Here is a 288,358-nt window from a genome sequence, read left to right on the forward strand (position 1 = left end):
AGTAACAGAGTATTCGCTTTGGTCTATAGCACTTTAAGTTTTCCACCAAGCAACATACTTTGTGAGCACTCTCTTCCTCTCAGAAAAGTCCACATGTAGGGCTCTCACCATCAATGAGGCAGGATGGCTGCAACGTGCTTCTGGGCTAAGTAAGTGGGATTTCCAATTTCCTAATTTTACTTTGTTTTCCAGGCTGCATTGTGCTCAGGCTCTTCTGTAACGTGCTCTGAGAAACCCGCAGTGATGTGTTCTCTGTCTTGGAGTGTCTCAAAACCACCAGGCAAATTCTGGAACCACTAGCTTAGTGTACCTGCAGGCGGGGTCAGTGCTTCTCAGACCTGAATGGATGGGCGTATGGGTCATCTGGGGAATCTTGTTAAAATGACTCAGCAAGTCTGGGGTGTGGCCTGATACTCTGCATTTCTAACAGGCCTCCAGGTGGTGCTGTTGCTCCTGGTTCTTGAGTAGCCAGTCCCTCTGTGGGCACCTGTCGAGATCATGCAGTACTATGGCGTGGCAGGAGGAATGGAGGGGGAGATGAGACCAGATACGTGCTGGACTCATTCCTCAACCTGCCTAAACTTTGCAATCCTCATTTATAAAGTGGAATAATGAGAAAGCTTAGCTCCCAGAGCTGCTGTGAAAATAGAATGCTCTCAATATTAAGAAGTATAGTGTTATCACCGTACAAGATTCCCATAGAGTTTAGTCCTTCTCTCCTAAAATGATAGAATTGGTTAATGGGAACTTTACTGCTACTAAGAAGTGGCATACGTGTGATAACGTGATGCTCTTATCTGTATCATCTTGCAATGTTTCTTTGGAATATTAAAAAAAAAAATGCCAGAGATCATCCTGGTCTCACTTGCTTCTTGGTGCTAAGTTGTACTCAGTTTGAAGCTCCCTTCCCTCTGGCTTCTCAACCCCTGAGCTGAAAAGCTGCTTAAGACCCCTTCGTGGATAGAGTTTAGGGAAATAGAGCTAATTCTTGGCAGAACTGCTTTTCAATGCAACACAACAGCTCTATCACTGGGAAGCAGAAACATTATGGAATGCTACAAAATCCATCTGATTTGCAAAAAGATAAAGTGCAATCCAGCCCAAGTGGTGATTAATATGTTAGGAGGGAAGACAGGAGATGGAACAATAAATAATTTTCATGTTTGAAGTTAAATGTTTCAATCCTCGTGACCTATTTAATTCTTGACTTTGGGAAGAATTCTACAGTGATTTAGCTCATTAAACCCAGGAAGAAAAGCCTAGCTTAGCAGCTAACTAGGGAAAAGAAATGGGTGAAAAACATGTATGTTTAAGCTTTCTCAAACAATGAAATAGAAAACATTAATCTATATGGCCCTTAGCGTTCTTCAGAAAGTATCTCTGGATTAATTCTGATAGACTCCTTGTAAGTCATCATGTTTTCTGGAAACACCCATGAGCATAAATAGAATTTAAGTTCAGTAAAGTGATTACCCAACTCTGGATCTTTTCTCTAAGCAGAGAGACCTAAAACTCCACTGAATAGGGAAAATGTCCTCTTCTTAGTTAAATCCTGGAAGATGCCAAAGGTGTCAGTGTCCAGAGAGAAGTAGGAATATTGATTCACTGGGAAGAGCTGTGCAGAGCAGTCCACCCCTGTGCTTCAGAATTTAGTTTTCCTATAATCAGAGAAAGGTGAAGAAAGAACCATTAGCACATGGTGGGGATAAGGGGAGGCCAGTTGTGTTGCAACAAGTTTTTTTTGTTTTTTTGCGGTACGCGGGCCTCTCACTGTCGTGGCCTCTCCCGTTGTGGAGCACAGGCTCCGGACGCGCAGGCTCAGCGGCCATGGCTCACGGGCCCAGCTGCTCCGTGGCATGTAGGATCTTCCCGGACCGGGGCACGAACCCGTGTCCCCTGCATTGGCAGGCGGACTCTCAACCACTGTGCCACCAGGGAAGCCCGCAACAAGCTTTCTTAAGGGTTTACTCTACTCTACCCTACCCTCTTGACTTTGTTTATTATTATTATTATTACCACTGCTATTATTTTAGTCCCAGATGGAAAAGAAATTTTCCTAAGAATTACCAAGTAGCTCAACTTTGCCCTTTCTCAAAATTTAGCATAGCTGCATGCCTAAACACTGTCAGATTTATTATCTATTTACTACAAGAACAAAACTTACCAACAGATATTTGGGAATTTCATTAAAAAAAAAAACTTTACTAAATGGAATATAGAAACATTTGACACAAGATTTGGAGTTGAAAATTTTCCATTTATAATGCCAAATTCTTCATGCCTTATCTTGACAAGTATCCAGTTTGGGTTGATATTCTTTCAGGAAATGTCTTCTTAATCTTCTCTCCTTATTAGGGTATTATTTTTAAAAGAGAACTTTAAAAAATCTTGAAAGTTATTTGATGCTGGAATAATACCAATTTCTTTAACAATAACAAAGCTAATATAATAAAAGCCATCAGGTTTGGGATATTTTAGGAAAATGTTTAATTCAACTGTTTCTTTGGAATGTAGTAGTCATAGTTTGGAATTTAAGTTACAGTTCAGTTCTGTGTGGTTTTTTATGCAACTCAGTGTCTGAGAATACAAATGTCATTTAAAGTTAAGGCTTCGCTGTTCATTTTGAATCAACAATTTACAAGTGTCATATTGTCATAGAAAATAAAAATTTCTGTAAAAAAAATTTGCACAAAATTTTATGATGGTACAAAACATGAAGCAATAATATACCAGTAAAATGAAAACATTTTACTACAGAAAGTTTTATAGATCTCAATAAAGAAAAAAATATGTTATTTTACACCTTTTAAAATTACGAAACAATCTAAAACAATATAAACTGAACATTTTGTAACACTGCCTTTACAAATTAATAACTTTATAAACATATAATTTTTAAATATATTTATCAGTGCAAGATACTTTCAAATTTAAAGTTGCAGTATCATTTTTCCTTGGCTGAAGACAACTGTAAGTCTGTTGCCTTAAAGGTAAATCAAGTCTTAATGCTTTCATCCTGGTACGATTATAACGGCTGAATGGATGCCTCTGGGGATAAGAATCTATTCTTCTTTCATAGTGATCAATACTTTCCTGGAAACAAAAGGCATTCTCAATTCAATTAGACCAGGATGAATGGACTTTCCCCTCCATGATGCAATGTGACTCCCACAAATATATTCGAGTGAGACCTACAGCAGTGCCGGAAGGGAGGAAGTTCTTACCTACAACGCCGCATGGCACAAATACACGGAAAACAACCAAAGCTTCTTTGAGTTAATTCAATGCTGCCTGATAAGATATTTACTTCTCTGTGCCATTGGAGGCTTAGGTCTTAACAGCCCCAAGGCAGGCTTTTTGTTTGTGAGGCACTGGAAGTTTCTAGAAGCATTCATTCAAGTCTCTGTTATTTCAGGGTTGCTGCAGACTGAATTTTTAAAAACATTTGTTTTGACTTTACTCATTTTCTTCCCCTCTGTCATCTTAAAATACTTCATCCCCAGGCACCATGATTTATTGTCGTTTTCTTAAATTAACTGTTCTTTCTTCCACTTCCCTTATCTGACTCAATACCAAAACAAGAAGGCTCTCACGGGTCATTTTTGTGTATTTGGATGTAAAAATCTCCTGTTTTTGGATATGGGGAGAACTCTATTCCTTTGGGTCTCACTTGAAAGCCAATTAGTATTATTTCTTCTCTCAACTTATCACTATTTTTATTAAATGCAAACATTTCTATTGAAGATCATTTTGATTGGAATAGACAGACAAATGGCTTAGGAAAAAAGATACTGTCACTTTAACCAGTTAACAAGGAAACCAAAGTTAGACTTTGGAGGGCAAAGTTAGGAATTTCCCTTATTTATTTATTTTCCAACATAAAGTCTAGTAAAATTGTTCGCCATTACCAGCAGGTTAAAGCTGCAAGTTTCTTTTCTGGATAATGGCAAATGCTTAAATCCTAAGAGAGGAAAAAGACAGAGAGATAGGAGAGAAAGAGTTTACATTTGAAAATACATTCCATATGAAAGAACAGTAAGAGAATATTGCAGCTTTATACAAAAGGGTCAAGAGACATGAAATTGAACTACGGAAAAAGCAGAACAATTAAGCCACGTTGCCAAATCTTCGGAGCCCTTGCCTACCCGGAGGCTGATATCTCACACTAAAATATACTTTCTTCTTAGTCAGTGGGCCACCAGGGTCTGATTCAAGAGGAGGGCTTTCACCAGCGAGAAACAGGGCGGGTTAATGTAACACAATGAGAACCAGTACAAACAAAAAGGCACTTGAGAGGACGTAGACCAGCCAGTGCCAAGGATTCTTCGTTGTGGTTGTTGGCATCACACCCAGTTGCCAGCAGTGTTTGGTGATGGCACAGTTTTCTGTATGGAGTTCACAGCACAAGGTTGAGTACAACACTGGAAAACATCGAGGAAATCTGACGGTATTGCTTCGTAAACAGAGCTGACACGCTAGACTGGTACTGAGGCTACGGTACTTTAACTGAAAACATCCTACTCCTTCTTTGCCTATGCACAACGCGGGCGATGATACACAAGGCCAGCTTCAGGAGTCCACTGAAATGTGGTTACTCGAATATATTCTGGGCACTGGGCTGCAGGTAGCATGTCCGTCAAAAGGGCCCCACTGAATACACTTGGTGCCAGCATCTTGGATTTTGCAGTTTCCGAAAAGAATCCAGAAGAGGGAGAGAGAGAAGGGAAAGGGGAGTCCAAATGAATTATTAAGTCAATCATACTTGGTCTCAACACCAGCATTTGATTATTCAAAAGAAACCAACAGAAGGAAGCTGACTGTACAGGATTCCGATTGTTAACACAGCTAAGTCGTTCGTGTCTGTCGGCCGAACTCATCGAAGCTCCTGAGAAAACCTGGCTTGGCATCATTAACGCACTTCCCAGCCCGAACAGTGAAAGATCAGCCGGTCCCCAGCTCAAGCTCTGTCCTCCGCTCCACTCTCCTGCTTGCCTGGTCACCTCTGTCTGCCTTCATGCCTCCGAGTAAGTACTCTGTGGATTCAGTTTGTCTTTTTTCAACTTCACGCCATCCACAAGTTCGAAGTTATAGTTCTCCAGGGCAGATAAGTTTCTTTCCGACATCCCGTTGTGCCAGCAGGCACAGTACAGCACGACCCCGCAGACGGCGCCCAGGAGGACGCCCAGGGCACTCATGGCGATGATGGTGATGAGGATAGGGTCCAGGGTCTTCAACACGTTGCCCGGCTTCCTGGAGATGTTCTCATCACCGTCTCCCGTGCCTTGGTATCCTGGGGTGCTCCCTGGGGAGAAAAACGAAATCGGCTCCATGAGCTGCCAACGTACCAGATGACAGTAGACAGAGAAATGGAGAAGAAGGAAAGAGAAAGGAGTGAAGCACACGTCCGGACTGGGCTGTCCTCCCCAAGAGCCTGTGGGGGATTTCTGCAGCGGGGGTTTGGCTCCCCCATCGCCAAGAAACACCAACGTTTAGGTTTGACTTATTGCTGGGAATTGAAGGTGGGAGGGAAGGGTATTGGGTGTTGGTGCTGCGATTCTGACAGGAAGCTTAGCGCATGGAAACCACTGACTCAGGGTTCGGTTCTAATCTAATTCCGATTTCATGCAGCCTGCCATCTGTGAGATTGTAATCTGTATTTATCGTCCTTGGCCAGATAAGAGGTCTGTAAACTTTGCAAAATGCTTCGTCACACATTTGTCTAGAGGGGGATTTAACCATTCCTGGCGCCTTTGCCTGATCCCAAAACCCGGCACGAGGAACCCGCCCAAGCTGTCCTTCAAGTTTCCTCCTTGAGTCAATGGTGGTTTCACTCATGAAGGAGAGGGCTTTCAGAAAGAAGGAGGGCATGCCTGCTGCTGACAGTTAAAGTGGCTTATGGCTCCAGTCTAGAAGCTGGGTCAGTGCTGTGCTGAATAGAACACATTTAATAATCAGCATCTCTGCTGCCCTGGTGGTTTCGCTGCAGATGGTCACACAGCTCTGCGCTCGGGCACTGGGGAAATGTTTTTTTTAGAGTGGAACATGAGAAATTACTAACACGGGAGCTTTGCTTCTCATTACCTGGGACTAGAAATGAGAGAAAATGTCAATGTGCAACAGGCCTGGTGTTTACTTAATGGTGTTCTGATCAACAAGGATTCCAATCAAAGAAAACTAAAAATATGAGACGCAAGTCCCTAAATAGGGGGAAAGAAGCCATAGGGACAATATTAATGTTCTCTCCCTTGATGCAACATTGTTTTGAAACAACCTCTAATAAACTTTACAACCCAGTGTGGACTACATAACTAAGCTAAATGAGTCACGTGTTAATATGACCAACCGCAGACATGGGGCCATCTTTATTTGTCTCCATCAAGTCCAAGTCTGGCTATAGTAGGTCCACATTTCTAGTGGCAACAGGTGCTGCTGTTGATGGATAGGGCACAGAACTACCGGCAGCAGCTGTGAGTGACGCTGGGGCAAGTGTCCAACACCACCACTGCTGGCAGGAGGCGCAGAGACTTCTGGGAATAAAATAATATCAGGCAAGGCCTAACTCCGACCAAACAAACGCCTTGCATTGGATCACAAAGCAGTGTTCAACGAAAACACGCATTTTTGAGTTAATCGGTCTGAAGTCCGAGGCTACCATGTAATTTGCTGTTACTTAAGGCCAAGCCACTGCTCTGAGTTTCAATCTCATCTGTAAAATGGGGATAAATATACTGAGAGAGCGGCTGTGAGGATTAAATAAGATAACTTATGTAAAGCGATTGGAACATACTAGCTACTCAATAAACCCCCATGAGCATCGTCAGCATCATTGTCATCAATACTGTGATCATTATCGCAAAACGAGGGTTTCAGTAGAGGAGGCTGGGAACAGATGGCCCAAACAAAACAGATTATCACAGAAATTGGGTTCCCGGTCTCTAAAGATTATAGCTGGATATAAACCAGGAACAAGAATTTGGGCTGGTTTCAAATTATTATATGAAAATTATTGCAGGTCTTTGGGTAAGAAACAATCTTCACTAGTTTCCTGTGCCCATAGTTACAAAATGAGAGTGTTTCACATCATTGCCCTCTGGGTCCCCTCTTGCAGCTCAGGCAGGGAATGGCCAGGGTAGCACACGTCCCCAGGGCTCACCCCCCTACACAGGCTGCGCCTCTTACAGCGTGAGGCTCCCAAGTCTGCAGAGCAGGTAGGAGAGGGCACTCTGACGACAGCCCAGGCACAGTACCACGGATGTGGGTGTTTATTTCATGTGAGCTGCTTTGATACACCAGAGTTCCAGAAAGCTTCTTCAGAAATATACTGAAAGCCACAGTAAAATATTTTAAAAATCGGTCAGCAAGACAAATTTACCTGTTTCGTCGATTTTACTTTCCGGGTTCTTTTTATCCAGGTCTGCTGGTTCTGACAAGTCAAACAAAATTGAAAGAGATATTTGAACTGCCAACCAAATACAGTACACACAAACTACATAAACCTTCACACACACACACACACACACACACACACACACACACACACACCCCACTAATGGCTCTGCTGGGTTTCCTTTGGAGTTTTTAGTACAATCTGACCCCACCAAGTAACTGGAGAGCTATAGAGAGGCAGTGTTAAATGACTAGGGAATTGGTGTCAGATCTAAATCCAGGAAGCACTGCTGGAGCAGAGTGTGTTGTCTTAGGAGAAGAGCAGGGAGGAGGGAAATGGTTTTGGCATTTGGAGTGTGGGGAAATCTGGTGAAAATAGAAAACAGAAGTGGAGTTGCACATATGGCTACCATCCTGTGCTTTTGTAGATAACTGCTTCGTAAGTGTTAGTTTCTCATATGGTATGTAAGCTCATTAAGGCCAGAGATTGTGTCCTGTGTCTTACCAAAAAAAAGAAAGCATCTGGAGGGAGTGGAGTTCTGGTGTCCCTCATGGTTCCGAGTAGAACACAGGGACCTGGTTCACTTCTATGTCCCCAGCATTTAGAACAGTGTTCAGAACATACGCGGTGACTCAATAAATATTTATTAATGCATGAATAATTAACAAAGAGCTGATAATCTCCCAGCATCCATGGCTAAATATTCAAGGAAATATATCTGTCGAATAATTGTAGAATTATCTTAGACGCCTTTTACAGCAACACAAAGTTTTAATGGTGCTTTAGCTGTGACTTTAGCTGTGAGTATAATGCCCAGCAGTAAGCACAGCTAAGTAGATGAGTCACATGAAAACAGAAAGGCTCACGGACTTGTCTTAGCTTCTATACATTCACTGTAGCACTGGGATGCTGCTTTGCACATAGAAGGTGGTCAGTGAAAACCTGTTGAACCAGATTGAATGTATTTCTTGGTTTCAGCTGGTAGAGCTTGCTCTCCCATTCCAAAAACATCACCATCAACCTTCTCATCTTGGAATAGGAAAGCAAGCAGTACGTGCCCTGTGTAACTGCATGAAACATACATTTTAACTGTGTAGACCTGGATGTGGGGAATTTGTAAAGTAGCTGCAACTTAAATATTAAGCCTTATTTTCTGTGAAGATCTGCAAAGTACTGTGGCAGGAAGCAGTCTTTGGGTAAGACTGTCCTCTTTTTCCCCCCAATTTCTTCAATCAACCCTATCAAATTATTGCCACTTTAGGGATTATGTATATCCAATACATTGTATAATAAAAGCTTTGCAAATTGCCGAAATGACCAAAAACCCATTATAGCCGACAGGCCTCCTTTGTCTTAAATTTGCCCAATAGGGTTATTCCATTTTGTTATAATTAACATCCTATTATATAATGATATATAACAAAAGTTTAAGTGTAGCAAATGGAGCTTAAGACTAATTACTGTGCTATTACATTGCCATTAGTGGTGCTATTTACAATTACATATCAAGAACCGCAAGAATGAATTGGTTTCCTACGTCAGACTCTTACTCATATACACCAGACCGATGAAATCCATAAACTCTGAAATACTAGGCAAAGTCTCTAAATTTCCTTTATTCTTTTGAGTCAACTCAACTGTTTTTAGAGTCAGAAACATCTACTTATTTGTAATAAAGCGAAGAATGATGGTGTCTACGATTCATTCACATTGTAATCTTCATTAAATCCACTGTGATAAAGAATTTCAAAGGCCTGCTGCTTGTGGACACACTCAGATATTTGGAATTATCCAGCTGTCTGAGTTTTCCGCTTCTCGTCACAATGTTTAGGCATGGCGTACACAGCCTGGAAACTGTGAGCTTCTTCTTTGCTATGATCTTTGGATTGCATATTATTTGTGTAGTTTTGTGGGTACCAACCAGACATTCTAAGTGAACCAGGTTAGATAATGGGGCAGCTAAAGGTAGACTGACCTGGCCTTATGCCCTGTTGCACCAGACCATGCATTCTATAGGATGTGCTTATAGCCCACATTAAAATTCGAGGTCCAAATGAGCACAACAAAGACCATTCAGTGGAAAGACACGTGCCCTGAGCAAGCACTGCTTTGGTTTCTACAGCAACCCATACTTACTTGTGCAGTCCTCTTGAGGGATGTGGTTATTGATACTAATGTCATCCACTGCAATCCCGCCAAGGTTGCCTTTTCCGATTTCACCCTCAAAAATCACCTAACAAAATGAGATCGTTTTCACAGTATTTAAATGTTGGGTCCCAGATAACAGTGCTTACAAATGCTTGTCCACCTCAAGTCACAGAACGTAAATGAAATTCGTGAGATTTCGAATGATCACACGATTTGCTCTTCAATCCATATTAACTGCTTGGGGATGGCATAAAACTTCTCCTCACTGTATCTTTGTATGGTACAGAATTTAAAACTGGAAAAAAGCAGCAAATTAAAGGAATGTTCATTGTGACAGCCCCAAATAATTATTGAGTAGCATTTTCCCTTCTTTCTCAGCAGTCGGTCCTACGTCTGTAATCTAGGAGACTGTGAAATATGCTACTGAGATTACCATCATTGCAGCAGTGTCTCAGGTTCACGAAACACCTGAAATAAAATTTGGAATTTTTTTCTGCATCTCATTTGCATAACTTTCAAATATTACCCCAGAGACCCCAAAACAGCTATCCGCCCCATCCTAGAGAAGGGCCCACCTGGTAAAGTTTCAGAGATTTGTGCAGTAGGACACGCCCCTCTTTCCAGTGGTCCCCTTGGTGTCCGATGGCCATCCAGACCAACTGGTCATATTCCTCTGGCTTCTGGTAGCGCAGTTTGACCCTCAGCGTGCCCACGTGTGAACCAGACATGTGATACCAGAAGGTCATGCAGTGGGCAGAGTTCTGGGAATAAACCACAGGGCTCACCAGGCGAGCCACTTTGCCTTTCTGGTTTTCATCAGCTTGGGAGTAGATGAAGTTGCCATCTCCTGCTGTGACAAAAAGCTGTGTTAAAGAGAGTGGCCAAATGGATGAACCTTTGTCTCTTTTCTATCAAGTTCTGCTACTCAAACCTTCTCTCCTGGGCTGAGCACCAGAACCCAATTGTGCAGGGGAAGGGAAAGTGGGCAATAGATGGAAACCTCATTGACACTGGAGGCTCTGCTCTCAGCTTCTGTGAAAGCACGTTTGTGACAGAGGCTGTAAACAGCGCTCGTCTGATACCACGTATCTGGAACGCACTGTCACACGGACACGGGCTATGACTTGTGTTGGTCTCTGCACCATTGCAAGCAGATCGGATGTACAGGAAGACCTATTTTCATGCAACTTTAAGACTGCTTCAGCAGCACACACGTGAACACAGACACTAAATGGAAACATTTAGATGTATTCTTATCTATTTACCATTGGAACAGGTAGACTTCTGGTTGATGATGCTTTGGTCACTGTAACTGCTTGATAATAAAGCTGCAGTTTGTCCAAATAATCTGGCAATCTTTTTTTTTTTTTCCGCCAAACTTCGATTCTTTTCCCCTAGTTTGTTTTAATGGCTTTTAAATTCCTTAAATACACCTGAGAGCCTGAAACTCAGCTGTGAGCTCCGCTTCTGTTTGATGTGGGCTTCTGGTTCCAGGAGAGGTGAGGCTGCATTTCTGAGGCTTATTAGAACCTGCCATTTTGGCAACGGAGATGCTTGCCGAGCTTGGAGGACTAACTCCTGGCTCTGCTGTTAATGACCCCCTGTGGGAGCACTGCCTTCTGCCACCACCTGGTCTAAACACACAACTCGTGTTTCACTGTTTGCTCTGCAAATAGCAATGCTACTATAACACCGCACCTGCTGAAAATATGCATCTGATGCTGAGCCTCAGTGGGCAGCAGGATGTTCGGTGTGCTGCCCCAGAGGCTGGTGTGCTTGGGAGATACTCTTTCACTGCGTGTACGTGGGCACATCCTGAGTCAGCAGCGTCCAGGTGAAGTGGATGTGTCCTCAGTCGCTTTCCTCCCTCACCTGGCTGCTTGTCTGAGATGGCTCCCAAGCACTCTTAATAAAACCGGTGGGCGGGGAAAATGAAAGGAGGGTGGAAATAAAAACCATGGCCCCGGGAGTTATGTGTGATGCTCTGGACCACGCAGACTCAAGTCACCCCTGGGGTTTGTTTCCTCCCACTGATTTACCCAATGATGCTCACCTGTCTGTGAGCTCACCTGTCTATGGTGCCACTTCACTCAGCCCACCAAGACGGGCTGGTAAGACATGCCCCCATCTTGCTGCTGCCCCCCGTCCCCGATCTTATGGAGAAGAATGACGTTGAGGATGCTTAGCTTAGATGGTCCCTGAGTCAGGCTGCTTCTCTGGTCCCTCCTGTGCTGTCTTCTGCCACTGTTGCTCCCCCGGCCATTGGACACCCTCATCCCACTCCGCTGGAGCCGTTTCCCACCCAGAACCAGACTGTGAGCATCTCGAGGGCTGGGTTCCCTCCTTTACACCTGAATCTCCAGTGCCCCTCACTGCATCTGCCATGTATGCGGGCGGCTCGATAGCATATGTGCAATGAAGCAGAGGAAGATGCGGGTTTCGGAAATCCTCTGAAAGGAGGAACATAGCTTCATTGTTAGAGGTCAAATGCAGAAAAGCATGTGGGATTCCTCTGATAAATCCAAAATTGGGCCGCAGATAGTGTTCATGTTCTGAAATCTCCACGTTAGATTTGCAAAGTGGCGCACGTGATCTGTGGCAGGCTGTGTGCGTGTGTCCTGTGGGGGGGGGGGGCTCTTTTCATTCAGACTTTTTCATGTTAACAAGTTCCTGCCTTTCAGATGTCGGGCTCACCCACCTCTCTTGGCAAATGATTGTGTGTCTAGTGCTGCGGGGGTTCCTCCTGGTTTGGGCAGACCTGGCACCACTGCCAAGTAAATCGGGGCGTCTGGGAGGACAAAAGAGACCAATCCTTCTGAAGGAATCGCACTTCTCAGCCGCTAATCTAAGACAAGCCCGCCTTTTCTGACACTCCAACACATAAAGTGCTGACGTCTCTCCTTTCAGGGATTTTATCACAGCTCTGGGTCGGGAACTCTCTCCGTTTTCTCAATTAGCACTGTAGTTCTGCAAGCCTTTTAGCTTTTCTCTCTGGCTAACATAGCTTTTAACCTCCTTTGAATGTCAGATCCTACTGAGCCATTTTGCTTCACTTTGCATCAGTTTTTCCACCATTACTGCCTTCCTTTCAGCTAATTGCATTTGGTTAATTCGATGCCATTTCTATGTACGGTGCCATTTACAGTCAAAGTATTTTAAGTTTTCTAAAACTGCTTGTCTTAAGATTCAATTGAAAGTGTCTCAGAATTGAAGGAGTCCAATTTTATCCAATTTCCTTGTCATTCTTATTAGGAAAGGAAGTAGCTGTGATGGAAAGAGGCCTATTCAACCTACTTAATGGTTGTATTCACAGGGAAAAGTGAACAACAAAGTGGGAAAGGCATGAAGTACCCCTTGCCTGTCCGTCGGCCCACTGGCCCACTCACCCCAAGCACAGGCATGGGGAAACTCGGCTTAATGAGATTTCTCAGCACCAGCAAATGCCCCTCTGGGGTCTCTTTTGGGCAACATGACTTGAGGAAGCAGTCCTGTCGGTATCACTGATCAGAGCAGAAGTTTGTGGGTTGTGTGTGTGTGTGTGAGGGTATGCATGTGCGTTTTTCTGCAGGGCACTGATGGTTCTTTATTCCATATTTCAAGTTGGGTGATAAAATGACTAGGAGGAAAGTGGCTGACGGCTCCCTATGTACCCCAACCCTAATTAATCTTAGAAGGAAAGTAAGACAGGAGGTGAGGTGGGTTGAGGTGTGGCGAGGTTTCTATCTGCTCAGAGGGAATGGGCTACATTTACAATCTTCCTCAAAAGAACAAGATTTCTACCCTTACCCCAATCCATTTCCACTTCATGGGTCAGGAGAGTAAGCGTTAAGCTCACTTATGGTTTCTGCAGCTGCAAAATAACTGAGATGACACCATCTATGGTGGTGTTTGGACTTGCTTCCAACCAATCCAGAGTCAGGATGCTAGAGATAAAATAAGACTCGTAGGATCTGATGGTTGTTGAAGTTGGGTTATGTGCAGAGAGGGTTTATTTTGCTATTTCTTTTCTACTTTTGAATACCTTTGAAATTTCCCATGAAAAATGTTCAGAAAAAGTAGAAAACAGGTATTAATTCACACACACTGGTTTGCCAAGTTTGCTATTTTTTCAGAGGGGTCAATGAGTTGCCACATTTAATCAGTATTCTCTACAAAGTGGCCTAAGGGGATCTCTACTAGGGAAGGACATGATGTTAATTCCAGAAAAGAAAAGCAGAAGTGAATGCTCTGTAGTATTTTCTAAACTCCCTAAACTCAGAGACCCATCAACCCTCCGCAGTAACACTTTCTCTAATTCAAAGAAATGAGGCCACAGTGAACCCTCCGTTACCTGTGTGATCCTGAATCGGTCCCGTCTTGCTGGTCAACACACTCCATCTGAGCTGCACGTGACTGTCATGCTCCCAGTGACAGAACGTCTTATGAGAACCCCAGCCAAACTCACAGTTAAAACCATATGTTGGAAACTCTTCAGTGGGTGGAAAGGAAAAAAATAGAGACAAGCAGAGAAAGACACATTTAATCATTTAGGTCAGAGAGGTCCTTAATTCGTTCATGGAAAGCACGATTTACATAACTTCATGTCTGTTTGAAAATTCCAGGAAAGCCACAAAATCCAGGATTACCACGAAACTCAAAAGATGCGTGGAGAAGTCCAAATGCTTACAACATCATATTTAGTAACATTTAAAAATAATTTTTTTTTTTTATCCAGCTCAAAAAGATTATGGACTGCCTGTCAAATTGCTACATAAAATTTCCAGGAAGGTTACTTTCCAAAGCATGTATATTACATGTATATTATGTTAGCATTCTCCCTATTTCCGCAATACTTAATATGAAAGATACTCTGCTCTTGAGGATGAGTCATATAAATTGATATCCACCAATGAAAAGAATCTTAATTAGAGATTGACCCATGAACCTCAAAAGTCTAGCAACGTGACTTGGCTGAATATCTCACCCTGGAGGTTATTTGTATTCTCACCACACCAGCTTATGCTTCAGGTTTTTACCGGCAGATCTCTGAAGCATTTCATAAGATTATTTTTTACTTCTGTGCTTTATATCAGGTCAGGTAATTTTAACTGGAAGCCTCTGCTGTTTTAGTGAATTTTCAGATTTGCCTATAAATTGTTTGCCCCACTTAAAGCCTCAGTGTAAAGTCAAGTAAAGCCAAAGCATACTGGAATAGGTACCCACTTGTATATTTTGTAACGTTCAAAATGCTTCCTTTGGAATCTAAAAGGAAAGTATGAAGGGATTCTCAGGAATGATTTGTGTGTTCTACAAGGTGCTCTTTGGCTATGGGGTTTTTTAAACCTCCATAGCCTTATTTTTTTACTCAACCCTTTTTTTTGGGAAATTGGTTAACTTTTTAAGAATGGGGAAAATGAAGTCTTTGATGCCTGGAACTTTGGGGGGGGGTAAACTTGAGCTAACAATAAAAAATAATCCTAAAGATAAAATTCTCTTGCTTCTGCCAGTCCACTCGTCCCCCGAATATACAATAAAATTAAGCACACAATAGGGGCTGGCTTCTCTAATGAGGGTCATTGCTTCTCACTGAGTTCAGGTGTCCACAAGATGGCAGCATTGAGACGAGGAGGAAGGTGCCTAGGGCAGCTAGCCAACTGATCTAAAAAATGAAGCCTCAAAACAACTTCTCTGTACAATAAGGGAAGTATGGTATTATATGCTGTGTTAGGGTCAGGCTGAGAGCCTATCTCATTTGGATCTTTTCTTTAACTTTGTCTAAGCATTTAACACAAATATCTTGCTTTCTTCTCCGAGTCTGGGCTCCCTTGCCCCTCCCCCACTTCAACAACGGCAGGAGGGATTGTAATGGAAAGGTTTATTGAATAGATAAGAATGAGTTACTTTGCATTTTCAGTTTCCAAGGAACTCTTTTCAAATGCTAATGTGAAATTTGGAAGGAAGGCACCACACGCATTGTCAAAACTGAGCAGGATGGATTCTCCCATCCGATGACAGTGTGACCTGCCAAAGGATTCACAGGGACAGCTGGGAAAGTAAACCTAGTAAGTCACGTGATGTGTATAACGTGAGCGCTTTCAGTTCGGGCAAAGGGCTGTATTTCACAGCAGTAGTGTCATTGGAGAGAGAGATTTCATGCCTAGTCCATCATAACCATGAAATAGGGCTTCTTAAAGCATGAGAAACCCTCTCCAAAATCTGCCCCGCTTCTGTGCAGCAAGATTGAATTTTGCAGAAGTAGTGGTCAGCTGAACGGTGACAGAATGGTTGAACAACCTTGGATGTCAACGCCCACAGTCCCGAAAGGTACTGTTGTGTAATCTCGTGTTAGAAAATGTTAATATGTGTGTGGTTCTGGGGGTCTCTACTTAAATGTTATTTATAAGACATGCACAAAGAGAAGGGCAGTAAGCCATTACAGCATACACATTTCTGGTTATATTTGCCTTGTTAATACCTTAAATTTATTGTATAATTTACAGAAAACCATACTATCCGTAATTTGGCTATTACTATTCTGGCGATGTCATAAAATATAAGAACTCGGATATTTTTGTCATGGCCAGGACAGAGGATGGCTTTGCCTGAAGGAGTAATTCAGGCACTTCTGCTCCAGTGAATGGAAGTCAGCTTTATCTTCCCCTGTTCTACCCAATCTATGAATTTAACATGGAGATCTGCTCTAACTACTCTTTTATCTGCTTGTCCCTATCATATAATTTATGGCAATCTTGTTAAATTAAAATAAATTTTTTTTTTAATCAGTACCTTTTGTGGGGGATGGGTATGGAGTCAGAATAGTTCAATGTTGAAGATTCAAGCCTGGCTAGAAAGGCTATTAAAACACACACAACACACAAAAACATTTCCAGAAAGGAAAAAAAAAAAAGAGAGAGAGGAAGAAAGAAAGAGGAAGAGAGAAGGACAGGAGCAGAGGAGAAAAGGGCAGAGAAAGAAAGAGAAAAAAAGCAAATGGACGAATGAAATGTGTATATGGGACTAAGTACGTGTGACCTTTCAATCTTCAAAATATTACCCAGGCTCTGTGGCTGCAGAATTCTCATTAAATTCATTGGGAATAATCTGGCTAAATCCCTTCTTGACTCTTCAAAATAGCAGGAAACAATATTCTGCACTTAAATTTATAGCCCCTGTGAGCCAGCACCAGCTGCGCCTGGTGAACCCAGTTTGCCCAGAGTTAGATCGTCGCTAGCACCATATACGTACAAGGATTTAATTTTTAAATCTGGTCTTCAAAACTTCTATTGGGTATGCAAGCTTGCTTACTCATAGGCTGGTCTTGCGGTGGAAATAAGTGGAGGTGCCTGGGTCAACGCAACCATGGGTCATGAACATACTCTGAACTGCTCTAGTGGATGTCTGGGGATCCCTGGAGGGTAAGACGCTTCACCAGGGGGAGCTGGATTTAAAATGCAGGGTTTCTCATCAGTTCCTGGCAGAGCATTTAAATAGGCTTTTATGCATCCGATTACAACCCAGACAGTATATGAATATTATATGCCCAATGAGTGTATTATATTGAGAAGAATCCTCAACATGAAGACTTCAGACTCTGCTTGAATCTCTAGTGGCTTCAGCAAAATCAGATGGTGATGCAAGTTTAGGGTCTGACTTGCTGCTGCTTGTCAAGGTGCCTGCAGGACAGTGGGGATCCAGGTACCAGTCGGTTCATCTGACCATGGGGTGAACACCACAGTTAGACCTGATCTCTGAGCACTGGCTCAGCCAGGAGGTGACAATGAACGGAACTCCTCAAAGAAGCTCCGACAGTTCACTATCCATAAATGAAGATCTAGAGAGCCAGATTCATGACTCAGACGATGGAAAAACAGGAAACCAAGGCAAGTTGTAAAGGACTCTGGGCTGACTGTAGAACAGACAACCCCACCAATAAGCCCTGTGGTCCTGTAATAGAAAAGAAACAACCCTGGTGGTGCAGTGGTTAAGAATCCGCCTGCCAATGCAGGGGACACGGGTTCGAGCCCTGGTCTGGGAAGATCCCACATGCCATGGAGCAACTAAGCCTGTGCGCCACAACTACTGAGCCTGCGAGCCACAACTACTGAGCCCACATGGCACAACTACTGAAGCCCGAGTGCCTAGATCCTGTGCTCCGCAACAGAAGCCACCGCAATGAGAAGCCTGCACACCGCAATGAAGTGAAGCCCCCACTCACTGCAACTAGAGCAAGCCTGCGCACAACAATGAAGACCCAACATAGCCAAAAATAAACAAACAAACAAATAAATACATTTAAAAAAAAGGAACAGAACCATATTATAAAAGAAAAAAGAAGAAGAGGAACAAACCGGACTGCATATTGGATCTCTTCCTTTAGCTCTAACCCTGTGCTCTCTTGCAGGTACTTAGTCTTGTTGGCTCTGCACTTTTGTAAAAGAATGTTGCCTACAGCCTGAAGTATACAGGAAAGCCCATTCTCAAGGTTGACCTTTAAAGGTATTACACTTTCCCATTCATATAGAAATAAAAAGTTGCAGAATATAAAATAACAATTGTCTTGTTGGAGGTTTATAGGAACATTGTGACCACACGTCCACGAACAGCTGCACGAACAAAGGATTCCAGCACTAAGAAGTTTACAACAACCAGCCACATCCCCTCCCCTTTTAGTCTAAAAGAAGCTTGAATCCTAACTCGGGTGAGATGGTTCTTTGGGACACTAGTCCACCATCTTCTCGGTCTGCTGGCTTTCTGAATAAAGTTGCTATTCCTTGTCCCAGTACTTCGTCTCTCGATTTATTGACCTGCTGTGGGGTGAGCAGTATGAGCTTGAACTTGGTAACAGTTTGACGTGAACTTGTTCAGGTGGTGGTAGCAAGGGGTCTTACTGGTTCACGATCTGTACCTCTGCCCTCTGACCACAGGAGACCCTATGAGATGACTGTCTGCTCTGGATCTCCTCTGCGAAGCTATCAAGACAAAGGCCTTGAGTTCATGCACGAATCAAAAGTTCACAGAGCCATTCCTGGTCTGATAACAAAGACTTCCAGCACTGAGGGAGAGTCGTCCCATTTTGGGATCTGATGTACCTTTCCATTTTCTCCAAGGCTGCTGTTCATGTTTGGTTTTTTGATGACCCCTAGTTCTTTGGACAGGCAGGAAAAGAGATGAGATCTAACAAGCTAGCTGGCAACTTCCTAGTGATTGTAATTAACTCTCTGGCAAGAGGAAAAACTAGAGAGACAGTTAAAATGTTTGTTACATTATTAGAACGTCACTTGTTCACCTTACCCCTCTTCCCTGTGACAGAGGGTCATAAAGAACCTGCAAGGAAGTTACCCCATAAAAACCGCCCTGATGGGGCTGAGTGGGAAACCAGGAATTTCCTATCAGGGAAGATGGGAAGAGAGCAAGAGCCCCATCCAGGAGGCAGGGGCAGCCAGCCAATCCCCGAAGGCTACGTTTTATAACCTGAAAAGGTGTGGATGGGACTCCCGGCTGGCTGTTGGAATTTAGCTGAACACTATTCTTCAGTTTCATCTTCGGTATTTGGGGGTGTCTGAGCTGAGTGGTAGCAGGGAGTCTGTCACCCTGAGCCCACCATGGGGAAACCTGGGGTTAAGTTCAGCTAAAGGGAAGTTTGTTTTGCTGGTTAATTGGGTCAAGAGTGACAGCACCCTTTAAGGAAGCATGCTAATCAGAGCAGTCCTTTCTGCTTTCTGCTGGCTGCGGAGGGTCTGCTGTTGAGGAAACAGTGATGCACACCACATGCCCCATTAAGAAGTGACCGTGGAGGCCAAGGCTGCGGGCTTCAGTAGAGGAAATGGGAGAAGCTGGTGAGCTGACCTGATCACCTCACTCTAATGATTAACTTTAAAGTATGTAAAACTTCTGACTGCTTATACGGACAGTTTCCCCTGGTGTGTGTCTGTGGGGAAGATTTTCAAAAAATACTAACAGAATACAAGAGAGTGAGGGGGAGACCACCTTATCCCTGTGGCTGGGCCCTGATCAACAGCAAACCAGAGGCTCTAAAAGTCATCACAGGGCCTCTATTAATAAAAGGATGCAGAGGTGCCCTTCCCGAGGGCGCTCCTCTCCGGGCGCACTGCTAGCCCTGGTTTCCTGCACCCCATCTCGCGGCGCACCCACTGGAAATGCGGCTGTAAACCTGCCAACTCTGTGGCAGACAAAACTGACAAACTTCGCCTGTCTCCGATTTGCTGAGTGGCGATGAAAATAAATAGTCAGGCTGCTGCCTGGGAGACTTCCTTCTCCTGAGTTTGCAAACACAGTCCGTGTCCTAGATGTGCTGCGTTTAAACAAAGTATGTTCCTCGGTTCCTTCCGCTGAGAGCGGGGATTGTCACCATTTGGCAATGACTGATGGGGAAGGAAATGTTGCTCCCTGCTGCATATACATGTGGATGAAAGGAAAGCAGTGTTTATGGCTCATGCTTGGGGACCAGATGCTGGTGGCATCTCTGCTAGGACTTTGAGGGAAACGGAAACTGAGAACCGTAGCGATGTGCTATTTTGTGGGAAAGGACAGGCATATGTGAAATCTACCACATTTTCTCTTTGGTATTTGATACCTGATTGTATAGTGCTGTCTATCACGGTTGGCTTTTCTGTGGTCAGCACAGTGGTACCACCTGAAACACAGAAACGGTAACATATGAGATGAGAAAAAGGCAGCATTGTAGGTAATATTTAGTAGAGAATGCTGTATGCTTACATACATCTGTTAGAGGCTAGCAGTTCCCTCAGATAATTCTTCCTTTAATTCCAGCTATAGCAAATGTCTTAAATTTTGTTCACCACAATACATTTATTCATAAAGCATCTAGGCAGTATGGAGAGTTCCAGACTTCCTTCCAAGGGCATTCCCTGACTCCCAGACTAATCGATGACGCTCACAATTGCAAGAGTGAAAAGCAAAGGCCGCCCAAGGTCCTTAGTGACTTAAGTATTAAACTTGACCTAGACCTCTAAGCTTCAAATAGTTTCCCAAGGTTTCAGATGTGTGTCTTGGGGGGAGTTGCAAGGCTGGTCCCCACAATCTATTTTAAAAACTGAAGTTTTAAAGCAGATGGCAGTAATTCCTCCTTTCTTTTGCGGCTGCGGTTGTTTGTTTTTCCCAAGGACAAATAATTCCGCCCAGTATGCAGTTCGGAGAAGCTGCAGGAAAAGGGGAAGGGGCGGAGGGACACATTTCTTCACAGTCCTGAGGAGCTGGAAGGCTGCACAAACAACACCCTGAATGCCATCAACTTCAGTCAGCCCGGGTCGACTTGGAATTCGTGGTCTGGGGACCAGTGGAAACTTAGATTTACCCTCTTAGCTTGGGTATCTTAGCTCAGCCATTTTCCGCCCTTCGTCATGAGACTTCTGTTTTAAAGTCCCGTTCTTCAAGTTGCCCAACCCACAAGCATCACCTGAACGCTTCTTGAAAAACTGGTTTGCTGTTTATTACTTTGGTGCTTGCGAAAGCCATTTCTCCATATGTGTGCCTGCCTTGCAGATCATGGTCGAGAGCATCTATTTGCTTTTCCGAGAGATAAAGTCCTGGGTAGACTCAGGGTAAGGGCATGGGGGGCTCATGCCCATCATGGAAAGTTTGGAGGTGGCTATGAGGCGCCATCGTACACCTTCCAGTAGTGTCATTCAATAGAGACTGCAATCATCTCTATTCTGGCTGAGGCCTAGTTCTATCCTGCTGCTCCCATGGGTGAGAAACCACCCGGATCATGAATCAGAGAGCCGTAAAACTGAGCTCTTGAAATGGCCTGAAGATTTCTGAGCTAGTCCACTGTAGCACCAAGTCGTGTTACCACTGCTGGCCCAGTAAATATGCTGGATAAGTGGTCTCACGTGTGCACGGCCTCAATGAGGCAGGCGCTAGGAGAAGCCATTACATATATTATGGGTTAAGAAGGTGAATCTATAATGGCAGAATTGGAGGGAGGCCAGACGCATTAGCATTCCGTTCCCAGTGGTCTTAAAGGAGAAAGACTCAAGGTGAAAATTCACTTTTAAAAACAGATATGCACTGTCAGTTGTATTAGAGGTTGGGAGCCAAATTCCGCTGTTGGGGACACACAGATCCGATGTGAAATTTGGCCTCCTGGTGCCTTTGAAGCCAACTGTATTATCTAATGACATCAAAGGCATTTGCAAATGAGTAACTTCAAGGGTGAATTTTCACCCTGACACGCAAGCAAGGGAGAGCAAAACTTCTCCTCATTTCAATGCATTTGGTACAATTCACCTGGAATTCAGTGTTGTTTGTAGGTAATGAGCATTTTGCTAAATACTTATTTCCCCCTGTATTCAAATAGGCCACCCCCAGGAGAAGACATTAAAGTGACATCATCTCTGTTAAGGAACCGAACCTTAAGAGAGCATTGATCCCAATTTCCATGCTGCCAACCATCAGGGTGAAAGGGAGAATACTTTTCGTTTGGTTTTGGACACTGAACGTTCAAAGTTTGCAGCTGTGACAGAAAGAGCAAGGAGGGTACAGACTTGTGTGTGAGCCCAGGAGGGGAGATGCTCACCTGTGAAAAGATAGTGGGTTAGGTAGGGGCAGGCTGGGCTGCTTGCAAACACCGGCAAATGTCAGCCCGCCCTTCTTCAGAAAAGACTAACACAGAGCTTCATAGAGCACAATAAGCTTTTAAAAAAGGACAAATGGGCCGTCATGCAGTAAATGAATACAAAGCATCAGGATGTCTTCTTAGATCACCTCTTCTTGTTGGGGCAACAGTGAGCCTTACCAGCACCCCCGGAAGTTCTTAATATATGCATGTATAGATCAAATTATTGAAACAAACGTGCTGGCCTGAGAAAATGACTTTTTTTTGCCAGGGTAATATGTAAAAAAAAAAATCAAAGAACTAGAATGGATTTTTTTCTATCTACCCAATAAATGATTTTAAATGCTGTAGATAAAACTATCGCCTTGTACTTATAAAGGACTGTCAGTGTTTCCAGTCAAAATGACCCATTTTCTGTGGTTTGCAACTCGGGGCCATACACAATTTGCTCCAGGCTAACAGACTCACCCTATTTCATTCAAAGGCTTAGGTTTCAATTGATTCAGTCATGAGCCGATGCACAAATGAGAAGGTTGGTTGTTCTGACACGAGGAATAAATCTGAGGCTTTGTCTCTAATCAATATTAACTGACCACTTTAGGGTTTATAAAGGAAAGAACCTCTCCTCAAGAGGGTAATTGAACAGGGGAGTCTCTGATGACTGCAGACGTTCCTTTTCATGAGGATTTTCACTACGGATGGGACGTGTGACCGGGTTTGCAGAAAGCCTGAGGTTTGCAGAGTGTTCACAGACGAACTTGGGAAGGTTCTGCAGGACCTGTTTCACCAGACTGGTACTCTGTTTTAACATCAGCTGTATAAGCTTTTTAGCTGGAGCTTGACATCTTACAAAGAAAAGCCCTCTGCATTAATTAGAGTAATTTTTGTGGCTTGCAACTACTTATATACAAGATTTGTTTTCAAAAGCCCATAGCCACGTGACATTTATTGGCCATTCGACTGTAAGCAATTATCCTGGAAATTTGGAGGCAGAGAACCTTAGGAGGTAGGATTTAAATGTAAACTCAGTTCACGGTACTAAACTTCTGAGCTAGATTTTACCCCTTATTCCATCTCAGAGTGCAGAGCAGTCTTCCTCCTTCAGAAGAGAGCTTTTGAAGTAACTGGAAATCTGGGACATTTCCTTCCACATTTTACATTGATGCGTTAGCTAATAACGTGGCACTATTGTGAAGTTACATGGTAACGCCTTCCGTTTCGCCCATGAAAATGAATTACGTGGGCTCTCCTGAATCCCTTTTGGGTAAAAATACAGACCTGCAACCACGGGCTCGTGTTTACTGTAAAATGAGAGTCAGATGCTGTAAGAAACTGTGTTTGGATCTGGGTAGCAGTAAAGGCCCCACGGTACCTTTGGCAGCAATAGGGTGATAATTCTACTGCTTTGGCCAGTTTCCAAATGGTGGCATCCCATTTCCCCACTCGCTTAATGTTTCCTCTGCCAGTCCAAGTAGAAGAGAAGGTCACTTTTTAGCTTTTAGAGTTTTAGAATATCATGGAGTAATCCTCTAAGTAAGTTGGTGAGGCATGTGGTACACACCATCCCTGATATATCTGCTAGTGGTGATGTCAAATAACAACAAATTCTGCCCTTGTAAATTCTAATGTAAGATGATTCGCAAAATCCTAGCTTCAAAGCTGCATTTCAAATATAAGCTTGATTTCATTAATTAGTTGGTTAAAGGATCCACTCAAAAAATTTGATCCCGGTTAGAAAATGAAAATAAACGTTCTCCAGCGTGTGGTTATGTACGGGTGGTGCACATGTTATCTCGGAAGTGGGTGGAGGTCAAAGATGAGAATCAGTTTATGTTACATTTAGCCATGGAGGAATTCTTATCCAATGAAGACAATCCTAGCTAGCCTTTGGCTCTGAAAATGGCTAAAATTATCAAATTATCGTTCGAATGGCTGTGGCTGTGAAGGACAATTTGTTTACATGACAACATGAGGAAATGAAGATGCACGTGTTTTGGCAAGGCTTCCTCCCGCCGTGAGGATTTCCGCAAACACAAACAGACGTTAATTAGCAGGTCTCGACTACAACATGAACTGAGATGGCACAGCAATGGGATGAAGATGGTTTCTGCACCTGTGAGCTGGAAGTCATCACCTGTTCCGCTGTGGCAGTTGGCCTGGTCGTCATCACATTCATCCACCAGGTTCCCATTGGGAGTGGTCGGTCCAGCTGTAGGTGCTGAAACAAGATCCAAAGATTATTTTCTCACATCTCTGAAATGTATTCTCCAGCCCCCGGCTGTTGATCCTGCTAATGCTTTTGCAGAAAACTCTAATCTGTGGTTAGAAGACCGGTAGCGTGGTTTGCCTCTCTTTCAGGAGTGAAATATACTCAGATTTTGCTTTTGCAGAATGCATTGGGGACTGTTTTGTTTTGGTATTTGATCCGTATCTCCTTCGTAGAATTGGCTGCCTTAGCATTTTTTTTTTTTTTTTTGGTACGCGGGCCTCTCACTCTTGTGGCCTCTGCTGTTGCGGAGCACAGGCTCCGGACGCGCAGGCTCAGCGGCCATGGCTCACGGGCCCAGCCGCTCTGCGGCATGTGGGATCTTCCCGGACCAGGGCACGAACCCGTGTCCCCTGCATTGGCAGGTGGACTCTCAACCACTGCGCCACCAGGGAAGCCCCTGCCTTAGCATTTTATACATTGTTATCTACATACACATCCTTTTTCTGAAAAGTTCTTATATTCTCACTGGTTATTTATTCATGACCCTGAAGTTGGGAACTTTGATGATAGAGATTTGGCTTGATCTGTTTTTCCTTTCATTTTCAAGATGCTAGAGGACTCCCTTGTCAAGAATTCTTTTATATTCTTGGTATTTACTAAGTTTATCTTGTAAAATTTTCCCCAAAAGGGAGTCTCAGCATTCATTTTTAGTGCAATATTGTTCTTTACTTCTTTATTTTTTTAAAGAGCAACTCCATTTCCCTCTAAGTAAGCTTCTCAGATTGTGAGCCCAGGCAGGTGTCTGGGAGTTCCCTGGGGTCATTTTACCTTAACTCCCAGAGGACTACATTCCACTGCTGGCAGGTATTCCCATAGCTTTGAGTTTGTAGTTGAAAAGTAGCCAACATTAATCAAAGACTGCTTTTGAAGTTCTTTAAGTTTAGTTCCGTCTATTTTTCTTTTCCAGCCTGTTCCTCATTTTTGCAATCTGTTTAATATCTTACAGTTTTCAGCATTACATTTCACTTTACATGACTTGAGATAACGGACAGTTCTCTTGATGTCTGAAAACCAGACAAGATGCTGGGAGTGGGGGCCTGTTCTCTAATAGCTTCTGGCCAATTGGAATGTGCTGGTAACTGCTGCTTTCTCAATAAAAATTTGACCCTGTTTGTTACTGTGCTAAAGGCCTGAGCAGAGTTAGAATAAATGTAGAAACATAGCTAGTTTCAACTTCCTCAACTGCCCCAAACACACACCAATAATAATTACGTACAGGTAATGTTCACACCGTTCTGGAGTACAAACTAGACTCTGTAAAATGCATATACACGTATTCTGGTTCTGCTTATTGCTAACACTGAATCAATAGAATCCTCTTTGGCAATCCAGATGCTTGCCTTTGCTAAGCTGCCTTTGCTCTTGGTAACGTGCCACTTTCAAACTCTCTATTCATCTTGCTGGTTTTTCCACATTCCTTATGGTATTTAAAAAGGAGGAGTTTTGCACTGGAAGTGGACCAGGGTAGTATGGGGATTAAATTGAAAAAAGTAAAAAGTGATGTCCCAATTTTACTACTTGAAAATCTTTTATCTTCTGTGGTTCTCTAACTGTTTCTTAAACATAAGGGCTAGCCCCAAATAAGACGGAGACTCCGAGATGGCTGGGTTGCACATCACCCTCTTTCTCTATCTTTGGGTATCTCCTGTAGCACAAGGTACAAAGTCAGTATTTAATAAGGGCCTGTTAATCGTTTTAAGGGAGAAGAAAAACACTCCCTTTCACCAACTGTGTTAAACAGCTTTGACAATACTTTCCCTGGATGCTAGCTCCTCGTGTGGCTCGGGGCAACTTCCCCACCTCGGTGAGTGCCTGCAAACAACTGCAGCAAATCCCTTCACCACCATTGCTACCTCACCACAGAGTTGACGCTGGCAAACTGCCACCAGGCTCAGTCTTTTCAACCACCCATTCATTCCACCTTCTAAATCAATGTCGCTTCCCAGAATCGAGGCTAAAGTCCTACATTGGAGCAGCAGACGCCCTTTTCCAGGCAACAACATTGCTCAGCACACTGAACGAATGTGTCTGCAGGTGGTTCAGTCTGCCCATCCCTTCTTTTTCTTGGCATCTTTGCCAAAGTCCTGGCACATGGTCATTCTTGGTCTGTGTTGACAGTGACTAGATGATTCAGGGGTCCTGGGACATAACTACAGATATGGAAACAACTACCTAATAAAGAATCGGAGATAATGGCCTGCTTTTCAATAAACACACAGGAAAGCAGCTATGAATTATTCACTAGGATGGTGATTTATAGCTTAAGATTCTTTAGTGTGTAAGAAATGTTTTATGATATCTAATGTGCTCAGGAATGTAATTATATTTGGGTAGCTCAAAACACAAATAATTATGAAATCCCAAGAAGGTGATATTTAAGAGGCATCCTTCCAAACAACTGAGCATATGCTCAATGGATTAACATCTGGGTACCAACAAGAGCCATTCTTTGCACTAACCTAGAGAAAGACCTTTATGGGGATGAAAAAGTTGGTATAAGGTTACTCATTTATGCCCAAATTGAAGGCAGATGGGAATTCCAATGCACAAAAGCGTTAACTAGTACACTAGGCAACCATCATAGTTTTTCAAACATTCATCTCATTCATTATGTGAAAAAATGCAGAGGGGACTGCAGTTCTGAGGTCAGTGTGAGAAGTGAATTTGTCCTTGATATGACCTTCCTATGATAACCTAAGTCTATCTTGAAACAGACCTCACTGTAACATTATATATATTATCTCATGTAAAGTTTTGTTTCTCTGCAGCAGCCTAAGAAATTCATGCAGGGGACTTCCCTGGTGGTTTAATGGTTAGGGCTCTGTGCTTCCACTGCAGGGGGTGCGGATTCAATCCCTGGTCGGGGAACTAAGATCCCTAAAGCCTCGCAGCGTGGCCAAAAAAACCCCAAAACCAAGCCAAAACAAAACAAGAAAACCAACAAAAATTCATCCAAGATAATGTCTTGATGTTTCAGCCTGTCAAATGCTGCTTCCTGCTAGTATGTGATGGTAGTCAACACTGCAGATGCCAGCTTGGACCAGACACGGACCTCTGAACAACACTAAGAAGGTCATGGAATCTGTGGTCGCCGGGGTTGAGGGAGGGAGAGGGAGGGGGACTGCTTAATGGGTAGGGGGTTTCACTTCGGAGCGATGGAAACGTTTTGGAACTATGATAGAGGTGTTGGTTGCATAAATAATTGTCAACGTACTAAATGCCACTGAATTGTTTACTTTAAAGTGGTGGATTTTAGGGAATTCCCTGGTGGCCTAGTGGTTAGGATTCGGAGCTTTCACTGCGGGGGCCTGGGTTTGATCCCTCGTCAGGGACCATCCTACATGCCACGATGTGCGGCCAAAATACAACAACGACAACTAAATAAAATAAAATAATTAAAAAAACAAAATGGAGGATTTTATGTTATGTGAATTTCACATCATTTTAAAAAAAAGTCAAAGAAGACAACCCCACAGAATCTGAGGAGCGTTATGGAGACAACCTACAAAAAATTAGGATGTGAAGGCACTGTTATGGAAGACAGGGCACGGGGCCAAGTCCTGAAGGATGGGCATGGTTTCTAGGGGCAAAGCCCAGGGGCAGCAAGTGCTGGTGTGTTGGTCTACCACCTCCATCCATGCTGAACTACTTGAGTGTAAGGTCCACGTCCTATAGACCTTTGTGTTCCTGGTGCCTCCTTTGTGTCTGGGAAAGAACTTGTACTCAGTAAACATTGTCAAATGAGAAGATAAACTAATCCCAAGGGGGTAGACAAAGGACTAGGGGAAGGTCTGGGAATGATGCAGTGTGCACTTAGGGACAGGAGAAGGCTGCTTGTCTACAAGTCTTCCTGTTGAAACAGGGAGAAATGAGGGTCAGTAGCGTATTTGCTGAATAAGTTGTGCAGGGCGCCAGGTGATGAGCCTTACGGACCAGCAGGCACAAGAGACACAGGATCACCCAGGAGAAATGGGGCAATTTGCAGCAGCACCGTCAGGGGCATAAGTGCACGATGAAGGAAATAAAACATCTGGGGAACCGGGGGGACTCTGGAAATCGTGCTTACCTTCCACCTCACAGCCCAGCAGCTCCATCCGTAGCCCTAGTCCGCCGTGAGTGGCTCTCTCAGGGTAGATCCTGATGAATCGTGTGGAAAGGGGTGGAAATGTCCGTAGCTCAGGTGTGTCATAGTTGTTGTTGCCTTCAAAAGACTGTGAAGTATGAAGAACACCAGGTATTAACAAAACCTCCCTTTCAGCAGAAAAGTCCTTCCTTTAGGACTCTTAGCAGGGCAGAGAAATGGGCCTCATTCTACTACTTCATAAACGGCTGACATTCCTTTCCTAAATGAAAAGGGAAAAAACAATCAAACCTTCTCTAAAAAGTGACAGATGTCGTTCCTTAGAAACTCTGGAGGATACACTGAGGCTAGACCAGAAGCTGAGGATTTAATGAGACACATTTTTAAATGACAGTCTGATGTGCCTGGGAGAAGTGACACTTTTACCACTTCCTTGAAAAAGTGGAGGAAGAAAACTCAGGAAGGGAGCCTGCCATTTTTCAGAGCTTGTAACAGACACCACATTTCCAATAACGACTCCTGTCACATTCTCTTAAATGAATGGGTCCTGGTTTTGCTAAAACTCCGTCCTCTAGAAGAGCGGGGAATTCCATTCCTGGAGGAGGAGATAGTAAATTCCACGTACTTCAAGCGCTCTGTAACCAAGAACTTGGGTTATTCCAATCCACTGGAACTGCTGTTGACTTAAGCAGTACCACCAGCTGGAGGCATTTGTAGATAAAAGACTTTCTCATCTCAGGAAAGTGACAGGGTCCTGACCGCTAAGCGATGTTCTGAGGCCTGGCTGCACTGCAGTGAGTTGGCACCTCTTGGTGAAGAGCATTCCTAACTCGACATCACTGTGACACGTTCAGGAGCCCGGCCGTTATTGCCCTGCTGCCACTGGATTATTCTGTTTTCCTTTTTCCAGTGACAGGAAGGTCAAAATCCTTGAGTGGAATCATAAGAAAATAGAGCAATGGCTAGGTTTGTTTTCTTTTTTAAGAAATGGATAAGCCTCTCTGTATCCTCTTCTCCCAACATCATTCCTAACTATGTCCAGAATGGGAAGAGGGGAGGGGATTAGAAAAATCAAACTGCCTTATCACTGGGAGTATCCTTTTATGCATCAAGCATCATGTGATGTTTACTCGTGCAAGGCATTGTTCCATGTGCTTAAAATGTATTCACTCAATTAATCCTCAAGACAACTCCAAGAGGTAGGTTCTATTATTGCCCTCCTTTTACAGGCAAGGCATAGAGAGGTCAAGTAATTTGCCCATGACCTTGGGATTCAGACCTACCAGTCTTATCTGGCACCCTTCACCACACTGCCCTTAGAAACAATCTAGTCTGATTTCCTCATTTTAATAGATGACAACACTGAAGTCTAGGACACTGAGGTCTATTCCCATGGCCACACATTCAGTTTCATTGCTTTTTCTTTAAACGGATTGTGATTTGGGCTTCCAAATCTGGTAGATCATATTGAGTGGGTGGCCATATCCATCAGGAGTGGGAACCCTGCCCAATACCTGGGTCAAAACATCACAAACCAGCCATCATTCGGTGGTGGAAATATGTAGGCCAAATGGGTGACACAAGTAAGAGAAGCTAGATTGGGAAGGTTGTGACATAACTAGAGGTTTTTTTCTGAGTTCTAGAAGCAAATTAATTGACCTTTTCCAACTCAGAAAATCCTCCAGGAATCTAGAAGTACAGGGCTAATACAGACCCACCTCTCTAAATTAAAGTTTCCTTTATCATTTTCAAGAGTAAATTCACCACAGGGGGCCTCTGCATTCTTGATAGAACTGCAGCTGCTGCCATTAACGGAGAATCTGACGTATAACGTCAGGCCCAATCAAGCGTTCTCAGCAAGATACTAACTATAGTAAAAATAGTATTACCACACATGCAAGTTCTGTGTACGTTAACATAGCTCCAACATTCTCAGGAGAAAAGCACTTCTATCTACGGAGTCCCAGGCTTTTCTCCTACTTTTACCTTGAGCAAAGAATTAGCACAATGTAAATACATCATAAGCGTTGTCAGTGATGAACTGGGCAGAATATTAGCAAGGAAGGGCCGTATGGAATTGGGCTAAGTTTGCTAACATAGGATTGTTTACAAAATGTCTTTGTGTCCTTTCACTAATCATGCTTTAGAAGAAGAGGGCTTGGAGTATTTAGATCTATTTGCCCCTGAAAAGTCTAGTTGGTTCAAAGACTCTGGGGTACCTTGTCCATCATGCACTATTTAAGGGTAGGAAGTAAGGTGAGGGCGTAGAGGATTTTTTTTTTTTTTTTTTTTTTTGCGGTACGCGGGCCTCTCACTGTTGTGGCCTCTCCCGTTGCGGAGCACAGGCTCTGGACGCGCAGGCTCAGTGGCCATGGCTCATGGGCCCAGCCGCTCCGCGGCACGTGGGATCTTCCCGGACCGGGGCACGAACCTGTGTCCCCTGCATTGGCAGGCGGACTCTCAACCACTGCACCACCAGGGAAGCCCCCGTAGAGGATTTTCAATCCATCAAACTGCTGTTTTAGAACACAAAACAGTGTGCTCCCTTTACCGTATGTAAAAGGTACTTGGCATCCTAAGCAGGTAATCTTCATTTGCAAGTTTAAATATAGTATGTTTTAACTATCTTTGTGCAATTTAGAAATAAATACTGCTCCTAAATGGAAGGTTTAACCAGTTTCCTTTTTCATCTTGAAGATTTTATTCCAGGGGAAGGACATGTTAGGAATCAGAGATCAGATGCCATGTAAACAATTTAGAAACTTTTATGGTTTAAATACAAAAGAACATGATAATGATGGATGAAATGTTTTAGGAAAAAATCTAACACATTCAACCAATCTTGAATGGAGTTTTTTCTTAAAATTGAAAGCTGTGTGCCGGCTTCTTGTGAATGCTATATGCGATGTCCTACAAAGGGAGTGATAGCTTTAGACTTGATTGCAGACGAGTGGATTAGATACTAAAGGCCAGGAAGCATAAGACGCATCCCATCCAAAGCCTATGGCAATCTGTCTCCTTTCCCTCTTAGAAACCGAATGTTGAAGAAAGTGTCACAACAGCTCACACTGCCATGCGACAGTGGCTCCGGAAAGTTGTTGATTTGCAGCATATTCACACTCGGTGCTAAAGCCACAGGGCTCACAACTCCTCAGAAAAGATCGCCTCTTAGGGGAACTCCAGTTTCTGATGTTTATTTTACTTTTTCTTCTACCAAAACAAGAATGGTAGACATAAAAGGGGAAAATGAAATGGACACAAGCAAGAAAGTAGCTGCACATAGATTAAAAAAAAAACCACAACACTGGAAACGTTTTAGAAACCACAAGTTAACTGGGGATGAGATGGGAGAGGAATTCTTACATTTCCGACAGCATCATCCCTCTTGGTGGCCCGCCCACTGGTGCGGAGCACAGCCGTAGGGACAGTCTCTGCAGAGCCTCCACATCTGGGCCGAGTGGGAGCTGGCTGCGTGGCCCGGCTTTGTTTATTGTCTGCAAAGCCTTTGGCCCCAGTGACTGTATGAAGCCATATTCCCACACTCCCATTCCCTCTAATGAGCTAAAATCTTTTCATAAAAGGAGTAGGTCCTTGGCAAAGCAGGGACGGAAAGACTGGGACCGAAAGGCCAATTGTGTTAGGCGTGAGAAGTATCATCAGTTGAATACAGAATCCACATATAGTTCTGCATGCAGAACTGAACTTCTGGGGGCTCTTCCTTATTTTAATCTGAAATCAGTTTCTAGGCCATGCAGCATACTCGGGGTGTCCTTTCCTAGTTGGTGTTCTGTGCTCAGGAAATGCATATACATTTAACCAAGAGCCTTAGAAGAACATAATCACTAAAGAATACCTGTTCCGTTAAAAAAAAATCATGCCACGTGTTCTGGTGAAGGTTGGAATATTTCTTTTTCACTAGATCCTCAAGGGCCAACTGCTTTTTGAAAGGTTCCAACGTATAAGAAATAGACATAAGCATTATTCATGATGGCCAAGAGTTAGAAGCAATGAAAGTGTCCGTCAGTGGATGGATAGATACCCAATATGTGGTCTGTACATACGATAAAATATTATTCAGCTTTAAAAAGGAATGAAATTCGGATCCAGGTTACGACATGGATGACCCTTGAGGACATCATCCCAAGTAAAATAAGGCTAAATATTGTCTGATTCCACTTACATGAGGCTCCCGGAGTAGTCAAATGCATAGAAACAGAAAGTGGAATGGTGGTTGTCAGGGGCTGGGGGAGAGGGGGTGAAAATTATTGTTTAATGGGGGCGGAGTTTGTTTTGCAAGATGAGGAAGTTCTGGAGGTGGGCTTGCACACCAGCGTGAATGTACTTAACCCTACTGAACTGTACACTTAAAAAGGTTAAGATGGCAAATTTTCTGTTATGTGTGTTTCAGCACAATTATGAAACTTTTGAAAATTGTAAAGCACTACAGAATTTAAAGACTCTTTCATTCAATAAAAAAAATTTTTTTAAATTTAAAAGTACACTTAAGGGATGCGTGAGAGAAGGGGCCTGGAGGCGGGTGCTCACGGAAAGATTAGAGTCTGCAGAGAGATTCTGAATTCCTACCGCAGTGGCCCCCTGGACCCACCCTCACGACCTCCCGGTCCCCTGAGCCACCTGCTGTTCCCTACGGGAGAGAAAGGTGACCGGCGACGCGATTCTCAGCCGTGGAATTCCTGTCTCCCCTAGAATCTTACTGTCTCCATCACTCGCCCCCGCAGATCCCAGGGCTTTCAGGAAATGAGAAGCAGCGCTTCCACAGGAAGAAGGCGGGGTCCTTGATTCAAGTCAAGGCCGTGAGGCAGGGCCCCCTCCCGGCGCCGCCCCGCCCCCTCCCGGCGCCGCCCCCGCCCGGGCCTCACCTTGGCCTTGCGCTTGCTGTCGTCCATGACCATCTTCCAGTCCGAGCCGTTGTTGCTGTACCCGATCTTGAATTTCCTCATGAACACCTTGTTCTCCCGGTGTTTGCCCCCCTGAATGATGACGCCCCGCACGATCTTCTCCTCCGCCAGGTCCACCTGAAGCCACTCGTTCACGTACGGGTGCGGGGCGGGCGGCAGTGCCCAGCCCGAGCGGCTGGTCACCAGGCGGATATTTTCAGGCATCCAGTTCCTGTCCCCTTGGTTGGATGCTGTGATCTGGGAGTCGGAAATAAGTCCGGACACCATACCCAACATTCCAGAGCAAGGATAATCTAGAGAGGGGAACGGAATAGGCGATGTAAAATGATTTTCTAGAAGTCTCCATGCTTAGAAAGAGAATCCAACATATTGAATAAAAACATGGTCTGTACGCATTCATGTAGATCTGCAAATGTCTGGATCATCTGACATTAAAGCAGAGCTTCCCCGTTCCTCTTTCTACACTCCCTGCCCTACACTCACAGTCCGGTAAAGAAAATCTTTGATAAGAACATTCATTTCTTCCCTTTTTGAGTTCTTCTAAGTTTAAGGTCAAAGTATTGACGTTCGGTCCCTTTGGTATCCGGAAGTTATCTCTAGATCAAGTACAGGCCCTGCCCAATAGAGGTTCAGTTTATGCGGGGCTGGAGATGTGTAAACCAATAATTCCAACAGCAGGAAAGTTGCCAAGACAAAAGCAAAAAGAAGATGATGAGGTGGTGAAGAGAAAGAAAGTGCTCGGCTCCGCTTGAAGAGGTAGGAGGGCCTCCTCCCGGGGGTGGGGGAAACCTTTGGATTGAGCGTTGAAGGAGGGGCCCATCTTCCGCCCAGGTGTCCTCCCCACCCCCATTTCTAAACGGCGCGAGAACTTTGAACGATCTCACTGTCAACTCAGATGTCCCAAGTCCAAACAGAAACAGTCCTTTCCCCTCGACACCAGATCCCTTTATCCAACTCTGCACTTTAATGGGTGGAATCACCACCAATCAGCTAGCTCCTGCCTAGTCATCTTGTCTTTCCGTTTTCCATTTTCCATTCCTGTTCTGCTACCAAATCCTGTCATATTTTTGTTTAAAAAAAAAGTCTTGCGATCTTCATTTCTTTTGGCATCGTCTTGACGCCATGGCTACATGCCAAGTGGTCTCCTGACTACCCTCTCAAACCCCAGTTTTGAATCAACAACACCCACGTCGCTTTTCATAATTTTTTGTGATGTCACTCTTATGTTCAAAAATCTTCCATTGCTAAGGAAAATAAGCCAGACACAAAAGGACAAATACTGCATGATTCCACTGATACGAGGTACCTAGAAGAGTCAAATTCAAAAGGACATAAAGTAGAATGGTGGGTTCCAGAAGCTGGGGGGAGGGGAGTGGAGAGTTAGTGTTTCATGGGTATAGAGTTTCAGTTTGGGATAATGAAAAGTTCTGAAGATGGATTGTGGTGATGGTCACACAATAACGTGATTACTGAAGCAACTAAATTGTATCCTTAAAAATGGTTAGAATGGTAAACTATGTTATGTACATTTGACCACAATAAAAAAAAGAGAGATCTCTGAAAAATTTCCATGGCTCTCCATTATTTATGGGACACTATAAAAAGTCTCGATCTGGTTTTTCAACACCCTCATTTTGGCTTCCTCCTAGGTATCTAATTTTATTTCCTATTACTGACAGTAATCCATTTTCTTCCCACATACCATAGAGAGAATTCTCATCATTGCCTTTGTTCAAAATGTTCCTGCTGCCCCCTCATCCTCCTGTTGACAGAGGTGAGTTCTGCCCAGACTTTCAAACCCAGCTTAAGGCTCTTCCTGAAAACTTCTCAAATGACTCTATCCTTTATCCTGAACCCTCCCTTCTCAGAAATATGACTACCATACAGGAAGCAGCACAAAGTTTAGTATTAAGCCGTTCTCTCCATGTTTTAAGATTGGGAGTTCTGTGTTCAGAACCAGATTAGAAATTCCTCAAAGGCAATGAATGGCATCATAGATCTTTCTATATCTTCTACAGCAGCCCAAGGAGCTTCTGAGCAGGAGAGTACCCACCACTGATTAATTGATTGGTGGGTTAATAACAAAATGTTCAACACTTCAATTATTCTCTTTTCAAAATTGTACATCTCCATTGAGGACATGCCAGGAAGGAGAATCTGTTTTTCTTTGAAACAACTCCATTCTGCATAAATCAAAATTCAGCCTAAAATGTAACCATAGTGAGAGGCATGTTTCTAATACTATTAGGCTGTGTCCGTGTTACCAGCTGACCCTTAAGAATGAATTACTCAGATACATGCCATTTCTTTACTCAAAAATTTGGTGCAGGGTTTCCCTGGTGGCACAGTGGTTGAGAGTCCGCCTGCCGATGCAAGGGACACGGGTTCGTGCCCTGGTCCGGGAAGATCCCACATGCCGTGGAGCGGCTGGGCCCGTGAGCCATGGCCATTGAGCCTGCGCGTCCGGAGCCTGTGCTCTGCAACGGGAGAGGCCACGACAGTGCGAGGCCCGCGTACCGCAAAAAAAAAAAAAAAAAAAAATTCGGTGCCTGCTCACCTACAAATTATGCACATACTTTCAACCCAGGGTGCCAGGTCTTCCATACCATGGCCTTGCAAGGCCCCTCCTCAGTGAAGGCTCCCTCACCTCGGTGGTGGTAGTAGTTGGGGGCTTTCTCTCATTCTGTTCCCTCCACTAAAGAATTCCCCATCATTTTGTCCTTCCCACTATCTTAAAATCTTGACCTGTTTTCAAATTTTACCTTATATATTCAATTTTTCTGATCTCTCCAACTAGACATGGTTTTCCTTTTCTGGTACTCTTCCTAGCTCTCCACCTGCATGTCTCATATATACTGGCCATATTCAGTTCTTTGGGTTGCTACTTGCCTCCCTAGGTTTTAAGTTCTCTGAGGGAGTGAACCAAGTCATATTAAAAACTTTTCTATGACTCCTTGTGCCCTTTATTCTTGGTATTTACTCTGCAAATATTTATTGAATGAATCAGCTTATTAACACAATAAAAGGCAGTTGTCATTTTCCCCAAGCACCCTTTCCTGTAATTCAGCTGCAGTGTTTGCTCCAGGCTGGGATCTGGAAACCAAGAATAAATTCAATGGGGATTATAAAAAGATTGACAAAAAAGATTTTACTGAGCGTCTCTGGAAGTTTTAGTGTTAAAAATAGAAGTCACATTTTCGGTCACTGTGGTCACACCTGTCCGGTTCAAAACCAGCTTTTGCAAAGAAAATGTTTAGCTGGTAATATGTACCAGATGTTACCATTTGGAGAAAAACACAATTAACTTGAATACTGTAAGGAGGGCAGAACCTTTACCGGAAGAATGTCCCTTCTCTAGTGCAGAGCTGGCTGGGGCACAGTCCTCGCATCCACAAGCCTCGTGATGCCAGCCCGCATCCTGCCAACAGAGCCCTCGTGCAGTCAGAAGGGCATTCCTTCTGCAAGTCGGCCTCATCCAAGATCAAGGAAGAGGCACCTTGATTTGCCTTTGACTGAAAACCAGTGACTCACTTTTAGCCATGATTAGGAGAAAGGTTCCACTAACAATTCAAGGTTTGCATAAGCTGCTAGGATCTAGCTCTGTTCATCCACGGTAGGCTAGCTCAGATGTGCCCTGATTAGCCTGGCTCCATCTCAGATCCTTTGGAAATAGTGTTGCTAGATTTAACGAACAAATAATCTAACAAAAACAACAACACAAGAAACAGGCTGCCAAACTAAATCAGAATTTCAAATAAACAGCAAATAATTTTTTAGTATAAGTTTGTCCCCAATATTGCATGGGACCTAACTTATACTAAAAAGTTATGCATTTATCTGCATCAAATTGAACTAGACATTCTGTATTTCACTTGGCAACCCTGTTTAGAAACCTTAAAACCAATCCTAGATGGGAGGGAGAAATGAGTTCTGTGATGGGGAATTAGGTGGTTCTTTTCCTTTTTTATTGAAACATAGTTGATGTACAACATTACATTAATTTCAGATATACTACATAGTGATTTGACATCTGCATATCTTATGAAACGATCACCATAAGTCCAGTAACCATCTGTCCCCGTGCAAAGTTTTTACCATATTATTAGCCATATTCCTTATACTGTATATTACATCGCTGTGGCTTATTCATTTTACACCTGGAGGTTTGTACCTCTTAATTTCCTTCACCCTTTTCAACCCCCCACCCCTGCAACTCCTTTCCCCTCCGGCAGCGGTTATTTTCATTGACGTTATTTTCCAGTAAAATCTCTGAACTGAGCTTTAACGTGAAAACAGATATACTGGTAAATCAAATAGTTAACCAGTTTTCGAGGAATGAGGAGGTAATAACTGCATTTGATGGGTGAAGCTGAATGAGCATAATTTAATCTTCCCTCGATGACTCAGAAGGTACCTCTGGACGTTGTAGGGCCTGAGATCATCCCTGCAAACTCTGATCAACACAGGAACACGCTGACCTGTGCAGAAGCCGCAGTTAATTAACTTCTGGTTAACGAAAAAGTCAACAGCGTTTGTGGTGTGTTCTCAGACAGCAAGGGCATTTTCACCAGTTTCCAGCTTTGCCAAAATGATGAAGCCTGCCTTGTCAAAATAATGAAAATGCTCCTTTGTCAATTACCTACAAAGTAGAACGGTTTGCTCCAATTTTGTTTTCCTTATCTCTCTATGTGGTGACCCACCATTGTATCCTCTGGTTATTCCAGGATTGCTGTATTTCTAAAAAATAATTTCTGAATGGAAAAATTGGTTTAAAACTTGTGGGCTCTGGAGACTTTGGATTCAAGTGATGTGTTCTCATGGTAACTTTTAATTCAACAGTTTCTTTTTAAAAAATCCTGATTGAGTTGGGGCTTGCCCACTCAAGCGGAAAGGGTAAAATTTTGCAATCCAGTCACTTGTTTATCGTAAGAAATGGATAAAACTGCAGTTCATTCATTCATTAAAAAAATAAGTGTATTGGGCACGTATTTTGTTCCAGGCACACAGGACACAATGGAAAAGAAGATAGACATGGCTCCTGCTTTCATGCATCTTCCAGACCCCCGGTGAACCTGCAGTCTTGTATTTCTTTCATTGGTCTCCACGGAGGGGACCATGGCCTCTAAAAGATGAAAATTATCTACTCTGGTAATTAAGAAGAAAACACGGAGGGCTTCCCTGGTGGCACAGTGGTTGAGAGTCTGCCTGCCGATGCAGGGGACACAGGTTCGTGTCCTAGTCCGGGAAGATCCCACATGCCGCAGAGCGGCTAGGTCCGTGAGCCATGGCCGCTGAGCCTGCGTGTCCAGAGCCTGTGCTCCACAACGTGAGAGGCCACAACAGTGATAGGCCTGCGTACCGCAAACAAACAAACAAACAAAAGCCCCAAAAAACAAACAAAAAAAAGAAGAAAACACTGATATCATTGTCTCATTAGGGGCTCTGTTTGCTGGGGCCTATTCTAGGTTCAATTTATTGAGTACCATAAACTGTTTAATTTACTGGGTACCATTTAGTGAGCATTTACTCTAAGCCAAGCGTTATAAAATCCTTTCACTTAAATCTTCATTACAGCTGAATCAAGGAGATGGAGATCTACTGACTGACAAGGAGATGGAGATAAGAGGGACTGAGGGTCTTGTCCATGGTCACTCATTCACTAAATGGACAGCCCAGAGCAAAGCCTGGATATGGCTGCACACCTTCTTTCTGTGTGACCATCGTTACGACACACTGGCCTCTCCCAAAACCTGCTTTGATCAGTTATTTGGCAGTTGTAGCGATCTTACTAGAAAGATCTTACTAGGAAGTGTCTAAAATATATTAGGGGTCGTGATTAAGACAGCAGCAGTATGCAAGTTGAAAAAAAATAGCTACTTAAAGTTAACTCTAAAATAGAATATGTGTGAAAATATCAAAACATGGTATTTTAGACCTCTGTTTAGATAACTAGGTCATTTAACTAGTTTTAAAAATCCAGTAAATTATTTGCCTTGTTTACCTGTGAAGACTCATACGCCTAGAATCACCTTTCAGGAAAATCCTTGTGAAAATGAGAAAGCGCAGTTCAGGCTTAAACAAGGATTTTGTTTAATTAAAAGGAGAGTCAGAATTCACACTAACGCATTTGGAGTCTTTATGAAGTTTACTTCTTTTTTTCTGGTACAGTGATGTGAAATTAGGTGGGAGGAATGGACCAGAAATTTCCACCCTGCCCTCAGATGGCCTTGTTTCTATGAATTTATGGGTAGTCTCTCACATTTGTAATGCTCTTAAAATGACCTAGAACTTTCATGCAACTGCTGATCAAGAATAAAGCCAAGGTGGGACTCCCCTGGTAGCGCAGTGGTTAAGAATCTGTCTGCCAACGCAGGGGACACCTGGTCCAGGAAGATCCCACATGCCACGGAGCAGCTAAGCCCTTGTGCTACAACTACTGAGCCTGCGCTCTAGAGCCTGTGAGCCACAACTACTGAGCCTGCGTGCCGCAACTACTGAAGCCCGTGTGCCTAGAGCCTGTGCTCCGTAACAAGAGAAGCCACCGCAATGAGAATTCTGCTCACCACAATGAAGAGTAGCCCCCACTCGCTGCAGCTAGAGAAAGCCAGCGCACAGCAATGAAGACCCAATGCAGCCAAAAATAAATAAATTTAAAATAAATTTTAAAAAAAGGAATAAAGCCCTTTTCTCCCTCCAAGCCCTTCTCCACCCAATTCCTGCCTCCAAGGACTTGAACTTTGTAAATGTTTAGATCCTAAAACAATAAACAAGTCTGTCTCTAGGATGGAAATAAATAAAGTTTGGGGAAGAAATCAAAAGTCAGTTTTCACTTTCCAAAACGAACTGTAAACAAATGTGTTTTTTTTTTTTCTCCTTCATTAGCTCTTTGTCAAATTGCTTGTAATTTCATGGAAAACTGCCCAGGTGATCTTTTTTTTCCTTCAAAAGTCAATAGTTTCCTTCTCTAAAAATAATTATACTTAAGAGGATAAAAATAAAAACAATAGTGTTGGCATTCATGCAATGAGAAGTTAAACGCCCTTAATATGTATACTAACGTTATATGAAAGATAGTTCGCAGATTTTTAAAAAAATAAATTTATTTATTTTTGGCTGCGTTGGGTCTTTGTTGCTGTGCTCGGGCTTTCTCTAGCTGCGAGATATGGGATCTTCCCAGACCAGGGCTCGAACCCCTGTCCCCTGCATTGGCAGGCAGATTCTTAACCACTGCACCACCAGGGAAGTCCCAGTTCTCAGATCTTTAAACGTTGTTCACTTTTAATTACTTTTTGGTGAATCAGTTACCGATTTTGTCTTTGAAGTTTTAAGCTTACTATGGAGGTTACACTATACTTTTTTCTTTTAATGAAAAATTTGCAGTGTATTTACTTAAATGGAAAGGAATTCTAACGTGACTGCTACTTACTTCAGAATACAGAGTGGTTGTACAAGAAGATCAATGAACAAGTAAGAGCAGTACTGGTCGCCATAGAAACACAGTGAGAATAACAGGACCTTCTTTTACTCCCTGCTCGGTACCTGCCTATCTTTTTAGCCACTTAATCGCCCAGTACCTCATCTTCGCCTCTCAAGTGGATATAATCCACCTACTTGTTCCAAATTTAACAGAGACTTTTAAAGTCCTTTTAATGTCAGAAGAAGCAAACTCAAAAATGAGAAATACTGACAAATTGATTTCTAATGTTAGCATATTCATTCAACAAAAGATAGACATATATTGAGCCAAAACCTAGGAGAAAGCTGTCAGGGCAGTTAAGTAAGTAAAAGGAGAAATTCTGGTAAATTAAACTCCTCCTGAACAGCTACAGCTGGTGAGGTCACCTCTAGACCTCAAAATTAAAAAGACAGGTAAGTCAGACAGAGAAAGGGAAATATTGTATGATATTGCTTATATGCAGGATCTAAAAAGAAATGATACAAATGAACGTATTTACAAAACAGAAACGGACTCACAGACTTAGAGAATGAACTTATGGTTACCGGCGGGGAAGGGTGGAGGGAAGAGAAAGTTAGGGAGTTTGGAATTGACATGTACATGCTGCTGTATTTAAAAAGGATAACCAACAAGGACCTACTGCATAGCACAGGGAACTCTCCTCACTGTTAAGTGGCAGGCTGGATGGGAGGGGAGTCTGGGGGAGAATGGATACATGTATATGTATGGCTGAGTTGCTTTGGCTGAAACTATCACAACATTGTTAACTGGATATACTCCAGTATAAAATAAAAAGTTAAAAAACAAAACAAAAACAAGTAAGATGCAGGGATATAATATATAGCACAGGAATATAACCAATCTTTTGTAATAACTTTAAATGGAGTATAATCTACAAAAATATCAAATCACTATGATGTACACCTCAAACTAACATTGTAAATCAACTATGTTTCAATTAAAAAATATATATGTAAATTAGAAGAAAAAGTAAAAAGACAAAGCAGGTGAAGAACATTTCACGCAACATTTATTGTAAATCTACTAAGTAGCAGTCAGCGTGCCGAGTACCGAGGAGACAGAGGATGACGGGGAAGGTACCTGCCTTCTTGGAGCTTTACCTGCCTTCCTGGAGCTTGCCGTCTAGCGGAAAAGCACCACTTAGTAAATACCCACAACACGTCAGGCTGTGTAAATGCTTCGTATCCACTAGCTGATCCGTTATCACAACAACCCTGTTTTCCAGGTGAGATAACTAAGGCTTTGAAAGGTCATAAAGTGCCCAAAGAAATAAGCCAGCGAGTAGTACAAGTAGGCTTTGAACTCACTTTTGTCTAAATCCAAAGCGTACGCTCTTAACTATCAAATGAAAATGACCGACCCCATTTACACCAAATGACTCTCCCAATATTTAAAAGTTTACATAAATCAAACCCAGGTGATCTTCAGTCTTACCTGTTATCTTGCAGCCATAGACTTCAAATCTCATAGATATGCCAGTTTCCCAAGTCACAGGTTTGATTCGGACAAATCGAGTTATCAGGGGTTTGGGGAAAACTCCAATCACAACATCTGTGGGGTTGGTGTTTCCCTGAAAGATCTAGATGGAAAAAGGAAGGGCCCTTTAATAGCAGACATTTTGGATTGTCTGAAAACAAATCCAGAAATATGTTTTCACCAGTGCTTGTCAAATTATTTACAATTTCCTCACTGTTTACCGTGGTTGAGGTAGTGTTAATAATTTGTCATGTTATTTTTCCAAATAATGGCAATCAGAAAGAATTGTGTCTAATATAGAATGTTGTCCTAATCATCTATTCAATTTTCTGAAAGGACAGAGCCTCCAAAGGTACTATTATAAGGATAGCATTTGTTGTAGAATACTATGCTATTATTTAAAAAAGTGGGAAAATTATTAACATTATCAGAAGGACTTACAGAATACTGTAGACAATTCTTGGGAACTCTCACTATTGTACTTTCCCAGGAACCCCTCAAAGGAGTGCTTTTTGAGTTCAATGTAGGGTCTGACTTTTTGAAAATTCTAGGTTATGTTCAGCAGTAGGTCAGGGAGCTTCCTCCCTTTTAACTTCATTTCTTGATGGAAGATCTTATCCCCGACATTTATGAAAGACTTTAATCTTTTTCAGTTATTGGTAAAATTATGTGTTAGCGGTCAAAATCAAAACTGAGTTATAAATGATATGTAATGGAGAATCAGTTTTCCCAGGGCTTCTGTTTCTAGTTTCAAAAATGAGTCATTTTATTCTAAGAAAGATGAGGCATGTAACTGCAGATGTAATGAGTGCCAGTCACGAACCGGTTTCCCACAAGTGTCTGTCGGAGGCACTCAGCCTGGGCATGGCGCCACGGCAGTGTCCTCCAGTGAGATCTCTGAGGAACGGGGACTGTCTGCCACGTGGAACCCTCCGGCACTCGACCAGTCTCAGATGGGACTGAAAGCCTCCACTCCCCTGGATTTTACTCCAGCTCTGGGTGGGGACAGCTGTGTAAAAGCACCATGTCTCAGTCACAGGCCTTGTGTAGCTAGAGCATCCCTGGGCCATCAGAGGTGCAGAGACTCCCACCCACCTTCCCAGATGAGTCCTAGGAGGAGGACCACGGTTCCCCTGGGAGAAGGGGCTTAGGAGAGTCAGCCTGGAGTTCTTACTCCATTTAGCCCATGAGGCCTGCTCCACGGGAGGTGGTCAAATGCTTTACCAAGTCGGCTGTTAGCCGGATCCCTCTCCTGAGATGATTTAATATCGAATTTATCCCAGCCTGTGACAGCCTTTAGATTTGTCTTACTTCAGCAAATCTCTCTCGGAAACAATCTGTGTGGAAGCATTTTTGTGTGACGATGAATAATGGGGACATGCCTGAAGGAGCAGAGCTTCCCAAACCAGTGTTTCAAGGGCCAATGGATCCACCTCAGGGAGGGACCACAGTCTGGTTCACCCTGAAGGCATTTTATATTTGCTGAAAACCAGGTAAGGACACACATGCCACCAACAGAAAGAGGGCTGCTGGAATGCTGGTGGTCGAAGGCCGCTGTTGCTGAGGTACAGAAGCCAACTCTCTCTGAGGAAAGCAGGGCAGGGGGTGTGCCTGAAAGGCCCCAAAGTAGTGAAAGGCAGGTGGGCAACGAGAGCTGGACTCTGGGTGGATGTGGGGATTTCATTCGGGTTCAGTGAAAGGGTGCATACACATGCCAGGTCTTTGCTGACCCTTTATTCTTTCTGCCTCCTACTCTGGAAGGCCCTCTGTGTGCCAAGGTGACCCAGATCATGGACCAAGAGTGAGCTGTGTGCATGTCAGATGCCCCTATGGCCCTTGTGTGCTCCCACACCCATATCCGGGCCACGCGGACAACTGCGGACCATGGCTGAGAAGCCGTGTCTTGGAGAGACAGTGCTCATTGATTAAAGAGACGGCCTGAAAGCTGGGGTCAGCCCTCCCTACTCTCTCCGGGTTCTTCTGTATGTTGGTGTGTCCTTGGCATTAGCGTTTTTTCGTTTGTTTGAAACTAAAGCATGCCTTCAAAAAACGACTCCAAAACAAGAATAAGTCATTACACTCAGGGTCAAAATTTACTCACTAGATTTCCACCAATGATGACTATGAGGGTTTTCCTTCCCCAGATGGAGGATCTATTCCACATCCTCTAGGGCTAGACAGCGGCCTTGAGCTGGTCTGTTCACAGGGCAGCTGCATCCCTATGTCTTCGGCCTTCCTGCCTGCCCTAAGGGACAGCGAGGGCTTTGCAGCTAATCAAAGCGTATTTATAGGCCTCTCACTTCACACCCAGGAGGCTTTTCTCAGTTTCAGACCCAGAAGGAGAAAATCAAGGCCAGGGATGCCCCAGATGGAGACAAGGACATGTTAATTGGTCTCTTCCCAAACCCAGGATTCCAGGTTACCTGGATCTTTGCTACTATCCTCACCAATTCTGTGCATTTCACTCGGCCTCCAGGGCAAGCTTTTAATTTTGGGGAAACAGCAAGCATGAGTTCTCCAAAATCTTTTGATTAGTAAATCAGAGCAAGCATAACTTCAAATAAACAGCAGGCTGAGAAAAACATCTCAGTTCCAAATAATTCAGAGCAGAGTGCCCGGGGCGCAGGGCATGGTGTGGCCTCCTCGACAGGAAAGTAGCAAGCAGGTGGCCTGTGGCTCATGGGATCTGAGGGAACACCTGTAGTTCTGTTCATTCGTACAGAAGCAGCCAAACACACTTGTAAATTAGCTTGTGAGCCACAGAGGGTAGATAAAAAGGAGTCTTCTAAAACCAGCCCATTACAGAGAGGAAGAAAGGATCAATCTATGAAAGAGAATGAGGAAACACAGGCAGAAAGACAAAACAAAACAACTCCAGAGGTTCTAAGAGGATGGTGTTTATCCTGTGCATAGTCTCTGTCCCCGTGGGAGGTTTAAAGTGATTCTTGAGTTTGACTTAATTTGGCCGGTATTGACTTTTCTTGGAAACATCCATATAATTTCCTTTTGGCTTCTGGATCTGGGAACATGAGACCCCTTGGTCAGATTTAAACCTCTAATTGCACTTTTCATTTTAAATCAATTCGAAAATAAACCAGGCAAGACAGCAAGCTCCCAAACAAACAAGTGAAAATTGATCATCCACTTCAAAGACCCGATTGCTGGGGGAGGTGGAAGGGAAACTTACAACAGGTTTATTTCCTTCTTTTATGGTGATCCAGTCTTCCCCGTTGGAGCTAATGTCTATTCTGTATGTCTTGACATAGTATTTCTTCTTGGTTTCCTTTGAAATAGCTCCCTGTGTCCCGACAGCAGTGACAAAGCGCAGAAGGCCCAGGTCTACCTACAAGACAACACCAGCCTTGTCAGTTGCCCATCCTTGTACCTCCGGAATGTGGAGCATTTTTTCCTGTGGGTACCATGGTGTAGTTTTCATCCACCTGGGATCAGGAGACCCTAATTCCATCGGCATCAACAACCCCAAGAAAGCCTCCAATATGATAAGACAGCAGCTGCCCTAGGTTGGCAATGGCCAAAAAAGAGACCTTTCTCATCGTTGCCACCAAGATTGCTTGATCCTTGGTACAAAAGAGAAAACTGGGTTCAACATCATGTTACTGTATTTTCTAAGAGATTCACAATACTTTCTAAACAGCACGTTAATAGATGTCATTTTACAAATAGAAAATCAAGACAAACAAGATAAGCTCACATACTGGATATGGAGAGGCCTGGACTAGAACTTGAGTCTAACATGATCCCACTTCCCATCCCTCTGCAGCATCCTACCTCCTTCCAAACAGAATGTGGATCAGAACGATCCTGACTCTGAAAGCACTTGTGTGTACTGTGGGTTGAGAAATGGGCCATAGACTTGTAATCTGGAATGGAGTCGAGGGAAGGAGGGCAAAGTTAGGATTTTTGATCCATCTAAATTTCTTCCTTTGCCGTATCTCTCCTTGTAGTTCAGCTTGAGAGGCAGGAGGATTCCCAGGCATCAATCCGGGAAGGAACGATGCCTCTGTGGGACAACAGCTAGGACTTAACAAGCTTCCACTGGTGAGTTTCCAGGGGAGATGTTCCTCAGCCCAATGGCCTTACCTTCATCCCTCACTAGACTTTCTCACACCCCTGATGGCTGGGCCACCTGGAGGGCACCACAGTAGTGATGACCAGAGGGTGACCAAAGCCCGAGGTCCCTGATTGCATCCCAGAGGTCTGCAGTGGCTTGAGTTGTTCCCATGGCCCTGTGATGTGAATGGGAAGGACAGAGATCAGGCCCTCAAGGTTCCAGTACCGGCTCTGCCTTGAGTTTGCTCTATAGGGCCTCTGACAAGTCACTTCATCTTTAGGCTTCTAGTTCTTCATTTGTAAAATGAACGAGTTGGACCAGATAACCCGGAAGACCCCTTCCCTCTCCGACTTCCTAGGACTCCATGCTTTCAGAAAAGTGAAATAGGTATTTTTTCTTTAACTTTCCTTATTTCCATTGTTAATAACCAAGAATCATCTTAAAACAAAAATCATTACCAGTTTCTCTATATTAGAAATATTTTCCTTTTATGAATACATTTGATTATTCCTATAAAATTGTTTTCCTCTACTATGTCCTCTATTTATTGGATTTCTGTATAATACAGAGATTTTAAAGAAATGAAGCACAAATATTTGGCAAATATTTTGTAAAGGACACAAAAAGTAATTGCACGTTACAACTGATTAAGAGTAACAAGATATTTCAACTGTATATTATATTCACTAGTAAGAGGCTGTTTTCCCTGAAAACGGCAACAAAAGCCAAAAAACAAAACCCCCCCAAAAGCCCTAAGCACACCACCGCCCCCCCAACCACAACTTCTGAATCCTGCTTTCCAGTTGCTACATGACAACCCAATTTTCTGAAAACAATATTTCAATTAACCCTTTAGTGCCCATGGGTCATGAACAGCTAGCTAAAGAATTTCCATTTTATGTACAGCCTGCCTTGTGAAGAATGGCTATTGTCTTCCACGAATTGCTTTTTCCTGAAGGCCCTTGGAGTAGTTAAATCAACAGGTTGCCAATTCCTTCAAAACTGAACCAAGACTTACATCCAGGAAAAACAGCAATGTCCCTGTCACAGAGAAGCCAACTTGAACTTAACACAATTTAACAATAGGAGATTTCATCTAGAAAGGAAGGGGATACCATTCAATGTAAAACAATCTTTATTTCATTTTCCTGAATTTTAAGATGTAAAGTCTAGGCTATAAACGCTTTCTTTCAGATTTAAAAGAAAAAAGAGCAAGCCTTTAATAGCAATAAATATTTTAAGATAATAATGGTGGATGTTCTAAATCTTAATTTAACAAGTAAGTATTTGTCCAACGTATTTTATCAAGTGCCTATACTTTTTAACTGGAATTTGCATTTATTCCAAAAGTGAATACTGGTACTTTGTATGAATTTGTGTACAAATTTCAAAAAACGGAGGCAGTCCACGTTTCCCAGATTTCGCCAACAAAAATGCAAGCTATTCAGTTAAATTTGAATTTCAGATAAACAACAAATGTTTTTAGTATAAGTATGTCCCATGCAATATTTGGGACATACTAACAACAGGTTCATTGCTTACTTGAAATTCAAATTTAACTGGGTGTTCTTTTCTCGATGTTATCTGGCAAGCCCAAACCTAACTCTATTCTGGACAAATAACCAGATGATTTCAGGTTGCTGCAAAAACTCTGATTTCCTAATGCTGCAACTTGAAAGTTAACAGGTACTCTAGACATGGCTGCACGGAACTTTTTCAACTGTTTTCAGATGCTCTCAGACACTTAGTGCTTTGCTGACTGTCCACTGAGTCATGCCCTCATGCCTAATACCGAATCCACTTTCAACCTGAAGGGTCCTTAAAACCTTGACATCCAAGGGGGCATGAAGTAGAGCTGTGCAAATAAACTCTTCCTGTCAAACCTACAAATGGCTCTTCAGTTTGGAAATGCTTAAATTCCCACGAGTGTATAGGCAGCTTAGGCTGATTGGAAATAACTCTAGAACTTCATTCCCTGGCTGTACTTCTTCTATTTTTAAAATTTTGTTCTCAGGGTAAGATTTAGTTACTAGGTAAGAAAGAAGTTAACTGGTGGTCAACTAGAAGAATCCTAGGCACTAGAAACAACTGACTTGAAAGGAAGGAGCCAGTGACTGAAATTAACCGGGTGCCAACACATGAAACGACATGAAAACACATGAAAGTCCCAGACTGAAAGGCCCCAAAGCATACGTATGAATCACTCGTAAAGAAGAAAAGGTATTTTCTTTTCTCAACAGCAATGAAATGCATTCACAACCTCCCCTTGTAATTGCATAAGGTTTCCTGTTGTGCTTTAAAACTGCAGATTCTCCTGCTCACTGTGCTGGGAATACCTGAAATTTCATTTCATTTTTCTTCCTAACGTTACTACCACTGGGTTTAGAAAGGATGAATGACAACCTCACCAAATGATTAGGACTGGGACTTGAACGACTGCAATTAAAAGTGAATGGCGGGCTTCCCTGGTGGCGCAGTGGTTGAGAGTCCGCCTGCCGATGCAGGGGATGCGGGTTCGTATCCCGGTCCGGGAAGATCCCACATGCTGCGGAGCGGCTGGGCCCGTGAGCCACGGCCGCTGAGCCTGCGCGTCCGGAGCCTGTGCTCCGCAACGGGAGAGGCCACAACAGTGAGAGGCCCATGTACCGCAAAGAAAAACAATACAAAAAACTGAATGGTACCCAGAACTCTACCAAGACACAGACCAGCACTGTGGAGACGCTCACTGGCAATACCACAGAGGTTCTTTTAAGTCCTTTCTCCCTGGGGACCTTTGTGGAATGCCCTAACAGAGACCCTCAGCGCCTGAGAGAGTTTGGGAAGAGATAGATAACTCTCAGCCTCAGAAGCACACAACTGCTCACACCACAGGTATCTGTCAGGAGACCCAGAGGGACTTAACACCTGGGTGTTTATACCTTTCTCAGGGCTGAAGCCATCTCTGCTAATCATGACATTGGCCTCGATCTACCTGCTGTTTTAGTCTCACCTGCTGCATCTACCTCCCTCCAACCGTATCTTCCAGCCGCGTAAGGTATTTATTCTTCCTAACACAAGATATGACTTTTCTGTCTTTGTGCCTTCACATGTAAAGTTTTGTCAACTTAAAAGAACATTTTCCTCTTTTTTTTGACTGCAAATGACTATTTCCTCTTTTTGGTCTGATGGGCAGAATAAGGCACTTCTGACTCCAAGATGTTTAGTGCAAAGCTCAGGTCTCCATCTGTCAATTCATCATATTGTGTTTTTCCTCTACTTCCATCCAGACTTTTATGATTTCTTTTAAGGAATATCTGCTTTTCTATATAGAAAAGTGATAGATGTCTATTGAAAATTCATAAGATGCAGAAGAGATTAAAGGAGAAATTAAAATCTTCAGAAGACCACCAATAGGAAATAAAGGCTGATAATAGCCTTCCAGAGTTCTATTTCCTTATGCAAAATATATGTAACCATCATGTGTATGTTTTGTTATTGTAAAAATGAGGTCGTATTACCTCTATGTTCGATATCCTGCTTTTCGTTTAGTTTTATGGATATATTTCCATGCCAAAAGTATTTTTCTACATCATCAATTTCAATGGCTGCATGGTATTCTATGGCCTGACTGTAGCGGCATCTATTTAATCAGTCGGCCGCCTGTGAACACTTCTACTCACCTTGACTGGTGGACACTTAGTACTGCGTTTCCACTAAGTTCTGTATTAAGTGGTGAGGATACAAAGAGCAGCAAGAATGGGAGACACAAACACAAGATTACAGGATGGGGCAATGCCCGGGGGAAGGAGAGGTAGGGGGATTGGACACATCTCACAGCTGACTTTGATGAAAGATACACAGTAAGGGCTCACAAGTGGATAAAAAGGGAAAGGCTGTTCTAGGGAGAAGGGGGAACAGGAAGGGCAGAGGCAATGGGGAGGAAATGAATGAATGAAATAACATCACTAGACAACCTACCACGTTTCCCTCACCGCTATAGACACTATTTGTCAAGAAATGGATTGATCTCTAAAGACTACTGTGCTCTGCTCATTCGGAAGCCAAAATAATCAGTTGTCACGACCGCCACTCAAAATCCGGCCATCCTCTTGGTGGGTTAGCTTTCTGAATCTGATGAGCTCTCACCAACCTCACATCCAGTAGACAAGATTGGCGACCCAAGACAGGCAGCTGGAGAGACAAAGACACAACCCCGAGCAGTTCTACATAATGGCAGCCCTCCGTGTTTTGGAGGGTTCATCATCCTAAACAATATTTCCCTTCTTCTCCTAAAAATTCAGACACACATGGGGCTTCCCTGGTGGCGCAGTGGTTGAGAGTCCGCCTGCCGATGCAGGGGACGCGGGTTTGTGTCCCAGTCCGGGAAGATCCCACATGCCGCGGAGCGGCTAGGTCTGTGAGCCATGGCCGCTGAGCCTGCGCGTCCAGAGCCTGAGCTCTGCAGCGGTAGAGGCCACATGTTTTCCCTAAATCCAATCAGCTCTGCTCCCATCACTATTTTCTTATTTTGAAATAATGTCATTCATTATTTCACAGCTGCTTTATTTTTAATTGGAAGATGGGTGTGATTTCACATCTGAGTTTGATGTACTTTCTGTTTAACATTAAGGGTGATGGCGATGGGTTGGGAGGATGTCGGGGGGCGGGGGCTAGCACAGAGCTGAACGTCAACTGCATTCACTGAAACTGTGGAACGTTTCACTCCGTGTGTGTGACAAACATAAACATCTGGTACTTATCTGATGGTCTGTAGGCAATTTGACGGAAGTTTACCAAACTCCTTTTGAGTTCAAGTGGCCACTCTGAGTTAGCTTATCACTGTTAGCAGAAGTGACCCCATACGACATCCTGTTTCCAATATAAATATAAAAGCCTAACACTGCTGGTAGAATGTCTACCTACATCTTATCTTCACTGTGCTCCCCACACAAAGAGAAGACATAGCTAGACATCAGGCACAGAGGAGGAAAGCGCAACTTTCATCCCGGGTGGGGAGAGGCACACCAGTAGAAGAAAACAGCTGTCTTCATCCCCTTCTGGGGGGCAGGGGATGGTGTCCTACAGCTCCTGTGGAGTGAACTGTCCACCTCCAACTCCCTCTTCGTTGTAAGATGTCTACAGGTATTAACCTACATGCACTTTATGGCCATGGCATTGTCTTAGTAATGACAGGAAACACAATCCCCAGATAAACAGAAGCCAGGAGAGAGACACATTTTACTGGGACTCGCTTGAGGACAAAGGGCACGTTTTAGCATCGTGCAGTACGTCATGAAGCAAACCTCTGCAAACTGCTGGTTAAATACCAGCATACAGCCTCCCAGCCATGAAATAGATATCATCGCTTCCTATAATAATACATAACCAGCTATTGGTAATGTCGTAATGTGGAAAGTCTCATTTCTAAAATGAAAAGTCTGTCTTGCTCAATAAAATACTGTCCATGGAGCGAGCATTGACAAGGGAGTGTTTCCAGGCTTTTAACATTCCCAAGACAGGTCAGTACAAGAGCCTGAAAAAATAAAGGACAAAGAACTGGAGTCTGATTAAAAACAGGAAAAATACTTTCTTGGTGGGGGGAGGTGAAGTGTGTCGGATTCTTTTTAGAGCATCTCTGATGACTCAAAGAACTGTTTAATTCATCACTAGACACTACAAGCTAAAGAAAATATTTTTAAGCAATTGTCTCATTTCCTTAGATAACACACGTGCTTTCTGATAACGCCTAAGCATCTGAACATCGGTGCTGTTCCAGGATCTGGGGGCTTAATTCACAGCACCTGATCATGTTCCTTGACTAAGGATCTTGGACTTTTTATAGTTGCCAGTAGGAATACAACCATTTTATAGTTGGTGACATAATTCTCTCTTTATGTATTTTTCATGATTACTGTATTACATAGAAAAAACACTGATGGCTAAAATTACTCTTATATATAGAAAATTCATAAGGCAACCCCTATGTGTCAGACATTTTATTAAGGGCTAAATTTATATACATTATCTTTTCAACTCTTAACAATCATACAAGGAACTGAGGAACAAAGTGATGTGTGAACCTTGCTCAGAGTCACGTAACTTGTCAGTGATTAAGCCAGGACTTACCCCAGATCAGACTGGTGGCCCATGTATATGCCACTACACCCATGCTCTTCCTCAATTCCTATCTTAAAAAGCACAATTATCAAAAGGTAATTTAGAATTTCTTAGTGAACAAAAATTAAATCTTAAGAGTTATTCTTTCTGGAAATTACATATTTGTATAATTATCGAGAATATGAAACCATTTATGATTACTTTGACTCCGTTTAACGTTTACATTGACTACTGGAAAGCCAAATTTTGCAAATGAGTCACTCATGCTGTTGAAAAACAAGACAGTGGTGACAGATCATTTTTAGCAAAAGATAATGAGAAAAGATCTAAAAATTCTGGTAAAGAATACAAATATCCAAGAGCAAGAAAAGTGCAGTGCAGGGAGAACCTCACCAATTTTCTCTTCTCATCTTAATTGCTTGAATTAATTTTTTTTTTTCCATAAAGGAAAGCATTTTCCTGGGTGGAAGCAAACTACTGGTTGCAACAAAGCCTGTGCTGATAGTAAAACAATCCCAAGTGAATGAACTGATGAATTTTCCTTTCCGAAGACTTGAGTCAACCAGCTAGAATAACACTAGATAAGGCTGTGCAGCCCAGATGCAGCGCAAAGCCTGGCTTCCCTGATGCCACTGTACTTCGCGCAAAAGAACAAGGAAAGCACAAGACAAATGAAGTCCTCAAACAAGGGCTGACCTCTGTCTCCTTTGGCTGATAAAGGAGATTATGCTGTGGGGCTCCACTGCCTTTGGATGTTGGCATATCCTTTCATTCTCACATTAATTTTTTTTGGCATAAACCAGGAGCAACAAATTAAAGAAATATTTAATTCTGATATGTTCTTGGAACTGGAGTGCCATGTGGTTCTTTCTGAAGAGTAAGATCTCTTGAAGTTTTTAGAACGGGCAAATGGCATCGGCAGGAGGAAAGGAAAGGGACTCCGTACTGCAGGTTAATACCAGCATCTCAACTAGAGACATTTCCAGAACCCAGCTACCCAAATCACTCCCACGTGGAAACCACGAAGATGGAACTTGAAGAGGAGGACACTGTTCTGGGAGGAGAGCACGGCGGGTCCACATCTCCTCAGGGTGTCTGATGCAGCATTTCAAAGACCTTTGAGAGCAGGGCAACAGGACTGTGACACCCACTGGAAAACGCTCAGCTTCACTGATGACATCAATTTAAGAGAAATATGGGAGGGGTCTTCACATATTCTATGCAAAATCTGAGGGCTTCTTTTTCCCTTCTATATTTTCTAGAACAGATATAATTGTGTTCAGAGAAAACAAATATTCCATTTGAGTTCCTCTCTTACTCAATAAACCTGTAAAATCTGGACACCAGGACACAATGTATTCTGATAACAAAGGAGGAGAAAATGAGATCGTATGGGGGTTCCTATAGACTCTGCGATACAAGTAATCAGCATCAAAGACAATTGGAAAGTTCTATGTAGAGTTAAAGAGAAAGGCTGACCGAATGCCTAGGCTTTGGCAAAGATTGTTGTACATTTTTAAGACATACGCCAACCTGAAAACTCTGTTTTTCTTTAAAATGAAGAAGCTTCATTACTTCAACACCATGTTCACTTGCAGATGGGGACCTCAGAAACTTTAATAGCTCAGTCAGGAGGATGACACTTAGATGGTCCCCTCTTCCAACTTAGATACTTAGGAGTTCTTACTGCGTGGTAAAAGATTCAGGGACTTAATATTTTTATTAACATTTTTTGAATACTTATTTGTAAGTTACACTAAATTGAAAACCTGAGCCTAATACTTTGATCTGGAAAGAGGATAAGTACTCAGAACAGAACAAATGTAATCCCTAGAAACTTGGTTAAGAATTTAACCTACAAACTCTGTAGTAAAAATCGCATAGTGGAAATGTCTTAAGAAAGAAAAATAAATATGCTACAGTTTTTAAAAAAATTGTAACCAGCCTCAGATATGCATAAACATGATGTAGATCTAGTCAAATGCCTATAGGACCATCGTACCATGGGCTCTTGCTAGAAGATTCAGTCAGCAAAGATTTAGCAAGCATCTCCTGCATGGAGGACACAGGCTGGCTTAGGCTCTTCTGCTATAACTCTTGGTTCCATCCATTAACTGTTTATTGTAATACTCATGAAAACTAGGGGAGCATTCTCCTAGTTAGAAGGCTTAATGGGCAGGAATTGCTCCGCATTGATCAACATCCTGTGAGATCAAGCAGACTGTGTGAACGGATCTCTGCTTCTGATGTCTGTCTCTGCTAAAACAAAGGGGGCGCAGTAATGGAAGAATGACTAAAGGGTGGTCTGGATGACAACTATTTTAAAACGTAACAGAAGAATTTATGACCTCCACACATAATTTCAGTAGGACTGTATTATGCAGATAAAGCATTTATTATTCTTGCTTTTATGATTAAAAACATTTCAGGCAAACTATAAACCGATGCACGGAGCCAGGGTGCATGCCCACACGGATGTGTCTTAAAGCCCAATAATGGTGCTTCACGCATTGTAGACGCTTAAACTGAAAGTGTGAAATTAAAGTAAACCGAAGGATGCCAAGGGTTCAGACAAAACCATTTAATCCATTAAATTCAATAGATATATATGGTATGCCAGGCTCGGGAAGGAAGCAGGCCTATGCAGAAAAAAATGATAATACCAGACTGAAAATAAGAAGTGCCACCGTGCCCACAGATGAGGCGTTGTGAGCTTCAGAAGACGATTACATGCACAAGGGGAAAGGTCAGGCTTTATGGAAAAGAGGTCATTTGAATCATTCAAACTGGACCTCATAGGATAGGATAAGATTTTGGCTGTGGAAGGGGTCAGGGTTGATGAGTTAAAGGCACAAGGAACAGGAAAAAAAATCCCAGCCAATTTCCTGCATTTCAAAATATCTGATATGATGAACATTCTCCTTCTGTCTAGTATCTCTTGGCAAAAGTCCTTTAGAGAGCAGGGAAAAGTGCCCTCCCCACCCCTAGCCCCCAACACACACCCTGCTTTGCAGAGGCCTTCATGGGATCCATGGGTCCAGGCCAGGAAGTGCCGGGCTGGTGACAGACAGATCATGCAATCTTATTTGTAATTAAACTTTCAGCTCATGACCATGCACTGCACTGCTGAGCTAATTCTGCTAAAATGTGTGCTTTCACAGCCTCTGGGAATCCAAGCATTCCTGGGAATAAGACCTAACCCTCAGTCTGCATGAGCCAGATGCCTCTCTCCTGAGTCTCAGGGCACACTGTCCAGCCCTATCCTCCATTTATATCTACGTTTGAAAGAAAACATCTCAATGAAATAGCATCGAAACTGCGTGTTTTCTTGAGGAGTCCACACTGCTGTCAAAATCACACTGTTTGCTCCTCAAACAATTAAAGAGAGGGCCGTGAGTTGAGATCATGAGCTTCCGGTGGTGGGTGTTTCCGTGTCTAATATCCCTTGCACTGTGGAGGGAAGCTGGTGGCTGGAGATTCTTCTTTTATCACACAAATAAGTGCTAGATACTTGGGTGCAAGAGAGGGAAGGTTAACAGATTCCTGCCCTCTCGTCAGTGAGGGAAAAAGTCGAGTAAACAATAAATCTCAATATAGAGGGAACTGGCTGCATTAAATGTCCTCAATGAGCTCTAGGGCTACAGGGAAAAATACTTGGGTGATGCAGGCAGCACACGGTGGAAGCACAGGCCCCAGGAGCACCTCTGTGGCTTTGATATTAAAGAACGACCTGGAGTATGTTTAGCAAATTAATTAGCCATTCCAAGCCGTGGTCTCCTCTTCTCTCCAACAAAAATACCAATGCATAGCCCATTTAGTTATTTTTCCTGGTTTTATGAGAGTCATAATGATGCATTGGTACACACATTAAACATAAGAATGTGACCCTAATATTTTTTCCCTTAGTCATTTGGGTAATTGGAGTGTGTGTGTGTGTGTGTGTGTGTGTGTGTGTGTGTGTGGTTTTGCCTGTAGTAGCTAGATTGTCGTAACTTGTTTGAAAGAGGGACAGAGCCCTCTTTAACTTTAAATTCACCTAGCCCGACCTGCAGCATCTCATCCTTAGCAAACGCTCAATACACATTTGCCGAGTTTAAATTCAACACTCTGTCAGTTCAGCGTTGCTGGCAAGACCTGAAACTCCTTTTTTCCAGATAAAGCCAGCTACCCATTGTTAAGCCAATGTTAGCATTTGGGCAACAAACTTGTAGTCTTTTTTTTATTTTTATTTTTTTGCGGTACGCGGGTCTCTCACTGCTGTGGCCTCTCCCGTTGCGGAGCACAGGCTCCGGACGCGCAGGCTCAGCGGCCATGGCTCACGGTCCTAGCCGCTCCGCAGCATGTGGGATCCTCCCGGACCGGGGCACGAACCCGTGTCCCCTGCATCGGCGGGCGGACTCTCAACCACTGCGCCACCAGGGAAGCCCCAAACTTGTACTCTTAATTGAGGAATATGACTATTCTTATCTTGGTGTTTAAACTGCAAATATTAAAACTACTCAAAATTTCCAGTCCTTTGAAAAGTTCACCACTTACAGGGAAGGTCTGCTGGATGATGAGTTTTGTTGGCCAGGTCCACGCCACGTGAAGGATTCTTTTTTATTTATTTCTCAAAAGACCTCTCACTAACTTACGAAGCGTCCCTCCTCCCAGAAGTTACCTCAAAGGGCAGCAAGGCTTAAATCATTTTTTCGCCGTATCTATCATGCTCTCCAACCTCTTCTCAATCTTTTTGTTTTAGAGCCAACTTATTTGGGATCATGACGTCCACAGGATATTTATGGATTGGCTGTATCTGGTATCTTAGACTTTTCTCAGACCACTTCTGTATTTTTGAAAAATTAGCAACATCAATATTTCACTGTCTAACTATAGGTCTCCAAGTTTTCACCTAATTAACATATGATCCTCATACGACGCTAGAATTGTAGCTTTGTGTGGCTGGGAATTGAGTGCAGGTTTCAGGCCTTTTGTGATCTTTGTGTTTGTCTCACGGTCTCTGAGAAGCAGCCCAGTAGGAGAAGCAGTAATACTAATTCTGCATTGAGGACAGGCAACATAACACCTTTCCAAGGTGCAATGACCTCAGTTATGGACACATACATCTTTCCATCTATCAGCAGTTTAAAGAGATTTTTAAACCTGAAAGACCAAGAAAATATTAAACAGGTACAGGTAAGGTCTATTTCTGTTTCAAAAGCTGTTGTTCTATGCTCCCCATAAAGTTTTATTATCTGCAGTACTGGGGAGATTTCTAAATGACTCAAGATCAACACACATCTGTACTCAGACAGCATCTGTCTATTTCAGCACCAACAAAATGGCTTGTTTATTATTAGTTTTGCAGTAAGTCACGCCTTTAATTTTTCTCCCTCCTTCTAAAAGCTTGGTTTCAAAAACAAACACAAGGATGAGTTTCTAGAAACTAAAGACTTGCAGATGGGGGCAATGGTCTAAATCAGGCTCTTGGCCTATAAACTTTGACAGCATCCTTTTACATTGACTTTCCATGTATTTCTCAGGGATCTACATGGGCCTCTCAGGTTAATGAGAGTTTCATGTGTTGATGGGGAATCTGGACGTGCAGGTGTCCAAGAAAACCCCTCTACTTGGCATTAAAAATCCTGCAAGGAGCTGACGGGATTACTGAGATTAAAGTCGGTCACCCACCAAAAGTTATAACAAACACTGCCCCGGAGACAAGGGAGAAGACAAAGAACAGGCTGCCTAGGTACGGTTGGTTGTCAGAAATTGTGTGTAAACAGTGGGTCTCTGAAGGGATGCCAATCATTCCTGAGAACAGATGAGATGAACTTCATAATTTAATATATTTGGTCAAGTGTATTTTCCTTGTTTGGAAGCTTACCATTCAGTCAGGAAGTGTCTACTGATTTTTTTGTTTTTTGAAGATGACTTATAAAGGAGGTGGAAGAGCGCTTGAAATAATGCATTTTCAAAGAATTACTCTCTAGAAGAATCATCCGTAATTACCATTCACAATGGATGTTCTATAGTTTCGGACTGAGCAGAGGCCAGCCCGTGGCAGGAAAAGGGCTGTAAAGTTGGAAACTGCATGGATGGAGGTGGGTAACCAAGGTGAGGAAGGGGGAAATGTTTTGTGCTCTGAAGACACACTGTTTTGCCATCCAAATGTTGTCAGGGAACAGAACTGCAAATTCTTTTAATGCTCTGAAAGAAAAAATCTGTCTATAGTAATTTCATGCATTTCAATCCAGGTCACACAATGGGAAAAATGCATCTGCACGTCTACTTTCAAAGCACAGGAGAACAAGCACAGATGTTCCACGAAACATATCATGCTCTTCCTCCCCTATCCCTGCCCGGAGTCCTTAACATAATGGAAGAAGCTGTGATTCGCATTTATCCACTGGAACCATTCTTAACACATGGAAAGACACGTCTATTTCACCACATCCTTGGAGGTGACACAAAGTGAGATGTTTTCTTGGTGAACATGGCCATACTGTGGTGTGTGTGGTGTTGGGGGTAGCGGGGTGGGCTTCTTGGCAGAAAAAATAGAGCTAAGGCTCGTATTTGGAAATGTGGAAAAAAGCATTTCTTTATGTTACCTTGCAGGTTTCCAGGACAGTAAGAATCCTATCATTTTGTCACTACACTTTAAGATGCAAAGTCAGGCCTGAGAACACATTATTCTGCATGGTTTTAATAAAGCTGCTGGTATATAAGAAGAAATGGAATAAATAAATTTTACATGGAATTAAAATCTTTTGATAAAAAGATTTTAATTGAGATGAATTTTATATGAGACACATGAATATTCTAAATCCAGACACTTTAAAAAAAGGTAGATAAACAGATGTTTCCATAAACTCTTCTGGAAAACAGCAAAGTTCTTAGACTAATGGAACTAAATTATTATATTACAGAAGTTGATAAGAGTTCAGTTTCAGCATATTACAGATTGAACCCCAAATTACCTATTCCTGCCTGCTTTTCCTTTTTGTCCTACTCTCCAGAAGAGACAGGAATGTCCAGATGTAGATCATGTAAGATGCCTTCTACATTTGTCTTAGTAAATGAGATTCTTTTATCTACAAGTGGTTGATTGAGAGGAAATATGTTAAATGAACAAATGTATTGACTGATTTTTCTTCACGTGGTACATGATTGTTAAATAAATGAATTCTTACCATCTTGGTATTAGAGCTTTGTAAATAAAAGTATCCTTATAAACGAATGCAGTATTTGGAAACATAAGTTAAAACTACAGAAATAGGATAATGTGTGTGCTACAAAATGTTGCTGGTTGACAACAGCAGTGACTAGTCTGGATTTTCAGAATAATGTTTAAAAAACTAGGCCAGGAAAACTCTGCATACTCTGTCTTCATTTTTTAAGACTGGGAACTTAAAAAAAAAAGTTCTTTTCTCTTTTCTCCATGAACTCTGTGTGCCTCCTGAAATATCAAAAACAATTTGTTCAGTGTTTCATATTTCATTTAATTTGCTAACTTCGTTTATTATCATGAGTATTTCCCACTGGAAATTTTATCTTTAATTTCCGGATCTTCAAACTTAAGGCTCTGTCAAATTTCTTGCACCTGTAGCCATCAGCCTGTGCATCTACCTGGGTCTCGGTCTTTCTCTTTGGAGATGGGGTCTGTCTTTGTCAGCTTTAGCCCTAAGTAAACACATCGAGTCATACACGCATGAAGATCGCCGTGATGACTTTCTTCTTAAGCTGTATCCCTGGTGCTGCTTTTTTCCCCTCCACTTTTCTGCATTAGTATGATGGCCTATAACATGCTCCGAATTGCATGTGGTATTTGTCTTCTTAAGGAAAGAAAAAGGACGGAGTATTGGCCAGACTTTAAGGTGTGAACAGCCTGGAATGGTGGGTAAGCCTTTGCCTTTCAGATACTTCCGTCAAAGATTAGAGAGACATGAAAGATGAACTGCCCAGACTTCATCTTATCTCCCCTAGTGAGCTGCACTTCCCCCTGAACTAGCACAAAAGAATCAAGCAAAACAGCCCCACTAGTGAGGTTTCTACGTGAAATCCTCAGATAGGCTTCAGGGTGAAGCCAACCTAAACAATTACTTGATCTAAGGAAAGAAAATCTTTTTAATTAAAAAAAAATTTTTTTTGCTATGTGTTGCCTGATATTATCAGTACTATTTAAAACGAATTCAAGCTATGCTTCACATATTTATATTTTCTTTTAAGCAAGCCCATGGTACCAGCTGATAGAGTAAATTTATTTTTAATAGAATCACAGAATCTTAAATGCTTGAAAGGATTTCAGAAGCTGTCAGGTCCAATCACCCATCCCCTGAAGAATTCTATCTATTGCCGTCTCAGGCTTGCTAGAAGAATAAAGAAGCTTATTTATTTTTCTGCTAAATCCAGAAAATGTAGTTAGAAGTTTAAAGCACTGGGATTGTAAGAAAAATAAAACCTTGGTAAAATTAAGACTTCATTCTTCTGAAGGAAGGCAATTAAAGGAAGGCCATGAATGTGTTTTTAACCCGTGGAGGCAAAAAGAGCTGGAAAAAAAAATGTACAAGTCACTTGCACAAGTTCCTATGTGATTATTCTAACTGCACATCAGTCATAACGTGTGCAATTAGTCTCAACTGCTTACTCTGTTCGATAGTTGGAAATATAAAAGCGTAATGCAGTTTATTACTATTGGGATTTATAGAGCATTTTTAATTTAATCTACTTTCCTCTCGTTATTTGAACGTAGAATTGAATGAAACGTGAAAGCTGGGGGGCTTGCAGTGGAGAAAGGAAATACGTATGCGTGTTTGTGTGTGGCTCTGTTTCAGGTCAGCATCCAAAACTGCGATTTTGATGTGGATCAAAATTGCCATTTGGATGTGGAGCTTTCAAATGGTGCATTAAATGAGAAATGTATGAGGGCACAGAATATCCATTTGCATCCTGGCTTTGGAATTTCCAGGGTGGGCCTTTCTTTTGGAGAAGTTTGCTGTGGAGGTGCTTGAAAAGTTTCCAACTGTGGGTTCTGCCACTTCTGAAGAACATACATTGTTTTGCTCTGGGGCTTTCAAATTCTGATATGAAAGTTATTTAGAGCTTAGGAGTTTGTGTGCTACATTACATGCTGCATAAACGTAGCCATCGCTCCTAGACGTGAACATTAACGCACTCTGTAAAACATAGTTATTACCGCCAGGGCAGAAATCAACAAACCCCACCAAAGGAATTTCTTAAAACTGCTATCATAAAGTCTGTGCCCGTTATGGATTTCATTAACATTTTACTTCCCTCCCCAAGGATTCCCAATTGTATAATAACAGAAGTTCTTTAAATTTTAAATACCACAGACAGGAACAGCCTTTCACCTAAAACAGATGTGAAACCATCAACCTTGCCTTCCTATTGGTCCACAGATATGAAACTGGATGGTAATTGATGGCTTCTAATGTGTTGTTGTTTAGGTTACAGAATTGGAAACTTAATAGTATGTTTCCCATGAAAAGATAAGTTAATAAAGCAATAGACAGGTTTTCAAACACAGTTCCTTACTCTTGATTACATCTGAAGTTAAAAAAAAAAAGAACTGTTTATTTACATACTGCAGAAAAACTAAAACAGGTAAGTCAAGGTCAGGGACACACAACATACAGTTGTGGAAGAGCTCATTTCAGTCTTATTTTTCCTAAATCTTGTCAGTGATGACTGGTGATTTTATCCTTGTGTCTCCTTTTCTTAATCCCATTCTTATCAGTGCATTTTGAGACCCAATCGTGCAGTACTCTAAAATAACATCTGTATTTATTTAGCTAAAAACAGTCCACTTTTTTTTGTGTGTGTGGCCTCTCCCATTGCGGAGCACGGGCTCCGGACGCGCAGGCTCAGCGGCCATGGCTCACGGGCCCAGCCGCTCCGCGGCATGTGGGATCTTCCAGGACCGGGGCACAAACCTGCATCCCCTGCATCGGCAGGCGGACTCTCAACCACTGCGCCACCAGGGAAGCCCCAGTCCACTTTTAACAGCTAAAAGTAGTGAAGCTTAAGATAAATAAGCAGGCTGGTTTATGATGCTGTTTTCCTGCATCAGGTAAACAGATGCATCTGTATTTTTGGAAAACAAAAGAACTACGACTCTGTTCAAATATCTACAGTAAACGGTGGAAAAGTGACAGAAACCAGCCAAGCAACCAGCTACTTTTTCTTTCAAAATTCTGATCAGTCTGATTATTTTGAAAATGACTTGATTAGGATTTTGCGCATCTTCTATACCAGTGGTTTACAACTGGGAATGATCTTGCCCCCAAACAGGACATTTGGCAACTCCTGGGGACATCGTTTTTGGTTGTCATTTTGATTGAGGGTGCGTGCGTGTGTGTGTGTGTGTGTGTGTGTGTGTGTGTGTGTGTGTGTATGTTACTGGCTTCTAGTAGCTGGAGGTCAAGAATGCTGCTAAACATCCTACAACACACAAGACTGCCCCACAACAAAGAATTATCCAATCTAAAATGTCAGGAGTGTCCAGACGCAGAACCCCTGCTCCAGACAAAGTCCAATCATTTGTTTAAATTAAAGTTTCTGCAGCGGCTGTTCAGTTTACTAGACATCATTTACTATCAGCAGCTAAGCAGGATATACTGGGATTTAAACGTGCCTGCTTGGTCTTCAGACACAATCTTCTGAGAGGATCCAAATTCACGTCCTCATACTGTTACAACTGAGTGGGAGCAAAGAAGTGGTGGCCAGGATACTGAGATTCCAGTCCGGGTCTGTCAGTAACTGGCCCTGTGGTCTTGCAAATAACTTAATCCCTCTGAACACACGAACATTAAGGAATTTAGACAAAAGGATGTTTGTACCTATGTTTAATCTTACTCTTAAAGTCAAGATATTCTGGAAAGATATATAAAAACCTTTCCTCTAGAATTTAACTATGAATGTTGGTTCCAAATAGACACTGCCATAAAACGATAAGAAACCACAACAGCAAGCAAAAAGAAGTGTTCATGCTCTGGGCTTCTCTGGTGGCGCAGTGGTTGAGAGTCCGCCTGCCGATGCAGGGGACGTGGGTTCGTGCTCCGGTCCGGGAAGATCCCACATGCCTTGGAGCGGCTGGGCCCGTGAGCCATGGCCGCTGACCCTGCGCGTCCAGAGCCTGTGCTCCGCAACTGGAGAGGCCGCGGCAGTGAGAGGCCCATGTACCACAAAAAAAAAAAAAAAAAAAAAAAAGGAAATATTCATGCTCTACAAACTAACTTATTTTAAGTGTAATTCTACCCAAACACCTGTCGTTCTTTCAACACTCTCTTCCCAGTGATGCTTCATCATAAAAATCAGAGGCTTCTTTAAATGTCATACATTTTCTTTAAAGTGTGTTGACATGAAATACTAACTAGTAAAATCCTTTGACTGATTTTTAAAATTGAATTAAGTGGTCAACTTGACCAAAATGGTTAAAATTATCTTGCTATGTTCTATCTGACAAAACAACAGCTAAAAATGTCTAAATAATTATGTCACGTGTACATTCTGTTTCCCCCAATCATATCTTCCTTCAAAAACAACAAAAAGCTCTGAATTTCATCTGTCCCTATAAACACATATTTCCTTCAAATGACTTCCTATAATGTGAAACACCAGGGTAAGGTACCAGAGAAAGCATTAGGCAAAGTTCCTCAGGAGACAGTAAATTTTGGAACAGGGGCTTCCTGGGTGGAAACCTAGTTAGAGATAACAGTCCTGTGATACATGAAGGGTCAGAGGTAAAGCATTTATTTTGTGCATGAAGTATAAGTCAATGCAGAACTAGGGTAAGATAACCAAAGTCTCACCTGGGCTACTTTTTTAAAAAGCAAATTGTCGGGACTTCCCTGGTGGCGCAGTGGTTGGGAATCTGCCTGCCAATGCAGGGGACATGGGTTCGAGCCCTGGTCCAGGAAGATTCCCACATGCCACGGAGCAACTAAGCCCGTGTGCCACAACTACTGAGCCCGTGTGCCACAACTACTGAAGCCTGCGCGTCTAGAGCCCGTGCTCCGCAACAAGAGAAGCCACCACAATGAGAAGCCTGCGCACCACAACCAAGAGTAGCCCCCGCTCGCAGCAACTAGGGAAAGCCCGCGTGCAGCAACGAAGACCCAACACGGCCAAAAATAAATAAATAATAAAATTTTTAAAAAGGAAAAAAAAAGCAAATTATCTCCCTTCCAGATCAATGTTTCAGCTAAAGTAGCTAGTTAATATTAATTGCAAAACACACACAGAGCACACCTGGGGAATAAACATTCATTTGAACAGCTATATTTCCCCTAAATTTGCCAACATTATATTTTACATGCATCATTCCACATCTGGGTAACCCAGTGAGCTATTTTCGTCTGTTCTCTAGTCACACGTTTATAAAGCATTTTATTGCAATTTCAGCAATTTGCTAATGATCTGAATGAGAAAATGCCCCCCGATCCTCGAAGTGCCTGGTCTGTAAGCACAGAGTGTTTACAGTCAGGATAACTTGCCTCCATACACGTTCTGGATTAGTTCAATTCAGCAGATAGAACCGATTTTGAGCACAGATTATAAACCTACTAGAAACTAGACACTGTATGAAAAATCACAAACTATTTCATAGGAGATCCCTGTTCCACACTCAACACATTCATATAAGAGAATGAAAGATTTGTCCAAGAGAGTTGAGAAGGAAAGAAAATGAGATATGAAATTTGTGAAAATAAATGACATTTAAAAGTTTTAAGATAAATTACATCAGCTTCTACTTTCAATTTGGGGAAACCCTCACTTTGAAGAAAAAAAGAAGGGTTTCAGATAACAAATTCTTCTAATCGAGTAAGAAACATTCACTTCTCCCACCTAAAATGCGATAAAAATGTGTAACAATACTGTGTGTCAGAGGGAACATTTCCAAGAATTCATGAGTTATTTTATCCCATTTGGCACGTAAAGGATGTCCAGCTAGCCCCTTCTTAGCTCTTTTCTTTTTTCGGTACGTGGGCCTCTCACTGTTGGGGCCCCTCCCGTTGCGGAGCACAGGCTCCGGACCCGCAGGCTCAGCGGCCATGGCTCACGGGCCCAGCTGCTCCGCGGCATGTGGGATCTTCCCGGACCGGGGCACGAACCCGTGTCCCCTGCATCGCCAGGCAGACTCTCAACCACTGCGCCACCAGGGAAGCCCCCCTTCTTAGCTCTTGAAATCAGGTCCATGCCTTTAAATGATCTTTTGTCTCCATTCTCCACAAGCTGCAAGTGAGATTTGGAGGTTGCTGGTAGCAACAACTCACACCCCTGGGTGGATGTGCAGGCACCTGTGGGTAGTAAACCTTGAAGGACTCCTTGGACTACAGGGCAGACCTTGGGGCTGGGGGCTGGGAACCTGGCGAGAGGAAGGACCATTTCCTCTGTGACTCATGAGGTCTTAAGACCTCACCAGGATTTTCGCTTTGCCCAGTTTAGCTGGCGTGAGAGTGTCTGCCTGGCTTACTGCATTTGACAGAGCAGGAGGTGAAAAACTCACAATTCCAATGGCCAAAGAGCTCTGCAAAGGCCAGCTGCACCCGGGCCTGGTTCAGATCTGACCCCGAGCTGTGACTCGCCTCCCGCCCTCCGGCTCTCCCAGTGCCCAGTGACTCAGGTCCCAAGTCTGAGGAAAGAAGTCCCCTTTGGCCCTGTGAGGCTGACTTTCCCCACAAGTTGCAGCTTTTCCCCAAATCAGGACTTGATGAACTATTTAACCTCTCTGGGCTTTAGCCTTCTCATAGGAAGATGCAGATAAAGAATCTCTGGTCCACTTAACCTACACTCTAAGACTAAAATGGGATGTGTATGAAAAGGGGCTTTTATAAAGGGAAAATGCTATAGAAACATAAGGTTTTGTTGTTAGAACATGTCTTAAAATGAATTTTAAAATCCTCAAATCAACCCAGGGCCACTTGGATTTGAGCAGTTTGAATGAGGGCACCTACTTTCTTCAACCCTGCAGCTGTGGCTGTAAGTGAACCCTGAGAGAGAGAGAGAGAGAGAGTGTGTGTGTGTATGTGTGTGGGCGTGTTTTGACTCAGTTCAGCCCAACTCCTTACACCAAGGCCTTTGGTTACTGGTGTCTGCTTTCAAAGTTCCTTCAGTTAGGAAATGTGGAATATTATCAAAGGGAAATGCATGTAAAGCAAAAGGAAAACACTGAAACAAGCCTCCGCAGAGGTTAGCGTGAGCTCCTCTCTTCTGGAACTTTCCTTCTCCTCATCCCTCGGAATGAATATTTCTACCAGAAAATGTGGTGAACAGAGAAGGGGCTTGCTGATGTATTCTTACAGCTACAGAGGGTCTTCTTGGAGATTACTCTCTTCTGTGGGATTAATCCATCATAGAGCTGATGGACCAAACCAAACAGGATGTGGTTTAGAAGCCAACTGCTTTCTGCTCCTCTGGAATAAGAGAAGGCATGAATAATCTAGCACCAATTTTTAATTTTTCCCACAAAAGACAATATTACCAAATTTGGAGATGAGCAGAGTTTCAGCCTGAGTTGGTTTGTCGAGTAATTCTATTTCTAAAGTCACTGGAGGGTGTAGTAATCGATTAGTCCCTAGTGCCATTTTTATTTCTTTGGATCAACAAAGTTCATATCCCATCCAGGCATTATGTCTCTTGACTTTTTTTTTTTTCTCTTGTCTCCCGGCATTCTAATCAGGGCAGAGTCACAGTTGTTTTGAGGAAAGCACTCCCGAGAGCTTTAATTAAAGCTAGAAGGATAAATCTGTTTACAGTGCAGTGAACACGATCATTAATAAAACATTGAAATAATTAACAAATTAAATTCTGCTTTGTGTGTGAATGGCTACACCAGGATTTAGGAGAACATGTTTTCTGATCACACACACTTAGTTTGCAGATCTGAAAAGAAAAATCCGAGCCTGCTTTTTTCTGAGATCCACAGTCTCGTAGACTGCCAGAGCTTGAATGAAGAAGGCTACGTCACCTTTATTTTATAGGAAAAGAAATTCAGTGTCAATGAGGTTAATGGCTTGGGATCTAATAATGTGCTTGAAAATTAAGAATTTTTATAGCGCCACCGATACACTGAGTCTTTCCTTAGAATCCTTGATTATTTAACCAGAAACAAAAAGAAGATAAAGATGAAATGAGCAATAAGATCAGCAGTTCTAGGACACAGAACAGAATGGAATACTCTGAAAAATGTGGGCAAATCTCACAGGGTGATTAACTCTGCAATTGACAAGTAGGAGGTTTTCGCTTCTCAGGATATGAAGTGGCCTTTAGAACAGGATGTGACCACGTGGAAATGTCCAAGCAGGGACTTCCCTTCATGCTTCTCCTCACTAAAGGGCTTCTTGCCCTGGTTCTTAAGCTTTTTGCCACACAACAGATCCCACAGGAAGCACCATGGAGGACATCCACACCGGCGGTTAACGATGCATTGTTTTTTTATGTCACTAGGTAATTTCCTAGAGAAAACAATTGAACCAAAGACTGTTCCTGTCTTGAGGGAGAGTCAGTTTCCAGGGCTGTCTTATTAATTTAACACATGCAAGTGTTTGTCCTTGTTGCTACAGCACCATGTTTGGTGGGGTATATTTCATGCAAAATGTGACAAAGCCGAAAAAGAAAACAAATGCCATCCTCATTCTGATGTGCATACAAATAGGACTGTCAAGTACAAATAAATGGTCCTGTGATGGGAGGTATGTTACCTCCTGCCCTCAGCCTCCCTTATGCTATGCTTGTGGGTTAACTTATAAAACATCTATCCAATGAAAACAAGCCCGCCACTTCCAAGGAGTTTCAGAAAAGCTGGAAGCACATGAAATTGTTCATAATTAGGTGATGGGTGGATGTTAAGACCTCCCACCAAGTACACAGACGCAACTAGTGTGGAAATGAGCCCGTTGAGATCCCGCAGAAGAAAAAGATCATTTTCCCTCAAGGTGAACTGACGCTGAGCTCCTCTGACATCCACGTCCCAGAGGGGCTGAGGAGTAAGGGCTCCCCATTCTTGGTTTAGAAGCAGGAAGCCCCCGCTCATCCTGGTGTGAGGCTTCTCAGCACGAGGAAAAGCATAAAGGGTTGCGGACGGATGCTTCACCTGAATATATAGGAATTAGTGATAAAGATAAAGCACATCGAAGAGTAAAGAACAGGTGTTGGAGTCCAACAGACCTTGCTTCCAAGCCCGTGACCTTGGGCGTTTACTCATATCTCCAAACCTCAGGGTCCTCATTTTAAAAATAAGGATAGGGCTTCCCTGGTGGCGCAGTGGTTGAGAGTCTGCCTGGCGATGCAGGGGACACGGGTTCGTGCCCCGGTCCGGGAAGATCCCACATGCCGCGGAGCAGCTGGGCCCGTGAGCCATGGCCGCTGAGCCTGCGTGTCCGGAGCCTGTGCTCCACAACGGGAGAGGCCACAACAGTGAGAGGCCCGTGTACCGCAAAAAAAAAAGGATAACTGAACCTCTGTCACAGGACTGCTCTGAGGATTGAATAAACATGAGTCAAGTACTCAGCAGAAGTTGGGGCACATAGGAAATACTCGATACATGGCGACTATCCCCTGAATAGCACAAGTGTCATTTGTGCTGTCCTCCTTCCAGCACGTGTGGAATTGCTGCCCCTTGGAAGTTAAGCGTGGCCGGCCGTGGGATGTGCTTTGGCAATGAACTTGGTGTCATGCTCCTCAACGGAGCCTCACGGGTCAGCGTGCTGGGCCACTCTCCCTTCCTCCCACTGCCTTGGTGACAGGTTTCAGATGACGGCCACTCCCTCCAACTAGGTCCTGCTGTGAGAAGATGTGGGGCAGACGCCCTGCCGGCCAGAGATGGGGGGGTGGCATGAGCAAAAAAGGAAACCTTCTTGTCTGGGGGCTTTGGGTTACTTATCTTATCCCGACCATACTTTGATAGAAAGAATTGGACCATTTGAGATTTTTCTTCTGGGACCATCTCAAATGGTGCCCAAGTCCTAAGAGTGATGTAAACCCTGTCCCGCTGACAAATGCTTTGTGAGAGCCCATTCTGTCTCCACGCATCTACTGACACAGAATTCCTTGCCCAGAAGAATTGCTACCGTTGCATTTTCTGAACTCTTGCAAGACTAACATCCCTAAATTACTGAGTGTTCTCCACCCTGCCGAGAATACAACTACGTTACCATGCAAACAAGCTTAGCACTGCAAAATGTAAGCTCCTCTCTAGAGGCACGTCTGTCAATCACATGGAACTGCTGGTTAGTGTGGGGATGTGGAAACACAAGTCTCCAAGAGCTATTTTGACGGAGACAAGTTCATTTCATTTCTGACTTAATCTAGAGCTGGATTCAGCAATCCCACCCAAGGTAAAAGCCTCTTCTTTTCTCACCCTCTACACATTTCTCAGTGTTATCATTTCGAGGTTAGTGTGAGTTCAGCCTTCTGAAATAGGCCATTTCACTTTAAGTGTATGTTAAACTAATATTGACCTTTCCAAAGTAAAACAAAATCTGGTATTTGTGCTCAACAGACAGAAACAGGCATAGATTTAGAAAGTAGGGGATTAATCATCCTGGTATATTTTCTTGCTTAGAAACTCTCCCTGGGAATTAGTCATTTTTATATATCTCGCAATTATTCCAGGACAGGCTCTGCCTACTCTCCTGAAGAGGAAATCTGGATCCTTCAGCAAATAACATTGGATAATTTGCCCACAGTTTAACCCACACAGCCAGATATGATGTTTCATTTGACAGTGGGTGAAAAAGTCAAGAACATGAACATCAGGCCTTGGGTGGGAGTATCCAGACATCAAGGTTGGGCAAGTTTAGGCTTTGGGAGTAGTGCCAGTGATGAGCTGGAGATGAGTCCGGGTGGAGGTGCAGAGGAGGGGAGCCTGTGGGGAGTGGAAGGGTGAAGGCAGGGAGGGGAATATTAGAGCAAAGTGGGGAGAGCAGAACCGACATCACTATTAAGGACAGAGACGTGTACATTTCATATGTCTGTGTCTGTACGTATCTGTACGTAATCCACGGAGACCAATACCTTCAACTAAACCACTTCTTGGGCACGTGCTACTTGGACCAGTGTGGGAAAGTAAACCTCAACCCCGTTCTGCTCTTCTCCTACCGTGAGCAAACAAACAAAACATCTTACAAAACAATGATTTCAGGCACACCTCGAAGTGCAGGTAATATATTTCATTAAGGAAATAAAAATCTGTTAAAGTAGGAAGCACATCCATAGAAAATGTATGGCTGCTGTGGAAAAAAAACCCTCAGATCTTTTAGTTGTTACCCAAGTGAGACATCTGTGCTCAGATTCTGTAAGAGTCATATGTAAGTATCTGAGAAGATAAGGGGTTTTCAGGGATGTTATCTAGGCCTGCTTTTCTCTGATCCTGTGAATTCTGCAAAGTGATTACACTCGGTGGTGGTCCCTGTCCTTCTCGTTGGAAGGCATTAGTCACGGCGTTGCTTTTTTTCAACAACCGTTTTAGATGACCCAAATCTTCCACCCTGAGTGTGCCAAGTATAAGCCACATACCTGGATCCACTCTCTGTAGGAATCCTCTCCAGGGGTCCACCCATTCTCAGGATAGTGGAGGCGGGAACGTTCGGCAGACCAGTTGGTGCTGTACTGGGAAGAAGCTGTGATCTGGTCAGAGTGAATCTCTCCGGATTCCATGCCCAGAGCTTCCATACACTTGAAGTCTGAAGGGGAAAAAAAAAAAAAAAAAAATGACCCTAAGTCATCAAAACGAAGGGGACCTAGGATGCATATTTCCTTTTTTGATCTGGAAAACTAAAACGGACTTTTCGACGTTCACACAGTCTTACAAAAGATGACAACGAGGGACGTATTGGATTGTAGCACCGATACGTGCATTTTCATGGCAAGAATTCTGAAAAGCAAGGCTATGAAGATCTCACAGTTGATTATTTTTCCAACAGGGCTTAGGTTGATATAAATACTATTAGAAAGTTTTTAGGAAATGATGGAAATTCAGATTTATTTTCAAAGTTGAATGTATGCAGATATGTCATATGCATACACATCAAGAGTTACATTTAAATAAAATTGTACTATTTCCTCTAAGATCTAATAAAAGTGAAAAAGACTCTTTGTCCATTTATAGCCCATATTTGGTGGGCTAAGTAGACTTTAACTCTCCATCTTTCAGAGTCCTTGCAATTGGCACCCAGGCCTCCCCCTTTGTTATGCCCCTGCCCTGGACTGGCCAGTTATTAACACCATTGGTTTATTTTATTAAAACACAACAGTATCCATCAGGGTAAAGTGCAGTATCATAGGGTCCCAAAGAGCACCACAGTTTTACAGCATAAATAGTAATATTCACAACGATGACCATGAATCATGAAAACATATATTCCATTGGGCCTCATATACTCAGCAAACAATGAAATATGAACTATGATACTGGGAAGTGAATAATCAATTTTAGGAATATGTAAAGTACCAAAGTGCAAAAAAAACTTTAGAGATTAAAAAGAAGATTCTCAACCATCCAGAAAAACTTCAACTAACCAAATTTCCACATTTTCTGAATTTTCTATCATAATAAGTTTTGTGGCATAAAAGGTTTTCTTTCACTGGTTTTCTACTTTTAAGCTTAGGTTTGTTGTTTGGAATATAAAATGGCACAAAAATACATGAATGGATTAACCAAATAAATTAAGTAAAGATAAGATTTTGAAGTTTAATTGGCCTTTTTGTTTTCCAGTAAGATCTGGTAGAAAAGATACAAGCATATCTGTAGAACAGGTCTCCTAACTCCCCTGCCTTTTCCCTGTGCTACGTTACAACCTGGCAGCTAAAACTGATGAAACACAAATTATTCATTGTTTTTTCAGGTTTCTTTTCCTCGGGCTCTTAAAAGAGCTGGAGACCACATCAACTTAGTTGTGTATTTTTTTTCTTTTTTTGTGGTACGCGGGCCTCTCACTGTTGTGGCCTCTCCCGTTGCAAAGCACAGGCTCCGGACGCGCAGGCTCAGTGGCCATGGCTCACGGGCCCAGCCGCTCCGCGGCATGTGGGATCTTCCCGGACCGGGGCACAAACCCACGTCCCCTGCATCGGCAGGCAGACTCTCAACCACTGCGCCACCAGGGAAGCCCTAGTCGTGTATTTTAAGATGATACAAAAAACATATTACTTTTTTTTTCTTTTATGGAAAGTTATAGCAGAAGTTAAAACATGCTTCTTTTACGTGAATATCCGCTTTCATTCACATAAGAAAAACAAAAACAGCTTCCACCAGGGTCTCCCCAAATCAAACTACCACGCACCATCCATTCTACCTGCCTGCCTGTTGATGAACTCCACTGATGCTGACTGGTTCTTCTCATCCAGGATCGAAGCCTGTCCTTTCCTGGCTCTCAGCCCAATATACAATGGAGGGTACCAGGTAGGCGGTCTGGCCATATTTCATTGTTTCAAGGCACGGTTTTGCTGTTTCCCACTTTTTCTCCCATAATTTCAGAGGCTTACATGCAGCCTTCTCGCACATAGTTTTAAGAAAGCACCCCAAAGAGTTCTTCCCATTGATATTCATATAAACCATTTAAAAGAGAAAAAGAAATACTGGGCACTCCAACTCACGAAACACATCTGTAGTGTTCACAGGGCCACAGGTGTGTGAGGAGGAATAATAGCGACTACTTACTGCAGGGCTTTGCAAGAGGCATAAATACTGACCTTCTGAAACACTGCTTTGTGAGACACTGTAGTTTGCCGAGAAGCCTTCTTTGGCTATGGCGCTGTCCGTGTAGAAAACCATGGACAGGATGCCGGATGAGGAGTGGATTCGACCTGGTGTTTTCTGCCCACAGTAACGCCCAATGTGGGGACCAACTGCAGAGGAAGAAACGCAGAGACCGTGAAAATACCTTTTCTTCTGCAGCAGATGCCAGCAAAACCATTTGTGAACATGGGTCCCAGTGGAACCCGGAAGTGTTTTCTTACCCCAAGCAAGTCTTCGCTAGCTAATTGTTTTGCAGTGAACATATTGGATCGGGTTTGCAGAGAGGGTTTTCAAGTGTGCTCTGAAGGGCAATAACAGGCATAACCACATTCCCCAGTGAGCAGGACTGTTTTCAGGAACAAAATCGAAAATCTTGCTTTGATTGCAAAGGAGATTTGGGCTGTCAAGTGCACCCTGGCATTCATCTCCAGGACCGCACGGTGCACACGGTCTGGCGCCCAGGAACTCTAGCCAGCTTGTAATCACCCACCGGGGGGGGGGGGGCTCTTGGAGTCATCTGTCCTCAATGCCCCCACCCTAGGAGGGGATCCTGGCGAATGTTCTGGAAACCCATCCTGGCACCAGAGCAGTACCAAGGTCTGACCCAGCCCTGGGTGACTCCCACCCCCTTCCTCTTTCCATCTTTCAGTCCTGGAGCCTCGTTATGACGAACACCACAGAATTAGACAAAGGACAGTAGATTATGTCCTAATCAGGGCTGTATCTGAAGACTAATTCATAATTGTAACAAAAAGTTTAGAAATTATAGATACCAATAACTTACACATAATAGCAAATTGTAATCAAAACAAAAGAAAATGAGTCTTTCTGACTTCTCAGTTTTTTATCTCCCAAACCTTAGAGAGGTGACTGCATTGCACTTGTGTCCAGGGACGAAGAGATGACGCAAAGCAGCCATTTGACTGCACACCAGGAAACAGGTAGTGACTGAGGCAGAAGAAGGTTGGGAACACTGACTGATTGGCGATCAAGTCAAGTTGTTATTTGGCTTATACTGGCCGTCCCTTTGTTGAAGTGCTTTTAGACCAACCGTGGCAATTAGCAACTGTAAGTTGCCTTATAGACAGTGTGGAAGTCCCCGGGCTTGGAAAATCTTTCCATTTCCCTGTCCAGATCAGCAGCAAGACAAAAAAAAAAAAAAAAAAAATCCCCTTTTCTCTAGATTTTTTTTTTATTGCACATATGGTAAAAACATACCAGATGGTTTGGGCTTTGAAGGACAATCTGGTGTGGACCATTTTCCCCTCCAAGAAATCCGTGGTTCTGTGCCTTTCAACTAAGAGTTATTGCTGTGTTCAAGGAGGCACAGTAGGTGGACCTTTCTCTGGAGGGATGGGCCTTCGGCAGGAAGGTGGGGTTCCCAGGCTGGTGTGTGCTGCTTGGATGCAGAAGGCGGCTGGTGAGAGCTGGGTGAAGCTTCACGTGTGCTCGAGAAAGTGAACCCCACGCGCACTGCCCTCCCTGGAGCCCCACATGCTAGCTGAGTTCCTGGCAGGTGGCTATCTGAGCACCCTGCTTTTTAGAGTGCTTGGATCCTGGGCTAACAGGTTTTCCGTTCTTGGCCAACCCTCTTTAAAAAATAAAAGGAAAGAAAAGAAAAAAACTAAGCTAAAGTGGTTTACTATTTGAGTTAGCGCAAAATGATGAGTTTGAATAGCTGATAACTTCTCCACGTGCTCAAAGTAATGGATGTGACCGATTTCTCTCTCTACTGTCACGCCTCACTCTCTAGCACCCAAATGTTTGTGTGTGTCAACTGCTTTATTACGAAGAGGACAAGGTGTCTGCCCATTTAGAGGACGGATACATAGGGCACCACGTGGTCGTGGACAGTGGCTCTGCAGAATGAGGGGAAAGGTCATGATATCAGGTTTCCCAGTTGGCAGAAGACAGCATCTCAGATGAAACTCTCACCGCTTTTTGTTTCTCTCTGGCTTTAATCCTGGCCACAGATTCTCCCACAACAAGTACTAGCTCTTCGCCAAGTTTTCTTCATTCTGAATGTGGCCCTATCACCAATTCAACACTTTCCCCTTCCCCTAAGAGCGCAAAGTTGCCAGCAACATATGCATGAAAATATCTTGCTGGAGTCATAAACTCAGGTCTTTCCTTTCCTCAAAAAGAATCCCACTTCTTGTCTGTAATCTTAATGGGAGGCTTAGAGTCTATTCATCCTCCCTCAGTCTTTTCCCTCATTTAAATTCCATTATTGTGGTTTCATAACTTTCTTTTTCTTGGGTTTGTGGGCAAACTTTTACAGCCTTACTCCTGGGGGCCTTTCTCAGATCGCCACAGCCACTGACCTTACCAAGAATACAAGCACACAAGGAAAGCTGCAGTCACGCCCTCACCACCCCGAGCTCCGGCTGCCTTCCCTCCCCTCCCCTCTGCTGTCACCAGTTCCTCTGGGGAGGGCGGGAGGTGGAGTCTCTTTGAAAGAGCAAACAGAAGAGAACTTGTCTAGTGCAGACTCAGAATTTAGAGAGTCTCCATGACTCACTGGTTTATAATGTTGAAGACATGCCGGGTAAATCTGCCTTCTGTCCTTTTGAATATTGCCCCGGGACAGCAAGCAGCATGCAACTCTCTTTAGGAGCCCTCAAGATAGGAGAGTGAAAGCCTTTTTCGACTATAATACAAAGAAGTATTGAATTTTCCTGAACAACAGCGAGACCTTAGCCTAGCAAGCTAATGCAATATTGATCTGAGCCAGAGTGGCTGCAAGACCCTCATCTGTCTTGTGTATGCGCTCATTTGTGGATTTACATGACCACAGCTCTTGGGTTCCCTACTTCCGGTTATTGTGGAGCCAAAGGCCTAGGAGATGAATTCAAACTGTCACAAAAACAGAAGTATGATTCAAAAATAGAACGACTGGAGAATTTAAGCAACAGGTACTAAGCTCTCTCTTGGGGGAGAGCAGGCCTGCGATGATCATAGCTTCTCAGGTGTGAAGGCAACACAGGATTTGTGCTGTTTGAAAGACACACCTACAACAGGAAATGGCAAAAGCCCGTTCTTTGTATTTTCCCACTAATCCCTCCATTAATTATAACCCTACCTCAGAATCACACAGTTTGGCTTTCTGCCACTTTTTAATGAGAAAAAAGGGCAACAATCAACTATAAGGAGGTACTTTTAAAAAGAGGTATTTTGAATAAATAAACAAGAAAGGGGATCATTTTGAGAAGGTACAAGATAGGCTACATCTACTTTTCTTAGCATAAACCTTTTGGTGGAGAATATCTGGATTTTGCAACTTTTCCCCAGAGAAAAGAATTTGCAACATTTATGTCATTTATATTTTGGAAGGTTGATATCATTTATATTTTATATTTATATAATTGATATTTTATATTTATATTTTAGAAGGTTAATTTTAATATGAAAGTAAATAAAAACCAAACAGAACTCAATCCAGCTTTCATGATGCTTATTCCTAAAATCATTGATAATTTGGGGAACGTAGGTCACAGCCTCAGTTCCAACTCTTTGCCCAGCCTGGATGGACAGCTGGCTTCATCTGCGCCCAGGTATTGTGAGCTAGGCCTTCATGTTTGGTTCCATAATTCAGCACAAGCATTTACAGACATGCTTAGCTCATGGCTCTCAAACCGTACGTAAACTTCCACCAATGACTCCAGAGCCGCTACTTGGGAATCTATGTTGCTTCAAAGAGAGTGCTAGCTGGAGGAGTGGGGTTTGCCACGTGCATGCCTGGGATCTCAAGTTTTGGAGTAAACTGCTTCTCTTCAAAGTCAATCTGAATCAATGGGTCACTTTCAATTACTCAGTCGTCTAATTCACTGCTTATGATAAAATGCAACATAAAATCACTTGATGGTTACAAGCCTTCAGCACCTTCTGGTTGTTGTTTTTGGAAAGGCTATCAAAGACTAAAAGCGATTTTGCTGGCAAGGAACTCTATGTGTTGAACTACATGACAAAAATGTTCCTAGTGCCACTGATAAAAAACCCAAGAGGACACAGTCTTTCATTCTGCCTAAAAAAGAGTGAGCTGTGATGCTGTTGTACGCTGGACGAGACCAGATAAATACTAACAAATACACGATCACATTTTTCATATTCCAAAGCCAGTTTTCTCTGGGAATAAGTCAAACACAGCATAGTTTAAAACAGGAATGAACTGCAAGGCTGACAACCTGTATTGTTAATTGTTCTTCGCTTCAACTCCGTGATTTTCTAGAGCCAGAAAATTACTACTTTGGAAAACCCTTGACACTAATAACAATGTGCTTCTTTCTACATAAGTTGGTTGATTGGACCTTCTTTTCAGATGTCAATTTAAATATAAGTTCTAGAAAAGAAGGCTGCAAATTTGGATTGTGAACAAATAAACCCATTATTAAATGTTCCAACTATTATTACAATACTATTATAATACTGTTTTCCTAATTATCGGATTGAATACTTGGAAATCAATCAGTGCTCTGTTTGGGCAAATCTCACTACTTAATGAAGGAGTTCCGATAAGATCAACATAACCCTATTTATATGGTAAAAAAGCAAAGAAGAGGCTAAAGTAATGATAACTCAGCCATGTGCTCCAATGACAACATAAGCTTTCTCTAAAGCCAGATTTTCTCCCGTGTTTTTTACTATTGAGGAACATACCTAAACTGAATTACACTGATCATTTTCATCTCATTTCAAAGACAAACGCAATTTCTTTCACATTATACTAGCTCTTCGTTTACAGTTTACTTAAATATTCTTTCCTCCATCTTGATAATAATACCTGACTATTTCATAGATGGCTCCAAAGTTCTAATTGCATGATTTGTAAGAACTTCCAAGCCACCCTTTCTGATCTGTGCAGAGTGTGTTCTCCAGAGAAATCTTACTATTAAACCAGACTAAACACAAGACAAGCAATGCAGCTGCAACAAATTATTTGATATTATCTCCCTCTGTTCAGAACTTGGGTGTGTATTTTTGCCATTCACCTTCTAGTTCACAGGGGTTGAAATGGAGAACTTTCATTTAGCTGGCCACATGGCTACCTCCCCCGCCTCCTTCAAATCTCTCTCACTTTCTTAATAAGGTCTGACCTGACTGCCCTATTTAAAAATTCCCCCCATCCCTCTCCCCTAACCTTAGTTCTTCTCATGCCTTTACTCTACTTTTTCTTCTTTTCTTTTTCTTTGTTTATAGCACTTCTCATCTTCTAACATTCCATACACATACTTCATTTGTCTGTAATGTGTCCTGTTTATTACCTCATTCCCCCTGGTAGAATCTAAACAGGGCAGCCATCTTTGCTTTGTTTGCCAAGAGGCTAGAACAGTGCCTGGTCCATGGCAGGTGCTCAATAAATATATTTTTTGAATGGACGATGAATTCAGATGATAGGAACAAGGTGTACCAAGGATGTACTGAGGCGATTTGAATCCCCAAAGATAAAAATTCCCTAGAGAGCAGACAAGGAATCCATCTAAATGAGGAATGTCCAAATGTTCTCCTCCTTCCTTTCCTAAATTTCTAAATGTTTTGGTGGCATAATAGACACATATTTCACTGTTAAAACTTTAGCAGGTACTTAACCTCTCTGGCCCTTAGTCTCTGCATTTACAAAATGAATGGTTTAACTGATGTCTTAAGAGCTCACCCTCTGATGAGTTTATGAATTAATGACCTATAGGCAAGTCATTGAAATGAGCAAAATACTTAAGTCAGGAAAACCATGGATTGGTCCCAATTTTGTCAGCAAAATAGTTATGAGACCTTGCATAGACTTTTATGGCCTCCGTTTCCTCATCTATAAAATGAAGGCATTAGATTAGAAAGTTACCAAGTCTTTTTGGGCTCAAATATTTCGTCATGGCTCTGCATAAAGAAAGTTCCTGTTTTGCTTTGTTTTGCCTCCTCCTTTTGAGCTACTTTTTAAAGTGATGCATGTGTCATGATGCTTGTAAAAGGATCCCAGGACCCTTCCCCCAGATCCTTCCCTTTTGGGGGTGCTTCCTGCCATGCTTACCATCAGGGAATCCATCCCAGATTTCTAGCCGGTCATAGCGGCAAAACATCCCCCCAGGAGGATTTGAGTCAGCCTCCAGGTCAAAGCTTTCAAATTCCAGGATAATCTCCGACATCTTTGGTGCAAAGATAATATAGGTGCATTCTAGGCTGTTGGGATATTTTTCAGGGAATCCTGGGGATTTTATCACCCCACTAGGTGTTGTGTAGTTCTGGGAACATTCAGGACCTATAAGTAAAAGAAAAAAGGAGCAAAGTGAAAATTCCACTTAAACGACCTTCCCAAGAAATAACCTGGGCAAAGACGGTTTATCTTTCTAATAAAAGCCCACCATTATAATCACGGCCCTAATCACTCCTTACTCAGCCTTTTCGCAGTGGTGATAGGTATGGAAAGTCAAGTTCAGATTTATTGTGTTCACCTTAGTTTTCCATTTGTGTGGAGCAATTTTAAAACTTCTGCTGTTGCAGAGAAAAAAAAATGACAAATACAAAATCATGTGGGAACATTGAATGACTAAGCTACAGAAATCTCGACAGAGCCCTAGAGAAATAATTACAGCCCCTTCAAGCTTAAATCTTTAAATCTTGAGGCTGACAGCCCGTTACTGGTGAAATAGAACATTTACAAAGGCGAGGGAGAGAATTCAGTGGAGGGAGTTTGGGTTTCAGATTCCTACACCAGTGACTCAGTAACTCTACCAGATGTGACCTCTGCCTCTTTGACAAACCAAATGTGAAAGGTAATTCGTACATGTACGCAGGGTGAGTGACTCATTTGGAACGGTGTTGACACAGGTGTGCCAGTAAACTGTGGGTGTTGGTGGGGGCATGGTAAACTGGGATGCAGGTCCTGTGGCTACAAGTCACCTGATACCAATGTTGACATCCTAACCTTCTCCAAAAGTATCAGATACAGTACAGGAGGTCATTCTAAAATGTTAATATATGCGTATGCGTTAATGTATATATTTATAACGTGTAATTTAAATGACGGTTCAGTGTTAATCACGACAACAAATTACAGTGATCTGTAATTTAAATTACATATATTGCAAGTCATCCTTATGACTACATGAATAAACACAATTTCAGTTCATGGAATCAGCACTGAATAGGGTGCTATTCACCACACAATTGAAAACTGCCCATCTACATGGACAGGGACATCAGCCTGTCAGCTTCTGCCCCTTATCACCACCACTGCTGCCCTGATTGTCAAAGAGCTCTTAGGGCTCCCTGGGAAACAGAGATGACCTGACCCTTTTGAATCTCAGGATCCAATCTGGGGATGTTCAGTTCAACAATTCTTTTCCCGGACTGTTGTCTCACTGATGGGGACCCTGCGATGAAGTGTAAGGATTCAACTCTAAGATAAGGAGGCTTGTTGGGCTTGTCCTTAACTAAATATTCTTCCAAAGTGCCAAGTACTAAAGGCAACATATTAGGCATTAATACACATTAAATTTAACTAGCAGATCTCTATTTTTAGTGGCGAGGGCTAGTAAGCTGAATCTCCTCCTCAGCGCATCTGGCAGCCTGTTGAAAAGACAAATCAATCGCTTTCTCCCCATGCACGTATTAGACAGCCATGGCCCTGGAGACGAAGACTACTTAGGAGACGGCACAATAAACCTGGTCGGTAGAGTTCTGACTTGAATACCTTCCCAAGCCTTCTACGATGGGGCTCACCCTTTAGCATGACGGCCTCGGAGGCTTATCTATTTGATTCTGGTTAAAAAGTTATTACCATGTGGCATTTTGCCATGTCAGTTTCAGGTAAAGAGATTGTGAAATGTGCGTCTAATTTATAATATGCTTCTAAGCTATTTGGTGGCTTCTGAGACGACTAGGCCAATTTGTCATTAATTGACAAAGTCATTTATATGTAGGTAATTGGGAACCCTTTAGAATTTGATTTCCAAGATGTAGGAACAGTGACTCTGGAGACCTCCAACCTCCTCCCTGGGGATTTGGCTGGCAAAGCAAACAGGAGAGTTTAATGCAGGTTCCAATATTTTCTCCTTCTTAAAAAAATAAAATTACCCAGGTTAGGTTAAGATTTAATGAGAGGAAAAAAATGACAGGAATTAAGGGCATAATTTCAAAATCAAATAAATTCCCATGCTTTCACTGTATATCCTTGTCATGCCAGATCCCTTTATTTTATTTTATTTTATTATTATTATTATTTTTTGGTACGTGGGCCTCTCACTGCCGCAGCCTCTCCCGTTGCGGAGCACAGGCTCCGGACGCGCAGGCTCAGCGGCCATGGCTCACGGGCTCAGCCGCTCCACGGCACGTGGGATCTTCCCGGACCGGAGCACGAACCCGTGTCCCCTGCATCGGCAGGCGGACTCTCAACCACTGCACCACCAGGGAAGCCCCAGATCCCTCTAGAAGCTAGCCCACGTTTTCTAACGTATTTTGACAAAGGCTGGGGACATTCCATGGGGAAGCGGAAGACGGCTGGATGGATCACCAGGAACTCTGAGCTCTAGTCCTGCCTTTATCACTGACCTGCCGTGGCCTCTTAACCTTCCTGATCCTCAGATTCTGTGCATCACAAATGGGAGGTGGGCTTTAGGATTTGAAAAAAATTCCTTTCAAACTCAAAGCTTCTGTAGTTTCCTACTTCCTCCATTATACATCAAAATTTGTTTTACTCAGTTCCTTAATCCCTGTTGTGTAAGTTTGCCACAGTTGAGTGAGCACTTCCCCAAAAACGATGATGGTGGGAGTGGGTTGAGGGATCCCATGGTGAATACACAAGCCGTAAACAGGACTAAGGGCGAGCAGCTGGTGTGCCCAGGAGTGAGTGAGCTACTGGGGTGAGGGGGGCACCACAGCATTGGCAGCCAGTGACACCATGCTTTCCCGGCTACTTGTAAGACTGAGAGCATCCTGTGTAGCCATAGGCATCCCACATTTCGTTGTTAAGGACCATAAGGATGGATAATGATAAGAGCTAAAATATTCTCTTTGGAATTATTATTAAATGTACAGACTTTTAGTCAAATAATGTATGAAGTGACCAATCCCACTCTCAATAAATGCTGCCCCCCACCACCACCACTGAGACCCACGGGAAATGGATACGGCTTCTTCCAGCATCTGGGCCTGGATGACCCAGACCCAGGGAGGGACAGGGGCAGGGTGGGAGGTGCACAGGCTGGGGTTTCCTAGAGAAATTTCTTCCAGTGAATGGAAATCATTTTAGGGCTGGTAGCCCAAGGTTTTAGCATCTGGGAAGAGACCTGCAGAAGGGGAATGTGGTACCCGAGGAGAGGACTAGGGTGTCCAGGGGGCTCCAGGAGGCATGGGGAAGAGGTAAGGACTGGCCACCACTGTCAGGCAAAGGTGGTCCTCTAGAAATGCAGCCCCAGGGATGCAGAAATGGCCCTGTGATCTACTGTCAGAAAACCTCAAGATCAAGAAGTGAAAATTTAATGTATTGGTTCAACTATGATTAGTCTAACTTATGTGTTTTGAGGAAACCTGAAATTGCTGCAGCCTGGAAGAAGTGCTATGTTTTCAAAAGAATGGAGATTCTATAACATCATTAAATGGCTTTAGAGGAAAGAACGCCCGTGAACCTGTCTATGTGTTCGTGAATGTATTCTCCTAGTTCATGATTTTATGGAGTATCTATGAGGACTACAATATGTGCAATGAGTGAGAAAGAAAGATGTTTTCTTTGCATTTTTTAGGTGGTACCAATTTAGTTGGGAAATGATACATACACACATGAAGAAATTTGGGATTACTTAGGAAAAACATTTGGTTAGTGAAACACAGTTGTGTGTGTGTGTGTATATATACATATATATATATATACCTACAGTTTGTATATGTGTATATTTGTGTTTGTGTCTCTAAGGGACAAGCTGGGTACAAGCGTAGGAAAATAAAAAGTACATTAATGAAGAGGAATAAGCTTAGAGCCTGGTTTCCATGGAGGTTAAAAGGTTTAAACCAGAAGAGAGGGAGGGCTGTGAAATCTGGATAAAGCACCCCCTTTATCTATAATCATTGTAACAGCTAGTGTGTATTGGATGCATCTTCTGGGACAGGCACTGGCTACATGTTTTCATTTCAGTTGATCTTCACAAAGAGACTGTGCTAGATACTGTCATCCATTTTTCAGATGAGGAATCCAAAGCTCTGAACATTCACACAGACGGTCAGTAGCCAAATCAAAATTCACATGCAGGTCTGCTGCACCTCACTCAGCACACCAACCTGGGGCAGGAAGCCAGGTTGTGGGTTTGTAAGAGTGAAGCGGGGAAGGTTGGGAGCAGCTGATGTCAAGGCTTGAGCTTGACCTTGGAGGACTTGACCCGACAGGTGACAGACACCTGCCATAGGTGTTTTGGGGACAGTAGTTTGATGACTATTTGAGAAGCTGTGCTAGGATACGATAACATGGGGATTAACCACAAGGCAGGCTTGTCTGGCCAACGGCAGAGGACGTGGAAAGGAAGCTGTGACTCTCTCTCTTTTTAACTGAGGTATAGTTGATTTACAAGATTATAACAGGTTCAGGTGTACAGCAAGGTGATTCAAGATTTCTGAAGCCATGACTCTTTTGAGACTTTGGGACAAAAATCCAAAAGAACTGGCAGCCATATTGGATGTAGGGAGGCAAGAAGAGAAAGAAGAAAATAAGGCTTCGAGTCTCAAGGACGGCATTGAGGGGAAAAAAGGGCGGAAAGCACGGTGCATCTGAGACTAACAGAAGTGTGGGGATGAGTTCATCTGGAAGGAAGCTGAAGAACTGTTAATGACTTAGGAAGGACCTCGCTCTTTCTCCATCCACCATCTTCAGATCTTTGAGAAACACTGACAATGAAAAGCTATTCTTGCCTCCTTTTCTGACACTTTCTTTCTTTGATGCTGTCACATGCCAGGTCAGCAAGCAAATGCGTGTGTTTGTGCATGTGTGTACATACACATACGTGGATTTAGATAGGCCAAACAGCTCTCAACACACGGAAATATGTCCATATGTGTGTGTACATACACATACGTGGATTTAGATAGGTCAAACAGCTCTCAACACACGGAAATATGTCCATATGTGTGTGTACATACACATACGTGGATTTAGATAGGTCAAACAGCTCTCAACACACGGAAATATGTCCATATGTGTGTGTACATATACATACGTGGATTTAGATAGGTCAAACAGCTCTCAACACACGGAAATATGTCCATATGTAATCATGTGAACACACTGAAGTCCTCCGTCTGCTGTTATTTCTACTAAAGGTTTTCTGAGCACACACCCAGATGAATTTCTGAAGAAAGTTCTCTCCATCTATCCATATTTATACGGGACTGTACCAGATTTCTTTGACATTTAAAGAAGTTGTGCCAATGCTCCCAGAAACACTTAAAACTCTCTTTTTGGTTATTCTCGGTGGCCACCGACCCAGAGGATCTTAGGCTTTTGTATTTGGTGTGGCTGGATTTTTTTTCTATTAAATAAAGCTCTTTCTCCTATATTCCAGGACAATACATTTAAATCTTGAGCCTCTGTCCCTGGAAGTTCTCCCGCACATTAATGTCCACTTAAAAGGGGAGGCTGGATTGAGCACACAGCAGGAACCTACAGGCTGTTGTGAAAAACAGTGACATCCAGGTAAAGCTACGATTCCTATCAATTGATATGTGTGTTGAATTCCTCAAAGCTGGGAGACTGTGCATTCTCAGATTCTATCCCATCCCAATATATACCATTGTGACTGAAGATCAGTGAGTGATTATTTTGCAGAGGGCAAGTGATAATTAATTTGGAAGGGGAATGCCATTTAAAGCATGACGATTTTGCTTCCTCCAGGAAGTTCTTTCCCCAACCATGCCTCCCATCAATAGAAAGTCTCTTCTTCTTCCAATAGCTTTAGAAACTCTAAGGCTAGTGGACTAGCGCTTTGCTTTTCCTGGGAAATACCAGTTTTGAATTTTGCAATAAAATAAAGCGAAGAGGCAAGAGGGAGGGGATATGGGGATATCTGTATACGTATAACTGATTCACTTTGTTATACAGCAGAAACTAACACACCATTGTAAAGCAATTATACCCCAATAAAGATGTTTAAAAAAAGAATAAACTTAAATGAGGTGTTAAAAAAATAAAAGGGAAGAAGATGTACATGACTTTAAGGTAAGAGGGACTCATGCATTTTTAACTAAAGAAATGAAACTTCAAGAGTAGATCAAACTTATTTTTGAATAGGAAAGATAAGCATAAATGTTCTTCAAGGAGTTTTACAGAGTATATACCTTATAAACACTGGTCAGCATATTACAATGATGAAATTGTGATGCTTCAAATACATTTTAAAAGGTTTTTTAAACATGCTTCCTCCATACACTGGGTAATTTTCCTTTGTTTAAAGTATTTTCCCAACATTTTTGTAATGGGAATATATGACTTTTTACCAAAAGTTTAAAAACGTTACTCCTTGTCTCTCTTTTCACTTTGTCTCTTGCGAGCTCAAGCAATGTTAATGACCACTTAGTCACACTTGTTCTCCTGTAAGTTACTCACCTCTCTTGAAAATTTCATAACGTATGGAAAATCCTGCCCCGTGTGTCTCATAATCAGAGACAAACTTGATAAAGAGAAATGGCCCTGAAGACACGACAGGAGAAGGGGCAATCTTTCCACAGAACTTTCCCCATAAACGCCCATTTTCATTCTCTCCATCGATGACTTCCACATAGTCATACCTAAGACACAAAGATGGAAGAAAACATCAGGTTAACGAGAAAAGTCCTTTTAATTTCAGTAATTTAGAAACCAGCATTCTCCACCACCATCTGTCAGGAGCAAAACTGCTATCTGCATTCACTGCTGGATTTCATGGAGAGGGGAAGAAGTCTAGCAAAATGAAATAATTAAAATGGACTACATCATGTCCATATGCATCATCTGGCAACACAGAACTATTAAGAATAATGGTGTCCATTATACTTGCAGACAATGTCAGTTAAAGTAACCAATTAACAAGAAAAAGGAAAATCTCATGAGCACAATTCTCTTTTATTAAATTGTGTTCCTTTGTCTGGGGTTGGGGGGTTGTCAATACATAATGCTGTGCATTCTTTTCAAACTGTGAAGTTCTTTTAGGAATTCAAAATGTCTCCTTGGCTGGAGCTCTCCATAAATAATACTTTGATTTCTGTGAGCGACCCTCTAAACATATGGCCACAGAATAATAAACAGATTCTTTACTATTTAACTCGATTCCACTAAGCTCCAGGCTTCTTAGAAAAAAAAAAAAAAACTCTCTCAGTATCCACTGTGGTCAAAACACAGATCATCTTCTCCCCAAACTACAACTTGAATTGCAGAACATAATCTCTTCAAAGAAAAAAGTTTATTTAAAAATGGAAAGTAACTTTATTTACTACCAGCCTTATTACCTTTAGAGGAATATTGTCATTTGAAATGGAAATATGACACACTTGAAATCATCAAAGTGATATGATTTTTAAAAATTCAGGCTTAATAATACACTAAGCAGACAAATGATGAAGGAAGTAGCAATAAAATATTACCCTAAAGATTGCACTGAGATAATGCATGTGTCTGGACCATTTTTTTTCACTAAAAGGTGGAAATCCATCTCCAATAAACTAGCATTCCCCCAGGAAAACAGGAAGACTTTTTTTTTTGTTCAGCATTATCTATTTCTTAGTGTCTTGCTCTTTCTTTTCGTTTTATTTGCCAAGTCGCCTAGGAGCCAGATAATCTGATTTGTCTTCCGTACTTCTTCTAGAACTGACGCGAAGACATTACAATCCATTCATTGCAAAACATTATTTCTGTGTTTAACTTGGTTCAAAAGTCCTGGGATATATTAATTTCAGGAATGGCTAAAATATGGCAGTAACATAAACTGTATCTGGCGATTTAAAAGAGATCAAAGTGTGGGAAATCTTCATGATGACCAATGTCATCCTCAGCAATCCTTTTCAAACTGTCCAGGACACATGACTTACGTTTATGTAAAGTCTCACGAGACAACTGCAAAGATGCTATCAAGAGTTAAAGTGGATAGCTTAAGGCTCTCTAAATTAAAAATGACATTACCTCATCAGTTAAAATTGTGCCAGCTTTGTGTATATCAAGAAGAAAACAGAGCTGACAATGAATGAATGAAGCACTAGAGTATGTGAATCATTGTAGTGACTGAACTTCCTCTGCTGCATCTGTTGATTCCAGTAGTAAAATCACTGGCCGGCTAGCACCGCTGTCCCTTTGCAAAACTACGGAGCTACACAGAGGAATTGTTTGTTTCTCTAGACACTGGGAGATGCTTTGCATGTTAAGACAAGACAAAGGAGGAGGATGAAGACAGCGTTACCTTCAAAATCCTCAGGGACTTTTTACAGTCAACTGAGGGCAGCTGGAAAGAACCCCATCTCTGTACTCATGAAAGCCTCACAAGTTGGCATGTATGCAGTAATTCCTTTTATCTCTGCTGCTTCATTGACTAGACAGGTCTGCATGGTTTGCCCCACGCTTGCTTATAATTTAACTGTGATTTGAGCCGTTGACTGCCTTTGGCCTGGTGACTGTGCGTCCGGCTCTGCTCTATAGGCTTTTTACTTGCATCTCGACATGGTCTGAATACTAAGTGGCCGCATCCTAGTGCATTTTGCCTTCCAGGCACAAATAAGAGAGGTGGGTCAGGCATTCTGAAGAAGTAAGGGCATTTCTGTGAGGAGACCTTTCTCCCAGGTATGACAGAACTCAGCTATTACACTGCTGGGGAATTACAACAGTGGATGAAGCCAGTCTTTTAATTCACATTATCTTCTAGTAGTAAATACTAGACTCTCCCCTTGGCAACAGTAAAAGCTATTTTGAAAAGGGGCAGAGGGACTGGATGCTCTACCCAGCAAGAGATAAATCATCGCATCTTAAGTGCCAATTTTAGGCAATGGGATCATTCGGGGATACAATAGTTACATTTATAAACTGGGATGCTGCTATCATTTTAGCACTTTCTACCATCCAACAGGGCCCCCAAATGTATCACAGATAGCAGTTCATGTAAATATTCAAGAGGGTGTATGCGTAAAAATTGCAAAGGGTGATACTGCCAAGGAAGTTAAGAAAGCAGCTTGCTTCTCCCTCTGGAGTTGAGACCAGTTCCACCCCATAAGTTTCTCGCTGGCAAACGTGGTGCCAGGAATGCAGCTGGTGTGCCAGCATCCCTCCCCAGAGACTAAATGTGTCGCCACAGCGACGCATCCCGCCTGCATTGGCCTGAGGCCCAGGATCCTGAGTTTGCAAATTTCGATCCCCCAGACGGCTGCACTGCTCTGTTACTGCTGCCGGCGCGGCAAGCACCAGGTTCCTTGGGATGTTAAGATCTTCAGTCCTGGAACCAAAGACCTGAGCATGTGAGCCTGGAGGTACCTATCCGACTCGCATCCCGAACCGACAAGCTCAGGCTCAGGCTGCGGGAGGAGATCTGGGGAATCTTGGGAATCTAATTCATGAAAACTAGAGGAGGGATCACAAAGTTAACCCGTCTGTCCCTTTGGAGCCCGGCTCTGGAAAAAGAATGTTTCCAGGTGACCAAGAGGCTGCGTCTGGGTCCAAAGTGCACCGCCCACCTGCGCAGGAAAGCCTTCCTCAGACCTCACCTCCCCACGTTTCATCACAGGAACACCAACATCAAATGGATTTAGCCATCTTCTCATCCCTCTCTTTTTTATAATTAAAAAAAAATTTTTATTTTTGGCCGTGCCGTGCAGCCTGTGAGATCTTAGTTCCCGACCAGGGATCAAACCCGGGCCCACTGTATTGGAAGCATGGAGTCCTACCCACTGGACCGCCAGGGAACTCCCCCTCACTCCCCATCTCTCTTCATCAATCTTCTACCTTAAACCTTTCCCTTTCTGCACTAATAATGGTAAAGCAGCCCACGTTTACTGGGAATAAGGCATAGATCTCTCTACCTAAGCTTCTTACAATTAAAGACACTTTCTCAAGGTTTCAGTTTTCGGGTGTGCGGCCCTGGGTGGCTCTTCCATGAGTATCCCTGGCTTTAAGCTCGTGCTTCTCAGGCCCCACGCCTTCTTGCTTCCATAACCCCCGCTCTCACACTACTCAGGTATATGTGGGTGGTGAAAACATTTTGAATCCTAATACTAATCACGGGTTTAGTTTCCCATAAGAGTGATAAAAGAATAAAGATTTCCTTCTAAGAATTCTTGAAAGGACTACTCAGAGATTTTTTTTTCTTTCTTCTGGAAAGTTTGAATTATGGTTTTAGGAAAATGGCCAAGGAAAGGGAAAAGTGATGGGAAAATGAGAAATGTCTTCAGTCACTAAAGAGTGGTTTGGGAGGCTTTCTAGGTATGTGGTGCTGAATAGACGAATAGCACACTTATACTTAAGTCGGGTTTTCTCCTGTGAGTACAAATGACCCCTGACTCTATGGTGGGGTCTGTTAATGGGAAAAAACCCCCGAATCCTCTACAGGGTGTTGTCTGTACGGGGAGCTACCGTACCAACCCCCTCACAGCTTCTGGACATTCTCGAGTTGTTAGGAAGGGGGATTTTAGGTAATGGTGTCTTTTTAATCTCCTTCCAAGAGGCTCTCCCCTCACACGCATACGTACGTTAATAATGGAGAAATTCGATACCTGACATCATAAACCAGAGTGAGAAATGATGTTGGCTAACATAATTTTCACCTACAAAAATGTGTTTCTTTGGATCTTTGGTTTATTTTACACACGGCATTTATAGCTATCCCGACTGAACAAGCTGTAAACGATTACTGTATTGTTGTCCAAGAATTACCCTCCTTCTTCCCCAGAAGAAAACAGATTTTTTTTTCCTCAGAGTATTAGAAAGAGGAGTTGGATATAAAAATATACGATGATGGAGTGTGGAGGGGCCAATTACCTCGCATCGGTGTTTCTGAGCAGTTTTATATGACCCACCCCCTAACCATTCTGGCTTCTTTGCAAGGTTCTAATCAAGATAAATATATGAAAAGCCTTTTATAAGGTTCATAGACTCATGTAGTAGAAGCATTTTTAGAAATCTATTCAAAAGAAATAATCTGGAATAATGTCAAATATGTATGCAAAGAGTATTGCCTGAAGCTTTATAATAATGGGGAAAAATGGAAATAAGGCCTACAGGAAGAAGAAGGAATTTACGTACATTCATATTGAGGAATATTATTCAGCCGTTAAAAAGCATGTTCAACAAAAGATTTTTTATAACAAAGGAAAAATGCTTATGATAAGTAAGTGAAAAAAACTTTACACAGTGTATCCTCAATTTTCATTCATATGAAGTAAAAGAACAGGAGGGAAATATGCAAGCTATTAACAAGTGTTTATCTCTGGGTAGGGAGATTATTTCTGTATTATTATTTCTGTATTTTTCAAGATTTTTACAATGGACAAGTACTCTTTCTTAATCAAATTTATTTTGAAAGCATTAACTACTTATGTATGAAGTAGCAAATCAATACCTTATTGCCCAGCTAACAATTTTATATTTCTTGCTCAGAAAACACTATCTTTTTTGATGTTTTATTTGGAAATAAATCAAAGGCTTTGCCTTTTGTTTTTAAAACAATGGGATCAATGAGGCTCCTTGTGTGATACATTTTTGGGGAGTACTAGAAAGTTAAAGTGAATCTGATTTGATCTCATACTTTCTGAAATGCTGGCAGTAATACTTGCCGTTTGTATAGTAACTTCCCTGTTACAATATACTCTCAGATCATTGTCTAACACGGTCTTTACAGTAATCCCAGGAGGGAGATTATTAGGTGGTACCATCTCAGAAGGAGCCCAGAGCAGTAGAAGCACCGGGTAAGAGACACATGAATGAAATAATTAGTATCTTTTCCACACTGCCCAGTCTGGGACAAGTTTGATTCTAGTATCTGCTCTTGTTACTCCCTTTCATAGCATTTTTTGAGGGTGGGAGATGGGTATGGCTTATTATTTTAGAATTAGTCATGAACAACCGGTCAACTGGTCAATGTTGCTAGAAAATGCCACATCAATGAACACTTCATTGATGGTCTTCTTAACAGGGTGCTTAGAGCTGTACAAACAAGAATCCTGGTGCTTGCAAAGGTATACGTGCAGGTGTGCGTGTGAGAGATAGAGACAGAGACAGCGGGAGCCCTGGCCTTTCAGGAGTCACATGAGTTGAAAGTTTCAGTGGAGTTGATGGTGGCCACTGCGTGGGATTCCTCCTGGAGCTGTCCTGGCCCTCCAGCTCAGGCTAATGTTCAGGGACCACGTGGCTAGAACCCAAACCCAGTCTGGACAACAGAAATAGGAGTGGGGCTGAAAGGTAGCTGTAATTTCGTTCTCTCCCTAGTGCCAGCACCCTGGGCCTGAACACAGATGGCTCCACTAAAGATGGGGCGGAGGTAGAGCCTGCATCCCCAGGGTGGGTAGGTGGGAAGGGCAGGACCTTCTGACGACCCCCAAGTCTGGAGCCAGCCTGCTGCAGCACCCCCAGGATGGAGCTGGCAAAGCCTAGATTCAGAGCTGGGGAGAGGGGCTGAGTTGGCGGAACGGCGGAGAATCCCGCAGCACTTTCAGAGGAACAGAGAGGCTGGGCTGTGACCTGGCTGCTGTCCCTCCAGCCCCCGGGCCTAGGGTCAAATACCAATTTCTATGAAAGTCATTCTAAATCCCTACAAAATTTTAAAATTTGTACCGCAAACTGATATTTCTTTGCTTATTACATTGGTATAGTCCCCTTTCAAGTTGGTTTCTGGGTTTATAAAGTAATTGTTGCTTCATTAAAATAATGGCATATATTTTTCCTAGAGATGCATTTGTTCATATATATATTATCTTTTTCTTCCTATATGCACACTCTGTGGATTATGAGCAGGGCTGTAGGACATTAGCCTCGACCTGGGGCTCATCTGCATTTGTTAGAACACTTTCTAAAATTCAGTTTTTCTTACTTCTATTCTAGTAGTACTTTCCATACACCCCGTGAGTCTAACTTCTAATCCACAGTATTATCACTTCTCTACCTGTCGTGTGTCTATGCGTATTTGCACGAAGTAAAACGCTCTTGACACTGTCTGCACTTTTTTCCAGTTGGGGGTGGCCGCCCGTGAGACACTGGGGTAGCAGGTTAGCATCTGAGTGGCATTTCCACTGCTCCACCATCCAGTTCCTTCACTGATCTTATCACCCAAACTCAGGCTCCAGCTATGAGGAGACCAAGGAGGGTCTAGCGTCTACTGAACTTCAAGATGAGCGCAAGTGCCAGGGTGCAGGTACAACCGCTGGCTGGCCTGGGCCACGCCACAGAGCCCAGGGGAGCCTGGTGCTAGACGACCAGGCAGCTTTGCTCAGTGGCTGCTGGATGTACTTCAGCCAAACCATCTCTCTCCAGCAACCTACTTCACTGATGGGAAATGGTACGTCAAACATCTCACCTTTCTTGGAACAAAAAGTTGCTGCAAACACTGTCTTTCGTTTAATGCCACTGGCCTCCTCAAAGGCCCACATGGTGTTACTCTTGTTACTCGTGCACAGGCTTCCAGATCGTTCTCCTCCAGGAAGTTCCAATGCCATAGAGTCCACCTGACACCTCTGCTGTGTGGCTCCTCGAAGCTCAATAAAGATTTCTATATGTATGATAGTCAGATAACCCCTTCTCAAATAATCAGAGTACAGTAAAACTCATAAAGCTGATCTCACACATTAAAATTTTCATTTTTAAGCTTGTGTAATGCCTCAGGGCCATAATAATGAATATCAATAATTTTACTGCAGCCATAGAAAAATGGATCATTAATAGGTTAGATAATAACATAATATGTATAAGAGCAAACAGTCCCAGGAAATGAGGTATTACAAAAGTAAAGAAAGAAATATTTAAGGAAAAACTTTTACTGGAGTAAAAAGAAATATTAAATGGTTTTCACTGTAGTAATACAAAGGGATAATCAAAGGCAGTGGGTCACAGCTGGTCAAGACCAACTGGAAAGAAAGAAACTGAGATAATAAACATTCGGCAGGTAGCGGACAGCTTCCAGCTGCTGCATAACAAGTCACCCCAAACGTAGGGGCTTAAAACAGCACACACTTATTAGCTCATAGTCTGTAGGTCAGAGGTCTGGTCTGGCCTGGCTGGGGTCCCTGCTCAACGTATCACAAGATGGAAATCAAGTGTCTGCAGGGCCGTGTTCTTATCTGAGTTCTGTGTCTTTGTCACAGCTCACACTGCTGTGCTGGAATTCAGTTTCCGGCAGTTGTGGGACTGCAGTCCTCATTTCCTTGCTGGCTGCCAGCTGGGGGCTGCTCTCAGATCCCCGGGGCCACCCACCTTCCTTGCCACACAAGGGAGCTGGCCCTCTCCAGCTTCAAAGCCAGCAACAGAGATTTTCCCTCACATTGGATTCTTCCTATGCTTCAAAACTCCTCAGGAAAAGCTGAGTCCCTAGTGAGGGTTCACCTGATTAGGCCAGGCTCACCCAGGATAACCTCCCTTTCTCGAGGCCAACTGATTTGGCAACTTAATTAAATCTGCAAAATCCCTGTACAGCAGCACCTAGATTAATAGGTGATTGAGTAACTGGGAGAAGATGTGTCTAACCAGGGGCCGAGGATCTTGGGATTCTGCCTATCGCTCAGACCCAGCTCTGGATGGACGCATGGAGCTTGGAAGCTGCAGTACAAACCCAAGCAGCAGGGATTGTCCACTTACATCCCCTGGCAGGGCAAAGGCTAGAAGGATCCAGGGTAAGATGAAGGGCAGGGGTGGGAAACTGCACAAGGCTGGAAGCTATTTCAATGTTCTCAGCTCCCATCATCGGCTGTTGGTTTGAAAGCCCTCAGCCAACCATGGTCCTCGCCTGCAGAAAGGAAAGCAGGGTTCTGGAGAGAGTCACGCTCTCCTGATTGAAGCAAAACAGACACTCCGAGATTGTCCAACACATATGTCTAGAGACAGAAGAGTGATAATAGCTTAATTCAAAAATAAATATATAAAAGAACTCAAGAAATGTGGTGTAAAATAATGGTCAAAATATATATAATTTTCACGGAAAGTGCTTCGAGTTTGAATTTCTCATTTCTGAGGAATCTCACTTTATAATTAAGATTTACTGGCATGGAAGATAAAAAATCCTTCACATGGGGAAATATCTTTAGGGTTTAACTCCAATTATGAAATCCAAAGATGCATTTCAAACGGAAGACCAGGGACGCCTCCTTTAAAACAACTACACTCCGAGGTAATGGAGTCTTCCAGTGTCAAACTTGCAAAGTTCAGTATTTATAGAAAAATTCACATGCCTTTAATTACAATAAATTTGGTTCCCAAGTAAAATGGTGCCATCTGGAAGATATTAACATCATTTACAACTTGTTCGCCTCCCTATTTCATAGAAAAGTTTTACTTCTTGCCAACTTTCCTCTGTTCTCAGGGGAAAAAAAAAGAATTACTTTCATGGATTGTCTCAAGATGAGTTTATATAGCTAGTCAAACCATCAAAAAGTGACAGAGGGGAAGTCTTGGACACGTTTACTTCCTTCTTATTTACTTTAAATACTTATATCTTTTTTTTTTTTTTTTTTTGCGGTACACGGGCCTCTCACTGTTGTGGCCTCTCCCATTGCGGAGCACAGGCTCCGGACGCACAAGCTCATCGGCCATGGCTCACGGGCCCAGCCGCTCCGTGGCATGTGGGATCCTCCCGGACCGGGGCACGAATCCGCGTCCCCTGCATCGGCAGGCGGACTCTCAACCACTGCACCACCAGGGAAGCCCTAAATACTTATATCTTTAAGTTTTTGGTTTTTGTTTTAAATAAAGGCTGTTCTCTCCTCTCTGTTCCTCTTCTCTCAGGCTTCTCAGGGGGATAAAGTGGAGAGAGAGCTCAGGTGTTAAAAACTGGGTTCTGATGTGGGCTCTGAGCTTCAGGACTCACTCCTGCACCTTTTATCTATCAAGAAGCCCCACCATTTTTGACCTCCCACAAAGTCTCAAAGGGAACAGTGGGGCAGGAGGTGCCACCTGCCTGGCCAACCATCAAATTAGCCAAACTGGGACAGCTGCGATTAAGTCCTCACACTCAGTCACTGACTAGCTGAGTGTCACTAACGAACGTCTGTGGGCCTCAGTTGCTCACCTGCAAAACGGACAAAATGATAATTAAACTTACAAGATAACAGGGAGGACTCAGTGAAATACTACATGGTGATGTCCCCTTCCAAGTGAGGCTGGAATGCAGGAGAAGCAAAGAGACAAATGCACAGAGAACCCAATGGAGCACAGCTTTACTTTCCCAAAGGTATATATTACACAGTTCAAGACAGACTGTAGTTTAGGTAGTACAGGAAGTTTGGCTATTGTTATCTCCCTGGGGGATCTATCAGTCAGAAGATGAGTAACTCTCAGAAGATGACATAACCTGATACTTGGAAAAATACTATTTGGAATGACAGTACGTCTTGTCCTAGTACTACCACCAAAAACCAGTCAATTAAAGCCATAGTCAGAAATGGAGTTAAAGAAAATATATATACTACAAGACTTTTTTTTTATTTATTTAAAGAAATCACTAAATCCGTTAAGTGCTTCCACTGATGTACCCAACTGATTTAATGATCTGCAACTGGATTAGTGCTATCAGCACGCAGGGCTGAAGTTGCTCAGAAAGCCCCCTCAGTTGGAATGGTGGACGCACCAGGGGACAACTTCCAGCTCTGGAAAAGCAGTGACTCTGCCTTAAGGCATAGCGGGATCATAATCTGCAAGTTTCCTTTTCAATTATTTGGAAAAAGAAATAAAGGCATAATTCCATTTTAGACTATAGGACCTCATGTGCTAATTTTAAGAGTTAAAAAAAAAATCCTCCTGATTAATTAGTGATTATTCAGTGGGGATCTAGGTAGTTTGCTAATCAGAGCTGCAGGAACTAACGTTGGCAAATACTCATTTTTTAAAAGGCTTTTTTTTTTCTTTCTTTGCAGTAATTACAGTAGAACCTTTTCAGCAACAGGTAGGTGAGATTATTCATCCTGGAGTGGGGAAGTTCCTTAGTCTGTAATGACAACCCATTTTTTTTTCTGAAAAAGTGGAAAGCAAAAAATGCTGAAGAAAAATGGGTCTAGTGACAGACAGATGTCTCTTCCTTTTAGTGACACCGATGGTGAGAGAAAGGTTGAGCTGATTTTATGATGGCCAGTTGGCACCAATCCAAGTCAAAATGGTGCTATTCTGTTCAGCAGACCCTTAAGGTTTACTTAAGAGTACAAACCCCTGAGCTAACCACAGCCAAGAAACATGAAGCTTTTAGATACAGGCCTGATTCATGTATGGTGCCAGAAAGAAATGCACAAGAGAAAAATAGATCATGGCGTAGAGAGAGTTTCTTAATCCCTCGTGTTTATTGAAAGCAGCGTTCTGTTTGCTGTAAGTCATGTTTAGAGTCCGAAGCATTCATGCTTAGGGTATTTGTTCTTTTTTGAATTTTTCATTATTTAAAATTCTATTAAGTCATAAAGCAGGTGTTTCAACTGCAGATGACTGGGTTACTAGTAGTCTTACTAACTAACCTAGGATATATTCTGTAAGCCCAAGTCAATTTGTGATACAGGGAATAATTTAAATAATGAGAAATATACCATGGACATAAAATACTTCAAGTGTCAACCAGGGCTTTTTTTTTATGTTACAACATGGAAATTAGTTAAAAAACAAAATATGCAGAGAATCATTGGTTATTGGCCTAAACATTAGTTTGCATGATTTTTTTCTTATTGCTGACTTGCTTTACAGACTAATTAATTGGTATAAAGCAAGCCTTTAATTATCTCTGTGTTAGGAACAAGCTCATGGAGACAAGAAAGGATTTTAATGACCTAGGTGGCCTCATGATTTATATGGATCTTGAGGAGTAATTGTGTGTTTAGAAGAAAGGAAAGCAGTGGCCATAAACTTTACCGGTAGCCTAAGACCAGAAGTACCCTCTTGCCACATAAAGGGTCAGCTTGCAGAAATGGCTCTGTGCTTGGAGCATGGATTTAACCCAACCAGGAGATCATATAGCCCTCATCCTACCATCTAAAGCACTCCCCAGCCCCAAAACATCTTTATGGTAAGCTTAACAGAAAGGAAAAGGGAAAAGGGTCAAGTTAGCTAAAATAAAACATTGCATAAAGGGAGCATTTTGAAACACATGCTTCTCCTAAGCACAGCACAAGCTAGAGAAAGGTATAAAAAGTTCCCCTTGATAATACTAAAGACTCAGCTGTAAAAACAAGACAGGTAGGCATAGGAGAGAGAAAGCTGTACTCCACCTTCCTTACTTTGACTAATTATTTCATAAGGAAAGGAGATTTTTTTTTTCACCGAAAACCAGAATACATAAAACAATTTAACATTTCACAGCCTAAGTTCTTTGAACGGTCTTAATGTAGAGGGCTAAAGTTCACTGCGCTTTATAGCTATAAAGTTTATTAAGAGAATTGACAGTGTACAGTCACAGGGAGAGAGAGGAATAAGGCAGTTTTCCGCATTTTGGTTCTTGATTTGAGGGCAAATAAGTGCTCATTTACAAATACATGATAAAACAGATCCTTTGCGAATCTTTTTAGGGGAAACATTTAAAACACTGCAGCTCTTGAAGTTGTATTACTTTAAAAATACCCCATATTTCAGATATTTCATTAATTCTGATTGCATTTCCCTCTTATGATGGCAAATTACCTAGATCACATTATTATTGTTTTCATCACTTTCCGATCTCTTGTTTGCTGTTTTATTTTGTTTTTTTTTTTAAAGTAGGAAGCAGAAATCGTAGGAAACTGGCCCTAAAATGTGTCCCTCAGAATACCAGTCTTATGAAATACCTCTGAAAAGAATGTTTTTTTCCCAAAATCATTTGGGAACGCTGCACATCATAATGTTCCTTTTGTGAATATCCATAATTTGTGTCAGTATAAGGCTCTGAGAAGTCCCATGGGTATGAAACCTTGATTTAACTTGGTTTAACCCAACATATACCAATTTCATTGATCATAAGACCCTTTTATTACACAATAGAGGTGGAACTCGTGTTGGTCAGAAAGTATTTTCTACGTGCTATTTTGGAAAGTCACTTACTCTGCACTAGCCACAGGTCAGAAATAATAAAAAATCCAGGGAGGAAGGGAATCAACTTCGTAAATGATGACATAAATTTGGGAAGATGGAGATAAATTTGGCAACCAAATTCCCTCTCCTATTCTGCCTTACATGTTAGAAATTTAATTTGAATCAGTGCTTTGAAAAACTGTTTTAGCGACTGTTTCTGACAGTCGGTGCCGATACATAAGATACGTAAATACGGCGCCGATATGTAAGACTGTGCCTATACTCAGTAAAAGGGACTCAACTGACGCTGACAAATGCACTGGGCATGGCTGAATCCGGAGCCTCTCTGAGCACAGCAATCAGGAACACACTGGTTTTACTACCTAGTTAATGTTAAGGTGAACACGATGAATAGAACTAGCAAAAGTTTACCATGGGAAGAGATCTAAGGGATACATTTTATAGATGAGAAAACTGAAGCCCAGAACACTGAAGGAATGGCATATTTCAAATCCAGTTAACACAAGAATCAGAACTTTCTACAGTATTATGATGAAAGATGAACCATTGCATCTCACTTTTTAGGAGATGATGAAAAGGGTCTCTATGATCATCAGGGTCTACTTCTAATTTGAGATTTCCACCAAGGGATTTCTCAGCCTTCTTCAAAAACCTCCAGGAAGAGGAAACACACTGAGTCCAGGCAGGGAGTTTGGCCCATCTTCATTGCCTGGCAATGATCCCAAGCCTTCCTGACTTTGCCTCAGATCTGTTCCCTCAATAAATATTTCTTCATTATTTAATGCAGTTTCCACCCATTGATCCTAAGACCATATTTAGTTCCTCTTGCACACGAGAGCCTTGCAGCTCTTTAAGCATAGCCATCACGCCCCTCATCTCTCACTTTGTTAGTACTGTAAGAAGAGAAAAATTCCAAGAATTCATTTATTAGATCGACACACACACAAAAAAACAGGCAAAACACAGATAAGTATAGAAACTTCTCTAATTGCTTGAAGGCTGATGTGACATCATTATTTTAGCAACCCAGGGATGCTGAGAACTTTGAAAGCATGTATCCATTTCAAAGGCTCTATAACTGAGTTTTGGGGACTTGGGGTAGTATCTGTGCCACCAAGGGCAGGGTGGAGGGCCAGACTTCTATTCTCCTCTCTTTCCAGAACCTTCTCTGCCTTCCTTCTCCTCCATTCCACATGCTCCAGACTCTGCCCTTCTTACTAATTTGGGACTAGGTGATCTAGAGTTAGGGTCTTGTCCTGGGAACGAAAAACCAGCTCTGGGGAGTGAGGATCCAGGAAGGTGTGGAGCAGAAGGAAGGGCTGATCCAGGACCCCCCGTGGATGGAGCCAGAGGTCAAAAGATGCCTGGGTGACAATTTAACACAATTTCCACATCGACTTTGAGTGTTGGCTTTCTGATACTAAAGAAAAAATTTAATTTATCCTGATGATTTTTCTTTTACAAACTAAGTATGCCAGCCCAAATCTCCAAATTCTGGACAGAGAACATTCCTCTTTTTGTAACTGTTAACTTTCGATGTTGAATTTTCTCTTACTGCTTTCCTCTTCACACTACTATGTAATTCCATACCAACCGATAGTCCCTTTAACACCTTTCTGTGTGTGTAATATAGTAAGATTATTGCTGCATTACAAAAATGTCACTGATCTAGGACACTTCCCTGAATGACTCAGATTGTAATTATTCTCTTTCCCAGACAGAGACAAAATACCCATTTTCACTAGTTAAACACACACACAGCCTCCATAATCTTTTAAACCTTAAAATAGGCTTTTGTAAATTTGGAAGTCAAATGGGCTTTCTATCAATGACTTACTACTGAATTCCTCCCTAATTATTCACTGATGAATGTACACTCAGAAACACAGGTTAACAACAGTTCAAATACTACCGAAGCAGAAGTAATGTTGGGTTTGGCAGTCTTTACATATAATAACTTCAACTGGAGGTTTCCCTAATTTTTCTTCGTTAAAATCCAATGTCTTCAAACATACTTTCCCCTTAATGTGTGACAGACATGTCAAACACTGGCTGGGTAAATGTTTGAACAGTAACAATATTGATCTCTTCAATGGAATTCTTCCATACAAATGGTAGAAGACCATTAGCAAAAGCTTTTATTTTTTACTCCTGTTATGCTTTGCAATTAACGAAGAAAGTATTCTTAGCATGTGTGAAATACATACACACACACATATATATAATTTGTGGTAAAAAAGTAGTAATAGCTTATATTTATATACAAGCTTATAATTGCTTATAATTATATATACAGAATTTTTGGTGAAAAAATAGCAATAGCTTATAATTATATATATAAAATTTTCGGTGAAAAAAGTAGTAATAGCTTATATATATGTACCACTCTTTTCTGAATAGCTGAGAAGGCTTTTATGCTTGTCCTTGGGGTACAGGCTTGAAAAGAGAGAGTGAACCGGTAGCATCCTATGACATGTGAGGATGTCTTTTCTGCAGTTGTGTCCACATCACTCCTAGACCAGCCGGTCAATTTTGTCAAACCACTGGCTTCACAGGCAACTCATTACTGAATTCACTAGTGAATCAACTGAATTAACTCCTGAATGGTTTGCCCAGAGTCACCCAGAGCACCTGGAATGGAGTCCAGGGTCTGAGTGGTGGTCCAGACAGAGAGCTGACTCCTCGCCCCTGGGTCTGGACCTTGCTGTCAGGGACTAGAGGTAGCACTGGTGCTGGGGGCTGGGGGGAGGTAAAAGAAACGGAAGCTGTGCCAGGGGAAGGTAATCCGAGGACACTTCTATAGCAGCGCATCTTCCACGGCCTCCAGACCGTGCTCTCCTATTTCACAGCTGCAGGGCTGTCTCAGGAAGGCTGTAAGCCCAGGCTTTGCTAGGGCTGCAAACAAAACGCAGCATTTCCTTCTTGCTCTAAACTGAACTTTTAAAAACAGTGTTTAAACCTGGTTAATATGACTTTTGATAATGGCCCTAAAAAAAGTCAAAAGATAAAACATGAATCCTAAAAGATAAATGGCAGAGTAAAAAGGAAATTAGAAAGGGTGATTTGGAGGTCAAATGCATGTCCAGGTGCTAGTTGCAGGGTTTTCATTTTAAAGCACAAACTGAAGGAGCCATGCCCTGGCTAGTCCTGGGGACTCTGTGACATCTCTGACCAGTTACCACCCTGGGATAGTGTCAACTCTTCTAAAGGTCAGGGACAACTGCCCTGATGTCCCCCATCTAAGGATAACTGCACAGAATTATTCTGGCATCTCTTCCCTAGGAGTTTCTCTTTTCCTTTTTCTGCCGATCCAAATTCCACACTTTCAAAGCCCAACTCAAGGTTCACTTGTTCTGTGAAGATTTTCTTAAGACTCAATCGCCTGTAAATGTTTCCTCCACTTGAATTTATGGAGCCCTGAGCCAGTACGGACTGAGTAATCATACATTTGCCCAATGCTAACCTGGAATTATTTTCTTAGATGTTACCATGACTTATTTATTTCCCTGATAAGATTATACTTCTTGTGGATAGAAAATATGTCTCTCTATTTATCTTGGATTTTTCTGAGAGTCAGAAACAAAAACAGTTTCCTGGGAAACAAGTTCATGCTTGTTGAGAAAATAAATAAACAAGAAAAATGAGAACAAACATGGCAAACTATGTATTCATATTTTAACATCATTTAATCGGGATCTTGTAAACTGTTTAGTAAATAGTCCTGAAAGAAAACGTCTTACACTTTCAAAATTTTTTTCTACAAATCACGTAAATTGCTTTTGGGAAAACTCAAGGAACTGTGTTCTGCTTTTGTTCCAATTACATTAAACCTTATGAAAACAGCCATCATGACAACAACGTCTCTTTGGAAGAGAACACCAAATACTTAGGGGCACAGCCTCATCTAGATGTTCTTGGATTCAAGAGCCCAATTCCTATTAGTGATAATAAGCTCTATGTCTATAAATCCCTAGACACTTATGTCAAGCCTACCTGTTTCAGTTTCCACAGGTGGAATGATGGTTCTAATGAGGTCCATGTCCTCAAGATTACTATTTAGAAAAATACCATGTTTAGACTTCAACTTTTCAGCCATCCCTGGTCGTGTTACGGATAAGGGTGACATTTTGAATCGTATGTTAAGAAGCTGTAATTCATGACCTTTTAAAGTAATTTGCTCCACATAAAGTCTCAATCCAATGGACATTAGTATGAGTTTTGCCTAATGAAGCTGTTCATTCTTTTCTCCCTGTTACGTTCCTGCCTGCATTATCACTGTCCGCTGCTTCCTTCAGTCAGGGGACAAGCATCGTAAGGTTTCACAGGCTTTACTTTTATACTGATCTTCTGAGTGCACTACACACAATTCATTCTCTTTTTTTTTTTTTTTTTTTTTTTTCCGGTACGCGGGCCTCTCACTGTTGTGGCCCCTCCCGTTGCGGAGCACAGGCTCCGGACGCGCAGGCTCAGCGGCCATGGCTCACGGGCCCAGCCGCTCCGCGGCACGTGGGATCTTCCCGGACCGGGGCAGGAACCCACGTCCCCTGCATCGGCAGGCGGACTCTCAACCACTGCGCCACCAGGGAAGCCCCCATTCTCCTTTCTTTAGTGCCTGAACGCAAAAATTCACCACCGTTTGTATTTAAGGTCAGTATCTGTAGAAGCCAACATTTTCGACTATTTTTTTCATCATCTGAATTTCAAATTCTTATCCTCAAATGCTTTTCACCCCTCTTGAAATCCAGAGTCTAAGGAGAATTGCACGCCCTGCTCTAATAATCTGTTGTATGGCTTTTAGAGATGTAAATTACAGGTTTTGTTCTTTTATTTCTCCTTTTTAGTACTGAACTTACATTAAAATGAATATAAGTCCAGCAGGCACTTCGTAAGTGAGGATATATGTAATGCCTACATGGGATATGCCTGTATGCACATATATTGGTGTATGTATGAGCATAAGTACAGAAGATTACAATCTTATCTAAGGAAGATGAATTTATAAATAACAAGATTCCAAATCTATGCTAGTCTACACAAAACACTGCCATTTGGAGTTAATTTTGTGGGCTTCCCTCAGCAAGAGATTTTCTTATCCATGGGAGCCACTGAGGCAGGTGGAGATGACAGATGACGGACAGGTTAACCCAAACCCCAGGACTGAGAAACGATTAACTCTAGTCGTCAGGTGATTAGCCCAAGTCCTAGGGTCACAACCTTGCCTGTCAGTAGGTTGCATCCAAACTCCTTCAGGAAAGGTAAGGAAATCTGAACATGCCATTTTTAAAGCCAAACTTGGTGCATTTGCAACGGACTCTGTATTCTGTGCACACCTTCTCGGTGGAGTCTGATTTCCAGTTTTTGTTCAATTAGTTTCATATCAGTCAATACTTGTTTAAAAACATGTCATAAGTCTGTGGCTTGTGCATGCTTCAATTACCTCTGATTATTACATCAAGATTCACAAACGAGATACCACAGGCACTCCTATTTACTGCAAAATGCTATCGAAACAAACTGAAATTCAATTTCGGAGCAGATTGCAATAACCCATCAAAACAGAGCCAGTGGGGAGGTCAGGCCCCGAGGTGTTCCTGGCCATTGTTAAACCAAGACGGTGTCTCACCTAATCATTTAAACATGGTCTCGTGGCCTGACATTTTTAATGCTTTCTTGATCTCTTTCTTCTGGCTCTGTGTGTGCTTTGCCACTGTGGGGTGCAGTGCATAGCAGGTTATGGATTAAACACCAAGTCTTTTTCTGCCAATAGCACTTTGAGGAGGGGACAAATGACTGGGTACTTTTTACAGATAGTCACACCATAGGTGTCCGCAGAAAGCAACCTTTATTCAGGGTTCTTAAAAGCTGCCTGCTTTTTAGATACAAACCAATCCATAAAACTGCCAAGTTCAAATTTTCAGCTACTATCTGGGCAGTAAGTCTCAGGTACCTCGGTAGGCTGATGGGACATTTTTGTTGGCACACATTAAGATCCCAGGCTTAACTAAGGCAATCTGGTTTTAAAAATTAATTTCACTTACATAATCCCTCTGGGATATGCAGCCCTTGGTTTGCATTTACTTTGTGATTCATTGCATTTGGATTAAACTGGAGGGTTAAGAATTTTACGTGCCAGCCAGCTCTGACCCTGAAGAACAGAAACATACACATATCTCTCCCATCATCTGTTGCTTGAGGGCAAGAGAAAAGAAAGCCACTGTAATTTGGAGACAAGACTTTTCCAGACAGCTGCGAACGACAGCAACTATAGCGAGTCACTGAACAGAAGTGTGTTGTGGAGACCTGGGGCGCGGTGAGAAATTAATGGGAGTACAGAAAGTGGACTAAATATGCAGTTTTCCAAAGAGAAAATATTGGCAAGAATTCTAGAAAAAAAACTCAAAGAGGCTGCAGATTTGTTGACCATAACCATTCGAAACATGGGTTACAAAGTTTTTCCTGGAAGCAGAGAATTAATGAAATTGGGATACAATTTAGAAGAGGTATATATTATAATTATATACACCGCATAGAGAGGGTTATCTACATCAATCATCAAGCTGAAATGAAATGAACTGGTTCCATCTCTTTATGTTAAATACGGAAACGGAGACGCAGGGAGGCTGAATCACCCAAGATCACAGAGTTAGTTTTAGTGTCAAAAGACCCAGGACTTCTGACTGCCTAGCTAGTACTTTTCCACAGACGTTTCAAACATGTTTTCCCACTTCTGTTGCTTAAGAATGCAAATCTTCTCTACGGATTTACTTCTTTCCTAATTTTTCACAAAGAACAGAATTCTACCAACGCTTGTTTATGGCCTCTTTTGTCTCTCTAGCATATTTCTGAACAATAAGCAAAGTGATTTTAAACATCTTCACTCAAAAAATATACATTTGCAAGGGTTCTGATTGACTTAGTTAATGCTTAACTACAAATAAGGTCAAGAGGAAAGTAAGTTTTTATGTCTGTGCCACTATGCTGACATTCACACTGAACCTCCAGAGGCCAAGTGTCTGAACATTTTGGTGGGAATCATAACATCAAAGGGCTTGAAAAGGCTCTGGGTTCATTTGGATAACCTAATCCCACTCAGGCAAGTGAGCAGATTTGTGCCTGTCCAAAGGAAGAAAGTCCACAGCTTCCCTGGTAACTTTTCCCTATATTCCATGACCCTGACTTTAAAACAAATTTTACCAGACTGTTCCAATCTGTCTTATTTTATTTTCATACCATTTCTTCTTTTTCCGAATTTATTTAAATGTACATATGCACATGTACTTAAATAACAAGCTATTTTTATCCCACTATACTCAAATTCTCTATTTCTTTTCAGACGAGATAAGAAATGTTTATAAAATATTAACTTCAACACACTAATCCGGACAGGGACTTTTTCCAGACTTTTCCTTCCCAGGAATGTTTTTGGCCCAGTAAACTTTAATTGTAACATCTTTAGTAGATATCTTGGCATCCACTGCAGAGGAAAACAGAAACAAAGTGCTTCCTTAGAATTTTACAACCTGTTTGCACTATTATGTCTTTACAATGGTGATGGTGTATTTAACCAAATACAATTCATTTCATTGTGCTAGAAACAAAGAAAACTATCAGGAACCAGAATTACAGAAGGGAATTTGGAGGGCATCTTCTCTGACCCCTAAATGTAACAAATAAGGAAGCAGAGACCCTAGTAAGTGATGTGGACCACAGGTCATACGACCAACAGTCTGCAGGAGAGTTAGTGTTGAATTCTGGATTCTCTCTTGCAAATCCAGTACTTCTCCTATTAAAACACACTCAGTCAGCATTCAGCAAAGGGAAGAAAACAGAAAACATATTCATTATCTTTGAAAGAAGAATGCTTGACATCTACTAATAGCGGGCACGCACACACACACACACTCAAAATCCACAAAAATCCCTTAAAACACAGCTGATTTGCATAATAGGGAGGGGGCACTATTGCTATACTGTGGACTTAGCAATTTTTGCATGCCCATGTGAATGAATGAATTTCACTCATCCACATCCAATGTGTATTCTTTCATCCGTCACAGGTGTAATGTGGATAATGTTCTTTAATCAGGCAACCTGAAGAAATCCCTAATACCAATTAAATATATTCTTTATTTCACGTTACCATTGAACAATGCCAGGTAGGTGTGAGCAAATCCAACTAAGCAGGACTTGTTTATATAAAATCAGAGCAGGGGTTACAGCCTCAAGTTAAAATCAGTGCATTTCTATCAATATAAGGCATTGATCACATACTGATTTTTATGTATACGTGACGTTTTATGTAGTGGCAAGATTCCCGCATCTCTCAGATGCAGGATTTGAATTTGGGAGTAAGCTCTCAGAATGTGACAATGTAGCAGAAGTCTAATTCCACATCTAACTTCTTCCTCATGGCATCACTCCTCTTTGGGGGGCTTGGTCTCTTTGCAGAATAATGCTTCAGCAAAACCCATTTCTAGTAACTATGCTGAGAGATACAACAGGCCAGAAGAGTAAGTGTCTGAAAGTTAATGAGGAAGAAAGAATATGCCCTTCTTGTAAAATCCTGAAGGGTTCACCCTATATACGTGAACCTGGGAGAGAACCAACATCTGTATTACACCTGAGCAATAATAATAACATCGAACAAGGACTATTTCCTCAGCGTCATAGCTACCCATCCACTAAGCTGTCCGAGTTGCAGCAGGCAGCTGTGATGGGGATGGCCTTGGCCAAGAAACCAGGAGGGCAGAATTGGAAGTCAAACTCTGCTGCTGAACAGCTGGGTGATGCTGGGTGACTCACCTTACCTCTCTGGGCCTTTGTTTCCTCATCTACACCCTAAGGGGTTTGCTCTAGAAGATCTCCAAGGCCCTTTGCATAAAAACACACTGGGATTCAAAATAGTCACGTTGTGCTCTGGTTCCATCATAGCCTCCGGTCACAGCCCAGAGCCTCTGACTTGCTCTGATACCATCTCTAATATGTCAGATGTGGGCGGTGGATCTCAAGCTGGTCATTCTTCAAGTGTCAGACGGTTATAAAAGAATTTAGAAACTGTAGGTTTTCATTTTGATGATTATCTTTTAAAAAGCTCAACCCAAACACAACCTCGGTCACCACCATATAAGGAATACTGCCGTGTGTTTTTGCAGGCACATGAGTATTTGTGTTTATGATTAAATGCACGTCACGTGCAGGCCACAAGAAAGCTCCCCGTGTGGACAAAGACCCAGTGGAGGGAGAATGACTCATCTCTTGGGAACCAGAAGTAACAGAGAACTGAACTCTTAAGAAAACCAGCATCCTGGCTGCTGGCACCATGGTCTACTCACTGGGAAATCAATAAGCCGTAGCTCACCCATAGCAACTCTAGGCATAAGTGGGCAGTGTAGCACTTCTCATTAAAAGGGTTTTATCCAACATATTTTGGGGTACACCATTAAATTAATCCACCATTAACAGACTATGAATTTAAGCCATCAGTGGCTAAAACAAATTAAACAAAAAAAAAAAATTGAAAACAAGCAAAGACCATGAAAATGGCTAAAAGGGTTGTCCATCATGCTGAAACTCAAGGAAAATAAGTTAATAACAAGTAAAGCATAAAACTGCAAACACATCCTACCATTATTACGTTACCCAATAAGAAGGATTTTGTTTCTACCAAATGCCATCATTCATTACATCAAACCGAGGTTGTTATCTGAGTGTCTGGGTCTTGCAGTTTGGTTGGGATGAGTGTGTAAACTTGCATTGCTTTATTTATTCTAGGGGGAATTTAAGCATAAATAAAAGATGAATAAATTTTGGGGATATGTATAATAAGTAAGATTATAATAAAAAATAGTTTTCAATGTGAAAGGTCTATGGACATCTTTTCTATCAAAGGGGGTCAGTATATTCGTAAGTTTGAGAAACACTTTTCTTTCAGTCATATCCTCAGGCAGGAGCCCGCAGCCAGACAGGAAGGTCTGTTTGAAGCCAGGCTGCCTCTTGGTCCACTGACCTCTCTAAGTTCGATTGTTCTGGAACTCTCAGTCTCCTTTTCCTTTTAGTGACTCTAAGTAGACTCATGAAAAAAGGTTCTTTTCATCTTCATACTACTCCTTATACCCAAGCCAGCCGGAAATCTCCACACCGGCTTGAAGGAGGAGGACAAGATGTCTCTGGACTCTCAGGGAGGGCCTGGATGTGGACAGGAGAGCTGGGGAGGGTCGATCTCGGGCAGTAACTGCCCCCTGACCCAGGGGAGGCACAAGGGGCCATCCTTACTCTAGAGCTTGTGGGGGGGATGGGAGCAGGCCCAAGGCTGCACACCAAGGCTGGTTCAGGCCAGGCAGTGGGTTCCCTGGAAGGGACAGGGTCACCAGAGCCCAGATGGGATTAGCATCTCCGTTCTAATAATCCAATTTAAACAAAGTCATCCAGCACAACTTCAAATACTCTACATACTGATTACAAATCACAAACTGCAGGTCAACACAACCTGTGATACAAAAAAACGAACACTGAACACCGTTGTCTACAGTGGTGCCATATAATTTATGGCAAATTTAGTTAAGGCCACGCACGGGCTGTGTCTTATTATAAGCAGCAGCGCACTTTTAAGGGGAGACTAGTTCATCCGTAATCTGAGTTAACAGTATTTTCCAAGGATGTTTGTAGAAGCTGTTTGTTATGAATTTGTTTCTTTAGATTTAGACTGAATATAAATAAGGATTCTGGAATACTGTTGGGGCCTCTGCGTATTTTATTTCCTACCTTACATCTCATGTAGTCAAAGTACATCTTGTTCTAAGGAAACTACTTTTCCTTCAAATGCTTTGGGGCTTAAAAGCAGGATTAACTGTCCTAAATTGGACAGTCCCCAAGGGTACAGGGAGGGGAGGGGAAAACAGAGATTGACCCTCTTGGTGACTGACTGGAATCCTAGGGCCTCATGGCCCTAGAAAATGAGATTCTGGGAGAAAATCAGCTGCGCTAAGAAAAAATTCCTAAGCGTTACATTATCCTTGAAAAAAGTACCATATTTTCCTGTTAATAATATACTTATCAACTTCAGTTCACAGTTGAAATTCATTTTCCTGTTAATCTCACTCATTTTGGCAGGCATAAAATATACATATTTTTATGGAGACAAGCGAGGTTTTCAAGATCTTGGGATCTCTGGAAACATTTTTTTCATTTGGTGAAAGGGATCTTGCCAGAGAGCCTGTTTTCAGCACAGGTGCCAGGAGTAGCGTATAAAAGTCACGGTCAGTTTATGTCTACCCTGGGTGACCAGGACTCACCTGCTGGGCACTTAGAGATGCAGGTGTGCCCTGACCGCCCAGGCTGAGAGTCTCACGGATCTGAAAGAGCTGTTTCTGTGTGTACACAGTCATTCTTAACCCCAAGAAATGCCTCGTGAATTTTCAACCTTGAAGTAGAAGGGCCCCCTTCATGTTCTAACCCGAGTTCCCAAGATCCCAAGTGCTTTTCACGTACTGCTCAGGAAATAACCACACTTGTAACTAGTCAGGCTGACGGGGACTCCATAATCTCTGTTTCCCTGGTTGGGGAACACAAGGTCCCCTAGCCAAACATCTGGCTGGGCAACATACAGGCCGTGGTTTTGGCATCAGAAGGATCTGGCTTCAAACCCTCATTTGCCACCTCAAGTTCTGTACTCTTCGGCAGATTTTTCTGTTTTTCAGCTACTTATTTATTTATTTAAATTATTTTATTTTATTTTTTATACAGCAGGTTCTTACTAGTTATCTATTTTATACATATTAGTGTATATATGTCAATCCCAATATCCCCCCCTGCCTTCCCCCTTTGGTGTCCATACGTTTGTTCTCTACATCTGTGTCTCTATTTCTACCTTACAAACCGGTTCATCTGGACCATTTTTCTAGATTCCACATATATGTGCTAATATACGATATTTGTTTTTCTCTTTCTGACTTACTTCACTCTGTATGACAGTCTCTAGGTCCACCCACGTCTCTACAAATGACCCAGTTTCGTTCCTTTTTATAGCTGAGTAATATTCCATTGTATATATGTACCACATCTTCTTTATCCATTCGTCTGTCAATGGGCATTTAGGTTGCTTCCATGACCTAGCTATTGTAAAGAGTGCTGCAATGAACATTGGGGTGCATGTGTCTTTTTGAATTATGGTTTTCTCTGGGTATATGCCCAGTAGTGGGATGGCTGGATCATACGGTAATTCTATTTTTCGTTTTTTAAGGAACCTCCATACTGTTCTCCATAGTGGCTGTATCAGTTTACATTCCCACCCACAGTGCAAGAGGGTTCCCTTTTCTCTACACCCTCTCCAGCATTTGTTGTTTGTAGATTTTCCGATGATGCCCATTCTAACCGGTGTGAGGTGATACCTCATTGTAGTTTTGATTTGCATTTCTCTAATAATTAGTGATGTTGAGCAGCTTTTCATGTGCTTCTTGGCCATCTGTATGTCTTCTTTGGAGAAATTTCTATTTAGGTCTTCTTCTTAGGCTGATCTTATAACCTTTTTATACTTGGCTTCCTCTTTAGTAAAATGAGAATGTCTTGCAGCGTGCTTGTGGGGATTAAACATCATCCCCACCCACCACCAGGCACATAGAGACACAATATGAATTGCAGCTGTTACCATGATAGGTCTAGGCTGGCACGTTGCTAGAAAGTAAACTCCATATTCTTCCCACTAATCAAAATATTCCTCCACCCCCATCACTACTATAACTTCTACTACCTACTCTTCATGAACACCGACTTGTGACAGGACCTTAACTAGGTACTTTCCCTGCATAATCTCATTTTATACCCAATAACCCCACAAGGTACTGATTTTAGGTCCACTTTGTAGTTGACAGCAAGGAGGTTTAATAAGGTTCCATTGAGTAAGCCCAAGGTCACAGAGTAAGTGGCTGACCCTGGGTTAGGGCTGAGGAAGCCACGCCTTATTCCTTCTGCAGGATAAGCCAACTCTGCCCCCCTCACCACCACGGAAACCCACCTTTCCCCCCCTCGGACTGCTCTTCCTTCTGTCCACTAGCTCTCCAAGCAGGGGTCCACCAGGCCCACAGGCTTGCCCAGAACAGCAGCCTTTGGGTCAGAGGCCTGAGTGCTGAGATGGGGCCTCATTCTGTTCTTTTATTTATTTATTTTAAAATTTATTTATTTATTTATTTATTTTTGGCTGCGTTGGGTCTTCGTTGCTGCGCATGGGCTTTCTCTAGTTGCGGTGAGCGGGGGCTACTCTTCCTTGCGGTGCGTGGGCTTCTCATTGCGGTGGCTTCTCTTGTTGCGGAGCAGGGGCTCTAGGCACATGGGCCTCAGTAGTTGTGGCTCACGGGCTCAGTAGTTGTGGCTCGTGGGCTCTAGAGCGCAGGCTCAGTAGATGCGGCACACGGGCTTAGTTGCTCCACGGCACGTGGGATCTTCCCGGACCAGGGCTCAAACCCGTGTCCCTGCATTGGCAGGTGGATTCGTAACTACTGTGCCACTGGGGAATCCCCCTCATTCTGTTCTGCTCACAGAACTGTCTCTGGTCCTTCGTGAGCGCCATCCCTAGAACTGTAGTTCCAGACGGCTGAGGCAGGAACCAGTTCCGGGTATTTTTTTTAAATTGCTGCAGGCGGTTGATTCTGAGGGATGTGCTTGGTTGAGAATCACGAATTGGTCCTGGTGGCCTTGAGAGCAGATGTTGCACTTTGTGGGGATCCCTGGGCCTCCTCCCGGTTTCCCTACCTGATCTCTGGGTTGCTAAATGCTCTCTACTTACATAAAGAGCATCCGTGAAAAGGGAAAAGATGACCTTTGTGATCTGGAAAAGTCACTTGAAAAAGTTCATGCTCTGAGCTTGCTGCTCTCTCCTACTTCCTACCAAATCAGGATGAACAACGTCGTTGACCTTCCAGACACTTGCCTTTTCACAGTCCCCAGGTGCCTGCCCACCTGTGTCCTCTTCACGGCCATGGGAATCTGCCTGGACTTCTCTTCAAACCAGTGCTAGTGAAATGTTTCCAATGACCCATTTAGCTGAGCTTTCAAAAGGACAAGAGACACCTTCCTCCTGTTTCATTGGCAGCGGTAAAAATCTCTACACATTTTGCGTGTCCACCTGGCAGGAGGACTGTAAAGTCTGGACTGTTCTCGGGGACAGCTCTGTCACTGCCTCTGCTGTGCCGGAGGCCTGAAGCCCCACTCTGGTCGGTAGCGGGGAGAGGATTTCGGAAGCGCTGCTACCTGCTGTCCTGGACCCACAGAAGCAGGAGCAGGAATGCTGCGGGCAGCTTCTGGGAGGTGCACTGGCTTGACCGCCCGTGCTGACCACACTCCTTCCCACAGGGCTGTTGCCCTATCTCTCCTCCATGTGAGCTGAGCCAAGTCCAAAGCAGGCAGGCGTTTCCACGCAAAGGAACACGACTGTAGCATCAGCGGCATCAAAAGAGCCGCTACCGGGTTCCCGCTTGGGTTCCGTCTGGAGCGTCAAGTTAGAGACGCATGCGTGGGAGCCCTACATGGGGAGAGCAGGAAAGCCTATTTAACTCTTCTGCCTTGAGATACATTCAGGATCTTTCCTTCAGCCTGAAGTTGGGGAGGCAGGCAAAGAGGGCTGACCTTTGGAGGGAGGTTTTCATAAAATGAATAAACTGGATGACAGCATATGAAAGTTACTAACCTCTTTAGAATGCCATATGCGAGCAACTTGTAAACAGCCCATAAATATCACCTGTTGGGTGCGAAGCAAGGAGGCTGATACTGAATTCTGCACGAGCACATTTTCTGCAACACAGAGCGTCTGGCAAGGACAATTTATTCTCTGGTTGTCACAGGACGACAATGATAAAACCCGTTACTACTGACTTACGTCTGGAACCGTGGACCGTGGGCAGCTCAACCTGGGTGTGGAGATAGACCCGGTGGGTGGGGCTCACGGGTCTCTTGGGGGCCGGGTGGTGCTAGGAGCCGGATTGGAAAATGAGCGGGGTGTTTGGTGGGGATCTTGATTCCCCAAGCGGGATTTCACCAGTCACCACCACACACACAGTTTTCGAAGCAATGCATAGTAATGCCCGACTTTTGAGCCATTTTCTTAAAGGTTCACAAACATCTGTCACTCTTAGAGAACGGCGTGTGGAAAAAGCATTGTGAATAGCATCTTTAACCTTTACACACAATTTTCAATTTCCTAATAATTAGTTCTAGAATAATTAATTCTACGAAGGATAATAAGGTCTTTCCCAGGTTCTATTTCACATATAAAGTAGTATTTAAAAGAATGAAGTTTGTCTTTTCTCCCAAACGCACTTAGCACAGCGTTTTGAGGTAGAAAAAATATTTCAGATTTCTCCGGAGAATAACATGCGTGACAAGGGAAACAGAACCGAAGAAAAGGTGGGCTAATGGCTTTCTTAACTATAAACATGTACACAATCCAGACATATTTTAATACCATTATCTCCTACCCTCCCAGCACAAACCTTTCCAATTATACTTTTAATCAAGAATTCCCTCTTATGTTGTTACTTCCTGCCCTTCTGAGTTCCTATGATATTCAGTTTCCATCCTGGTCTCATCCTGTTTGGCCCCTTTGCGTAAAAGCTAAGGAGCCTGGCCCACAGCCTGCAAGGGCTTTCAAAGCCCCAGCAGTCTGTAAACAGGAAAGATTTCCTCTGAGGCGGAGGGCCCCTCCTTGATCAAAAGATGGCCCTTGGATAAGGACTTCCCCCCAATTTTCAGCCATTAGCACTTTGAGATCAGATGTTCTCTTGGAGGGCACATTACTAGCCATCCGTGGCAGAGGCGCTGGGCATCCTGCCAGGGGTCCAAGGGCCACACAGAAATTGCAGGAGGAATCAGTTGCAGCTGCTCTGTCTGTTAATGAGGAGGTAGGGGCTGGAGAGACATAAAGATTTCCTCTGAGCAACAGTCCCGGCTGGTGAACAGCCGTGGAGGGAGGGCAAGCTAATCAGACTTCAGTTCAGAGCCCGAAAGCGGGACGGGGAAGCTGCATGAGGTGCTCTGGCAACCCTAGGGACCCCAGAGTTTGGAAGTAATGACTCTACACAAAAAGGCTGTTTTTATCCCCATGGTTAACCAGAGGCCACTTCAAAATCGTTTTTGAGCAATGGAAGCATAGCTGATGACATTAGTTGGAGATATCCTTCCATGTAAAAGCTCCGGTTATGTTTGTTTTAGAGTCGACTTTATTACTTTATAGCCACAGTTCCTGTTTTCAAAGTTGAGGACATCTTTATCCAAGGCATCTCATCTTCCCCCCCACCCCCATCATCTCATCAGAATCTATCAAATTCAGGCAAAATCTGTCCCTCACCAGTCACCATATTTTGCATTCCTTTCCAGTTAATCACACCCAGCTGTGAACCTAAGAGTAAGAGTAAAGTCAGAGGGGGAGCAATCGCCATCCGTTAGTTATCTTCTTTCTAAGTTGGGCAAACAGATCGAAGTCTGTACCAAAACAAACAAACAAACATTTTTAAAAGACCTGCTTTCCTGTATCCGTCTTATCTACAGAACCCGTTCTTCTTTTTAATTACCTGACAAGGAAAAGGGGTGCTTTGAATTCTTATCACACACTTCTCTGTGACTCTCAGCTGGCCCTTACAGACTGCCTGGTTTCATTTGCTATCTCCTTATTCAGATAATCTCCACCTTCTGAAATAGACTACAGGCTTTTAAATCCCAGGGGGGTGGGTAGTAAAATTGTTCGTCTCTCCCTTCCATATTCCATAGGTACTAACAGATCAGTAACAACTTCACGTTTAAACTCTACCTAGTTCCTTTCCAACTGACAATGATCAGGACCTTATTTCATTATAATATGGGAACAGTGATGGGGACAAACTTTGTCAGTGTGAAAGGGTTTCACAATCTCTAAGTCAGATTTTAGTTTTAATCTCTAAATCAGAGGTTGATGGTTAATAAGAAGAAAGTAAATGTTAAATGTGATGCAGGTGACGAGAGGAAAGTGAAACTGCCCACACAACCAGACCGGCGGCAACTTAGAAAACATCTTACTTACCCTTCAGACATAGGATTTACCATCCTAAACTGTAAAATATCTATTTACAAGTCCTGCTTTCCCCATTCACCGTAACCCCTTCAAGAACAACAAACAAAGCGTTACTGACCTTTCTGTATCTGGTACCCATTGGTGATACTGGCATATGATACACACACACACAATTTTTTTTTTTTTTTTACTGAATAAGATCAAATAATATTGGCATGGGATTAAGAAAGAAGAAATGAAGATTCTGATTTTTTCAAACTTTGAGAATCTGTTTTCCGGTCAAGACATAAATGGGGGATTTAACCAAATCACATGAGGAAACAAGCATTTCCTGTGTAATACTTAGCTGTTCTTGGGAAATAACTAGATGAAATTTGGTTAACACATAAACAGAGGTCAAACAGTTGAAAAGAACTGAAACACATTATAATAATTAGTTTAGGAGGTGACCCAAGATGTTTTCAGTAAAATACTTTCCATTTTTGGCCTCCATTCCCTCTTCTTTCACTGACTTGCTTCTCCTTATTTGAATGGAACCCCAACCCCCAGAAGAACTGTATCATCACTGAGAAAAGCTGAGAAAGCTAGAAGAATGGGGAAGAAAACAAACACCGCATAAGAGACCTTGGCAACATCTTTTCCTTCTCTGAGGTTCCCCGTCAGCCATCTCTGTCCTAATCCACAAGCCCCCAATTATTTTTATTTTATTTTTTACTGAAGTATAATTAATTTACAATGTTGTGTTCGTTTCAAGTGTACAGCAAGATGATTCATTTATACATATATACATGTGTTCTTTTTCAGATTCTTTTCCATTATAGGTTATTACAAGATACTGAGTATAGTTCCCTGTGCTATACCATAGGTCTGTTTACCTATTTTATATAAAGTAGTGTGTATATGTTAATCCCACACTCCTAATTTATCTCCCCCCACCCCCAAAGGCCCCAAATTATTGCCTCACTGGTCCCTTTGCTCTTTAGCACCCAGGGCACCAGAAGGCTGGTACACAATGACTGTCCCTTAGCGGCCATCCCAGTGCCATTATCCAATTGAAACTTAGCTTCGAGATAAGCTGTGTCTTTCATTACGTGCTCTGGGGAACGAAATGAAACGACTCCATAAACCAATGGCCATGTGATTGGCGTTCAGTCTGCTCATCTCCTTTTATTTGTGGACCCATTCAGTCGAGGTCCGAATTTTTACAAAAATGCACGGCACCTCTCAAAGATGGCATCAGGCCACTGCTTGAAAGCTTCTGCGGGGAGAGAAGCTCACCACGTTATGAAATGGTCCCTCATCAGGGTAGAGAGAGAGTAGAAAACCAAGTCTTGAGTCTGAGCAATGAAACCTCCAAAAGCAAAAGCATCCATACCACCAGACGACTTAAGGCAATGTAAACAATTGAATCAGTTCTTTGTAACTGAAGAGTGATCTGCTATAGAACCATGCACACCATGATGGTGTGTCCTGCCAGGTCACAAATGAGCGCCTGTGACATTACAAAGGCCCAATCCACAGCACACAGGGACAGTAGCGGGAATCAATGGTGTGGGTGACCTCGCTGGTAATTCCCTTCTAAGATTTGCTGTCACATATTGAGGTGGATAACAACTATTCTAATGTGCTGAATTGCATTTGTATAAACATATGTAATGTACTAAGACCATTTAAAAAATATGTGAAACTCTTAAGTTAAAATAACTCAAGATTAAACCTGGACATCCCTGAGAATAACTCAAGATTAAACCTAGACATCCCCGAGAAATCATATTTTATGAGTTAGGAGGTTTGTTATGGTGTATTAGGATGATAATTTCTACCTATTGGTCCCTGTTTTACCCTTCGAGATGACACAGAATAAGTTCTAAACCCCCTGGACGATTCACTGCAGAAGGGGGTGCAAGCATCCCAAAGCACCACCTCCCGAATAAACCACAAAGAGGAGACACACCAGAGCTGAAAAGGAAGGGTGCACAGGTAAGGGAACCACTGTTCTGGGGACCAGGAGAACCAGGTTTGCACCAGGGACCCACTCACTGGGCAAGTCACTCACTGTTGAAGCGCCTGCTTTTTCATCCAGCCAACAGAAGGATCAGAATGTAAATCTGGGGTTATCTTCCTGGCTAGCTGCCGAGCAGTAGATGTGTGCTTATCACTTTCTACAGATTTTAAAAAATGTGTATTATGACTAGAAGTTTATGGTAGAAACACAATTTGGGGTCTTTTAGTAAAAAAGAGTTACTTCTAAACAAAATTTTAACTTACAGCTGTTATACATATATGGGGTTTGTGTGTGTGTGTGTGTGTGTGTGTGTGCAGGAAAGTTATTGTTTACACTAATCTGCTAGGGTCAAATCCATTTTTTCCCCAGCTCTTTGTTACTTGCTTGGGCTGACTGGGCACACACTTCTGTTATTGGCAGAGGGCTGTCTACATCAAGCTCACATTGTTTCTCTAGCATAAATAAGGGAGACAGAAACAATGAGCATATAACCACTGCTGGACTCAGATGTGGTGTTTATGAAGGCAGCTGCTTTTGCATTCTTGGGGTCAGAAGGATGTGTGCGTGAGTGCGTGCATCTACGTAAGAGCCAACAGCCCTTGAAAGCAACATCCCTTCACCCTCATTGTGCCAGAAGGATTCTTCATTCAAAGCACCTTCCCAAGAGAGGTAGACAACCAGGGAAATAACATGATAAAACATATTTTATACCCCTGGTCAATTTACAAGTTTCTTTGACAGATAATTGCTAATGATCTCTGTCATAGTAGCATTACTTAGGCAGTTACACTTGGTGTATTTCCTTAGTGTTTTACACCTTTTTAAAGGTAGTCAATGATGTCTTTTAGCTGCTCTACAAAGGGTCACCTAAGGAAAAGCAATTGTATGCTTAACATCTGGGAAAAATACTGCCTGTTGGGTAGGTTCCATGAGAACAAAGTTATTTCTCAGATTTTTCCCTTCCGGCTTCAGCTTTGTTTTCCTAGGAATAGTGCAGTAACACTGGAATTAATGAGTGACGGAGCCCTTGATTGAATCAATATTGAGTGAAAGTCATTTGTATACATAGATGTGACTCTTTCCGTGGGAGTCAGAGTGAATTTCTCAAAAAGTACCAAGAGAAGATGCAGGGCAGACACAGCTGCCTGACAGAGGCAGACAGAAGCCTAACTTTATAGACCTTTCCATACTCCACATATGTTGAAACAACAGGCTGATTCATAGTTTCCTTGCTTAGTTTCCAAGTTGCCTTGCAACAGAAGCAGATTGACTCCCTTCCCTGGTCTGTAACTGGGATTCACAATCCTACAAGCTCCAATCTTCAGAAAGGAAACACTACAAAGCATGGCTCCCAATTTTTGATAGCCACAAATTCAGATGTTTTCACAGAAGAGCCAAATTTTCAATTAAGACAGGGGTTGGCAAACTATGGCCTGCAGACCAAATCTGACCAACCCCTGTTGGTCTGTCTTTATAAATCAAGTTTTACTGGAACACGGCCATGCCCATTCCTTTACCTATTGTCTATGGCTGCTTTCTCATTATAATGGAGGAGTTAAGTCATTGAAATTGAGATTGTTTTGCCAGAGAAGCCGAAAATATTTACTCCCTGGTCCTTTGCAGAAAGTGTGCCAATTCCTAATTTAAAATATCAATTTATGTCGTAAAATATCAATTGCTTTAAAAATGTAGATGTAATTTTAAAGTAAGCATCACCAATCTCCTTCATCCCTGAGAATAACCCTCTCAAGCAAGTTGGTAATTTGTATCAGGAGTCTTATTACTATCATTGTTCAGTTCAGGAGCCATACATCTAGGAATCTCTTCTAAAGAAATTCTCAAAGATACATAAAGACGTGAATACAGATGTACAACTGAGCATCGTTCACATCTGCCTGTAATTCTGAGTAACTGAAAATCTAAATCTCCTAAGCAGTTTGGGTTAAAATTATTATTTTGCAAAGTCATGTGACATAAAAGATATGTTTTAAAAACTATTTAAGGACCTAACATAAAATGCTTAAAATGTAATTTTTAGAGAAAATGGTAGGGTAAAAGGTGTCTATAAAGAACCGTCTCAATCTTTTAAACATATGTGTATTTCTAAATGCAAAGAAAAAAGGCTGAAAAAGGCATATGAAAAATACAGACAGTGTTGTCTTTGAGGGCCAGGATTATGGGTGACTTATTTTCTTGTGTTTTTCAAATATTTATTTAAGGGAAAAATATGCAGCATGGCTCCCTCATACATATGCAAACTCAGTGTGTGTACATGTCTCCATAAAAGGCCTATTGTGCAAAACAGAATATGAGGTTTGCCAAGCCACACAGAACGTTTTTATTTAGAACTATAAAAATTGTATTCTTTTTTTAGAAAAGAGAATCTGCAGACCTTGAGTTTTAAAAAGTGATTCTATGGAACACATACGTTATACTTCATTTAAAACAGAGAAATTAATCCAAATATTGTCAATGGACTTACATAACAATTAGGTTTTGAAATTTATTTCTGATAACTCTGTGCTCAAGAAAAATAAATATGCATGCCTTTTTATTTAATTAACAAAAACGTTTGTCCCAAATAAAACTCTTCTCTGCCATTCTGTGGTTGGCCCATTTCCCAAAGAGGCCATTTCTTCGTATGGATTAAAGATGGCAGACTGGTAAGCCTTGTGATACCACTTTTTCCTCAAGTCCATGGCAGGCACTGCAGTCCATTCTGCTACTTTTTTCTCGAATGCACTCCAAGTGGCAACTACTAATCAATCAGCGGTATCACGATAGCAAACATATCTGCCACCCTCCACATGGCGACATAACAGGTTTGGCAAGTTAATTCTTATCATCCTCCTTCTTTTAAGACTAAATGGGGGACTTCCCTGGTGGCACAGTGGTTAAGAATCCGCCTGCCAATCAATGCAGGGGACACGGGTTCGATCCCTGGTCCGGGAAGATCCCACATGCCACAGTGCAACAAAGCCTATGCGCCACAACTACTAAGCCTGCGCTCTAGAGCCTGTGAGCCACAACTACTGAGCCCGCGTGCCACAACTACTGAAGCCCACACGCCTAGAGCCCGTGCTCCACAACAAGAGAAGCCACCGCAATGAGAAGCCCGCGCACCACAAAGAAGAGGAGCCCCCGCTCGCAGCAGCTAAAGAAAGCCTGCGTGCAGCAACAAAGACCCAACGCAGCCAAAAATAAATAAATAAGTAAATTAATTAATTAAAAAAAAAGACTAAATGGTCAAATCCTTTTTGATCAGCATTGAACCTCATCATCTTACTTCGAAAGCAATAGAATTTTGTGTGTATGTTTCAACAGCATCTCAAAATGTCTGAAATGGGACCCACTGCCTCTTTTCTTTGACTATTGACATTACCGGTACTACTGTTTTTTCAGACCCAAGGATGGAGACATTCAACCATTGAAGTCCCAGTCTTCAGCTCCACTCAAATCCTATCACTGGTCCTAACCACGTCTCCTTGAGGATACCTCTTTCTTTCTATTTCCATTGCCACTACTTAACGTTCAGGGAGTGATGGGGACATTTCGGGGGAAGAGATGAAGATGGAATGGTAAGATGAAACATCAACCCATTTACTTAGTCACTAATATTTTTATCAAAGAATTATTACTTTTATGCCCTGGCTAGGGATATGAGGTAGAAAAGATCTCATAAAGCTTCTTTCTTCCCTTTCTGTTGAATTTGTTCCACTTGGAGAGCCAGTAAAATGGCTGGTGGGGCTATAAACCAACTCCAAAAAGTCATAGCTGACTGTGTTCAGCCCCCACTGGGATTCCTGTATATGAATCACCCAGAGGCCGTATCCCCAGCAGCCCTGCTGAGCTGGCTTTTGGCAACGTATACTTTGCAGCAGCCCCAAACCATCCTGGGAAGCTTTGGAAGCTACACGCTCTCTCCGCCACGTCTGGTGCTTCCTGAGGCCCGTCACTCAGGGCCTGCTGGAGGGTGAAACGGGGATGGACTGGGACCAATAATTTCAGGCAAAGAAGACATGACCTGAAGTTAGAAGAGCCAGTCAGTGCCAGGCGTGGAGAGTAGGCATCACCGGTCAAGTATTCGGGGCTGGAGATGAAGTGAATTTGGGGAACAAGAGCAGCCCAGCTGAGGGCTGAATCAAAGCAGGTCTGGAGCCCCAGCAGAGGGTTATAAGTTGAGAGCATCACAGCCGGGAACAAACTCGATGCTCAGCCAACCGTTGCCTCGGCCAGACATTTTCTATATGCATCTTGTTTGGTGCAAGAGCCAGGTCCCCAGGGGGCCTGTCTTGGAACTGCAGGGGAAGCTAATGAGGATCCACAAGCTGGAAGGGCACAGAGGGCACAGAGGGCACAAAGGACACTCCTGCTGCAGCAGCTCTCCTTTGTTTATCACTGTCTTCCTGGAATGTAAGCACCACGAGGGCAGGGCATGATGCTCTAAACCCAAAGAGTAATCGGCACATACTAGGTAGTCAGTAAATGCGTAGTGAATGAGTGAATGAATGAGGTAGCAGGCAACAGTTGAGCTATTAGAGGAGGCATTCTGGTGTCCAAATAAACAATGCTTTACAAAGTGCCTGCATGTATCCCAACTTTCAAGTTTGTGAGTTCTGAATTTATTACCATGTGTATTTTTTTTCTAAGTCTATGTCATGATGAATGTTTAACAGTGAACTCGTGTTCATCATCCATCTCAGGGCCTGTGCAATCAATACATAAACCAAACCCTCAAACACTGATAAGAAACATAAATAGTTTAAAATCTCAAGGTCAGGCCCAGGAAAACTGTAATGACAAAAATAATGGGGGTTGACAGTTCGAGTTCTTTTTTTAGGACGGTGTTTAGAAATACTAGACATTTTTCAATTAAACCTGGGAATTAGCTAAATAACTTTAGACGTTAGGCCACGATTGATCATTCGCTTTAATAAAAATATGGCTCAGGAGGACCAAACAGAGGAGAAAAGTACAATTAGCACGTTCATTCATTTCAGGTCCTGTTTACATTTGCATCTTGAACGACTCGGGCTTATTTTTTTAAAGTAAGTTTCCTGCCTGTAATAGAATCATTAACATTCACCTTTATTGGTAGCGCATCTGTGTTTAAATTCTTCAGAAGCACCTAGTCAAATGTGCTAAGGAAAGGACAAACATAGAAGGACAGCAGATTGTATCCACATCTCTGCCCCTGTTCAGCCTTTGGCAAGCTGCTTAGTCTTTGAATATTTGGGTGATTTCATTCTACAATGGGTCTGGTACAAATAAAGGATGTCCCAAGGATGGGTGAATTAACCTGTGGTTATAAAGAGTTTTGAAATGATGTGCTATCAATGCTAAGTCAAATTATGAAATTACACCTTTGCAAAAATGCTATTGCGGGAATAGATGAATCTGAACATTGTATTTACAGTGTGATTTGCTTCTGAAATAGAATATTCATAATGGGCCTCAGCAGGCGACAACGAAGTGCCATCTTCTCTCCTGTTGATAGACCGCAATTTCAGAAAATGATTTTTTACAGTGGCGTCTGAATAAGCGCCTTAACTCAAGGCTGTTTTACAAACAGATACATAGCTTACACTGCCATGGAGACACAAAGAGTGAGGTGGGATTCATGAACAAAATCGCTGTTGTCATTCCTTTGTACTTTTGCCAATGTAATCTCTGTTCTTTACCATCTAATTTTAACAAGCTATGTTGAACAAAAAGATAAGGTAAAAGCTACTTCTGTGTTAGTGATCAAACCCGAGTTTAGGTTAATACTCAGGTTATCAACTGCAGTTAAATTACCCTTCGAACTTGGCCTGTGGCTCATCTAGTTTCAAGAACAAACAACTCATTCCTACAGAGAATTTCCGTAGCCTGCAAATGTTATATTCGGCAACAGCAGAACAATAAATGAGTATTTCTGAGGCCACATTCCTAGTTCTTTTAAATAAATGATTCGCTAAAACAGGCCTGTTCGTGGGTAAGATTAAGGTCTAGGTGAAAAAGTGAATGATTCCTTGGAATAAATGCGGCCAAAATAGTTTAAAATGCCTGACACAATTGGGGGGTAGAAAACGGACATGAAATCTGTGTCTTGGAGAAAAAAAAGCAGTAGGCAGAGGCTGTGTTGCAAAAGGCAGGGGGGGTCTGGGCTGAGCTGGGGTAGCTTGGAGAGAGAAGTGGGAGGGATGAGGGGTCTTGTTAAAAACCAAAGAAAGGATCGGGAATCAGGGCCAGGCTGAATGGGCAGAAAAGGCATGTTTGGAATTTGCTCCTGTGGCACCAGGGTTCCCCTGCATAAGCTGAGTCCTGCTATGTTAGAGGCAAAAGGGGCTCATTGCGCGGGACCCAACCCTCCCATCTTACAGACGAGGAAACGCAGGTGCAGAAAGATGAAACACGCGAGCCCACAGCTATTTGGAGGCTGTCACTTCTAGAACTCAGGATCACGATGGGCTCCTAGAGGCATCACACTGACCACTAAGCCAGTCTCCGGAGGGAACTGTGAACGTGAGAGCACAGGACGGACCCAAAGGAGAACAAGTTGAGGGCATGATCCGCTGGCCCTCTGCCTCGGCCCCAGCTCATCTTTCCCCCGCAGGGAAATGGAAGAGCTTATCATACGAGTCGTTCTATTCTCTGGATGCAGACAAACCTGAGATGGGAAAGTGAAGGGCTATGGGTTTCCTGACCAGAGATGTCACACAGACATCCAGAAATACCCCAGAGAACTCGTGTAAGGTCATGGCGTCAGGGAGGCAGCAGGAATGTGGAAACCAGCCATGGTGGCTGAGGTGCTTGCTGTTGTGGACATGGCCATGCACCTGCTACTTCTTTGTCCCTCCCTCTTGGGTTGACACTTCCCTATCGTGACACACAGCTTTAAGAAATGCTTAGCAAACACTGTTATGGTGAGAAAGGTGAGAGCCGGGAGAGCAACTGAAACCCCTCACTACCCACTTCAGCAAACGCCTTGGGCTGACTCGGTCTGTCTGCTCTCCAGGACAGCCTCTTGACGTGGCTGCTCTAGGACACAGGGCTTGGTTTTTACCTGGTGACGTGGACAAACATATTTATAACACTCAGCACAGGATGCATCCCGTGTTGCTCTTTCTAAGGGCGAGGTTCACGTTCTACATCTTCCCCCAGCAAGCCTGCTGTGAAGTTAACATGTGCATTTATTGCGGTTGCCAGCTGGAATGGAAGAAGGCTCTAAATTATTTGTGTGAAATTTAGGTAAAGGTGGTTTGGATGTGAGCCCAGATAGTAATATACAATAGACAAAGTTTACAGAGTTGTGATACAAAGTCCCAAGAGTTTGGGGATGTCAGAACATGCTCAGCAACCTGGACTGTTGCTACAAGGTTAATACATTTGATGCCTCTAACCCCAAAACAGATTGTGGAGATGACTGTGAAACAGAAAGAAGAGATTTCTGTCAAGCAGTATCTCTGCATCTTTTTTGAGATTTAGCTAAAGCTACTCACATGTAGAAATTCTAGGCTTTTCAAAGTAGAGGTTTTTAGAGGAAACATGTAAGTTTGACTCCACTACCCTGGAAAATGAAGGGTTTACCTTATAAATGAGAAGTGTAAGTGTGCATGTTCGTAGTCTAATTAAGTTAGAGCTTTTCCCGGGCAGCTGACTCGGTTCTTTGGCGCTAGATGAACACGCTGAGAAGGATGTCAGTCAGCCAATTCAATTCGGCAAATATTAATTGAGCAGCTGCTACAGGCAAAGCACTGTGGGAGGCTCTGCCAGGGCTGGGAAACACTCTCAGCCCCTGCTCTGGAGCATCTTCCAAACTAGCTGGGTGAACAGTAGTAGAATATTAATGATTATGACCAGACACAGAATACTGGAAGGAACATGAGTGATGCATAAACATAGTTCTTGGGGGGGTGTCCGAGGACAGAGAAAGAGACCGCGTTTAATCAGAAATGGCTTTCAGAAGGAAGCATCACTGTGGGTAGGGCCGGATGATGGGCCACACGTTGACAGGGAGACGCAGGTCTGTGTAAGGCACTGACCCCTCGTCCGTCTGGGAAGGAAACAGCCCGTGAAGAGGCGTGAGATAGGAAAGCAGGAGTGACTATGAAGAACTCCAAGGCGGCCACTTTGGCTGAACATAAAAGAGAACCACAGGAGAAAGGCCAGAGAGGCAGGTGGGAGCGACATGGTTTCATTTCTAGTTGAATTGAACTCGTAATTCAAGGCTGAGAAACACAGATAAAGCAAGGGGGGAACAGGGAACTCTCCATGTTTCTAAGTGGCGGGCGGGGTGGGGGGAGAAGGAGGAAAGCCCCATTCCTGAGGCTAATGTGTCAGCACCAGGGATTGGTTAACAAGTGTTGGAATTTGAGTGCTAACAGGAGAAACATAACAGAAAAGATAGATGCGATGGATATTGTAGTTACATGATTTAGAGGCTTTCAACTGATGTGCGGGATGAATAGGAATCAAGAGATGCCCCAGAGTCTCAAGGGTTCTGGACCGTGTTGTGCAAAAGGTGAAAGAAATTCAGGCCGAGAAAAGGCCAGTGGTTTGGGGCATGAGAATCGTCACTGGAATCTAACATCTGCGCAAACAATTCAGTCAACTGGAGGGGAGAGGACTTAGGCTGAGAAGGGTTAAGGGAGAAAGTGGAGTTCTGGGTCGTAGACACCACATTCAAAGCCCTTGGCAGTCATAGGAAAGGGAGAGAGAGGTGAGAGATTAGTCTGAAGAGTAACAGGTCCAAGGAGGGTTTCTTTTACTCACGAGTGGAAAGTCCTACAGAATCTGTTGGACCGGGGAGGCCCACAAGGTCCCACAAGAAAGAAAAGGCCTCCTGCTGGACCCCCCAGCCATACACAGCTGTGGTCATTTCAAAGGAAAACAGTGCTGGGGGAACTCTGAGAGGCTGCAGACATCATTTTTATCACATACGACCATTCCTGAGGGTGAGGTGACGAGAAGAGTCTAAAATAGTAATCTCTTCTCAGCCACTATCCTAAGAGCCTCCCTGCGGACGTGAATCACCCCCTCCGCCCGGCCCCACTATTGGGAAATCTGTCCTAACCAGAAATGGGGGGAAGGAGATGGCAAGGTGAAAGGGGCTGAGGCTGCTAGGAACTGAGGGAAAGCGGGGAGGATGGAAGGGACCATCAGTTTTAAAACACTGATTTTCCCAGCTGCTTTTCACTATGAATTTATAATACAAAATCCATGTAGTTTCCTCTCTCTTGGACACAACTGTAACGGCACTATTTGGTTTCACTGATTGGGAAGAACGGACATCCCTGTTGTAATAACCACCATGACACTGGCTCCTGCCTTAAAGGATGGGTTGGTTTCCCATTGGATCGTACTGAATATATTTATAAGTCCGAAGGCACACCTTGGCAAATAATGGCTCTTTAAAGGCCATTAATGCTATTATCAAGTTTGTGACACTGAGATAGCATCTTCCTTGAATTTTCCAGAAACTCTACCCATCCAGATTTTTATTTTTTATTTAAAAAACTTTTTTTGGAGTATAGTTGATTTTAAATGTTGTGTCAGTTTCTGCTGTACAGCAAAGTGAATCAGTTATACATGTACACATACCTACTCTTTTAAAAATTCTTTTCCAATATAGGTCATTACAGAGTATTGAGAAGAGTTCCCTGTGCTATACATTAGGTCCTTATTAGTTATCTATTTTATATACAGTAGTGTAGATTTTTAGAAGACTGCAATTATGACACACTTAACCAGCCAATTTATTATAAGAACATTCAGAAATTCTTGTTGGCTGAATACACGTTGAGCATGAGATACCATCTCTATTGTGGTTGTGTGCCGTGCTCTTGAAATATTTATGTGTCTCCTCCCAAGGATGCAGACTTTATTGTTTACAGTCTGAACTTATTTTAAGGAAGAAAACCTGCGGATGCAGTTCCTGTTAGAGTAATACCTAGGCTTTATTTAACGTATTTATCTTGTATTCCTAAGATATTTCCACCTACGTTATCTCATCCACGTTGTGTTATTAAGATTGGGAGAGAAAGGAAAGCATTTTGTTTTCTTCAGAAAGAGAAGGAAAAAGATTAACTGAAGCTGTGTCTAGGTAGACACAGACCTTGATGTCGTTCCGTCTTCCTCAGCCATGCTGTTAACACTGTCAAACCACAGTATTAATGGTGGCATAACCAAGCCATTCATAGATTGCAACCCTGCCCATATGACCTGTGTCCTGTCTCATAGATGGGAATGCACGGCAGAGGGGCAATTATAACCCATGTCCCTAATTCTCACCAGAACACTTTTTCACAGGGAGCTGCTAACATGATCCCCTGACAATCAGAAGTCCCCAGTTCGTGTTAATGAGCTAACACACACACCAGGCACGATGCTAGCACAGCTACAGAGGGAAATGAGGATGTGCCTTGAAGGACTGAACCAGTGTAGCCTAATGGTTACTCAGTAGGGGCCTCAGCCAGGGACAAAGAAATTGGCACTGGAATAAAAGGTAAGGAGAATGCAAATTTTTTTCCTTGGAAAAAAAAAAAAGGAAGCTTCCAATCAGTGCTAACTCCCCCCACCCCCTGACCCTTCCCTCAGCTGAATGTCAACAACCTTCGATGAAAAATCAAGTTATGGGCTACCCCTTGTAGGTGCTACTACACCTAAAAAACAACATAATCCTGAATCAGACCAAGTCAACCCAGTGCCACCAACTTTGTGGGGATCCGTGTCCTTCATTGTCTTTGAGTCAAGAGTGTGTTCTTTCTTCTTTAAATTTGGAAATTTAGTGCCTTCTAATTTTGTAAAGCTATCTAGCCAGGACTAAGATTTTGACCACATCTTAACTTCTTCCGTGCCATTTCAGTGACCAAGGGTATCTTACACAACAGCAGGCCTGCTCACAGCATCTGGTGGTTACAGAGTCAGATGAGGACTTGAAATCGTGACTACACTGACTGGCCTTTGCCTCCTCTGGCTGTTCTAAAGAAATGTAAGAACTCGAATGGGGAGACATTCAGCATCCTCTTTCAGACGGGACTTGGCTGTGCTCTCCGTGACATGCCAATCTATCACAGAAGCAACAAGCCATCACCTCCAACCTGTCCGGCTGCTTGTACAAGTGTCTGAACAGATAAAAACAAAATACTCTGGAGCATTGGTTTCTTCTCAAAAAACACTCTTCTGTTTCTCATAGGGACCCAGTGCCTTGAGCAAACATTCTCTCTTTAACCCTTACAGAGTCACTGTGGCCAACACAAGTATCGAAATCTTACAAATAGGGGAGCTGTGGGAAAGCAAAACTTTCCTGCTATTTGCCTGAAATTCAGTGAATGAGGGGTGTTTGGAAGAGAACCCAGTCTTCTTAGTCCTGGGCTTGTGAGGATCTGGTATACAGCTGGTACAGCTGGTATCTCATATGTCCCTTGAACTAACTGTATAAATGGAAACTTTGGGCTGCCTGGTTACCAGGCCTTCAAATAAATATTGTATTTATGTGTGTTTTGTGTTTTCAAACTCCATCAACCGAAGGAACCAGAATTCAGATACACCCCCTGCCGCATCCACCGCAAATTTCATTGCTAAGACAAGTTTTGACTCAGTGGAAAATCATCAATTTGTTGGAAGTTTCTGTGCACAAGGCTTCACTTAATCCAAACTAAGAGTTTAAAATTTAAGTCCTTCCTCAGAATCAGCTGGTTTGTATTTAAATTCTTGTGTGTTTCATAGAAGAAAACGGCTGCTGAATAAAAAGTAGTCTAGTAATATTTCATTCGAATTTTCGCATTCAAAAAGTATATCCCAAGCCGCTTCAATCACAAAGATGGAAAGATATTGGTGCAGCAGCTGAGCATTTGGGGTCAGTTAATTTCACTTTTCTAAGCCTCAGTGCTATCATCTGCAAAACAGGATGATAAAAAGATTAAGTGAAATGAAGTCCGACGAAGCACAGAGTGTTTAGTGAGCACATGGCAGCCACAGAGGACTAAGCAGCAAGAACCAGCCACGACGACTCCTTTCTATCAACGTTACGTGGCAGCCTGGACGGGAGGGGAGTTTGGGGGAGAATGGATACACGTACATGTATGGCTGAGTTGCTTTGCTGCGGGCCTGAAACTATCACAACATTGTTAATCGGCTATACTCCAATATAAAATAAAAAGTTTAAAAAATTTTTTAAAAAATTAAGAAATAAATATTCTATTGATGACTTAAATTAAAGGAGAAAAAACACATTGACCATAAATAAGATATAAGATATGTGCAATACAGACCTGGGCTTGATGAGGAGAAAAACTACGTTACAAGCAATTGAATGGACAGAAGCCAAAAGTTTTTTTTTTTTCCTCTCCGTGCTTCTGCAGAATTTAGTAGAATTCTGAATGAAAGCAGTTCACCTTCTGTGCTATCTGTAAAGACTAAATGACTTCAGCCGTAAGCCATCATAATGTGTTTGGTGTGCTTCACAGCCAGTCTGAGGGTTGTCCCGACCTTGTGTCATCCTAACTGACCTGGATACGGGACACAGTTCAATCAACCAGAGAAGAGCAGGAAATATCTTCTTTGGAGGTGCTATGTTCTGCCAGGTCACTGACTCCTAGAGTCAGGATTGATTACAAACACCCAATTAAGAGGCATTTGGAACCTGATCTGAACACTAATCTTGTCTCTTGTTTTTCTTCAGGCTTAATGATCAGCCTTGATGAATACTACAACGACCATTAGTTAAGTCTATTTTATAGTCTCCCTCACAAGCACGCACACGCACATATGTGTTTGTGTATGTGCTTCTCCGAAGGATGTCAGCACGCATACAAGTATCATGTTTTACGCTGGAAGGAAAGGAGCTGATAATACGCATGCCGGCTGCAGGCATATGTCTCCCTTGGATCAATTTTGAAGGGCCGCCTCCCCAAAATGAAATCTGGTTGGAAATGCCAGGCACATGTTGATTCAATTGGGTAAGATTTCAACTAATCTTCTCATAAAGGTTGCTTCTTTCAAATTACGGAAATGCCCAACACACAACGACCTTGTAATACTCAAAATTCATTATGATCCAATGTGATTGCTTATAGGAAGAAATAATAAAGGAAATTAATTTTATTAAACACATGGAGCTCTTTTCAAATTAAATCAGTGCTAATGCGGAAAGAAATCAAAAGGAAGAAAGTAGATGATTATCTGTTTGAGCAGCAACAAAGGATGCTGCAGGTGGTAGCAACCACACTGACATCCGCTGTTCTGAGAAGAGTTCATTTCTACCCATTCAATAGTTTTTTAATTGAATTTAGCTTGGTGGTGGTGCCTCTCACGTTGCCCATGTTGGGAAGTTACTTGAGATCAAAATCAGCAATGAAAAGATGAGGAAAAATAAAGCAAAGGAAGATCGTTCTGAATTTGCCTGGCATAAAAAGCAGGCTCTTGGACCAAAAACTTTGTGTTTATTTTAACATAACTGTAGTATAAGCAAGAAATATATTTCTGGGCTTCCCCGGTGGCGCAGTGGTTGAGAGTCCGCCTGCCGATACAGGGGACGCGGGTTCGTGCCCCGGTCCGGGAGGATCCCACATGCCGCGGAGCGGCTGGGCCCGTGAGCCATGGCCGCTGAGCCTGCGCGTCCGGAGCCTGTGCTCCGCGGCGGGAGAGGCCACGACAGTGAGAGGCCCGCGTACTGCCAAAAAAAAAAAAAAAAAGAAATATATTTCTATAGTAGTCAAAGAAAAACAATTAGAAAAAATGCTTCAGTAAGACTGTTTTTGGATTAGAACATGTTTTTCTATCCCCATTCCAAAGAGTTTGGTGATCTTCAAAGGACAGTACATCCAGACTTCAAGACTATAGATGAGTTTTGTCTGATTTTGAAATTCATAAAAATGGAATCACAGAAGTCAGGATGGCAGCTGCCCTTGAGGCCAAAGGTCAGAGACTTAAAGTGGACAGGAGGTGGCCTCTTCCTAGGAAGCTGGAAACGTTTGCTCTGGTTCGGTTTATATGGGTATGCTCACTTTGTAAAACTGTATCAAATGTTACACTTACTTGTATATTTTTCTAGATATAGATTATAATTTAATATATTTTTATATTTAGTATAGAAAAAAGAGAATTATTTTGGCAAAAAACACCCACTGTTTTCCATAAAACAAAGTCCTTGTTTGCTTTGGTCTAAGTGATGCTCTAAAACCCAAGTCTAGGACTAGGGGTACGCCCATGCCTCAGATACAAAAAAACTCACTAATCAGGCTAGATAAATACTTTAATGCAATTTAAAAAAAATAAAATTAATGCAAAAATCCATGCTGAACAAAGATCAAAACAAAAAATATAACTTAGGGAAACCAAAAATGGAACTTTTAGTCCCCAAATTCCCTATAACAACAAAGTTACCATTGTATAATTACATTTTCAGGAAAAATCAGATTTGAGGAGCTAAGGGAAGATTAATTTTCATTCAGTGAGTTTATATTCTATGAAAATAAATGGTGTTTCAAAGTTTATAACAGCTTAGGAAATTTTAAAAGTAGCATTAAAGACAATGTGTGATTTATTCCAACAAAATCCCTAGACTTGAGTATCGTCTCTACTTAATTACAGTTTTATGTGTCTAAACTTCATATGAAGTTACAAGAGTGAAATCTTCCTTTGATTGCACTGAATTAAGAAAAAGACACCAATTTATTGGTTACACAAAGAAAAGGCTACAAATCGTCATGATAGAAAAGCATTTATGGGATGTTAGCCTTGCGTCTTGGTGAAATCCTACAAAACAGCCCTGACAAATCAGGCAGTGAAGTCAGGAAGTTGTCACTCAGAAGACCTCCCTTCTCCCCCATCACCACCACATTTTTAGACTCTCTTTCTGGAGCTTCACATTCATTTTCCTAATGTTTTTAACCCAATGTCTGTGAAATTTTTATTGCTCCCCAGATGACATCTGATCTGAATGTAACCACACACCTCCTTGCTCAGCAGTATTTGTCACAAACCATTATAAATTATCATGCTGATAGTTTGCATTGCTGGGAAACCGGAAAAGCTCCATAAATTCTAACTACTGTATCAATGACATTCTTGTTTATTATGCAGATATAAAGTTTTATGAGAGTCAAGATGGCCGCTTTACCACCGAAGGAAACTCCAGTGGAGTAAAACCCAACCAGCTCAGTGTAAGTTCTGAAAACCATTTTCAACGCACCATGAACACTGCCTTCTGACCAACACTCTGCAGGTGGGTTTTTCTTTCTTTCCTGCTTTTAACTCTGCTTTGACACTTCACAAGCATGGAGGAGTTTGCTGGTGCAAAAGAGAGAAATCAGATTCCTCCTTTTCTTCTCCATTCAGAACATCCTATAGCCGCCTCCAGTATCAACATCACAATAAAACCAGGCACAGACTAGTTAGCTAGAAATCCCAGCCCAAGATTAGCCTGCAGACAGATGCTCTATGGCTCCATGGATTGACTGATTGATACCACACCTTGTTCAATGAAAGAATTCAGGGAGTTCTCATATTATGTTTTTGATGCTTATTTGTAATGAAACGTGATTCAGGGGTGGCATACACATAGATGGTTGAATTTTTAAAGCTACCAGGCACAACGTGGACATTCATTTTCCTTAAGGCAATATCCTCCCCCACACCCCCCCCACCCCCCGCCCGCCCCACCCCCACCCCCACCAACCACTGTAAAAACCTTTCTGTAAGGTTAGCACAGGTTAACTATGTACTGGGCCAGTCCTGGTACTCTTCACATGAAAATATGTGATTGTGTGCATTTCACTGTATGGTTAAAATTATGAGAGAATATTTTAATTTCATGATAAAGAAAACAATAAAATAGAAATAAAGGTATTTTTCCTACCAGAGCTTGGCTATTTAATTACTTATTTATTCCTACACTCGAAGAAACAATTGTTTACTTGGGTCTCCAGGATGTTTTGCAATAAGCAAATTGTGAAGGAATCAATTTCTTGAGCGCTCCCATTATGAAAGCTGACTATTCGAACACCGACAGTTTCAAGAGAAATGCAGGATGTATTGTATGCGGATCATCCCCATTATTGGATTAACACATTTAGTTTGCTTAGTTTCCTATGTCCAAATGTTCTAACAATCACCAAGTTGTTAAAGATATCCTAAGAATGATAATAACGGCTTCTGAGGGGAGCTTCTAGCTTTTCAAAGGGCTTTCATATCCACTACCCTATTTTATCTTACTATAAAACGGGAACAGCAAGTACTTTTTACTGCTATTAGACATATAATATAGCTGAGACAAGGAAAGACATTAAATATCTCAAATAAGACAAACGGCTTGTTCTTAACAGAAATGATAAGTAAAAGCTTCCCAGTTCTCTAAACGTGATGTGTCATCTCAAATACATTTTTGGAAGTAGCTTAATATAAACTAAAAAACCCCACAATCCACCAAACCCCCAAAATCTATACTTTTGCACATCCAACATAAACTTTGGAAGTCTATGAATTTATTCCTACAGGAGTTTCTGGTGCTTTCCATTTTGCTAGGGAATTCTAACCCCCTGTAGATTTTAAAGCTGTGGATTCTTCTCACAACCCAAAGGAGATAATTGTGCCACATGTGTAGAACTTTCAGCTGCAACCTTCAACAATAACCAGGAGTCATGTGGACCAGTCAGGAAAGATAGTGATGGCAAATGTCTTAAGTTGGTCTTTCTATATCATTTTTGGAATTTTCATTGATAAAACAATCAGGTAGCACCACTTGGAAACATGGCACAAAGATATTTTCCAGGGCCATAATCTCCATTGACCATATCAAGCTAAAGGTATCAGTCTTCAAGACTGGGCAGGAGATGGCTCCTTCACAGAGAACAAATACTCACTTGCTACAATTAAAAAAGCACCTTATTCTGTAGCATTAAAAAACAAAAACAAAACTCACCATCATAATTACAGAAACAATCTTCTTGGCCTTGTCAGTTTCTTGCTGATATCACTTAAAGGGTCCCTTACTCTGAGTTATAATTATCCCTGTTCTTATCATCTTTAAATAACAAAACTAACAAAAAAGTTTGCTCCCCCCATCCTACCATACTCTACCTCACATCATGATATGGCAGAGAATTATTTAAGGCTTGCTGCGTGCCAGACACTTGTAAACACTTTACACACATTATCTCATTCAACTGGCTTCCCCTTCTTACACTCCTATGCAGTTGGGTGCTGGAGCTGGCTCACACCAGCTCACGAGAACCAGATGTACACAGTTCTTTGCAAGTCTGTGCACAGTGACATCACTGTAGTTTGAAACTGGCCATGGTAGGAATATTTACACTACAGAAATCGGCAAATATCACAGATCAGGACTTGACCTATCCCCTCCCTAGATCCAGTTGTTAACATTGACCAGCATACCACTGCTAATAACTATTCTGAATTCCTTAACTGTTATATTACATATATACATGGTCAAAACTCTCAGATCAGGAATTAGTAAGCATGAGTTTACTGAAATCTAACAGCATCTTATTTTGAGGAATAATGTTATTACTTGAGTGTGTTTTACCAGAGTTTCTTAAAAATATCTCCTATAGCAGTTTAAGTATTGGTAAAATGCAAAACATAAAACAAAACAAAATAAAATGAAATGGAAAACAAGTCTCCAATTTGTCTAGGTGACTGACATTGTAAAAACCACCATACAGAATACTGGCCAAAAAAAAAAAAAAGAATTCCCTGTTTCCAAGAAGTTACTGGAACACTCTATTAATGTCAACCTTCACACAAGATTAAAAAGTCAATATAATGCCCTGAAGCACTTCTGAATCACAGAACAAAGATTCAATTGAAATTGGCATAATTTTACCTGTAGTGTTCCACTGATTATTTGGAAATTGACCAACAGGACACGAATGTATGCTAATTCTCCAGGCACCAGATGTTGAATTAACCAGATGACCTCATCTCCCTGACCATGAAAAACTAGTTTACCCCACCAAACCAACAGGTTCTTGAGGACTTCTTGCATATTTTCATACTATTCTTTTCTTCTCTAAAAGGGTTATGTGTTGGCAAAGAAAATATCTTAAATAATGTAACTCATTTGAAAACTTGGGAAAACATATCAGTCTTTGAGAAACACTTTAGAAGTGAGATTTAAATAGATTACTTGCCTTTGCTAAAACTATATATCTAAACATCACTGAAGGTTGTTATTCAGGTTCAAGTCTCTGGAGAATACACCATGTGCAGTGTCAGTGTGCCAGAACAGGATGACACAGATAAAGACAGAGACAGGTGGTCTGCTGCATGGATGTCCAGTGAGAAAAGCAAACCTGGATCTGAGTGGACTGCCGCTTGCAATGTTCAAACATACTTTCCAACTGTGGAAAGCAAAACCTACACACAGTTCTTTCATACGAAGTGAGGAAATATAATTTAGACTGTCCCTCTAGTGAGAATGTTTTCATAATAATGAAACCTGGTATAACTTCATGCTTAGTAACTTAACCATAGCAGGAGATAGGAATGCAAAAGCACATGAACAAACATTATATTCATCGTGAATTAACAGTTCTTTTAGCATGTTCCATAAGAGATCTGCAGTTATTAATCTACTATAAAAATCCCTCATTAGACTTACCCTATAGTCCTCATTTTTTTTTTCAATGACCATTTGCTTTGGTCACGTCAAACTCAGTAAGATAAACACAGTTCTTAGATCACAAAACATGCCCCAGATTTGTTTAAAAAAAATACCCGACCTCACCATCTGCCAATGCACTATATGAGCGTGACCTACGATATTTAGTAAGAACTCAAGTGAGAGTTTGGGTTTCTAATTCTTCACCTTTCCAGGAAAAAAAGACGCATATATACACATTTCTTAACAAAAGAGTTCCAAAACCAAAAGTGTTAACAGGAAAAAAGAGTATGAGAAATTACACATTTAAATATAATCTCCCTGGTTTAGGGAACTCAGAAATCACTTAACATAATTTAATTTCCATACCATTGACACATGATCTGGCCTAGATCAGAATCCCTCCTGGATCCATTTACATTCTAGGTGGTTCACAGACTCCCCCCCCATAGACACCTGCGCCCACTAGATGGTGCTGTGGCGCCCTGTTCAAACATTCTCACTTACTTGCAGTCTCTGTCTTCCAAATCGAAGTGAGGGTTGAAGTTAATCATAATTCTCTGATATGGGTCAGGAGCCTGAATCAGCCATTCACATTTTTCACTTGGGTGATAAGAATGAGGATAACCAGGAGATGTAAGGTACCCGGGGCTTTCGATTTTTATAGTATCTCCACATTTATCTGCAATAAAAATAATATTTTAGTAGACCTTTTCCTGACAACCAGTTAGGTATTCTAAATTTACATATAAATGACCGGTTATTAAACATTCCATAACTCTTTAAGGGGAGCTCCAAGAGGCGCCTGCAGGTCCTTCAGGTGGCGCCAATACCAACACACCACCAAAGGACACTCTTTGATCTCAGGAAGTCGGTTCAGGAGGAGAGCGGACTGAGATCTGATAGGACTCCACCCCCACCCCACACAAAGTTCCCTCCCAAGAAAAAGGTCTTCTAGCATTAAAAACATTAAGTCCCCTCAATGGATGTTAACATGGTCCCCAGGGAGCCTCTGCTAGACTTAATTATCCCCCCAGAAGTGTAATTGCATTAAGGAGCAAGTTCTAAGTGAAGGCGACTAAAAGATGCTATTTGACCCTTTGTGTTGCTTTTTGATGATAAGCCTGGTCTGTGTCATTGATCAGTGGGGATTGTCATCCAGGATTTCAATTGGCTTAGAGCCAGACCTTTTGTTGTTGTTGTTTTATCTGCCTGTAAACCTAAGTGATTTTGAGTTATCTCTGCTTTTGAGATCCAGATCATCAGAGAACAAAGTATATGTGGTGAAGCAGAAATAATTCTGCTCTACTGCTCCAAGTTGCTCAGTCTTGGAGACCAGATCAAAGTAACTGGGCAGAAAGAAAAATAAATAGCTACACAGCATTAATTCTAATTACCTACAAGTTGGAAAAAAGCTCCACCACAGGGAGGTCTGGGTATCACATATGATGAGCTACACTGTCACAGTTTAGGAAAGGTGAGCTAACAAGCTTTGAGCCCTCCTTCCAAAAAACCCAAAAGCCAAAGTGATTCACTAAGAGCCAAAGAAACCAGTCTCTGGGCTGCTTTATTGTTCAGTGTGGACCCTCATTGTCACTTTTAATGATGGATTTCATATTGGAGAGCCTCAGCCTGCAATGCTGCCACATTTACTGATGCTTAATTTCGAGCAATAAAAATTTGGTGCATAAACTATGTAAGAAGAACAGGTATGAAAGCAGTGAAATATATAAGCCTATCAATCACAAATTTTCAGTAATGGTATATATAGATTTTAATATTGCATCTAATAGATTCCCTGTGGAAAGCGAATGGCATTCTTTGCTCTCAGCATGAATTTATAAATCTACAGAATTTTATTACAGGAAAACCAGGTCAAATGGAAATGAAAGATGAAGTGCACATCAAAAATACATAAAGCTACATGCATTACAGAAATCATTTCCCATAAATTAAAAAGAAGATAATATAAGTTACATTGTTTTTCTCAATTGCTAGATGTTTTTGACTTTGTTTCTTAGACTGGGGGTAGCCTTATATGGGTTTCCTTTGCCTTGGCTTTTAGAAGCTTAAGGTTTGCCAAGAAGAAATGATGTTGTAACCGGAGTTCAGAATCTCAGCTAATGATCATATTGGGCTCTGTTACGTGATTCTGCCGAGGCTCTTGCATTATTTTAAATGTGCAGAAAACTTGGAAAGCGACCCCATCTCATTAAGTCTCCTCCAGCTCTGTACAAACATCATGGCAGTGTCTGGCATCTGTTAGACGAGTGAAATAAAACAGCACTGCTTGTAGCCACTCGACAGAGTCACTTCAGAAGACATTTAGGTGGATTCAGTACCACACCAGAGCTCTTTAATCTGTGACTTCTGAGAAAGTGACAGTGTAATAAGATAATGCGGACTCCTAGACTCCCTGGCTCTGTTAAATCTCTCTAACAGTTGATTAAGAAAGAGCTGTTTCTAACGATTCTGGACCATTAGTCCTAAATAAGGTTAATGAATTAATTTAGCAGACCCTGGTACTTGAAGGAGGTGGACATGGCTGGAAGAGGTCTGCTGAGCTACAGAGGCATTAACTGGCTCTGGTCCCTGCAAGCACAGCAACATGGGTTTAACTAGTCAAGTCACCGACTGAAGCTCAGGGTCTCAGCCTTCCCCAGATTTCTGTGAAGAAAATTAAGAAGTATATATATTTCTCATGTAGGTACATACACATACACCCCCACACACAGACATATGGAGCTCACAACCTAAAGTCTGAAAGCTATTTGCATTGGATTTCAAATCCATCCTATGAACACCACCACCGATTTAATCTCCAGAGTTGTGGAGGCAGAGGTTGGGTTGCTGTAATTTCTAAAGTCTAACCACTTGAGCTCTTTCAATTGGAGTGAATGTTATTTCGTTCCCTGCCAGACTATAGGAAGATGCCATCATCCGAGGTTCATTAATAAATTGAACTCCACGTTCACAATTGTGTGTGTGTGTGTTTTGCTTCCAAGTGTATCTTTTAGAACACTGCTTGGTAGCTGTTGGGGAAATCGATTGCTTCAATCACGAAACCTCCAGAAAGCATATTAGAAAGATTAACTTCCATCGTAAAGATGTGATTTACATTCCTCTCGGTATGAACTCCTCCACTTGTGGTCTCTTATTAAAACAATATACCACCGTACGTAGCGGATGGTCTTTCCTTCTAATTACTGATTGAAATCTAAGCCAGACAAAAGTAAATATTTGATAATTAGTTAATAATAATTGCTGTATCTTGACTTACTGTAAAGATAATGCCATCCCCTTGCTTCCACCTACTTTACCGTGTAAGTCAAACATGCCTACAACCAGATCCCATTTTAAAACACACTATTTAGGTTACAGGATACTGTTTATAACCCAGCACCGTCTTCCATTTACTTAACAGTGAGTGGTTTTAAAAGCTAAGTGGAAGCTGCAACTAGGTTGGGGATTTTCAGATATCCTGGTGCCTTACACTGTATATATCAGATTCCTTTACTGACACGATGTAACTTTCATTCATACTCCAGACAGATCAGGGCCATTTACAAAAGCGGAGGAGAGAGTTACATCCACCAGCAAACCGCTATCTCCTGCAGGCACCCACCAGAGGAAACAGTTCGGGGGAGCTGCTCGAGAACCAGGAAGTTCTCCTGGTAAAGTGTTCATTAACTTTCAACAGCCATCAGATTTCTGAAAGGGCGTCTCATCTAATTTGCCTTTGGGAGGAAACATTATTAAGATAATTGGCGTGCTGCTCTGGGAAGGTAAGCAGTTCTGCCTTGTAGCGGAGGTAGGAAAACCTCCACGGCCAAACAACCAACTTCGGGAGGGAGTCAGAGCACTTGAAATCTCCCTGCCCTACACCGACTGATCTTATTGCTTGATTTCTCCGCCTGGATAAAAGTTTCCTTCGCCCAGGAGGCGGCTCTCCGCGGTGGATCCCGGCAGCTGGGCGCGGGTCCGGGGTCCGGACGCGGGCAGCCTGGAGCCGGGTTCACCCCCTTGGCCGCGCGTCTCCGCCTGTCACTTACCGTTGCGAAAAGCGCCGGCCGCCGAGAGGACCAGGGCGAGCGCGGCGCACAGGAGCGGTAGCCCCCTCTCCATCCTCCCTTCGCTGGGTTCCCGGGCAGACGCGGGAGAACCGAACGTGCAGGGAAAACAGAGCACCGGGGCGATCTCAACAATCCGGAGCGCTTCCACTCCTCCCAGAGCTGTAAAATCCTCAGTCCGTCTTGGAGAAAGGAAAGCGGCGAGGCAATGCCGTGATCCGAGAGAAACCCTCCTCTTTTTGTGTCTCAAGTCGCCTGCATCCTGTCATTTAGCTCCGGTTTCCTCTCTCTTTTCCCACACTTGTTCCTCTTCCAGGAGCCACTGCCCGGGCCATGTCTCAGAAAAAAAAAGGGGGGGGTGGTGGTGGTGGTGGGAGGAGGAGAGACGTAGAGAAACGCACACCAACGCCAATTTCCAGAAAGAAAGAAAAAAAAAAAATCCGGCTTGTTTCTGGACGCGTTGGAGCCGAGGAGCTGGCGCCCAGGGGAGGTCCGAGGTGTCTGCGCGAAGGAGAGGAGCAAGCAATGAAAAGATGAGCGGGAGACGGAGTTGTTTCACCAACTGCACCCCTGCTTCCCCCACCTCCTCCTCCCCTCCCCTTCTGGAGCCCTTCCCTCGCTTCCTCCCGCCCCTCTCCCCGCACGGGCTCGCCAGCAATTGCCTGACAGGAGACGGGGAGGAACAAGTTTCCCTCCGTGTGCGTTCCCCGTGCGTCTGTCCGTCTCTCCCGCAGGCCCTGTTGGGACCTTCCCGGGAAGGGAGGCGCCGGGGGTCCGCGCCCAGGGCGGGCTGGCGGGTGTGTCTGGGGCGTCGAGGTCGGTGGCAGAGCCAGGGTCGAGCTGGCCCACCTAGGCGTGCTCGCTCGGACCCCCGGGGGGTCCCAGCCCAGGATCTTGGGGATCCGCCGCCGAGGCGTGCAGGGCGCTCGGGAGGTAGCGGCTGCTGCTCCTAACTCCGGACGCCCGGGAGGCGGCCGGGTAGTGACCTGGGGCAGGAGCAGCAGGGCGCCCCTGGACGCTGCGGGACAGGCCCGGAGGGGCTGAGGAAGGCGCGGCAGGGGTGGGGGACGCACCCCGGAGCCAGGCGAGGGTCGGCAGTGTCGCTGCCACGTAGAGCCGAGTCAGTAGATTGGCGCGGGCGAGGCTGTGCTGCGGCCCCACCCGGCCTCCCTGCCCGGTAAAGGGGCGCGCTGCTGGGCGCCTGGCATGCTCGGGTGCCCGCCGCGCGCCGCGGGCTCCATTGTTACCCAAGATCTGGTGTCCTCTCCTCTGGGTCAGAGGGGACCGTGGAGGGTGGAAGCTGGTGTGCCTTCCAGCTAGGGGGCAGTCGTCGCCCGACCCCGCCCAGCATCCTGACTCGGAGCCCAGGTGCTCGGGGTTTGGAAATTAGGGGTCCAGTGCAATCAGGGGGGAGGGGAACAGTGGCGGGGGCGGGGTTTGCTCCTGGCAGGGCTCTCACTGTACCAGTTCAGACCACAGGCCAAGGTCACGCCGGCCCTCCAGCTCCTCCCCCCCCCTCCGCCTCCCACGGCGGCGTCCTCACTGTGGGCTGGATGCCCCCCAGTTCCATCCCCGAGGGCTTTCCGGGAGCTGCTGCAGAAAGCCTCTGCGGATAGGAACAGCAAGGACATTTCAGGGAACAGACAGGTTTTGGCAGCGGATCAGGCCCTTGAGAGGGGTAAATGCCCGCGGACCCCCTCCGAAGGAGTTCGTGGGGAAGGTGAAAAGGTCAGACGCCTCCTGGGAACGGCGTTTCTGCACACACCCGAAAGCAGAGCCTTATTCCTACCTGGCGCAAAGAGCTGGCAAAAGAGATTTAGGAATGTTGGCAGGAAGACTCTGGTCAAAGGTTTTGGCGGAAGAACTAGGGGCGGGACGGGAGAGAGGAGGCCCAGGGCGCGCGGGCTCCGGGCGACGGCTCAGCGCTCGCGGGTGGCGGCTGGGCACGGTGGCGCGCGCCGGTTGGGGTGCAGGCGAGCCCCGCGCGGTGCAAAGCTGCACCCCGGGCTCGCCCGGCCGCGCCCGGGAAGTCCCCGCCTCCAAGCTGGAGACCAGCACCCAGGGCGCCGCGAGTCGCCCTGCCCAAGAGCGCCTGTTCGCCCTCACTGGTTTCCTCCTTCTCGGCTATCCCACCCCGGACGCGGGGTTGGAAGGGGGCACTACGAGGCCGGGAGTCAAATGCCTGGGTGGAGCGGAAGGGGCAGTGGCGGGGCGAGACAGGGCGCCAGCCGCGCCCTGCGCAGACCCTGGGGAGTCAGCGCCGCGGAGGGAAGCCCGGGCGCTTGGCTACCGCGAGCGTGCGACGCCTCCTCCCCGCCTTCCTCTCGGTTCCCGGCGCACCCCCGCCAGTCCCAGTCCCCGGCTGCGCGGGGCGAGCGGCATCGTCAGATTTGGGGTGACCCCGGGCGACCTTAGCCCGAGGCTCGGAGGGAGAGGCGCCTCTCTGAACCTGGCCGGTTGACAGAGAAGGCGAACCGGGCGGCGCAGCGCCCGGGCGTCCTGGAGTCCTGGAGTCAAGGCTGCCCTCCTCCTTCCTAGTGGGAACTGCGCGGCCGCGCTCGGTCCGGGAAGCGGTTTTGACCCGTCTCTGTGCCTCCGCGGGGTGAGCGAAGGGGCACAAGCGGAGACTTGATCTGTGTTGTTTTTAGAAAACTGCCGCCAATCTCTCTTCCCTTTCCCTGCTGAGTGTGCATTTCCCAGGTTGGAGCCACCAGCTAACAAATAAAGCCACCAGATCCTGCACTCAGAGAGGCACTGCCCTCACTCCGCAACCTCGCCCCCGGGCTCCCTCCCGCCTTTCCCGGGGAAGGGCACCTCCCGCGGGTCGAGGCGCAGAAAACGTCTGTCTCTTTCTTGCGCCCCAGCTGAGCATTTTGCCAGTCTCTCTCCAACCAACTAATAAGACACGCAGAAGGTACTCTGGGGGAAATATCATATTTAAGTTCTGCCTCTGATTTTTCTGGTCTCAGCTGATCTGAGGCTTTTCTGGACTCCGGAGTTTCCACACGCAGTACTGGGTAATGGGAGCCCTACCGCACTGATTGATAATTGCCCGCTAGTGGGTTGGTGCAGAGCAAATTGTCCTCGCTAACAACCTCTTTCCTCTGCTGTTGGATTCTACTAAGCGCAGAAAAGGGTCAGTTTTAGACTTCTGCAATTCCCCTGCAAAGGGAGACAGACCGACCTTTACTTGATGTAAGTGATAGACACAGGAAGAGTTTGGCAGTATTCCTAGGTTGATTTTATTTTGGTCTTGTGAACACATCATTCTTCCGGACACCACAAATCCCCAGACTAGGTAGGACCCAATTCCACTGAAGGGAAGATTCATCACACCCGAGTGCCAGTCAGAGGCCCTGGATGGGCAGTGCCCAGCGCAATGGACTCCCATGGAGGGGTTGCTGTGGGAAGAAGGCCCTTCGCTTCTGCCTCCTGAGCGGGGCTGGAACCTAGGCCCATCATTAAGAACAGACTGGGTGCATACAGAGTGAAGTGAGTCAGAAAGAGAAAAACAAATACCTTATGCTAACACGTATATATGGAATTAAAAAAAAATGGTTCTGATGAACCTAGGGGCAGGACAGGAATAAAGACAAAGACACATAGAGAATGGACTTGATGACACGGGGAGGGGAAAGGGGAAGGGTAAGCTGGGACAAAATGAGAGAGTAGCATCGACATATATACACTACCAAATGTAAAATAGCTAGCTAGTGGGAAGCAGCCGCACAGCACAAGGAGATCAGCTCAGTGCCTTGTGACCCCCTAGAGGGGTGGGATAGGGAGGGTGGGAGGGAGATGTGAGAGGGAGGGGATACGGGGATGTATGTATATGTATAGCTGATTCACTTTGTTATACAGCAGAAACTAACACACCATTGTAAAGCAATTATACTCCAATAAGATGTTAAGATATAGACTGGATGGTAAATGTATGGTTTCTTTCATCAAGCGCTCATCAATTTGTCAAAAATAAGGTGAGAGCCATTGCTCCCATAAGGCCATTTGAACCGCTAACGTCCTCAAAGTATTTCAGGTTGGTGCATATGGAGACTGGTATTTCAGATCTGTTTCAAGTCTAGTCAAGTTTTTTAAAGCATCAAGTCCACATATTTCAGAAAAGCAAGGGCACAACATATTTTTAGTAGGAGCTAACCTACATTTGAAATGTAAGAATGGAAGAAGTGAAACAGAAAAGATTAAAAATTGGAATTTAATTTCCTATTATTTAAAATAATTCTATTAAAAATAACACTGCTGTTAAATGACTATCATTCAAGGGGTGTCTTTTGGACCTCATGTAGAGCTGTCTCCTTCATTTGGATTGGCAGAGGAAGGACGAAAATAAACAAATTAACTTTTACTTTCTGATCCTTCACTTTGGGCCTTTTAAAAGTTACACTGAAAATTCTTTAAATATTGGAGAAAAGCCTGCCATCAAAGTTTTGAAACAAAGTTACACTGTAAAGTTTCTATAATACAAGCACATGCAGATGCAGGAAGACAATGTTAAATTTTGAATCATGTGAGTAGATTCACAGTATTTGTTGGTGTTAGACATTAGGGCTAGAATCTGAAAACTATTATTTGTCTGAAAGAATAATCTTAGATTATTCTGCCTTCATTGAATTACTTTTTAATTATAAAAATTAAAATAATAATAACCAATAGAAACACTCATAAAACCAATAAAAACATCATTAGAGAGAACCTATTCAACATCTCAAAAGGACTATTTTTAAGTAGGACAATCTATAAAATATAATTTGAGCAATCAAATAAGGAAAGGCTATCTCAAAATTTAATCATAGAAAACTAAAATTCTAAAGAATTTTAAAAATCGGTAAAAACTAAATTAAAACCATCAACAACCAATGGCCAAAAAAATTTCTAAAGAATTTAAAAAATCAGTAAAAAAAAATTAAAAAACTATCAACCAAAGGCAAAAAAAAAGAAACCACAAAACCCACAGTTAAGATGAGCTGAATTTATCCTAACAGAACTTTATTTTGTATTCTTAGTAGATGGCTCTGGCTATTTACATGAGAATGGGGTAGGAGTGGAGCAAGGGAAGAAGTGAAAAGACTAGTTAGGAAGGAAGGAAGAGAAGACCATGAACAAGGATCAGGCGGTGGAGATCGGAAAAGGTTGTATTCCTGACATATTTAGAAAGTGTAATCAACAAGACAGATGATGAGATGGATAGTCCAGCAAAGGAGAGGGTGTTCTCAAGGATGACTGTTAAGATTCCAGCTTCCAGAACTGGATGGGTGGTAGTGATAGCCTTCACTTAGGCATGGAACACTAGACTAGTGTGGAAGGAAGATCATGAGTTTGATTTGGTCCAGGTTCAGTTTTTAGTCTCTTTGAGATAATCAGATGAGTCAGGAATATGGAGGAATGGTTTGGACGGGAGATATGTATTTGTGGGTCGCTGATGAATATTGAGAATGAGCATCTGGAGAGGTAGAGGAAAACCAGTAGAACATAGTGTCATAAAAGTCAGGTAGAGGGCTTCCCTGGTGGCGCAATGGTTGAGAGTCTGGCTGCCAGTGCGGGGGACACGGGTTCGAGCCCTGGTCTGGGAAGATCCCACATGCCATGGAGCGACTGGGCCCGTGAGCCACAACTACTGAGCCTGTGTGTCTGGAGCCTGTGCTCCGCAACAAGAGAGGCTACGACAGTGAGAGGAGGCCCGTGCATGGCGATGAGTGGCTCCCGCTTGCCGCAACTGGAGAGAGCCCTCGCACAGAAACGAAGACCCAACACAGCCAAAAATATAAATAAATAATTAAAAAAAAAAAAAAAAAAAAGTCAGGTAGAAGAGGGATTTCTAAAAGGAAGTGCTAAGCAAAGGAGTTGGATAATGTTGACAGTTCTAGTTGGATGAGGACTGAAATACACTTGAATGTAGTGGCTTGATGGTTATTGAGGATTAACTTGAACAAGAGTCATTTCAGAGTAAGGGAGAGACAGGACTAGAGGCCAGGTTGGAGTGGACTAGTGGAAGTGGAAGTGAAGTGAATGGAGGTAAGGAAATAGGGACAAGGAGTAAAGATCATTCTCTCTGAAGGTTCCTACTGAAGGGAAGGAGACAGACAGTAGTTCTGGAAGGAAATGGTGTGGAAGGAGGTTGATTTTTTTTTTTCTTTTTTGTTTGCTGGGGTACTCTTGAACACGTTTTTTCCCTCAATTTTTTTAAACTACAAAAACAAAACAAAACCAAAAAAACCAGTTCGCCCCACTTCCTCTGGCAACCACCAGTCTGTTCTCTGTATCTATGAGCTTGTTTTTATATATTTTCAGGTTTCACATATAAGAGAGATCAGACACTTATTTGTATTTCTCTGCCCGACTTATTTCGCTTCACATAATACCCTCCTTCCTTGTTGTCACACATGGCAAGATTTCATTCTTTTTTAATGGCTCTTATTCCATCTTATATACATACATGCATATACCACAATTTATCCATTCAACCATCAATGGACACTTAGGTTGTTTCCATACCTTGGATATTGCAATTAATGTTGCAATTAGCATGTGGATGCATATATCTTTTCAAGCTAATGTTTTTGTTCTCTTCAGATAAATACCTTGAGGTGGAACTGCTGGATCATATGGTAGTTCTATTTTTAATTTTTTGAGGAACCTCCATACTGTTTTTCATAGTGACTACACAAGTTTACATTCCCACCAACAGTGTGCAAGGACTCCCTTTTCTCTACATCCTCACCAACACTTATTTCTAGTCTTTTCAATAATAAGCATTCTAACAGATATGGGCTGATATCTCATTGTGGTTTTGACTTGCATTTTCCTGAAGATTAATTATATAGAGCATCTTTTCATGTACCAGTTGGTTTTATGGTTTCAGGTCTTACATTCATGTCTTTAATCCATTTTGAGTTAATTTTCATGTATTGTGCAAGATAGTGGTCTAGTTTCATTCTTTTGCATGTGGCTGTCCAATTTTCCCAACATCATTTATTGAAGAAATTATCCTTTCCCCATTGTATTTTCTTGGTTCCTTTATCATAGATTAACTGACCATATAAGTGTGGGTTTATTTCTGGGCTCTCTATTCTATTCCATTAATATATATGTCAGCTTTTATGCCAATACCATACTGTTTGGGTTATTGTAGCTTTGTATTATAGTATGAAATTAAGGAATGTGATGCCTCCAGGTTTGTTCTTCTTTCTCAAGATTGTGTTGGCTATTTGGGGTCTTTTGTGGTTCTTTACAAATTTTAAGATTGTTTTATTTCTGTGACAAATGCCATTGGAATCTTGATAGGGACTGCACTGAATCTGTATATTGCTTTGAGTACTGTGGACATTTTAACAATATGAATTCTTCCATTCCATGAAAATAGAATATCTTTCCACTTATTTGTGTATTTTTCATTTTTTAAATTAATGTTGTATAGTTTCCAATATACAGGTCTTTCACCTCCTTGGTTAAATTTATTCCTAGATGTTCTATTTATTTATTTTTTGATGCAATTGTAAATGGAATTTTTTTCTTTCTTTTTTAAATGTCTATTTATTTATTTGGCTGTGTTGGGTCTTCGTTGTGTCATGTGGGATCTAGATCCCTGACCGGGGATCAAACCCAGGTCCCTTGCATTGGGAGCACAGAGTCTTAGCCACTGGACCACCAGGGGAGTCTGGACTTGTTTTCTTAATTTCTCTGTCTGATAGTTCATTATTAGCATACAGAAACACAACAGATTTTTGTGTATTGATTTTGTAGTTTGAACTTAACTGAATTCTTTTATTAGTTCTAAGTTTTTTGATGGAGTCTTTAGGATTTTCTATCATGTCACCTGCAAATACTGACAGTTTTACTTCTTCTTTTCTATTTGGATGTCTTCTATTTATTTATTTTTCCGTGCCTAATTGTTCAGTCTAGGCCTTCCAATACAATGTTGAATAAAAATGGAAAGGGTGGGCATCCTTGTCTTGTTCCTGATCCTAGAAGAAAACCTTTCAGCCTGTCACTGTTAGGCATGATGTTAGCTCTGGACTTGTCATATATGGTCTTTATCATGTTGAGGTACATTCCCTCTATACCCAATTTGTTGAGAGTTTTTTACTGTAAATGGATATTGAATTTTGTTAAATGCTTTTTCTGCATCTATTGAGATGATCATGTGATTTTTATCCTTCATTTTGTTAACGTGGTGTATCACACTGTGTAGCTTGCAGATGTTGAACCATACTTGCATCCCTAGAATAAATCCCATTTGATCATGGTGTATGATTCTTTTAACGTATTGTTGAATTCAGTTTTAGTAATATTTTGTTGAGAATTTTTGTATCTCTGTTCATCAAGGATATTGGCCTGTAATTTTCTTTTCCTGTGGCATCCTTGTCTTGTTTCGGTCTTGATCATTCTTAAATGCTGTTGGGTAGAATCTAGTATTGGGGGAGATGTTGAAAATAAGCCACAGAAAAGATAATCAGAGTGTAAATTGCCTGAGAAGGCAGGAGGGGATATAATCTGGATTATGGAAGGACAGATTTACCCTAGATTGAAAGAGGGACAGGTCCTCCGTTATAACTGTAGGGAAAGAGGAGCTGATCAGTATAATTGCAAGTAGGTTTGTTATTCTGTCGAATGAGTGGACAGCAGTTTCTCTCTTTCATATCTCCTTTCTCCTATAACAAGAGATAGAGAGGTACTGAAGGTCAACAGAAAGCAGTGAAATTGGTGTGAAGACCTGACTCACCAGAGGAACTATTATTGCTGTTGCTGTGGTTTTGATAATTTTTTTAGGTTGGGAATTTGACTGAAAAACACATTTTCCTAGAAAAATTGGCTAGTCTTTCCGGAAACTCACAAAAATCTGCTTAACTCCTACTGAACTAGTAATAGCATATGAATAGTATTGTTTCAGCTTTAGTGATTTAAAGTAGGTGCTCAATAAAGGCTTTTTGAAGGCATTCAAAAAGGGGAATCCCCATAGAAGAGGGGATTTTTCTAACCATTATTTACAACAAATCAGTGACTGTATCTATTGATTTTCAGGGAAGTACCCCAAATATCTCTTTGCAACAACGTCTGCCCCTACCCATTCTCTTCTTTGTCCTTTAATCTCCTAGAGATGGCCAAAGGAGAATTTAGAATTCATATTTACACCCTATACCAGACATCTACAGACTGGCATATTTGTATAATTCATGTGAAATACCACCAAAATATTTCTTTAGTTTTGTAAGTTCCAGAATCAACATCGATGCTGCACAAGTTTTTCACAGATATTTACGTGAATTTTTTGCTTGCTTTGAATTGTATAATTTCCTGCCTTGAGAGTTTGGACAAATGTATTGGGTAGACTATTTGTCAGTGGGCATCTTTCTTCAATGTATTATGTTAAACCATCAGATTGTTAAAAGTGCTTTGTCTCCTATGTAAGAGGTGATACATTAATACTTGTTGATTTTCAGCTACAAAATTCACTGCCTGGATGGACTTGCCCTAATGCCACCAAAAGCTTGCATGAGGTGAGAAGTCACGCAGAACAAGGCAGATTTTCTTGGAAGTTTTCTATTTTAAAAAGTTTTCAGCTTATTAGTACAGCTGGTTACCTTTTGCAGGCACATTTTCCTTCTGCTCAAATGCTGTAAACACCCCAGCAGGGACAATAAATAGCAGTGTAGACAGGAAGGAAAAATATTTGTCAAGAGCCACTCCTGCACTTTCTCTCCTTCATTTTTTCAGTGTAAGTTTTAGTTGCAGAAGCTGGAAATAATAGAACCGTAAAAGTTTAGACAGCAAAATTGTAAAGTGACAGGGAATAAGAAAATATATGTATAGGTTTGCCTTTTGAAATGTAAGGCCAAAAAGCAAGTGCACATCAGGCCTTTCTAATTATAATTTGCATTCACAGAGTTCAGAGTAGACCTGGGTCTTACCAGCCTCTAGAGGCACTGCTTCTCTCTCTCATGCCACAGATGGGAGAACCAGGATACATGGTGAGTTCGAATTTAGCAAGGTTATGCAGCAATTCTGAGATGGAATAAAATATAGGAAATTGATGTTATGAATTTAGGTTTGTATCTTATAAAAGCTGGAAGTAAGGCCTTCTAATAAAATTAACTAACACAGTTGGTTTATTCTTTTGAAAATTCATAGTAATATTCAATAGCTTGTGTTTTATGACATCAAACGGCTTCTTAAATTCATACTGTGCTATTGTCTCTAGTCTGGTATGCCAAGGCACATTTCTCCACCGTAGTTTTTTCTTTTTTAAAACCCCTTTGTGATTTTACAGACTTTGGGATTATATTGAGCCACAGACTGGATGCTGTCAAACATACTCAAATTTAACTCATACTCAAATTGACTCAAAAATACTCAGATCTAATGCTGTCTGCCAAAGCAGACTCCCATCTCTTTGATTTTTAGGGTTCTTTGGGCCTTGATTTGAAAATGTCTGCCTTGGGCTTTTAAACAGCCCAAGTCTTATCTTTTAAACAGTCTGTCTTATCTCTCCTAGACAGACCAACTCTGCCATCTATGAAGTTGATGTTACCCTTGATCATATCAAGCAAACATCTTTTATTATGTAGATATAAGATCGCAACTTTCCTGTAACATATAAGAGGAAGCACCTCATCAATTGCAGGATACATGAGTGTGTGGTAATCAGGGTTGTCCGTTGCATAGCAAGAAACAAACCTGGATTAATTAAACAAAAAAGCAATTTAATGGTCATATCTGAGGGAAGTGAAGGAGTGGACTTGGCTTCCGGCAGAAGTGTAGCCAAAGGTTCAGTTTGTGCCAATCAGCAGGACGTCTTCTGTGTTTCATCTGAGCTGGCTTCCTACTCAAGCAAGAGCTCTCCAGGTAGAGTTACCAGGTGGTCATGGCTGTTCCGGGCTAAGTGAGCCTTCCTTCCAGGTTGTGATCACAGAGGAAGGATTCAGGGGCAGGGTGCTTCCTCCCCAAGAAGAATGTGATTATCTTAATAAAATTCTGATTGGCTCCACTTGGATGATGTGCACAAGGGAGATGGGTTACTCTTTTTAGCCAACCTGGGTCACTTGCCCACCCTACCTGTGGCCATGAGGACAAAATGCAGAGAGGAATTCTCCCAGAGAAAAAGAGGGTCTCTGGACTCTGAAGAAAGGGGAAGGAATGCCAGACCACCGAAGCCACAGTTGTCTGCTCTTCAGAAGAACCCTCTCTTTGTTACTTAGCTGTTTTCAAGTGAGAGTGTTTGAAACTTTTAGTTCTTCATTTTGATTAGGGTTGATGTTATTCTGTTCTTTGTTTTTAGTTTTTCACCTAAATATCCACTCATAGCAGATAGCATGAATCCATAGCTTTTATTTCACGATCTGAGGGTAGTACTTCATTCAGGGTGGACTGTCAGTCAAAATTATAAAGCAGGTGAAGGAGTTCAGTTTTAACTTCCTCTTCTTTTTGGTGAATGTCCTGTATTTTATTCTCTCTTCCCGGTTCCCTCACAAAGACCTTGAAATAAATAGATCACTTTAAGAGCACAATACTTAACCCACAGAATGGTGAGATTCAGGGAAGGTTTTAGAGGTGAGGAATCTTCCAGGATACCCTCATAAGGATACTGAATAAGGCACCTGTGTGCACTGGAGTCAGGGTATATCACTGGGGGTTCATAAATTCTAAGCTGCCTTTGAGGGGAAAATGAAGACATATTTACTCTGGAGAGATTGCCATGAAGACATGGCCTAAGACTTCCCAATAAAATAATACGTTTTCTTTAACAAATGAAAAGTTTTTAGGTTAACATGATTGGTGGACTCTAGGAATGAAGTTTGTAATAAACAGCAATCACATCATAAAAGGAAAGGCTTGGAACACTATGTTCTTCTTCAAATCTTGTGTAGTATGTTTTCTTGAGGTATATTAAGCTCCACAGAACATGAAGAAATAGAGAATATGAACAGACCAATTACCAGTAATGAAATTGAATCAGTAATAAAAAAAAAACTCCCAGCAAACAAAAGTCCAGGACCAGATGCCTTCCCAGGTGAATTCTACCAAGCATTTAGAGAAGAGTTAACAGCTGTCCTTCTCAAACTATTACAAAAAATTGCATTCATTCTACGAGGCCAGCATCACCCTGTTACGGAAACCAGACAATGATACCACAAAATAAGAAAATGACAGACCAATATGACTGATGACCATAGATGCAAAAATCCTCAACAAAATATTAGCACACTAAATCCAACAATACACTGAAAGAATCATCACCATGATCAAGTGGGATTTATCCCAGGGATTTTTCAATATCTGCAAATTGATCACTGTGATACACCACATTAACAAAATGAAGAATCAAAACCAGGTGACTATATTGAGATATATTGGACACAAGCCTCTGCAGTGCCAGTTTATTTTCTTTTACAAAATGTTACCCATTAAAACTTTTTAAAAGATACATGCTTAAACTCAACCACGGAGCTTCCGGGAAGATGGCGGAAGAGTAAGACACGGAGATCACCTTCCTCCCCACAGATACACCAGAAATACATCTACACGTAGAACAACTCCTACAGAACACCTACTGAACGCTGGCAGAAGACCTCAGACCTCCCAAAAGGCAAGAAACCCCCACGTACCTGGGTAGGGCAAAAGAAAAAAAAATAAACAGAGACAAAAGGATAGGGACGGTACCTGCACCAGCGGGAGGGAGCTGTGAAGGAGGAAAAGTTTCCACACACCAGGAAGCCCCTTCGCGGGTGGAGACTGCAGATGGCGGAGGGGGTAAGCTTCGGAGCCGTGGAGTAGAGCACAACAACAGGGGTGCGGGGGGCAAAGCGGAGAGATTTGGTCAGGGCCGACCGGCACTCACCAGTCCGAGAGGCTTGTCTGCTCACCCGCCGGGGCGGGCGGGGCTGCGAGCTGAGGCTCGGGCTTCAGTCGGAGCTCCGGGAGAGGACTGGGGTTGGCGGCGTGAACACATTCTGAAGGGGCTAGTGCGCCACAGCTGGCCGGGAGGGAGTCCGGGGAAAAGTCTGGAGCTGCCAAGGAGGCAAGAGACTTTTTCTTCCCTCTTTGTTTCCTGGTGCGCGAGGAGAGGGGATTAAGAGCGCTGCTTGAAGGAGCTCCAGAGACGGGCGCAAGCCGCGGCTAAAAGCGCAGACCCCAGAGACGGGCATGAGACGCTAAGGCCGCTGCTGCCGCCACCAAGAAGCCTGTGTGAGAGCACAGGTCACTATCCACAACCCCCTTCCGGGAGCCTGTGCAGCCCGCCACTGCCAGGGTCCCGGGATCCAGGGTCAACTCCTCCGGGAGAACGCACGGCGCGCCTCAGGCTGCTGCAACGTCACGCCGGCCTCTGCCGCCGCAGGCCCGCCCCGCCTCCGTGCCCCTCCCTCCCCCCCCCCCCCCCCCCCCCCGGCCTGAGTGAGCCAGAGCCCCTGAATCAGCGGCTCCTTTAACCCCGTCCTGTCTGAGCGAAGAACAGACGCCCTCCAGCGACCTACACGCAGAGGCGGGGCCAAATCCAAAGCTGAGCCCCGGGAGCTGTGAGAACAAAGAAGGGAAAGGGAAATCTCTCCCAGCAGCCTCAGGAGCAGCGGATTAAAGCTCCACAATCAACTTGATGTACCTGCATCTGTGGAATACATGAATAGAAAACGAATCATCCCAAATTGAGGAGGGGGACTTTCAGAGCAAGATTTATGATTTTTTCCCCTCTTCCTCTTTTTGTGAGTGTGTATATGTATGCTTCTGTGTGATTTTGTCTGTATAGCTTTGCTTCCAGCATTTGTCCTAGGGTTCTATCCGTCCGTTATTTTTTGTTTTTTTTTAATAATTATTATTTAATTTTAATAACTTTATTATATTTTATCTTACTTTATTTTACTTTATCTTCTTTCTTTTTTCCTTCCTTCCTTCCTTACCCCCTCCCTCCCTCCCTCCCTTCTTTCTTTCTTTCTTTCTTTCTACTTCTACTAATTCTTTCTTTCTACTTTTTCTGCCTTTTATTCTGAGCCATGTGGATGAAAGGCTCTTGGTGCTGCAGCCAGGAGTCAGTGCTGTGACTCTGAGGTGGGAGAGCCAACTTCAGGACACTGGTCCACAAGAGACCTCCCAGCTCCACATAATATCATATGGCAAAAATCTCCCAGAGATCTCCATCTCAACACCAGCACCCAGCTTCACTCAACGACCAGCAAGCTACAGTGCTGGACATCCTATGCCAAACAACTAGAAAGACAGGAACACAACCCCACCCATTAGCAGACAGGCTGCCTAAAATCATAATAAGTCCACAGACACCCCAAAACACACCACCAGACGTGGACCTGCCCACCAGAAAGACAAGATCCAGGCTTATCCACCAGGACACAAGCACTAGTCCCCTCCACCAGGAAGCCTACACAACCCACTGAACCAACCTTAGCCACTGGGGACAGATACCAAAAACAATGGGAACTACGAACCTGCGGCCTGCGAAAAGGAGACCCCAAACACAGTAAGATAAGCAAAATAAGAAAACAGAAAAACACACAGCAGATGAAGGAGCAAGATAAAAACCCACCAGACCTAACGAATGAAGAGGAAATAGGCAGTCTACCTGAGAAAGAATTCAGAATAATGATAGTAAAGATGATCCAAAATCTTGGAAATACAATGGACAAAATGCAAGAAACATTTAACAAGGACCTAGAAGAACTAAAGATGAAACAAACAATGATGAACAACACAATAAATGAAATTAAAAATACTCTAGATGGGATCAATAGCAGAATAACTGAGGCAGAAGAACGGATAAGTGACCTGGAAGATAAAATAGTGGAAATAACTACTGCAGAGCAGAATAAAGAAAAAAGAATGAAAAGAACTGAGGACAGTCTCAGAGACCTCTGGGACAACATTAAACGCACCAACATTCGAATTATAGGGGTTCCAGAAGAAGAAGAGGAAAAGAAAGGAACTGAGAAAGTATTTGAAGAGATTATAGTTGAAAACGTCCCTAATATGGGAAAGGAAATAGTTAACCAAGTCCAGGAAGCACAGAGAGTCCCATACAGGATAAATCCAAGGAGAAACACACAAAGACACATATTAATCAAACTGTCAAATATTAAATACAAAGAAAACATATTAAAAGCAGCAAGGGAAAAACAACAAATAACACACAAGGGAATCCCCATAACGTTAACAGCTGATCCTTCAGCAGAAACTCTGCAAGCCAGAAGGGAGAGGCAGGACATATTTAAAGTGATGAAGGAGAGCCTGTAACCGAGATTACTCTATCTAGCAAGGATCTCATTCAGATTTGATGGAGAAAATTAAAACCTTTACAGACAAGCAAAAGCTGAGAGAGTTCAGCACCACAACCCAGCTTTACAACAACTGCTAAAGTAACTTCTCTAGGCAAGAAACACAAGAGAAGGAAAAGACCTACAAAAACAAACCCAAAACAATTAAGAAAAATGGGAATAGGAACATACACATCGATAATTACCTTAAATGTAAATGGACCTAAATGCTCCCACCAAAAGACACAGATTGGCTGAATGGATACAAAAACAAGGACCCATATATTTGCTGTCTACAAGAGACCCACTTCAGACCTAGAGACACATACAGACTGAAAGTAAGGGGATGGAAAAAGATATTTCATGCAAATGGAAACCGAAAGAAAGCTGGAGTAGCAATTCTCATATAAGACAAATAGACTTTAAAATAAAGACTATTAGAAGAGACAAAGAAGGACACTACATAATGATCAAGGGATCGATCCAAGAAGAAGATATAACAATTGTAAATATTTATACACCCAACATAGGAGCACCTCAATACATAAGGCAAATACTAACAGCCATAAAAGGGGAAAGCTGTCACTGTTTGCAGATGGCATGATACTATACATAGAGAATTGTAAAGATGCTACCAGAAAACTACTAGAGCTAATCAATGAATTTGGTAACGTAGCAGGATACAAAATTCATGCACAATCTCTGGCATTCCTATACACTAATGATGAAAAATCTGAAAGTGAAATCAAGAAAACACTCCCATTTACTGCTGCAACAAAAAGAATAAAATATCTAGGAATAAACTTACCTAAGGAGACAAAAGACCTGTATGCAGAAAATTATAAGACCCTGATGAAAGAAATTAAAGATGATACAAATAGATGGAGAGATATACCATGTTCTTGGATTGGAAGAATCAACACTGTAAAAATGACTCTACTACCCAAAGCAATCTACAGATTCAATGCAGTACCTATCAAACTACCACTGGTATTTTTCACAGAACTAGAACAAAAAAATTCACAATTTGTATGGAAACACAAAAGACCCCGAATAACCAAAGCAATCTTGAGAACAAAAAACGGAGCTGGAGGAATCAGGCTCCCTGACTTCAGACTATACTACAAAGCTACAGTAATCAAGACAGTATGGTACTGGCACAAAAATAGAAAGATAGATCAATGGAACAGGATAGAAAGCCCAGAGATAAACCCATGCACATATGGTCACCTTATCTTTGATAAAGGCGGCAGGAATGTACAGTGGAGAAAGGACAGCCTCTTCAATAAGTGGTGCTGGGATAACTGGACAGGTGCATGTAAAAGTATGAGATTAGATCACTCCCTAACACCATATACAAAAATAAGCTCAAAATGGATTAAAGACCTAAATGTAAGGCCAGAAACTATCAAACTCTTAGAGGAAAACATAGGCAGAACACCCTATGACATAAATCACAGCAAGATCCTTTCTGACCCATCTCCTAGAGAAAAGGAAATAAAAACAAAAATAAACAAATGGGACCTAATGAAACTTCAAAGCTTTTGCACAGCAAAGGAAACCATAAACAAGACCAAAAGACAACCCTCACAATGGGAGAAAATATTTGCAAGTGAAGCAGCTGACAAAGGATTAATCTCCAAAATTTATAAGCAGCTCATGCAGCTCAATAACAAAAAAAACAAACAACCCAATACAAAAATGGGCAGAAGACCTAAATAGACATTTCTCCAAAGAAGATATACAGACTGCCAACAAATACATGAAAGAATGCTCAACATCATTAATCATTAGAGAAATGCAAATCAAAACTACAATGAGATATCATCTCACACCAGTCAGAATGGCCATCATCAAAAAATCTAGAAACAATAAATGCTGGAGAGGGTGTGGAGAAAAGGGAACCCTCTTGCACTGTTGGTGGGAATGTAAATTGATACAGCCACTGTGGAGAACAGTATGGAGGTTCCTTCAAAAACTACAAATAGAACTACCATATGACCCAGCAATCCCACTACTGACCATATACCCTGAGAAAACCATAATTCAAAAAGAATCAGGTACCAAAATGTTCATTGCAGCTCTATTTACAATAGCCTGGAGATGGAAACAACCTAAGTGTCCATCATCGGATGAATGGATAAAGAAGATGTGGCCCATATATACAATGGAATATTACTCAGCCATAAAAAGAAACAAAATTGAGCTATTTGTAATGAGGTGGATAGACCAAATACCGTATGCTAACACATATATATGGAATTTAAGAAAAAAAAATGTCATGAAGAACCTAGGGGTAAGACTGGAATAAAGACACAGACCTACTAGAGAATTGAGGATATGGGGAGGGGGAAGGGTAAGCTGTGACAAAGTGAGAGAGAGGCATGGACATATATACACTACCAAACGTAAGGTAGATATCTAGTGGGAAGCAGCCTCATAGCACAGGGAGATCAGCTCGGTGCTTTGTGACCACCTAGAGGGGTGGGATAGGGAGGGTTGGAGGGAGGGATACGCAAGAGGGAAGAGATATGGGAACATATGTATATGTATAACTGATTCACTTTGTTATAAAGCAGAAACTAACACACCATTGTAAAGCAATTATACTCCCAATAAAGATGTTTAAAAAAACCCAAAAAACATTCAACCACAACATAGAAAAAAAAAAGAAGATACATGCCTAAAAGGGGATGGGACCAATGGCGGGGGAAAGCCTCACCCATGCAAGCACATGACAGAAAGCACAACTTAGTTTCAGAGACTGGGAGTCCAGACCCAGCTCCACTGTGATTGTATGCAATTCTGAACACATTGTTTAATCCTTCTGGACTGCCAAGGTTTACATCTGTAAAAGACAGATATTGAATTAAGTCATCCTTTAATACCTTATCAGTTGCAAAACTGAGTGATTCTACAATCTTGTGAGCAGTTTTTTAAAAGTTGTTAAGAGTGGGTGGATTATCACCCAAGGTCACATGAAACCTGGAATGGGGGTATGGCTGTACCAGGACATCACATGGAGTAACTCATACCAACAGGGCTCCTTTGTGCTTCTGATATTTGAAACCTTCTCAGTATATTTTCTTTCTGAATTGTTTGTGTTCCTAACATGGACGGTGACATGGAGTGCGTGTCCTATGTCTATCTGTATATACTGTGAGCTCGCATGAGAAATCTGATAATAAAATAACGTACTATCAGAGGAATGGCAGGGGATGATCAAAATCATGAGAAAGTCAAACAAAGAAACCACAAAACACACAGACACAGACACCCCTCATCAAAACTCTTCTCTGCCTAATGTCTCTTAAGTATAGGGCAAATTAATATTCCCATCCAGCAGGGATCAGGAGTGTGCTTGTTTCATGAAGGATATTTGGGAGTTAACTAAATTTAAAAATTAAGGAAATGATTTTTTGAGAAAATACGGGTTAAAGCATGGCTGTTCTTCTTTAAGTTTCTCTGATCATGTGCGGTTGTGCTACTGGAAAATGTCTGCCCTTCTAGACACCCTTGTCAATGGAAACAGATCAACACCAAACTGGGTTTCTGCTCTCCATTTCCAGTTCCAATCAGGAGCAGTAATGGATCATCCCTAGTGGCAGGTCAAGTTGAAGACAAATGATAACACGTTTTGGTTGTAGGTCTCCTTTTACATTGCATCTAGCTTCTTCTATACCAGCAGTATTATTTTTAGAGTATTTTTCAGACAAATCTTGAGCTTAATTGCAGATTTGCATATAAGGTTGCACGCTCTACCTACCACATACTGTGCTTTTGACCGAGAAGTTTTCTGGCCAATATGGGGGTCTTCACAGAGATCTTAGGTGGGCTCATACTGCTGAAGCTGTGGCTAGCTGTAGCAAATATTCTCAGTATTGTGAAATCCAGGATGTAGGGTCTGTTGCTAACATAAAAATGTTCCTCAGTGATGTGCTGGCCCAAAGCTTGAGGGTGTCAGAGAGAAACTTCTCCATCCACCTAACAAAGCCTACATTGGCTGTGGTTTTAACAACCACGTCCCTTAATAAAAGCTGTCCTTGGAAAACAATATAAACAAAATAAAGTTTTATAAAGGCCCCCGAAGATTCCACCTGTTCCCCTGAGGCTGTAATGACGATCCTGACTTTAAAATCCCCTGTCTTGTTCCTTCTGAGTTTTCCCATTTCGTGCTCCCTGGGAGTTTCTCTGTAAAATTAACCTGTGGCTAATGAGGAAATCAATGCCTTAATTGAAGGTCAGGTCTACAAAGATCTAGGTAGGTGTGCTCTGGATGATGGAAAAATCCCCCAGGGTGGTATCCTGCCTCCCTGAAAGAGAAGCCGGGTTGCAATTTGTCTGAACTGTGGTGGCCCTTGATTGGACTCCAACACCTTGTCTTCTTAATCTCACAATCGGGTAGTTTCCATTCCTGATGACTCCCCTCATTTGAAGGGGAAAAGGAAGAGCCCCCAAGGGCTTCATAATTAAACACAAACACTCTCACAGTCCTATGTCAAAGCTGAATGACTCCGTATCCTGTTGGTGTTGTGTTTGTGCCTTCTACACAACTGTGACCTTTCACTTCTGCCTAGATCGGTGCCATGGCCTTGTTATTTTTCTGTTTCTTCTAGTGTCTTTCTTTTAAAAGAAGAACCAAGAGAGTGGTATTTTGGTGGTTTTTTTGCTTTTTTTTATCTTTGGTTATTGTTAGCATCTAGGGTTGACACACTTAGCCTAAAGCAGGGAGGCCATTCTAAACACAAAAGCTACTGTACTTTCAACAACTCGATTTCCTAAACCATTGGAGGATTCTGGGATCTGTGAGACTGCAGTGTAAGTATTTTATAGGGGTTCCCATGACAGCATTATTAGCTAGCAGTTTTACCTAAATAGCCTTCGTAATGTCCTTCTTCTTCTTCTCTCTCTCTCTCTTTTTTTTTTTGGCCAATTTACTTTCCCTTTCTATAGCTACAACTATTAAATATACATTCCCAATATCTTAGTTCCTCTTCTTTCCCTGGTGGAATATTTTCAATTCTGTAATTTCAGCTCCTGCTGCTTATTTTGGGTCATTATTATTGTGTGTGGTCCCTAGCTTAGGTATGGGTTATGCTCTAGGTACCTGTTTCAAAATTAGTTTGCTAGAGGGACTTCCCTGGTGGCGCAGTGGTTAAGAATCCGCCCGCCAATGCAGGGGACCTGGGTTAGAGCCCTGGTCCCGGAAGATGCCACATGCCGCAGAGCAACTAAGCCCGTGTGCCACAACTACTAAAGCCCACGTGCCTAGAGCCCACGAACCACAACTACTGAAGCCTGTGAGCCTAGAGCCCGTGCGCCACAACGAGAGAAGCCACCGCAATGAGAAGCCCGCACACCGCAACGAAAAGTAGCCCCTGCTAGTTGCAACTAGAGAAAAGCCCGCACGCAGCAACGAAGACCCAACGCAGCCATAAATAAATATATACATATAAAAGAAACTCAGAAGATATTTCTTTCAAGTATGTTTTTTAAATTTATTTTATTAATTTATTTTTTATTTTTGGCTGTGTTGGGTCTTCGTTGCTGCATGCGGGCTTTCTTTAGTTGCGGCGAGTGGGGGCTACTCTTCATTGTGGCGCACGGGCTTCTTATTGCGGTGGCTTCTCTTGTTGCGGAGCACGAGCTCTAGGCATGTGGGCTTCAGTAGTTGTGGCGCATGGGCTTCAGCAGTTGTGGCATGCAGGCTCTAGAGCACAGGCTCAGTTGTTGTGGCTCACGGGCTTAGTTGCTCCGCGGCATGTGGGATCTTCCCAGACCAGGACTTGAACCTATGTCCCCTGCATTGGCAGGTGGATTCTTAACCACTGCGCCACCAGGGAAGCCCTCAAGTATGTTTTTTTTTTAAAAATTAGTTTGTTAAAGTTCTACATGGTTCCCCACAGAAACAATGTCATAAAAGATAAACCACAGGCCAGTCCACCAAGACATTCTAGACTCACACATAGCTGGACTTCTATTCTTGGTAGCTCTGGGCTGTGGGACCCTTGATGACCTGAGCCCTGGTTATTTTTAAGAGGGGTCAGGGCACTAAGTCAATAGGGTACTAATAAGGACAGGCTAGCAAGAGCTAGCAGGGCTCCTCTCTTGGAATGGCGAGGGGAATTTCTTGGTAGTAGGCCCCTAACGCTGTGGTAGCTTGGGGTCCTAACAGGATTCACAGCTCCAGGAAGGAGGGCCCTCACAACCGAGGACATCAATTTGAAGAAGATGGTCAGAGGGAACGGGTGTTATCAGTGAGGCCAGGGATGGCTTTGTCACCTAGGGTGGAGCAGCAGGTAAGCAGATTGCTCCTATTGGTAAATGGCTTATTTGGAAGTTAGAGGCTGTCTTAGTCAATGTCGTTACAACTTTAAAAGTCAGCCATATTTCTCTATTATAGGATCACTTGATGTTTTCAAAGATTTGAGGAACACTCATCATTTTTCTCTTAAAGCAAGGCCATCTAGTTCTCTTTCCTTGAGTCATGCCTTTATGTTTTTGCTATTGGATGAAAATGGTTATATACAATGCACTATTTTTAAATTTTCCAGAGTAGATTTGAAGGATTATTATCATTATCCTTTACTCTTCCTTTCATGACTCAACAATAATTTTTGCACTTCGTTTAGCCTTTAAAAAACTAGATTAATGGATCCAAGGATGAAGTCAATTGCAGAGTGACCCCAGGAGCTTTTGCTTCAAAACTGCTATTTTTAATATCAAATTGCCATTGTTTGGAGGCAAAAAATCATTTCAAAATGATTTCAACAATCTAGAGCGGCATTTAAGAAATATTACCCCCAGTCCTGCTATACGTTTTCAGATGTATTCTTTGTAGCTGAAGATTGTTTTGTAAAATCTTTTGACTGCTCTTCTTCTGTTTAATGTTGTAGTCTAGAAATATTTAGATGGCTTGCCGTTATGTCGGACGTATCCTTGAGGCCATCAGAAAGGCTAGCTCCTTTTCCCAACACCAATTTGATATTTTTTATATATCCGGGGTGGAGTTTAGAAAACCTGGGTGACATGATCAATAAGCCATTTTGAGAATTGCTCAGAACTCCATTTTATCTTTTTTTTTTTTTAAACAACTTTAAAAAATCAGAGCCCCTGGCATAGCACTCTCCAACTGTGCCCCAGAAGGCCACAAGGACGCTGGTGCTTTTTCCTGTCTATTTTTGTCCCCTACCATAGCATAGCCCTGGAAGGGAGCTTTAGAAGTCATTGGTCTATGCCGTTGCCTTCGTGCTAAACATCACAGAGAAGAGATAACCTAGCCTGTTCTAAAAGGCTAGACAGTGGAAAGTATTTCAAAATTAACTGACAAACATCTGTGCTTAATATGTAGATAGAACAATATGGAGAGAGGAATATGGTGTTATCCTTACCCCCAAGACGTTATATTTCATTTGGAGAGGATAGATACATTTATGTTCATAAAACTGCCTTCAGAGACTCCTGAATTTGGTGTAGATCTTGAAGATCTAACTTATTGATTGCTGCAAATATCTCCTCTTGACTTCCCTGCTTTTGATCCTATCAGTTCGTCACTGGGAAATTCCAATTGCTAATAAACTTTACCCACTTCTCAATTCTAAAGCCTTTAATGTATGATAATTAGGTTTATAGAGGTTAAATGACTATTTTAGGAATCAGCTGGGAGACAAATTTTGGCTTTATCAATTATTAACCTTGTGGCCTTGGCAATACTACTTAATGTCTTTGCCTTTCGATTTCACATATGTAAAACGGGGGAAAACATACCTACTCATAGGCTTGGGAGAGTTCCACGTTTGATTTTCAGAATAGTGTCTGATATGGGGTAAGTGACCATCATATCAAATGGTATCTGTTCAACAGTCATTCAAATGTTTCATTGTACCTTTAATGTCTCATTTCCTCTTCCTCCTTCTGCCTGCTCTTTTCCAGGTGAAACCCCTCCGTTTGTGTGATTAATGGTATAAGGATTCAACTGTTGATCACAGAATAGGCTGTGATCATAACTGACTCAGCCTTCCTTGTTGATTATTAATGCCACCATTGCTCCAAATAACTATGAATAGAAAAGACAGGGTCAATTACTATGTTCCAAATACTATCCTTGTAATATTGCAACCCAAGTTTGCAAAGGTACTGTAGCAAAAAAGGTGAACAAAACATAAGGCTTTCCCTCAAAGATTTTACTGTTCAGTAAGAAAGGCAGACACATAAATAACTTTCTTATTCTCTCATTCTTAAGTCTGAAGGGCCAACCATGGGTCACCAAGCATTTGAGAAAAGCCTGTAGCACAATAGTAAAACGCCAGAAAAGAAAACTGACCCCAAAGGAAAGAGAAATAATTCAGGGAGGAAAAAAAGAACTTAAAAAATACTCAGAAACTATGACTAGGATACTCAGAGGAACTTGAAAAGATGGGGCGACATTCGTGAGAGGGGAACATGAGGTGAGTCATCCAAGCCAGGTAACAGGGCCTTAACTCCACTTTGTTGATAGTGGTTTTCAGCAGCATGGATGGACCTAGAGATTGTCATACTGAGTGAAGTAAGTCAGACAGAGAAAGAGAAATATCGTGTGATATTGCTTATATGCAGAATCTTAAAAAAATGATACAAATGAACTTATTTACAAAACAGAAACAGACTTACAGACACAGAGAAGGAACTAATGGCTACCAGCGGGGAAGGGTGGGGGGCAGGAGGGATAGTTAGAGAATGTGGGATTGGCATGTACACGCTGCTATATTTAAGATGGATAACCAACCAGGACCAACTCTTTAGCACAGGGGACTCTGCTCAATATTCCGTAACAACCTAATTGGGAAAAGAATTTGAAAAAGAATAGATACATGTATATGTACAACTGAATCACTTTGTTGTATACCTGAAACTAACACAACATTGTTAATCAACTATACTCCAATATAAAATAAAAAGTTTAAAAAAGATCAAAAGCTAAAGTTTGTTCTGGACTTAGCTTCCAATTTTGTGAGGTCCTTAATAAAGTCCATGACTGTGTCACCATCATTCCATTGGTGAAGTCCTAGTGTTAGCACATTCATTTCTTGGAAAATATTCATTCCTTGCTGGAATAGTGTGTGTGTGGGGGGGGGGGGGGTATGTGCATGCACATGCCCAGTATCATGGTTTGGTTTTGTTCTGCTCTGCTTTAGAGACTCCTATCTCTTTAGCTGCATACACACTGTAGCACATAGGATCAAATGACTTTGGAGCTTTGGAGCTTGGAGCTTAAGAAGCTTAAAAATGATCTCATTTTACAGGTGAGAAAACCAAGACCCAGAGATGTTTCCAAAGGTCACACAGTCATTTAGGGGCCTGGCTCAGGTCTACTGGTCTCTGGCCTGATAAATACCAAGTAAAAACCATGGAAGGTTAGAAAGGCAGAGTGGACTTCAGTAGGAAAGGAACTTGAGCTGAGCCTTCAAGGACGTGTAAGGATGACATGGCGTCTCTGTTCCCCTCTAAGTGGAGGGTAGAGGGGATTATGTCATATATTTAAACACTGTTAGAGGCATAAGTGTATAAGATTTGTCTGAGGACAGTAAGTAGACAAGAGCGAGAAGATAGACGTAATACAGCAACAGAACACGAGGTTGTTGCTTGCATGTGAAGGGTCGCTAATGCCAAAGAGAAGGATTTCATACTTGATTCTGTAAGCAGTTAGAAGCAACTAAAGCTGTTTGGATAGGAAAGTAGCATGTTTGGTAGAGTCTCAGGAAAATGTGTCTTGTGTCATTAAATGGGATTGATCGTATTGTAAAGAGAGTGGACACAGGAAGACCAAACTGTGCCATCTAAGAATGAAAATCATCTGACAGAGATCATCTGAGAATGAAGAGAACTAATAATCTCTTCTTGGAGCCATTCTGTAATAAGATATGGAGAAGGAAAAATTCGGACGAACATTTCACCTGGTTTTTGAATGGCTAGTCCATATATATATATATATATATATATATATCCCTAAATATGTTTTGACTTCGTTTTGCTTTAAACACAATTAGCCTTTTCTGGCTTTCTCCATTGACTTCCTGGACATTCTTTTCCCTGGTTCTTTTTCCATCTGTATAATTGATATTGCTCCTTTCTTTTTTCCATACTATGTCCCACACCATGATTCCTATCATTCCACCTTTAGCCCTCTTTCCCTCACACTCCAAATTTTCCTGGTTGAACCTGGTCCCATCCTTGGCTTCAGCTCTCACCTATAATCTGTGGTTCCTCGAATCCGCTGTGATCTCTCTACTGCACTTCAAACCCAGATTTCCATGTGGATGAGCCACAGTCAATGCAAATCCAAAGGGTCCCAAATAATTTCATGTCTCTCCACAATCCATTCCCCGAACTTTTCTTCTTAGACTCTTCATCTTGGTTACATCATCCATCAAGATACCAAAGCTAAGAGCTTGGAGGTTTCTGTGGCTCTTGGGGGTCTCCCAGCTCTGGTGTTCCAATCCACCCTATTATACCACTCTCAAAAATATCGAATCTGCTTGAACACCTTTTACGGTTTCTCATGTGTACAGGATAAAATTCACACTCGTAGTAGGATAAATATATTCCTAAATAACCTGGTCTCATATTCCTTTTGGAATCATGTTCTGCTGGTCTGCCCTGTTCACCCTCTTGGTTTAGGAACTCCCAGTCTGATGCCTCTGATTTGCTCATCTATCTATCTCCTCATTCTTCAAAGCTGACCTAAGGTATCAGCTCTCTTGTGATGTCTTCCCAGAACCACTGGCTACAAGACTCCCTACCCTCTATGCTCCCTGGTATTTTGTTAATTCTCCTGCTTCCATGGTGTGTTCTGGTTACTGATGTGGTCTTCGTTTCCTTTACTGGACTACAGAATCCTTGAGAAGAGAGATTCTATTTTATTCATCTTTTTCCCAGGGCCTCGCAGTGTGTCATATAAAAGTCTGTTAAATTGAATAGAGAAATAATACAAAGGTTGACATAGGGGATATTTTCTTTCTGATGTTAGCATCCTAATTATTAGAAGGCATGGGAGGCCTGGGAGGAGAACTAACTTGTAATGAGCATCTACTTTGTGCCATGCGCTACACAATGTGTTTTCCATCTTCGCTCATTTGATCCTCTTAGGGATGTGATAAAATTAGTATTATTATCCCCACTTACATTTAAGTAAAATGAAGTTCAGAGAGTTTGAGTCACTGGCAGACTCTAATTTATAGATTCCAGGTCTTGGAAGTCAGTAAAAACTACGACAAGGACTCAAATTAACTTGAGTTCCCCTAAAGCCATAGACACATTAAATGACTCAGAAGAAACGAGAAGTGGTCTGAGTTCTAGGGAAAAATCTATATAAATACGATAATGACATTTTCTTATTCCAAAACCTTTCAATTGCATTGTTTTTGCAGACAAGCTAACTAAATTCCAATTCTTCAGCCTAGCGTTTAGGAGCAAAAAGCTGGATGGTGACATTCATTTCCACTCCTCACGGCCATGAATTCTACCTACACGCCCTGTCCTGGTGGAATGAACTCCGAGGACTTATGCATCCTTCTACCTTCCGACTTTTGCTCACTCTTCCTCCCCCCTGGAATGCACTTTGTCAGAAAGATACTTGCAGTGCTAATTAGCTTACTTAGCCTTATCATAATTAAACATATGGTTTTCGTAAGCTTTTGGAAAAATGAAATTCTTAATGGGCCACCATTGCAAACTCTATGGCAGTTCAGGAATGTCCTGCTGCAAAAATACCCTAAAGAAAAACCGATTCACTTTGGTACATTACAAAAGAAGAAAAGAAATTGGTACTTCCATCAACATGATGAAACATTGCCAGAAACATTGCTTGAAACATGGAAAGATGATTGAAACTGAAGGATATAGAACGTTGTTGTTGTTTTTTTAACAACCATTCTGAACGAACTTACCACATCTGTTAACCTCCTAATCTAAACTTTCCCTCAACCAGTACTTTCACCTACCCCATGCCCAGTTCCCTTACGTATAGCCCCAGTCTTGGTGAAAGATCCGATGGCCCCATTCGTCTGCCTGTTGGATTTGGTTCAGGAGTAGCCAAACTTTGTTCAGTTCTCCAGTTTTCAGTCAATCTCTGGTCCGGCATGTATAGTACAGTAATTTCACAGTTACACAATGGAGCATAATGTATATTTTCTGGCACATTCAATGCTGTGTTTCCTAATTACTATTCACTAACTTAGGATAGGGGGTGGGAGACAGTGTCTCTAAAGATGATCGAAGCACAGCTGTTGGGCGGATCCTCCCCACAAATGTAAACCAGAGGAGGGGGCTGACCTCAGAGCTGGCTCACTCCAGGATAATTTCCCTCCACCCCTCTCCGACCCTACAGAAGTGAGCCTACTTTTGTTCCTATAGTTTTATAGGAGGTTAAGTTTTTCATGGGTCGTGTGTAAAACTTTATTCCTCTAGATGAGCAGTGGTAGACATATGTGATATTCAGAGAAATAGCACATCAATTATTACCCTATTGTTTGAGCATCATGGCCCTCTTCCTCAAGGAGTGTGTAAAGTCTCTTGGAGAAAAAGAGAAAATAAAAAGTCAAACGACTTGGGGCACGGAGGATTGTTATATTTACCACCTCTTATCTGAAATCCCAATCCAAACCAAATAGCTCTGATGCCTTTGTTTGTTTACTTATTTATTTATTTGTTGACTATTCATCTGGAGGCCAAAACTGACCAGGTTGGACAACTCACTTGGCAAGATGACCTGATCTGCCTTGTTGCTTGTCTTTATTTATCCCACTTAGTGTGACAATTCATGGTTTTGCTACAGAAATATTAATGTGATTGATTCGAGGGTACCACCTGTATGGATCCCATTAAGATATGACATTTGGACCAGATCTGCTTTGTGAAATTTGAAAAACTCTGAACTCTAGCTAAAGGGGCTTTGAATTACTGATTAAGACCTGAAATGCAGGAGAGACTATCTTGATTTTAAGCACCTCTCTCTTGAGACACCATAACCTATCCCTCTAACTCACACCAGCGATTCTTCAGTGTTATCTGCATCTGAAATCCACTGACCTCCCTTCCTTGTGTGGCTCATCTCCATCCTCTTTTTTTTTTTTTTTTTTTTTTGCGGTACGCGGGCCTCTCACTGTTGTGGCCTCTCCCGTTGCGGAGCACAGGCTCCGGACGCGCAGGCTCAGCGGCCATGGCTCACGGGCCCAGCCGCTCTGCGGCATGTGGGACCCTCCTAGACCGGGGCACGAACCCGTGCCCCCTACATCGGCAGGCGGACTCCCAACCACTGCACCACCAGGGAAACCCTCTGTATATATTTTGATGATTGAAACCCCTGAGTACCACTAGTCAGTGCACAGCAAGGAAATGTTACTAAATTGTACTCTGTGGAAAGGAACATCTTTCAGGGCTTTCAAAGATTTCCCATAAGGGAGACTTTAAATCAAAATACTATACTTCATTTATACTTCATTGCAAATTAAGATCTGTGCAGAAGAAACATACATATATTCTTATTATATTTATATATTACATGTTATATTTTATATGTTAATATTCTATAATATATATTTAAATCTTTTCATGTTGTTTTTCATATTAAATGCTCAGTATGCTATTTTAAAATATTGTTTTTGTTTTTCTAAACTAGCCTGATGGAATTAAAGTGGAACTTTCATTTTAACTTCATAGGTTTCTACCTTACTTGAATTATTTTAATAATAAGATGCATGACTTTCATAAAGAAAGGAAGAGACAGAGAGAAGAAAAGAAAGCTAGTAGTGCCAATGTATCTGAATATTCCCTATCTTGGCTTGATTATAGAACTTCTTAAAAGGTCATTTGGTAAAGTAAAAGAAATGACTTGGAAAAAAAATACTCCCAAGGGAAAATTGTTTTGAACAATTAAATCATAATAATAAGAATTTAAACCACTTTGCAATTAGTCTTTTCATGAACGCCTACAACTCCAAAATGATTTTTACAAAAATGAATCTTGGCAACCAATTAATGGTTGGTCTAGTCTAATTTATTTGATTTTCTTGAGCGCAGAGAAAGCCGAAGAAGATTCCTAGAAATGATAGACATTTAAGGTATTCAAACATGATAGTATTTTTGAAAAGCCTATTACATGGATTACAAATTAAAATATTGTACCTTCTTTCTTCTTATCAAATACACTGCAATAACTTTGAAACAGTTTGCATTCCTATGCTTTAAGTAAGCCTGCATGATGCAGGCACATCCTACACACACTGAGCCTTATTACATTCTTATTATATTCTTCTGTTAAATAAAGAACCTAATAAACCATTTTCAGTAATTATCGCTAACTTTATTTAGAAACAAAGTGTCACCATCTTCATGCTAATGATTATAACAAACTCATTGTTACATTAAATGCAAAACAACATCCTCTTACTTACTTAAATATATATTTAAATTTATTTTTACAAGTAAAGCAACAGGGACGAAGTTGCAACATTACTGGTTATTTGCTAAGCCATCTCTCTCTCTCTCTCTCTCTCTCTCTGTAGTGACTATAAATCTAAGAAACAGCTTTCAGGTGTAGCTCATGGAACGTCAAAATAACAGGCTTCTGTGAGCTTATACAAATATATGTGATATTTTATGTTTTAGTTTCACTCTGTATGAAATATCTTAACACATAAAAAACCTTTTATATTCTTTAATATGAATCCTTTATGATTCATCAAAAACAAGACCAAAAATTTACAACAAAACACACACCCTTGTTATTTATTTCACTCGACACATTTGAAAAAGGTGATTGGATTGATAAGAAAGGAGAGAAAAACATAAATTAATTGGTAGCACTGATATATAATTTAAAAACTCAACAATTGCATTTATTTCTCCAATGGTCCCTGTGATCAAGAGCTTAATAATACAGTTTTGTGGGCACGACTGTGTCCCGATGGGAAGCAGGGTACCAAATACTCAAAACTGCATTGCCCATGTCTCTCAAGGGCTTGTGATTAGAAACAAAAAACAAAACAAAACCAAGTCAAACCAAACCAAAAAAATCCCATGGCAACATTTGAAAATTATAGAAAATGACAGAAGGGCTTGATTTTTACATCTCTTTGTCATCTGATGCCTACTCTTATTTCTTTTGTTGGGAAGCAGAGGAAGAAAAAAAAGTAGGAGAATCAAAAAGAGAAGGAAAGGGCTTCCCTGGTGGCGCAGTGGTTGAGAGTCAGCCTGCCGATGCAGGGGACACGGGTTCGTGCCCCGGTCGGGGAAGATCCCACATGCTGCGGAGCGGCTGGGCCCGTGAGCCATGGCCGCTGAGCCTGCGCGTCCGGAGCCTGTGCTCCGCAACGGGAGAGGCCACAGCGGTGAGAGGCCCACGTACCGCAAAAAAAAAAGAGAAGGAAGGAGCAAAAAGACTTGAAGGGGCAGTAAGAGGAACTGGGCAAAGTGAAAACAGACAAAGGGGTTGTTTTAGCTGCCACTACACATGCTCTTTGGAAAAGACGGGACCCTGCTTATTTTGCTCACGGCCTTTCTTGCCCTGCCCACTCTGCCCCGTCCTGGCCCACCATGACCCCAGCATCTGCCTGTGGGTACCTGTGCCCAGAGGAAGGGTGGCAGGGGGCCTCCCCACGGTTTCCATGACACCCAAGTAAAGATCCTTCAGAGGTTTGTGATCTTGGGGAAGCACATTAGCTTCTCTGAGCCTGTTTTCTTGTTTCTAAAATAGGAAAACTGCTGATGTTAGAAAACGTTTTGGAGGAACAACAAAAATAACACACATGTCCACACATGCACACACTCACATCCTGCCCTTCCCCTAAAACTAAACAGGCGTGGCCTTATAGAGTCTGAAAAATAAACACATAAATAAATAATAAACCTCCCCGAATCATATATTTTTTGATTACCCAAGTGAAGACAAGACACTCTGTAGAGAGAAATTTAAATAATATATAACTCTCAAAATAGTCACTTACTGCCTTATTCTGGTATATTCTTTTGGAGTTTTTCTTCAATGAATATGCATACATGTATTTTTATTCCCAAACACAGATGTATATATCATTCTGCAACTTGCTTCTTGAAGGTGACAGTACAATTCAGACTCCTTTTCATGTCAATACATATACTAGATCAATCTTGCAAATTTTAACGGTTGTCACTTACATGGCTACGTTATAATTTATTATAGTGAAATTTCTTGATGTTTTTGCATATATATATAGATAGATATAGATATATAATATCAACTTTTCTGTAGGATAGGTCCTAGAGTAGAATGTTTGTGTGACAGGTATGATGCATTTGAGATTTTGATAACACCAGCTTCCCTCTAAAAAGACTACAGATTTTTTCCCTTTATACTTAGCCTTATCAAGGTATAATTGATATACAAAAGATGCACACGTCTGATGTATATATCTTGGTGGGTTTGGACATATGCATACACCCATGATACAATCACTAACAAGGTACTAAACATACCCATCACCTTCAGGTTTCCCTTGTGTTCTTTTTTGTATATGTGTGTGTGTATTTGGTAAGAACACTTAACATGAGATCTATCCTCTTACCGTTTAAAAAATATGCAATTCCAGGGGGTTCCCTGGTGGTCTAGTGGTTAGGATTCCTTGCTTTCACTGCAGTGGCCCAGGTTCAATCCCTGGTCAGGGAACTGAGATCCCACAAGCCATGTGGTGCAACCAAAATAAAAATATTTTAAAAAATGCAATTCCACATCACTAACTATAGGTACTGTGTTACCTCTACACAGTTGCACATCAGATGGTACAGCAGATCTCTAGAACTTCATCTGGCATAGCAGAAACTTCCCCCTCCACCCAGACCCTGGCAACTACCATTCTATTCTCCAAGATTGCCAACTTTTAAAATTACCAATATTTTTATTGCCAGTATTTTAAATTTCAGTTTTCTAAGATAGAACACCAGGGTCATCATCCAACTTCTTCCCTTCATTTTTTAGCCTCCTTCCAAACTGCACCACATTCTGTGATGATTCTTCTGAAATGTCCTAATTCCATGCCCCCATCTTTATCATCGTTGTTACTTTCAGAGCTCTCTTAGCAGAAACTTCCAACTGTTTCCCAAAATACTTTCTTTTTGTCTCCTTGGGTACATTAGGAGCACACGGTTTTCCCACGCTCCAGGCGTGGCCACGACAATGGACAGAGAACAGAAATGGCACATGTCCCTTCCAGGCTTGGTCACCAAGAACCTCTGTGCTCTTCGTCATCTGCTGGCTGAGTCCTGCTGACAGCGAGGTCCAGCGGGGTGGAGGGGCCACAGATGCCAAGCCTGGGTCTCCGAATGACTGTGTGGAACTGACCCACTGCCCAGAGCGATGCTTCTCGTGTTGGGCTGTGGTGGTCCGTGTGGTCGCTTTGTTACAGCCGTCAGCCTGCATCACAGAGGATGTTCACACTATTGTAGCCGCCCGCTTGCTGGCCTCCTGCCACCTGCTTCTTCCCCTTCCCATAGCCCTGACCCCAGAAGAGTCCTCTGCACCACCCTGATGGTAACTCTCTACTTTGAAGCCTTCAGGAACTCAACATCCTTTACTACAGGGCCACTCCTTCCATGAGGCTGGTCTTCATCCCTCCCCTACCCCCAACCCCGACTCTGGTGCACAGAGTGACATGCATGGTGTTCAGTGCATACGTGTGGGGTGAACCAATACATGATGTTACCTTAGAAGCAACGTAACACAACCTCTAGGAAGCAGTTTCATAAAAATGATTTTGCTACACAGGACTGTTAATCTGTGCTTAACAATTGGTGAAAATAGTGATTTCATGGTTCACCTCTTCAGGTGGGGTAAAACAGCCTGCTTCTGGCATTACTGATTTATGCTCACAACGGTCTAAGCTTAAAAAGGCCTGAGAGCTCATCTAGAGCAATTTCCTCATCTTGCAGGTAAGAAAACTGCCATCCAGACAGCTGGATGAACTTGCTTCAGACCATGCAGCCTGTGTGACAGACTCAGAGGAGCTCCCAAGCAAGCCCAGTCCCAGTGCCCAGCTCTGGCTTCCCTGACACCTATCCCTACCGAGAGCAGCTGCAGAAAGCAAGTGACATCCGCCTTCTCCTGTCTGCTCCGATTCAGCTCACTTGCAGGCTCAATTTAACGCTCTATTTAAAGCTTCTGTGCCTGTTGGTTCCCGGAGTCTCCGTCCCCCAGCCCACTCTGCAGGGGACAGGGTGTTAGGTCTGGCTTCTTAATCTGCATGCACATCCTCAGTAGGCAGACTGAGCTCTTCTGTGGACATGGCCTTTTTCACTCCTTGGGGCCCGAGGCTACGAGGGGGGAGGGAAGTCGTCTTTCGAATGCATTGGGAGGAATGGCGGGTTTGTAACTGTAATTATACCCCACAGATGATAACTGTTACTTAAAAGGTGTATTGTTCCTTGTACTTGGGATTAGAAGCTCAGCGATGGCCCTGTTTAGAAATCAGTAATGCAGTGAGCCAAGCTTTAGGCTCAAAGGAATTCTGATCTAGTGGGAAGACAGGATGGGAAGACACTGGCGCTTTGGGTCACGGTCGCAGACTATAAATGAACTGAAACGTTGTATGGCGTTTCTGACTGCCCTGAGCTCCTTCTGGCTGGGTCCCCTTCTCAGATGCTCTTCCTGTCCTCACTGGTACTTCTGCATCACGGCTCGCTCTGTCTCCAAGCCCCTCCCTGTACACGGAATGTACATCCCCATGGGAAGTTCACAGTGGGAGAAATAATATGTCACCTGAGCTGTACTGGTTATATTTTGGTGTATAAAAAATGGAATCTAAAATAAAATGATACAAATGTACTTATTTACAAAACAGAAACCGACTCACAGACTTAGAGAATGAACTTATGGTTACCGGGGGAACGGTGCGGGGGAGGGACAGATGGGGAGTTTGGGATTGACATGTACACGCTGCTATATTCCAAATAGATAACCAACAAGGACCTACTGTATAGCACAGGGAACTCTACCCAATATTCTGTAATAACCTAAATGGGAAAAGAATTTGAAAAAGAACAGATACATGTATATGTATAACTGAATCACTTTGCTGCACACCTGAAACTAACCCAACACTGTTAATCAACTATGCTCCAATTAAACAAAACCCCAAAAAACCACCCCAAACTGAATGGCTTAAAAGCACAATGGTTTATTATCCCCACGATTCTGTGGAGGAGTTGCGGGTTCTCCTGCTGGCCTCCCCTGGGCTCACTTGTGGGGCTGCCTTGAACTGGAGGGTCCGCTGAGGCTGGGCTCAGTTGGCAGAGCTGGGCTGGCCAGGCCCCTCTGTCTATGTGGACTTAGGGTTCCACGGGAACAAGCACCAAAGAGAAAGCATTTACCCTGTGCATCATATATGCTCATGTTTTATGGGCTCAGAGCCAAGGTCAGAGGGACAGATACATATGGGATGGCTGCCAGGAGCCATGATGCATTGTGGACCATTATGGATACAATCTAACACGTTGGTGATAAGAGATACTAAGAAAAATAAGGCAGGTGGTAGGGGATCCATAGAGAGTGATAGCGTGGTTATTTCAGGTCTGGAGGTCAGCATGATTCTCTGCAAAGGGCAGACAGTAGATCCTGTGCAGGAGGGTAGAGGCCAGGTGGATGGGAGGGGAGAGGGTTCCAGCCACATGGGCAGCATGTGCAAAGGCCCTGAGTGGGAGCCACGAGGGGGGTCAGTGTGGCTGGAGGGATTGAGCAAAGGGAGAGTATGGGCATAGCCGGTGAGACAGCCAGGACCAAACCATGGAGGCCTTTGTAGACTGTGGTAAGGAAAACATTTACTCTGCGATTTTAAGAAGGAAATTAAGGTTTTTTAAGATGGTAGATGCCCATGAAATATTTTAGTTTTATCCTACAGGTGAATTAGTTTAACAGATGTCAAATGTAGAAATTCTCAGTACGTTATCTGAATACTCTGCCTGTAATTCCCTTTTCTTATTAGTGTTTGGAGAATCACATTTGATGGACACTCAAGAGAATACGAATAGGCCAATGCTTACTAGTTTTGTGTAAAGTGTAAAGCTTGAACACATTCTTTTTTACATTTGACAAAAAGTCAAGCCAATTCCTATGCAATCTGCTGAAGAAACTTTTCGTATCCATGGCATTTATGTCCCCTTTTACTGAGTGCAAAGCTGCTATTTTTAAAATTTTTATTTATTTATTTTTTTTGCGGTACGTGGGCCTCTCACTGTTGTAGCCTGTCCCGTTGCGGAGCACAGGCTCCGGACGCGCAGGCTCAGCGGCCATGGCTCACGGGCCCAGCCGCTCTGTGGCACGTGGGATCTTCCCGGACCGGGGCACGAACCCACGTCCCCTGCATCGGCAGGTGGACTCTCAACCACTGCGCCACCAGGGAAGCCCGCAAAGCTACTATTTTTGATGTTGATGGGAGTTCAAAGTTTACTGATCAGAGAAGTAGAGGAAACCAAAGATATAAGGCCACAGACTGTCTTAAAGCAAAGAGCCAGGACTCGCCTGGCGGTCCAGTGGTTAAGACTCTGTGCTTCCACTGCAGGGGGCATGGGTTCGATCCCTAGTTGGGGAACTAAGATCCCACACACCACGTGACTAGGCAAAATTTAAAAAAAAAAAAAAGAAAGAAAGCGAAGAGCCAGGATGAAAAAGGGGCTGTGTCGAGGGGCAGGAGGCAGGCATACTGTGAATTGATCAAGACCCCCCCCGCCTGAAATGAGCAGCTCTCCTTGACTCAGCACTTTCCTCATCCATCTTATTTTATTTTCTCTGTAGCACTTATCACCCTGAGATCTTTGAGGATGGAAATGTGATGATGATTTTTATTAGTTATTTACTATATAAGAATTATCTCATTATTATTCTGCCCCCAGAGTCAAGGTCTATCTGACCATAATCTTCCTAGAAGTTGGGTCCCTGTTTTTTTTGATTTGTTGGCTGTATGACTTCAAGCAAGTCCTAAATTTCTTATGCCTCAGATGTATAATTTATAATATGTAGGGTTTTTTGCATACCCTCCATATTTTATTTCTCTTTAAAAAACATGACTTTTGGGGTAATTCCACATTTGGCTTTAAATGAGGAGACTAGGACATTAAGGAAAAATGTAGAAGCTGGGAACAGAGAATGTGGGGTTTGAGAATTGAAAGAATGAACAAGATATGCCAGGAATTCAAGTTTTTGAGAAAAGTGAGGGAGAAGAGAAGCTTCCTTTTCCATCATTCCTTTTTCTGCTTTGAATGCCTAGATTCCCTCATGTGTTTCCTTGTTGAAATTCAATTTTTTTTTCTTGGTTAATATTATCTTATCCTGTCTCTTGGAGGCAAGCATAGAATCCCATTTGCAAATTAGTTTAAGCCTCTCATACAGGGAGATATTGTCAAGCGTGATGTTGGGGGAATATTGAAGCACAGGTAACCCTTAGCCCCAGGGCAGAATCACCAATACCGTGGGTATTCCCAAACAGAGAATTCCCAGGAGAATCCATAATTAATTATGGCTATTACATCCTCAGGTACTATCCATACCTTGAGTTTCTATGGTTCTATGAGATTCTTATCTACGTGATTCATGGGTTTTCAGGAGAGCTCTTTGTCATAGATTCTATTTCAAATCTGCTAGTTCATGAAAAAGTTTCTGATCCAGATTTTTAAAAGGTTTACTGGTGTCCTATTCTTTACACTATGAATATATATACAATCTCTAATACTAAAGCTTAAATGTTATACAAGGTACAGTCTTTTTTTTGCGGTATGCGGGCCTCTCACCGCTGTGGGCCTCTCCCGCCGCGGAGCACAGGCTCTGGACGCGCAGGCTCCGGACGCGCAGGCTCAGCAGCCATGGCTCACGGGCCCAGCCACTCCGCGGCACGCGGGATCCCCCCGGACTGGGGCACAAACCCGTGCCCCCTGCATCGGCAGGCGGACTCCCAACCACTGAGCCACCAGGGAAGCCCACAAGGTACAGTCTTAAAGTCCAAGTTACGACTACAATTTCTCACTTACCTCATCTCTGATGTGCTTGTTATTTCGCCTCTATTCTGCAGAGGGAGAAAGTGCAGGACAGTCATTAAGGGTCTAAATTGGTTGTTGCGGTTACTGCCAATGATGACACAGTCCTTTCAGTGACCTCGCTTTGCCTCTCGATGATGAGAGGGGGGACTAGGGCTGCTGGGCTCTGCTCGAGGTGGGGGGCGGGCAGCAGGGGTGCAGAGGCAGCATGCATGTGTATCCTCCAGCTTCTGAGATTCAGTCTTCCATCTCTGAACCACTTTTGCGAGGCTGGAGGCAGGAGTCACCGCTTCTTCTAGCCAGATAGGAGTACCAGTTTCTTACTGATAAGAACACGTAGGCATAGAGTATATGTAAGTATCTAGCTTTGTCCAGATAAGGAGACCATTCTTACAGTTTCCCCTGGGCTTGGATAATCTGTCTAAGGCACAGTCAATTCTTGACCCAGCTGGCTCCCTAAAGTCTATTTTTCTTCTATGTTGAGCTTGTCTCTCGGAAGTCAATGGTCAATTTTTTTTTTTTTAACATTATCCTCTTTCTGCAAAATCCAACCCAGAAGTTGCCTGGTTCTTTTGTCTGCTAATTCCTCTGTTCAGAGCTATTTATTCCTGCTTTGGGAGGACAGAGAGATCTCCCTCTCTTCCTTAAGACCACCTAGTTATCAAAATGACTACAGACTGTCAGCTCCTTGAGGGCAGGGATTACAGATTGTTCATCACTGCATCTTCCTTAGTGCTTGAATACTAGATAAATATATGTTTTGTAAATAAGGTATATGAAACCAAAGTGGAGCAGAGGAAATTCAACACGTATCATGTTTATAACAACTGGATTTCCAGACATTTCCAGCATAATAGATGTACTTTCTGTCCTTCTCCTCTTTTTCAAATAACTCCAACCAAACTTCTAGATTGTGTACCAATTAATGTTCGAGATTATTTTATACACACACACACTGTATACATATATATGTATTTCTGTGTCTCCTATGGTGCTAAACACAATGTTTGGCAAATCCTAGGCACCCGGTAAAAATCCCTTAAGGGACTGAATGTGATTTTTTAAGCCAAGTTAGTTTATCTTTCAGAAGAATTGAGTTTTAGTGAATTAAACTTTTATGATCTTAGCAAATCCTTCATATAAACCAGTTGGGAAAACACCTATAATTTATGCTTCACAGACCTTCTGTCTACATTCTAAAATTTTATTTGCAGTGTCTACGCTAATTTGAATGAGACAAAAACCAAGTAAAAAAACCCCAAAACGAGTGTTGAATGTTTTTAGAAATTTAGGACTGTAATAATCTTATTTCTTCATTCCCTGTTTCTCTTACCTCATTGAAATATGAGATTTAAGAGTTGGTGAATTGTAAGTATATTTTGTATGAATTTTAGACTAAATCAGAGCATGTAATAGAAATTCTAAACGGAGATTGCCTCAATGATATTAGTCTCAAATTTTGTTGAACTATTTTGGTTTAGCTATTTCGTTTTACTGACTGTACCAAATGTAACTGGCTTTTGTGAATTATATCAAAAACACATCTATTTTTGAAGTATTGAGGCCAACAATGAACCCTTGGGTGGAAGACTCAGACACTGACAATAGTAGAGCAGAGGTTGAAAGCAGAGGCTTTGGACTCTCTGTCCTGGGTTTGAATTCTTGTGTCAGTGCTTCCTGGAAGTAAAGCTACTGAATTATGTGGAACCCTAAGAGGTGGCCTGTATTGAGGGCCTTCTCCAAAGCATCGCCCCCTCCGAGGTTCTCTTCTCTGAATAGAAGTCTTTGGGATCTAGAGGGGGTTATGGAAGGAGAAGACATTAGGAAAGAGAAAAGAAAGCCTCGTTCATTGGGGCTGATTAATTATTTAAACAAGAACTTGCAAAAGAAAAGAAACTGAAAGGTCAAAGAAATGAGTAAACGCCAATACTTGCTCCCTTTCACCCTTGAGTAGAGATTTCTTAGAATGAAACAGATTGACATGCTGCATTCCTATCACCATCCATAGAGATCGTGAAACACAACATTTGCAGTGTCTGATTATACAAGAATCAACTGGCTTCCTGAGGAGGAAAACAGTATTTCACACAGTCTGTATGTCACTAATGGGATCAGGAGCCAATAGAGTAATATGCAGGCCAATTTTTAATGTTTTGTCCAAAAGCTATGCCGTGGAGGGACAGCCAGATTTAGGGTTTGGAAACTGAATTTGTTACTGTCTGCATGATCTTGGTCAAGTCGCTTCATCTCGTAATCTAGGCAATATCAATGTCCTTCCTGTCGTGATTGATGGGCGCTGAGCAGACAGAAGCATAAACAAGAACACAAGTCTGACACCAGAAAGCAAAGAGTAGGCGTGTGAATGTGTGCAGGTCTTATCCGGGCTATGAGAGCTATTAGACTGTGGTCTTCGGGAAGCAAAGATTGAATTAACTAGCATGTGCTTGGCGCCTAGAAACTAAACATAGAAATGGGTCAACCCATTACCAAGAGTGGGAGCTAACAAAGAGGAACCAGAGAAATAGCCCAGAAATCCAGTCTACTCATGTTAGAAGCTGTAGTCCTTGGCTCCATGTAAATTCCACCTGTCGGTCTTTGCTTCCTCGGACATCTTTTATTGCAGCCCAAGCTCATGCAAGGCTCTTATCCCATCACCCCCAGCACTGCCCATGTTCCAGGGCATATCAAGGATCCAATGAGATGGACCCCAAGCTCTCCTGAGGTGTTAGTCAGGGTTGTCATTAGGATGGACACTATAAGTTGTGTTATTTTTAAACACTTTTTTCTAAAGTCATCTTTCCTTTAAGGAAGACTTTCTTTTTTTTTTAAGGAAGACTTTCTTAATTCAGCTTGAGGCAGCATGGCATTGTGAAAATATCATGGATTTTGGTGTAAGAAAAACCTGCGATTGGAATCACTGTTCTGTTAATTATGATTAGCCTGATGTGAGACACTTATTTAACTTCTTTAAGCTCCCATTTCCTCTTCTTTAAGTAAAACTAATATATGTCTAAGTAGCGTTGCAAAGTAGTAACAAAAACAGTAAACATAATTGCCACCTAAACGTAAATAATGTCACTATACCTTTATGCTAAGGCTTAGTACTGGCAAACACTTTGACCTGTGCTATTCCATCCAATCTTCATAGGACCTTGGGAAGGCAGTGAGGGTCCTACCAGTTAGAACAGTTTGCTGAGTGATTTGTATCACCTGAAAGCCAGCTTAATGGTAGATGGCGGGAAAGGATCAAGAGGCTGTTTGGTTTCTGCATTCACAGAGTCAGCAACTGGTGGGTGTCTGAGAGCCTTTGGGATGGTTTCATCCTGGGCTTTTCTAGCTCATCTTCAAAGAGACTGGGAAGTGGAACAAGGACAAGAAGATGGGCATCCAAGCCCCTGCCCAACTTCAGTCTCGGCAGTTATGTATTTTCAATGTATTATTGATTGTGTTTCCGTGTAAGATTTCAACTGAAGAAAGTTTGAATCAAACACTTTCATTTTAGAAGTGGCCAAACTAAGGCCCACTGTAGTTTTATCCCAAGATCATCATAAACCTCTATGGATTAGAAAAAAGAGAGGGAAACTCAAAATTTAAATGGACAGATTTGCCCATTGACTCACAGATTTGATAGTTATTTTCTCTGCCAACCCTCTCCTGACTGATTGAATAAGTTGCGATTTTAATCCTTAATTAACTCACCTGAACATGACATCAATTTAAACTACCTAAGCGGCTTCTTCATTAAACAGTATTCTTTGATGGTTTACTATATACAAGGCACAATCAAAGATACCATAAAAATAAATGTCTATACACTCAATACAGCTATAATTCAGATTGAGTAGATGACTCAAACTTCTGAGAAAGCAGGAGATAGTGCCAAATAAGTGTGAACATCTCGAGAGAAGAAATTACTCAAACATTGAGGTGATACAGGGAAGTATCTTTTTTACAGAAGTTGGGGCTTTTTGCTTGTCCCTAAAGAATGGATAATATTGAAATAAGGGACAGAAGACAAGACATTCCAAGTGTGGAATATCTTCAGTAAAGTCATAGATTTAGGAAATCTCATGGCTCCTGCATTGAAGATGGTAACAAAATCAGTTTACCAAGAGATGAAGGTTTATGAAAGGAAGTTGATAGAACAGCCTTGAGTGGCCAAGCATTGAGTTGTGGGTCAGTGGGTGGCAGCTGAGGCCACTCCTTATCTTACAGAAGAGGGATGGGTGTCCAGGGGCAACTCCATGGATATGGGGCAGTTCTCTGTCCTCTCATGCCATCTCTGCCAGTCACCTCAATCCCCCACTGTATCAAACTCACGGATAACAAGATCTAAGTCATTTCTAATACCTTGACTTTACCACCACTGTTCAATCAAACTGGTGGCTGATCCCGTTTGTTATTCTTTATTTTGAAGTGAAAGCGGGTGGTTGAGTTAACCCTTCTCCTCGGTTCAAGGCACATCATCCTCTTCCATCTGAGCAAGGCCTCATTCTTATGTTATTTTTCTCCCTTTTAAGATCCCTACACCCTGTTTCCATTACTCTATTTCCATAATCAAAAATTTCAGTGTGTTTGATATGTATTTTTTATGTGTTCTTGAAAAATGAGCAGTATTATTTTGTGTGCATATATTTTTAATTTATAGAAATGATATTAATTATATAGCTTCCCTTCGTTTTTTCCACTAAGGACTATATATATATATATTTAAAGATTCATCCATATTTCTATGGATGCTTCTAATTCATTGTTTCTAACTGCAACTTCTGCCCTTTCAATTACATACAATTAATTCCCTAAAGCAAGGGGCAGACTTGGGAGACAACATTCATAAATATTAATTAACATATTAAGAGCAATTCAGTTGAAAAAACATTTGTTGAGCACTTACTACCAGACAGTGTGCTGGTAGTGCATTGGGAATACCGAGACGAATAAAATTCTAAAGCTATCCTTGAGAGATGCCTGGTCCAGTAGGGAACCCAGTCATGCAAACAGATAATTACAGTTCAGTGAATTATGTGCAGAAATAGATATGAGCTCAAGAAAGAGCAGGGTGTGATTGTTTCTGCTCAGAGCTCGGCACAAAATGAGTGAAACGTGGAACAAAACAGTGACCCTTCCTAGGTTTCAAAGAATGAGGAAGAGGAGTGTTCTGAGTGGATGGGTGGGGAAAGCGTATTCTACGAAACAGCACTTTTGAAAAGAGTTGTTTCATTGCCTGCCCTCCCCCATGGCCCCTTACAAAGACCATCCTCCACCCACAGGCTCTCCGAACAGCAGCGGTGTTTACCTCTCCCACTTCCTGAGCCAGGACTGCTTGTCTAAGGGGTGGGTACCTGGTACTGGACACACAGGAAACCTACCCATGGTCCAGCAACCAACCATGTGTGGTCTTGGTTAAATGGCTAATTTGGTCCAGTCTATTCTTTCCCTTGACATTTGACCTAAGAAAGCCAGGCATGTCGCCAGGTGGTGATAGAAAAGGGAGCTGGTAGGTCTTGTTGCCTGGTTGTCACTTGCATGTCGACGAATAAACAAAGAGAGTGGGCTTCAGCAAATGAGGGAATGGTGCCCCTCCTGGGTGGACAGAAATGCCACCTTGCTTCCCAGCAGTTTTCCATCCTCAGCTCCAGGTCTGCAAGTTTGACTTTGCTTCCTACCTCGAGTGGTGTGAGGTCTCTTCTGAATCTTCGCAGTCAAGATTCCCTTATGATGAACAACTTTGAATTTCTAAGTGATGTTTGCTTAAAGCATGTGCTCCAAGGCATGCAGACCTAAGAGACCATAATCTGCTTACAGAGCTTTAACTCGCTTGCTATTCTGAGTGTAAAATATGTGGGTTGAAGGAAAATCTAAAGGAAACACCTGCAGGACTTGGTGTCTGAGTACACATGGGACACACAGATCACCAATTCTGAAGTTCCAGAAGAATGATGGCAACATTGATATAAAGCAAGGGAAATAAACGAAAAAGGGAGAAGAATTCAACTTTAGGTATGTGAGGAGACTTGGGGAAACTAGATATAAATATCAAATGGTAAATTTGAGAAAGGAGAGATCGGGTCCTTCATTAACACGAGAGAGGCTCCGGGTGAGAACAAGAGTGGCCAAAGATGGGAGTCATGGAAACCAAAGGAGAAAGTTTTAAAAAGCGAATATAATAGTAATAGTAATTGCTACCAAAAGTAGTAACCGTAAGTAATAATTTAATGGTAGTCGTCTATGAAACACAGCCAAGACAGCAAGGAAATGAGGATTATAGAAAGGCAAAACAGTCCTATAAATCATTCCATTTTAGAAAAGTTTTCAGTGCCCTTTAATATCCCTCCACAGATCTCTCTATGATAACACAGATGTAATTTTGCGTAGTAAAATCCAAGTTCTGCTCTGTTGAAAGTTGCTTTATCTAATGCTCGATACAATGCCATATGTACTTACCAAATATATTTTGATTAATAAGATGAAGAAGGTTCCTGTGCTAAAGTTATCTTTATGGACTTAAAATTAGAAAGTGGTAATCTTGGCAACTGTGGCCATGGGAAGGGGCCGTTGAGGACTCCATGTTTAGAAATGACATATAATGAAGCCTGTTCTCTGAGCATCCTTCAAGCAGTCACAGCTAATTTGGATCTGGAGGTTTGAGGGAATTTAAATTTGGGGATTTCCCATGTGAAGCGTCGTTCTGCCATCATGTGCTTAGCTAAAACTGCTCCTTTGCCAGGAACGTACATACTAGCGATGCATTGTTACTTTGGAAAGAAAATAAAGGACAAATGTTACCATTCTTTCTGTGCTGCAGATTTAACCAACTAATTAAATCCATTTTGCTTTCTGGGCTTATGGTGACTTTGTGTAATTCAGACTGGAATCTTGTCACATCCAGAAGATCTGTCGTTGTCCAGGTTACCATGGCAGCTACATTTTTTCCTTTTTGTAAAATTATCCCCAGCCCTTGGCTTCAGTTAACCACATAAGCTGGTGTATTATTAGCTTAATGAAGGGACCCTTTCTGCAGACTCCTTCCAGTGCTGTCAGGTAGCTGTCCAACTAGCATGGTGTTGCTGTGTTTGGTATCTTACACTCAGCATCCATCTGGAGCTCTTTTACAAAGCTGGTAGGTTGCGTGCCAGAGGACATCCTGCTTCATCCGAAGAAAATTCATCTCCTTCTTCCTTAAGGGTGACCCAGTGACATCATGCAGTTTCCCCCACCCCATCCTGAGCTCCACACTCTGAGGAGTGGCTTGGTTGCCATCTAAGCCTTCATGGCTATTGTCTGTGCAGAGATTCATTTTTTTCATGCCTGTACCTATAATGCAACATACTCTGGGATCAGTTTCAAACTCTAATGATTAACACGTGTTTATTCATTCCAAATGGAGCTATGGCTACAGTCCCTGCTGCACACATGTTATTAGGTTTGTTTGTTGTTGTTATTATTTTTCCTCCCTAGGTTGATTCCGCCCAAGGACTAGAACAAGCAACCAGCAATTAACTCCAGAAATCTTTGTCCTTTGTCTCTGAGGCACCTTTCTGCACTTGCCACTTACCTGTAAGGTGCACCCCCAGATCACCTTCCGGATGCCATGCAATAGTCACTGAAGTTCAACCTCATGCATTAAGCTTCACTCTGGACATGTGCTCCCACAACGTAATGACAGCCAACTAGTGGCAAATTTACCCTCACAGTCTCTAGGCAATGACGCACAGCAGAGAAGTAGAGATGGGAAAAAAAGCAGTCTTTGATAGAGTCTAAAATATGGTAGGTGAACATTTAATGACACAAACGCAACCATTCTCAAAGAGGTTAGGAAAACTAGGGACATTGTTTATGTCAGCTAAAACAGGTCAAACACAGGACTGCATCATCAGCTTCTCCTGCTGGTACTCACCTACGCAGGAGACATCCCAGAGTCCCACGGTCAGGTTTGGGAGTAGAGATGGGAATCCCCTTACCTAACACCCTCAGAATGGCCTCACTGTCAGCTCTACTCAGAGCCCCAGGGAGAGAGCTGCATTACCCAATATGCCAAAACACAGATAATTTGGAGCAAATTGTGATTTACTGAGGGATTACTTTTGGTTAAGTGGTTTTCCCACCTCTCTTAAACCCTATCCCAAGCCGAATCTCTGAGCTAAATGGAAGTTTCTGTAAATGCATCCGAGCAGTGGAGGTTAAAGAGCCACTGCGAAATTTATTTCATCCCTGAATTTACAGCTTTGTTAAGCAAAACTATACAAAAACCATAAAATGAAAGAGACTAAAAATAAAAAGGGAAAAACCAATAACAAACAAGCAAATCCAGCCAGCTCTTTTCCCTTGCCCAAGATGAAATGAAGAAAGTAAGCGTGGCACAAATAACTATTTGTAATTTTTTCCAGCTTTCATAGTCTATAAATGAGCATAGATAAAGAACACGTGGATATCCTGGGTTTTTTTTGTTGTTTGTTTGTTTGCGTTGATCTCTTGTCATTTACCTCTTCTGAACCTGAGGTCTCTCTGATAGAGCAATCAGTTTTAAGTCTTGAGAGAGAGTTAAGCAGTGATTGTAATTTTAAAAATAGTACCTAAGGCAGTAGGAATGCAGAGTAAGTGCCAAGCTATAATCATTTAAAATCCTCTTTTATTTATCCCATTTCTCATGGTCTGCGTTGGAACAGAACCTCTTGTTTTCACAGGACACCTTGAGTCACCTGGTTCCAGGTAGTCGCAGCCTGAGGATCAAGCACAGCCATTACCAGCTCTCCTACCAGGATGGATTCATCCTGTATAAACTCTTCTGATTCTCTATAAATAGCATCACTTGTGAGGATTGTTGAAATAATTTGTTACTATAATTATAGTGACATTTCTAGCATGCTATGATCATATAAAACTGCAGATATAGAAGGATGCTATTTTGGAGTTATTTTTTTCCAACTCAGTTTGTGTTTTATGGAATGGAAGAAAAGATTAGGAATGTCACTTTTTTAGAGAACGGGATCAGCTGCATTATAACAGGACAGAACAATGATACACGAAAATCAAGCGTACTTCCTTAAGAAGAAAGGCAGCTAGCTACTTTAAAATGGACTTGGTTTTAGTTACAAAGAAAAAGAAAGAAAACAAAAGAAAAGAAAAAATCCCCCCAAGTACAGTTTCATAAATACGACTGAAGTGAAGACATGTGATTGTATTATCCTAGCTGAGGGCCTTAGCCAAGACAAAGTCATTTTAATTTTTCATAGGCCTTTACATTTTTGATGACAACGTCTAAGTGGAGGAGTCACAAATGTCTGAAAAGGAACTATTTAGGATGGTTGTACTGTAAGAATCTTTGAAAAAGACAGTGTATTTTGAATTGACAAAATAGCTCCATTAGTTCCAAATGTTCAGCCAGTACCAATTAAACAAAATAAAGATTTTTTGAGAAAATGCTGTTTGCTGGTGAACAATCACACAGTGTGAGGACTGGGCCACAGTTACAGGTGCTTTTAAACTGCTTCTCAAGATTCTAAAACAGCATATGGTATCTATATAAGTGATATTGATTGACAAAAGTATAAAGTGTCAATGTTTATTATATTTATTTCTTTAGCTTTATTGGGGTATGACTGACAAGTAAAATGGTAAGGTATTCAGTGCGTAAAATGTGATGATTTGCTATATGTATACATTGTAAAAGAATTCCAACAATTGAGTTAATTAACCCACCCATCACCTCACATATTTACCTTTTAATTTTTATTTTTTGGTGAGAACCCTTAAGTTCTACTCTCTTAGCAAATTTCAATTATACAATACCATGTTATCAACCATGGTCACCATGTTCTACATTAGATCCTCAGATCTCATTTACCTTATAACCAAAGATTTGTACAATTTAACCAACTTCTCCTCATTTCCCTACCCCCAGCCCCCGGCAACCACTATTCTATTCTCTGATAAGTGATACCATGCAGTATTTGTCTCCAAATACTGAATGTTCTCCAGGTTCATCTATATTCTCAGGATTTCCTTCTTAAGGCTGAATAATATTCCATTGTATATATATATATATATATATATATATATATATATATATATATACCATATTTTCTTTACCTATTCATCCACTGACAGACACTTTGGTTGTCTCTATACATTGGGTACTGTGACTAATGCTACAACGTGCAGATAATCATCTTGAGATAATGGTTTTGTTTCCTTTCGGTATACACCCGGAAGTGGGATTGCTAGATCACATAGGAGTTCTATTTTTAACTTCTTGAGGAACCGCCATACTGTTTTGCACAGTGGCTGCACCATTTGACATTCCCACCAACAATGCATGAAGATTCCTTTTCTCTGTGTCCTCACCAGCATTTGATAGCTCTTATCTTTTTGATGATAGACATCCTAACAGGAGTGAGGTGATATCTCATTGTGGTTTTAATTTGTATTTTCATGTGCTTGTTGGCCACTTGTACGCTTCTTTGGGAAAATGCCCTTTCTATTTCTTTGCCCCTTTCTTAATTGTTGTTGTTTAATTGTTGTTGTTTTTTTTGCTATTGAGTTGTATGAGTTTGTTATATATTTTGGATATTAACCCTTATTGGATATGTAGTTTGCAAATATTTTCTCCCATTCAGTAGCTTGCCTTTTCATTTTGTTAATGATTTCCTTTTCTGTGTAGAAGCTTTCTAGTCCCATTTGATTTGGTCCCATTTAAAATTTTTGCTTTTGCTGCCTTTGCTTTTGGTGTCAATTCCAAAAAATCATTGCCAAGACAAAGTCAAGGAACTTATCACCTATGTTTTCTTCTATGAGTTTTACATTTTCAGGTCTTATGTTCAAGTGTTTAAACCATTTTGAGCTGATTTTTTGTGTATGATGTAAAAGAGGGGTTCAAGTTCATATTTTTGCATGTGGATATCCAATTTTCCCAACACCATTTATTGAAAAGACTATCTTTTCTGTACAGTTTATTCTTGGCACCCTTATGAAAATTAAGTGACCATATATGTATGGGTTTATTTCTGAGCTCTTTATTCTTTTCCATCCATTCTGTGTCTGTTTTTATGTCAGTATCATACTGTTTTGGTTACTTTGGCTTTGTAATATAGTTTGAAATCAGGAAGCATGATGCCTTCAACTTTGTTCTTTTTTCTCAAGATTTCTTTGACTATTGTGATTTCATACAAATTTTACAAATTTTAAGGTTATTTTTTCTATTTCTATGAAAAATGCCACTGGAACTTTGGTAGCGATTGCATTGAATGTGTAGATCATTTGGGTAGTATGGACATTTTAAAAACATGAATTCTTCTGATCCATGAATGTGGAATATCTTTCTAGTTATGTCCTCTTCAGTTTCTTTCAACAACGTTTTGGAGTTTTCCATGTACAGATCTTTCATCTCCTTGGTTAAATTTATTCTTAATTTTTATTCTTTTGATGCTATTGTAAATGAGATTGTTTTCTGTTTTTGTTTTTTTGGGTTTTTTTTTGCAGTATGCGGGCCTCTCACTGTTGTGGCCTCTCCCGTTGCGGAGCACAGGCTCCAGCTGCGCAGGCTCAGCGGCCATGGCTCACGGGCCCAGGCACTCTGCGGCATGTGGGATCTTCCCGGACCGGGGCACGAACCCGTGTCCCCTGCATCGGCAGGCAGACTCTCAACCACTGCGCCACCAGGGAAGCCCAGATTGTTTTCTTTATTTCTGTTTGGGATTTGCACTGAGCCCAGGGGGCATAGCTGTGGGAAGTGTTTGCATACTCATTTGAAAACTGTTTTTTGTTTGTTTGTTTGTTTGTTTTGTTTAGTATGGTTCTGTAAATGCCAACCTGGATTGGCTATCATCGCTAAGTGATTTGAGGGCCCATTCCTTGGGTGCAGGCCACAAAAGATGGAGTGCTAGATGTGAGGGCAAGTTCCTTCCAGGGAGAAGCTGAAGACTTGCTTTTTCTGATGGAGTGAGCTGCAGGGAGAAGGTAGGGCAGGTCTTTTGGGTTGCTGGGAGGATCGCACTCAGCACCTCAATGCAGGCTGATTAGAAGCTGGACCCTCAGGCAACAGCTAGAAAAGTATGCAGTCAATCCTCTTCCAGAGAGAAACTGGGAGATGCGCATTTTGCCTTCTCCCTCTGCACTGTGAATAGTTCTGCGGGGCTTATGAATGCAAGCCCTGTAGGCTCTCGGAGTAGGTGATTTGGGGGTCTGCCCCTTGGTTGGATGCTTTAAAGTTGGAGTGCTGTACGTGTGGTCCTAGCCCTTTGCTCATCAGGGAGAAGCTGGGATTTGGGGGTTTCTTCGGATTGTATGTCACTGAGACTAGGGAGTGGTTTATGGCAAGGGCATGTCTCAGCGTTTCCTCCTCAGTTTGATGTGGATAATTTCCCTGCCATCCAATGTGTAGGAGTCACTCAACTACTTCTGGATCTCTTCCAGAAGGAATGGTCCATGTGCAGCTGTATATTCAGTGTATCTGTGGCAGGAGGAAAAGTCAGGAGCCTCCTATGTCACCATCTTGGTGATGTCACTCATGTCAAAGTTTATTTTAAATGTAACTCCTCTTCTGAGTTCCCATGCTGAGACCTACTCTTTTGACCTGGCTGATGACCCCACACAGCAAAATGGGAGTTGGCACTGTCTAGCTTTTTTAGCACTGATCAGGATTATAATTTTATTTATCTGTATGATCTTTTCTCCATATGTCTGTACTCTCCAGGAAGCTGGACATCCTGTTTGGTTTGTACCCAGTCTTATTAACAGTCCCAGGTCAAGAAGAGCCGGACATATAGTAAGTTGACAAGAGTTGATGAATGAATGAATGATGGAATCAGATTAATGCTGGCTCTGAAATTTATAAGTTGTAAATTTGGGCAAGCATTTCAATTCTAAGAGCCTCAGATTCTTTATTTATAAAGTGGCTCGTTTGGCCGGGAAGTTCTCCAAGGTCCCCAGCCTTAAATTCCTTAAATGAATCCATGGTGGACGCCTCAGGGCCCTGCCATCACCTCTTTCTCTGGGAACCATCGGCTCAGCCCCCAGCTACCTCTCACCTGCTGCACCACCTTCCCTGGATGTAGCCATCAGTCCAGGGATGGATCTGGAACCTAGCTGGGACAATCCCATTCTCTTCTCTAGGTATGTGGCTTTAGGCCTGGACACCTGCCAACTAGAGTCTGCTTTTGGTTATGCTGTGACCTGTGGATTTGGGGACTTTGGGGTGGCCACCTCCTGCCCAGCGTGGACAGACAGGCAGAGTCAGAAGGTAGCGAGAAGAAAGAAGAAGTCTACAGAGCAGAGCAGGCTTGCCAAGCGGAGAGTTTCGGCAATTCCCAGTTTCTCCCTGAAGCCTACAGCCTTCTAACCGCGGGTGCCTCAGGTTGGCTTGGGTACTGATAGTAGATTTCCCCTTTCCTCCTTTTTAGGATGAAAAGTAGCTCTAATTAGTTTGTTACTTGTATTCAGAGGCCCAGCTAAATATATACACACATTCTTCTCAATAATGAAAGTTCGTTTAATTGGACGTTGACTAGATTCGTTGAATCCTCATTCAGAGAAACTCATGCTCAGTATCTGCTGTGAGCAACATTTATCTGCACCTGTGACTCACCGACTGTCTCTGGGACAAACTTTTGTGTTTCTACACAGCAGGGACTCCATAAACCTGGGAGATGAAGAGCCTTTGACCTGGGATGAGTAAATATTCCATTCTCAGCCCCACCTCTGAACAGGTTGGTCTTGCCGGCTGCTGTTGACCTTTGTGGTCATCCCCGCACACCTGCCTGTAATTTTCAGCCCTTCCTGCCCACCACTGCGGACGTCCCAGGCCCTGCACAAGAGTCACCTCCCTGATAACATCAGCGCAAGCCCGTGTCTGCCCGTGGTCTCCTCTGAGCTGCCCTATCTTGTTGTCACACACATCCTGACTTTGTATTTCCCTTCCTGATCTCACTGAGAAATGAGTAACTGGGTTATGAGTTATCTAATTCCATTAGCCTCATTATTCCTCAGAAATCTGAGTCCTGGATAGGCAGTGCTACAAAACGGATGAAACCAGAAGACTTGGGTCCTACTGGTGACCATGATCTTGAGCAAATCTCAGTCCTTCCTTATTCATAAGATTAGAGCCAATTGCGTGATTTCTGGGATGCTCCCACCTCTCCACCTGTACTAGTGTCTCTTTCCATGTTCCTCTCACTCCCTCCCCAGGCATCCTCCAGGACCTGAAGGTGTGGGGTCTGGTTTGTAGGCGGCTTGTCTCCCTATGGGTCTGTCAGTTCTTTGTAGATGTTTTAACATTTCAACTAAATGAGCTTTTTAAAGAAGAGAGGCTCCCAACAGACAGAGGGAAGACGGGGTGTGGGGAGCACAGCTCTTTGACCTGGAAGGTCTCAAGCACTCAGCTCCCCCTCTGTGTGCTGTTAGTGTTTGCCCACATTTTTTTCCCCTGTGTCCTTGACTGCCACCATCACTTGCCCTGGTTGTTTTTGCCTTACCAGATGTTAAGCGTTCCATGTTTCTTCTAGATCAGGATGCCTTTGTTTGACATGAAGCTTTCTCCTTTTGCTTGCTTCACATTCCAATGTTGAAATGTTTTTAATAATCATTTTTTTCTTTTAGTTGCCATCACAATCCCCACCTTGTTCTGTGAATGACATCCCTGAGCAGTAAATCAAGACTCTGGAGGGGCCGGCCCTGGGACTCCAAGGTAAAAATTTGGACGCTGGAGGGTTTGTCTCATAATCTATGCTTCTGTTACCGGGCTGGCATGCGTTCTGGTTGGAGAGTTTCAACCGAGGAGGTCAACGGACGAATCCGGACCAGCAGTCTCGGTCCTTGTGATAGTAAGGGAAGAACAGCAGACTAACACTTCAGGTATGAGCTCAAAGCAAAGTTTATTTAAAGCATAGGTACACTCTCGGAGGGAGAGCGGAGTAGCTTCTGTGAAGTGAAAGCAGCCCCGCTGCACAGGTTGTGCGAAGTTTATAAGGAGGGGAGGGGTTGGGTTGAGGTCTGGTGGTCAGGCTTTGTCATCTGAGTGACGGGTGACATTGCACGTGCCCCAGTTGTAACTCCCTTCTTATCACCCCTAATCCATTCGAAAAGCCCACTGGGTGGGGGTGGGACGGCTAAGCCACAATGTAAATTTATTACATTGATGACATAATGAGGGGTCAGTCAGGTTACTTCAAGTTATTGCCAGGTGTCTGCTGCGCCTGCACACCTCGGGGAGTTCCTCTTTGGTTGGGTTCTTCCTGTCTTCTCAGGATGTGCTGACCACAGCCTGTACCTCAGCCCCTCCTTGTCAAGACGGGCTGAGGCAGGCCCCTGGCCTTGAGTTTTTCACCCTTCCGTTCCCAAGCTGCTCATTTCTAGCTAACTACCTAACCTTTCCATCTTAATGAGGGTGAAGTTAACCACTTGACCATACCTTTCTCTCCAGACAACAGACCTGCCCTTCACACATCAGTCAGATACAATAGCTCAGCTTCCAAAGCATGGCTGCCCTGCAGCGCTGGGTGACCAGAGAAAGGAGAATATCCACTAAAGTGTCTCACAGATACAATAGCTCAGCTTCCAAAGTATGGCTGCCCTGCAGCGCTGGGTGACCAGAGAAAGGAGAATATCCACTGAAGTGCCTCACAGATACAATAGCTCAGCTTCCAAAGCATGGCTGCCCTGCAGCGCTGGGTGACCAGAGAAAAGAGAATATCCACTAAAGTGTCTCACAGTTTGGAATCACTTCCTTACTAGCTTTATATTGGGGCCAATTTTGCATGACAGTGGTGCTTATATACTGAACCAAAAATGTTTATCGATTCTCCAGGGCTCTATCACAGCTCTATCTGCCGACTGAGATCTTCTATGAATTTCTCCACTTCTTTTCCCTCTGAGTTGAGATCATACCAAAGGAGAGACTGAAAATAAAGTAACTTACCAAGTGGGAAAGAGGGTATTTTTCTTGTGACTGTTAGCTTTCAAAAACAAAATTGAAGATAACATAGGTTCACGCTATGTCCTGGGTAATGACAACAATCTAGTAACAGCCAAGAGGAGGCAACTTTATTGCTTTCTTGCAAACGAGCCAAAAACAATAGTTCATCAAGTTTCCACTACACTCATAATGGAGCATTTTATGATCTTCTAAGGAGAAGTTTGAAGAAATGCAAGACCGTGTGCTTTGGATAAAAATGCCAATTTCTCTTAAAATCCTTAAATTGATTTGTCACACTTTCTTTCGCAATTCCAGACTAATTTCTTTGAGGCTAAGATCTTGAGTAATTTGTTTGTTTCTTCTGTAACATAAAGGCCATGAAATTTACACTCAAAATGACCATTGTTTTGCACTGGGTGTTCTTGGCCTGTTATTTCCTACATAATCTTCACTATGGCTTTTGGGGACTGATTCATTTAGTCTTGGCACTTACTGAATTTTTCTTGTCCTTTGCAGCTATAGAGATGCCTCAAGTTGGCAGGAAGGGAAGGGAAGTCTTTGTGTTGAATACCAAAGTTGGCCTCTATTACAGAGCTGGAGGAATGCTTTTTGGAATGACATTGGAGACAGCCAAAAGAACATCGTGAAGACGTTCTGATGTTGACGGAGAGAACTTCCCACGGTGTCATTGGTGGTTAGGCAGGCAGGCAGGCAGCTACTTTTGAATAAGTAGAAATTGCAGTTGTCGTGTTTGGCTTAGACAGTATGTTTTGGAAGACAACCTAAGTGAAAAGGAAAGCCTCGATATGATCAAGGCCTGAATGTTTGCCTGTTACTCAGGCAGCCTCTGATGGAAGAATCGGTGTTAAGAAGATTACCTTTTTGAATTACTTCCAATGTTGGGCTAGAGTCAGACAGCAGGGGACATCCACGAGGCCAGATAGGTGGGGTCTAAAGCATCACAGCTAGATGAACCCCACAAAAGCCCATCCATAGACTAGCTAGCCTTCGCTGCTATTGTCTCCACCTGAGGGTTGATGATCCACTTGACAAGGAGATTCTTTCCAGAGTCATAGGTATAGTTACCACCCTGCAGACCAACAATTCAGGACAGGATACTGAATTAGGGTGAATCTGCAGGGTAGACTTCGATAGCATATTCCGGGCTTTCTTCTGGGAAGGAAGTGAGAGAGGTTCTTGGAGCAGTAGGTGGGGAGAGATGTCAGGTCGAGGAAGGCTTGAGTAAGAGAGGTTAAAGAAAATCAGAAGTTTGGCCCTAGAAGGCTGAACGTGGCTGCGAACAGGAGAGAAAAGGGGAGAGCAGTGTCAAGGCACGGAGTCCTTCAGGAATCGAGACTTGGGTTCTTTACACCTGCCGCTTCCCCACTGGTCTAAGCCTGTCCCCCGGTGTCTGTGGTCCTACTCCGTCCCCATGGCTTGGTTTGGCAGCGACCTGGATGAGGCAGGGAAAGTGGGAGACAATAGTGGGGACGGTACAGAGCCTGGTGACAGCATTGGCATTTGCCTCCTTTTGTGGAGGAGCTCAAAGCCAAACACGAAGCTCTAGCTTCTAGGCTCTCGTTGTCTGAACGAGCTGACTTGCTGCAGAGTAAACCCACAGATATGCCGAGTTTCCCAGCACAAACAGCTGGAGCAGTTTCCCAAGGGCTTGAGATCAGGGAGCAGTAAGAGTGCCTCTGTGTGTGTGTGTGTGTGCGCGCGTGCGTGTGTGTGTGTGAAGGGGGCATGGAGGGAACCCATGGTGTCACAAACTCTCCTGTCAGAAAACCACCATCATGTTTATTATCTTGCCAATTAGGCCTGTGTAAGTGTGTGGTTGAGATATGGAAACACAGAAAAGATACAGTTCATTTGATCCCCTGTTGCTGTTCACTCTCTACCTGTAGAAGGAGAAAGTGTTACGGAGAACAAAGCTGAGTCCGTACTGGATCTCTTCCTTTAGCTCTAACCCTGTGCTCTGTTACCTGAGCTTAGTCATGCTGGCTCTGCACCTTTTGTAAAAGAATGTTGTCTATAGCCTGAAATATACAGCGGGGGTCCCCCATCCCCGGGCCGTAGACCAGTAGCGGTCCACGGCCTGTTAGGAACCAGGCCGGACAGCGTGAGGTGAGTGGTGGGCGAGCGAGGGAAGCTTCATCTGCTGTCCCCGCATCGCTCACGTTACTACCTGAACCATCCCGACCCCGACCCCGACCCCATCCATGGATATATTGTCTTCTACAAAACCTGTCCCTGGTGCCAGAAAGGTTGGGGACCGCTGGTACACAGGACAGCCCATTCTCAAGGCTCTGATCTTTAAAGGTGTAACACTTTTCCATTCATATAGAGATAAAAAGTTGCAGAATAGAGAATACCCTTTGTCTTGCTGGAGGTTTACAGAAACATTGTGACCAGACCTGTGTGAACAGCTCTAAGAACAAAGGATTTCAAAACCAAGAAGTTGGCAACAATCAGCCACAGCCCCTCCCCTTTCAGTCTAAAAGAAGGCTGAATCCTAACTTGGGTAAGGTGGTTCTTTAGGACTCTAGTCCACCATCTTCTCGGTCTGCTGGGTTTCTGAGTAAAGTCACTATTCCTTGTCCCAATACCTCATCTCCTGATTTATCAGCCTGTCGTGCGGCTAGCAGTATGAGCTTGGACTCAGTAACAAAAGGAGGTAAAAAGGCATGGAAAAGGATGACAGCTGCCCTGTGATACCCACAACCAAAGGGGTTTGGCCTTATTTTAATCCCAGAGATTTTTGAAATTTATCAAGGGAAAGAAACACTAAACTCCTTTTCTGGCATGTTAATGATAATATATGCTTGAAAAACTCATTATAACCATTAACATGAACAACTAGTGATTTAGAACTTGAGTTAAAGAGTTAGGTTGCTACACTTGTGCTCTCTGGGTGTTTGAATACAATTATTTGAGGATTAAACTGAAAGACGTCGATCAGTTCCAGAAATAAATAGCAGGCTTGCTTGCAAAGCTAAAATTGGAACGGAGAAATGAGAATTCTTGGGGGAAATGTCTGTTGTATGAATGAATGAATCAAAAGTAAGATATTCCACACCTAATTACAGGAAGATTTTAGGAAAGAAATTGAGGTTTTTAAGAAGATAAGAATAAATAAATAAATTAATTGATAAAAAAAGAAGATAAGAGAGCAATTTATGACTTTAAGGAACAGTTTTGCTGTTGTTTTGGTCTATAGGATTGAAGATGGGATTAAAGAGGTAAAAACTGTATTTTTATTATTTAGTAACCTTCTTCATTTAGACAAAAACTGATGCTAGGCTACCTTTCTTGGTATAAAAGGAGTATCTAGGACCTATTTAAACATTATCTCAAATAGCAATTACATATTAAATTGAGACAAACCCACTGCATCATCCTTAGTTCCTAAAAAACAAATCCTTGGTAGTTTATACTGTACCTAGAAAAAAATGGAATTTATCATCAAAGCTAAACAAACCAGTAGCTATTTGCTACATTATAAAGATAACCTTGGATTTGATGGTGTTGCATATACTCGGGATCAGATGACTACACATATTTTGGGGAAAAGGAAAATCCTTTCAATTAAATCCTTTTCTACAGTGTAAATGTGTTTCTAGTGATTTAAGTCAGACCCTGAAGGCTGATTTTAATGTACTTTCATTAAGGATTTCACTGATGTATGAGCCTATGGTCCTTTTGGCTGAACTCCTGTCTGTTGAGACGTTAGTGAAACATCAAGCAAGGTGAACAAAACAGGCAGCTCACACGCAGTATTCTGCAGGTCTCACAAAAATAAAATCATCTCAAAAAAACTTAGAAATGTAACGCCAGACAGAATGCGGGAGCCGTTTTCAAAAGCTTTTTTTCCTTTGGACTCACAGACCATCCAAAGGTCAGCAAGATTCTGATGTGCAGAGGAGAACATTAGGAAGTTCTGGGTCCGCTCATCCCTGGGAGACTAAAAACCCAACAAAAATTCAAACCGTTCAAACCATTTTCTAATATAAAAAAGAATCCAATCCATGCATGTTTGTAATTTCCATAAATTAGCCTTGCAGGCTAGCATGGTGTTTCATAACATTGTCGAGCTATGCATCATACAAATTAGACCAGAGCTCTGGCCAAGAACTGTTTTAAGGAAAATTACAGATCCTCTACCCTTTCTTGCACACGGAGCTCATGGATCTTCTCTGTCTGCCTGGAATCACAAAGAGGAAACTGAACATTTTACCCAAAATATTATTGTAAAACAGTGGCACAAAGCCTCTTTCCAAGAGACAAGTCCTGCTTGGTCAGGGCAGAACAGGCAGCGGCCAGGGCTTGGGCTCCGAAACAGTGGGCTGGATTTGCAAATCACGTTTCAAAGGAGCAGTGAGAAAAAATTAGGGAGATCTGTGTATGAAAACAGTACCTGAGGCTACTGAGGTGGGAATGCAAAACTGTGCTGAGGATTCAACAACTCTTCTGACACAGTTGCTAGATAAGGTGAAAGGTGACTCTTGTAATGCTGCCACACCTCCACCAGAAGCCCCAGCTCTTGTCAGGAAGCCACCACCTGAAGCTTCCACACCCTTCCCAGGTCCCTCCTGTCCCTTACTCCCCTTCCCACCTCCCTGCCTTTGCTCTACCCAGATTGCCTGCTCCACAGGCTTTTGTGTGTCTCCTAACAAGCAACCCAGATTCACTGCAGCCCGGCTGTGTGGGAGTCTTTGCTCTGCTTGAAGTGTATGGAATTCAGATTTTTAAGACCCAGGCACTTCCCTCAAGGGGTTTAAAATCTCCTCAGAATGAAAAGAAACAAATGTATAACAGATAACTAGAAACATAAGGCAATAAAATAGCCCAGTGCGTGGGAGTGATGTAGAAATGCAGAGAGCGCTCATCCCCTGGGAAGTCATGAGACATCACGGAGGGCACTTAACCGTTTAACTGAGCCCTGGAGGACAAGCAATATTCAGATAGGTAGACTTCGATGGGCTGGGGCGTGGACTGGCAATTCCCACCGGGGCTCAGCAGCAGTAAAGGTCAGCAAGCAGGATGAAGGAGAGAGACTGGGAGGGGTGGAGATGGACGGGGTCAGGTGTCCAGAGCAGGGAGCCACTTAATGTGCGAGGCCAAAGCTTGTACAGGTTTGCATTTGGCTAGGTTACCCAGTAAGTGAGATGAAGATATTAGAGTGACGGGAAGTTTCAGGGATAATATGCAGGACCCAGTGCACAATGAAAACATGAGGTCCCTTGTTAAAAACGTGGGTGGGGGGAGAGTTCCTTTGAATTCCTAAAATCGAAAGCTAATTTTTTCCCCCTGTGGTCTTTACCTTTTATGGGTGTTTGGTTTGCTGTTTAATATCATGCTCCCCTAGGCACAGGTTACTCTCAGGGAAAGTGCAGTGCTCCCTGGGGGCCTGAGAAGCCCAGCCCACGACTCGGGGTGTGGTGAGGGGTGGTATCCTCTAGCGAACAAGTTTTCCCTCCTGCCAGCCGCTGAATCACTGTGCCTTAGTGACGAAGTGGAGCCAGGCATCGTCCCTTCCCGTGGCGCACGGCCCACGGCTCCAGCCCAGGGCAGGTGGGTGACTGCACACATCACCCCTGGATGTGCTGGGATCCTGGATGCAGCTGGGTGAGAGGCTCGCCTCTGCAGAGGTGCTGCCAGCCCGGGGCAGAGAGGGCCACGGCTATTGTCCACTCTAGGATCCTGCCCTGAGCCTAAGTCCCGGGTGGGCCCCAGGGAGCCAGCATGCAGGGCTCTGGGAACCCATGAGGGAGACAGAAAGCTACAGGGAGATAGGCTCCAAGTCCCAGGGCACGCTGCTCGCACACGGTAAGGCCTGGAGAGACCAGTGCCCTGACGGGGGAGGCTGGGGTCTGACACAGGGGTAACAATAGAGGAAGAAAGCGGGGAGGGGACTGCGGACCAAGGAGAATAAAAGTCAGTGCAGCTATCGGGTTTAGAGCTTGGATAATACAGAAGATAATGACACTCTGCTATAAAAAGGAAAATAAGCCAGATTATTTAAGTTTTCTTTTTAGTTTTGGGTGAGGGGCGGCAAAGGTAAGAGGTATCATTTCGGACATCACAGCCCGAGGCTGAGAGCAGGTTCCTGGGACGAAGTGTCCACAGGCAGGTGGCCACCCACCAGGCGAGCTGGGGACAAGGTGGGTCTCAGAGGAAGGTTCAGGAGGAACTTGCCCAGAGTGGGGCTTCCTGGAAGGTTCTCAATGGAGTCTCGGTGGGGGGACAGTCCAGGAGGGGCCAGCACACGTCAGAGAGTGTGCTCGTGGGATGCCTGCCTTTAAAGGGGAGAGAGAGGGCGAGCAGAGAGGGGACCCCAACGTGTTGCCGAGAGAGGAGGGAATTTTCAGAAGAAAGCCGAAGGAATCAACCCAGAAAATCTCGGAGAACAGGACAAAAAATAATTCTTCTTTATAATTCCCAAAGATACAATTTCAGTGGCACAATTAACTGGTTTATGGAGTGAATAGGAATCACCCATGCGAATCAGGACATTCTGGGGCCGAGTCCAGCCTGGGACGGACAGCGTGAAAGAGGTTTTGGAGGCAGACAGTCGAGGTTCGGAGCTGCACTTGGACACTTCTAGTTGCCGACATAGGTGGCAGAGAAGATCGTGCCAGGCAGGTGGAGGTGCGGGAGAGCACAAGGGACCCTCTGTCCAGCTGCTGGTAGGTTGCTGCAGCGGGATGTGTGGAAGGGGACGGGGAGGGGCAGAGGTGGGCAAGGGCCAAGGAAAGACAGTTATTGAAGGGTCTGTTGTAGCCCAACGACCCGAGGAGAACAGCAGAACTAGGGGAAAGTTTTGCTGCATGCCGAGAGCATCTGCCTGCTGCCCTGATCCATGGATCCAAAGTGGCTCCATGAAGTTCAAACCCGTGTTGTTCAAGGGTCAGTTTATATACATATACAGTGATAAACACCCATCTATAAATACAGTTATATGTATGATTGATATAAAATAACTTTATTGATCAGTTGATCAATCGAGTATCTTTGATTTTGTTGCAGGTGGCAGTTTTTTCAATAATAGCTTTATTAAGAAATTCACACACTCTAAACTTCACTCTTTTGAATGCTACAACTGTACAGTGTCTAGTTTTAGAACGTCTTTGTCATTCCGAAAAGAAACCCTGTATCCATCAGGAGTCGCCCCCATTTCTCTCCTACCTCAGCCCCTGCACCTTATTCTCATTCTATTTCTAATATTTCCGTTTTCTAATTTCAAACATTAATCTAATTTCTACTTCTATTGATTAGTTTATTCAGGCCACTCCACACTAATGGAGTTATCCAACAGGGGGCTTTCCGAGACCGGCTTCTTTCTCTGGGCATAATAATCATGGGCTCTACTTTTACAAGTAATAGTTTTGCCCCTTACTACCTAACACAGGTCACCACTTTTCCTAGCTTTGAAAACAATTTCCTCACCACTTCTCCAGCCTTTGCTAACAGTGTGCTTCCTGCTTTTCCATCTTCCACTCACCTCTTGGTTCCAAAATCAATGCTGCACATGTTAGATTTTGGTTACATCAACATCCTACTGCTGGTACCAATTTCCACATCATTATTTATTACCAAAATAATGTTGTATCAAAGACATCAAACACCAGTGGCATGCAATAATAATCATTTAGTTTTTTTTTTTTTTTTTCTGTACGCGGGCCTCTCACTGTTGTGGCCTCTCCCGTTGCGGAGCACAGACTCTGGACGCGCAGGCTCAGCGGCCATGGCTCACGGGCCCAGCCGCTCCGCGGCATGTGGGATCTTCCCAGACCAGGACCCGAACCCATGTCCCCTGCATCGGCAGGCGGACTCTCAACCACTGCGCCACCAGGGAAGCCCAAATCATTTAGTTTTGTTCATGAATCTGCAGGTCAGTTGGATGGTCCTTCTGGTCTCAGCTGGCTCACTTATGTACTTGCTGTCAGCTGTAGGTCAGAGAGCTCTGTTGGTCTCTCTTGGGGGCTGGCTCACTATAGGCTTGTCTGGCATGGCCTGGCTAGGGCCAGTGGGCTCTCTTTCATGTGCCTCTTGTCCTCCAGCAGGCCGGCCTGGCTCCTTCACATAGTGACTGGGCAAGGTTCCAGGAAAGAGAGCAGAATCACATGAGGTCTCTGAAAGTCTGGGCTCAGGACTGGCACACAGACACTTCTGTTGTGTTCTATTTGAAAAAGCAAATCACAAGGCCAGCTCAGAATCAAGGGGTCGGGGATTAGACTCCCCCTCTTGATGGGAGGGGCTGAAAAGTTACATCATAAAGGGAGACCATTAATTGAGGCCGTCATTGCCATCAATCCCAGCTGTTATTTCATCACGGACACCAAATAGCCACAGCCAGTTCAATCGGACAGCTGGAGTCCCATAGTTTTTCCCCAGTTCAATTCAGCAAATATTTATCAAGTGCCTGTCGTTTGATAAACACTATGTGTGATCTTGAGGAGATAAAGGTGAAAGGACCTGGAATCTGTCCTCAAGGGGTTCATAGTCTAAAAAGGGAACTGGACATGTGAACCAGCATGTACAAGACAATGTTGTAAATTCAGCAGTACGTTCAAGAAAGAAAATGAAGTGATACATTCCACTGGGGGATAAGGGAGTATCCTAGAGAAGATCATAACTAACTTGGGTCTTTGCAGGAGAACAGGAGGTTTCCTGGGAGACAAGGGGGTGACATGGATCAGTCGAAGGAGAGGGAAGAGTATGGACAAAGGTTTAGAGGCATAAGTGCTTGTGGTGAGAATAGGGATTCCAAGTAGTTCAGAATCCTTGAAGTGTCGGGTTGTGGGAAGGAGGAAGCAGGAGATAAGTGATGGAGGTAGATGATGAGGTAATGGTGTGAGCTGCTGGGGCTTCTCTCTAATGCTTAAGAATGATTTGTTATCCTGGATGTAACTGGGAGCTGGTGAAGCAGATGAGTGGCAACATTTCTCTTAAGAAAGGCACCTAGCTTTTGGTACTTTTGATAACGAATGGACTGCAGAGAAGAGTAGAGGCTAGTCAAAAGGCTATTGGAATAGTCCGGTCCATTGAGGGAACAAAGATGTACCAAGACAATGGCGGTGGAAACAAAGGAGGAGATAAGATTTAAGGGAGGCGTAGGAAGCAGGACTTGATGATTTAGCGTGGAGGAGGATGAAGAAAAGGAAAAAGTGAGAATGGTATCCAGGTCTGTTATCCATTGCCTTGGTACCCGGAATTAAGGCTCCAATTTCTTACTCACCTGCCACGTGGCCCTAAGGTGACCTTTTGGAGGAGCAACTCAACAACCTAAAACCTCAATCCTATCAATCAATAGCCTACAGATATTCTTCAGACATTAACCATGTTAATGCTTTTCGTTTGGGGATAACTGTAGATTCACAGGCCGTTGTAAGAAATAACACAAGAGCTCCTGTGTACTTTTTATCCAGTGTCCCCCTCAGGGTAACTAGACTGCACTGATGCTCTCTGCCAGCCGTATTCGGATTTCATCGGTTACATGCATTTATTTATCTGTGTATGTATTTAGTTTTATACAGTTTCATCCCGTGTGTAGATTTGTGACCACCACCACAGTCAAGATACAGAAGAGTTCACCCCAGGTTTACCCCCGTTACCCTTTATAGCCCAGCTACTTCCCTCTCTTTCCTGCTCCTTGGTCTCTGGCAACTACTAATACGTTCCTCATTTCTGTAATTTTGTTATTTCAAGAATGTTATGTAAATGAATCATATAGTACCGAACCTTTCAATATTGACTTTAAAATTTGCATAATTTCCTTGAGATCTGTGTATCAATTGTTCCAAGTTCCTTTTTATTGCTGAGTGGTATTCCGTGGCACAGATGGACCACAGTTTATTAATTATTTCACCCACAGAAAGACTGCGGATTGTTTTCAGGTTTTGGCTCTTAGGAATAAAGCTGCCACAGATATTTGTGTACAGATTTTTATGTGAACATAAGTTTTGATTTCTCTGTAATGAACTTCTAGTAATACAATTTTTTGGTCTTATGGTAAAGCATGGGTTTAGTTTTATAAGAAACATCCATATTCTTTTCCAGAGTGGCTATACCATTTTATCTTCCCATCAGTAATGCCTGAGGAATCCAGTTTCTCAGCGTCCTTGCAAGCATTTTGTATTTTTAATTTTAGTCATTTTAACAGTTGTGTGGTGATGTCTTGCTGTGGTTTTAATTTGCATTTCCCTAATGGCTACTGATGTGGAATATTCTTTCATGTGCTTATTTGCCATCTGTATATCCTCTTCAGTGAAGTGTCTGTTTATGTCTTTTTTTTTTTTTTTTTTTTACTCTTAGCCTCTTGTGCATTTGTCTAACCAGAAAATAGTCTGAATTTTTTTGTTTGTTTGTTTGTTTTGTGGTATGCGGGCCTCTCACTGTTGTGGCCTCTCCCGTTGCAGAGCACAGGTTCCGGACGCGCAGGCTCAGTGGCCATGGCTCACGGGCCCAGCCGCTCCGCGGCATGTGGGATCTTCCCGGACCGGGGCAGGAACCCACGTCCCCCGCATCGGCAGGTGGACTCTCAACCACTGCGCCACCAGGGAAGCCCCAATAGTCTGAATTTTATCTTTATGTTTTCACTAAAGAGATTTTCCATGGGAAAGAATCAAAAGTCCCATTAAATCTCCAACCATTCTATTTAGATGGCGTACTTAGTATAAGTCATTTTATTGTTGAAACAAATGGGACTGGTCCCGAAGACTAGTTTTCCCTCGAAGCCACTGGATGTTTCCTAGTATCCTGTGTTACATACAGCTGCTGAAGGGTGACTCATTACTTAGACTGGTACTATGGGACTTGTGTTGAAGCAAAAAAGTCTGGCTTGAGGCCCAGCTAAAGCTTGTTATTTGTGCATCTCTAAAGGATACTGTTGACCAGGCACTCAGGTGGTGCGCCAGGTAAGGAACAGAAGATCATGGTACAGTGGTCTGTGTTTGATTGGAAACTGGAAAAATGTTCTCACTTATTGATAGAAAGGACCACCTTTCAGCACCTGTTGCGCTTCCCCTCCTCTGGTGTATCCTGTGAAATGTGTCCTAGATTTACTATTTGTGTTTTTTACCCAATGAGTTCAAGAAGATGGACATACCTTTTATCTCTCTTAAATAAGTCATAACTGCTGGATCAGTATTTATAAAAATCTTCTAAACAAAATTAAGATCAAGCATATGTAAGTAGTTAATTTAGAGGAATAGGGAGAATTATCAAAGACCCTTGCTGGAAAGTGTAAGTGAAAATTTTCTCCACCTTCTCCAACAAACTTACAAGCATATCCATTTGTACAGATTTTCTCTCTAGCACAGAATATAACCAAAAGAATTCTGTAAGACCTTACAATTTAATGAAACAAAAATAATAAAAAAAAATACATGGAAGAATAATCATTTCCACTTTGGAAGTTCTGGGATTGCTGGCTCTATTGAGCATTTGTTCCTTGGAGAAGCCATCCTGGAACAGATCCAGGCATCTGCAGCAGGATGGTACTCTAACACGCCGTCTCTCCACATGGGTGGATGTGTGGCAGGCCCTACTGGTGGCATAATGACAATACCAGAGCGCGAGAGGTTAGGTAGAGGTGCACACATAGGACCAGAGAACTCCGGAGCATTTATCTTTGCATCCAGCATGTATTCATCAAGCTCCTTCCATAGTCTAGTTCCGTGCTATGTACCTGCAATCCACAAATAAAAAAATCCCAGCTCTCAAAAAGTTCAGAAACTCACATGGGAGAGAGGCAAATGGTCATCTAATAGAAAGGGATATAATAAATGTTAGGATGGCAGCAAGCACGTGGTATTAGTGACCGACAGAGGAGCTCTGATTCATCCCTATGGTGGTGACGGGGTAGGATGGGTAAGGGACGATGTCCTGGAGGAGTTGAGCACTGAGATTGGTCTTGAGGGTGAAATAAGAATGTGCTCAGCAGACATAGTGGGGAGAGAAGATTGTGCCAGGCAGATGGAAGTGTGGGGGGAGGACAAGTGACTCTCTGCCCAACTGCTGGTAGTGTGCTATGGCGGGGTGTCTGGAAGGGGGAGGGAGTGAGGGCTGCAAAGGTGGGAGAGAGCCAAGGACAGACAGTTATTGAAGGGTTTGATGTAGGCCAATGACACGAGGAGAATGCATAACTAGGGGAAAGTTTTGCTACATGCTCAGAGCATTTGCTAGCTGCCCAGAGAAAGTGAAATCAGGAAGCCAATACCTTGTGGTTCAGAGTGTTAAGATATACATTTTACCATCAAATTGCTCCTCCGGAGCCCAGCCTATTCTCTGGACACTGGGCTACAAAGAGACTATCCTTTAAATGTCAGCGGACAGAGGTTATCACCTGGCAGGGTCTGTACATAGGTCTGTACACTGAGTCATCACAGCTGCGTGGGGAAGCTGATGGAGATTATGGGTGCTGATATCTTGTCCTCCCCATTCACAGGTGCTGGGAACCCCTCAGATGAATCCCGTCCTCATCGATGTGCGTTATTTCTCCACTAGGGGTGGGATGGAGTTTGAGATTGGAAAATTATGAAGGAGATTTAAATCATGACATAGGAGCCACAGCTGAAGTATACGGGAAGGTTTTATTGGGATAGATGAAGTCTCACAGGAGACATTGCTATTTTTAAGTACTAAAAGTGTTTTCCATGTAGGAGGAGGGATTTGACTTTTGCTGTACAGCTGTAGATTGTACAATTGGGTGAAGCTATAGGAAAACTTGATTTAGTGCACAATAAAAATTATGATGCTTATTATTTGGTGAGTGACTAATACACACCAGATATTACGCTAGGATCTCCAATCCTTTCAACGACCTTGTAAGATAAATGTTTTCTTCCTCCTTGTGCAGCTGAGGGGCCTCAGGTGAATTCGAGACGCAAACCTATCTGCCTGACTGTCTTTTTCTGATACTTCAAGATTCTCTTGGGAAGAGCTAATCTGTAATGTTTTATTCCCCTCTGAGTGGAGCTATCTGAGGTGAAATGGACCACGTGCCAGGTAGATAGTTTCCAATCCACCCAGTGATCACTGCCATGGATATTGTAATGGGGATTCAAACATCCCTTGGGCTGTTGGACTATGTGGGCTTTAAAGCCCTGTTTAAATGAGAGCTTCTAGGATTCTGTGCCATTTTGTAAGCAAGTTGGATACTTACACTATATGACATGGGCATTAGTTTCCTGTTGCTGCTGTAGCAAACTGCCGTAGAATCAGTGGCTTAAAAGAGCAAATGTTTCTCCTCTTACAGTTCTGGAACTCAGAGCCCACCTTCACTGGGCTAAACAAGGTGTTGGTGGGGCTGGCTCCTTCTGGCAACTCTGAGCTCTGTCTCCTTGCTTTCATCCACTTCTAGTGGCCGCCGGTATTCCCTGGCTTGTGGTTTCTTCTTCCATCTGCAAAGGGTATCACTCTAATCTCTCCTTGCATCCTCACAACCCCTCTTCCTCTTCTGTAGTCACATTTCCCTCTGCTTTCCTCTTATAAGGACTCTTGTGATTTCATTGGGCCCACCCGGTTAATTCAGAATAATCTTCCCATCTCAAGATCCTTCACTTGATCACATCAGCAAATAAATTCCCTTTTGTCACATAAGGTAACTAACATTCATGGGTTGTGGGAATTAGGACATGAACATCTCTGGGAGGCTATTATTCAGCCTATTGCAGCCCGAACAGGCTAACACACGGACACAGTGAAGATGGTGAAATCTTCTCTGAAGGAATGAATTCCAATTCGTATATGTCCTACAGACACTCAGGACAGATCCCTTTAAAGTTGTTCTCTAGCACATGCATTGCCGATAAAACAAAGAACAGCTCCACAGGGGACCAAACAAAAAGCACTCTTACTTATCTTTTCTCACGAAGGATGACAGCATTTTAAAATTCAGATAAATAAAATATGTGCCCAGCATCAAAGTCTCTGGAGGCAGATGAAATACTAAAGTACAAAAATAACCAAGAAAAACTAATCACAAATCAGGCAAAAACCGAGCACTACCATTGTTTTGCATTAACTGAAACTGTCAAGCCCTCAGACCTAGGGGACCAGGGGAGGGAGGCACATACAGATAGAGAATTTAATATTAACACTGGAAAGGAGTTTGACACACAGCTGATCCAACTGGCAAAAGTAGCACATCTCAGAGTCCAACACCTGATAATAAATTACCACCTTACAAGGATGCCAGACTTTCCCCAATCCCATTTTACACTGACTTCTCTGGGGAGCTATTTGAGCCCTCAAATACACCATATAGGAGTCTGGGAATGAGGCATTCATGCAACAAGAATCTGTTGACCATCTAGGTAGGTAGGTGTTACCACATCAGACACTAAGGGAGATATAAAAATAAGTGGGAGGGACTTGCCTGGTGGTGCAGTGGTTAAGAATCCGCCTGCCAATGCAGGGGACACGGGTTTGAGCCCTGGTCTGGGAAGATCCCACATGCCGCGGAGCTACTAAGCCCGTGAGCCACAACTACTGAAGGCTGCACGCCTAGAGCCCGTGCTCCCAACAAGAGAAGCCACCACAGTGAGAAAGCCAAGCTGGTTGTTCCTTTGCTGCCGTCACCTCATGTCTGTAGGGTGTCCCCTGATGCTCTGGAGAGGCAGAAATTCTCATCCACCTTCACTTAAAGAATTAGTGCAGCAAAGATGGGTTAGGAAAGAAGTGGGGTTAGGACAGAAATTCCAACAGCCTGTGGCTTTTTACTGCAGAAATTCTAGCATCTGGGAGGGTGAAGGGAGGAAGCTGACCATAGCGCCTGTTGGCCCATTGACCTGAAGAAAGAGGGTTGCTCGCTTCAGTTCACTGCTACTCTACCTCTCATTGTCATTTAAAACATAGTTATAAGATTTGGGGGTTTTGTTCTGAATATTTTTGTTACCCAGATTTACTATTTATTTAGTTTCTCTGTCCATTCTGGAAGTGATAGTTTTGGATGGATGAGAAACACTCCCCCCAAAGTACAGTCATGAAATTGAGGTTTTATACTTCTGTGCAAGTTCCTGAAAGTCTGAGAGATGCACGAGCTCAGCCTGGATGGGCACTTTAATGCAAAGTGGGGTGAGGGGAGGACCGCTTCCACAGCAACCACAGAGGGTGATGGTGTGGGGAGGGAGGAGACGATGTGAGAGCCTAGGAGAAGATCAGGGCTTGAACGGAATGTCCTGGAAGATGGCAGACGCCTACAGAATGGGTGTCTAGTAAAAGCCGGGAAAGAGATGTACAGACGACCTCATGAGGGAAATTGCTGTTTGAAGGATAAAGAAGGAAGGAGAAATAATAAGGATGGGAAAATGCTTGGTTTAAAAAGTTGATGTTTCTGGCGTGGGTAGAATTACTCAGTTAATTCCTCTAAAGTTTCAGAAGGCAAAAACTGGCTGCCAGGGAAGAGAGCAGATCTGTGAAGGGTCAACCAGGAGGAAGAGGGCAAATCACGAGACGGACAAAGCCTGAGTCATCATCAGGACGAGGCTGGAAGGAGAAGTCAGTGGCTGTCCACACTGGGGCATCCATCCTGGGAACTTTCATTATTCAAACACTGGCCTCGACTCACTCACAGTTCAGTCATGATTCAGATTCCAGAGTTGAGAGGGTATAAAGTAACCTTTAGCCATGGGGCAGTTTCTGACTTATTCTGGAGCTGAGATGGGCATTGACTTGGCAGCCATACTGATAAGTAGACCAAGGAGAAAGCATGTTATTTGATCACGTTTACTAGAGGGAACACAGCTGGATGGACAGAAGCAAGGGTCTGTCGTAGACGCCTGACCTGACCTGGGGTGGAATCATGGGAGTGCACGCCAAAGTGAAGAGGGAGTTTTGCTTTGTTCTGAAACCCTTCTCTGGGAAGGAGTGAGAGATATCTATAGGTAGGCTGTGTAGCTGCACACCCACACTGTGGGTCTTCAGAGACCATTTTCTCATTAATAATTTTCTCAGACTCACATATGAGCCCGGGCCCAGTGGAAGTGGTGCTTTGTGACCTCATGTGGCAGGGAAAGCTGCATTTACTTCTGTGGCTTATAGTCAGTAAAGGGTAGGCCTGTGAGGAAGGAACCAGAGACAGGAGAAACAATGAAAAGTATCTTTCTGAGATTTAGCCTTCCTTCCTCAGGATTGCCAAATTCTAAACAGTGCACATCATGGCAAAGATTATGAAAATGTATGACCATACACTAATTTGAAAAGATACATGCGCCCCAGTGTTCATAGCACCACTATTTACAATAGCCAAGATATGGAAGCAACCTAGATGTCCATCAACAGATGAATGGATAAAGAAGATGTGGTGTATATATACAATGGAATATTACTCAGCCATAAAAAGAATGAAATTCTGCCCTTTGCAACAACATGGATAGACCTGGAGGGTATTATACTTAGTGAAATAAGACAGAGAAAGACAAATACTGTATGCTGTAACTTATATGTGGAATCTAAAAAATACGACAAATGAATGAATATAACAAAACAGAAACAAACAAGTGGTTACCACTGGGGAGAGAAAAGAAGGGAGAGGTAAGAGAGGAGTAAGGGATTAAGAGGTACAAACTACTGTATATAAAGTAAATAAAGTACAAGGGTATATTTTTTTAAATCCTCTCTTTGTTGAATGTATGATTCAATATCATAAGAATGTAATGTTTTCCCAAGTCAATTTATGAATTCAGTTCAATCTCAAAAAAGGTATGACCAAGTATGCATAATTTCTAGATATCAAAACTATAACTGAAGATCAGTTATAGTTAAATCATGTCCTGATAGATCACAAAAATGCATTTTTAGTTACTCAGAAAATGAGAGTACACCAGCAGTCTTATTTCCCAGGAGATGAGACAATCCACCCCTGCTTTGACAATCCACCCCTACTTTCAGAAAAACTGTGCAAATCCAAGAGCTATGTTTATCTCAGAAGCTAACTCTGATTCCCATAGCAGAAGTGGCTTGGATCTGAGTGGTCCAAGAGGATGAGGGGGAGCTGTGTAACAAACCCAGGAAATATGCTTCCCATAACCCAGCAGAGAAAAGTGGGGAGAGAACAGGCATTACGCTTTACGGATCCTTCCTGAAGCCTGAAGGAACGATGAGAGGGAAGCTGAGGATAGGGCTGGAGATATGTATAGAAAATGTAGCGTTGGCGAACTATACAGCAACAAGGAACTTGGGATAAAATCAGAAAGGATGAATAATACGTGACACAGAAGGATGATGTGAAATTTTTTTGTACAGTTGGAGAACCTCCTTGTTGAGATTCCAATGGTCCAACGCCTAAGAGTCTTTGAAGAGAGAAAGAATTACACTTCTAATTTGTGGCAAGTGAACCCGGATTCTATTGGAACCTTCTTCATATTAGAGAAGGTTTTGAGGATCAGGGAATGCTGGAGGCATCCCTGGGTCAGGAATGACTCAAAATCTAGTCCCAGCTTTTTTGTTCAAAAATCATTAATACACTTGTGCTCATTAATTGACACAAAGTGGGCACAAAACTTCGATTGTCTAAAATGAAGATATATGAGAGGGGATAAAAAAAGCATATTATAATGCCCTGGAATGGAAAGAAAAGGTTGATTTTAGGAACAGATGAGGTTCTATATATAATTTGGCACCTGATAGAAGAAGAAACATGTGACAGATTTCTACTCATAACAAATTGATATGAGGGAGATGCCCATAAGAGGAAGCAAATCTCATGGAAAAACTAGAAGAAAATACCACTGTAAATGTCAGCCAAGCAGCCAGTGCCCTGAAAGCAATATTGGGGGCATAAGGAAGTGCCCTTTCTGTGGAAGCCTGTTTATTTTGTACTTTATGGGTAATGGGACTTCTTGAACATTTTTGTTTAGAATCACAAACCTTGAAAATCTGTCCCTACTACCACCACCGTCCCCCATCCCCCCAAATAAACATTAATATTATAGGAGGAAATAAGTAAATGTCTTTATTAGACCTTTCTGTGCTAAAGCCTTCATTTCATTTTGAATAACCATAAAGAGTGACCCATACAACTGGACCAATTTCTTCTAAGCTCAAAGGCAGGTGAAGGATGAGAATAATGTAAGATTCTAAAATAAGACAAAGACAATAAAAATATAAGCAGTGGAAAGCAATTCAGGGAGCAGCAGCGGCAGCTTTCAGAACGACACACGGGAGGCCCCAAAGTGTATGAGAAAAGAAAGCAGGCTGGCAGATGGCTTAGTCAGCTCAGCGGTGACAGTGGGACAGAACTGAGGTCCTGAGCAAGTACTTCTGAGAACTAGCAAATAGCTTTTTCTGCATGGAGGTTCCTGAGCTTATGACATCCATTTCTAAATGGACACAGTGTTGGCTAGTAAGAAAAATTTAGCCTAATGAGGGGAGAGGTGACACCTAACCTAAATGCTGAGTGGAGGGCCAGAAATAGCTTACTTACTGAGTCTGAATCAAAAGAAGCATATGATAGGAAAAGTCATCCCCCTTCCAACCTCCCAAGCCATATAAGTATATAGGTTGCTATTAAAGTTTGTACATATGAGAAAAAGATAGATAGATAATAGGTAGGTAGCTAGATAGACATATAGATGCATGAAAGAAGAGATGGATGGATGGATGGATGGATATATACATACATACATATGATATACATGAATTTTATAGTTAATAAATAGTCATTAACATTCTAATATCAACTGAGTGAATGGGAAATTTGTGGAAGAATATGGCTCTGCATCCTTTGGATTCATCAGCTGGATAATTGGTGAAGATTCCTTAGAAAAAAATCAGGAGCACACGTAGGTCAGCCCAGGATAGAGTGGTTAGAGGGAGCGGGGGAGACACACCAACCTTGATTGTGCAGCTTTGGGTAACTGAATAAGAGGGTTGTCAGAGAGGAAGATGGAAGGTTCTCAAAAATAGATGACATATGTTTAACTGTCGGTGTCTAAAGTCAGATAAACAAAATCCAGGATGTGCAAGATTGAGCGTGAGGAGAATGAAAAGGAAATGCTGTAGAAGAGGGGCCTGTTGCAATGCTAGGACGTTAGACCCAAACTGGGGAAGTATATTCATTGCCCAAAGCATATGGATCCTAGCAGTAGACCCAGCATTTGCATAGCACTGGATCCACCCAGCATCTGAGAAAGAGACTCTCATGCTCCCAGATCTATGGGGTGAAAACCCCCCACTCTGTGTGCAGTGCTCTCCAGACCCTGCGTCTGCATCTCGGCATTAGTGCTGTAGAGGGTATCTTAGCCCACAATCCACCTTGGTATATTCCATTTACACCACACGGAGAAATAAAATGTATTTCTAATTGGCTTTCTAATAAGTACTAATTAGTTCAGGCCTTTGTGATCCATAAAGAGATAAAGAATGAGCTTGCATCCTTCCATCAAAGCCCTAAAGCTGCAGCTGGCCCAGCGTCATGCTGCTTTCTCTGCTGATCTTTGGGAAGGAATTGAAATTACCTCCATGAAAAATCTCATTTAGTTTTTGCTAATATGTATTAAAATCGTAGAGGTGAAACAGTGCAAGCAACTGTGACAGAGTTCCCAGGAGTGGTCTGAGGGGACCAGTTTGGGGCAACATTAGGACAATAACTAACTCTTCCCGGAAGTAATATTTAAACCAGGTTTTAAGTTGTGACCATCGTGCAGCCTCAGCCATTTCAGTACATCTTCGTATTGAAGGACTCTGAAGGTGATACCTAAGAGTTCAAAGTCAAAGGAAGAAAGTGAATGCAGCATATTGGTTATTATGGATGAATGGGTTTAATTGGACTGGAGGAGATATGGGTCTTCACAGCTATAGGCTTCAAAAGGATCTTCCAGCTGAAGAGGTGGTGTGAACACCACAGAGAAGGAGTCCAGGACCAACGGAAAGACTTCAGAAAGCAGGCTGCTGGGGCAACTGTCCTTGTGCTTATATTAAGCACTGGTCCAACTCCACCAAAGTTAGGAAAATTGATCCCAAGTACCTTCTCCACTAAGTGCGCCATGGAGATACTCTCACAGTTTTCAGTGCATGAAAGCTCCCTGGGAAGCAGCTGAGACAGTCTTTCTCTTGCTTCTGCTTTTACCTGGGTCTTAGGAAATGTCCCAAGTTATCCCCACAGCAGTTTCCATAACACAACATTTCCTCAAGGCTATTCTAGGGCTGTCCACTTCCCATTTCCTGTGTAAGGTCATGTTCTTAAAGAAATAGTAACAATGATGCCTTGTGCCGCTGTTTGTTGTGATTCAAAAGAAGTATTTAGAAATCATTTGTGATGTAGTAACAAAATCTAATGTATCCTTGCTATCTGTAATCAGACCTTTCTGGAAGGGGACATAGTACATAGGCTATGTATAACATAGTACTTAAGCTTTAAGTCCAATGTGTTAAAATAAAATAAATCTGTAAGTTAAAGGCTGCTGTGGTGAGGGGCAGAAGAAAAGTTAAAAAGAAAGGTCACGCAAATATCGTGGGACTTTTGTACTGAAAAATGAAAAGTCAGTCTAAGAGAAAAATCTAAGAGAAAAAGAAACCCACATAAATGAAGGACATCTGAGGGAGGGGACTAAGAAAATAAAATATTTTCACAGTAAAATTTTAGGTTCCTAGGAACGAGAAGAGATAAGCAGAGAAGGATGGTAGGAAGTCGGGGTTGTATACAGGTGGAACAGGAAATTATTTCAGCCTAAACTACAGTCAGAGTGGAAGTGAAAAAGAAAGCAATTTGTAAGGTTTCTGTTCAGGAAGTGGAGCCAGGGTCCCATGGGAACGAGCGTGGCCGAGGAGGAAATGGAGAAATGATAGATGATTCCAGGCCCTGGAGTTGGGGAGGCGAGGAGGTGTTATTGACAGTCAAGAAGGAGACCAAGGCGTCTTAAAAAGGAAACAAACAGGGTTCATTTTTAGATTGGTTATTTGATGTATGAGGAGAAACATTTAAAAGTCAAGACCTGAGGGAGGATGTGTCTAGGAAATAGAGGGCAGAGGGGATCGAGACACCCAGGGGACGACTCCGCTTACTCCACTCAAGGAGAAGAAACGTCTTAAGGGCCGAATTTAGCGGGAGGTGAAAACATGAAGAACGTGAGCACGATTGCCTGAGAGTTTATGAGATGGATTCATGGTCCTGACTTTACTGTCTCCTGTGCATCTACACCTGTATATCTTTCCGTGCATTTGTCTGAATCACGAAGCATGTAGAATCTGCTTTTTATAGATTGAAAGAATGAACTTTTGGAGATTATGGTAAAGAGAGGATTTGGGAGGGGGGATGAGGAAAGCTCTTGAATAAAGCAAAGGATAAAAGTCAGAATTCTTACGTATCAAAGTGAATGAAACTTTACAGATAACTAGAAGGAAGGGAGAATAGAGGGCAGATAAGATTTTGACAAGATGAACACAAGACTGATTTTGAAAATACAGAGGAAGTAGCAAAAACACTGTGACGGGGCCAGGATGTGAGGCAATGGAAGGAGAGCGGGGGGATTGAGGGGTGGTAAAGGACAGAGGAAAATACAACTGTTCCGGAAGAAACTGGGAGAAATGTCTGGGGGATCAGAGGCAAATGCTTGGGATAAATGACACCCAGATGGCCCGGGCCACCTGTCCTTTTCCTAGAGAAACAAAGGCAGCCCCAACCCTATTCTTTTCAGCAGTTAAAGGCAATATCAGTGCGTGAAGATCCCACAAGAAGGGAAGTTTCTGATGCTAATTTGTGCACTAGGGTTAGAGGTTAAGATGGGCAGGGAACTGACAAATGAAGTAATCAATAACCTGGAAGTGAACACAATATATGGCTTGAAGAGCCAAAGATGCACCACGCTACTGCTGAAGCTGCATCCAAAGTTTTTAAGATTGAAGAAAAGGACCATATGGGACTCATGGTGTGGGCTTGGGAAACCTGGAATCCAAGTAGATGCCATGGCTACTGATCCAGAGACAGAGAAGCAAGTTTTAAAGAACACCAGCACACGCATGTGTGCACACACACACACACACACACACACGTGCGCACATGGAAATAATTAGCAGGTGGGTACCTGTAGGCAGTGATTTCTTGACTAGTATTCACTTTCTACTTTTGTGCTTTTGCATTATTTTAAATTTGAATTACTTTGTAATCAGAAAAAATATATATTTCTTTTTATCATTAAGAAAGCCAGCTAACTTTGAAAATCAAGCCAAATGAAGGATTAAGCCATCTTAATGCCCTAGTATGTAAGCAGTTAATCCTTGAAAAAATCTCTTTTAATGTCGTTCCATAAGCAGTAAGGGTGTTTTTGCCAGTAGGTGAGAACTTTAAGGCAAGGTGACTTCAAAATGAGAAGAACAATTGCCATTTATTTTTATTTTATTTATTTATTTTCTTCGGTACGCGGGCCTCTCACTGTTGTGGCCTCTCCCGTTGCGGAGCACAGGCTCCGGACGCGCAGGCTCAGCGGCCATGGCTTACGGGCCCAGCCGCTCCGCGGCATGTGGGATCTTCCCGGACCGGGGCACGAACCCGTGTTCCCTACATCGGCAGGCGGACTCTCAACCACTGCGCCACCAGGGAAGCCCGCCATTTACCTTTTTTAAGCACTCACTAGATACTTGTTGGATAGAGTGGAATTGTGAATAGAGTTGAATTTTGCAGGTACATACTCTACAGAGAGGTAAGATCTGATCTCTGCTGCTGCAAAATCTCACGGAAGCTCTTCTGTTTGGGGGAAGTTTATGGTTCTTTGAGGCAGGCCTTCATGACAAACTCCTCTTTCGGAAGCTCTCTTTGTGTGACCTCTAAGCAAACATACCTTCTGGTTTTCTAGGCCAGACTCAGTTTCAGACCTATCATCAAATCATCCCCCAAACCATAGGAATGTCCCAGCAATTTCAGCGTTTCTGACTTCTGAACTGTATCTGACTCAGACATCTCTGAGAAATAGGAAGTAACACCAAGGCCTCTGTGGGGTCCCATGTTTGATGCTCTGGTTGGAGAGCACGGAGCCAGACATTGAATGTCAACCTGCCACCTTGGTCTCCCGGCTCCCTCACCTGCTTCCCGAGATTCCGAACAGGGTTAGACGGAGTCCTCACCATTGACACGTGTGCTTTATGCAGAGGTAATACAATTCCCTCTTTTGGCAGTGGGAGGAGGCCTGCTACAACTGGCTGACGACCTTTATGACTGAGCCAACGGCCTTTGAGTGGGTGAAGGACTCTGTGAAGTTGAATCAAAAAGGCAGAGATAAGGAGTCTCCTCTTTTTATTCATGTGAAGGGAATTCAAAAAGGACCCAGGTCCTCTTATTTGTGCCTCCCATTTCTTTGAGCCTGTGTGGGACTGAATGGGGCGCCTTCCTGCTCCAGGTGGTAGGGGTGCTGTCATCACCAGGAAGGTGCTCCTGCGGATGCTTGGTCTACACATTTCGAGTGGTCCACGTGAGCCAGACGGAGATAAGGCGGCTCTGGTCTCCCCGCCATAGTGACTTCCCTACACCTGTATGTCTTCTTTCCCTTGTGCCTGTGTGTGTTTTCCTGCTCATCTCCATAAATAAAATGTGCTTTCTCAGCTGTATAACTGCTTCCCCGATTAACTCCTTCCCTGGTCTCTCTAATGGTGTTTCTTCTTTAACTTAAAACAGGCAGGCTTCTGCTTTTTGAGTTGAGTTAATGGGGAATGGAAGGGAGTACGCCCAGTGTCCATGGGCTCTCCGAGAATCCCCCAAACCCCCTTACAAACGGCTTGCATTTTCAGGTGATTTCTCTTGATTTTGTTTATGCCTCACCAAGGTGGAATCTTTTATATGCCAGTCAGAATTTCATGAACCAGCCCACACTGGGTTGGATTTTAAGTAACACCTTGCAAGGAATCCGGGAGCTTCTGGCTATCATTCCTGCCCTCAGAGCCGGGTTGGTCCTTTGCCACCCTCGGAAGAACAAAGCGTTACATCTGCTTTCCTTGCCTTGCAAGGCGGCTTTCCCCATCTCACTGCGAGCTTTATTATCCACTGGTCTTCCTCTAACCCTTACACACAATAGCTTGCATCTATTTAAGTATCCAGATCCCTTTGGAAACAAAGCCTTCTTCAGCAGATCTGCAGGTAGTAATTTTAATAGCCACTAATGTGAACGAATAATTCTAACAACCTCATTTCGGATGTGTCATCGGGACACTGGAGAGGGTTGCCATGGCTGCTGTATTTTACTGCTCACAGCTGTGCAAACTCATTTTGGCCCGCAAAATTCTCCTGTCTAACCTCTCCTTTCATTGGTTTTGGTTTGTACAGTCTCAGGCAGTGTGGATTTAAAAAAAAAAAAAAAAAAAGAAAACCCTTAAGGGAAAGTTGTGTTGTGTTCTCAAGACTCCAAGTAAATAAGTAAACGCTATTGATAGGTGACAGTAGAGATCCTGGTGCTTTTGATAAGAATTATGCACTTTATATTCATGAAATTAAATCATTGCTCTGGCACATTTATCAATATCAATGTTCAAATTATAATTTGTCGATAATTCCAAAGCACCTTCTTTAAGTGCTCTGGGGAGTAAACAATATTCCTTAATGAACTGTCTTAAGTATCATTGCCTCCTACAAGATTCCCAAAAGTGCATTAATTAATTCATCATCTCAGGCCTGTAACCAAGAGCAGACCCGTGAATGTTTAGCTAACTGTGCATAGAATGTTCCAGGGAGCTGCGTGAGCACAGGGTAACTCCATGGAAATCCCACCTGTCTTGTCTTGAGGGAGCTCACAGCTGGGCGGGTAAGATTCGTACCTTAATAACCATAATAGGATACTGAACAGAACTCCATTTATGAATCACTGGCTAATTTCCTGGCCTATGACAGCGTTTTAGATACACCTTCTTACTGAATCCTCACAGCATTCCTATAAGGCTGTCATGCTGGTGGTTAAAACATGGCCACAATTTCTTTGACACTCCCTTTGAGAGGCGGGGTCTATATCCTCTCCCTTAGAGTCTGGGCATGTTTGTGACTGCATTGACCGGTAGAACACAGCATAAATGACACTAAGTGACTTCCGAGGTGTCTTAAAAGGCCATGCACCTTCTGCCTTGGTCTCTAGAACAATTGTCCTTCAAGCCTACAGCCATCATGTTAGAGGTTGGACACCCTGGGGCCACCATGCTGTGAGGAAGCCCAAGGCATGTCTAGGTGCTCCTAGTGACAGCGCCAGCAAGTCGGGTGCCAGACACTTGAGACGTCAAGCTTCCAGGTGATTCCTGCAGTAGATTCCATCTTCCCAGCTGAGGTCCCAGACCCTGTGAAGCAGAGACAAGCCATCTTCTCCATGGCTTGACTGAACTCCTGATCTACAGACTCCATGAGCATAATAAAATTGTTGCTGTCTTATCCCTAACTTTTGGGGTGGTTTGTTAAATATCTAGAAGTTAAATATCTTGGTTAATGTCACATAGTAAGTAAGCAGGCCAGGTCTGTTTGTTTTCACTGCTCAAGATCTTTTTACCATCAATTTATAAGTGCCATGGGAGATGTCTATAAATGGTGTTATGAAAACATGAGAAGAAAGTATTTTTCTTTCTGTCCAGGGTCATTACTGTGGACTCATGGAGGGCTTGCCAATCCTAAATTCAGAAAAGCTATATAGAATGTGTGATCTTTAATTAGAGTCTGTTTTTTAAATCCACCTCTGGGTTCCTACCGAATTTTCATGTATCTGATTTGAAAAGAAGCCAACTCATTGACTTTCACTTTCATGTGAACTGATACGGCCTGGAACTCATAGGAACCCCTCAAGTTCTGTTGTCCTGCCATCGCTCCGTTGGAAGCCAAGCACGGGAAAGCCTTAACAGCTTTCCTTCTTCCTTGCCATTTAAATGTTGTCTTCTCGGTTCATTAAAAAAAGCTCTAAGGCTTTACAAACCTTGTTTAGGTCTCAGGACTGCAGGAGAGATGAAAATCTGAAGAAGTTAGACACTCCGACCATTCTGCCAGGGATGCAAAGTCTGTCTCCACGGTGGGGCCCACTCAGAAGGCCCAGTAAACCCAGACTCACTCTGCTGCTCCACACAGGCCTGGACAAAAAGATAAGGCCAACCTCATACCCACTTAGAGGTTTGCAAGACTGAGGGAAATGCTTGATGAAACTGGGATAATTTAATAAAAACCTCAAGCCTCCTTGGAGCTGAACTCTAGGCTATATATATATATATATATATATATATATATATATATATGTATGCACTTTGAAAACTCTTACAGGAAGGATTGACATTTTACATCAACTCCATTTTCCTGGAACAAATGGACTAACTTTGTGGGGCATTCTTCATAATGAGAGGTCTTAATTCAAGGTCACAGGTAAGAGAATTGCTTATGCAATTAGTCACCAAATGCACCTAGAAGCCTTGGGGAATAAGGGACTTTCTTGCTGAGGAGACTTATTTTTTAACTGTATAATTATAATGTCTCTTATCAGCTTCTCTGTGGATTCGGTGTCCACAAAGACAGACTGTGGGGAAAAAATTATAAGGGAACAAATGTCCCACCAGATGACAGTGCCCTGTTGGTAGTAGCATTCGGGAGACTCAGGTGGAGAAACAGAGCAGGTGTGTTTTGTCCACCGTGTTTGCGCAGCACCTCCTGGGTGGGACCCCCTGGTGTATCACATGGGGGTTTGAAGCTGCCTCCCACACGTGGTGCTGTGGAGACGGTGAAGGAGGATTCTAGAATACCTGAATGCTTCTCTGGAGCCCCAGGGTCTGCATTCTGCCTCTCAGGCTATTACATTTCATCTGAAAGTCCTGTCTCTGTTTTCTGTCTTTTTTTTTAAATTGAAATATATCTGATGTACAATATTATATAACTTGCAGGTATACAATATTATATAACTTACAGGTTCACGATATAGTGATTCATACAATATACTCCATTTATAGTTAGTATAAAATATTGGTTATATTCCCTGTGTTGTACAATATATTCTATAGCTTATTTTATACCTAATAGTTTGTACTTCTTAATCCCCTACCCTTATCTTGCCCCTCCCTCCTCCCCACTGGTAACCACTAGTTTGTTTTCTGTATCTGTGAGCCTGCTTCTTTTTTGTTATATTCACTAGTTTGTTGTATTTTTTTAGATTCCACATATAAGTGATATCATACAGTATTTGTCTTTCTCTGTCTGACTTACTTCACTTAACATACTGTCCTCCAAGTCCATCCATGTTGCTGCAAATGGCAGAATTCCATTCTTTTTTATGGCTGACTAGTATATATATATATATATATATATATATATATATATGTATGTATGTATATATATACCACATCTTCTTTATCCATTCGACTGGTGATGGGAAAGTCCCATCTCTTGAACTGCCCTGGGCAGGCTGATGGATCCTGCTGGCCGCTTTCCAACATGGTAGGTTCTATGACACCAGCAAGTAACATGACATTGAAATGTAACCTGCTGGGAGGGACCCCGAGACCCTGCAATGTCATCCTTGTGAGTGTGACAAGCTGGCAAGAGACTGGGCATAAACACTTCTTAACTGACCCTTGACTGTTGTCATGATGCAGAGTTTTCATATAGAAAGGAAAAAAATGCCACTGTACTTTAATAAAAATCGAGCGTGACATTAAATATTGCCAGTTAAATTGTTTTTCTATGGGGCTGTCTTCTGCATGGGGTTTGTGGTATAATTCTTCGCAGGTTATAAAAGTACATAATCCCTTTTGACAAATATAGATACACGTATTTCCCCACTAGCAATAAGTGGATTAGATGATATTTCAGATCTAGACAACCCTAATTAAATTACTCCTAACTTTACTGGCCTCTGTGGATTGATCCCTCTTGACCTTCACAGCCCATCAGAATAAATGGAAAGAAAGCATTCTAATATTTTTTCACATTAAAACTTCTACATGAGCCTTCAGATCTGTAGACTGCATATATATATCAAACTGCAACCAGCAAGTGTTTGCTTGTTCTTTATGTGTTTTTTTTTTTTAAACCTGTGGTAGTATATATTAGCATTATGTCAGGAAATAGATTAGATTACTGCAAAGAAAGGTCATTTAAATTACATTTTTAATGTTTCCACGTTCATTTAAGAAAGAAAAAAATAATATTTTAAAAACAAGTATCCTTTCTCAAGATAGGATTCTAAATGTATGCTTATGCCTTTATCTTTTTAACAGTACAGGATAAAAGTACCATGGGACATAACGAACAAAAGGCATTTTCTTTAAATGGGCAAAGTAGTGGACATTTTCGCTACGACACCATGCACTAGAAATTGTCCTTCATGTGAAAGGAACCTTTTTTGCTCCTTATGAGGCGTCTTTGTAGTAAATACTGTAAGAAAACACTTCTTGCCATTTGTGAAAAGGCAATGTTTATGTTACATTTTTTTGGAAAAAGGTTTGTATACTTCATTCTGTTTGTTTAAAAAACAGAATTTCATGGCAAGATAACTGATGTGCCCTTTGAAAAATAAGTATCAAATTAAAAAATTATGAGTAACATAGACTATTGGAACTAACAAGTTTTCCTTCTTTTTCCTTCTTTCTCTGCTTTTCCTTTTCTCTGCCTTATATAAGACAATTTATGATTTTCCAAAATTAGCCAACTTTCCTCGAGCATTTCAAATACAATTTTGTTTGTGAATATTTACATACAAAGTCTTCAGGGTTACCCCTATTATGTAATTCAAAGTGCTACACCCACAGTGGGAATAATACTGTAAACTTCTCATCTGATAGGAATATCCATGTATATTAACCAACTAGAAGCAAGATTTAGTCTCACTCAGTTTTTTTCTTTTTGCATTCTCCACAGTGGTTAGTACAAAGCTTTACACATAGGAGGTACTCAACAAATATTTGAATTAACTTGGACTATGGCATTGACCAATATGATGGGTGATTGGTACTTCTTAATTATAACAATATATAAACACAATGCAAAACAATTATATGATGGCCTGGTGACTTTGTTGTTTTGCTGAGTAAATATTCGTCTATCTGATTAATCACATGGCCTTTTTGATACAGATGTATAATCATCTTCATCGTCCACCTGATGGTACCTGACATGCAGGGGCATTTTGATGGGGTTTTGGCATCACCATCAGGTACTGGGTTTCTTTGTCTCTAGTCTTCTAAGGGTACATTTCCTAATCCCATTTTTTTCTGTCAGCTAGAAAAGATATTTTGGCTAAACACACACACACACACACACACACACACACACACACACACACACACACCCCACACAAAATTTCTCAGGCCTGCCCATTTTCAATTTTAACTCGTAATTCAAGGGATTCTACACAGGATAAAGGTTGATTGTAGAAGGAGACATATTTTGCTCTCTGATTTTTTGATGTGGCATTCTTACATCATGCTAACCTTGAAGAAGTACCAAATCCTCCAAAACAAATTGCAGTAAAGAAACATCTCCCCTCTCTGGCACCTTCCCAAGGCTCATAGCCTCAGAATGCCTGCTATTCCTTACGTTATCAGGGTGGTCTCTTGAAAAAGACTGTATATTTGACATTGACTCAAAGAAACTGACATCCAGAGAGGTTATATAACAATGGTCATAATGTAGGCAAAATCAGAGTCAACGTACTTACCATTGTTTTTTCGGTAGTTTCTGCTCATCCGTGAGTAAAGGTCAGTATTGTAAAAGAACTAACCATTCTTTCTCATCCTAATGAAAATCTTGACATACTAGTAATTTCCCAACCCCTCCCTCCCTCCTTCCCAAAATGTTGTTTTCAGTTAGTCTGTACTTGTGACTAGAAGAACCAAAATCAAAATAAAACCTAAATTACTTAACTTTTGTATTTATATACACTTTCCCCCCAATGACTCCCACAGGTCATTTAAATACTCATAACATCACCTCTGAAAAAATTAAATTCCATAACTTCTTAACTTCCTTTTCCTATTCTTTCTGTCTTATTATACTCTTCATGGTTGATTCAATCTTCTTTCTTCCCCCTCCTTCTATCCAGGGAACCTGGGCTGCCCCTTATAGCTCCTGTTTTTCCCCTTCTGAAAAGCAATTGAAAACATCTTTGCTTGCGACTCAGAGGGAATTCAGCCATTTAACATAAAATTACTCAGGAATTCCCCAAATGGAGAACATAAACATCTCCTATGGTGGCAAGGGAGTAGTTTCTACAGATGGCAAGTTCAAGAAATAGCAGCCAGTTGACCAGTGCCCAAACTCAGGTGGGCGGTCGCCGAGGGATCTGAATGCTGTGCGAGCCCTTCATCCAGTACCTGTTTTCTTGCTAAGATATTCCCACTGTTCGCTCTTGTCTACCCCTTTATTCACTTGAATGATCACTGGCAGCAGCAGAAGCCTCATTATCTACATCGTCCTCTCTGTGCTCATATCACGGGTAAGAGGGATGCTGTTCCTTCCTTATGAATTCATCGCCTTCTTGATAAACGATGCAAACAGCGTATCAGGCATAGAATTTCTGAGCAGAGGCTGGGAGCTTTTCAGTGAGTCCTGGTCTCACCTTAGTGGCAAGTGTTACCTGCCTCACTTGCCTTCAAGCTGCCAACCAAGACAGGGCTGGCTTCCTTAAAATGGACCTCAGGGATGCTTATGCCATATGGCAGCACTGCGACTGTCACGCTATGCCCCAGGGTATTTCCCCCATAGCTTACGCAAATTGTAAATTATTATCCATAAAATAATGGGAAAGAGAGACAAGGGCAGGAAAAGGATCTGCTGTAAAGCCTCCATTAGCAAATGAGATTGGCTCTCCTATTCATGTGAGAAGTTCAAGGAGGCAATCTTGTTAAACAGCCATTTTGCATAAAGAAATAATATGCCATAATGGACCTTTTCAAATAACTTTGATGTTTTCCAGAACAGTTTATTAATACCATGCTTTGGAGGAATAAAGGGTGAAGTCTCACTAGAGGATAAAATCATCAGTGGTTGAGCAGTCGGTCATGGCTCAGCAGATTCCCCACTGTCTGGAACACGCTTCCATCCTTGGCTAGAAGTGCCTCTCGGCACAATTTCCTGCCACTGCACCCCCATTTTATCTGGGCATTGTTTACATCAGGGAAACACAGTCCTGGTTTTCAATTGTCTGTAAATGACAGCCCAAGCAATAACAATGAACTACCATGTGACCTCTCCCTCTTTTCCATCCCTTCCCTCAATACCCCTGACCTTAAGACTGGAAACAAGGAGGAGTGTGGGTAAGAGGGACAGGAGGGGCAGGACGGTGATGGGGCCGTGCCCCAGGTTTGCAAGGGGCAAGTTAATAATTTACCTATTTGAAGTAGGTTTCACAAGCAAGAACCATCATTTGGCTTCTTGGCTGGATGTGTACCTGCCTGTACACACCTGTGTGCTAAACTCACTCAACCACTGCTTATCAAACTCCTTCATGGAATTTCCCCAATACCGCCTGCTTCTAACTGTACCACTCAGCTTTCTGTCCCACTCTCCTGGGTAGGTTACATGAAATAAAATGTCCCTCAAGTGCTTTCAGTTTCTCCATGTTTTGGGTACATTCTCAAAAGTGATTTCTTTTCATTATATTAATTAATGATACCATATTTTTACAAGTGCATTCTGCAGAGTGCTAGTTTTGTAGGTTGTTAAAGGAGTCCTTGCCAAACAAATTTGGGAAACCCTGGAAAAATAAAGTTCAACAGTTTTCTTTGCGAAAAGAAATTTGGAAATTTAACACACTATAGAGCTTTTAGTAGATTTATTTGTTTTGTGAAACTTCCGGAGAGTTATATATTGTTTGTTGCATTTCTCAAACTTACTCAACTTTTGCCAAGGAAACCCTTTTGTCAGACATGTTTTGTGCACTGCGATGCGCCAGTAGGAGTCGCAGAGGGAGAAGGACTGATTTTTTTTCAGCCTCGAACAGCTTGTGTGGTCTAAGGTGGCTTGAGGACCAATAAATACACAGCATGGGAGCGGGATGGCAAAAGCTCTACCTTCTAGAGATTCTCTCTCTTACTGGCTTTGATGATGCCAGCAGTTATATTGGAGAGGCTGGTGTAGCAAGACGCTGAGAGCAACTTCCCCCAAACAGCCAGCAAGGAGCCTCAAGCTCACAGCCCTTTAGAGACTGAATCCTGCCAACAGCCACGTGGGGGATCCTTCCCCAGTTGATGCTTCAGATGAAGCCGCAGACCCTGGACCCTCAGTTGCAACCTGGGAGAGATAGGAAGCAGAAGACCAGCTGGGTCGTGCCTCCATTCCTGACCTACAGAAACTGTGAGATAATAAGAATTTTAAGCCACTAAAAGTTGGGGATAATTTATTATGCAGCAGTAGGTAACTAATACAGATTATGGTCTCGAGTCTAGATGAATATGAACCAATGTCTTAGTGGGATTAGTTTTAAAACTTATAATTGAGAATGTAAGTCCTAGGCAGAGTTTTGAGGGAGAAAACAAGATTACTTTTCTTAGGATAAGAAAGTATATCCCAGTCATGAAGAAAAGAATGTACAAGGACTCATAGGCCCATCATTGCAGAGAATACTTCCTGAGAAATATTATTGTTAATTCTATACATGGCACTATGGGGAGTAGAAGAATGAGTAATTTCTCTTGTCCTCAAGAAACTTTGTCTCTAGAAGAGAAATGAATAAATAATTGAGCATCTATTTTCAAAAGCAGAAGTAAAATAAAGATACAAAATGCTATACTTCCATATGTGCATATGGGAGAGATTAGTTCCAACAGAATGGAAGGAGAGAACTAAGGAAGTTTACTCGGAGGAAATACCAATTGAATTGGCCTTGAGGAATAGGAAATAAAATAGTAGTATTTTAACAGATGGAAGGGACAAACAAAAGCATTCCTGGAGGAAAGGAAAGTGTAAGAAAACGTTCAGATATAAGGAAATATGGGATGAATTCAGGGTGTCTTCAGTAAGTATGTGTGGGACATTGAACAGGGTGTCTCTCAGAAAGAACTAAAACTGAAACTGAATACTCAAGTGATTTTTTATGAACTGGGTGGATTTTTGTTTCAACAAATTACATCAAGGGCATGACAATTTGGCTACCAGAATGAAGATGCAGTCTCAGTTTCTACCCTTTTGATTTCATCTCTAAGTCTGTCACAAAGAACAAACATCTCCCTTCAGATAAGCCTCACCACCCCTTTCTAAATGACCTCAGGAGGTCCACGAGTTGAAGCCTATGACTTGAGACAAGCGGAGATTGAAGCCATCCAAGCCAAAGACCATGAAACCCATAATCACCTCCAGACAAGATTCCACGTTTTCTCTAGGAAACTTCTCCTAACGTTTGACAACTTTCACAGCCAGACTAATCTTCTTGATTTTGTGTTCCCTGCTGGTTAACTACCCACTTTCGAATTGTGAAGATACTTAACTCCTCTCTGAAAACTTCTGAGTTTCTTTGACCTTTCTTCATAGGTCCTTCTTCTAAGTCATTAATAATTGTCATGTTCTCCTCTGGACCTAGTCCAAATTCTCTATGTCTCTTTAGTAGTAAAGACCCTATCTTGGCAGAATCCATTAATAAAGGGCCTTACATATGACAGATGGGGTTAAAGAATGACTTGGCTTTCACATTTCATATTCCATGCACATGACATCACATGATGTTTACTTCCTAATGTCAGGACCATGTCACGGGCCCACATTTGTTCTGCCCATCATGACTTCCAGAGCTAAGAGAAGTTTTGGCTGTATGAACAGATAACTACACTTTTCTGCAGGGTCATAGGATTTAGGAGCTATTACCCTTCACGTGAGCTATATTGTAACGAATATCCAATGTGATTAGAATTTTAATATTAGAACACTGAAACTAAAGCAGCCTTCTATTGGTAAAGTAGCACAAACTCACCTAAGAATCTTTACAGGCATCATTGAGGGTCTCACAAACATCCTACCGTGGATGTTGAATGGTTCCTAATTCTATCATTGTTTTGCTATCGAGCAAACTAAGGTTTGGAATATGGTAATTTATTTATGTAAGTAGATCCTAAGTGATGAACTCCTAAAAATCGAATTGAAATCAAACAAACCCTCATGAGACCTGCCTCTTCAAGCAAACACTCTGCCTCAAGTCTCCCCTAACTCGTCAAAGCATATACGCCCTAAATCACTGATAAGAACATGCAACTTCCTTAAGTTGTATTGTAGTAGCTAAAATTCAGATGCGATAATTGAATGATTAGGGTGTGGCTGGGAGGATTGGTGAGTTGTTTGGGGGCCCATGCAGCCCAGCTGGTGGGTCCCTGGCCACTGTCAGTAAGACCACGATGCTGCTCAGCTAGGACCCTAAAAGAAGGTGCCGGGCAGAACTGGTATTTTTCCCCTGACAAGACAAAGCCACCACCTTCCTCTTAGGTGGTGGAATCCTGTCCTTTTAATACCTGATGACGCCCATCACACTCGGAATTGAGTGAACAGATCTATAAGCCGACTCTCTCTTGAAGTAGGGGACCTTCCTTTCTCCCCAGATGGGCAAGTGTCTGGCAATAAAAGGCAGTACATCTGTCTATCCATCTGTCTGCCTATCTACTCCTGGGTCTGTATTCTTGGTTGAAAGGTCCTACTTCACCAGAAGAACCTGTTTTTATCTCCATCTTTAAAAATGAAAAATTGTTTTTAACCAAGCTAAAAAACCAAGATTGTACAACTGCTTAATAGCTGAGGAAGGCCTAGAGTATGTGGGTCTTAATGCCCGTGTTCTTTCTATTAAACCACACAGTTGATAGTGAAAATTAACTGGGAACTTTAGTGCTTAGGAATCCCATTCCTATATGATTATACTGTTTGTCATCATAAAATTATGGATGTCATTGAGTGGTAGAAATCAGGAATTGCACAGAACCAGTCAGCAAATTATATTCTAAGTATTCCCCTTGGAATCAATTTAAAAACATCTTTAACAGATTAGTCATTTTGTTTCATCATTAGAAAGCAATACATAAACAGAATATTTAGGCAAAGAAATATTTTTCATTCACATTAATTACAGCAAATTGGCTAGAGAATCTGTAATAAATTGCAAAGTTTGATACCTTATGAACTTATTAAAGTGAAAGCTTTCCTCATACCCTTTAAATTATTCACTTTCGTGGCTTAAAATTATAATGTAATAGTTTTATTGGCATGCGATAATTTGTAAATTACAAGGATATTGTCATGTTACTAGTACTTCATATACAACTGAAAATTACCTTTGGCATTTTAGTAGCAATATAAAATAATGAACAAATGTGCAAATCTGATTGGTTACATAGTTTTCCAGCTCTTTTGCAAAACAGATAAAAATTCTTCAATAAATCACTAATTTATACCTGAAAAGTTTAATCTAAGAAGACCAACTATTTTATTACTTCCATTTGATTTTGTGAAAATTTCACTTGGAACTGATTTTTTCTTTTCTTTTCCTCATTTTTTTTTTTTTTCACTTGAGTCAAACCCTTGATTTCCTCTGTGACAAAGGGAGAAAACAAAGATGCATTCTGCTTTTCTGTCTAAATCCCCCGCTCACCTTCTCCCCTGGAGAGAATTTTCTGTAGTGGGTCTCTACTTCTTACCTCATTTCAGCACTCACCCCTCCCCAGTCAGGCTTCTATTCCCATCTTCCTCTGAAATTGCTCTTTTAAAAGTCACCAGTGGTCATTTCCTTTTCCTTTTTTTAACTTGATTTCTTAGGACCTTTCAAAAACACTTGAACATTTCCTTCTTGGTAAAACACTGCTCTTGGTTTCCTTAACAGCATGCCCTTCCCCTCCTTTGATATTTGTTAGTCTCCTCCACTAGCTCTTCTTCCTCTGTTCAATATCCAAGTTTTAATCCCAGCCCCCTTCTCTTCTGTATCTTTGCTTCTTCCTCAGGTAATCTTATCAAGTCCCATTGCTATAGCTATCATCTATATGATAATGAATCCCAAATCTTTTACTTCCATCCTGACCTCCTCTGGTAATCTGACGTCTACATTTAAATGACTCAGAGGCTCTCAACTTCCTGTTCAAAACAGAATTCTTGATTTCTTACCACAAACATATTCTCAGTCTGCCTCTTGCGAGCAAAATATTCCAGCATCTACCAGTCGCCCAAGCCACGAACCTCGGTGTCATCCTTGACTTCTTTTATTCCCCTACTCCCTATTTTTAATCCATCACAAGATCTATTAACTCTGCTTCCAGAACATGTGCCAGACCCATCTATTTCTGTTTACCTCCCACTCCCACACTGCCTCTAAACTACTATCACCTCTTGCCTGAAACGCTGCTGACACCTCTTTAGTGGTATTTCAGATTCTGGTCTTGTCCCCCTTCAATGTATTTCCTACACAACAGCCAGAGTAACCTGGTAAATCATACTGTCTCACCCCCTTTTGAAAATTCTTCACTGCGTTCCCTCACAGTAAAAATAAAACCCCAAATCCATACCTTGGCTCTAAAGGCCACCTGACTTGGCCCCTGTCTACCCTTCTGAACCCATCTTGAACCCCCTTCCTTGGCTCTGTGCAACCACAATCCATCACCCCATCAGCCTGAGTACATGACGAAAAAGAGAGTGGAGGAAAGCCTTCAGGTATTTTAAGCTACTAAGATTGGAGATTGTTTATTTCTATAGCATAACCTAGCCTGTTTTAGCTAGTACAGGGAATCATTTATACATTTGTTTGTAAAATGCATATATCTTGGGTGTAGTATATATCAGACATTATTAGTGGAACAATTAATGTAACTGGGATAGACAGTTACATTCATTGCTCTCAAGGGGTTTACATTCTAATGAGGAGGCATAAAATAACAGATAAATGTGTAAAATAAACCCATGATACCCTGGGAAGATATCATAAACAGAGGCAGATGACAGCCCCAAGGTGAGGAAGATGGCCACAAAATGTATCCAAGACAACTGTGAAGTTCGAGTTTTTTGAAATAAAGATGATAAATGGAATTAATGAACAAAGTTTAGCAATTAAAAAGACTGAGAACTCTCAGATTTAAAGGGAAATATCAGAACTCATACTAAAAGATATATAGAATGCAGTGTAGGGCAAATGATAGAAAAAGTATCACATACTTAAAACACAATGCAGAATATTTTAATAGTCAAATTAGAGAGAACATTTATGTTTTTTAGTGCCAAGAAATGATCAGACAACTAGAGCAATGAATCATAAACAGATACACTACACTATGTGTATGTATACACAGATACATACACTATGGAAACCTAGTGTGTGATAGTAGAGAAGTTACAAATCATTGGGAAATATCAATATTTACATATATTGTGCTGGGGAAACTGGTTTGCCATATGTACAGAAATCAGATTATATCCCTATCTCACACCATACACTGCAATAAATTTCAGATGGTCTCAAGTTTCAAGCCTGAAAGGCAAAACACACCTCTATTAGAAAACAATGTAAGGGGTACTTTGTGACATTGTTTTGAAGAATGATTTACTTAATAACATGCAAAGCTATAAATCATAAAGGGAAATTGATGGAATTTATTATATAAATATGAAAGATTTCTATTCAACAAAGGTGAGAGATAAGGCATAGTCTGAGAGAAGGTGTTTCCATTTTACATTACTTCTAAAGGACTAGCATATACGTTGTACATGCAACTCTGCAAGTCTAAACAAAAAGAATTGAACCAAATAGAAGTGGAAAGTCAAATGGCTTATGAGGTCGGCTCACACCAGCATGGTCAAGTTTTGGTGAGGGCCCTCTTTTCGGCCTGCACACGGCCGCCCTCTGTCCTCCTGCGCACATATCTTTCATTGGTGTGGACAAGAAGTGGATGAAAGCTCTGGCTTCTCTTCCTCTTCCTAGAAGGACACTAATCTTATCAGATTGAGGTTCAACCTTTATGTCCTCATTTAACCTTAATTAATTCTGGAAAGGCCCTCTACAATCATTTTAGGGATTAGGGCTTCAACCCATGAATTTTGGGGGAACACAATTCAGTTTATATCGACTCTCAATTTTCTAAAAGTTTTGTTTGTTTTAGTTTTAAAGTAACATTCACAGATCATAGCTTGATATTTTATTTTAGTTTAGTTTAGTTTAGGCTGTGCCTTGGGGCTTGCGAGATGTTTGTTCCGTGTCCAGGGATCGAACCTGGGCCCCCGGCAGTGGAAGCATGGGGTCCTAACCACTGGACTGCCAGGGAATTCCTTAGCTTAATTTTTTAAATCCTCTATTTTCTGTTGAAAATAAGAGTTAGACTCTTGAATCTATACTATTGACAAAAACCCTAAAACATTTCTTATCCAGTTTCCTTCTCAATCGATACCATCCTATAGAGATGAAACTCTATGTTAAAGACAACTGGAGTGGTGATTCCAACCACATGCTTCCTGGGTGGCCAATGTCAGCATTCAATCTACTAACATATCCAATCAAACTTGCCTGATTTGAATTACGGATATAAATAGTGAAATCATCAATCCATTCTTTTTGTATCTCACCATATTCCAAGCACTTGCATCATTTGCATCTTTTGTTTGATCATTTCAACAATCTTGAGGAGCAGACAGAAAGATCTAGTTTTAATTTTATACAAGAGTAAGAGGTTAAGTGACTTGGCAACAAAAAGCAACAAGCAAAGGACAGATCCAACAATAAAACCCATTTTTTAAAACAATTGGTTAGTGGTTTCTCTTTTCTGTTTTTCCTGTGCAATGTTTCAACAGTTAAATAATTGTTTAAAGCTCATTCATTCTATAAGAAGGTACTGAGGAGGGTACTATGACAGAATAAAAAGATGAATAAGACATGTTTTCTCTCCTCTAGGAACTCATGTTAGCTTGCACCGTATTTCCTGCAATCCAAACCAAAGCTTTGCTGCATGAAGGCACCATGTCTTTCCATTCCACTTTAAATCAGCTTTCTCTGTGAGCATCCCATAAATTTGAATTATGGTTTAATGTTCGTTTATTATTTTATTATTATTTAGGATTTATTAGGTTTATTATTAGGATTATGATTACAGCGTAATTAATTTCTGATGTCTACACTGATTCACTAAATCAAAAATTTTGAGGGTACATTTTACTTTTATTACTTCTCTAATAACCAACTTCTGGTTAATCAAACAAATACTGCAATAAGTCCATGTGAATCACTGTTGATAACACTGGATTGACTTTTTCTCTGCAATATTTTGAGTCAAGGCAAGATTTTGATATTTATACCTTTACCAACATTTTAATGTTTATAATACCACCTTAATTAATAAAATATATTGGAAAATACTTAAGATAGAACTCATAACAAATCAGAAATCAACCTTTCTGTAGCTAAACAATGCTTTATCTTTCTGATTTCTAATGACTAGCATTTTCTTTTCTTTTTTTTTCTTTTTCTTTTTTTTTTGCGGGCCTCTCACTGTTGTGGCCTCTCCCGTTGCGGAGCACAGGCTCCGGACGCGCAGGCTCAGCGGCCATGGCTCACAGGCCCAGCCGCTCCGCGGCATGTGGGATCTTCCCGGACCGGGGCACGAACCCGTGTCCCCTGCATCGGCAGGCGGACTCTCAACCACTGCGCCACCAGGGAAGCTCTCTTTTCTCTTCTTTAAATTATTTTCAAAACATTTACTGAAACATGCCTTAAAGATTTTTTTCTTTCAGGGAAACATAAAAATCCATTTATGTCCACTAATACAAGCTTATTTTCAGTATAAGACTTTCCCTTTTCGGGGGCAGACTGTTGAGTCATTGGTACTTCTCTTCATGAAATCTCCTAAATGGCAGATGATTTAGCATCATTATATCTTTAATGATAGAAATCGCATATAAATTGGGTTTAAAATTTCCAAGAATAGTTTTGAGGATTGCAGTACATTTGGTCTTTAGGGAGTCTGAAAATACCAGATTGACCAGGTCAGATTTGATGGTCTTGGATCACTGTGTTTCATTACAGCCCATACACAGAAACTTATGCATCTTCAAACAGCCTTGCTCCAATGTGGGGAACTGTTTTAAGCCATTCATAATCAATAAGGCAGCTGGTTATGCTTGAATTAAGTAAAATAATCAACAAGGATTGCAATAAACCCTGTCCAAGTAGAGTTTGGAAACCTTCAACATAGAGTTCTTAAAAGCAGACCATAGCTTCTAATGAATCACTTGCTCCATGACTGCTGCTGCTTGAATCAATTCCATCATCAACTTCACCAACATGTCTCTCCACTGCATTCATAAATAGGAAGTTCTGAATGGCTTCCATGATTTTCCCAACTTGGGCAAAACCCATCTGGTCATGCCCAGCCAGTCCTACTATCTACAAATGTTCTGACTTCCACATATGGACCACACAGCACAGGCAAGGCAATCAAAATCTGTTAGTCGTGGAATGATCCGTCTGGTATTTTCAGCCATCTTAATAATTAATTGGGTAGCATCTGAATCAATAATTCCATGATCCAAGTTGGTCAGCAATGTGGCCAGGCTTTCCTGATAATTGGTCTAGTTGTTTTGATTTCCAGGACCTAGTCACAGAAATTGTGAGGTCTTGACTAGGTTCTCAAAAACATTCATGCAATGCAGCTTTATGGAAATAATTCATATGAGCATTACTGTGCCAGTGATAAGGGTGAGAAGCATTAACTCAACTATTAAGTGATTTGCTATTCATATGTATTACTAATGTATTAACTATGTCATTCCCATTATATAGTTGTTCTATCTATCTGTCTCTCTGGAGAGGTAAATAAAGATCTTGAACACAAGGATAAACATTTTGATAGAGTTTGGGGAAAATTTTCTATATCCATGTTTTATAAATAAGAAAAAGTTTTCATGAGAAAGATGCTATATTTATTCAGATATAAGTATATATATATATATATATATAATATATTATGCAGATATAAATAAATATTCTCCAGTCCCACGCCTTCTCTCCACTGCCCTTTGCAGCCAAAAGACCAAGACCTAGGAGAATTAAATATTAAAATTTATATTAACATATATACATATAGATAACTAGATACAATTATTTTGAAATTCCTCAACAATTAAGAGTTAAAAAGGAATTTAGGATGTAAAAACCTCTAAAATAGAAGGATCAGCAAGAAAATAGATTGTAAAATTATTATTATTTAATTACAAAATACTTTGTTAATGCTCTTTTGCTCCATGAGAGTTTTTCTTCTGACAAAAGGCTTAGCCACCTCTTCAAGCAGAAGATCACTTCAATACCTGAAGATAAATATCTACCAGTAGCCTTTAAATAATGCTTGCCATGTTTGTCATATATGAAGCAGACTTATACATAAATTAAGTCTTCCTAAACTGTAGCTATGAATCAGAGTCCTATGAAATGTGCTATTGCTAACACACTCTGGCGGGATGATGCTACGTGTTCAATTGTTTTAATGATAAATTTCCATTAGAAAATGGAACGGTCTGTTGACAGACAAAAACAGGAACTAACAATGGACTATTTAGACTTGCAAATGATGGAACATTTAATTATTCCAAAATAGCATTCCCCAGTTAGGGGATGGTCATTAAATCCATCATCCTTCAGTGTATGTGCATGAAACATCTATCACGTCTTCCTCAAACAGGAGTCAGTCATCTAAATATAGATTTTTGGACCATCCATTTCAGCATGACATTTCATCGAAAGCCTGGAATTCCATTTATTTTGTGTAACAGAGATAAAGTGTGTGTAAACGATGTGATAAGACCATAAAGAGAAAGTAAAGTGAAATCCAGCTTCATACAGAGATAAATACAAACTCCACTAAGGACACTACACTACAGAAAGTGAAAAATGAGAGACACTGTGTCAACCACACAATTCCAGGTAAGAGTCAGTGTTCTCCAGATACAGTTTTTTAAAATGTGCGGTCAGTTTTAGTACTGTAAATTGGTGTGCAAATTAATTTGCATTTTGACTCAAGACAGAGACAGCAAGATCAAGACGAAAAAAAAGAAATATACTTGAATTCTTTATGTCAGTGGTCAAATACTGAAAAAATATTTATCTACCATGTGAAAGATAAATGTCTTGCAAAACAAAATTTTAGGAAATTCAGAAATTAATTGTTTTTTCTGCAGGGTCTCATTGTTCAGCAGATATATATTGTAGGTAGATATGCGTTATTTTAAGTCTGACTGGAGACAAGTTATGTTTGGGACCTGGACAAACATTTCATGGGAAGATAAGTACAAATAAAGTCAAATAATTCTCCTAGAGGTGGCCCCCTCCTCTCATGGAATGGTAGGGAGTGAGAGGAACTTGGAGGAATTTATAAGCAAGTTTCCCATAAGGGACCTTGAAGGGAAGGGTCTCCTTTGGTCCAACATTACTAACTGCCCCTCCTGGTCTGGGCTTCTCTCAACCAACATTGTACAGACCAAGGCCCAGAGAAATTCAGTGATGGCACAAGGCTACATGCTGATGTCAAAGTCAGGCCTTGTGTTCATGCTTCCCAGCACTAAAATGTTATTTTAATTCACTATTCTGCTGAAGGAAAATGTGTATGTCTGTGCATGAGTGCATACATACCACCAAAAGTTTCTCTATGAGGGCTTCCCTAGTGGTGCAGTGGTTGAGAGTCCGCCTGCCGATGCAGGGGACACGGGTTCGTACCCCAGTCAGGGAAGATCCCACATGTCGTGGAGCGGCTGGGCCCGTGAGCCATGGCCACTGAGCCTGCGCGTCCGGAGCCTGTGCTCCGCAACGGGAGAGGCCACAGCAGTGAGAGGCCCGCGTACCACCAGAAAAAAAAAAAAAGTCTATCTATGAAATTTTAATCACACTATGAAATTGGGAACTAAGGGTCTAATAACCTACCCTATTTAATTGGACCGACTTTAGAAAAACTTTCAAATAGTTTTCTTAAAGAGCTTTGGACATGCTATGAAAGGTACAGAAAGTCGTCATCTCTGCTTTAAATACTTGTGAAAGGCACATGTACAGAGGAGAGAGTGTTTGAGAGACCCTTATTTAAAATATGCTCAAAAACTGTGATCACTTAGTACAGCTAACAGTGTGTACACTCCCTTGTCCTCAGACCTGGACTTTTAAAACCAGAAAGACTTAGCTGTTTTACCTGATTACCCTCCCACCCAGCCCTCCTGTCTCCAAAACTTGTTGTCTCTTACACATTTGAGGTCAGCTGAATCAATGATGGTGGATGACAAGAAAAGAGGGAATTATCACTGACTATATTTACCTTTTTCCGTATTGTATCTACAGCACAGAAACAGGCAGTCCCAGGTCTATGAAACGTTCTTTAGGATTTGACTACCTGACTTGTGACCTTGCTAATGGCCAGTAAACTCTCCCGTTTCTCATTGACCCTCTTCCTCCCAGTAGAAGAGGCCTAGTTCATTGTTTCTGAGAAAAAAAAAATTGGTAAGTAGCTCTATTACTGTCCTGGTAAAGATAGAGAAATTAAAAAATGCATCTTTCCTTACAAAGGAACTGGAAATTAATATAGATAGATGGTATGAACTCTTAAAATCTTGGCAGCTTAGCTGACTGATTCCTAAATAAAAGCAGGGTTCTCTGAAGTGACATAAGCAGAGCTCACCCATTTTCTCATAAATGGGTTGGCAAAGTAGAGGAGACAGTAGAAGACTTAAACCTAGGAAGTCAGAGAGAACGTTTTAGGAAAGCCACAACTGACTTTATAATGTGTCCTATTTATGAGGCAGCTACAGAGGTAAATAAACATCAATTGTGTATGATATTGCCAAGTCTACACAAGCAAACTCCCATCATTTTGCTTAGTGTTTTACATACATATGGACTGTAAGATCAAGCTTGATATGTGTGATTTCTTACGATCAGCAGTATGAGAATCTGCCTTTTGCTGGCATGCGACACTGTGAAAGATGTTACATTTAGACTCTGCCTGACATCAAATGTGGGCAACATCTACGCCTAACTTCCGGCACCTGTCTCAGCTTCTTCTCTCTGCTCAGTTAAAATATCTTATAACAATGTCCTCATATGTACCATCTTCTCATACGTAGAGTTTTGAAATGTGGTACCTTGGAAAGTTTTATAGGAAAAATCCCTGGCATGGTGAAAGCAGTTTATAGCACACCTACACATCTACAGAAACATTTGTAAGAAAAAAGAAAAAGTACCTCCAGGCGTTTTACAGAACTAAGTGTGGAAATATCCCTAACATGGACAAAATCTGGTCCCAGCAAAGCATGATTCTTTCTGTGAAAAAAATCCTGTCACATCCAGCTCCTTGTATGATGTTTCTTCTTTCCTTCCCCACCGATACCCCAGTCTCCTCCCCTTCAACTGACTCAACTTTCAATATTCTACCATTTCTCTGCTAAATGTTTAGAATCTATTTTCTCGCTTCTCCTAATTCCTACTCCAATCCAAATTCCACACCCACTTCCCTCTCCTCACAGCCCTCTCTCATCTCATTTAATGGCAGAAAGTCACAGTAGAGGTCAAACAGGTGAGAGAGCAGCTTCTACCTGGATGTGCTTCAGGTTTTCTCATCTCTAAGCCTCCCCACCACCTCGGCCATTTGCTTACATTCATAGCATAGTGTGTCTCCCAGGAGGGGTGGTGACCCGCAGAGGAAAAAACGGCACGCTTGGTTGTGCCAGTGCCTCACAGCACCAAAAGGAAATGGCAACTTGAAAATAAATTAGGCGAAGGAATTCAGGAAACTGAGGGACAAGTTGTCGTGACGGTGATTTGCCCCTCCCAGCAGCAACACACACAGGAAGGTCAGAGTAAAAACAAGTCCTCAGAAGCTGAAGTGGACAGATTGATCAGAGCCAGTCACGGGAGAGGGACATGAAGGATGTGAAGCGCTGTGGAAGCCAGTTGAGAGACTGGGGCGGCTAACCCTGAGAATGTTCCAGAATCAGAGAGGCATTGTAAGAGTCCTGAGGTCAGTTAGGGTTTTGTGAATTGAAACGTACAGGACTGAACTGGAGGACTATATTCTATTCAGGTTTGCAGAAAGAAGAGGCTGGAGCGGGTCAGTGGCTCAGGAAGGCTCTCATCTTCATTACCTGCTTCGGCCTCAAAGGGGTGGAAGGCAGAAAGAATTCCAGCTGACAAAGCTGTGTGTTTCCCTTCCTCCCAGGACAGTTCTTTGGTCCTCCAAACTTAAGGATATTACTGTTTTCCCTCTTCTTCAAATCAAGGAAATTAACTCTAGGTAAAAATGAAACTATATATACAATACATACATACATACATACATATATATGTGAACATATACTCTTAAAGTCGAATATATATGTGTACAATATATGAATATACTATATCTATAGCTACATAAATAGATATATATATTAGACTTGAAGAATTTGGGGAATTCATAAAAGAAAATGAGATGATTCAAAAGTGAGGACTGTCCAGAAAAAAACAAGAGAGATGGTCAAGCAATCGGATCCAGAGGAAGTTCAGGCACTGCCATTAACACAGAAATCTAGGGCACTGGCCTTGCTCATACCAGGTGCTCTTGAAAACTGAAGGGTTTGGGAAAGAATAAGGGAAAATAGCTGATACATCATAAAGATATCATAGAATCAGAGAGAAATACAACGAAGAAAAAAAAGCTGCCTTTTAAAACAAATCGACATATGGAAAATGTACAAGTATTTACATGGTTTTATTCATTTTGTTCTTAAGAACCATTTTTTTTTTCAGAGCCCTAAGGTAATATTTTTAGACTACACTACATGGAAGACATATATTTTTCAGATAATCACACATGGTGTTAAATTAGCTTTGTGTATGTATCTTCCAGGCACTGGAGTAAACATTTAGCCACCAATGTCAATAATAAGTTTGTTTCATTCAGCATAATAGTCTTCAAAATATAGGCCTGTGTTTATAGATTAAGATTAAATCTAGGAGGGAACTGGGTAATTGTTAAGCCATAATGACCTCTCTCTTTTCTGAAAATGAAATAAATCTAACAGGCATTCCTTTTAACTAAGCCCTTGAGAGAGCCGTTACATTAGTGTTTTCAGAGATTGTTACTCTGGAGCAAGAATTAGCTATTTGTTTCTGGGTCACTTTGCTATAATATTTTAATGACACTATAAATTTTGGAGCTAATTAACATAATAAAAAATTCCAACCAGTTTTCTTAAATATTCTAGGACATTCAATGAATAGTTTCAGAAAATCTTCAGACTCATGTTTCAAAACATGTCCAGTTTGCATCAGAATAACTCATGATTGTCAACAGTATCACCTTCCATCCAGAATCACTTCAGGCTAAGGCAGAGTAAAAGGAACTAGATTTACCCTTTTGCCTGAAACAACCAAAAAAAAAAAAACAAAAACAATACCCCAAAACAAACAAAACATGTGAAGCAACAGTTTTCAAGACGTTGGACATTAGACAACAAAGGACCATGATCCCTGAGGGTAGACTAATGAGGTAAGCTCTACAATTGCCCCAGCTATTGCCTCAGCTACTTACAAGCCACTGTGTAGGGAAGTGGAACCCAGGCAGAGTCTGGTGGTCTCAGTCACTTGTGGAGAAGGACCTGAGAGTTAAGGGAACCAATGCAGGTAGAATTCACAGGATACCATACTGTTAGGAGATATCTGCAGAGAGACAGAGACAGAGACAGAGAGGAGAGCGAACTCTGCAGGTGTGCAGAGGGTCTCCTCTGATTTCTACCTGAATATGGACCAGATTGTGCATGTGAGGAGACTACCTGAAGCCAGGGAGAAAAAGTATTTGAAATGATTAGAAGATATGCAATGGAATTATAAAAAAATATGCAGTTGATTAAAAACATAACCTAAAAAGAGGGAAAAAAGGAACAAAGAATAGGTAGGACAAATAGAAAACAAATAGAAAGATAGTAGATTTATATTTATCCACATATATAACTATATTAAATAGAAATGGTTTAAGAGGCCCTTAAATTACAAAAAAGCAAGACCCAGCTAAATGCTATCTACAAGAAACACATTTTAAATATAAAGGCACAGATAGTTTAAAAGTAAAAGAATCGTAAAAATATACTATGCAAAAACTAATTTTTTAAAAGTTAGAGTGGCTATACTAATATTAGACAAAGTAGATCTCAAGGCAAAGAATATTAATAGGGATAGAAAAAGGTCATAATGATAAAGTGGTCAGTTAATCAAGAGGACATAATAATTTTAAACATTTATGCATGTAATGAAAGAGCTTTATAATTTATGAAGCAAAAACTGACAGACATACAAGGAGAAATAGATAAATCTACACTTATAATCAGAGATTTTTATACTCTTCTGTTAATAATTGGTAGAACAAGCAGACAGGAAATCAGTTAGGATATAGAAGATCTGAACAACACTGCAACCAACTGATCTAACTGACATCTATAGGAAACCTCAGCCAAAGACTTAGAATAAACCATCTTTTCAAGTACCCATGGTATTTTACCAAGATATACCATATTCTGTCATTAGAAAGTCTCAGCACGCAATTTAAAAGGATCCAAGTAATATAACGTATGCTCTCTGACTACCATTCAAAGAAATTAGAAAACAGGAACAGAAAGATGCTTGGCAAATAGATAATTGGAAACTAAATATAGCTATTAAATTGGATCTGTTGTTAAAAACCTTCCCGTAAAGAAAACGCTAGGCTCAGATGGCTTCATTTGTGAATTCTACCAAATATTTAAGGAAGAAATAATACCAAGCCTACACAAAGTATTTCAGGAAAGGAGAGGATACTTCCTAACCTGTTGTATGAGGCCAGCATTACCCTAACATCAAAAGCAAACAAAGACATTACAAAAAAAAAGAAGGTCAGTAGAGCACAATATCCTTAAAAACATACATGCAAAATTCTAAGTAGAATTTAACCAAATCAAACTCCAAAATATATAAAAGTCATGATATATTATGACCAAATGGGGTTTACCTCGGGAATGCTGATTTAACATTTTAAAAAATCAATATGCTTCATCATATTAATCTAAGAAAGATAAAACAAATAATCATCTCAGTGGACACAGAAAAAGCACTTGACAAAAGTCCAGCATCCATCCTTGATTAGAAAATATAAAAAAAATTAAAAACTCTCAGCAAACTAGGAGCAAACTAAAAGGGGACTTCCTCAACCCAATTAAGGGCATTTTACCTGCAGTTAACATTTTCTTCCAAAAATGTTTTAAAAATTAATGAGAGGTTACCGTGAGCAATGGTGCCCAGGAAAGGGTCTTCAAGAAAGAAGGGCTAAGGATAGCTGCCTGATGTGGATTTGTCCCCACTAAAGTTTTTAGTTTCTAGCATTGTGACTTAGGAAATACTTTATCCGGTGCATTTGGCAATCTCTGCCTTCAGCCTGCACCACCCTGCACTTGGCTGGCTGATTGCTGTCTCTTCAGTCTAACGGTGCACGGATCTGGCCTTGGAGAGAACACAGACACAAAACTCCTCGGGATTCCTTCAATAACTTGTTTCCTAAATTATCAGTCGGAACGCAGTCTAATTTTTATTGTCATGCATGATTTGGGATACAGTCATGCTGAACCCCATAAATCCTTAGCATCTGAATCATTGCAGGAGTTGGTTTGACTATTTTCAGACATAATCTCACTAGAATCTGGAATGTGGCTTCCTGAATCATCATTCCTAAATTTCTGAGCTAATCTGAGCTTTGTGATGATAATAATTGTAATTCTGGATTTAATGTAGTCCCTTTCATCTTCAAAGTGCTTGGCAAACGTTAACTAACTAGCCCTCCAGTCCTCGAGAAAATACAAAAGCACCATTTTTTTTTTTTTTTTTTTTTTTTTGCGTTACGCGGGCCTCTCAATGTTGTGGCCTCTCCCGTTGCGGAGCACAGGCTCCGGACGCGCAGGCTCAGCGGCCATGGCTCACGGGCCCAGCCGCTCCGCGGCATGTGGGATCTTCCCGGACCGGGGCACGAACCCGTGTCCCCTGCATCGGCAGGCGGACTCTCAACCACTGCGCCACCAGGGAAGCCCAACAGCACCATTTTTTAAATGAGATGTAAAGAAGGAAAAATATTGAAGTTTATAGTTCATTAGCTTGAAGCAAAAATGTGGGAGTTAAACCTAGAACCTGCTCCAGTTATGTGGGTTTGGGGACATACCTCCACCAGAGGACTTCAGTAAAATCACTAATTCTTTTCTTTTGCAAGTATGTGTATTATAAATGCTGTTACTTTAAATGCTAGGATTTCTTTTTATGCACTGATATTCCCTCCATCTAAAGAATTAACCTACAGATCTTGAGTCACACATAGGTAGTATTAACCTCATATTTTAAAGAAGCTTCTCCTGGTGCTTATGCCAAAGCAAGAGTACAGACGCAGAGCCATAATTATGTCAGTACAGGAAGCACATAAAAATAATGGTGTCTCAAAATGTCTAGCTGCAGGCGCTTCTTGTCCCTTTGGACTCAGACCATTTTCACAGTAAGAAATGGAGGCTTTCTGGATGCCTGATCGAACTCTGCCAGAAGTCCCTTTATTTGTTAAGCCTAAATTTCATATTCCCCTGCCTTCAAATTAACTCACCCTAATAATATGGAATGTCTTTCACGTTTGCTGCTTCCTTCATGAATGAACGTGGCAATCACAGGTGAAAAGCTAATATTGCTGCAGCCCCTGAGCAACATTTCACAAATAATACTGCTTAATTATCAACAAAGAACGTTTGCTAACTGGTTCAGTCATGACTGTAAGTTGTAACTGGGAAGGAAATCAGACAACGTCTTTGCTTACTTTCCTAAATGCGGCAACAACTGTGCCCCACGTTACTGAGAATAAAGCATGTGGAACAGAGGCTTTCACCGATTGCTGCGAACAGCAGTAAGCATTTGTCTGAATCTGGCTCTGGATGTACTCGGTGGCTTCCTTCCCCACCAGCAGTAAATTTTGATGCTTGCAACAAATAACCTTGAATGACATCATTGCAGTAAAGGCAGCCCATCTTGTGCTGTGTAGTCAGACCCAGGTCTTACTTAAAATAGGCCACCTTCACTAGGAGCATTTATCTCACTATTTCAAAGTGCTTGGTAAATATTAGTGCACTTTCTCAATGGTTTTGGAAAGCGTTATAACAATGGTTAAGAACAAAGTTGTTAGATGGGAAATCTAACTCAGGAAGCCTACTGAAGTCACAACAATTAGCAGCCAATCAGATGTGTGCCTCGTGCTCGTTCATTTACACGTTTGACAAATATTTATCAAGAGTTTGTTATACTATTATATTAGACAGTATAGACATAAACCCTGGCCTCCCAGAGTTTACAGCCTGGTGAGAATATGAGATAGTCAAGTAGCCAAGCAATTATAAACAATGCAAAAGCCCCACCAGAAAAAAGAATACTTTGGTGACACTTAAGAGAGTTATCTATTTCTTGTTTGGTGCATCAGGGAAAGCATAGGGCAGTAACTGACTTCTACACTGAAATCTGAAAAGCAGGTAGGGGTCAGTTAGATGGGGGAACATAGGTAAGAGTGTTACCAGCCATGGCAATGGTGTGCATGAGAGCCTGGAAGCAGGCAAGGATGTGGAGTGATTGGGGAAGACAAGATTTTCACTCTCACAGGATAGGGTAGGAAGAGGGGAAGCAGATGTGGCTGTGGACACATTGCAACCAGGTTTTGCTAGTTTTGTAAACTATGTTAAGGACTTTGGACTTTTTTCCTGAGAGCACTGGGGAGAATGTTGAAGGATTTAAGCCGTGACATATCATAATTGGTTTCATATTTTTAAACATATCACTTGTGGAGCAGAGTGGGAAAATGATTGATGGCAGAGGCTGCTGTAGTAATTCAGACACAGAATGATGGCGGCCTAGATTAGGAAAGCAGCACTGGGGATGGAGAAGAGGGGATGGATTTATAGAAGATACAAGGGTTAAAACTTTTAGATCGTTGAATGTGGCAGGCAGGGGAGGCTGAGGAGTGAAAGCTGGCTCCCAGTTTCTGGCTACGTTTGATGTTGGTACCATTTGTTGATACCATGAGCACAAAGAAGAAGAGATGGGAGTGGGGCATGAGGGTGAGGAATAGACATTTTGTTAGTACCATGGTCTAAACACTATTGGAGATGACCGGTAGACAGCTGGCTATCATATTGGTCCGAACTCTAGGAGAGAGAGATAGACTGGGGCTACAGGTTTGAGAATCATGGCCTACATAGATGGTAGATGTATCAGGGGAGTTGCCCAGGGAGAGTATGTAGAGGGAGAAGAGAGAAAGCCTTGGGTAAAATCCCCAAACACCATCATCCGAGGGATAAAGAGGAATCTTGAAGGGAGATCAAGAAGCAGCCAGAGAAGTAAGAAGAATACCAAGAGAGAAAAATATCACAGAAGCCAAGGCAACTGTGTTTCAAGAAAAAGGAAGATAAAGTGAGTAAATAAGGAACTGAAATCTATGAATTGGATTGAGGAACGAGATTGTTGGTGTCTTTGGTGAGGACATCCCATTTCGGTGGAATGGTTATGATAGAAATAATATTTCTGTGAGCTAAAGAGTGAATATGAAGTGAGAAAACATAAACCATCTCTGTAGACCACATTTGAGAAATTGGGAAGAGGAGTAGAGGAATAGGGCAACTGCTGAAAGGTGAGGACGGTACATAGATGGTAATGTTACAATGTGAGAGCATATGTAACTGCTTAGAGAAAGGAGCTAGGACAAAGTGAGAAAAAAGGTACAGGATGACGAGCACATAGCTTATGGAGCAGCTGGGCTACTAGCCCCGGCACTCTCAGTACTGAGGTCCTTCCTGACCTCAGATCAAACATATTAAAATACACCAGTCACTCACGTTAAGTACATTTTTCACAAAGCAAAAAAGTAAAATGATGCTTATAATTTTGCTTTCAAAATGAGTTGGCTCTAGATAACTCAATTTATAATTCAGTCTCTTGATCAACACTTAATGTGCATAGTCGGGATTTTGGAAAATGGAGAACATCCAACTCACAAATTGTTTTCAAATGGAGTGAAATTGTTCATGAATATTAAGTTCACAATGCTGACATAATGTTACATTTTATATACATTCTGTTATTTATTACATTTGATTTTCATTATTTATATTTTGAATTCAAACTTTTTTTCTGGACACAAACATGTCTGTAGGTACTAGATTTCTTAAGGGCCGAAATGGTCTAAAGAACAAGGTTCTTTAGGAGGTGGGAGGTGTCAGGGTAAAGGGCAGAGGGGAAGGGACTATTCTTCAAAAGGAAACTCATTCTTCTGTACAAGAGAAAAGGACAAAAGGACAGATGAAGAAGTAAGTGGATAAAATTCCCAACTAATGGTATCTACTTACTCTAGGAGGTAGAAATTGAAATGCTGTCACCTCTTTGTGTGCCTCTGTGTATATATGTGTGTGTGTGTGTGTGTGTGTGTGTGTGTGTGTGTGTGTGTGTGTGTACACGTGTTCTTGAAAAGTCATGGTATTCCTTCTGGAAACTTTCTTAGAAGCCAACACCTTGAAAATGTTCTCCACTGATGGTGTTTGGAAACTGTTGCCTCTTTCCCTCCCCTGACATCTAGAGACATCACACCCTGTGGGGTTGGATATGAACAGACGCACAGAAGTACTGCACCTCTCTGTTCAAGCTAAGAAATTGCTTACTTGCCCCATTCTTCCTCTTCAAAGCAACCCCTCTTCCCCTCTCCCCTCATGTTAGGGTGCCAGAGGCTGATCAGGGCATTCTTATCCACCTTTGTGACACTGCACTCCACTCCCCTTTAAAGTCTTATTATTATTTTTTTTTTTTTTTTTCTTTCAGTACGTGGGCCTCTCACCGTTGTGGCCTCTACCGTTGCGGAGCACAGGCTCCGGACGCGCAGGCTCAGCGGCCATGGCTCACGGGCATAGTCGCTCCATGGCATGTGGGATCTTCCCAGACCGGGGCACGAACCAGTGTCCCCTGCATCGGCAGGTGGACTCTCAACCACTGCACCACCAGGGAAGCCCCTAAAGTCTTATTTAAAAGAAAGAGGAGAACATATTTTAATATGAATTGTAATACATCCTATTTTCTCCTTTCCTTTTTTTTGATAAATACTACATATTTCCTATAGAATAATCAGAAAATGCAGACAAAATTTAAAAAAATACCATCTTTGGGCTTCCCTGGTGGTGCAGTGGTTGAGAGTCCGCCTGCTGATGCAGGGGACACGGGTTCGTGCCCCGGTCGGGGAAGATCCCACATGCCGCGAAGCGGCTGGACCCGTGAGCCATGGCCACTGAGCCTGCGCATCTGGAGCCTGTGCTCTGCAGCGGGAGAGGCCACAACAGTGAGAGGCCCACGTACCGCAAAAAAAAAAAAACAAAAAAAACCCCATCTTTAATACATCAACCATGTTAATATGTCACTGTTTCTTAAAAAAAATTCATGATAGGAACTATTTTATAATCTGCTTTTTTATTTCAAGTAAAATATTGTGAAGGTCAATAAACATATTTTACAACAAAATGTTTTATAGCTATAGTGTGTTCCATTGTTTAACCATTTTCCTATTGCTGGATATTTGCTTCCAAAATGTCAATATTATAAAGAACACTGTGATGATTATCCTTGTATTTAAATGTGTGTATGCATTATTCTTTTTTTAGGTTTTTAAATTTTTTATTCTTTTTACTTTATTATTTTTGGCTGCATTGGGTCTTTGTCGCTGCACGTGGGCTTTCTCTAGTTGTGGCAAGCAGGGGCTACTCAGGGGCTACTCTTCGTTGCGGTGCGCAGGCTTCTCATTGTGGTGGCTTCTCTTGTTGCGGAGCACAGGCTCTAGGTGCACGGGCTTCAGTAGTTGCAGCACACGGGCTCAGTAGTTGCGGCATGTGGGCTCAGTAGTTGTGGATCGTGGGCTCTAGAGTGCAGGCTCAGTAGCTGTGGTGCACGGGCTTAGCTGCTCCACGCATGTGGCATCTTCCCGGTCCAGGGCTCGAACCTGTGTCCCCAGCATTGGCAGGCGGATTCTTCACCACTGCGCCACCAGGGAAGTCCCGTGTATGTATTATTGATTCTACTTACTGAGGATGAACTTTTAGTAGTGGAGTTGCTAGTTATGAGTTTGTACTTTCAAGGCTGTGGATTCATTTCGAGGTCACTTTAACATAATCCCTTTACTCCTCTGAAATACCTAAGGTCTTGCCATCTATTTTCATCACCTTCTATATAGAGAAGTTGGAGGTGACTCAATGATTTGGGGGACCAGCTTGGAAAAAACCAAAATGTCAAAATTCCAACCTTCTCAAAAGTCTCTGCCTCTTTAAAAATTTGATCACTTCTTCTCTCAAAGATATCACCACAAAATGGTGTTAGACTCCAAAACTGCAAAGTTGATGCCAGACAATCCATTTCGGTAATGGGATGCCCCGTGCCGTTTTCAGCATTTGTAGGAATTGAAGGTCATGGGTAGTGAGAGTGAGGTCTTCTCTCCTGAAGCATCGGTGCAATCTTATTCACTTCGGAAATGCTGCAGTGCCTGTGGGAAACCTGAGAGCATCAGCGGGACACTATTATTAAAATCTCCTAATTATTTGAAAAGCCATTTGGGATAATAGAGTAGGTTTACTTTTCTTTCATTAATGTCCCTGGGCAGGCTATAGAGAAGTAAGAAAGTCACAACTTCATTGCTTTTGGCCAAAGGCCATTGCAGTACTTCCAGATGGAGGGATAAAATAGGTAGAGTGTTCTTCAGAAAAGGTTATACGCTTGTAGACAGAACAGAATTAGCGTACAATCCTTAGTGTATTAACACACGGTACTTTGGTATTGGCTTTCTGAAGAGAATGTCAGATCAATATACTACCATGTCAAATGGACCGTGATGTCTAAAATAACTGTAGATCTGGCTTTAGAAGGAACTAGTGGGCAAAAAAGAGACAAGAAGGCACATGAAAGTCTGTGACAGACAATAAGTAACTCTCATCTTATGGAACAAGGTCTAGATAAGGTACCGGATAAATTACACTGATAAACTTCTGAAATTATCCAAAATACACGTGACAGAAGTCTAGAGTAATAAGAAACAAGTGTCTGTCATAATTCAGTGTAAGAAATACCATTTGAGTTAAGCTCCTTATACTGTGTAAATTTGCCTAAGCCACATAAATTAGTACACCTTTCTTTCTTATTGGTTTTTTATATAGCAAAATTAAAATAGAGCAGTATTCAGGGGAGAGTATCTTGAAGGTCACAACAATGTGAAGAAGATGGCTGTGGGGCGTGTCAGCTGAATCACCCAAGGAAACCGGAGGAATAGGACTGGATTTCTTCCACGGAGCCGGCCTGGCAAATGCCCATGAAATTAGGTCACTAGGCAAACGTTCCAGGGCTGGCAGCATACTTGTGATTCTCAATCTCCCTTCTATGTTGTTAAAAAAAAAAAAAGAGTCTTCGGTATCTAGAAATCCTGCTACGGCAGTATCTGAAATAACAGAATGGCTTGGGGGGACACCAGATGAATGCTAAATATGAGGAAAATATAGAGTTTAGAGAGAGTCCTGAGACTCGAGAGAGAAACTTAGCTGCTGAGGCTAAAGGGTGAAGTCAGAAGCTAATCAATCAACCAATTAACAAGTATTTATCGAGAATGTACAAGACACCTGATACCACAGCAACTAGAGATGCTGAGAAGTGCAGGACCTGCGCTGGATGCTGCCTCTAGTTCATTTGGAGATTCAGGAACAGCCCAATCAGGGCTACTACATAGAAAACATCCACCTGGTGCACTCGGCTGCACATTCGGAGGTTGACAAAAAGACAGATGAAGTAATGAGTTGGTCAGTGGCCAGCGTTTTAACTCACAAGGCTCATAACCTTCTCATACCTCAGATCTCAAGTTCTGTTCTTAGACACACATTTTCTGGCACATTCATTTCAAGAAGTCTCTAAACAAATACCAATTCTAAATACTCTCAGAAACCCAAGAACGTCTAAGTAATTTTTCCCAGCCAACAGCACAGATATAACAACGTCCCTCTTACTGTCCAATACTTGTTTTAAAATTTAAGAGATATTCTTTAGCTTAGGTAGCTGGGCATCCCTCATTTACAAGTAATGGTACAACTTTCCAGGGAAAAACAAAAGCTTCCCGGGGTAACTGAGTGTCCGTATTCCCTGCACTGTGTCTGAGGGCGGCCCCCAGCCCCTCCGTGCTGCGGTCTTTAGCATTATTGCTTGGAAAGGTGACCTATGTGCTTCCAACTATATGGATGAAGATTGTCTCCCATAATCAAAAGAGGAGAAGGTACTGAAAGTCTACTTCCTGTTGCAGTAACAAAGGCCCAAGTAACCTTTATCAACTGAACCTTGCTGGTTCAATTGATGGTTTTCTAGTCATTGGTTTTTACGTGTGGAGAAGCCAGTATGTGTAAAGATACTCATCACCTGCTCCAGTGGCCTGTGGTCAGTGTACTTAGAACATCACCAATAACAACACACAATGATTTTCTTTAAAGATTATCTTGGACTCAGATCCTAAACTGTCTTTTTTTTTTTAATCTAGTGAGAAACTAGTGGACATTAGCTACGCTTGGTTAAAAGTTTGAAAACCATGCAGCTAGAGAAACAGTCTTGCAGTGAGTGAAATGCTATAACCTGACTTTCACACTCTTTTAGTTTCATCACACTGACAGCAGATTTTTACATTTCTTATGAATTTTTGATTATTTTTATCAGACAGTTTGAGAAATTCTAAATATCACATTGCAAACCTAATTATTTTTAAGAAGACCGTTATGTCACAAATGACTGACTGCTTATCTATAATATGCAGGAAGACTAATCTTATTTGGAAATAACCAAAAGGATCTGTTAAATTATGGATAAAGCATGAATCATTTTATGCCTAATTATAAAAATAATGAGTAAAATATCAGAGAAATTTGTTTGGGGAATTCTAGTAAAAAAAAAAAAAATAAAACAGTTACCAATTTTCCTAATAGAACTTTGGAAGTAATTGTATTCCCAATTTCACGGAAAAAAATTTCATTATTATTAATGTGTTTAATTCTCAAAAGTTAGCTGTGATATTTTTAGTGTAAGCTTGTAAGACATTCATATGTGAATTTTATTATTCCTCCAAGAAAACAAAAATAAACAGTAAGACTAATTTCAGATAAGGATAAAGATGTCTAGATTCTTTGTGCTCTACTGCTGAGCAACCCTTGGCAAATTAATTTTCTGGAACTTGATTTCCACATCTATTAAACAAAGAGGCTAGAAGCAGATCACTCTTGACAATAATCCTGAGACATACTCTGAAAAACAATGTTCCTTGGGCAAATGAATTTGGAAATCACTATACATTGTATCTCCAGTAGGATATTCACAATCCTGTAGTAAAGGAACTTGCTTATGTTTGTTATTGCCAAAATTCCCCAAAGTGATTTGGCCACGGACTTCTTCCTCTGTTTTCTTTGCATAACAAATAGCATACTTGGAAGCACTTTGAGAAACTCTGGCCATATGATCCGAAGGGTGTGCTCCAGATCCCACATGGTGCTGTCTTATGTAATTCAAGGCAAGACAATGAAAAGCTGAGTCTCACTCTTCTTTCAAGAACAAAAATTGGGATCTTTGTGTGCATTGAAATCCTGTTATTCTTCCTAATGATAGCTTACTAGTCCCACTTTCTTAGTATCCATGAACACCAAAAGTCATACATTTTATGCAGGCCCTGGACCACAACTTTTTATGCCACTGAGACTTCTGAGCCACTAGCAAATTACCACAAATAGCTTAAGCCTTACTCAATTATGAAACAAATGTCAAAAAGGACAAATGGCTAAAGCCTTGGACATCCAAACCAAACTTTCACACTTCTCAAATCATTGTAGCAAATTGTTGGCACATTTGCTCAATAAACACTTAGTGAAGATATGTTACATCACAACATTATGACAGATACTCTCAAGCAATGAAGAAGAAATGCTCCCATATATGAAAGGAGATTTTTGTCTAGCAGGAGATGAGATATACTAAAATATTAATGCTAATAATATACTATTATATTACTTATATAATAATAACAGCAAAAAAACCCAATTACTACTGTTTATTAAGTCTATATTATATGGCAGGTACTACATATACATTATCATTTATCTTGTTAAAAAACCCTGAAAACATAGATTCTATTATTATTCTCAGTTTAAATGAGGAAGCTAAGAGAGGAATGATTTGTTCAAGGACACACAGCCGTCAAATGACAGGATTCAGACTCGGGTTTACATGACTCTAGCCTCACACGACCTTTCAAATCAGGCTTAAATGAGACTGTAGGCAGAAAAGAAGGGCTTAATGAGATAGGGAAACAGTGAGAATTAATTGATATAACTAGGTAGGATCAAGTCAAGTTTGCCAGGAAGTGAGTGAGTTGACCTTGGCAAAATAAATAAATAAATAAAAAAATAAAAATCGGATATCTCTTTCTCCGAGACAGGAATGAAAAAGGTATGGATGAAAGAGGAGACAGACGTGTCAGGAGAAAAAAGCCTTCTAGACTCATTCTTTCCTCACATGAAGATCTGGGGAGGATTCCTAATATTCACTCTCACCCAGGCCTACATGTTTGAACTTGATCTCCCTTTGTTACTCAGTGTGAGCCTGGGTCCAGATGGACACAAGGCCTTGCAATGAAGTATCAAGTCTTCCTTACCAGATCAAGTATCAGTATCCATCTCAGAAACTGAGACCCCAGCCATGCCCCCCAACCATTTTATTTTTTAAACTGAAAAAGCAGGCATAAGATATATTCCAGAATCCCAAAATAACTGAAAAAGATTCTCCCGGGCTTCCTGGGTATGGAGACACAGTTCCCCCATCTTATTGTCAGGGAACCTTTCAAATGCAAAAAAAAAACCCCATTTGTTCTTAGAGAACCTCAACTGCTGTTGGAAGCCTAGAGAAAGAGCACCTTGTATCTCAATGTACTCCAAATGTAAAGATTTACCTCAGCTTGAAAGGGCGTCTTCATTCTTGGTTCCCAGCACTGCTTTTTGGCTTATCCTGGGCACCCAGATTCCTAACAGTGCCAGAGCTGGTAACTGGCAGCTTGTTACCGTTGACCATCACTGTGTGTCTTCCCTATGTAACCTTTACCTGCTTGAAAGGACTGAGAAAAGAACCCCCTATAACCTTTCACCCCTCTTCCATTTGTAACCTTTGAACTTCATGGGGCTTAAACAAATTAAAGTATTAGATCCCACCATGACTCAAAGTAATGAAAACCTTTCCCCAGGGTCTCAGATGAGCTGCAGAAAATAAAGACCGTATGTGAATTTTTTACGTCCATGACGTTGGGCTGTTCAATGGGTGTTTAGAAGGGCTCCAAGAGCATCTTAACCAGGCCTCATCCTAAGGTAAGCAATGGTTTGGGACCCAAATGCTCTGAGTTCTAGCTTCAGCCTCTCTGCTAATTCACTGAGTGGCCTTGGGGCATTTAGAGGAGTTGGGTTAAATTGTCTCTTTTAAGGATCCTTCCAGGGCTTCCCTGGTGGCGCAGTGCTTGAGAGTCCGCCTGCCGATGCAGGGGACACGGGTTCGTGCCCCAGTCTGGGAGGATCCCACATGCCTCGGAGCGGCTGGGCCCGCGAGCCATGGCTGCTGGGCCTGTGCGTCCGGAGCCTGTGCTCCGCAGCGGAAGAGGCCACAGCGGTGAGAGGCCCGCGTACCGCAAAAAAACAAAACAAAACAAAACAAATCCTTCCAGTTCAAATATTCTAGATTTAAGTGGGCAAAATGAAACATTGAGGAAAAACTCAGCTTTGGGTGTGTGTATTTCAGAATGCAATGCAGTGTGCTTGGCAGCAGTTTCTCAACTCTGTCCAATAAAGGGACAAAAATCCATACACTCTGGTCACCTTTGAGAGAGTCAGCAATTATCCTCAGGAGTTTGCAAGTCAGGAATTCTATACCTCTGATGCCTGCAATCCCAGAACCTGTCCACTCCAGACCATAGGACTCTGTGCCCTCTTACTTTGCAATAGGAAGAAGCAAATATAGCTTCCCAGCTTGGGGAAGGTCAAGAAGTCTAACAAATGTATCCAACATTTACAATATTATGGAATTAACAATTTACCAAATTAAAGAAAAGGGCTTCCGGTGCCCTTGTTGTGTGTCATTTTTAATAATAATGCAATATTTGGGTAAGACTTTTCCTCTTGCACGTCGCCTATGTCCTGAGTACACAAACATTTGGGAAACTGCTGGCTTGAGTTCAGAGGTGAAGTACGTAGCATTGGAAGAAAAGAAAACTAACTGATGAACTTAAATCTTGGGTCCATAGTTCAGTCTTGCTCAATCCGTACTACACTGAGACCAAAATTAAATCTAAGAAATGTCATTCTGTGTCTTAGCTGTCATTTTCCATTTGATTTCCACCAAGAGTGCTAAATGTATTGTTTACTCTCCGTGAGGAAAATTCCTATTTTTTTCCCAGACAAATTTTCTGCCACATGATAGGAAAGTTCAAAATAAACGAGATTCTAAACTATACGAGAAAAAGAATATACGTTGGCATCCCCTGACCTGGTGTGGTCCCTGGTGCCAGTAGGTGTTTACTGAATGTTTATTGAATAAAGTTACTAAATTACTGAAGTAGCGGGAGAATGAAGAATTCAGGGTCCTAACAACATGTGAGTATATGGAGCTTGCAAATATCTTTGTGGTGCATTATGACCCTTTGTAAAATGCTGTAAGTTTGGATTGGTTGATTCCATTCAGAGACTGACTCCCTAGCATAATTCTACTGGATAATTATAAATTCCAACGAAAATCAAGAACATTCTCTTTACCAATTCAGATTGGTCCTGGCAGACCTGAATCTGTGAATTCTTGGTATGGTAAATTCTCATCAAATGCCAACAAAACAATGTCTGGAGAAAAATGTTCTCTGTTAGGTTCACTGATAATGAGAACAGCATTTTTTTTTCCTTTGATTCTTCCTAGAATAATTTGTTATAATGAAAGAACACCCTGCTCTCCCAGGGTCATTTCTAAGAAAGTTTAAGTTTAGACTTTTCTCTCAGTGTCTTTCAATAAGGTCTTCTGGAGTGATAAATATTACTGTAGCCCTATCAACTTTGCAATAAGTAAACATGGAATCAAAGGAAAGCTACCTCTTTTCCCCTCAACTACATCCAGTCACAGCTTTGGCAGTCTTGGGTTCAATTACTAGGAGTTCTGCCAGCATCTTGATATTTCTTCTAGGGCCAGACAGAAGAAGGACAAAGCTGATCCACTTATATGCTACCACTGCCTTTGCTCTTTCCCCCTCTTGTTCCTGTGTACCCAAGGAGTCATCATCTCTATCTTAGTTCCTCTTTGTTGTGTCAAAAGTTAGTGAAGAATTGCCAGGTGGATGATGAACTCTTTCATTTTCAGGCTTGAGGATCCTCAGCTTTATTGGGGAGAAAATAATGTAGAAACTTCCTGTGAAGTGAATGAACAGGTTTCGTATAAATCGATAACAAAATGATTTTATCTTCCAAAAACAGCTCATTCATAAAAAATGAGACTAACGTTTATTTTCCCCTCTGAAGAAGAATAACACTGGCTATAAGAAGCTTGTATAGGACTTCCCTGGTGGCACAGTGGTTAAGAATCCGCCTGCCAATGCAGGGGACATGGGTTCGAGCCCTGGTCCGGGAAGATCCCACATGCCGTGGAGCAACTAAGTCTGTGTGCCACAACTACTGAGCCTGTGCTCTAAATCCTGGGAGCCACAACTACTGAGTCCACGTGCCACAACTACTGAAGCCCGCAGGCCTAGAGCCTGTGCTCCGCAACAAGAGAAGCCACGGCAATGAGAAGCCTGTGCACTGCAACCAAGAGTAGCCCCCCCTCGCTGCAACTAGAGGAAGCCTGCACACAGCAACGAAGACCCACTGCAGCCAAAAATAAATAAATAAAAAGAAGCTTGTATAATGTTTATATAAGAATTTATTCATTTATCTGACAAATGTTTATTAAGCACTGAATATGTGCCTGGTGTGGTTCTAGCTCCTGGGAAGACAATGGTGAATAATTCCAAAAAATCCCTGTTCTCAAAAGAGACATTTAAAAAACAAACTAATAGTTTAACGTAATTTCAGGTGATTCTATGAAGAAAAGAAAAGCAGGGTAAAGCAGAGGGGACAGATGTGCATTTGTCTGAGAGGTAACATCCACATGTAGACCTGAATGACATCAAGAGAAACGTCAGACATAAAAGCCCAGTGGAGGTGTGAGATCAGAAGGTGCTGAAAAGCAAGGGAGGAGGTGGGTGGTGGAGCTAGGAGCCGAGAAGGACAGGGCCCCAGTGAAGTGGGTCTTTCAGCCAAGTTGAAGTTAGAACTTCATCCTCAGTGTAATGGTGAGGAATTGAAGACTTGGATGGTGAGTGATGCAATCTGATTTTTACTCTAAAAGATCACTTTGGCTATTTCATGGGGAAAAAGAGGGAGCTGGGAGCTGGTAGGAGGCTTTTTCAGCAGCCCAGGCAAGCGAGAAATGATGGTGAAAATGTCAAAGTGCCAACGAGTAACGTCATTAGAACTCTTCCTCTGGGTTTGTTTGGCATGGGTATTCTTTCATAATCTCTGTCTCAGCGTCACGCCCTCTTAATCTCAGAAATAAGAATCCTGAACAAAAGCATTCTGCAATCATGTCTCCTACAGTTGGGTGTCCAACACATTTTCCCTTCTTGCTAAGCCTAGTTAGACTTCAAGGATATTTATGGAAGCTCCCAAAATGAAGAAAATGAGGCAAATTATGTGAGACAAATGGAGACACATGATAACAAGGGGGATTGTTGTTCAAGCGAAGAATGGTAATCGTGGGCTAAGAGGAAAGGCGGTGATGTTGGGATTTCAACACACCAACCAATCCTCAACACTCCCTGTAAAGACGTAGATGGCTGAGCACAAGAAACACACACAAAATAAAATATTCCAATGAACTGGATACTGATTTATTACATTTTCAACACCAAAAATCTAAAGAGTATGGCCAGAGAAAAGGATTTTTGTAGCATTTCTGTGCATCTTTGGCAATGCAGGAAATGTATCTTGAATGTTCAAATGTTAGAATTGCCAGGAAATGTTCATGGTTTTATGTAGACAAAGGAGCCTTATTGTTTAGCTTGAGACCATTGAAGAAAGTTGGGGATAGACAGACATATGATCTATAGAGTGCTCTTCTTTAAAAGTAGATTTCCGTCCACCAGATACAACCTTGGTGAAGGGAGAGAAAGGAATTTCGCCTCCATTCTCTAAGCAGGAGAATGGAACACAGAGAGGTGAGAAGAACTGCTTTCAATTCCATGAAGATGAGATCCAACCCAGAAACTGCACATCCATCTCCTCATCCACTATGCTGGCTACTCTAGTCTGGTCATTTAACAAGGGGCTGTAAGTCACCGCATCCTTTCTTTTCTTTCATGTTGTTTCACTTAGTAGAGGAATGAGTTTCCCTGGCAGGGAAAGTGGAACAAAAGGAAAAAATGCTTATTTGCAAAAAGAAAAAGAAGCTATAAAACAGCATATATGTCACACACACACACACACACACACACACACACACACACACACACACACAAATCATTCATCCTTTAGAAGCAATATATTTTTATCATACTTTTTCTACTTCTAGCCACGAGAAGATCTACTGTTCGTGTAGTTCAGTAAAGAATCAAATAAGTTAAGAAGTAGAAAGTGAAACCCAGGGAAAAAAGATCAAAATGGATCGAAAAGCTTAATTCTGAAGGACAGAGGCTGAAAGAGAATTCCATAGCAATTTACAAACAAAACAACCTACGCAGAGGTTGGTGACCAATTGCTACCAGTGTCGCATAATTGAACGTCTCCTCATTTTTGGTGCAAGGATGCTGATCTAGCTTCACAATGAACACAACAAGAATGGCTTGAAACTTCATTATGAGAATTTCTGGTTAGTTATAACTCAGACTTCTGGGAAATAAAGCAACTGTTGAATACTAGCGTCATTTACACCAAGTGAAGGCTTTAAAAAGTAAACTCTATTCCTCTGAGGTCCATTTCAGCCTATTCTCTCTCCCAGTCACTTCCTTCTTTCTATCATTGAATATATCATCCTACGCACTCTTTCCTTTTTTTTCTGTTTTCAAGCCATAACTTATTTCAAGGCATAGTTCAAATACCACAATGGTGATTTTCACCTTCTATAAACCTCTGCAACAAAGCAGACTTTTTGGAATTTATAGATATACCATTTGTACTTTCAACTATTGCAAAGGATTCCAATTCTTATTACTTTCATTGGGTATTAGAATCATGGTGTACAGTAAGAAATCACTGACCAGTGTGGGAATCTAGTCTACGGTTGAGCATCTTCAACTTAATGAAATCCTGTAGTTCTCTACCTATCTTTGTCACGGAGCAACTCTTGAACATGAAATTTGGAAACTTTAGCTTTTATCTCTGGCAAATCCCAGATTTAGGTACGATCTATTGTACCTAAAGTCTGTATCATAGAACATAACTAGGGGTCCAGAAAGGATCTAATCTGAGTACACCTCCCCTAGGAATTCTGCAATATGATGGCATGACTCTTGTTCTTTGACTTACATATAAAATCATTTCAGCTGGTGAGAAATGAGTTTAAACTTCCTTTTCACAGTTCCTGGTAAGTTATACAAAACATCTGGGAAAAAAAGTGTTTTGGAGAATTTAGGTTCAGTATGCAATGGCCATACCGAACCTAGCACCTTCCAATGATTCTATGAAAACGACATTGAACTTGCCCTCATACTACAGTATGAAGAAGGGTCCCAGCTCTGATCCCAGAGACAGCCAGTAGGAATGGGTTCTACTTTAAGTCATGGAGAAATGGCAGGGAAGAAGTGGTGTTAGTGCAGGAAAAGTGGGATCGTGCCATAGGAATTTCCACGGTCCAGCTCTATGAACATTTAGCCTAAATCCTTCAAAAATTAGCTCTAATGTATTAAAAAGTAAGAGCATTGTTTAGAGGTCAAGCAAGCCATTGCAATTGTTGGTAAGAGATATGATGAGCAGTGGGAGATGGAAATCTCAGAACTGGGAGAACACTGACCAATTCTGCATAAGTACTGAATGGGCTAAAAGAGTAACAATAATTAAAGGCAATAATGATAATACTCATCCTTGATAGAGTGAGTTCTCTTTATGGGTCAACACTACGTACGTTATCTCATCTAATCCTTACAACTACTGTTTGAGGTAGTATCATTAAGTCATCTTACAGAGCAGGAAACTGAGGCATAGAGAATTGAAGCAATTTACCAAGAATCACATAGGGCATAAGTGTCAGGGTCAGAATTCAAGCTTACACTTACGTGATTTCATAGCTCCTATTCTTAACCCCTATGTTCTGTGTCTTCTACACGATGGCACAAGGCAGAGGAATGTTCTTGTATCAGAGAACAAAGCCCAGGGCTTCCCTGGTGGCGCAGTGATTGAGGGTCCGCCTGCCGATGCAGGGGACACAGGTTCATGCCCCGGTCCGGGAAGATCCCACATGCCGCGGAGCGGCTGGGCCCATGAGCCATGGCCACTGAGCCTGCACGTCCGGAGCCTGTGCTCCGCAACGGGAGAGGCCACGACAGTGAGAGGCCCGCGTGCCGCAAAAAAAAAAGAAAATATATAAAAATAAAATAAAAATAAATAAATAAAAAGAACAAAGCCCATGTAAATCTGCCTCATAAAAGGAATCCTAAACCTGGCCACCTGACGGCTGCAGTGAGGTGGGGTGGGATGGGAGACTGATGGGGTATGAAGACATAAGAATCCAGAGGGTTGACCTCAGTTAGAATGGCCCAGCCTTGGATTTCCCAGTAACAGAGGTGGCCTGTAAAACAAAGGTTCCCCTTATATTTTTCTCTAATCATTTAACATGCGGCATGTAACACTTTCAAGGTGAGAACTCAGTCTCTTATAATATTATTTAAGAATGCTTAACATTGAATAGATAGATGAGAAGTTTCATTATGGCCCCATGGAAATGAAAGTCAGAGGACTGACCACAATTACTTTTAAAGGGCTTTTCAGTTCCCAAAGAACTTGAGTTTTAGTTACGTCCTCATTTGTAAAAGACATATTCAGATATTCAGGAAATTTCCTGGGCAACAAATGTTTTTCTCTTGGATAGTTATACCCTTCACCTTTGCTTTCAATTCTGAACTTTAGAGAAAAGAAGACGTAATCAACTCATGGTCCAAACCTGCAAACCAAGCATATGTAGATTTATGTAAATATCCATGCAAATCAGGCACAGCCACTGGGCTTCTGGGAGGTTGCAAATGGAGCCCTTGGTTCAGCAGAGGTCAAATATCCTTGGATTAGAGCTCAATTCTACATGCAGATTTTTATAGGACAATGGCAGCCCCTAAACACAGCAGTCTTTAAATGCCGTGATAATTCTATGCTTGAGTAGTTTTCAGTCATAATTAGGAAGAGGTGACCTGGTTCAGAGAAAAATGAAGAGCAGAATGAAACTGATCTCTAATGTTCCTGTTTACTTAAGCTGGGTACTTATTATCTTCCTGTCCCTGCTTTCCTAATTTTTTCACGTGCCCATGGAAAGACCTCAGGTGGCATGAAAAATGACTTTTTAAATTTTTCAGCTGGCTTTGATTTGAGTACTGAATTTCTCCAACTTACCTAAAAGACAGGATAGAGAATAGTCCAAGGGCAGTGTCCTTGGAATGGCTTCAATGTCAACGGACCACCTTCCCTGAGATGCTGCACCACCACCATCACCAGTTAAATTATCCAAGGTTATAGCAACAGAGAATCCGCAATGACTGTTATCACTACTGTTACTAAGAGCTATGGAATTTTAATTCCAGGGTGATCAGTGAAAAAGGCCATTAGACTTTGGAATGTCCTTGTGGGAGCTTGCTGGATTCTCCTGGGTACAGTAGACTAGGCTATTGCCAGTCCCTCAGTCTCAGGGCAGAGGAGCAAGTCTGCGGAGCAAACGGCGGTGATCATACCAAGTCAGTGTTAGACTTGGAGAAATGAGCACAAATGGTCCTCTGCCATCCATGTGTGTGCGATGGCTATTGAGTTTCCAACCAGAGGTTTTGTCTGCTTTTGTTGCAGGGTTCAATTAATTAAGCTTTACCAACACTTCTTGCCCGGAAACAACACTCATGCAGGAAAACTTTAACAGTTTCCAACCCTGGCCACTCCCAGTCCACTGCCACCCAGCACTGCCTCCTGGTCTCCCCAGACACCTCGTTTCATACCTGACACTGAGAATATTCCGGTTCTCTGAACTTGTTTCCAGGACTGTGGCCAATGGCAGACACCAGTTCTTTAAACACATTCGCAGCTGAATGACTAAAGAAATGACATGATAGTTTTAATTAATTCTTTGCAATTGAGCCCTATGTTCCTTGGATAAGATTATTACTTCCATGTTCCTCTGGTTCCACTTCTATAAAACAGATCACAATGCCAATTTTCTTCAATGAAATGGTCTGGAAAATAAGAAAGACAAAAATCTGAAAGCATTTACAAATATCTCTTGTTAAGTTGAGAAAAGGAAATGAGTGACTTTAAAATTAGCCAAATTCAATGAAGTCCTCGTGGAATTTTTTTTACAGTCGTCTGTAAAAACTTTATCAGGATTAAGAGCTGTGGTTCTAGTGCTGACAAAATGTGAAAACAAGATTAAAATAGGTGGAGTGAGGCATCTAAAAAGTCAGAGGTGGAGTTCGCTGTGTCGAGGGCAGAGAGCCAAGGACTTGGGGCATAGGGAGTGGGTGAGGGAGCTTTTCTTTAAATAGACAAGAGAAAGCAGGCAAATTATGCCATGGGGAATGGATCACAACCCAGCTTTCAGTTTGCCAGATAAGTACTTTCATTTAGATTGTAAATAATCTCACCCATGGTTAGGTATAAACCAGGTAAGCAGTACCAATATTTGAAAGAGAAAATTGTTCTCACTTCTAATTAAAAGATGTTATAGTCTCAGCTGGTTGTGTTGTCCAAGAATCTATTAATCAAAGAAGCCATTATATCTCTACTTATGTTAATTCCATTATTATATCACGTGAGTTATGTTCAAACATTTATTGCCCAATAATTTTCAGAGAAAAATGTAATAACTTGGGTGGAGATACCATTAATGTGAAGAGATTTTTTTTGGCACAGGAGTTAATGAAGTACATGAAGTAACCCCCAACCCCAATTATAATGAACTTTTCCAAATTCCAAGGCTAATGGGAAAGCTCCAAATGGTGTAAATGAGATTGTAGGATTCCAGCAGCACTCTGTGAATGTCAATTTAGTCCTAGACTTTTGCAAGGATAAGAGCAGGTAAACAAAATCAGGGATCTTTCTCACCTTCCAGAACACTGGAAGCTATTTCTTTCTTTCCCATTAATTTTTTTAGCAACAATTTCCATTATGGAAATCTTTATACACATAAAAAATTACTTTCTAAAACAGGCAATAGATTGTTCCTTTTTAAAATCTCAAGTGTTAGAACAAAATATCCTTACAAAAATCATTCTGATAAGACCTTCTGTGTTACCATAAGAGGATTTATCATGTGTATTGCCTTTTATCATTGGGCTTGTCAAACTACAGAATTGTGAGATAAATGGTGATAGTAGTCACATAATCTTTTCTGTAGGTTGTCTGAGCGATTGTAAGATGAGATGGTCCTTGCTAGACCTAACGCTTGGTTCCAGACTCCTGAAATGTCAGAGGTCTATGCAGATCTGAGGCAGAAAAGAGAGACTGAAAATGAGAAAATGTGGATTTGGGCTCAGTCAATCACAGCATCTCAATGTTTGCAGTGACCTCAGGAATTATCTAGAACAGACCATTCTCCCAGTCAGAGATGAGGTGAGGCCTGAAGCTGAGGAACCCCGTTGCCCCAGTGTAGAGAAGGGTAGGAGAGTGGGGAGCCCCCCAGGTCCTCAGGGAGTGGTTTTCCTTTTTTAGCAACGGAAAGTCAACAGACCACATTTGAAGTAAAATAATGTGTGACATCCCAATATATGAAACATGTAAGATAGAGGGGCTGGGTTGAAGGCAGAGGGGGTGGAGGATAGCCATCCCCCAACCAGGCTCTGCACCATAGTCCCACAAAGTTTTCCTGTGGGAAGTTATCAGACCCTTAGACCTCTGGGGAATTGCATGAGTTAGGACTCTTCTAGTTGCAAAGGAAAGAACTCAACCTGAGTAAGGATGAGGTCAAACAAAGTCATAATGATGATGATAACAATTACCTCCTAGACCCAGAGGAGTCACTCACGCAGCTGGCTTTGAGGGAGGACCTAGAACTGGGACGGTAGGGCATCAGATCTCTCTGTCTCTCTCTGTCTCTGTCTCTCCCTTTAAACACACAGACACACTTCTGAATCCCATGTGCAAAGATCAGGATGGATCCAGTCTGGGTAGGGCCACCACCTGTGATGGGGTGGAGGGGGATATGCAGGGAGGAAGGGGGTCACAGGGTCATGGAGTAGACACCTGGCTGCTGTGGGTCAGGGGTCAGGGCCCAGAGAAGAAGAGCTGGTCAGATCACCCAGCAGTTAGAAAACCACTGAAATAATACATGGGAGGTGGAGACACACAAACTGGAATGGGACCGGAGCCTGGAGACCAACTGAGTTACAGGTAACCAGGCCGGGCATCTGAGCACAGACATGCGATCCAGGACTGCCAGGGGCCCAGGCAGCAAAGGCACTGCTGTTCACCACCTGAGTCCACAGGACTGGGTGGTGTCTAAGACCCCAGACCTGCATGGCAGTGGGAACCTGGGCACCATGAGGAAGCGGGCAGACAGCACAGGGAGCTTGGGGAGCATGTTCCTGGGTCCCCACTTCTGGCTGAGCCCCAGGTCCTGTGGCACAAGCATAAGGTAGGGCCCTACCTCGGAAGAGGTGGAAACCAGGAAGTGGCCTTGAAATAAACATGGATTGGACAAGACAGAAGCCTAGCTTTTAGTCTAGACCTGGAGATTAGGGGAAGGGACAGTCTCTGGGATAGTTAGACCCATGGGCTGCTGACCCGGGACTCGAGACCCAGCTGAGCAGTTCAGATGGCTTTCTGAGTAGGGGCCCAGGGGAACCCGCAGGCAACAACGGGGCTGAGAACGTAGCCTCTGCTGGGACGGGACGAGAAGGGTCCTCAGAACTTCCACTTGCTCTGAATGGCATTTGTGGGGACGTGCCTTCCCCGTGCCCCCTGCTCAGTGGTGGTCTCTCTCTTAACCCTTCCTGATAGCGTGAGTGATTCCTGAGAGGAGAAAAGGGTAACAGCTCCAGTCACATATAACGTCTGAGCCAAAATAAAGAGAGATGTGTTGAAAATGCGTGTTCTCTGAAAATGAACAAACACAACCGGTATATACCTTCTAACCTAACACTTTGAATAGATGTAGGCTTAGGGTGTTTATAAAGATTTTTAAAGAAAGATTTCATGAAATAACTTCCAGAGTTGCTCTTATATATATTACCTCATGGTATTTTTCATACACAGAAGGACTAGTACGTTAAGCTTGCCTACATCTCAATGTGCTACATGTTTTACTCATTTGCTTAATTTGCTGGAGACTTCAACATCACGTGGCTGCTAGAAGAAGGACATGGAAACGTTTAGAAGCAGGACTCAGGGTTTTAACTTCAAACGCCCACTCCCAGTGCTCCTGCCAAGAAATAACAAAATATTTGTCTCTGAGATAGCTGACCTCCCTTCCACGCACAATCTACAACACATTGCGCTGGCAAGCTTTACGCGTCGCTCTGTCCTATAGACGATGGAAATCTTTTTGCCTAGGTTTTCAGCTTTTGTCACAAAGATGAGAAACACCAGGAACACACACACTGTTCTCCAACAAATCAGCTTGTCTTGAGGTGATTTTTCACCTAATTTAAGGGTAAGTGTCAGAGAAATGTTTCACCAAGAGCTGAAATTTCAAACAGAGACAAAAAATGTGGTTTGTGACTCCAGTGAGCATTAAGATTTATCTGCATAGAGCTCTCTCCCAGTCCCCAGGATTCAGTGTCCAGAGGAAGAATAGACATCTGAGCTTGTCACCCCGGGGTGACAGAGTTGAGCATCTTCTTTTGTTTTTCCAGTTCCTTTCTTTCCCCCACGGACTCTGGATGCATTACGTATAAAACCAACCCATGGCTTTTCTGACATATTTTGCCCAAGCTGGCATTATACACACCTGCCAATCACCAATGAAAGGTGATTACTTATTCAGGAGAGAGGAGCTTTGAAGAACAGTGGGACATGGTTTCAAATAAATGACACATTTTATCTGTTTTTCAAATAATTCATGGAAAATACTGACATAAAGTGCCAATTATTTTTTGCCCTTGAATAGGACTGGCAGTCTTATTGTATGCTTTAAAAGTCACTTACAATTTGCTCACATTCTTTTTTTTAATTCCCCATGGAAAAGGATGTACTTTCTTTGCTCTAAAGATTAAAGTTCAATTTGACTTCCTATTTTACGAAAGGGATTCTTAAAGACATTGCAGTCTCGTCCCCTCCTAGATATTACTACAAGTCATAAATCTGGTGACTGATGGGTAGAGGATAGCCTCCAGAGGCTGCACGCTGGTTAAAATAATAAAGTGCTCTTTATCTACTGGATGCATTCGGGAGAATAGCGGGTGGTCATTGTTTACAGCGCTAACGCCAGCCACTCCATCGGGGAAAGCTCATTTTGGGCCCAAGCTTCACGCCATGCCTGAGCGATTAGACTTCTAACAAAGCCAACAACAGACTTATTCTCTTTGTTTAATCTAAATGAGAATTAAGCGCTGCTGCATGACAGCTCAAGACCCTGTATTGTAAAATGGTTTGCTAGATATGTTTACTGAAGTCTAGTGGCTGCAAGATTTTGGAGGGGGGCAGGAATGATATCCAGTGGAAGCATAGTCTTCATTTTCCACCTTCCCAAGCTATGTTAGACTGAAGCCAACATGGCAGATAGGAGAAAGAGGGGTGGCAATGTCCTTCGGCTTGTGTCAGGGGCAGCTGTGTCACTTGGACTCCCAGGGAAGCACACGGGCTCAGGAAAACAGTGGCCCATATATTTTCATTAAGGAAAGAGTATGCAACTAGTCCGTGAGCCATCAGGGTAATTGACACAGAGCCCTTCTCAAAGAGCATTGTAGCTACACAAGCATAGGGCTGGTCTGTGCATTAGCTGCTGACGTGCCAGTTGAGAGGGTCAAACAAACAAACAAAAAACACAAGGAACAAAAACCTGTGCAAGACACTAAAGTAGCCTCCTGGATACAGTTGAACAGGACTCTTTGGGACGAGCAGTAATTGTATCCTGGACACTTGGCAGGTCTAGCCACATACAACATAGACCATTCTAGCCTTGTGCCTTAAAACATGCATTTTAGATGTGATCTAAAGAATCTGAGTTCAAATACACAAGCGTCAGAGTGCTTTAGAAAGGACTCCTTGGGGTCTGGTGTAAGGACCAAGGCCAAAGCATTAACCAAAATGCTGGCTTCTAAGCCACTGCTCCCGTTTTAAGGACCAGCTTGTTTTTATGTATTTATTTGCATTGCTGCTCTCTAGTTTCTGCTCAGGACACATTCAGTATCATATTTTTCTTTGAAAAAGATAGGTCATTCGTCTAAGACCAGAGGAGAGCCAGAGAGCTCAGGGTGGTCACAAAAATTATTACTAAAGTACAACAATCAAGGTATTAATGCCATCGGTATTGTTACTAGAAGAAAAAAACAGATGCCATGACCCAGGGTCATCGTGGCAATCCTCATTGACTCATTAATTTATTGTTACTTCAAAGATGTTTTTCTTTCTTTCTTTTTTTTGTTTTTTTTTTTTTTGCGGTACGCCGGCCTCTCACTGTTGTGGCCTCTCCCGTTGCGGAACACAGGCTCCGGACGCGCAGGCTCAGCGGCTACGGCTCACGGGCCCAGCCACTCTGCGGCATGTGGGATCTTCCTGGACCAGGGCACGAACCCGCGTCCCCTGCATCGGCAGGCGGACTCTCAACCACTGCGCCACCAGGGAAGCCCAAAGATGTTTTTCTTGACTCAGTCAATGCAGCCTTGTGAATACCGATACTTTGTTTCTCACGCATTTATCTGCTCATGCAATGGTTTCTACCAATGATGCTGGGCATTTTCAAGGTTCAGTGTAGAGATGTGTATGGACAGGCTGTTTGCCTATGACTTTCTGCTGGGATAATGGAGTTTCCAGGAGTGCAGGGCAGCATAAGTGGGAAGCCCACCCATTTCCTTACAAAACAATTCTCTACCTCTGTTCTCCAGTTTAAATAGCCTTAACTATACTTACCTTTTTTTCCTAAGACTTATCCAATCCCTATTCATTTTGACTAATCTTGGGATTCCTGCACCAGGTGTATAATCGTTCTCTTAAGGCTTCAAGAATCTCCCAAGTTTCAGTCCATTGGTGGCAGAGCTGGGTAATCAATTAAGAAATCTTTTTATATTTTCTGGAAACACTGTATCTTGTTTTATGATCCCCATTTTCTCAGAGTCTGGCTAACTTAGGACGTGGGTAAAAGAAAACATTTACTAAGTCTCAGCTAAGAACAACATGAAGCTCATCCTCTTGGAGAAAGTAAAAAAATACCAAAAATAATAGAAAAGACAGTTGAATCGCTTTCATTTATTCCCTCCCAACAAAGTCTAGAGTAAGAGCAGATTCTAGCTCCCTGGCAGTGAGGTGTAGTTCTCTTTGCCATTTTTGTCATGAACCTTTGATGCTTCACAGGCCAGGAAGGAAGTTAGAACCTGAAATCTGCAGAATCCGGGCCTTTAGAAAGCAGTGGAATCCTCCCAGGTGAGAAGTCGGGAGTCAGAATGAAGGGCAGCAGGTACAATAAGACAGAGGCTCAGCAGCTAGGAAACATTTCCAGAGTCCCACGCCCAGGTTTTAAGATCAGAAACCTGTCGACATCCAGAAACTCCAATCGTGATGCACGGGCGACAAGGCTTGCAACTCTGCCTCTGGTGCAGACCCTTTGTATGGTTTTTCCTGGGGCAGGAGTCATTCTGGGTGTATATCCTGCCAAGGACAAGGGCTGAAAACAAACGCTGCTGCTGCTGGGAGTACAAGGGAATATATAAATGGCTCTACTGGGCAAGTATATTTGTGATGATATCCATTACCTAATATAGACCCTCTTCTTGTTATTTGTTCATTTATCCTCTGGTTTTATTGAGGTATAGTTGACAAAATGGTGTATATTTAGGCTGTACAATGTCATGATTATGTGTATATGTATGTGTATATATATATGTGTGTATATATATGTGTGTGTGTATATATATATATATATATATATAATTATGAATGCTCAGAATACATCACTACAGATTTCCAACTTTCAGTGATCTTTAAAGCCATCTGGAAACTTTGGCTATAAGTCATATCCAATCTTAAAGCACTTCATCCATATCAACACGTTAAGTTCTGCTGCTGGGTTTCTTCAGCTCCTTCTGAGCTTCAAGGTACAGGATATTTCCAATACTGTATCTGTTAGGTGAGCCGACGCTGGTTGTGAAACAATTCAAAGAAAAATTAACAAGGGAAGAAAGGAAAGTTTTTATTCACTTTCCAAGGGAAGAAAGGGGCCAGATGCATAGAGTGGCATCAGCACCGAAGAGGGGGGAGGGTTAGGTCTTTTACTGGGCTTCAAAGGGCAAGATGCTGGAAAAGGGGGTGGGTTTATGCCTATTCTGATCCACAGAAGTACCCGGGCTGGCTGTGTCTCTATAGGATGTGGTTTTTCGGAGAATAGACTTGCAGTCTTTAGTAACTTTCCAGTTCTTGGGTGTCTGAAAGGGACTTAATAGTGGCTCTTGACAGGCACTGCTCTATTGTGAACAATGCTGGATGGTTTTACAGTATCATTATCTTAAAAAAGGCTATTTCTTCTCTAGAGCTTTGCCTTGTAATGACCAGGATCATAATAACGATTCCTGTCTAGAAGAGAGAATCTAGAGAGGAAGAGGGTGAGACAGAGCTCAAAAACAAGAAGTGGCTGGTATTGGAGATAGAGTTTTAACAATATGAAAGCAGAGAAAAATTAAAAGAGACAATAAAACATGCATGTACCTATGCAAACATACATTGGATGGTTTCAGTGAAAATAAGAGCACCACAGAGAGATTCCTGGGCATCTCCATCCAGGCTGATGGAGAATGAGAGCCTGAGGAGACAGCTTGGGCTGCTGTAACAAAGTACCATGGACTGAGTGGCTTAAAGACAACAAAAAGTTCTTTCTCATAGTCCCGGAGGCTGGAAGTCTAAGAGCAGGGTGCCAGCGTGGACAAGCTCTGATGAGAGCCCTATTCGGGGTGGAAGCTGTCTCCCTCTCGTTGCTTCTTCACATGGCAGAGAGAGAGAGAAAGCAAGCTCTCTCAGGACACTTATAAGGGCACTAATCCCATTCAAGAGGGCTCCACCTTCCTGACCTCATCTAATCCTAATTACCTCCCAAAGGCCCCAACTTCATCACACTGTGGGTAGAGTTTCAAATTACAAAATTGAGGGAGTGCACAAACATTCAGTCCATAACAGTAACTATAAGCTCTACTATTTCATAATGAACTCCAATTTCAAACAGGTTAAAAAATGGACATTAGGGAAAGCAAGATAATAAATGTATTACAATGTGCAGCCCTGTTGTCAAGAGGATAACTGTTTAGACTAAGCTTGTCAGAAATCAGAGCCTGATTTCTTCATTAGGAGCTGCAATCCCAAGTTGCAGAGAGAGGGAAAAGGGAAAAGGGAAGAGGGTGAGCCTATAATTGTCTCTACCGACTGTGACTGATTGCTAGGTCCATCTTTCAAGAAGCTGCATAGACTGTATCTGGTCAGTAGGTCTTGGGGAGAAAATGAGAATATTTATTCTCCATCTCCATCTCTCACCACTGAATGCTCTGCCCAGGGTGCATAAACCCTTCCACTCTTCAGGTTGCTTATGTGGACTCTGGGCAGGGTTTCCCTTGGATGGAAGGTGAGAGGCACGTGACATGGGAATGAGGGAAGGTGACATCAAGGTTGTGCAAAATAGTCCAAATCTGTGCAGAAAAGGATGATCCTCCATTTGATGGCTAGAAAAAGAGACAGATGAGGATGAGCTCTGAAGTGTTATTGAAGAGGTATCTGATTTAGTAACTAAACACAAAGAGCAGTCAGGCGTCTTTGAGGTCTTCTGTTTATTCATTCAGAAAGAGTTGTGGAGCACTTGATGTTCTTGACACTCTTCTAAGATCTTTGCACATATATTTCCATGGTAGTCTTGCAAGGCTGGCACTATTACACTGTCATTTTACAGACTAGGAAACTGGTACTTAAAGAGTTTTAGTACCTTGGTCAAAGTCTTATGCTAGTAAGGAGTATGTCTGGGATTTGAATCCAGCTCTGTCTAACTCCTAATCCCATTTTCATTACATGACATCAGCACCTCATACCAGACCAATGATATCAGAGTTTACTGGGAACGGATCTATCTATTGGCACTTAAAAAAAATCTCCAACTAGTTCCGACGTGCATCTAGGCTTGGGAATAACTGCCCTATCTTAAAGACAAAAAACCCTTAGAATAATTACCCACTGATTTCAAATATAAGTTGGCCTTCACTTGTACTCTGCTTATTTTATTACTGTGAAGATTTGTTGTATTTCAATGTTGATAGGATAAGGGCTTCTGTGTAGGTTAGAAATCTATACAATAGTCAATATGCAGGCAGAATATTTATTAACCCCCTAACATTCAACACTATGTTGTGATCACATCTTTAACTTTTGATAACAATCTTTTGTTGTACTTTTCCTGCAGTGTAATCTCCTGAACTGTGTTGCTCCAACTTGGAATAAAAAAGAAATGCCTCTAGATTCTCCCTGGCAAAGATAAATCTTAGAAAATCGAATTCCAACTAGAGAAATCTGGTTTGGATCAAAGTAACTAAATCATTAATCTGGATCTTTCCCCCAAACTGGAGCCAACCCAAGTCCAAGCCATGATAAATATGTAAGAGGCCAGATATTTAGAGGGAGATTAATTCTTCCTTATTGTTGATATGTTTTTGCTGACAGAGGGGACAGAGACCAATGATAGAAGACTGAAAGGCTATGTTTGGGTATTTTTAGCCTGATTAAAACAAAGAATAATTCAAAATGTATTTCAAACGTCTTTTCCCACAGAATTCTGCAAAACTTCCAGCCTGATTTCTGGATCTGAGAAGCTTGGCCAAACGGTCTGGATACTGATGAACCTCTCCCATTCGGACTGAGCCTCCTAGTCAGAGGTCACACCCCATCCGTCTAAACAACATTTTTTTGTGAAACACACACAGACCACAGATGGGACTTGTATTTGGTGTCTTGGATGGGAAATGCCAGCAGTTCTCATGGACTGGTTGAAGACATTAAAAATCACACTGCAGTTGGCAAAGCGACTGCTTACCTTCTGAGCAACTCTCTCAGGTGACAGCAAACACAGGCAGGTTCTGAGTCACGGGACGAAGCGAATGTGCACCAAACGTGCACTCCCGGAAGGAAAAGCTTTTTTCCAGCCCCCTGAGGCTGCCGCATTTTCAAAAAGGTTGGCTTTCCTGACTCCCATAGCTGGGGTTGGATGGAGGGCAGAGGGAGGGAGGGAAGCTGGATGACAACTCAAATCCTGCAATTTCTCCACTGGATTCCTAAGAAAGCCTGGACTGACGAGCAATCTGGGGGCTGATAAGACAGAAACACAATCGCTCTCCTGGGCCCTTGTATCTTGCAGGGTAACTTGGACAACACACCCAACCCCATTTTGGCACCTCTGCTATAGTCTGACTCACTTCCTCTACCCAGAGGAGGAACAAGGACTCCTTAGACAAAGCCTTGACCTTCACAGCCAATGAAGCCAGCAATTCTTCAGATTTTGAGAATTTGGGGGGACAAACCCCTCCAAACCTGTTCTCAGATGAAGTTCTTTCACTATTAGCTGTGGGTCCAGTCTGAGTTTCATTTCAGTGTTTTGGCTAATTCAATGCCTTAGGTGTAAAAAGGAGCTGAAATAATTGGGGAATAAAAACAAACAAACAAATGCAACCCTCCACCAAGGTCTCCTGTTCCTTCTTCTGCCCTATGACTCTATAGGTACAAACAGAGCCCAGGCGAGAGGCCAAGGTGGCCCACCCATGACAGACAGAGTCAAACTCATTTTATTCAATATTTATGAGCAGCCTTTGCTTGATAAGATTGACACACTTGGCAAAGCAGATAGAAAAGCTGAGCAGAATTCTGTAGAAAGAAACTGGACCTACCCAATCCCTTACTTCAGCTAGGAAATGTTCTTCCTCTGAGTCACCCAATTGCCCAGTTACTGGAAGGCCCCAGTGGTCACTCCCGGCACACAGGGAATTCTGAACCAGTAACACTTCTCTTGCTATGAATTCATATATTGGGTTTAATTGTGACGAAATTGATCCCAAGTGCCTCTTTTAATGGCTTTTTCTCCTTTCTAAATGCACACTCCACCCTGTAAACTTGCACGCCAGTCACCCACACATAATGCTCTCTCTTCCTTTAAGAACTGGCAATACATCATTTTTACTTGAGGCAGTGTGGATGACAACCTCTGGGGACAGGAAAATCCAACCAGAGATTGCCACTGGGGTCACTGAATTGTAACTCAGCGGACACGTTTAGGACAACCAGGCATTCTATCTGCCACACTTTGGGGAGAACTAAGCTTGAAGATTCAGGAGGCAGATCTCAACGTTCAAATCCCAGCTTCACTATTTTATGTCCAGGGGCAAATTACTTAACCTCTCAAAACCTTAGTTAGTTCATTTAAAAAATAATTATAAAATCGTCCCTGCTGTGAGGATTAGGTGAGATCAAGTCTGTCGGGTTCTTAGCATCCTGTGTGTGTGGCAAGGGGTAAGTATGGATTATCATTTTATTATCACTATATGTCTTTAATCTTGACGGGATGCTACACAACTCAGTAGCATTTCCTGGATTCAACCAGATTTTCAAAAGGAAACTTCTCAATAATTCTCCTTATGACATTTAAGGTTGCTTCTCTGAGGTTTTAGGAAGATCTCCCAGTTTTCCTAACATAAAGGAGATCCTTTTCAGACTCCCTCTGACACCAGTATAGTTAGAGGGTAAAAACTGGGGTTCTTTATTACCTTATGATCCCAGAATCAGCCTGGGTAGTGTCGAGGGTCTGAGCTGAGATGAAGGGACAGGCGTAGGCTCTCCACACCCTCCAATTCTTGTGTTTCTGGGCTTTTTTTGACCTGCTGATGGTTCCTCCCTGGCTGCAAAGTAGTGCCGGATGGTGACAACATCATCAGCTACATTAACTTGCTTCCATCCCAAGGTTGCCTGATGAGGATTGTGAATGTCAGGACTCTGGGTTTCACGGTTAATGGATCTAGCTAAGTAGATGGAGTGAGTGAGCTTAATTGATTTTGCCCAAGTTATGGGGCGTGGGGCAGGGGCAAAAATGGGTTCTAGAGAGGAGTAAGCTTAAGGTTATCAAAAAGAGATGAGGCAACCTATTTTATAGAGGATGGATACACAGCAAGGTCCTACTGTATAGCACAGGGAATTCTATTCAATATCCTGTGATAACCCATAACGAAAAAGCACATGCAAAAGAAAGTATACATATGTGTAACTGAATCACTTTGCTGTACGGTAGAAATGAACACAACACTGTAAATCAACAGTACTTCAATAAAATATTTTTTTTAAAAAAAAGAGATGAGAAATCTAAGGATTTTCATTGTTCACTAAAGAAGACCTCAGCGAGGACACCCTCTAAGCAAACAATGAAACAAGATTAGAGGAAGGCCAAGAGATGGCTCTTACCAAAGATAAATGAGTGGAGACATATTGGGTTTGAAATGTTTGGGTCTTTCTTGGCAAGAGACACGTTCCCATCTTGCTATTGTCTCCTTCCCCTTTCAGCTCTCATTTTTCAAAGACAGAGATCATCCCCAGACCTGATTTGAATCTGATTTGCCAGGATGTGCCCTGAAAAAATTTTGTCCCTTTCCATTTTTTCCCTTCTCTTGAATTTTTTTTTAAATCACAGGTATGTAATAGAATCTTCATTCCTGAAAGTGATGTATTTGTGCTGACATCATCAAAATGTCACGACATGAATTCGACTTTGTGTTCAGGATGATTAAAAATGCATACTTCTTATCCTTAAGGACAGGAAATCATGTTTCTCCTTTAGAAATGGACCTCATCCCTAAAAGAGTTGGACTCTGTTTGAAATTCCCAGCATACGATTTTGAGGATCATCTGAAAGAGTCTGTTCTTTTTTTTTCTTTTATCACCAAAACGTTCCCATAAATGTTCACATTAAAAGCAGAAATGCCCGGTAAATAGGACAAAAACCCTGAAAATTTGACTCACATTCTAAATGTTTCAGTGTATCCAGAAAACATCTGGACCAAAGGTTTTTTTTTTTTTTTCCTCTTTAGAAAAAAAAAAAAAACCCACTCATTCGTTTATGTCTTTACATCTTAAACAAAATGAATTAATGGCTTTTAAACCCTTTGCACTAAAAAAGGAAAGTGCTCCCAGCTTGACAACTTAAATGATAAGTTGCAGCCCAATGTGTTTTGAAATAGACCAAACATAAATCCATCTTCAATAGGGAGTTTTAATTGGAAGCCACACTGACCCCTCACTCCAGCGGTGCTGCCACACAGCTTGTGATAATGAAGACGGACAAATTGTCACAGCTGCATGTGGCCCTACAGGATCTCCCCTGACCGCCTTAGCCACACTGAGGAACGTCAGGAAGGAGATACACATTCCCAGGTGCAGGGAATCTACAGAGATCCAGTGCGAGCTGCTGCACCAGGGCTCGCTCCCTCCATGGGGGGTGGGGGGCGCAGCCTCTCAACAATGGGAAGAGGAAAGGGCAAAACCCATCTGAACAGCGGGAAGCCCAGGAAAAAGCCTTAGAAATTCAAACAAAGGAGGAGGAAGGAAAGAAAAAAAGTCTCTTCTCCTGGAGAATTCCCTTTTTTGCAGCTTGCTTAGGGATTAAGTTATAGAATCTTCTTGAGCTTCTAAGATTGGTATAGGAGGGGTTGCAAATCTCATCCAGAGCCCTGATGATTTTTTTTTTTCTGAAGAAAGTAAACCAGAAAACGAGTTTCTACTTTAAAGTGTGCTGTTGAACAGAGATTGTGAGATTGAGACCATTCCAGGAGAGGAAGTTTTAAGGCCAAAATTAAAATAGCACATTTGTTCCTTGCAATTTGACTTCAGAATCCCCCAAGGCTCCTTCCTTGGGAAGCCTTATTTTCATTTGAGAGATGTTGTGCACCATATGGATTTTCTTTTTTTTTTCTTTTTGGTTTACATACGGCATTTGCCAAGAATGTCTTATGCGACACAGCACCTCATTTTCCATGGGGGTCCCAAGAGAGACAGATACCTTCAAAGCTCTATTTGCTTGGTAACTGTAAACATGCAGAATAAAACAACACCATTTAGCAAATAAAATGATACTCCTAACTTTTAAGCCGTGCGAATCATAATTACAGCAATCTCAATAATTATTAGCCCTCAATGTTCAAAGAACACCAACTTTCATTTACAAGTGAACTAAAATTGGAATCCAGCCTTGGCATTAGCCTATTAAGAGTCAGAGCCTCAACGGAAGGCACATACGTACTTGAACAGTTGGACTTAATTTCCAGGTGAATTCAATGTGTCAGCTCCCACTGAACTTACAGGATGATTGACTAAATTGACTGGGCAAGTTGACTTGCTGTATGGTCACCTTGTAGACTTAGCCTCTGCGCAGATCTGGAAGTGGGGAGTCAGCTGTGGGAAGATGGGACATGAAACAGGAGACAATCTAAAGTAGCTGGGTGTTCAAAAGTACCTCCGTGAACAATAAAGAAATCCAGCAAACACTAGGCATTGGTGAAATACCTTCTAGAACCACACGCTACCCATTTTAGAAATATTTCCAGCATAGAGATGTGAGTATCTTATCAGCATACTCTCGGATAATCTTTATGGTTATATATATACATATATATATATATATATATATCTTCAAAAGCGTGTGAAAGTAATACTCAAATTTCACTTCATATCCAGCTAAAAGCTTATGATCCATGATAAAAACAGGAAACACAATTCTGACAGAGAAAAATAAATAAATATCTTAGAGTTTTGCATACCAATTATACTTTAATAAAACTGAAATTTAAGAAATATAGTAGTTAAGTGTTGTGCTATTCTCCGTAATTCTTCATATTTGTGGCTGGTATGTTTGGCAGTTCTCAACGGAATGTAATTCACTAAAGTGGACTTAAAATGGAGTTGTGGAAGTGTTGAGTTTAAGAGGAACACATTCAATCCTCCCCGACAAGTTCCTCTAGACTTCTTTGTCGCTGGCAGTCTTGGAATAACAGACTGTCTCACGATCTTTCAAGCATCTTCTCTTTGGCACTCAGACTGAGTGGGTATTGCAGTTTGAATCTGGAAGACTCTTAGTTGTGTGGATCTTGGTTAAAGAAGAAACTGTCTTCTCTTCACTTACTAAATAGTCTTCAAGTTGAGAACAATTACTCTCGCTGTCTGACTTCATCTGCTGAATCACTAAAATCTCATCAGCTAAACGTGCTTGGAATGACAGAACACGAAGGGAGCCCGTACAGGGGCCCCGGCCCTCTGAAGATCTTGTATTTTGTTTGTTTGCTTTTGTAATTTGTAATTAGAGTACTCTAATCTACGTTTCCTGAGGAATACTCCAGGAAATATCAAATATACATACATATGTGCATACACATATATATACACACACAACAACCTTTAAAAAATTATCTATATAAATAAAAAGTGCACAGTATTTATAACACAATCATATTCACAGCATGTTATTAAAATACTCAGAAACCGGGCTTCCCTGGTGGTGCTGTGGTTGGGAGTCAGCCTGCCGATGCAGGGGACACGGGTTCGTGCCCCGGTCCGGGAAGATCCCACATGCCGCGGAGCGGCTGGGCCCGTGAGCCATGGCCGCTGAGCCTGCGCGTCCGGAGCCTGTGCTCCGCAACGGGAGAGGCCACAACAGTGAGAGGTCCGCGTACCGCCAAAAAACAAACAAACAAAAATAAAATATAAAATAAAATACTCAGAAACGTACTGTATTCGGCACAATAACTCAAAGAAATAATGGGAACAGGATGGGGGGCCAGGGTGGGGAGTGACAACAGCCAAACAGAACATACGAGTGTGAAAAGCCTTGCGGCAAACTGTCTCCCCAGTATTCTACAGGAAGTGTCTTGGGCCATTCAGTTCCTGTGTCGAATTTGTAACTACTAGTTTGATGGAAGCTCTGGAATGGTGGCAAAGTAGATGGATATCTAGCAAAAATAGTGGCACAAACTCAAGAAGTTAACACACACCTGTTTTAGTTCACTTACTTTGTGCCAGACCCCAGAGCAAGTGCTTTATGTACTCGACCTTATGATTTTCCATAGAGCATGGAACTTGGGGTCAGAAAGAACTCACATCCATATCTTAGCTGTGGCATTGAACTAGCAGCGTGCACACGGAAAAGTTAGTTCAGTCTCTCCAAACGGTTGTTTGTTCACCTGTAATCAGGTACGGAACGCTGACCATTTCTGAAGAAAGCTTTATAAATGCGCATTTGTGTGTGCTGAATTTCTACGGATCACATTTTACTACGTGTGAGGGCTGTGCGCCTCAGCTTTCACAATCATCTTTCTATCCCCCAAATACCCCAGTTTCTTTGGTTTTCTCATGGAATTCATTTCGGAGGCATCAAATTATCTTCACTGTTCTTCTGAATTATGTCCAAATTCTCCATAATTCATTTTAGTTCCGTTCCAAGAGAAATACAGCTCCCTAACCCAGGCCTGTCTGAAGTTGAATTAAAGGGAGGGATGGGCGTGGGTTTCTTGTGTGCAGCGCATCAGCAGTCTGACGCCCGGTACACCCCCGGGAAAGAGGTGCCCTCTGTTTCAAATGGAGGAGCTGAGACGCAGAGAAAAGAAACACCTCGCCCTCACATCACGTGGACCCAGCAGCAATCTGGCCTTCCTCCGACCTAATGTTCATTGAACACCAACGCTCTGTCTCTACTTGCTCTCCTGACAAAACGACAGAACCACGCTCTTTGTAACATTAGACTAAGATGCTGGCTTTTTGTTTTAGAGATACGTCAACAGTGTTTGAATTTTTGCGTCGCTAAGGGTAGATCGGCCTGGGGCAGCGTGCTGGAAGTGTCATGATTAGAACCACATTGAGGTAGAAATAAAGTACACGTGGTATTTTGCAAGCAAAACTACTCATTTCAAGTTTTTTGGCAAGGACTGGTTTCTGATTCCTTGGAGACTTTTATTTATTTATTTTTTGGCTCCGTCAGGTATCAGTTGTGGCACGTGGGACCTTCTCTGAGGCGTGTGGAATCTTTCGTTGTGGTGTGCAGGCTTATCTCTAGTTGTGGCGTGCGGGTTTTTTTTCTCTTCTCTAGTTGCCGCGCACAGCCTCCAGGGCACGTGGGCTCCAGGGCACGTGGGCTGCAGGGCACATGGGCTCTGTAGTTGTGGCTCACGGGCTCTAGTTGAGGCACGCGAGCTCAGTAGTTGTGGTGCGCCGGTTAAGTTGCCCCACGGCACGTGGGATCTTAGTTCCCTGACCAGGGATTGAACCCATGTCCCCTGCATTGTAAGGCAGATTCTTTACCACTGGACCACCAGGGAGTCCCTCCTTGAAGACTTTTAAACCAGTATCATCAGAACAACTTAAAACAGAATAAAAGAAAATTAATTCCTTAGTCATGTTATATTGGGGACCATTTAGGTGAAGTAAAGAAAGACAAATGTGAGTAAGGTAAAGGATCCTGGAAGCATCTGAATGCGATTCCTTAATGACATCTTGCGTCTATCTTTCATGTTCCAGTTTTGTATGCTGTGGCATGTAACGTCCTCTAATGCGATAATTTACCTAGTAAAACCCTATGCTCAATTTAGAGTTTGTTTTTGAATGAGGAAGATGAAAATAAAAGGTATCTCACTGCATCCGCACCTAAGACATCAGCAGAAGCCTGCTTTTACAAGTATCGTGCATATGAAAAACCACTTCAAAGGATGATGGTTTTATTAAGACACCAGAGGAAAGTTCCACGTTGTGACCAGATTTCTTCCGTGTCTCCAGCAAATATTGTTCGGCATCTTCTGGGTGGTTACTCCAGTTACAGATTTACCTCTGCCTTTGGAAATCTGGCTTTTCCCCTCTTTTGGTGGCATTACTCCCCGGAAGGCTGTGCCCACACCGTGATCTCCCCATGAGAGTAAAAGCAACAGTTTCTTGTTTTAGAAGAAGTATTTTTAAGGTTTCATCAAATGTGTCAAAGATAAATCCCTGGAGGTAAAATCTTTCCTCCACAAACAAGCTAATACCTACCCATCTCTGAACCCTCCAACTTCCCTTGGAGATAAGAGAATGTAGTTCCTTGAGAAGCAGGCTTGTCCTCAGAGGAGACCACAGTGCTTCAGGGGTCAGTCAAAAGGCTGAAAGTTCAGCCTCCAACTCCTCTGAGCACTTTGCCCTCATGTCAAGCTTCTCAGCGATGGTGACAGCTAACAGCCGGATTCTTGGTGACGTGGAAACTTGATCACCACATCAGCACAGAGGCCATCAAAAATGTGACCCTGAGGTGAAGCCTCCATGTCAGGTTACCTCTCCCCTCAGCCAGGCCACTACCCTCCCAGCACTGCTTTTCAATTTATATTGATATTCTTCTTCCCTCCTCTCCTGTTCCTTCACACGCGGCAGTTGACAATGATAATAAATGTGTCCACACTCAAGGATGGGGCTGTGACAGGCTCAATAAGAAGTGGACTGATTTGTTGCTTTGGGGTTGAAAGCTCAGACTTTCATGAAACAAAAATATTATATTCAGGGTAATGATTTATGGCTCAACTCTTGTTTGATTGCAGACCATAAATACTAGCAAACGGTACTTACAGCATCTCTAGAGGACATTAAGAACATACTCAAGTTTATTTTATACAGCAATTACTGATTCAGTATAAGCATGGACATTATTTGAAAGACATGATTTTTCCCCAATACCCCTTTGGAGATGATAGGGTTCAACAATGATTTTCACACACTCCAACCTTATCCGTGTGCCTCTAAAGGGCTCAGAGAAATCCAATGACAGGTCAACTGGTGACGCAAAAGCTGATGCCCATCAACACTGTGACAAGGATGTCATTTTTTTTTTTTTAACCCTATAATAACCAAGACCCCAGCCTCGAATGCATGGTCTATGACTAGCATTATCCCATTAAAATTTAGAAGCTACCAAGTCAGTCACCTCAGCATAAACTTGCTGACTGGGCTCCCAACTTGAAGCTTGATGGAATCGCTTTGATTTCCTTGTACCTAATTTCTTCAGTGGTGAAGCAAGAACCATCTGTTTCAATGGATAGTTTGGCCCTTGATCACACCATTTCGATCTGCTGGCCTTTTGGGGTGTCATCCTGTAACTACTCTCATCCCAGAGGGGATCCTGATTTCTCATGCCCTTTTGACCACCCCCAAGTCTTGGAGGGCGCAAATGAGGCACAATTAGCCATTTATAACTGAAGCCCATACCGGCCAGAATGGAGAGGAATGCCTCGTGTAACGTTTCATTTATGCTACAGAAACATTTCAATCCCAGGAGGAACTTATTTATACACTCTATAGCCAGTGCGCAGTGAATTCATTTTAAAGCCGTGAATTATATTTTTCTATGATACAGATTTGATTCCTACTTGGAAAAGAAAAAGACCTTTCTAAAAGCTTCTGTTGAGCTGTAGAAGGTGGATCCCAAAGATGCTCCTTGAAGTGCAATTCAAGCAAAGTCTCCAGCAGATGAGGGTATGGCTTAGGAGCTGCTTTATGTTTACTATTATAGTAGGTAGCCACTTTCCCTTCCCCATCTTGTTTGAGAGACTTCCCAGAAGATAGAAACCAATTAACTCTTTATCTTGGCACAGATCGTCCTAGGTGTTCTTTTAATGGGTAATATTCTTGCTAAATTATGGATGAGCTTGATAGTAAGACAAATGCCATTATCTGAGTTATTTATTCATACGACGTTGTCTGTAACATACTCACACTGGTTTTTCTCAAACTTCAGTATTGATCAATTGCTTTAATCAGTTGTCCAGAGGGATGCTAAAAGACTCAGCAATCACAGCTTGAGTACCAACATCTCTCTCTGGGTCTCTGCCAGACTAAGAGTGAAAACAGTGGATATTTTCAAACTCTTGGTAACAAGAACACTGAGTAGAAGAGGCTGGATGGCTCCGTACACTCACATGGGTGAATGTACATCCTCCCTCCAACGCCACACACAGGAAGGCATCACTTTGACAATCCCGTCATATTTTTGCTCACACATTTTGTTCAACTGTGATGTTAGTTGGAATGACTACAGGCATCCAGCTCTGCCCTCTCTTAATGATACCCACATATCTTTTCTGCCTTTGCTTTCAAACCAAGGCACAAGCTCTGCTGGCTCCCCAGAAACACACGGCCAAGACCTCAGTAGACAGTCAGTATTCTGTCCAGAGGCAATTAAAGATGATATAGTTGGGGCTCTACTTTTATTTATACTGTGTAATGAGGCTCCAAGTTTAAAAAGTTATATCCTAATCTCTATTAATATAAGGAGTTGCAGTCTTGTGAGTGCAGTGGTCCATATTAGGTGACAAATTGATCACTTTTACACTTTCTTTCAGTGCCAAGATTTAGCATTTCCCAAGGACAAGTGCTGATGCAAATAGCAGGAGAGCTACCCCCTCCCTCCTCGTGCTACTGTGGAAGTGGGTTTCATTTGAGCAATAAGACCTGACAGACTGTGCATTTGTGGGCAATTTTGGTACACCTTGGGTGGTATTAGAAAGCATACAGTCAAAGACGGGGGCTTGAACTTCCTAAGATGTGCAATCATGACCCTGAAATGCACAGCTGGGCTCCTTTTTACAATTGTGAGACGGAATACATTAAAATAATGAAAATAAGGAACAAAGACATAAGTGGTAATTGGTAGATGGGGGTATGAAATCTATGTCAAACCATCGTAAGTCTTTGTATTTGGATTTCTAAAGGCATTTCCAAATGGTCATCCCTTTACAAAGCTTCACTGCTTTCTCATGCACAATGAGACCCACCGTCTACAAAGAGCTTCTGACCTGTTTCTCTACATTTCTTTTTTTTTCTTTTTTTTTTTTTTTTTTGCGGTACATGGGCCTGTCACTGTTGCGGCCTCTCGCATTGCAGAGCACAGGCTCCGGACGCGCAGGCTCAGTGGCCATGGCTCACGGGCCCAGCTGCTCTGCGGCATGTGGGATCCTCCCAAACCCGTGTGCCCTGTATCAGCAGGTGGACTCTCAACCACTGCGCCACCAGGGAAGCCCCTCTACATTTCTTAATGAAGTTGGTAAGATCTGGAAAGGTTTTGTTTGAGAAGAGAACTTTGCCAAGTGGGGTCTGCATTAGTTTTTAGACTTAGGCCAGAGGTCTGAACGGGAAAGAGGCACTTGGGGAGGACAGAACCCCTTTGGGTCAGTAAAGCACAACTGAGTAACTGCTGAGAAATTCAAGACAGTCTGTATAATTATGAGCTCTGTGGTAGGCTGAAAAATAGCCCCCCCAAAATACCCACGCCTTAATTGCTGAAACCTGCCAATGTTACCCTACACGGCAAAAAAAGAGTCTTTGCAGCTGTGATTAAGGCAGGGATCTTGAGATAGAGAGATTATTCTGGATTGTCCAGTGGGCCTTAGATGCAACCACGTTTCCTTATAAGAGGGAGGGTCTACACACACACACACACACACACACACACACACACACACACACACGCAGGAGGCGATGTTACCACACGGCAAAGATTGCCGTGATGCAGCCACAGCAGCCCAGGAGCGCCCGACGCCTCTGACAGCTGGAGGAAGAAGGAAGCAATTCACCCCCAGAGGCTCAGGAAGGAGCTGGATTTCGACCCAGTGATACTGACTTTGGACTTGTGGCCTTCAAGACTGTGAGAGAATACTTTTCTGTTGTTTTATGCCTCCCATTTTGTGGTAACTTGTTACAGTGGCCTCAGGAGATGGATCCAAGTCCCAGTGGGTTTGGGGCTTCTGGTCTTTGAGCCCCTGTCCCCCCCCGCCATGTCCCATGACTATTCTTCAAGTTACATTATGGAGTTATTTCTAGATAATACTCTATCTTCAAAGAACTCAGAAGAGTAAAGTGTCTTGATTCCCACTCAGCTGCCGTCTTCCTGCTACAGTTTTCTGAGGGAACCTCAGACCCAGGTTCGAAGCCTCCCAAATACTTCTTTTATAAGCCCAAGCCTCTCCTCACCCTGTTACCCCGACCCACACGGCCACGGTTCTCCTTCCCTTTCCAGACCCGAGGGTCTTCCTTGAGGCTCCTACCCAGGAGCGTCCTCCCCCTTCAAATAACCTGTATCTATTTGAACCCTTCTGTGCCATTTGCCCCAGAGATATCCGGTTCTGTAGCCATCTTCCTGTGAGGGCAGAACCCCATGCAGGAAGAAAGAGCCTCTGTATCCTCCAAGGGGCCTGGACCAGCTTCACACCCTGAGGGACAGGATTTCTCTGAATACATTTTCCTTGGCTGAAGAGCATGAGAACCGTGCAGAGGCATGTGTACCCCCAGGCCTGGAGTCTGGAGCATCTTATATGATGAAGAAGGGAGAGCTCGGGCAGCTCTACAGGTCAAAACTTAAGACATTGGCCCCAGGACTTTCAAGGTGCCAAGTAGGAGATGCTAAGGGTCAAGACCATGGGGAAGGTGAAGGATTGCGGGGAGGTGAGCCTGTACTAAGAGGGTTCTGACCTGTGTGTGCAGAGCTGGGGAGCCCACAGTTTGTGCCACTGGAACAGGCCACCTAGAGAAATGATGTCCACAAGGCCATGAACAAATAGACATCAGTGAATACATGCACTGTTGCATGGATGGGGGTAGCGCACACTTGCCCACCTCTGTCCACTTGCGTCACATCTACCCAGGAGAGTCACAGCCACCAGGTACAGAGCCCGTTAGCTTTCCACTTACTTAGAGGTCAGGGGCCGAGGCTGGACTGTGGCATCCTGGGGACTGTCTGCAGGGCCCTCAGTCCCGCTCAGGCAATTCTGTAGACAAATCACTTGCTTATTTCACTCATAGCCGTTACGTATTGTCACAACAATTCAATACAGACTCATTTCATAAACTGTCCTCCCAGCGTAAACCAGGGATGACAGTTCACAGACTCTTGCACCCACCTGCACTCTGAATTCCCACAGAATTAAGCCGGCTCATCTCAGAGCACTCCCATATGTGTCACTTATAAGAAAGAATTATCCTCCTCCCTCCTCTATCTGGCACGTGTTCCAAGACTCTGAAGAGCTCGTTGGATTTTTGGGTATCAGAAATCTGATTCCTGTTGGATGGAAAAAAAGAGTTGGCTGGACTTGCTACCCTCAGAGCTGGCACTCCGACTTGGCTGTTGGGAGGAACTGCCCCTGGTCAGGACTCAACAAACTATTGAAAATCTAGGAAGAAGCTCTTTCTCCCAGAAACACTTCCCCTGAAGGTGTTTGTTTCACATACAATTTAGTAGTCTCCTGGGGGCCGAAGGGAAAAAAGAGATTTTTGTGTATTTGGTTATTTTTTTAAGCCTATGATGAAAGAAAATCCACAAATAACTAGGGTATCAATTGAAATTTTTTTTTTAGGTATAAATCTCTCCTTCACATTTAGATAACAACTGGGGCAGTTCTAGAATAAGACTATTTAAGAAAAAGGAAACTATTGATAAATGATAACATTCATGATGATTATAACATCTGATAATTATCGAGGCTTGGCTCTGTGTCAAAGATTCAGATGCTCTTGCTTCATTCTTGCAACAAGCCTGGAAGATCGGTATTGATGCTATTCTTCATCCCGGGTTTACAGATGAAGAAACTGAGGCCAGGGAGGTTAAGAGACTTGCCAAGGTCACACGCAGCTAGGTAGTGGTGGAGCTGGGGCCAGAGCCCAGCAGTCTGTCTCAGAGCACGTGCTTGTTGGGATACACAGGGGAGAAAGCTCTATACTTTTGTAGCAGGTATAAATTTTAGTTTATACAGTCTGGTGGTTTCCCATTCATCAATCACCTTCACATCATCTCTAAGTCATTTTCCCTCTGGGCTGGAGGAAAGAAAGGCTGAGCCACTGCTGGGGCTTCCTCATCACCACCTTCGGCGTGTCTGAGCAGGGTCTGGGGATCTGATGATGAGACCTCGGGTGGCCAAGGTTCCTCCGTCTGCCTGGTGGCACGTGGTCCCAGGGCACGGGATGAGCTCTGCTCTGCAGCTTCTATGCGAAGCTTGGGGCCGCGAGTCTTGGGGGCATCACCTGCCCACCTCCCCTGAGGCCCCGCGTCAGCCTCAAGATGGTGCCCAGAGCAGGGAGCAAGCCCTCACCTGCCTGAACTGGGGAGATCTGAGTTGCTCAGAGAGAGATCACCTCCCTCCTTCCCTCCTTCCCTGCCCTCCCCCCGCCTTATCTCCCCGGAAGATGCATATAGACACTCTCTCCTGAGTCACTGCACTTCTCAATGGCTGTAGAATTTTGACAATTTTTGCTTTCTTCCCTGCTGCAAATCCCCAGCAGGCACTGATCTTGATATCTGCTGAAACAGGTGAAGAAGGTAAGGGTAGAATACAGAGTGAAAACTTCAGCAAATATTGCAAAATACACACCTGCCGCATCTCCCCTCACTTATGTTCACACTTGTGTGTTGGCCTCACCGCTGGCCCTAGCTCTCACACGCACACAATCATTCCCATGTGGGCATAGTTTCCCATTCTTTTGACCTTTAATAACACTTTCTTCTCCTATCAGGTGAGGCTTATATTATCTAGGCTTTGTCTCTGACAATAAAGATGTGTTATGAAAATACATTAAATGTTCCTTGATTAAAATTCCCAACAAGTTGTACATTAGAGCTGATGCCCTAGAGGTAGTGGTTGGTGCATAGATGACCAACATTTTCTATATGTCAATTCATACCCACAGTAATTCTTAAATGTCTTATAATTTGTATTTTTTTTTGGGGGGGGGTGGGTGGTACGCGGGCCTCTCACTGTTGTGGCCTCTCCCGCTGCGGAGCACAGGCTCCGGACGCACAGGCTCAGCGGCCATGGCCCACGGGCCCAGCCGCTGCACGGCATATGGGATCTTCCCGGACCGGGGCACAAACCCATGTCCCCTGCATCGGCAGGCGGACTCTCAACCACTGCACCACCAGGGAAGCCCTGTGTTTTAATTTATAATTATCTTGGAAGATCTGATTGTTTGGAATTCGCAATTAAGCTATTCCAGTTATTCAAATCTTCAGAAAGATTATTAAAGGAATATTTAAGTATCTCATTTTATGGAAATTAGGAACACTGGGCTATAATTAAATATAGTTATTCAGAAAGTTGGGGAGAAAATCTCTAGGGAAGATACAGTATTTACTGTCCATATTGGTTTCAATATTGCCATGTGTGGGGCTTTTTAAAAAATATATTGTTTCTATTTTATCTTGTGTTTCTCTACCAGGAGTAAAGCCCCAGGCTGTCAGTGCATACAGGACATATGTGGGGACGCTTTCTGAGTAGACCTCATCTTCAGGGATCATTTTATTTCCACAGTTTAGTGCCTCCTTACGAGAATAGAGCACTCCATAATTTTTTCTGAAGATTCTATCAGTCTTGATCCAATGTGTGGGGTGATAAATGACAGGAGGTTGGCCACAGAGGAGAAGGAAGGAATGAATCATGCTGTCTCCTAGTAACCAGTCAGTAAAGAGCTTCCAGCAAGCATGTTAAACTGTTAAACCCCAAAGTACACTTACCTTTGGTATCATCTTTAGACAGGCAGTCCTAATCTCTATCTGTGCTCTCAGCCTTCTTTCAAAACTTCCAAGAAAACAGAAACAAATGGGATCCAGTATGCATATGCTTACCACCTCCTTCCAAACCCAAATGAAACAGACCTACCCAGAGAGTCCTTTCCCCAAGGGCAAGAGCTCCTTGCCCTTGATTTGCTTTTCTGTATGTTGCTTGTTATGTTGTTTTGAAGCAGTGTTTGCTATGTATTCTTTTTTGTTTACAGGAACGTTCCTCTACGTGCTGATACTTGGTTCCATAATTCAGAGTAAAGGTCAGCAAGGATCGGCAAAATTTCAGAATAGAAAGCTGCAGAAAAGTATCTTTCTTATGCATCCCATCAACTAAAGATTGAACCTTAAACTTATTAAGGTTGTGGAAAACATCAGCTCTCCCTAAATGACAGATAAGAAGGAGGAGAATTAGGCATATTAACCGTATTCTCACTGTTTCCTCCAATCTTTAAGGATGGGAGTTCTCAGGAATATGGAGGAAAACAAGAGAGTTAGTGCTGGAGCTTGGAACCCAGGGATATAAAGGGCTGCTGCAAATCATCTTAGAAGAACCTCTGCCGTGTGGTTGTAAGTCTCTGAATAAAACCATCAGTTCTATAACGGTAGGATTTATTCTGGTTCCTGTTTCCTTCAAAACTCTATGCAGACTAAGTGTGAAGGCAATGTTTGCTGCACAAACATGCTTCCACTTTAGGCAAAAAGAACACGCGATCTTTAGACGGAAAAAAAGGACTAACAAGAATGTTTGGGGTTATTCTTAGGGACTGTCTTAGGGTTATTTAGAGGCAGCTCTGGGATTTTCCCAAGAAAGCTTTTGGCTTTTGGGAAAGTTGTCCCCAAAGTTAGGCTGTCTTGTAAATAAGCTACAAGGATACACACATAGGGAATATCGCCGATATTTTATAATAACTATAAATGGAATACAGCACTTAAAATTGTGAATCCCTATGTTGTACATCTGAAAATAAATATAAATATTGTATGTATACAATATAAACATTGCACATCAACTATATCTCTCAACGAATAAATAAATAATGAAATAAATGGGAAAAAAAGTTAGGCTCTCTTGGATAAACTGAACCTCAATCCTTCTTAAAAGCATCTCCTTACATTGAAAATGGAAGCTTCATTTATTAATGGGGAAGAGTCCTAAGGTGGCCGAGAACTTTGATGAAGGTCATACAGAAGAGTGAGTGGTGGTGCTGGAGGCTGATGTCTATGTCATTGTATTTCCTCCTCTGGATGGACCTATCTTATTCCAAGCTTCAGAAGGTAATGATAAGGTTGTTGGCTTCTAATTCTTATTACCGGTATAAGAAATTAAATCTAAACTAATAAGGATGCACTGTCTAGCAAAGAGAACTCTACTCAATGCTCTGTAATGGCCGATATGGGAAAAGAATCTAAAAAAGAGTGCATATATGTCTATGCATAACAGACTCACTTTGCTGTACACCTGAAACTAACACAACATTGTAAATTAACTCTACCCCAATAAAGTTTTTTTAAAAAGAAATTAAATCGATACGGAAGAAAATGTTTTGCTTGGTCTAATTTGGTCTTTTTATTAATAAAGTAGCCACCTAGCTGAGCACTTATTTCACATTTCAAACATAACATGAGTTTTTCATAAATGATCTTTGTAATCCTCCCCAAAATTCCATAAGATGGGTCTTTTCTCTACATTCATCACCTGAGTCTTGGAGAGGCAAAGCAATTCACCTAGTGTCACGAAACTAAGATACAGAGCTGAGATTTGAACCCAAGCTCTGCTGATCCTGGAGCTGATCTTTTTAACCACTTGGCTACATAGTTTCCCTTCTGGTAAGCCTCAAGCCTGAAACAGGTTGAAAAATAAATTTTAGTGTTTATTAATCTAGTTAGAGAGTAGTTGTAGAATTATATGACAATCATAAAATTGTAGCTATGCTAGGAATATCAGAAAGCATTTAATCTTGTGGTTTTCAGACGAGTTTCCAGATTGCTCAGAAGTACTCAGAGCTGCCCAAGGGGAGGAAGGGGTGGAGGAGATGGGAAGGCCGAGGGCCAGAGCTCCAGGTTTTCAATCCTCTTTTCCAAACACAAAAACTTCCCTCTCC

The 288,358-nt window shown here is 42.3% G+C and overlaps 1 protein-coding gene across 11 annotated transcripts; it reads right to left on the bottom strand.

Moving 5' to 3' along the window:
* Positions 1-2,470: 2,470 nt before the first annotated feature.
* NRP1 (neuropilin 1) lies at positions 2,471-141,462 on the bottom strand. Of its 11 annotated transcripts, XM_032618584.1 has the most exons (19): positions 141,177-141,435; positions 140,086-140,604; positions 136,541-136,715; positions 85,811-85,992; positions 79,256-79,483; positions 73,191-73,346; positions 71,019-71,185; positions 45,522-45,677; positions 42,293-42,437; positions 33,343-33,674; positions 28,448-28,592; positions 24,226-24,330; positions 20,109-20,168; positions 13,866-14,003; positions 12,234-12,323; positions 10,111-10,382; positions 9,524-9,620; positions 7,373-7,423; positions 2,471-5,302 (listed from the first exon to the last, which is right to left on the bottom strand). In XM_032618584.1, the coding sequence occupies exons 2-19, from the start codon at positions 140,156-140,158 to the stop codon at positions 5,013-5,015; spliced, it is 2,862 nt and encodes a 953-aa protein (XP_032474475.1). In that variant the 5' UTR covers positions 140,159-140,604; positions 141,177-141,435; the 3' UTR covers positions 2,471-5,012. The 11 variants fall into 11 exon arrangements, with proteins under 11 accessions (XP_032474475.1, XP_032474502.1, XP_032474526.1 ...); XM_032618611.1 differs by lacking the exon at positions 12,234-12,323 and having other exon boundaries at positions 141,177-141,462; XM_032618635.1 differs by lacking the exon at positions 12,234-12,323 and having other exon boundaries at positions 24,247-24,330.
* Positions 141,463-288,358: the final 146,896 nt, after the last annotated feature.

The sequence above is a fragment of the Phocoena sinus genome, chromosome 2 (genome assembly GCF_008692025.1).
Source record: "Phocoena sinus isolate mPhoSin1 chromosome 2, mPhoSin1.pri, whole genome shotgun sequence".
Taxonomy (NCBI): Eukaryota; Metazoa; Chordata; class Mammalia; order Artiodactyla; family Phocoenidae; genus Phocoena; species Phocoena sinus.

Excerpts from the sequence above, each read along its gene's own strand:
- NRP1 (XM_032618584.1), bottom strand. The coding sequence starts at position 140,158 with ATGGAGAGGGGGCTACCGCTCCTGTGCGCCGCGCTCGCCCTGGTCCTC. Across the intron at positions 136,716-140,085 it reads GGCCGGCGCTTTTCGCAACG|ATAAATGTGGAGATACTATA; the intron begins GTAAGTGACAGG and ends TTTTTATTGCAG. Across the intron at positions 9,621-10,110 it reads AATCTCTGAAACTTTACCAG|GTGATTTTTGAGGGTGAAAT; the intron begins GTGGGCCCTTCT and ends TCATTTTGTTAG.